This window comes from Phyllopteryx taeniolatus, chromosome 1 (genome assembly GCF_024500385.1).
Source record: "Phyllopteryx taeniolatus isolate TA_2022b chromosome 1, UOR_Ptae_1.2, whole genome shotgun sequence".
NCBI classification, from domain to species: Eukaryota; Metazoa; Chordata; class Actinopteri; order Syngnathiformes; family Syngnathidae; genus Phyllopteryx; species Phyllopteryx taeniolatus.
In genome coordinates, this window is record NC_084502.1 from 7977494 (window position 1) to 8265851 (window position 288358).

General features: G+C 40.7%; 1 protein-coding gene and 1 long non-coding RNA gene across 7 annotated transcripts; one reads left to right on the top strand and one right to left on the bottom strand.

The window, feature by feature from the left end:
• Positions 1 to 6965: 6965 nt before the first annotated feature.
• Positions 6966 to 238575, top strand: LOC133475469 (plexin-A1-like). Of its 5 annotated transcripts, XM_061768359.1 has the most exons (34): positions 6966 to 7123; positions 22464 to 22618; positions 56077 to 57370; positions 75755 to 75937; positions 126227 to 126358; positions 139325 to 139425; positions 142492 to 142615; positions 148676 to 148829; positions 149261 to 149360; positions 157190 to 157304; positions 174495 to 174695; positions 188131 to 188227; positions 193264 to 193487; positions 196369 to 196520; positions 199037 to 199157; positions 199511 to 199647; positions 201469 to 201636; positions 206377 to 206470; positions 207279 to 207515; positions 208406 to 208549; positions 217774 to 218008; positions 219161 to 219309; positions 224079 to 224176; positions 225181 to 225339; positions 225757 to 225823; positions 228036 to 228182; positions 228656 to 228815; positions 229426 to 229529; positions 229622 to 229718; positions 231171 to 231361; positions 233179 to 233348; positions 234616 to 234828; positions 236446 to 236596; positions 237620 to 238575. In XM_061768359.1, exons 3-34 carry the CDS (start codon positions 56216 to 56218, stop codon positions 237713 to 237715), a joined length of 5676 nt encoding a protein of 1891 aa, XP_061624343.1. In that variant the 5' UTR covers positions 6966 to 7123; positions 22464 to 22618; positions 56077 to 56215; the 3' UTR covers positions 237716 to 238575. The 5 variants fall into 5 exon arrangements, with proteins under 5 accessions (XP_061624343.1, XP_061624359.1, XP_061624378.1 ...); XM_061768375.1 differs by lacking the exon at positions 22464 to 22618; XM_061768394.1 differs by lacking the exon at positions 6966 to 7123 and having other exon boundaries at positions 22401 to 22618; positions 219161 to 219303.
• On the bottom strand, positions 216280 to 219144 carry LOC133475491 (uncharacterized). 2 transcript variants are annotated; one of them, XR_009787862.1, is made up of 3 exons: positions 218891 to 219144; positions 217944 to 217992; positions 216280 to 217313 (listed from the first exon to the last, which is right to left on the bottom strand). It is a non-coding gene; the product is annotated as an uncharacterized LOC133475491 (long non-coding RNA). The 2 variants fall into 2 exon arrangements; XR_009787860.1 differs by lacking the exon at positions 218891 to 219144 and having other exon boundaries at positions 217944 to 218076.
• Positions 238576 to 288358: the final 49783 nt, after the last annotated feature.

Below are 288358 nucleotides of genomic sequence, written 5' to 3' on the forward strand. Positions count from 1 at the left end.
TCGCCTTCGAGCCTCACCTCCAGGCCTGGCTCCAGAGGGGGGCCCCGGTGACCCGCATCCGGGCAAGGGAAACCTAGATCCATTTAATGTATTCTTCATAGTTTTTGGAGCCGTGCTTTGTCTGGTCCCTCACCTAGGACCTGTTTGCCACGGGTGACCCTACCAGGGGCTTGAAGCCCCAGACAAATGAGCTCCTAGGCTCATTGGGACACACAAACCCCTCCACCAGGATAGGGTGACTGCTCAAGGAGAGGGTCTTGAGGTTACACAGGAATTAAAAGCACCTGACAAACGAAGCTACTTTTGAGCCCCCTGGAAATGGAAGTACTCCTCCGCATGAAATGACTGCAATTCTCCTCCATGGTAAATGTAATATTATTGCGAATCCCTTTAAAGGAAAGCTGAAAGCCTTCACTTACGTCACATCTTTTGATTGTTTTATTTTAAATGTGAAAAATGTGTCATTGGCCAAATATTGTTTTGACTGAACTGTACGATCCCGCATTTGTGTGTTAACTTTGGTCTTTTGCTCAATGTTTCCTTCTTTGTGCTGTACAGCTGCAGGGAACGATGGCGCGTGATGCTGGCCTCGTGTGGGCTCGAGGAGGTTCTAATGTCGTGGCTGATCAATGGAAGACCGGCCTTGTCCCTTCGTACGCGAGGGTTTAAAACCGTGGCAGGGGAGGTCAGAATCAGATACTGTAGATGAAGAGCCGCTGTCTAGGTCTCGCCGCCCCGCAGATATGCCTCAAGAGTTCCTCTCTATTTCGTTTTAATGCTTTATGATAGTTGCCGCGGAATTCATATTTTTCAAGGCGACACCATTCATGTCTGACGTCTAACAAATGCTCAATGTCAACAACTCTTTGAGATGTCCATCATCATGTGTCTGGCTCCAGCGGGCATGGCCGCAACCTTGACTCGTGCAATATTTCTGTTGAGAGTGCGACCCACTACGCACTTCATCCTCGCGAGCAGCACTCTGCTAAAGATGTTCTGACAACGTGTTCGGAAACACACGACGCGGGTTTTATGTTGGCGATATTGACGAGCTCAGAGGGGCTGTCAGCTCTCTTCAACATCCATCTACGAAGTGACGGCGAAAGTTTATTTCTTTTGAGAGGAGGGACATCAATGATGGCGACTTCGCAGAGACAAAACAGGTGAAACACAAAGTGGAGCCTGACAGACTTTACTATCAATTGCAACAAAAAATGTATTTATTTATTAAAACGTGCCGTTTTTTTTTTTTGTTTTTTTTGGAGACGGGGGGGTCTCCTGAAAAGTGATCGTTTTGGGGGTGCGAGGTTTCTGCCCAACGCCAGCGATATAAACAAATAATCATTCCGGCGCCATGTCTCCAGAATCTCATTGGCCGCCCTCGCGTCCAGCAGATCGTGCTCTGATTTGCTGTGGGTCAAGTCCATCAATCCAACACTGGCTAATTTTCAGTTTGTGCTTTCTGAATACTGCAACAATGCTAAGCTGAGCCCAGGAGAACTGATCTCTGGTCAGTGTCGTGTTTACCAATGTGAGCTCTGGAGCGTTGCCGAGTTTTCATTTGCGTGACGGTCTCAAATGTTGTTGTTGTTTTTTCTTCTGTGGACTGGGCTTCAATTTAAATTGTCCTTTTTTTTGAATATGTACACAGAGAAATACGCAAATCGGATTTTGGGTTCCCAGAAGTTAAAAGGTCATTGGCTTGTGACCAGTTCAGGGTGTAAACTTGCCTCTCGCCCAAAGTCGGCCGCGATAGGCTTCAGCTCCCCTCGCCCCGAATGAGGACAAAGTTAAACGCAATAGAAAATGGATGGAATGAAATAATCACACCTTGCCAGCGCCTGATTGCAGCCGTTGGAATAGAATGTGGAATCTAATGCTACATGCATGTTTATGCAGTTCTGATTGCAACATCAGCTTTAGTTTTTTGGGGGGGGGGAAATTGCTGAGCATTACAATTGATGTTTTGAAATGTACTTATAATTCTGCTATGCATTGGTGAATGCTATAAGACGCATTGAGAATTTATTTGACACATTTCGATCACCCGGCAGGTTTGCTATGACTTGGGTCACAAAATATCCTGAACATGACACTGAAAGATTCACACTCACATTCAAACCAATGGACAATTTGAAGTCTGCAATGCATGTTTTTTTTTTCTTTTTTTTTGTTTTTTTTGGAATGCGGAGGAAGCTGGATTACCTGTAAAAAAACAAGTATGGGGAGAACATGCGAGTCAAGATTCAAACCTGTAATCACGCTACAGTGAGGCAGATGCACTAAGCAAATCTAACATCCCCATGCCTTTGTTATTATTGTATGATATTTCATTTTAATGGCTGTGCCAATGTGTATTTTGCGGAGAGGGAAGAGAAAACGGATCAATACTCTTCTGTGAATATAGCAATGAGACAAATACATTGTACTGTGCAGTATAAATAACTAATAACATCTACTCGTATGAGTCAACTTTAGCATGCTATGTGCAACTTGTAAAAACACATATTTTATACATTTAGGATGCCAACAAGCCTACTGGGTCACATTATTAGAGGATTAGATGAATATAGCCACTGCTCACCTGCAAACTAAAAATGTATTATTAACAATGAGCCGGGGGCAAAACATCAATTTATTTTCTAGGATCCCGTCTGAGGCTGAAAATGCCCCCTGGACATCATTATTTACCCAGCCATAGCCACACTGCATTTTTTATATGGCTCCATCCACAGGTTTGGAGCCAAACTCAACCTAATGATGCGTGGCACAATTCCTGGTTTGCCTCTCTCTCTCCGCTCCAGTGATTGACACACACACACACACACACACACACTTGACACCAAGAGGAAGAACACTCCCGCCAGTCATCCAGAGGCTGCATGTAAATGGGCAAAAGTGTGCGCATTTTTACTTTTTGATATTCCCTTTACTATACTCAACAAAAATATAAACGCCACACTTTTGTTTTTGCTCCCATTTTTCCTGAGCTAGACTCAAAGGTCTAAAACTTTTTCTACATACACAAAAGGCCATTTCCCTCAAATATCTTTCACAAATCAGTCGAAATCTGCGTCAGTGAGCATTTCTACCTTTGTTGAGATAATCCATCCCACCTCACAGGTGTGGCATATCAAAATGCTGATTAGACAGCATGATTATTGCACAGGTGGGCCTTAGGCTGTCCACAATAAAAGGCCACTCTGGAATGTGCAGTATTGTGTTATTGGGGGGGGGGGTCAGAAAACCAGTCAGTATCTGGTGTGACCACCATTTGCCTCACGCAGTGCAACTCATCTCCTCCGCATAGAGTTGCTCAGGTTGGTGATTGTGGCCTGTGGGATGTTGGTCCACTCCTCTTCAATGGCTGTCGAAGTTGCTGGATATTGGCGGGAATTGTTGGAGCAGCTGTACGGGTGGCTGGTCTCAGACGATCTTGGAGGTGAACATGCTGGATGTGGCGGGCGTGGGCTGGTGTGGTTACGCGTGGTCTGCGGTTGGATGTCCTGCCAAATTGTCTGAAACGCCTTTGGAGACGGCTTATGGTAGAGAAATGAACATTCAATTCACGGGCAACAGCCCTGGTGGACATTCCTGCAGTCATCACGCCAATTGCACGCCGCCTCGGAACGTCTGTGGCATTGTGCTGTGTGATAAAACTGCGCATTTCACAGTGGCCTTTTATTGTGGACAGCCTATGGGACACCTGTGCAGTAATCATGCTGTCTCCTCGGCATCTTGATATGCCACAACCTGTGAGGTGGGATGGATTGTCTCGATAAAGGAGAAATGCTCACTAACACAGATTTAGACTTTTGTGTAGGTAGAAAAGTCAGTCCAGCTCGCGAAAAACGGGAGCAAAAACAAGTGTTGGGTTTATATTTTTGTTCCGTGTATGTTTTATTTCTGTTGTTGTTTCAAGGCTACTCTAAATCGTGTGACTGCTGATAGTCCAAACACCATAAATTTGGTAGTACAGAGACAGTTAAGCAGTGCTAATAATATTAATATTGATTATATTACACTGGAACCTACTGTGTATATAAGGTCAGACACAATCTATTATAGGATGCCGGTGGACTTCAGAATACGTTCCTGGGTCACCATTGTAAAAGCATTAACTGCAGTCAGTGTTTTAAGTGTAAAAACAAGTAATCGCTGTCTTAACTTTAATGACGAATGACAAAGGTGTAATGTGAAGTTCCACGTTGTCCCCACCGTTTCAGTGAATTGAAGACTGCAGAATTTGAACACTGCAGTGTTTCCTTTTGCATGGGATTGTTGTGGTTAAGGAAGCCCAATTGAATTAACAGTCAGTAAGCAGACTTGCACCTGCAAATACGCAGAGAGTGGCCGCGCTCGTGTGATCTTGGAAGCTAAGTGGAGTCGGTCCTGGTTAGTACTTGGATGGGAAACCACATAGGAATCCAGGTGCTGCAGGTGGGTGGTAGACCAATCACCTGCTCCTGTAACAACAAAAAAAACTTGTGTCCCTCATGGCACCGAGAGCTCTTTCAATCTATCTAAGCGGACTTGTGTTGTCAATGACTTGCGATTTTTCACTATTTGCTGCAGGCCTTGGTTCCTAACCCTCACGAAGAGCAAGGATTCACGGTATATATATATATACATTTTTAAAAAGCACAATAGAATAGATTTTTAACCGAAAAGTGTCTCAAAATGTTGCTGCCATGTAAAAAAAAAAAAAATAATAATAATAATTGTAGTAGCGAGACCCTGAGTGCATCTGCTCACAATCCAGCAGGACGAGTATTTGTTGGGGACAATAGAGGGCAGTCTTGCACTCACTTTCACCTCGGAAATGGACACACTTAAAGTTAAAGTACCAGTATGACAGAATTATTGTAACAGTCCAACCTAAGACTAAAAAGAAAAAAAAACAAATACACTGACAACAACACACCATCCGCTGGGGCTTAAGTGTGTAGGTGTGTGTACGAAACAATACACACATGGAGGTTTGTAATGGAAGACAGCGCTGTCAACTCCCATCCGGCTATTAAAGTGGACCCTGAGCCCCCCAACCACATAGCTAATGGATCCTTGATTGGCAGGTAGAGACATGGAGGCTATCACTGTGACTCACCCACTCACAGTGTTCGTGCGCGTGCATGTTTGTGTGTGTGTGCGTGCGTGCATGACACCAACCTATCAGTGTCCGTGGCAACAGGTGGAAGAGAGCAAAACGAGAAGTGGCAGACAAACAGGCTGAATGGGGTTGTGCATGTTACATATAGTGAGTACATCCATTCAAAAGAAGCCACGATGAACAACAGCAGCTGTCACGACAGAAAAAGAGCCACTTATGGTCAAAATACACAACCTATGATCATTCCACGATGCTATTTTGTATTCTTTTACATTTGAATAGCTTTTTTTTCGCCCTTTTGCAAGAGGCGATCAATCCAAATTTAAAACCGATTGTTGTTTCTATGCCGCTCGTTGTGTGCAGACTCAATTATCTTTTGTGCAACACGTTGCAATTGCTTTAATGGGAGAAACTTTTGGTATGTAAAATGTCCACGGTCTGTGTAAATATTTTTCTCTGAATCATCCAAATGGATTCAAAGCCTTTTTGAAAAGAGATCATATTATTTCAATATTTTCCTTCGATAACACTGGGGAACAATTTGAAGAAAAAAAAAACCCCAAAAAACTAATTCTGTTGAGTTCGATTTTTATGCTGATTAAAACTAAAATTGGCATGCTGATTCCAAAATTGCAGTCAAAATTGCACGTCAAGTTTATTTCTCCACTGATTAGCTGTAGCCAGACTTGCCAGCTGATTACGATTGGACTAATCTACAGCTACGTGGCAACTTGTTTGTGCGGTGAGAGGTGTGTGCAGCTCCCAATAGGTCAGTACTATCAATATCTGCAAACAGAAAGCTAACATAGTAGGAATTAAGAGCATTTGTGCTATATTCTTTGTAAAACACAATAGTGTTAAATAAACATTGCAGTCATGCCTGTTTTTATTTTTTTCATATTTCATTGTATGTCAATATTTGAAAAGTTTTATAAAGCAAGCACATATCTGTTAGGAACAGCTCCCAATAGGTCAGTACTATCAATATCTGCAAACAGAAAGCTAACATAGTAGGAATTAAGAGCATTTGTGCTATATTCTTTGTAAAACACAATAGTGTTAAATAAACATTGCAGTCATGCCTGTTTTTATTTTTTTCATATTTCATTGTATGTCAATATTTGAAAAGTTTTATAAAGCAAGCACATATCTGTTAGGAACAGTATTTTTTTAAGAAAACGGGGGTGTACGGCGCATTGATAGGCTCCAGCACTCGCGCGAGGAGAAGCGGCTCAGAAAATGGACGGATGGAAAAACTTGACGTGATAGAGAAAAACTGAGATCAGTTTGGGATTCCGCACCCAAAAATGAGTTCAAAACAGTTGTCAGACCTAACTCAACAAAAATTGTGTTCCCCAGTGTAATGTATATTATTGCCGCATACTAATTATTCAGTAATTGGCTAAACTGTGTTTACTTTGAATTTAAATGTACATACAGTCCCCTAAGTATTGGAACGGCAAGGTCAATTCCATTGTTTTTGTTGTCTACTGAAGACGTTTGGGTTTCAGAAAGAAAAAGATGAATATGAGACAAAGGTTCAGACATGCAGCTTTTATTTCACGGTATTTCCATCCCGATGTGCAGAGCAGCCTTTTGTTTGAAGCCACCCGCTTTTCAAGTGAGCAAAAGTATTGCAACAGACATGATTAAATGAACTTAAAATGAATAACATTTCATATTTGGTGGCACTTGAAACACTGAAGGACTGAATGTGAAACTGTTCTCAAGTGCCTTACCTGTTTAAATATAAAAAAAAATATATGATTATTATAGACAAAGTGTAAGAGCAGATGTTTGAAAAGGGGGCGGGGCTGCAGCTTTAAGGCCACTTTGAAGCCGCCGCCCTAATAGATGATGTCACGACAGGTGGAAGGAGGGCAGAAGTTGTTTTAGCCCCAGGAAACAGGCCGGCTGCCTTTTTGGATCACTGCTGATTCACCAGGTGACATTTAAGCCAAAGGTGACCGGAAGGAAAACCGGGAGATTCGCCATGCGTTGAACTCAAGAAAGGTCAGCAAAAAAAGAAGCGCGAGGCTGCTCAGGTTAATACTGAGAGAGTGCACAGGCTAGCTTGAATTGCTCTCAACATTGCTACGTGGTGGGGATACGTAGATACACGTTTTGCTTACTGACGTGTGACGGATGATCAGAATCACAATCGTCTTGATTTGCCAAGTATGTCCAAAAAAACACGCAAGGAATTTGTCTCCGGTAGTTGGAGCCGCTCTAGTACGACGACAGCCAGGCAATTGACAGAGAACACTTTTGTGACGTAAAGACATTGACAAAAAAAAACCAGTCACTGAGCAGTGAAGGGTTGCTCGTTATCGGGTAATGCCGGTACAATTATTATTATTATTATTGGTTTTTTTTATGATGCTTTTCGTTTAGTTTGAGTTTGTGCTGTGTTGAGTTTGGCGGCCTGCTGAGGTTGAGCATGTTTCTCCTCTGGCTACTACTGTGGTGGCATTACAAAACAAATAGCTCAACACAAGGGAATCATGAGATTTGCTGTAGTCTCAGGTGCCTTATTTTTCTGGCTATTTTATTTTATTTTATTTTATTTTATTTATTTTTTTCTTTTTTTTTTGCCTCCCTCCCCTGCTCCTGGTTTACTGCACAAGGTTGAGCGTCACTCTGCCACAAAATGAAGGCATTGTTCCAGAAAGGGAAAGCTGGCTTTGCGAAGAGGATTACATCTTGGTGTGGAGCTGTGGGATTCGGTTCCTTCTGGTTTATGAGCTGGTCACCGAGCTGCAACACTACGCTTTATGATTGTTTCCAGAGAAAGACCGCTGAGGGGAAAAGTAGTGCTAAAGGAAGCAAGTAGGATTATAAAATGTTTAACACAAGCAGAAGTGAACTAAAACTTCAGTTTAAAATTTTTTTTTTACACAATTCCACCTTTTTTTTTTTTTTTGACTCCCAGTCAATCCTGCTCTGTTTTTCTTCCTCGGAGTAAAATATGCAGTACATGTCTCCATTAATGTAATGATCTGGAAACAATACATAAGTCTATTAACAAAATCCCTATTAGTCCCTTGTTTAGCTTTGATGCTGAGAGGAATTCCATTTGATTAAAAATAAAATAAAAGTGTATCATGGTTTCTACTCGCGTCAACTCCTCTCCATTCGTGGTGACTTTATTTTCATAGTTCCCGCCCCGCCCACTCCCGATGACATCTTCTCCCGCTCCTGCCCAATCCCGTGATCGATTGTGAAATTCACTCCCATTTTGCGGTAATCCCGCGGGACCCACGAATCCCGAATAATGTCATCCTCTAGTCTGTGTGGATGAAGACTCGAGCTGACGTTGTGGTCTTCTTTAGACGGCAAACTAGTCGAGATAAAAAATTCAAGAATTCCTCTGTCAGTGGCAGAGTGGTACTTTCTGTTTTGCCTCAAATGCTTCAAGACATTATTAATCAGCAATCAATTCCACACAATTGACTGATTTCTTAATGATCAATTACTCCATTATGTCTCTCCATGATACAAAGCCAGGAGTTGCAGTCTTTCGTTAGATGCAATAAACAACATTATTGCTCTTGTTGCAAAAAAAAAACTACAATTTTTGAAATTTAAATGTTTGCTGCTTTCTTGGTGCGGCTGCCACAATGCAACCAGATATGGACAAGAAGTCACCTTTTTTAAACATCACAAGCATAATCAATCAGAAAACGTGAGTGTTTTTTTTTTCTGAAATATTGCAAAATAATACACTGCAAAAATATACTGAAGTAAATGATGTGTATTTGACTGGCTGACTGGTTGGCTGGAGTGCTGCTTTATTCATCCTCTTACCTCGCCGGCCTGTCAGCGCTTTGACTGGGGCTGCTTCAGGTACTGTACTCTGCTGACACTGATGCTTGCGCCATGCACGTCCCATCCACTCAGGCTGAAAACTCAACCTGGCATTTTCCTGGAGCTGGATGGGAGACAGGAGCGATGGAGCTCCCCCCTCTCTTGACAGGGCGCCTCAACGCCTTACTTGGCACACAAGCGGTGGCCGTAAAAATGGTGAGGGACTAACGGTGTTTAGAAACAGTCACCGAGAAATTTTCAAACTAGCGTTGCTTTAATTGTGCCTAGCGTCGGAGGGTGGCTTGGTTTTGATTCACAACTGACATTTCGACAACACCTGCTTGCCTTAGTTACTGTCGCTTAAGTCCAACAGGCTTTCGTACCCAACGTGCCACTTTCACTGCCCACACGTGAAGAAATAATGAAACATCTCAATAATTTACTGACAGAATCAGGCAAAAGGGGTTTTCAGTATTCCTTAATACAATCATTGAGAGTAATATGCTTGGAGTACTTGCAGCAGTGTGGCAGCCCAGAATGTGAAGAAAAGCGCAAGTAGCGACAATACAAATGCATTTTATTTTAACTTGTGGAGGCAGCAATTCTATCAGCAAGCCGCCAAATTATGCTTGTCAATTAGTGTTTACCATGCGAATTCACATCGGTGAAGGTACTGGAAATTGTTTTGCTTCTGGGAGTCAGAAATCCAAAAGAATGAAGCAATTTCCCACTGGTTGTTGGTAGATCACATTCCCTTGGAAGTATAAAATGCTCATGCAAATCTCATTGAGAGACTTCCCTTTTGGATGCAAATTCCTGGATCTTTATATTTCATGCCTTTTGCAGTACAGTTCAACAGTGACTTTTCCGTGGATCAAAGAAAAAAAGGGCCATCGCCACCCCCATCGAACAGGGCTTTGAACACTCAGGAAAAAGCTTAATCCCTGGTACCGATTCTTTGTCACTGAAAGAGCTAGATGGAAAAATGATCAATGTTAGCATGGTCTTATCATATCTGCTGGACAGAACTCAATCTCAAGTCATTTAGCTTCAGTCCAAACCCTTTTTTTTCTGCCACCCTCATGTTCATCTCCTCTCCAGACAAATGTCCTCACCTCACCCTCGTTTTCTCAATCTTTCCATTTCCTGTCTTCTCTCCTACATTCTTGCTCTCAGAGCACACTATCTCTCTTTCGTGTTAATCGTGGCTTCTCCTTCTCGCCACGGGGGAAATCTCCATCATAACGCCGCTCTTCATCTGGAATTAATGCAGAGTGTCGCGGAAGGATTGTGAGAGTCGAAGAACGGTTATTGTGGGCGTTATACTGAATGGCCACAGAGAGGGCGAATGCTACCTGTGGCCTGGATTCCTGGAACTGCAGTATTGTTGAAAAGTGAGGAATTAAGTTTGGGAAAGCATTACTAGGGTTGTAACATACAGGTGTGTGTGAAAATGTGGGCAAGTATTAGATTTAAGTTTTACACAATGGACTGACGGGCGAATAACATGAGCGGATCGCATTATGTTTTAAAATGAAAAGGGTCGTCAAGGTAGATGAAAGTAGAGTCTTGTAATTTCAGGGTCTCAGCAGCAACATATGCAGCAGTTTGTCAGTTATACTTTTTCACCCTGATTTTGTTGTCCCCTGTGCAATGACAATAATGATTGGAATTCTCAGAGGGACAATCATGGGTCGCTTGCATTAAATAATACGTACTCTTAAACGTAAATTGTATATTTAAGATCACTGCAATATGAAGAATCCTTGCATTCGTGTTTATTATTTTTCTTTGTTCTTAAATCTCCAAATGTATCGCAAGGTTTTGCACCATGGTGATCCCCTTTCATCTCATATGTTGGTATGTACAACATATTCTGTGTCTGTAGAACAGGTTGCTCAATTATAAAAGAAGTACCGTAATTTCTCGTGTATAATGTGCCTTTTTTTTACCCCCCAAAATGGTCAAAAGTCAATAGTGCGCATTATACATGGGTATAGGAGAAAATGGAAAAAGACTTTCACATTTTATAAATGTATGCCGCCATCTAGAGGTTATGAAAAAGCTGTACACTTTCATTCCACTAAGCCACCGCCCCCTAGAGGTTATGAAAAAGTTGTACACTTTCATTCTAGTATGCCACCAAGAGGTTATGAAAAAGGTGGCAACTACACTTTCATCTCAATATGACAGGGATACATATGACTGCATATATGTACAATTGTGCTCATAAGTTTACATACCCATGCAGAATTTGTGAAATATTGTCTTGTTTAGTTTTTAAAATTATGACTGAACAACAACCATTATTAATTTCTTTGTTAGGTTTTGTTTCATGATAATGCTTTTCTGGAATGCTTGACAGTTTAATTAGAATGCCATTAAAATACAATTCAATGTCTTTCGCCTGGTCCTTCATGTTTTCTTAAAAGAATTTTACACATCTTACAAATTCTGCCTGGGTAATCAAACATGAGCACAACTGTGTGTTTTCTCATTTACTAAATAAAAGTAGGGCTGTGAATGGGAAGAAGCAAAATCATGCATTGTAAAACGGCATTATACATAGGTAGAAGGGTTTTCCAGAATTTTGAGGTCAACTTTGGGGGTACTTGGGTGCGTATTATACACGAGAAATTACGGTACATGCTTTCCCATGCATTCTTTTAATAGCACGTAACTACCAGTCATGTATATCAACACAATGACTTGGATTCTTTCTCCTGGTCACTGGCCACTTGTTGCTTGACAGATTTCAAAGTACGTCACCATGGACAAAGGTTTTAGGACACGGACATTGGTACATTCTTCTGCACCACTTGTCAAGGCTAGTCTTCTTTCTTGTGGGACATTATGAGTATTGGAGGTTTGAACTCGCAAAAATAGATTCCTGAGATTTTGGTCAAATGTCGAATTGTACAACTTCAAACATTCCACTCTTTGACTTGCTTCGTTTCCTGAAGTCCCAATTGTCTTTCACAGTCCTTCCCCACCCATCACCATTCATACACCCACTGAGCATACTTTCAACCTTTCCTCATCTTCCTCATGTGTAAAAAGGGCAAGCCTGTCACAATGCTTTAGCCACAATGCATTGTTTTCTCTGAAGCACAAGCCGGGCCAGCTGACCTTGACGCTGCACTGTCAGGAGGGAAAGTCCTCCAACAAAGATCCAACAGTGGCCGACATGACAGTTTTGGAAAGTTCTGATTGTTCGTATCATTCTTTTCATATCCCACAATAAAAAAAATACAATCAAGCAGGAAAAGACAAAATCTCCCAATGACTGTTAAATCATTTATGTAAATGGATTTGATAAGTGAGTCTTCCAAACGCGCGCTAAGCATGTCATTATGACACTAGCCAGACAGCTAAAAGACAAATACAAGTGTTGTAGAGAAATGCTGGACAAACGAAAGCTAGCTTGATATATTTCACTAATAATGTTAGGGAAATTAAGGGAATATAATGCTTTTGAAGTGCTACATTCTGGATCCTTACGTGCCGAAGGTCGTACAATTGGGAAACAGACTAAAATCTTCATGGATGACGTCATGTAAAATGTCGGTATATCCCTCAATTCTTTAGCCAGCTTCAAAAGACCAGAGATTTACCACTTTTGCTTCGCTTTATCTTTTTGGGATACTTTGTCGTCGGGGATACATCTTTTTGAAATATTTCCCGAAATTGGAGGTTGACGAGCATCCTCAAATGGATTGTGTTCAATGACAATTTTCCAAAAACCTTATCTTTGTGAAGGTTTGAGCTCCAGGATGTCCACATATTTAACTGTGAAATGTAACATGAAAATAAAAATGTGAGTGTTTTCATTTTTTAAAGGATTGTGTTCATTTGGGATGTTGGGGCTATAGGTGAAATTAAAAAAAATGCACTCTAACATTTTGCAGGTGAACTTAGCTGACCTTCTCTAAACTTTCTATCTGTTCAGTGTTTCCATACTTTTGCATACTTGCTGTTCTCTAACAAAGAGGTGAATGGCAAATTTCAAAACAGGAGTTTGAGCCATGAATCGACCGACACATTTCCAAGGATGTCAACCTCTATGCCTTTCTGTGACTCTTCCAGTCCCTCTGTATTTCTATTGCAAGGTGCTGATGACACCGCTTCCCTTTGAGAACATTCTTTTCTATGCCTTGCAATGTTGAGGTACTCGTGATCAATTCTTATTTGTAAATACCCATTCTAATCCAACAATGACATTTATTGGGTTTAGCGTTCATTTTGCGGTTAGCTCCGTGAACAGCAAGTTGTGCAAAAAGCACTGAAATACTGAACTGTTTGGACTTAAGCACTCAAACGTTTAGAGCAGATCCAATTGGTATCCTCTGTAAAGGTTATAGGGCATCTTGAAATTTCACCCTAAAGCAAAATATCCAAACGTTTAAAAAAAAAAAAAAAATGAAAATGAAGAATCCATCCGTGATGAGAAACAAGACCGCAAGTGTAAGCTGTGTCCAGTGTGCGACTGATTCAGCGAAGCGGGCCGCAGCTCAAATCAAGCTTGTCCTTGTTAAATTGCATAAGAGGCTGAACTGCCTTTTGGGTAAATTAAGTCCCTCTGTCTCGCCGCAGCTGACTGACACAATCCTTCGCCGCCTCGTTCACACTCAATCCTCGGACTCTCTTTCTGTGGCCTCCTTCAGGCACTTTTTTTGCCCAAATGCTGTCCTTTCCCTCCCTTCCGGAACAATGTGTACTCGCAACGAGCCAAGCAGGGGCTGTCTTGGCCCGCCTGCTTGCTGTGATAGTACGGGCTTTAATGAAAACACAGTTTGAGGGATGAGAATTGAATTTCATACTTGGACGCGTCGACACTACATGTGGTTCTCTTTAATAAAGACAGGAGAGAGAGAGAGCGCTGCCACTTGGCCAGCAGAAGATCTGCTGAGGCTTTTCTCATCGCTGCTCCCATTCTTGCTTTCTTAAGCTCGGCTGTGTGCTTGTTGTTCCACGGACGGAGGCGGGGCTTGTCGATGAGGGGGCCAATTCCGCACCTTTTCCAGCTAACCCTGACCGTTCTTCCGATTCCAAACGAGTCTCTCTCATTGATTTGCTCTATCCCTGTCTGGTATCCTGCAGTCATCAAATGACTACAACTTTTACAAAGTTTGCTCTATTTTACAGCAATACAAAGTTGGTATAGTTATTGGCTCTACAACGAAGGCAAAATTGACTCTGCCCGTTTCTCGTAACTCATTTGCGTTGTCATATGTTACTAGTAAATTTGTTGTAATGGCCAATACTGAATCAATTGTAGCAATAAACAAAAACATAAAAGGATGTACGTCCTTGTCAGCTGCATTCGAAGAAAAGAGAAACATCAATTTCCCCAAGCATGTTTGGTGGGATAAAGTACATGTCAAACGTGTTCATGCTCGTGTTGGTTGGATTGCTGAGGGTGGGGGTGCGTGCTTCTAGTTTTTGTTGGAGAAAATCGGCTTAAAAGAAAGGATACGCATACATGAAACTAAATAAATATAGTCATATACAAAGGTGATGAGTGAAAAATCGTTTTTTTTTTTTTTAGAATTGATTATTATTATTTTTTTATTTGACCCCAGCCCGAGTTTTCCAAAAGTTGAGTTTCAAAAACGTAAAATGCAGCTTACCTGGCCAAACCTTTATTTTCTAATATTCATGTTCAAGTGGAACTGGCTTTAAAAATAAAAGGTACTTTGCGATAGCTGCTGTCATGATTTAGAGGGTCTAAAAAAGAATTATAGATTTTCATTACAATACTCATTTAATTAAGATATTTTTTCGTATTTTGATGCAGTTATCTTTGATCGGTTTAAAAAAAGAAAAGAAATGATAAAATACGATTTAATAAAATTAAACATAATTATTAATTATATCCATATTAAATAAATATATAATTAGATATTTATATTAAAATAAATGTATATGTGAACAAATAATATTTAGATTAATATTATTAGTAATGATATTAAATATGAAAGAATACAAAAATAATAATCATTAAACAATGAAACAAAATAGTAATGTGACACAAAACCAGAATATTATATTTTGTGCCGCAGAATTTTTTTATTAGCATTTTCCCATACATATTTGTGTCCAAACTCCATCTGGTCTGTGAAAAGGATGATATAATTTTTCTAAAGTTGATGAAGCCGCACGTTTGTCCTTCTACACAGGAAGCGATCCATTTAGTTCGGCTGCTTAGAAAACAGCGAGTGGATGTTGTCAAAGGAACTTGAGCGTTTTCCTTATCTCAATCCCAAAATGGAGAGGGACTAAAAGAGATTTTGAAAAAGAGAGCGAGCGGGAAAAGAGGTAGCTGTCGACAAATTGCAAATGCTCCCTCGCAGCTCTGACTGACAGAGCAATCGTCTTGCTTGCACATCTTCAGGCGACGCCTGGCTGACTGTTGTTAATTGAAATGTAATTGGAGGAGAGCGTGTTGGTGGGATGGCCGCGATCCGCACATCTTATCCACGTCAGAGCAATTAATAACACATTCACTCCTTTACTTGTCTCTCCACTTCATCTCCACTAATATTTCCAATGGGCATGAGGACTTAGAACGGGGGGGGGAGAACTAATGGAAAAGGGATTATTCCAAAAAAAGGAAGCCGGGGGCAAAGCATGGAATTGGGGAAAAATATTCATTCCTGTGGCTTATTTTCTATAATTATATTGGTCGAAATCGCACGGTGGTTTGTCTTTCATTTATTGTACAGGGAACAGATAAGGTTTAGATTGCATTCTTATTTCAAATGTAGGAATAGAAACATTCCTCTTAGTTAAACGTTCTAATGAGAATGTAGTTGGATTTCTCACAAAAACAAAAACCCTATTCAATAATATTCATATATTACTACATGTATGTCTAAAGGTGTGTACTATTTTGTTTATTCGAGACTTTCCTTTGTGACCCTAAAACCAAGGTACAGACCAAACTTTGTTTTTTGGGCAAATCTGATATTTGATAACTTGATAGATCAATGGAAATTCTGCCGCGATGTAAGGAAAGGTCTACTTTTCATGTTCCTCTCAGCTTGTAGTGATGGCACACAGAGCCTATGATCACGTTGAAGTATTGCATTGGTATTACCGTAATTTCCCTTGTATAATGCGGAATTCCCCCCACCCCCCCCCCCCAAAAAAAATATTCATGATTCAATAGGGCATATAATACTGTACATAGGTATAATAAAAGTTGAAATATTGCTTCATGACATAAGGTGTATTATTAGGTATGTGATTTAGAAAAGAGAGAAAATAATAATTTAGTTTTCAAACTATGTGACTAAAATGGGATAAACACACAGGGTCTATTAACATTCACATTATTACAACTATTTATGGGATTAGGGGACTAACTGACATAAAACAGCGTTTTAACAACTATACAACGGCGCTAGGCATGCTGGGAAATCCGCCATGACGACGACGATAACGTCATCATTAAAACATGGGCGTGTGCGCGTTATACAGGGGTAGAAGCCTTCTTGATTTCGGTGGTCAACTTTGGGGGTGCGCATTATACTCGAGTGTATATACTATACATGTGCAGAAGCGCTATACAAGTGAAAGCCCGTTTTCTATTTTCATTTTAGGTGGAATTACACATTTCGAAAGGGGCGGATTAGAAATTGTGCATTAAAAACACGACATTGTGAGACATGTCTTCATTGCCTTTTACCAGTGCATGCAGGCAACGCATTGTATTAAGTCATAAATTGTCATAAATATTTTTGGGTTGTCATCAGACAGCAACGGTAGCTTTGTTACCAGACTAAAACCAATTAAGTGACCTCCAGAACTCCTCTGGTAGCCTGTGTATAATCTGTATAACCAGATTTTGTTGATTTTAAGGTTTTTCAATGTATAATGCCACAGTTCCTGGAGCATCATGTTGCTCGTGGTATTAATTGCACATTTGTTTGAATACACTTCCTATGATTTCCCTATTTCTTCTGCTCGGGCCTTTCATTTGTTCCTCGTCTCTCCTCAAATCCTTCCCCCCACCTCCATCACCTCGCCTGTCTTTTATCGCCCCTTCCTCTTTAAATCAGTTTACCTGCCGTTTTGGTTTCATTTGCCTCCCTCTCTCCCTTTTTCTTTCTTTCGCTCATATCTCCTTTTCATAAAAGCCCAATCTTCCCTTTCTCTGTGTGTGCATGTATCCTATCGCCATCACCAGAGAGCCCCTCCCAACTCTGAATCACCCTCCACCCTTCCCTCCATCTCCGGGTCTTGCCAGACATTTACACCTCCTCCTCGGTGCATTCTATTACAGCATCCCTATTACACAGCATCACTTTGCATTTAGATAACCATCGCCTCCCCACCCTAAATTGGTCCAGCGCAAGAGAAAAGGGTGGGGGTGGGGGGGGGGTGGGGGGTTGGTTGGATAAAGAAAGAAAGGAAGCGGAGGATGTCATATCAAAGTTCATCCGAATCCTTTCCAGAGAAATAATTGCAGATGCAGAGCCTTGACACGCGAGGAAAAATCAGATGAAATGCACACCAGCAATTTCACTACAGGCAATTACGATCAACCGCAATGTTATTTAGTTTTTTTTTTAATTTGGTATTCACATTTTCATTTAATTTCTCCATAACCACCCCCAGCTGCGCCATCAACATCTTTAGCACCACAGCAATGCATTCATTAGTAAAGTCATCGTATACCACGGGAATAAACTATTTTCCTCAAATAGTGGCCTCCGCTCAAATCGACGCCGCGCCACATTTGGGCGCCAGGTGCCCAGACCACTTGACTATATAAGCCTCTCCCCTTCTACCAGGTGTTGCAACCGGGTGGCTGTAATGCATTTAGCGTATCCACGTTTCCGCATGGCAGAATATTCGCTATACTACACCCAATTTAGTTGGGGTTCGGCAGCTCAGCAGATAGCAGCAGTGGCGCCATTAATTGCGTGATGTCCGTGTGCAAATAAATAAAAAAAAAAAAAAAAAAAACAAGAAACTCATCTTTTCTTTGCCATAAATCACAATATTCACGTCTGCATGGGTCTGACAGAAGTGCAGTGAATGTGTCGCTACATGAGCATTTTGACAATTAAACACCTCCCAAATTGCCTGCTCCTCTCTGCGGGTGAGTAAATAAACACTCCTGGAGATCATTATTATTTTGGGGTAAAAACTTTTTGTGACATTTTTTGTTCAGTGGTGCATTCAAGTTCCCTAAGGTCCCTCAATGTCATGTTTTATTACGTTTCAGCACATTCAAGATGCAGTTTTTGTGTCAATTATATATGTACATCGTGTTCCCTATAAAACTCCGAAGGACTAAAAAAAGGACTAAAGTGAAATATGAACAGTATATTAAACGATTAAGTACAATGAAAAGATGAGCCTGAGGAGTTTATCGCAACAAGAACTTTCTCTGAAGAAGTAAGACAAACTGTGGAAGACACTGGGATGGTGGCAATGTTTGCCCGAATATATATATATAATATATATATATATAAAGCACGTCAGGCAATGAGAGAGTTTACTGTAGTTTTCTTCATACATTATGTAGTCTAAACAGTTGGTGCACCGCTGTTATTTTCCGTGTAAAAAGACAACAAAACACACACACACACACACACGCACGCGTACACGCTTATTCAAAGGTCGAAAGACCACATCTCATTGTAGAATTACGAGTTAGGAGCTTCCTCCTGCTGATTATTAAGGGCTGAGCTTTAATTACGGATGCATCCAGAAGAGAGACAAGTGGGGATTTAGAAAGAAGACTGTCCTTTCATCCGTGTGTGTGTGTGTGTGTGTGTGTGTGTCTGTGTGTGCGTGCGCACCTTTTTGTTAGATGTGCGATAGAGATCAAGCAGGGACAAAACAAGAGTTCAGACGCCTGCTTGCCCTTTAAGCTGCAACACGCGCACAAAAATAAGCATAGTTGGCTGTCTTGGTTCTGTTCCAATCATCTGCTCGTGCTTTTTTTTCCTCTCTTCCCATCATTGCTGCTTGTGTCGGCAATGGCGGGTGGGTTGGGGGCATTTTATGTCATAGTGGACTTCAATGCCAAAAAGATGCCTCTGATTTTGTCACTGAGCCCCCCCCCCCCAAAAAAAAGAGCTTTATATTAGGTTTTGTCACAAATGCATCATAATGGCTTAACACAAAATTATAATTAATCTTGTGTCTGATTGTTTTTTTGTTTTGTTTTTTTTTAAAGCAAATTACCTGTTATTTTTTTAAATCCCGTTTGGAGTCTTGGGGGGGGGGGGGGGGGGGATTTTTAATCACGATTTGGCATCAACAGACGTTTGTGTGATGAAATGAGCGTGTGCTGGAGGCTCGTTCCACACACACGTGACGAGAGGTGAAACCTTGTTCAACCAAAATGATCCTGATTATCAGTATTATCTCAGTGTTACTGAGAGACTTGTGAACAGACGGAAAAAACACGTATTTGTTTCGGATACAAAAAAATATTTTGAAAAAGGAATCCTGGCTATTTTTTTGTTCTGTTTTTGTTTTATTCGAAATTGTCAACAGCAGCAGCCAAAGTCAATTTTCACACATACAAGACCCAACTAAACGTAGTTAAAATGATGACAGTGATGTAATTAATAGCGCAGGGACTTTATTAAAACTGAATTTTTATTTTATTTTTTTAAATACAAGTTATTCATATTATAATTTGAATTGAATTAAAATACTTGCAACGTTCAACTTGTTTTACAATTCAGTTAAATTTTAGGCATACGGTACATATTTCGACGTATAATTGAAAATTGAAAATGTATTTTCCAGCAGGCTACTCAAGGAAGCTGATTTCCAGCCGAATTTTGAGCTGACAGTATTCGCGCCGGTTCCAAGCTGGCGACATGAACTTGGGCCCAGTGAGTGTTTGGAACAGTACTTAAGATCTCAACATGGGCCACAAGTAATATCTCTTGATAAAAAGAATAAAATGACTTTATTTGACGCGAGCATGCTTGTCTTAGCATATCACCCTTAGCATATATTGTTTCGACTCAAAATTGCGACAATTTGCTTGCAATATAATAAAATGGCAAAATATCTCATTCCAGTAATTATTGGACTCATTCTGCTTTTGTCTCTGCATTAAACGCTTGATTCCCAAATAAATTTCACATAATTGTTAAAAGAAAAAAGATTATCGGCCGCATGGCAGCACTCCTGAGAATACTTGTCTAATCATTCCCACGGTTAATATTACAACACGGTGTTGTACAGTATTGCCTGCAGAACGTACAGTATTAACAAGGCGTTATTGTACTGGGACTTCCCTTAAGGAACGTGCATGATCGAGAGTGAGCAGCAGGGCCTTAAGACTCTGGCTTACCTGAACACGCTCTTCTCTGTGTATTTTATTCTTTATTATTTTAGAGGGTGGAAAGGTCAGAGGATACGTGACATCACCTGCAGCGTCGAGTGACTGCTACGTGAAAAATGCCAGCCCCTACCCTTCATTTAATGACGAAAACGACGCCACAACAAATGGCCCGTTACGCACAATAAAGAATCGAATGAAATATATCATTGTCGTTTCAAGGTGCAGCTTGTAATGAATAAAACAGAGCACTCCGGCGACTGGGGATGTTTGCAAATGAGACACACGGGTCACGCGCTCCGTAACGTGAGCAGCGCATCCCGCTTACCACATCCTCCACCTCCCGCCCAAAGTGGAGGAGAACTGCCGAGTCATCGGTAAGTCGGGCTCGGGTATCAAGATAATATTCTCACGGCGGCCTCAAAGGTCATCGCAGGGTCACAGAGTGGGAGAATCTTTCGGAAATTCAACACAAAACCAACGTGAAAGTAGCGTAATATTTTGAGCAATGTACGGTGGTGCCTTGAACTATGAGTTGAATTCGTTCCGTGACCACACTCGTAAACCAAAACACTTTCCCCAATGAAATAAATGGAAATGACGTTAATCTGTTGCAGCCCTTGTGCGTCTTCTGGTGTGGGCTCCTCGGCCACCAGGGGGCAATATAATACAGACATAGAGACACACACAAAAGAAGCGTTTCACAAATGACAAGTGTCATTAATAAGCATATTAGTGTTTTTTTTTGGTGTTGCAGAGGATAAAGAATATATGCCTGTGAGTATTGGTATATTATCTGTCTACATGTATTGCTACCATTGTTTTGTTCAAATATCTGTTGCTAAAGGTTTATAACCGTGTGACTATTAATGCTATTTCTTTTAGCCGATCTATGGCGGTTTGCATTGTGTGTTAGCATTAAGCTAGCGGAGATTCGGTGTTGTTGTTTTTAAATACACGACGTGTTATTGTTGTCTTGTTTTAGGTTTGTTTTGACATGAATCAAAGCAAAGAAAATCTGCCCAGCGACGGCTTGTATCTTGAAAAAGTTGAGTCGCTCGTAAATCAAGGTACCACTGTCTTGTATTTTTAATGTAAATAGAAACAATTTATTGCTGGTTCAAACTAAAAACCTTTACTAACCACATTGAACAGTCGTATATTATTAATAATTAATATTAAAGCAATAAACCACTCTACTAATGACCTGGTCGTAATTCAGAGGTGAGCATGCTACATTGATTGTTTTAACATTCATAATTGTCACACAAAGTGTAAAATTGAGACAGCTGCTCTAAAACAAATACAATAGAACATTAATAAGAAGTGATGATGCACGTAGCAGCGAGCTAATTAGCCTGCGGCTAGCGACCGGTTGCCGTTGACTCCGCTGACTCTTCTGCTTCCAAATATCTTAACTATGAATGCACATAAAGACTCCGTGCGGCTCACCAGGTGGTACGTTACTCCTAATGCCGTTTTATATTCAATACAGAGCAATCATTACATTGGGAAATTTGCCTGTACAGCGTTGTCTCATCGCGCCTCCATTTTCTATGGCGCTTATCCTCTTGCAGTTGCGGCGAGGTGAAGCCTATCACGGTTGATTTTGGGCGAAAAGCAGAATATAGCTTGGACTGTTAGCCAGGGCACAAACAGAAAACCAACCACTCGCATTCTCACCATCGCTACGGGAGCTGAACCCACGCTGCCTTCACTAAAGTCTCGTGTGAGTGTCAGTGACTCTCATAACTCTCATTTTTTGGTTTTTTTTCCCGGCTATTTTATCATGCAAGCAACCGAGTGTGCAGTTATGATGGAGCCCTGTGAACTCTGCCTACCAACAAGCAGGCACGTGTTGGATTGCATCCGTCAATGGATTTGGATTTCCCTGATGCATATTTAAGCATCTTGAGATGTGCTGTTTTTTTTTTCAATTATTATTATTATTATTTTTTTTTATATATACAATACAAGTTTGAAACAGACTTTAAAAAAAAAAACCCTGTAACGGGGGTCCATGAGTTCAATGCTGCCACCAACAGGCAACATTGCAAGGCGCGCCTGGTCATACGCTCTAACACAATTACGCCGCCAGGGGGAGCCCCTCTCTCTCTCTCTTTGCCCCTCTCTCCCTTTCTCCCTCTCTCGCGCTCTGGATTATTGGATGTCTGAGTCTCACAGTCTGGCTCTCATTCATGTTGGTTGCTGCTCTCCTGTGCGCAGGAAGCCGCGGAGCTGAGAGCTTTCGGACCGGTGCCGGTTCTGCAGCCGCCTGACATCTCGGCCGGGAATGTAAATGTCTGCGCCTCTCTTGCCTCCGCGACGTCTTTCATGAGTTTTTGTCAAGGCACAAATAACGTTAAGGACTGTTGGAACCAGTAAGTACTCAACTTTTTTTATTTTTTATTTTGTCATTTTTATGTATCCGCGCTTGTTCCATCCACCCATGCATCTGAAGTGTACAGTACACGATGATTATTCAGAATTCTCCGAACCTTTCCTGACTGTCGTGTTCTACTTATGTTGTCCGTTTTACAAAAAAAAAAAAAAACAAAAAAAAAAAAAAACAAACAGACAGACAGACCGGGTCTGTGCAGGAGGCATCCCTTTTCATTCTACGCATTAAATGTGTTCGTTTGCGCGCATATGAAGACGCAAAAAAAAAAAAAAAAAACGAGTGATTCTGCTCAAGTTCGGGAGTTGGCTTCACCACATCATTGCAAAAAAAAAAAAAGAAAAGATATATATATATGCTTGGTTTGCTCTCGGACGTCTGCGCTCCAGTGCGGCCCCATTTCACAACGTTGCACTATTGGAAATAAAAGAATGTGGCTGGATTTCCAGAAATGTTCGACTCCCCCTGCAAAGTCTCACCTCTCCACGCCTCCGCCCGCTGGCCACAGCATTAGGCACACCCGCACCGCACCGTCTCGTGTGATCCAGTGCAAAAAAAGCTGCATTAAAGAAAGATAACCGACTGCGTACTGAAATAATAATGCTGACTCCCCATTTGACGCCGTCAGTACGTAAATGATTTAACAACCTGTTCCTAATATTGGAATACCTCGCACGGGAGCCAAAATATTAGTAACACGTCCGGGTGTGATGGAGTGCAAGCGACTTTAAGTGGCAGATGTGGTTGAGATCACAGGTGGCAAACTCAAGGCCTGTGGGCCAAATCTGTCCCTTCATGTCATTTTGGAAAGCTTGGCACATTTCCCCCCCCCCCCCTTGACCTCAAAACTAGTTGCCCACCATAAACATTCTAATGATGGAATTCTGGGGGTAATTATGCAATATGATGGGGTGACTATTAGGGTTCTTGGTTTCTGGTTCTGGATTCTGGTCAGTAAAGAAACGCTCCGCAGTCCGATGCTCAGCTTCTGGCTCGCGCACGACATGGCGTTAACATTTCATTTTCAATGTCCTTAATTCTGTTCCTTTTTACACCAAAGATAGGCAGCATTTTGTTGCCTTGCTGCGCCAAATGTGAACCTGCAAGGTTAGCTGCCACAATGGGCGTGCGCGAGCTTGCGCGCGCGCACGCGTGTGCGTGTTTCTGACGCTCATTTCATTTTTGCTCGTCTTGTGCCTCTCCAGAGTGAACTTGTGAGGGTGTGTGATATCAGACGGTGGCGTAAGTGTACTGAACATCACCTGAGCATGCAAAGCGTTGCACAGTGACATCATGGTTCTGATATACTCCCTTGTTATACTCGCAGTAGTGAACTCCAAGTGAGTCAGGATCCGACTCTGACGCTGCGTCTGCTTCTGGCTGCCCGTAACCTAATTACCTAATTTAGTCCCGGAGTCTTTATTATTAATTTGGTCCCACTCCTTTCGAGTAGTCTGTGTGTTAGGTACATTCTGAGTTCAAATCTCAAAAAGGGAGCTTCGAGGACGCCGTCTGTGGTCCCTGAAACACAAAATCAAGATCTTAAGCTTTAATGAAGCCTAATTAATGTTTTTGGAACCTTTTCTCATGAGAATTTAGTAGGAGCAGCACTGAAATTAGAAAAAAAAAAAAAAAAGATAAATAATACATGAAATAATATTAAATACAATTTATTTTTGGCTTAGCTGAAAAAACATTTATTCTATACTGGAGAAGGTTGGTCCGAAGCTATTCGCCCTTAAAATTGCAATGTTCGTAATTGATGTATATTTGATACTGTACTGCAATATTTATTGATTTATGTATATTTTATATTGTACTGCAATGCTGCAGAAGAGCCCGACCGGGGACTGGAGTTGAGAATTGGCACGGACTCTAAACTCTGTAGGCATCACATCAGCTGCAAGCTTGCAACTCTGTCAGATTGCGTTTTCCCGCTCAAAAAAAAAATCCATAAATACAATGAATACCCGAACATATAATCATTGTAATTATGGCATATTTATGGCAGTTTTGTGGGAAAATGTAACATGCTTGCAGAGTTTTGGAGCGGGGTGACTCAATGAATCGATTATTCTTTAGGGGCGGAGAAAATCTCTCTGCAGCTTCACTTTCCACAGCTGACGTCATGTCGTTGGTCTTTCGGATGCAAAGAAATGGTGACCGAATCGGTTTCTTTACCGCATGTTATCGACAACAAGTGCTGACTTTGTGGCATTAACGTTTCCATCTACGATGTTTATCGCTCGAGTGTTTATTATGATTCACGTGTAGTTTGGAAGACCATCAACACTCAGTTTCTTGGACTGCCCTGAGAATGACACAAGTTCAATATTGGCTCCTCGCCACCTTGCCTAGCAGGAACCTGCCTCGTTTGGACCAAAGCACCAACTGCTTCAGATTTGGTGCGTCTGTTGAAGGAGGAGCGGGGTCGGCGCTCTCCGCTGACAGTCGACCACGCAGAGCGGCTTCGGACTCGATAAAGCCGCGCTCGCGTGCGCTCCCCGCAACACGTCGAGGGATGCCATAGATGGGACGTTTTCAGATTTGACATTTAAACGCAGTGTGGGCTGCCGCGGTGGCAGCTGGCTCACTGCGCTCTTCTACTTTTGAGCTGAGATTGAAACCCACATGGCATTGCAAAACACCAGTTAAAAGTCGGAATTAGAACAAGATGTTAGGAAGACGTTATTTAAATTGAAACCTTTATCACCCAGTCTGAGTTGGCCGGTTCATCCCATTTAAATGTAGGCTAAAGAGGTTAGGATAAAGGACAGGATGGCCCTGGATTGAGACGTTAGTGGTGGAGCCAAGTTGAGCTAACCTCTGCAGACCTCTCATCTTGGGGCCCCGATTGCACAACATTGGTTTTCAACTCAAAACAAACAAAATGTGTTGTCGTGGTCGGGAATCTCAAACATTTCCAAACGGGTCTCAAAAGCGGCAGTTGTTGCCATTTCTGCGTGATCGCTTCAAACATTTTGTGTAAACGGTGAAACTGTCTACAAGGACATTACAGCGTCATCACTTTTCAGGTCCACATTGATGGTAACGTTTTGACATAGACGTCATCTTAGGAAAAACCTTTCAGAAACTCCAAGCGGAAATATCCCCGTTATCGAGTAGGTCGTTGTCATCTAAATGTAAGTTGTGTACGCTTAACGTAAAAAAAGTCGGACTCGAAATTGCGTTCAAAGTCCAAAACGTACAACCGGCAACGTGAACGCCATTGTGCCAAATGCCTGCAACAACAAAAGCATCCCAGAACAATAGCAAGGCCTGACACTAAACACTATTTTACACCGTAATATCGCTAAATAAACAATATTACCTGCTTTCTCTTCTAAATGTTATGAAGCCTAAAAATATGGTGGTAGAGAACCACAGCATTAGTAATATGTGTATTATATTGTCATTTACATCCTATGCAATTGCATCGACTTAACTTCTTGCTTCCTCCGTCTTTTTTTTTTTTTTTAAACTTTTCCCTTGTGACAGTAACAACAAATCCCGACTTTAATGTGAAATAAACAGGAAAGAAGTGTGAGGGTGTAAATAAAGTAGCGCAAGAGTGTAAAGGAGCTTTTTAAGTTCTTGCTACGATTTTGCTGGAAGGTCGAGCACATCAAACTGAGCGGCCTGATCGAAATAGTTTCTCTTGTAAGAGGAGACGGCGTGTGCCGACGTGACAGCTAAGTGCAAGACCGTTTTACTCACTTCCTAAACACAAATACCTCCCAAGATGAAACCATCCACTTGTAGGGGAACGTTTTGACATGAGGACCTGCTCTGAAGTCACATGAAGGGTGTGTAAACTGCTTGACACATTTCCTTGTTTTTCGGTGTGTTCGGATAATTCCGCTGTTGTTTAGTCGGCGATGAAAATATATATTTTTTTTCATCTGCGGAGCATACAGCTTGTGCTGCGTCGTCCCAAAGGATCAATTTAGGCCTCGTGCTGCTGTGCAGTCTGAACAGTTGAGGCAGCGGAATAATCAGTGCAGCGAGCGCGCGCGCGCGCGTGCGTGTGTGTGTGAATGCTTGCGGAAACTACAGTACAGTATAGCGGGATACAATACAAGTTGTCTTTATAATTACTGCCCCGCTACATAATCCTTGACATTTCTTGGAAACACACACTTGGCCATCCCATTCTGCCTTTAATAATGTTAGTTTTCGTTGACACGCAAGTATTAACAATACGTTTATTATTGTGGCTATACTTCGTACAAATGCACTGCAGTATACTGAGAGCTGGGTCTTGTTCGTAGCGGTCTTAATGTTGTGGCTGTTTCAATTTTCATGTTTCTTTTCTCTATCAAGGCAACAATCGTAGTCCTATTTAACATGAGGTTAGGTTGTAACTTTATTGATCCCCGAGGGAATAATCTAATGTTGAATTACTTCCGATCCAAGATAAGGTCACTAGGGCTTATTTATCCATGTCAGAGCAAGAACCCTACTTATTTTAAAGGATAGCTGATCGCTGATATTTACGGTAGCCGAGGTCATACAGCCAATGTTATACTTCATCTTAAGTTTTATTGGTCTTTTTGTCTGCGGCTGAGAAGAGAACCTGAAGTAATAATCTTTTAAGATGCATAAAACACCGCAACATCATTACATTTCACTTAGCAATGAGTATTTTTTTTTACCGTATTGCAAACTAATAATAGGTGGATTGTTTTGAAAAACGTCAACACGTTTAATGTGATAATTTCAACAGCAACGTGCATGCGTCTGTATACGTCTGTCCTCTCTTCTTTATCGTCAAGCACAGGAATCCAAAAAAGTGAACGGAGAAGGCAGCAGTACGACAAAGGGCCAACGTCGTTGAGGGAAACAAATGAGGTGAGAGATGAGGAAAAATGTGAGAAAGTGAAGGAAATGAGATAGGAGATGAGGGGGGGGGGGGGGGGGAGCATCTGTAAGCAGTGAGGCAAAGATGAGTGCGCTAAGAGGAGGGGAAGGAAGCACAGCGACAGTGAGCTTTGTTGAGTTAAGACTGCACAAACCCCTTCTTGTTCCTCTTCTTGTTGCGATAAGGAGCTCTCGGGAAAGGGAGGACAAAAAGGTGAGGTGCAATGGAAAGGTTGACATTGGACGTGCATGCGTGATGACATCAAGTCCGCCTCCACAACACTGAAAGGAACGTTTATAGAACGTTTACTACGTGGTGTGCATCAAACATTTGCAACATTAAGCTACTAAGATAAGTAACAACTCTCGAGATAAGTTTTGTTCATGTTTTGGACAAAAAAGAACCCCCCCCTTCACCCCCATTATTATCATCATTGTCATTATTGTGAATATTATCATTAATATACTCAACGATTGTGAAATCCTGGCAATTTCAGAACTAAAATGATCATACAGACAATTGATGGCATAAAATACTATCCTTTTGACTTGATGTTTTTATTCCCAGTATTGTCGTCATTGTACTAAGTGTGTCAAACTCATTGTTGTCACAGGTCACATTGTAGTTACGGTTTTCCTTACATGGCTCTTGACTCGTGTGAAACCCTATGTTTAAGTGCCTCATATTATTACATTGAAACAACAAATGGTTGATTAACTAATTTTGAAATCAGAAGTCAAAGATAATAGTTTGCTCAACTATTGTTCATATTACTGTAAAAACAGTTTTTTTTTTACAAAAACCTTTTTGGAATATCTCAATACTATTTTTCATTATGTACAACCCGCGGCACGGTGGACGACTGGTTAGAGCGTTTGCCTCACAGTTTTCAGGACCAGGGTTCAATCCCCGGCCCCACTTGTGGGGAGTTTGCATGTTCTCCCCGTGCCTGTGTGGGAAACTCTGGTTTCCTCCCTCATCCCAAAAACATGCGTGGTAGGTTAATTGACAACTGTAAATTGCCCGTAGGTGTGAATGTGAGTGCGAATGGTTGTTTGTTTTCAATGGGAGACAGGTCTGGACTGCAGGCAGGCCAGTCTAGTACCCGCACTCTTTTACTACGAAGCCACACTATTGTAACACGTTCAGAATATGGTTTGGCATTGTCTTGCTAAAATAAGCAGGGGTGTCCATGAAAAAGACTTTGCTTGGATGGCAGCATATATTTCTCTAAAATCTGTATGTACCTTTCCGCATTAATGGTGCCTTCACAGATGTGTAAGTTACCCATGCCATTGGTACTAACACAGCCCCATACCTGGCTTTTGAACTTTGCGTCCATAACAGTCCGGATGGTTCTTTTCCTCTTTGGCCCGCAGGACACGACGTCCACAATTTCCCAAAACAATTTGAAATGGGGACTCTTCGGACCACAGAACACTTTTCCACTTTGCATCAGTCCATCTTAGATGAGCTCGGGCCCAGTGAAGTGTTTCTGGGTGTTGTTGATAAATGGCTTTTGCTTTGCATAGTAGAGTTTCAAGCTGCACTTACGGATGTGGAGCCGAACTGTATTTACTGACATTGGTTTTCTGAAGTGTTCCTGAGCCCATGTGGTGATATCCTTTACACATTGATGTCGGTTTTTGATGCAGTGCCGCCTGAGGGATCGAAGGTCACGGGCATTCAATGTTGGTTTTCGGCCTTGCCGCTTACATGCAGTGATTTCTCCAGATTCTCTGAACCTTCTAATGATATTATGGACCGTCGATGATGAAATCGCTAAATTTGTTGCAGTTGTACATTGAGGAACATTGTCGTTAAACTGTTCGACTATTTTCTCGCGCACTTGTTCACAAAGAGGTGAACCTCGCCCCATCTTTGCTTGTGAATGACTGTTAGTCTAACCCACGCTTGGCATACATCCATGTCTATTTCTCCTTCATGGTGTTTAATAAACACAAGTTCTGGGTTATGTATTCAGGGAAGCTCCTTTTCTACCCAATCATGGCACCCACCTGTTCCCAATTAGCCTGTTCACCTGTGGGATGTTCCAAACAGGTGTTTGATGAGCATTCCTCAACTTTCTCAGTTTTTTTTGCCACCTGTCCCAGCTTTTTTGGAACGTGTTGCAGCCATAAAATTCAATGTTTCTAATTATTTTCTAAAAACAATCAAGTTTATCAGTTTGAACATAAAATATCTTGTCTTTGTAGTGTATTCAATTAAATATAGATTGAACATGATTTGCAAATCCTTGTATTTTGTTTTTATTTATGTTTAACACAACGTCAAGAGTATTTGAAATTTTGTCCAGATTTTATTAAGAAGAAGAAGTTGACATACATGATTTGCTTTCGCCAGCCACACAAAACGATGTGGCGGGCCAGATCTGGCCACAAGGCCTTGAGTTTGACAATAGTACTTTAGTTAGTTACTGACTCAGTTAGCAAGCAGGATCAACAAAATGACTCAAAATGACTGTGGCCAGCACTGATCCGATGAGTTTTATTTTAGTTTTATCTCATTATTTTAAATGTATTGAATCCCCCTGTCAATCGTGCATGGATATTAAAAGTTTTATTCCAAGTTACTTCCAATTATTTTTCCTCGCTGAATGGCTCGGAGAAATGTAACATCTCTGCACCCAAGCTGGCTGTACTGAACGACTACAACATCGGTGTCCAGCCAAGACTCTTATCCCTTAATTTCAACCCCAAAAGACCTTGATCAACACAAACGGAGCGAGCGCGAGTGCTTTTCTCACTTTGCAGTCGATGTTGTGTTTTAAACATCTGCGAAAGGCCTCCTGGCACGGGCCCACTTGGCTCAGTGTTGAGGATGAAATAAATGAAGGTATCATAACTGCTGAGTCAGAGAAAACTGTGACCCTCCCTCTGATCATCTCGCACACAAATTGAGGCTCACCTCATTTTGTTGAGTGCTCAAAATGTGTGTGTGTGTGTGTGTGTGTGGGGGTGGGTGGGTGAGAGAGAGAGAGCGAGAGAAAGAGAGGTGACTGTAAGGTTGCATCTGACTTTGAGGAACAGGATTAGCGAACCGTGCGGTGCATCCTCTCATCGCTCATGAAAAGTGGAGCGTGTGGGTTCAGTGTATTGCACAAGGACACACAAGAAGGTGCGCTCACAAACTCCCAGAAGCAGGTGATTTAAGCGTACAGGTTAAGTCAGGTTTTTTTTTTTTGCATATTTAAGACTTTTGTTTTTTGGTCAGAGATGGTGATGGCTCAGGGACAGACTCATATATTGGAACATCTGCGAAAACAAGTAATTCAACAAAAGTCATCTTTCTTCAGAACGTCTGACTTCTATGTGTCCAAGTTGCTCAAATGTAGACACCGCTACACTAGTTGTTGAACATACCTTAATAAACAGACAACTAGCGATCCTCGCGATGAAACAACTTGAAGAGTTCGTGCTGAGCAGCAACTAATGTATGGCCGGGCAGCACGACCGACGACTGGTTAGCACAGCGGAAGACCGCTTAGCACAGCGGATGATCGGTTAGCACGGCAGACCATCGGTTAGCACAGCGGACGAGTGGTTAGGACAGTGGATGATTGGTTAGCAGGACGGACGGCTGGTTAGCACGGCGGACGGCTGGTTAGCACGGCCGACGACTGGTTAGAACGGCGGACGGCTGGTTAGAACAGTGGACGACCGATTAGCACGGCGGTCGACTGGTTAGCACGGCGGACTACCGGTTATATGTGTATATGTATGCTGTAATTCGTTGATCTATCTATCTATCTATCTATCTATCTATCTATCTATCTATCTATCTATCTATCTATCTGTCTATCTGTCTATCTGTCTATCTTATCTTATCTGGCTATCCTAGCTAATCTATCTGTTGATTTTTTTTTTTTTTTTTTTTTAAACATTTGTGTGGCCTCATCCTCAAAGTTCCTGTTCCTCTTTTCGGTATTGTGTGCAATTCTGTCACCTTCAAATTCCCATATGAGAGCAAGGATAAAGTGAAGGATATGGATGATGGAGCACATAAGCGGTGTGCAGTTGATAGTAAATGCTTCCATTTCCCCCCCCCCCGAAGCAAAGCGGAACAGCGCAGGGTCAGAAAAATGATGAAACGTATCCAATGCACCTTGAGGTTTTCGACTTGAAAGTATTGCGACTTGGACGTTAAAATTGGCCCATGTATCACTAACTTTACAAGCTGGTGACGCATGGGGAACCGTTGTGAGGGGACGCGGACATGGCGCTTGCAAATGGTTCAGACATGGAATGGAATGTGTCAAGTTTCGTGGAAGTCCAAACAAAAGCATTTTTTTTTCTTAGTGCGACGAATGCATTCAATAATGTCTGCCTAATGGTGCCTTCTGTGATTTTCTTTTTGTTGTTGTTCCTCTCCCCATTTGTCTTTCTTATTCCTTTCTTCACAGTTATGGAATTGAGTGCTATTATTTGGTGTTGGATTTCCTCTTTTGTTTCTTTATTCTGTTTCCTGCTTTCCCAGTAGTATTTGTCTTATACTCCCTATAACCAACGCAAGAATTGAAAGAATGGGGGGTTTACGTTTTACATTTAGTTTTATTGCTCTCGCTCTTTCTCTTGAGTTGAGCCCATCAGGACTTTTGGTAAGACTTCTGTTTCATGGTAGCACATGTTAAGTAATGGACCTCCATAGGATCCGCGCTGCCATGTCGGATTATTGTTACATATCAGAGCACGAACCCAATAGATTTTGAATACTGTACTGAGGTTTGATTAGTATCCATTAGTGCTCTACCAATCATTTAGAACGGAGCTTCAATCTCTTCAGGAGTATTGAGCTATCTATCTAGAATAAGAAAACTTCTCATGTTCTTGGCACTTCTTTTCGAATCTGCTTCTTCTTTTTGCAAAAAGTGTCGCCCGCCAAAAGAGAAGCTAACCTAATAATTTTTTCGTTGTTGCTGTTTCCAAACGACTTTCATCGGTGGCTGTTCCTTTGCAGCGCGATCATTCTTGATTCGTGATTGGAATCTGACACAATTTGGATAAGGTAGCAACAATGTCAATCTTTCACTGCTTTTTTCTCCAAGTCAGACCAGGAAGGCTTTTGATTTTGGATATGAGACTGAAGAGTTTCAGACTACTTTAACATCCTGTGCTTGTTTGTCCTGCATACAGTATGTGGGTGTTTGTGTGTGCGCAGAGCAGCATCCTGATGTGTGTCTGTAACTTAGTGAAATTGTTGATGTGGCTATAATTGGGGCCAGTGGTTTGATTTTAAGCATTCTTTTTTTCTGGTGAACATGTGGAAAGGGGCGGCACGGTGGGCGACTGGTTAGATCGTCTGCCTCACAGTTCTGAGGAGCGGGGTTCAATCCCCGGCTCCGCCTGTGTGGAGTTTGCATGTTCTCCCCGTGCCTGCGTGGGTTTCTTCGGGGCACTCCGGTTTCCTCCCACATCCCAAAAACTTGCATGGTAGGTTAGTTGAAGTCTCTAAATTGCCCGTAGGTGTGACTGTGAGTGTGAATGGTTGTTTTGTTTGTATGTGCCCTGCGATTGGCTGGCAACCAGTTCAGGGCGTACCCCGCCTCCTGCCCAATGATAGCTGGGATAGGCTCCGGCACTCCCGCGACCCTTGTGAGGAGAAGTGGCTCAGAAAACTGGATGGATGGATGTGGAAACTTGAAAGCGAATTGTTTCAGCACATTTCATTTTTCCTGCTGGACTTGAATGGCTCCAGCAGGAGTTCAAGCCGTGTTTTACTTCAGTAGTGTAGATATACCGTGGACTATCTCAAATTCCATCCATAGCTATTTAAAAGAGTCACTTTTACTGCCACCCAAGCAGTCTTGATTTGGTTTCTGGTGTGAATGTGAGCAATAATGGCTGTTGCTTGTGAAGTGCAAAGTGCACTATAATGACAAGCATTTGTATTTGGCCATGACGCCCAAAGTGAAAATAGAATAAACTTTCAATAGTGCTTTCTAAGTTTCGCATACAGACTTTCCAATTCATGTGTATTCGTATCCATAGAATGCCGTTAGTTGGCGCCCCCCGAGTAGGACACATTACACTGTATGCATCTTTCGGCATTAATGGTGCCTTTACAGTTGTTCAAGTTACCCATGCCAGAAGCTGGCTTTGAAACTTTGGGCCGATAATAGTCTGGAGGGTCCTTTCCCTCTTTGGCCCGGAGGACACGACATCCATGATTTCCAAAAACAATTTGGGACGTGGACCCCTACACACTTTTCCACTTTGCAACGGTCCACCTCAGATGAGCTCGGGCCCAGACAAGCCCGGCGGTGTTTCTGGGTCTTGTTGAAAATATGGCATTCACTTTGCCAAGTAGAGTTTTAACTTGCATTTGTGGATGTAGCAGCAAGCTGTGTTAACTCACAATGGTTTTCTGAAGTGTGACTGAGCCCACATAGCAATATCCTTTCCACAATGATGCCAGTTTCTAATGCAGTGGCGCCTGAGGGATCAAAGGTCACGGGCAGTCAATGTTGGTTTTCGGCCTTGCCACTTTCGTGCAGAGATTTCACCAGATTCTCGGAATCTTTTGCCACGATGGACCATAGATGATGAACTCCCTGAATGCCTTGCCACTGTACATTGAGAAACGTCGTTCTTAAATTGTTGGACAATTTGCTCATGCAGTTGTTCGCCAAGTAGTCAACCTCGTCCATCCTCGCGTGTGAACAACTGAGCCTTTCAGGGAGGCCCAATCATGACACTCACTTGTTTCCAATTAATCTGTTAACCTGCGGAATGTTCCAAACAGGTGTTTTTGGAGCATTCCTCCACTTTCCCAGGCTGGTGTTGCCCCTGTCCCAGCTTTTTTTGGAATATGTTGCAGGCATCAAATTCAAAATGAGAGCATATTTTCAACAACAACAACAACAAAAAAACAATAACGTTCATCTGATTGAACAATAAATATATTGTCTTTGTAGTGTATTCAATTGAATATATTGAAAAGGATTTGCAAATCATTGTATTCTGTTTTTATTTACGTTTTACACAACGTCACCACATCATTGGACGTGGGTTTGTAGAAGGGCTTAAAATGCAGGGAAGGTTAGCGCATGATGTGCATGCATGTCAACCTGTTGTGTACCCTCAAACCTGTGCATGCGTTCTATGCATGAACATGACACATGTAATTGTGTATGTGAATGACCTATAACTACCATGGGGCGGGCGAGCAGGCAGTTCCAGGGGATTACTCATGTGATTCTGTCTGCATGCTGATGCTCAGAAGTGCGAGAGGAAACGTTGCATTGGAGGAAGATGCAGAGCTTCGGAAATGACTATGTACATGGCATGGCAGTTCAAACGGGTAAAAAAGTGATGACGTGCCACTCATTCTGCTATTTAAGAGTGTCTTAGTGACTGGTGCGGTTGTAACTTTGTGCGTAAAACATGCATCGTTGTGTGATGTTGTGACATTTATGCTCCGTGTATGAAGAAAAATAAACCAAATGTACTCTTTGCTTTTATCGAGCTCTGGATATCAATTTTATAGTGATGGGAAAAGTTGTATTACATACATCTCCCTGACAGAAACACTGCCAATAATAGGAAGATTTTATCTTTTCACTTCAACATCTTATCAATCCAAAAAGTTTCCATTTTTCTACGCAACCTTTTTTACATAATTGTCTAAATAGCAATCAATATTGAAAATTGTCCGTCTGTCCGTTCCTGTGTACGATCTGTTTCACTTTCTCCAGCAAACTAGTTGGAACCGTATTCATTTCACAAGCATCAACATGGTGACTCCACGTTGATTGTCTGAGCTGGACTTTCAACACAGACAGCCTGCAGAACTTTCTAACAATCTTGTTTTTTTTGCACTCCATTCGCTCCCCACTTTCATTCTCATGACCATGTTTGGGTTCTGGAAATGATTACTGTGCCAGACGGACCAATCAGATAAGGCAGCAGTGACTGCAATGGGTCATGGGCAAGGGATCGGGGTCAAATTCCTCGCTCCCTGATTAAAACCACCCTTTGCAGTGTTTCATGGTAAACTGTCACAGCTGTGTGGGAGCGCGCGGAACCCAAGTGTTGCATTTGGAGGGTGATGTCACATTTGACTCATTTACTGTGTCGTGTCCTTTACAATTGTTCCACAGAAACACTAAGAAAGGAGGTTTTGGGTGTGTCTTTTCCTATCAATTGTCTGTCACTATTGCATCTTTTTAGCATGGATTATCCTATAGATATTTCGCTGAGTACTCGAGTAAAAAAACGTTAACATTCAGCTCACTCATACATCATGTTATTTGTATATTGCTAATAGCCTCTTAAAAATCACTTACAGACGCTCCTCTTTCTTTTTTGGCAATGTTTTTGACTGGTCTAACAGTGTGCAACGAAAATCAGTGCAGTAAACTTGGACAGTGGCGCAAATTGGTTCTGGGCAGCACAAATAAGCTTTTATGAATATTTGTATTGCCTTGAGGCAGACATTTTTGCGACGACAAATTTTTGTGGTTGACTTAGCTGATTTTTCTATTATTTATTTATCTTTTTTTCAGATTTTCAGGGTTTAATGGATCTCGAGATACTGCGTGTCCAAACATTGGCTGTGGTGCTAAAACCCGCTAAACAAAAGGCTCTTTTAGCCAATCAGGAGACTAAAGAAAGTCATTTCTGGCAAAAGGCATAATGGCTACAATGATTATCAAAGTCAAAATGGACTTCTACAGATCGTGACGTGTTCCTGATTCAATCAAGTTCGTAAAAGAATAAAGAAATGTCTTATATAAGCAGAAATGACTCAACATTCAAATTTTACTCCAAAAAAAAAATGTTGGAAATGGAAAAAAAAATAAAAATAGGTGAGAAAAGAGGCTTACTCTTCACAACAATAATTTTTTATGCATACAAAATGCTAATGTCTATTTGTTTAAATATCATTTTTTAATCAGTGAACGGGCCATGACTTTGCCTCATATGCAGCTGTCATGCTGTCAATGTCAAAAGTGACCTTGGGCAGTTGTAGGCTAAGCATGAACATGTACGGACGTATTTATGTAATTCCTGTTTCAATGTTTCTGGCACTTTCCTTCAGACATGTTTTTTTCCCCACGTTGTGTGGCCAGGAAGGAGCCAGAACAAGGTTGGAGCACACTCCTCCAGTTGACTTCATACACCGTGCTACCTTATACTGTATCAACTTCAGTGCAATTACACACAGAAACATTTCTATGTTGACGATGTGTGTACTTTTAAGCTCTCTTTAAAAGAAACGAGTCTGTGGTGAAAAGCTATATGGACTACAGTGACACATTGAAGGGGATTACCTCTCAAACGCAACGAGTATATCAAGTCTCCCCAAACATCTGGTTCTGCGTGTGTGTGTGTTATCCCGAAAGCTTGGCGCTACCCTACTCCAGAAGTCCTTTAGGGAAATGAATTGGTCTGATGCTGAGAGGGCCCAGATTAACTGATTTTATCACCACAAATGGGACTTGTTTTCAGAATCTTAGGAGATTTCCTTCTCATTTCACTCACTCGCTCGCTCTCGCTCTCTCTCTCAATCACACACACACACACACACAGACACGCACACACCGTTAGCATGCATGAGTGTGATTCTCCCTGTTTACACTCTGTCACCGTTTAACGATGCATCTTTTCAGACAGATGTTGCTAAATCGGCGTGTAACATCTGTCTTAGGCAACGGAAGTCTCTTGGCTATTTTCCCGTCATGCACAGGCGTGAGTCTGTTTCAGGTGGCAGACTTCTTAGGGCCCTAAATTAATGTTAGATAGTAAAGAGATGCACGACATTGCCAGCTTGACCTGACTGAACTTCTCGGTGAAAACTTTACTTCTCACTCAGAATGAGATCTGTTAAGCTTGCGAGAATAGAGTTAAGCAATCTCACACGTCTTTCACAGTTGGGACTGCTACAATTGTGTTTGTGTGTGTATATATATATATATATATATTGTCGCGTATATGGGTTAAATAAAAATGTAATTAATTTAGGAGGAAAGAATGAGCTGGAGGAGACGCCTGCGCCACTTCCGGTTTATTGTAATTTTAAATTACAGCTTTATAAATCAAGCTATTTTCTACATAAGAGGGGCAGCACGTCGCTTTTTATATGGAGAAAATTTACGAGAAGCAACGAGAAACCTTTTTATCAGTCTCGGAATCTGAAGGTTGCTACACTTTAGAAAACTTTTCAGAGGTTTTTTTTTCCTCGAACACAAACGCACACCCAACAATGCAGGTAGTGAATTTTATGGAAAATGTAATGATCTAACATGGGGGGATCGACACGGGAAGAACACAGAAAAACACAAAACAAACATAGTACTGATGAACATTGGCAAAGGAAACTGACTTGTGATGTGAGATTGGTAGAACGAGCATGCGTCCTGCCTGGACCGTTTTGGTATTATTTAGTGGTTTAAAACCAGTGGAATAAAATAACGATTGGATTTAAGATAACGAGACCATACTCCAGCTTTGCGTTGTCCCACGCTCATCCTCTTTAATACCTGTAACGAACGTTTCAAATGTTATGTGGTTGTTGAGAACACTACTATTTTCAATGTGGCATTTGCGTGATGTGGAGTGAAACATTTCATCTGCTTCAGTTGACAACAGATTCGACATTAGACATTCAAGTTTGCAGCAATACAGTCACAGTCATGTAAAGGTCTTCAAATAGTCAGCCCCAGTCAAGTCCGGTACAGACTATGTTTCCTGAACCCGTGTCTGTAGTGCCGTTCCGTCGCCTGTGGGTGTCGCTGTTGCCTGTTCAAACTCCCAAGTGGCGCGGTACCCAACAGAGTGGAGGCGCCTTTGTCGGCGAAATCCTCCGGGCTGGCTGGCGACGGCTAAGTTAATTAACTTCGCGTCCTAGGGCGAACTCTGTATCTTTTGGTCTCTGCTTTGAAGCTCCGGGTGCTTGCAATTCACTTAGCGTCGGCATGCCAAAGCAAATGTCTGTGTCTTGTTTCTGTTGATCATGGCTGTTGATTCATTTAGCGTCTGTATGTGACGTTACGTCTCGCCACTCCGTGGCCGTCTATCTCTGTGGGAAGCGCGATTCTCGCCGGAGACTGGGGTACTAGGTGTCATCTTTTCATGGCGTGTCCGCTACTATATATATATATATATATATATATATATATATATATATATATATATATATATATATATATATATATATATATATATTATTGGTACACACTGTAGATGCTTGATACCAAATAACAGGTCAAGCTCGACCTCTTGAGCGCTGTCAGTCTTACCATGTGACGATCTCCACATCCTGTGGGGTTTTGTCTCCCGGGTTGTAACTGACAGCATGTTTACAGTATTAGATTGCTGCCTTGGAGCAGACATGCTGGGAGACATTCTCAGTCATTCTCTTGGCGTGAGGCGTTTGGATGATCTCATCCCCTCTGACCTTCAGGCTCAGGGGTGTTCCCTCCTCATGCCTGAAGGAAAACCATTTAACAGCAGAAATCCTGCACGAGCTGAAACCTTGTGTGACTAAATATTTGTTAAGCAGCAGTAGGTTTTTGACAATACATGGACGATATGACGTATGATGATGGTTCAGTGCGAGGCGGTATTTATTTATTTTTTCTCGATTGCCCTTGGCATGAACCACAGAAGCCAGGAAACATCAGCATCACCTCTCATGTGTTGCTTTCCCCCATCTGTTCATCAGCAAAAATACAGATTTATGCTCAAATCCTCAGCTCACCTTGTTGCTGTTTTTCTGGACTATGATAGGATGACACAAAAGGGGGCCAAAGTATTAAGACTTGCCTTGTAATTCTTTATCTTACCCAACGTTGTGGGAACAGTTCAGGGAAGGCACTGTTCTTTTCCAGCATGACAATGATCTAGCGCAAAAAGCAAGGTCCAGAAAGGCACTTTTGGATGAGTTTGGTGTGGAAGAACTTGAGAGCCCTGAACTAAACCCTATCAAACAAGTATCAACAAATATTCTTGTGGACGCAATGACAAAATGTGCACAGACCCAATCTCAGATGTTGTGAAAAGTCTTGTCAGAAGAGTGGAAGCTGCGAAAGCTATGAAGGTGAGGTTCAACTTGCGTTTCATTTCCTGTAGGTAAAATGACCAAATGGCCAAATACTTTTGTATCCAAAATGATTAAGAGCTCCTGGGAGATCTCCTTATATTTACCAGGACAGCTAACTTATGCAGTTCATAATTTCTGAAACCCATACAGCCTGCCAAATTCTGGACCACATTCCTGCCCCCCACCCAGCTGAATTATGGCTTTTAAGCATTTCCCTTAAAGTTTAAAACAGCAGTGCGTCAGCTATAGAAAATAAAAAGATGAGATGAATAAGTCTAAATTCTGGCCTGGTTGTTATGATTAAACATTGATTGGCTTCAGAAATCAAATCCACAATAGTTTGCCTGTATCTTGGTTAGTTCACCTATGTTTTATTAAGAGTGACCTAGATAATAAAGGTACCTAAAGAAAGGAATGTTATTACAAGGATAAAGGTGTGTTGATAAGAATGTGCTGCGTTTGTTTACTGCCGTGGACCAAAGTTGAACTCTTGAAGATTTATTGTCTCTACCCCTCCCTGTTATCTTCTTTATTTCTAACCTCACCTTGGCATTCAGAGCCTTGAGCGTCCATCTTATCAAGGTGTTTCATTACAAATAAGATACCGCATTACAGTGGTGGATGAATGTCTTGAATGAATGGAGCGGAACTTGAAATACAGCGGGTAGGGAAAGTATTCAGACCCCCTTAAAATATTCACTCTTTTTTTTAGATTGCAGCCATTTGCAAAAATCATTTTTTTCCCGTATTAATGTACACACAGCACCCCATACTGACAGAAAAAAAACTGAATTGTTGAAATTTTTGAAGATTTATTAAAAAAGAAAAACTGAAATATCACACCGCCATAAGTATTTCGACCCTTTGCTCAGTATTTAGTAGAAGCACCATTTTGAGCTAAGACAGCCATGAGTCTTTTTGGGAATGATGCAACAAGTTCTTCACACTTGGATTTGGGGATCCTCTCCACTTCTGTCAGGTTGGATGGTGAACGTTGGTGGGCAGCCATTTTCAGGTCTTTCCAGAGATGCTCAATTTGGTTTAAGTCAGGGATCTGGCTGGGCCATTCAAAAACAGTCATGGAGCTGTTCTGAAGCCACTCCTTCGGTATTTTAACTGTGTGCTTAGGGTCATTGTCTTGTTTGAAGGTTAAACTTGGGCCCTGTCTGAGGTTCTGAGCACTCTGGAGAAGGTTTTCGTCCAGGATATCCCTGTACTTGGCCGCATTCCTCTTTTCTTCGATTGCAACCAGTCGTCCTGTCCCTGCAGCTGAAAAACACCCCCACAGCATGATGCTGCCACCACCGTGCTTCACTGTTGGGACTGCATTGGACAGGTGATGAGCAGTGCCTGGTTTTCTCCACACATGCCGCTTAGAATTAAGGCCAACAATTTCCATCTTGTTCTCATCAGACCAGAGAATCTTATTTCTCACCATCTTGGAGTCCTTCAGGTTTTATTTTTTTTTTTGAAGCAAACTTCATGCGGGCTTTCATGTGTCTTGCACCGAGGAGAGGCTTCCGTCGGGCCACTCTCCCATAAAGCCCCGACTGGTGGAGGGCTGCAGTGATGGTTGACTTTCTAGAACTTTCTCCCATCGCCCGACTGCATCTCTGGAGCTCAGCCACAGTCATCTTTGGGTTCTTCTTTACCTCTCTCACCAAGGCTCTTCTCCCGCAATTGCTCAGTTTGGCCGGTCGGCCAGCTCTACGAAGGGTTCTGGTGGTCCCAAACGTCTTCCATTTCAGGATTATGGAGGCCACTGTCCTCTTAGGAATCTTGAGTGCAGCAGAATTTTTTTTGTAACCTTGGCCAGATCTATGCCAGCAAATGGACAGCACCCGCATTAAATATATGAGTGTCACAGCAAAGGGTCTAAATACTTATGGCTGTGTGATATTTCAACAATTCCGTTTTTTTCCCCTGTCAATGTGGGGTGCTCTGTGTGTGTGTGTGTGTGTGTGTGTGTGTGTGTGTGTGTGTGTGTGTGTACATGAATGAGGGAAAAAAAACAACTTAAAATAATTTTAGCAAATGGCTGCAATAGAACAAAGTTTAAGGGGGTCTGAAAACTTTCCCTACCCACTGTAGAATGAAACTTCTACTGGTATAAGAGGGATACGTGATTATGAGTTTAATTAGCATTAATACAGTATGCAAGGTTAAGTACAGTGTAATGAAGAAAAATATTAATGCTTAGAAAATATGAGCAGTTGAAATTCAAGATTAAAATACATTTCTCAACAGGAAGTTGAATTTTGGAACCAAAATTTCTGCAGGGAGTAATGAAAAGTATTTCTTAAATAAAAATACAAAACTTTTTGGATTGTAGGTTATTTTATTTTTCAACCTTGCTTTATGTATGATTGCTATTTAAATCAAGTTCTGTCATTAAACAACAAAATCAGTAAAATAATGTTGAATGATAGTACTGTATAATCACATTGCTTATGAGCCTCCCATCCCACACCACTTGAAAATGACCAGAATTCTGCACCCTTCAAGGGGACAAATTTGAGTAAAAGGAATTTTATAAAATAGTATGTCAAATATCAAGTGTGAAGGAAACCAAGTTAGTCTTATATGAGCTGTGTCTTTTTGAAAATGTGTCTATAAGCAAGCCGTTTTACATTTTGGTCCGACTGGCGCCACAGGAGGGTATTTGTGTTCGGCAGCTGTATGTGCTATATGCATGGATCTGGCCACTAATTGCATAATTCATAGTCTACATATAATTTGTGGCTTGGTGCCAAATCGTCACCTCAGGGAGTGAATATGCAAGAGATATGTTTGCTGTGTAAATGGGCGCTTGGATTACTTTTTTTTTCAGAAATAAATTCAGATTTGGGTCTCAAAACAGTTCCGCCCTTGGTCGGCATGTTAACGGCTGCTGTTCACGTTGGCACGCCCTAAAGGAGAGGCGGCTGAGAAGTCGCTCATTTTCATGATTTTTTTTGTTTTTTTTGTTTTTTTAGAATCCCGAACCTGACTACTTTCACAAGAGCTGCAAAAATACATATGCTGTAATTCGAAACATGTCGTAGACAAGCTAAGACACGTCAACTGCTTTAATTTTGCTTCAAATGTGGTGTTTCATGTATAAATTATTTTAATTATTTGCTGATTATACCGCAGTGACACTGTTGTAATAGTCTGTCATTCGTCATAGGGAAATTACCTTTGTACTTTTGCTGGCCCACAGGGAGGTCAGAGGTCAGGTTCAACTGCGGGGCGCCCGAGAGACGAGAGGCGGGTTAGGCCTTCTAACCCCCCCCCCCCCAAGGCAATGGCCTTGTATAATGTCAGCACTAACACTTGTTAATCAGAACCAGAGTCACCAAGCCGCATCATCCCACCCAACTGCAAATGTTAGGGCCATAGCAATCTGTCCTCTTCCTCTGTGACTCTGGCCTTGTGTCCACATGGCAAGTATGTGGCTCCAGCTTTTATTAGCAGTGGGATTACAGCATCGGAGCGAGGCGTGTTGTTCATTTAGTGTCATGTAGCAGTTATAGTGTATGTTTGTAGTGTAGATGAGAGGTTGTTTGTGGTAAGTATGACGCATTGGTGAGAAACAACCACATCAGAAAATTTGCAACATAATTGAATTATGGTGAATGACGTTTTTTTTTTTTTTTTTTTTTTTTTTTTAAATGTATTGCCAAGCCATCCGAATTTCATTTGCTTTGCACTATAGCAAATGATAAAAATGTGTCACCCACAAAAAATATGACCCTACATGCGATCTTAATATTTATTAAATGAGTGCCATATTCCCTGATTGAGATTTATATACAATACAGTACAAAACAGCCTTTCTTTCTTCATCATATCACTTGTTTATTTTTTTTCCTCACAAGAATGTTTGGTATTTTTGCACAAAAAATTATATTCCGTGAGAAGAGGTCAATAGTTCAGCTTTTACTTCCAGGAATTTACATCTGGATCTGAGACAAAATTTAGAAGGTACCATTATTTGTAAGGAAAAAACTAAACTAACTAACTGTTCTTATCCAATCCATCAATTTTCTATTGCGCTTGGCCTCATCAAGGTTGCGGGTGGGCTGGAGCCTATCCCCGCTGACTTTGAGCAGGAGGTGGGGTACACTCTGGACTAGTTGCCAACCAATCGCAGAGACTAAATGATTAGGATAGCATAAGAATTGGAAAAAGTCTTAATATACATGGTGGGACATACGTTTCCATACATATTTTCTTCAACACATTGGTTTTTTTAATGTTTCGGATACCATAAAAAGATGCATCTGACAAAAGCCACTTTATGGAAATTCATGGCCCATCTCGGAGAATTAAACCTGTAATATAGAACTATTGATCCCCATCCATGACTGTAAACAAACTATTTGTGATCACAACAGGAAGTTGGAGGCCTTCCTCAATGGAGCAGCATTAGATTAGGACAATATCAGAATGATTTAGTGGGCTTTACCTAATGCACACATCCAAGAAATGTGAAGGTGGTTGGATTTAAGAGCAGCGAGGAACAAGAGGTGTGATAGGTTAAACACTCTGGATTTAGTCAATCTGATTTTAACATCGGCATGAACTTTAATAAGCACTTTCATTTATATTAAAGATGCAAATGTAGCCTTTGCAAGGAGATTGATATGCATGAAGGAAAGTGTGTAAGTGTGTGTGTGTGCGTGCGTGCCAGGGTCCTCTGTTCATTAGCCCAGTGTAATTGTGTTAGCAGTGTTGCTTGCAGGCCGGGAAGAGAATATCTGTGTTTAAAGGTCACATCAGAGTAGCTATGACATACGAATAGATGACACATGCATTCAAACCCGGAGACATTGTCGCACGTGTGCGTACGCGCGTGAGCACAAACACACACACACACACACACACACAGTGTCCCTCCATGTGATGCAAATGAAGACATATTTGCCCAAATTTGTGAGGGTGAGTGTGTGTTGCGTATGCCTCATCTTGCCTGAAGGTATGCATATGTATTTGTGTGAATGTGTAGGTGTGCGAGGGCCCGATTGGAGCGACACTGTTTAATCAAGTGTAATATGGCTTGGCATCTGTGTTAAGGCAGCTGAAAGAGCAGTTACTTTATCTCCTGTGTAGTGTGTGTGTGTGTTTGTTGAATCCATTGCAGCATTTGATCATATAATCAGATGAATGCAGGATATGCTGAAGAAAGCTCTATGTTGACATACAGGCTTTGAAGAGAGATTAGAAATAAATAGCAACCTAAAGCGCTGCAAAGGTACATAAATAGATAACCTGCAGTTAAACGTCTGTTCGCCACATTGGAGGCGTGCGAGCGCTGAGCCACTTGATTCTTATTGAAAAAATAAATAAAATAAAATAAACATTCGGGTTTGTAAAACTGTTGACTTAATGCGGTAATGCAGGGTACTCGTGATGAGGGCTGCTGACAACAGCTCCTATTATTTTATTGTTACAAATGATTGTGTCAATACTGTGATCTTTTATTGATCGTCCCCTTGCAGGGAAATTAACTTTTCCGGTCCGAATTTGTGTTCAACTATCAAAGTAGGTGCTGGAAGACTGGAAAAATGTCCCGCTTCAATAGCGTTCTTTTTGGCTGTCGTAGTGTGGCTAATAATTAATGATAAAAAAAAAAAATACAGGGGGTCAGGAAACATCAATCCAACCATTCTCTTATAGCGCTTTTCCTCATTTAGGTCGCAAGTGAGCTGGAGCCTGTCCCAGCTGACTTTGGGGATACACCCTGGACTTGTAACCAGCTACCTAGAGTTTTTAATTAACATAAGATGCATGTTTTTTTTTTTTTAGGGCTTTCACTATTGAATCTTTTTAGAATCGATTATCCTATCGACTATTCCAACAAGTACTCGAGTAATCGCATTTTATTATTATTTTGTATTTTTTTTACCACTTTGATGCATTTTATTTTCATTTATGAGGGCTGGACTTCTATCCTTAAACTGCTTATGTTGGTACTGAGTGTATGGGATAAATTCTGTGTACAGAATTAACAGAATTAGCCAATGCTAAACAGTTAGAAATCATGATTAGCATTAGCGTGCTAGCGATTACCATTTTTACCATAACAGATATAATACTGTCTTAAAAATCACGTATAGACACTCCCCTGTCGTTTTTGGCAACGTTTAGCTCTGGCCCAACACTGCATCCGTCTGCAACAAATGTCTTTGCAGTAAATATGGACAATGGCCAAACATGGTTCCGTGTGGCACAAATTGGTTTCAGGTGGCGCAAATATGCTTTAATTAATATTTTTTTATTGCCTCGAGGCAGACATCTTTAAGTCAAAAATTTTTGTGCTGGACTTAGCCAAATTAGCTGTTTTTTTTTTTTGTTTTGAGAGGAAAAAAAAGAAAAGCAATCCACAGATAGGTGAGTCCGTGGGTGCCGAACTCCGAGTTTGTGGGGGTCCACTCTGTGTCATTCCATATTCCCCATTGAAATGAATTGAAATGCCATGTTCCAGGCCCCCCAAAACTATAATGTTTTGTCACATTTTAACAAAGACAAATAGCACTTTATTGTAAGCTATGATATTAAAAGAGAATGTAAACTAACTGTTTCGATCACGTGTAATTAGACTGAAATTCTCTCAGTATGTGACACAAGATGGTTGAGGAGGCTGAGGTCAATTCTTTTTTAAATAGCTTTATAACAAACGTAACAATAAGTCTCCTGCAGAGGTGATCACTTAATAGCGGTGCTACTTCTATCTTCTTGTACATATCAGTACATCATCCATTTTATAGCTGCAAGATTTGTATTGCTATTTGTATCACAACGTAGTGTAGATTGTCCTCATCCCGCTCACGTGATTTAATCTGATGTCGTAAAACCAGAAAGATATTGGTCGTTAAAAGCGGCTCGGCTCCAATGTCTCGCGGACCAGCCGTTGTCAAATTAGTGTGTTTACGTCTTCGCCCTCCTAATGGTGGCTGAACATTTGTACTAACAGCTCACTTTACAGCCAGCGCCGCTGCCACAATAAAACAGGCTTCTAATGCAGCTCAACTATAAAGATGGATGGGATACATTCCTAAAGCGTCCACATAGGAGGCACTTGATTTTCACACCATTTGGGATTTTTATTCAGCACTTTAGTCTACTTGTGCTCTTTTTTTTTTTTATATTATTATTATTTTATTTTAAATGTATTTAAAAAAAAATTACGAACACACAAGCAGAGATTTTCAGACTTGGAATAATAGGCTGTGCCATTTCTTCCACCCCCCTTCCCCAATCCCCTATCTGTCTCCCCCTACTCCAGCCTTCATTGCTCACTCCGTCTGATTTTCTTAAACTGCAAAATTGCTGTTCCGTGGTTGGGAGCCAGCTTCGATTATCTATGCCAAATTCCCTGATAAAGAAGTGTGGTTTTGGACTATTCAAGCACTTAAAGCCCTGCTAAATGGCTTTAGCTCCGGGGTCCCTGCTTTTGAGACTCTATATACACACACGCACACACGCACGCACGTATGCAGACATGCACACACGCACACACACACACACGCACTCATGAGTATGGTTACCCACACAAAATCCTTTCCACACTCCTCGTGGGAGCTATTCCTGTTTTTAAGGTTTGTCGGCACATATTTAATGCACTCAGTTTTACATGTGTAATGTTTAAAGCGGCAATAAGTAATGCAATACTTTTAGCTTTGCCCCACGATTCCCCCGAAAGCTGTGATGTGTACCGTAATTTATCGTCTATGATGCGCACACATGTATAATACGCACCCCCAAAGTTGACCTCAAAATTTTGGAAAACCCTTCTACCCATGTATAATGCATTTACACAACGCGTGATTTTACTTCTACCCATATGATCAAAACATGAGGTATTTTTTTAAGTTAAGCACTTTGTTTGAACATGTAATACTTTATTTACTTCCTCTTATTTTGAAATTCACAGCTCTACTTTTATTAAGTAAATGAGAAAACACACAGTTGTGCTCATATGTTTGATTAGCCAGGCATAATTTGTAAAATGGGTACAATTCTTTAAAGAAAACATGAAGGGCTGGGTGAAATTGAATTTTATTTTAATGGGATCCATCCATCCATCCATTTTCTGAGCCGCTTCTCCTCACTTGGGTCGCGGGCGTGCTGGAGCCTATCCCAGCTGTCATCGGGCAGGAGGCGGGGTACACCCTGAACTGGTTTCCAGCCAATCGCAGGGCACAAAGAAACAAACAACCATTCGCACTCACAGTCATGCCTACGGGCAATTTAGAGTCTCCAATTAATGCATGTTTTTGGGATGTGGGAGGAAACCGGAGTGCCCGGAGAAAACCCATGCAGGCACGGGGAGAACATGCAAACTCCACACAGGCGGGGCCGGGGGGATTGAACCCGGGTCCTCAGAACTGTGAGGCTGACGCTCTAACCGTTATTTTAATGGGATTCAAATTAAATTAAGCATTAGTATTAAACAAAACATAACCATAAAGAAATGAATGATGGTTGTTGTTCAGTCATGTTTAAAAAAAACAAAAAACAACTATATTTCACAAATTCTGCCAGGGTATGTAAACTTATGAGCACAACTGTATATACAGTATATGCAGTCATACGTACACCTGTCATATTGGAATGAAACTGTAGGCTACACCTTTCTCATAACCTCTAGGTGGCGGTGACATTGGAATGAAAGTGTACAGCTTTTTAATAACCTCTCGATGGCGGCTTTCATTTTATAAAATGGGAGAGTTTTTTAAATTTTCCCCTATACCTATGTATAATGTGCACTATTGCCTTTTGACAGTTTTTTGGGGGGGGGAAATGCGCATTATACACGAGAAATTACGGCAATATACCTTTCAACCACTGTCATAGGCACACATGGACAGTGGTCATAGTTCAGGATTTTAAGCCTACTTAAAAGAAGAGCGCAAGCCAAAATATCAAGCCCCTCACTTGTCATTTGGAAAATACATTTTTACTAAAACAAGTGCATGGGAAGCACTTTCTGAAGTACCAGTTGGTCGATAAAAATGTTTGTTACAACAAAGGGGCAGAAGCCCTAACGCGGACAAAAGTTGCTGTTGACATTTAGATTAAGGATGCAAACCACATCATCAGCTGCTCAACACCACTCATAAATCGTGTATTTAAAGTCTGAGGCAGCCGTTAGATTTGTTGTTTTAGCACAACTATAATGAGTGAATGCAGTTTATTCCAGAAACTGCCTGTATTTTTAGTTAAAGTGAGCTGGAAATTATATTTAAAAAAAAAAAAAGTGGCAAAGGATTTGACAAAGAACAGCCGTGTCAAAGTTATTCAAACTCTTTCTCAATGGCCAATGTTCTAATTTTTATTTATTTTACTGATTAAAATCCCTTAAGGGAAATTCAACTGTATATTTTGTATCATCTTACAGAGAACCAGATCAAACACTTTAAAAAATGCAAGGAGAGATTCAGAGTGAAAGAGGCGCACAAACAGTGCTGCACAACTTGAGATGGAGGTGCCCTGCTCAAGGGCACCTCGGCAGCAGCCAGCAAGCGGACTAGCATCTCTCCAACAACTACTTGCCATTTTTGCACTGTGACCCTCTAGCTCCAAAGCCCAAGGCCGTGCCAATGCTACGGTCGCTCAATGTGAACGTATAGCAGATTCGAATACTCAATCTGATATTTGAGCAACCTGCTTCAGCATTCGGCAAAATAGGTGAAAGGATTCCTCCCGGCATGGGTAAATGGCAGAGTTAGACTGGGACAAAGCACCCGAAGGAACTTTCAACGTCTACAATGTCCTTTGTTCAACACAAGGGGAATGGGAATGTAAATCCGGTGCGCAGTGCTAAAAGTCTACCTCACTTGTCAACGGCTCTTGCACGTATAATTGTGATACGTGTGAGCTAGCCTTGAACATAAGCATATTATATCTGTAAGGATTCAACTGTATCTGTTAAATCCTTAAAACCCTCCGCTGGTGGAGGTCTTGGAGACGGAACGAGCACATTGTTGAGGAGACCCGGTCAGATTACGAATAATTAGGGCTCAGCAACACAGCTCTGTGTGAATTAAAGATGACTGCACCTGTCATCATGGCTGTAAGTGAACATTTTTATGGGTCTGGGAGGGTTTTGACTACTTAATCGGTGTAGACATATCATCTAACTGCAGTATATGTAAGCCTCTACAGCACAGGTGTCAAAACTCAAGGCCACACGGGCTAGATCCGGCCCTCCACGTAATTTGACTTGGCCTCGCCACAGGTTTTCCCCTTGACTTCTGTTCAACACCACTTATCCATCTTAAAAATAATCATGATCAAATGCAGGGGCAATTATGGAATGTGATGGGGCGATTATTAGGGTTCTTAGAGAACATATTTGGTAAAGGACAAAAAGTGTAACTTCAACGCACTCCAGCCACACACCTTGTCTGTAAACAAACACAGTGCAGCTCTGCTTCTGGCTAGGGAAAATAATGGCTGTTTCATTTGAAACTTCAAACCTCTAAGATAAGCCGTTTTTTCCATGTTGTTCTGTACTGTGATTTTTGGCGTACGGTGACACTCCTAGTATTTTATGTGTTTTCACTCTTATAACCAGCCCCCTGAGGGCCACCATAACTACAATGGGGCTCGTGATAAAAACAAGTTTGAGAGCAGAGGTGTAAAACAAGCTACGTGTACGTGGGTCACATGGTAAACCGCTGCTGTCCAGAGGATCTCTGCGCCACTTTGAGAAAACGCACCATTGTGTTGCAGCCGCGTGATACAGCAGCCCACCCCAACAAACACACCCAATTCCCTTTATTACATCAAACAATAAAGGAGTTTCTTTTTTTGCGGATCCGGGTTATATTTGTAGCGTGGAGGTTATTTAAAAAGTTGAATTTGGTGCACATCTGACACAAGGGTCATCGCGTCACTTTTAGGGCAGATCTCGCTCTAGAATCCAAATTAGGATGTTTTATCCTAGCAAAAAAAAAAGGGGCTGTATTCAATAGAGTGCCGTCGTAGTTCCTTAAGATTTCTTCCTTCGTTATGAAATTATGAGACAACATAATTTCTTCAGTCTCCAGACAGCCGTAGTCATTGCTGATGAAACACGGAAAGGAATATTGCAAAGTAGATACTTAGCATGACAGTATGTATTTATTTTTAATTGTTCACTTTATCAACTATTCTTCCCGCTTTTAGCAATCACCTGTGGTCTGTATAGCAATACCAATAGTGTTTGTTTATGGAGTGGTCCTGGATTATCAGTTAGATAACATTTTATTCCCATTATTAACGAACTATATATAAGGGGTTCAAAAATGTTTTCGAAATTTAAGAATGTGAAACAACATATTTGCAATTGACCCAATCTATATTTCTGATTCTGCTAGTTCCCATAAACCATCGCTTTCAGGTCGAACTTTAATATGTCCAAATGGTCAGGATCACATGTTTTAACAAATCTGTTATTTTGACCAATTATTAACCAATGTAAAGTGTTGAAAATAGCTAGAGAGCAACAATAGTAACTCTCTTCGACACTTTAAATGGCTGAGAGGTGTCATATAACGCCACCTCTTCTTGTCACCTCAACATTGAAGTCTGTACATTTTTCAGACAAAGACGAGTGAAAATGGCTTAGATACATTTGAGTTTAGCTAAAATACGATACCTGTTATGCATTGCAGAGGGAAACCCGTTTATTTAAATTATGTTTGCTAGTTTGCGTTATTATTGCATCGTTCATGGCTCTGTTTTTTGCGTTTTTTTTTTTTTTTTTTTTTTTACTAATAAAATTAGCAATTGATTACTGGGAGGTGTTTTGTTGATTTTGTTGCGCAAGAGATGATATCAATTTACGGTATAATACCCACTTTAAAGATGTGATAACTTAAGCGAGGTGGTGTTTGATTGGACTTTCTGAAACGCGGTGGTTTTGGAGGTGTCGGGATTCCGCAACGACAGCGATGATAGGACAGAGCCATCGTTAGTATAATCAGTTACATGGCTGCTTTTAATGTCAGCTGTCATCTTTTATATTCAACGGAGCTGATTCCCCGTCAAGGCCCCAAAGCTCTTGCGACTGACTGCCGACAGGTCCGGGGTTCAGTCTGCGTTTCGGCTTAAGTGAGCTGGGACTAGATTCAGCTCCCAACGTGACTCTCAACAGGATAAACAGGAAATAAAATGGATGGCTGGACAGACAAGTGCTCTATTTTTGTACAATGCCGAAATTCTCTCGAGAACAGACTCGTTCATCAAAAAGATCTTTATGTATAGGACATAAATAGAACAAGAGTTTCATTACAATTCTGTGTTGCATTATATTACCTCTGTTCAACATAATATTTTCGCGACTACTGTGAGCATAAAAGTAGCAGCCTGACAGATACAGTACGTATATGGTCACTGACAGTGTAGTGTAATTCACTCATCTGACTTCCATGCAGGCAGCATGATTCAGTTCCCACTCAGTGATGGTGTGAATGTTAGCGTGACAAGTTGTGTCTTTCTATGCGCCTCGTGATTGTCTGGCAAGCACTTTAATGTGTCATCCCCATTTTGCCCCGCAGTCAGCTGGGATAGGCTTCAGCTCCTATGCGACCCTGAACAGTAGGGCTATAAGCGGTACCGAAAATGGATGGATGGATGGATGGATGGATCAGTAGTATCTTTAAGCATGCTGGACAAAAGTACAAATTATATTACTCTCTTTTGCTGGAGGCTTGTGTGACCGTGTATCTATTCAACAAATTCCCCCCTCTGTTCCTTCTCTCATCCAGAGAGCCAGAAGTGGAGGATGTGAGTCGACTCCATCCAGCCGTATTAGCAGCTAGTCAAAATGCCTTTTCAAAAATGGATTCCAAATAAAAATCTCCTCACGTTCGAGTGTCTGTACGCTTCCTGTGCCTGCTCTTGTATCCTCGCTGTTATCCTCATCTGGCCTGTGCTGTGACTTTAACTTTGATAGCATCTGCTGTAAAGTGCTTGGGGTTAAATATGAAACATCAGACTCATATTGAATACATATGCTATATATATTTTTTAAACTCCATTAAAGTGAGAAGCCTGCGCAAGTAGCCCATGAGGGTTTCATATAACAGAACCATTGAGGCTTTGAGTGCCAGTTCTGTCTTAAGTGTCACTTCTTTCTCATGCTGCTGATCGTGTGTTGCGAGCTTAAGAGTACCTTCACGTGATTTACATTCCGAATGACCCAAAACACAGCAGTTGCTAAGGGCCAAATACAGTTCAATCCATGTAGGAATTTCACATTCAAGCCACAACAGAATGGGGAAAAAAACAAATCCCAATCCGTTAATGCTTCCTGTGACATTTTTTACTGTCGAAATGCTGATAAAGTTGCTTTGTGTTGATGAGTGCCTCTACATGGACCGATATTTGTATATGTGTGCTAGTATAGTAAACAAGGTAAGATGGAGGCATGGTGTCCACCCACATGTTCACAGTGATTGCTGAAGGTAGGCAAGGGATGTGAGCTTCATGCTCAAAAAGGGCTTTGTATAAATTAGTTTAAGTGTTTGGCTAAGGTCAGAGACTCGCCAGCAGCTATTAATCAACACTGAACAAACTTCAAGTGTATGGAATGTGTCAGGTGAGCTGCAGCATGTCCTCTTATGCACAAAATAATATTTCAAGGTTTGAGATCAGACAAATCATTTAGAAAATCATTTATGAATCTTTTTTTTTTTTTGGGGGGGGGGGGGGAGGTCTCTTGAATATTTTGTAAACATACAGTGATAAGTTCAGCTCCAAGAGGGGCGGGGGGTGTTCTTTTTAATTTTTTTTAACTTCCATTTTGGAGTCCAAATCAGAACCTCTGTTATACATAATGTTAAACTACAGTATTTTCTCAGTAGAAATCTCATTTAGCTTCGTAAAACAAATTGTTGTTCAAATAGTAACATTAACACTAATGCTATGGCTAACACAACATGAAAAGCTCATTTGGGGTCGCAGTGGACAGCACAATGATTCTATTCTCCTTATTACAAGCCGGTGTGTACCATTAAAATCATTTTAAAGCTAATACTTTAACGATGCGTGACTGTTTTAAATGATACTAAAGAGCCAATACATTCATTATATTTAGTTGCTATATATAATGTATGGGATGAAAGCACAATCAATATTAAGAATTATACTTCTTTGTTATTTAGAATAAATCAATACATGCAATTGGTGTGCAATTTGGATTTTTTTTGGCACGTTTTCTCTGCAACTCTCTTCGTAGGACTACATCTGTAAACTGTACACTTTTGAATTTGGTCTAATTTTGACATTTAAGAACAGCTTTTAAATTAAAAAACTTGTTTTGTTCCACTTCATAGACATTTCAGTTTCGTCTTCATCTTCTTGTCCCAGTTTTGTCAAACGATTCCTCACATCATCTTCTTCTGCGCGTGTGCTCCGTTTTCACTTATTTATAGAATTAGTGAAGTACAAGATGATGAAAATAGCTGTCCTTTTGAATATTTTTCCAAACCAGCAATTCCCTTGTGTTCATCTTTTGTGAATGTGCAAAGACTAGTGGGTGATTATCTCGCATATGTGTGTGTGCGTGTTTCCATGTGCGCGTGCGTTTCTGTGTACGTTTATCCGTCCGTGTGCGTGTGTGGGCCGTGTCGTAATGTCCCATGTGCGTATGATTGAGTTGCTTGGTGTTGGAGGACCGTGAAGTCAGTGGGATCAGTGCGTGATTGTGAAAAGATGCTCCCGACCACATACTCCAAGTATGTGTAGTCTGCTCACATTTTGTCTGGGTGTGTGTCAGGGACACTAAACAGGGTCTGTATTGTTCTGATGGGATTGGCAACAGCGTGGTGCTCTGGAGCACTGTAATCATGACTGGGCCCGGGATGAAAGACACTATTGACAGAGTGAAGTGTCTGAAGGGAAGCGAGAGAGAGGAATGTGATGAAGTAGAGAATGGGAAGCAGCGAGTGGAAAAAAAAAGAAGAAGAGATGTTACGCTTGAGAAGCGTTTACCTTGAGCACTTTATGAAATTATCTTTGGGGAGCAGGTTTGAAATCATTTTCAGCCAAATTTCTAGGAAGCGGTACAGTTTTATTCAGCTGACCGTGGTACGATCGGGTGTATGCGCAACCTACTTCCACATTTGGCAAAACGGGCCTAAGCATTGCCTCCCGGTTCAGGTGAATGGCAAAGGGGGCCGTGACAAAGCAACTGTCGGGACTTTAAACGTCTACAGTTATGTCTTTTTTTTTTTAATTTTTGTTTTTTAAAATATACTCAAGATGTCACCACAGAGCTACCAAAGGTTGCAATATTCGATGTTTAGGCTTCGTTCGTGTTTACATCTGTCGTATCGTATTTGTATAAATATGTGGTATACATGTATTTAACGTTTGTCAGTTGACACCAGCCATAAAGAAAACAAAGATATAGCAAGTCGGGCTTCAAACAAGCAAGCCATCAAACCGTGGTCACGCTCGATAGCGTAGCATACAAAGGAAGTCAGCTATCTTGTTTCGATCACGAGACGTTCCGCATATAGCGGATTGTGAATGGTGAGGCCTGATGTACAGTAGCTGCGTTAGCTACTTCAGTCGTTTGGCATCATAGTTACCTGACAATTCAACTAAGAACAGCATGAAACAAAGTGCTGCGAGTGTCTCTTTAATCAAGAGACAGAAATGACTTCATTTAATCAACGCCATAATCGGAATGAGTACATTCTTTGTTCTTCCTATTCCACATTCAGATTCAGAGATTTGTTTTTTCTTTTTTAATCACCACACAGCCAAAAATGGTGCAATTCCTTATCTGTACACCTCTGCATATACTGTACATTAGCTCATCTTGTAAACACACAACCAAACACACAGTACAAAATATAAAAACAGTGTAACCAGTTAGACACCCTGTAAATATGCAGATTTGAAGAGAGTTAAACTAACTGTGGAGAGTTTATTGTCCTATTATAGTAAGGGAAAGCTGTTGTTGAAACAGGTTGTTCTGGTGGAGCGAGCTCAGTTGAAAGATGAGATGATCTTGGTGAGTGGACTCTTAGATTATTTGTTTAGTCTTGTTTTTTTTTGTGTGTGTGTGACTAGTAAGTCCATTAATGCAATGATTTTTGAGGATCGGATCATGACTCGTCGAAGTAGTTTTTGTGGCTGGTGGTCAGAACTGTTATACCAGATCGTTATGGAGGACGTGAGACTGCTTTCTCTGATGGCATAGAGGAGCAAGAAGAGGAGATGCAGTTTTGAGTCGAGTTTTTTGATTGGCTGTTTTGAAGATGCTACCTGTACCAAGACCCTCACATAACCATACCATGCTTTGGCTGCTACTCAAGTAGAAGGAAAATAAAGAGAATGTTATGGTATGTTACGGTATGGTATGGATTGTTTTGGTGCGAACATGTAGTTACTTTGAGTAGAAACTGGGCTTTAGCATGCTGCATCATTCATTGTGTTCTTTTCTTTGACGCTAACAATTTCTTTAAAACTGTGTGAGTAGGACAGCTCATGATATTCTTTGAGAATGATTATGCTTTGTTTCTCGTTCTCAGAGCTGGAGTCGGACAAAGTTGAAGAGCAGCCAAGAACGCATAAGAGCAGGGCAGCCCCAGTTCTATAAACACCTGGAAGTGGATTCAACACCTGAAAGAGGCACAAGAAAATTCTAAAGTCTCCCTTCCCATCACAGTCATGCCTTCACCTCTCATCTTCAACATTTTCCTCCTCCTCCTCCCCCTGTCCATGACCTCCTCTTCCTCTCGCGTCCCCCCTCTCCTGTCTTTCTCCCCACCAGAAGGGGGGCTTACACATTTGGTGGTTCATAATAAATCGGGCGAGGTTTACCTGGGCGCTGTCAACTGGATCTACAAGCTGTCGAGCAACCTCACCAAGCTACGAAGCCATGTGACTGGTCCTGTGACGGACAATCCTCGCTGTTACCCTCCGCCTGGCGTCCAGTCGTGCCCTCATGAGCTCGTGCAGACTCCCAATATCAATAAACTTCTGCTTCTTGATGATGCCCACAACCGCCTAATTGCCTGTGGGAGTACTTCCCAGGGAATTTGCCAGTTCCTTCGTCTGGATGATTTATTCAAACTCGGCGAGCCGCACCACCGTAAGGAGCATTATCTATCTAGTGTTGCTGAGGCAAGCACCATGTCTGGGGTAGTGATCTCCCCCGATGCTTTTGGCGGGGGTGGGAAACTTTTTGTTGGCACTCCCATTGATGGGAAGTCGGAGTACTTTCCAACTCTGTCGAGCCGCAAATTAATGTCCAACGAGGAGAATGCTGACATGTTCAGCTTTGTCTACCAGGATGAGTTTGTATCCTCGCAGCTGAAGATTCCATCAGACACGCTCTCCAAATTCCCGGCATTTGACATCTACTACATCTATGGCTTCAACAGTGAGCAGTTTGTCTATTATCTGACTTTACAACTTGACACCAAACTCACGTCACCTGATGCCGGCAGTGAGCAGTTTTTCACCTCGAAGATTGTTCGGCTTTGCGTGGACGATCCCAAGTTCTACTCCTACATTGAGTTCCCTATCGGCTGCACCAAGGATGGAGTGGAGTATCGCTTGATCCAGGATGCTTATTTGGCTCAACCGGGGTCCCGTTTGGCTCAATCGCTTGGTATTCAAGAGCACGAGGAGGTTCTTTTTGCTGTATTTGCCCAGGGCCAAAAGAACAGAACCAAGCCACCCAAGGAGACGGCTTTGTGTCTGTTCACAATGAGACAGATAAAGGAGAAGATTAAAATAAGGATTCAGTCGTGCTACAGTGGAGTAGGCACACTCTCCCTGCCCTGGTTGCTCAACAAGGAGCTGTCCTGCATCAACTCGGTAAGTTTGTGATCCTAACTCTTTCAGCAATTTGCGTTTGCAGCTGTGTCCACATGTGTCTGTTTGATCAAGCTGTTTCTTAGTTCCTGTGTCGGCTCAGTAGAGGTCGTACAACACCAATGAAGTGGTCACGGCTCTAAGCGCAGTGTTTTAAACACTGTTTTTATGTAGTCATGCATTGTAAGTGCAAGACAAATCATAGAAATCTTCAACATTTGCCCACTCGAAATGCGTAGAACTACAATGGATATAAAAAGTCTACCACCACGGTTCAAATGGCAGGTTTTTGTGATATAATAAAATGAGACCAAAATAAGTTAAGACTTATAACCTGTACAACTCAATTGGAAAACAAAAAGTTAGAACTTTTGGCCTTAAGTCCAGATGTTATGTTTGGCACAAACACAACACTGTTCATCATAAAAAAAATACAAAATAAATAGGAAACACACCATTACCTACAGTGAACCGTGGTGAACTGCAGCATTATAAACAGCCCCTGTTTTTTTTGTTTTTTTGTTTTTTCCAGCTGGAGCTCGAGGCCAGACTCCATTATGAACAGTTCCAAATACCAGTGTTAGTACAGAAATCTTCAGGCTTATGGTAGAAAAGAAAAAGATCTCAGGAAACGCCTTTTAGTCTGTGCAATACTAGTATGTAAATTGCAATTGGAAATTCCCATTTTGACATATTCAAAGAAAAGTATTACTTTCCCTTCTGGAATAAACAACAACACAAATTTATATATAAAAACAGAATTTGGCTCATGATTGTAGATGTTGATTGAACTGTCTGTGCTTTTTCCCCCCTCACTTTGGTGTCGTAATTTTAGTACAGGAGCAGAAATTTTGGCCATGCCTCAATCCGTTCCTCTGTCACAAAGTTTTCTGAACGTTTTTAAAAGCCACCTTGATTTTTCTCAAAAACAACAGATGTGAACAACTTCAGTGTTATTTATTTTCCAATTTATCGTTTGTCCAGAAACAGACTGAAAGCAAAAACAAAGTCAACAAAAATAACTTTTACTTTTCCTCCTGGGTTGAACTATCAAACACAATCGTGGCTATGATTGGTAAATCCGGCAGTTTAATTTAACAATCATAGCCACAATTCAGTTTAATAGTTTACCCACAAGACATGCTTTACAATGTTATATCACATGTGGTCGTAAGGATCATTTTAGGTATTTTGAATGTTTTTCATTAGACTCTCTGGAGCCTACACAATATTTTTTGAATGGTTACGGAGTGTGGTTGGACAGATTATTTTTTTTATACAAAAGTCCTGAAAAAGCAATATAGTGAATCCTGGCTATTCACAGGGGGTAGGGATCAAGTCCTGTCGCAAGTAATGAACGCCACGCATTTTGAAAAAATAATTTCCTATATTTACAATTTAAACCCTAAATATACACAAACTGCACATTTCTAACTCCTCTTACAACATTACCCTTAAAAATAAATTGGAAGATTATTTGATTTTGAAAAAAATGCACCTGAAGTTTGGGGACACTTGAATGCATGTTACCACTTCACAACCCATAAAAATATTATTATTTATATAATATATTATTCGATTAGATTTTTGACTTCTCTTACATTGCAAACCATTACCTTTGTAGTATTTATATAGTTATACTATAGTTATAGTTATATCGTTATTTATATAGTTAGGCACTTATTGTATCTTATGTTGCGCAGCAAGCCATTACCGGCTGATCACCTGTTAAATTCCTTCACTGCCATAGCGATCTGGAACTTTCTTTGCATCATCTTGAGCAGTTTACCACCGTGCTTTTTCCGGGGTCAACCCCACAAGGAGCCTCAACGCTTCTGGAATGTTTCATCACGCTGCTGTTCGCTGTCAAGCCGGCCGGTCGCCAAGGCGAGCTAGTCCGGAAGGAGTTTTTTGGGTGGCATTTTAGTGTTACGCAAAGAGAATAGTTGAGTTTTTTAGCAAATATTTGTTAGGTTCTTCAGGAAATTTTGTGAGGAGGTGAGTTCTCGAATGGTGAACCGCAAATTGACGGGGGTTCACTGTACTGAAACACCTTATTCCTAAATTTTGTTCAATAACCTTAAAAGAATTTAATCAAACTCCTTAACCCAAACAGCATTATTTTTTTGGTGTACATATACGGTACTAGTGTCTAACCAACTACAACTTGCACTTTGATTATTCTAAATCCTGTAAAATGTTAAACAGCCTCCTTGAACAGATTGTGTTTGAATTCCCAATTCCCGGCACTGTACCATCGAAAGGTGCGGGAAGGAAATTCACTCCAGTGTCATCCATAGTAGGAATAATTCACCCAATCCACAATTTTTGCCGTCGGTTTGTCTTCTCCTCTCCTCATAGATGAGCATTATGAGTGCCCTGTATCCTCATGAATTATTCAACTGGTCTCACCTCCTGTTATTCAGTCGATTCGCCGTAACAGCCTGCTATAAATCTCTGAACGACTCTCCACCTCTCTGTCCCCCCATCTTCGTCTTCCTCCTTTGGTCGTCCTGCCCTCCCGTTCTCTTCAGCGTCTTCCAATCCATCCTCAGTATTTGCACGAAGATTTCTGTCATTTCGCCCGCAGTCCCATTCAACCATTGCCAGTGTTTGACCTCCCCAATTCAGTCATCCCTTAACCTCTTCTATCTTGAATATTGTAAACTTAAGCATCATTCATATCTCCAGTCCAGCTCCTTTTGTACGCCTCTCCCCTCGTACCGCTGCCTCCGCAGCCCCCTCGCTCTTTCACCAAATCGCTCTGACCTCGTCTTGACTTTCCGCTGAGTGATGAGGTAAAGAGTGACTTAGTGTGTAAGCCAGCGCTCGAATGTGATCTGAAAACACAACGCGACGAGAGAACAGCTGATGCAATGAAAGAGGGGAGTGGATTGATAGAGACTGATGGAGACTGAAAGGAAGTTGATAGAGAGGGATATCGAAGGGGAAGAGGGTACAACTGCTGAATTATTGTTGAGATAGTGCGTAGAGAACAGGATGAGGGATTGAATGTAAAATAGGTGAACATCTAAAGACTCCAAAAGAGAAGCGAAAGTAAGGATTCATATTATGCAGTTTTTGCCACAAAATAAAACAGTTCTCAGGTGTCTTTTTGTTTTGGTGTATATCCTGTTTCATGCAAATGAGCCACTGCACACAGCGCCATCCTCTACTGCGGGGTGTGCCAACACCAGTACAGCTTTGCATTACTACAGGTATAATGACGACTGAGATATGCATCCTTGGAGAAACATTGAAGTGTCATTAACACAACAGAATGTTACTGAATGTTTAATTCGGAAATGTATTTCACGTTGTAATTCCTTTTTTATGTTGGTACGTAGGTCAAATCGTAATATAGTTCTGGTTAAAAAAAAAAATAAATTAAATAAATTAAAAAAAAAATCAAAGTCATACTATTTTTATATTGCTGCACCTGCAAGCTACAGTATCTTCAAATCATCTAAACATATGTACTGTGTAATAGTTGTGTTTTTATGAGCTACACTTTTCGGTTGTTCAATGCAGAGGAACTCGTCGAGGCCTTCCTACCTGTATTCAAGAGCTACATCGAGCTGAAAGCGCTTTTTTATTTGCTGAGAAATCCCCCACTCTGCTGAACGTGGCACATTCACTTCATCTGTTCAGAATATTCTCGCTGATTTCATTTACATTTGAAGAGCGTCATGGCAGACACAGGGCAATACAAGCTTTACATTTCTGTCACAAGCCCATTGGTAATGTGCTAGCAGCATGTGGCCTTGTAGTCTGAAGCGTTCTTGTGGGCTTGCAATTATGCAAATGGGCTTACAGTTACATGATTGTCCTTTATGGCCATCTGTCGTTTTGCCTGCAATCGATCAAGGTCGTGTCAGAGGCGCTCGCTCTGGGACGCGGCTGTGATGAATTTATCATCTTAAAGGCATGTTCAGTGTTTCCTGACGATAGCGCTCGCCTGACAGCTCGTTGCCTCTCTCGTCGTGTCAGGTGGAAACTTTCAAGCGGACCCATTTCGAGAGACAAGGTCGTGTTCAGTCAGACAAAACTCCTCCCTCTTCTCAACCTGGCAGCCATCAAATGTAATCAAGTTGTGCTGCACTTTTACTGCAAAGTGTCTTTGATCAATTGGCAAATGTGTTGGTGCTACTAAGAGGTTGAGCTTCCAAATCAAGTATGAGTTAAAGTTCGGGCTGGGTCACATGGCCTAAAAATCACGGTTTAAATTGAATCTCTTTACAGTAACGACATCGCAATTTAAAATTAAATTTAAGAACTATAATTGAAGTATTTCTGAATGGGTTCTGTAGTCACCCCCCAACAAAGGTGACTTCATAATTTTAAAAATCAAAGATATAATGTATTTTATTTATAACATTCATTTAACATTCATTAAAACTCAGCACTTTATGGTGCAAAATACTGCAAACATAAACAAAATTCACATTTTAAAATAAAACCGTGAAACATTTTGTTTTCTCGAATGCAAATATATAAAGATCCATGGTGCACAGTCCGTAGTAGTCTTTTTCCCACTCCCTATTGGAACTAAGTCAAAATCTCTGATGTAGGCCAAAGTTCAACTGTTTAACCGCAATACCACGCACAGTATATAAATCGAGTATTTTGCAAAAGTATTAAGGCACCACTGGCTTCGTCACAACCCCCCTGTTTACATTGTCTTACATGCATTTGGAGGATATATTTCCTTGATAATGTTACAATGTGTTTCAGCTTTATCAGAATCAGAATCATCTTTATTTACCAAGTATGTCCAAAACACACAAGGAATTTGTCTCTGGGAGTTGGAGCTGCTCTAGTACAACAACAGACAATTGGCAGAGAATACTTTTGAGACATAAAGACATTGAAAAATCAGTCACTGAGCAATAAAAGTAATCTGGTAATGCCGGTACAATTCTTTTGTTTTTTGTTTTGTTTAGTTTTTTTTTTGACAATTGTGCAAAAAGATGCAGAGTCCTCTAGCAATTAGTGTAGTTTGAATGACTAATAGAGCAATAGTCCGGTGCAATGACCATTGTGCAAAGGGCGCCAAGACTTCAAGAAATGTATGCAGTTTAAAGTGCAAAGAGAAGGTTGATGGATGTCATGAGGGAAGACATGAGGTTTTGGAGAAACATATGCTGCCATCCAAGCAATGTCTTTTTCATGGACGCCCCTTCTTATTTCAGCAAGACAATGCCAAACCACATTCTGCATGTGTTACAAATGCGTGGCTTCATAGTAAAAGAGTATGGGTACTAGACTGGCCTGCCTGCAGTCCAGACCTGTCTCCCATTGAAAATGTGTGGCGCATTATGAAGCATAAAATACGACAACGGAGACCCCGGACTGCTGAACAGTTCCCAAACGGTTATTGAATGTTTTTAAAAGAAAAGGTGATGTAAGACAGTGGTAAACATGACCCTGTCCCAGCGTTTTTGGAACGTGTTGCAGCCATAAAATTCTAAGTTAATGATTATTTGCTAAAAACAATAAGGTTTATCAGTTTGAACATTAAATAACTTGTCTTTGTTGTGTATTCAATTAAATATAGGTTGAACATGATTTGCAAATCATTGTATTCTGTTTTTATTTATGTTTAACACAACGTCCCAACTTCATTGGAATTGGGGTTGTATTTCCACATACTTTTTTAGCTGGTTGTCTAATACCCCAATAAATAACCCATTTGATCTTAGCTGTCAATCTAGCTAATGTTGCAGTTCAGAGAGCCTCTCTAGTTTTACGGTCTATCTAATATTGGTGGACCACCTACAACTTAATTTACTGTTCAGAATAGTTCACAAACACACACAAATGATCTGACACGAGGTTCATGATTGTGTTTTGGTCTTAAAGAACATTTGACCATGCCTTTATCGCTCAATAAATGCACCCCTAACGACTTGTTTACCAGATGCCCTAAAAGTGAATTACATTTCACAACTGTAGGGGGAGCCAAGACACAAAAACAACCCAACTTTCCCCTCACCCCCAGGTCTCAGTGAATGTATTTTTACTTATTTTTTCAAGCTATTTCAAAAAGCAGTAAGGCTCTGTCTTTCAGTTTTCAAGGGCAAATAAAGCGGGTGGCTCAAAGCATCGCTGTGTGAAGTAATGATGCTTGTGATGTATTCGTATTACACTTCTGAGATTGAAACATCTCAGTGTCGTATTGTCTCCGTTTTGGAGGGCAGCCTGCTCTTGGAACTTCTTGCTGACTGCTCACCGAACATATTTTTGAGAAATGATTCATAAAAACACCTTCGTTTTACCATGAGATGATGATTATTCCCCCTCTAGTGAGCTGTAACACTTTTATTACACACAGGGGACCTCCTTTTAATTAATTGTATCCATTCCATTACATGTTTGTGACCTCTCAAATTAATTAATGTTACCAGGAATGATTTAGGTTAGTCTCTGTAAAAGTGAGCTGACTATAACTGTATTTTTTGTTTTGCACAATGTCACTTTCACCGCAATCTCACAGAGTTATACTAGATTGATAGAGATACTGTGCATATACTTTGTTGATCATGTGAAGGGAATTAAGGTAGTAATTAGTAGGAAAGCACACATAAAGTTCCCAGTAAGCGCTCTAATGTTCCGAGCTCAATACATAACCTGTGCTCTGCATAAATAATTCAACCCAAACAGATTTTTTGAAACATCTTGAGTGTCCTTTCCTTTTTTTTCCATTGCATACTAAGCTACAAAATAGTATTTTAAATGTGATTGAAATGGGATTTGTTAGTAGTACGAACCAATGAAAATAGAGCACATTTTGTATTTAAAAAAAAATAAATAATAATAATAATAAAAAATTCACAAGAATCGAACCATAACTGAGTCAAATTATCGTCAACATTCTAAGAATTCTTCAGAGAAATTGATGAGAAGCTGACTTTATAAAGTATACAAGCTCGAAAACCAATGGACTCCCCTAAAAAATGGCGTGCTGCAGCAACACATGCAGCGTGCTCCCCCAAAATGGTTCCAAGTTTGATACAGATATGCACATTTCTAAAATATACTCATTGCAATGCATTATTTTTCATACAAAATTTTAATGAATGAATGCTTTCAACTGAGATTTTTATTGAGAGCATCTCAGCAAGTATATATATATATTTTTTAAAAGGGTAAATAGGCGCAGCAGTGACCTGGATGCACATTAGGAAAGTCCCCTGAAATGTTTGGCGGGTTACAAATTGAATTTAGCGGTTCCTTAAAGTGGCGGCACGGTGGCCGACTGGTTAGAGCGTCAGCCTCACAGTTCTGAGGTGCGGGGTTCAATCCCCGTCCCCGCCTGTGTGGAGTTTGCATGTTCTCCCCGTGCCTGCGTGGGTTTTCTCCGGGCACTCCGGTTTCCTCCCACATCCCAAAAACATGCATTAATTGGAGACTCTAAATTGCCCGTAGGCATGACTGTGAGTGCGAATGGTTGTTTGTTTCGATGTGCCCTGCGATTGGCTGGCAACCAGTTCAGGGTGTACCCCGCCTCCTGCCCGATGACAGCTGGGATAGGCTCCAGCACGCCCGCGACCCTAGTGAGGAGAAGCGGCTCAGAAAATGGATGGATGGATGGGTTCCTTAAAGTCACTGCCTGAAATGGGTGTGGCTCAAACGGCTGGTCGGTCCCTTCTGCCTCCTCGTGTCGCCTCGGCATTTGCAAAAGTGGCCATTGTTGCGCTGCTGGAAGTTAAAGTGCTAGGTGACCTTCGCGAGCTGTGGGCTGCCATCCAGCTCTACAGCTCTTTAAGCGGGCAGACCGGCTGCAACGTTATCCACTCAGAATGTCAAATGAGACCTATTCAGAAACTGCGATACTATCCTCTGTGTGTATGTGTATTTGGTAAGCGTTCTCTTTATCACTCTGTTGTGACTCTTCAAAAAAGGGCATTGTGGATGTCGGATGAACGAGCAAAAAAAAAAAAAAAATGCATCGCCCACTGTTATATTGACTCTGGATTATTTTCCTTCTCTTCTATTTTTGTTATTAATATTCAGAGCTTTTAATCACTGCTGGCCAGGATTGCAGTACATTTAATGTGGCATTTTTGTATATACCGATTTACTGGGAGCTGAATAGTGTTTATGTGCATGAACGTGCATGTTGGTGTTTGTTTCCATCTGTTTACTGCTTCGTTCTTTCGCTGTACTTCTTATTTTATCTTCAGTCTCATTAGCGTTGAGTCTTGTACTGCAAAGGATGGATCACCCATCAATTGCATCATGCGTTGCGCCTCCTGGGTGGGGAATATGGTGGGCTCCCCTGGGTGAGTTTACGTCATGCAGGAGAATTTTACATTTGATATTACCCACAGTATTATTGTGTTTATGAGGGGATGTGGAAATCGCAATTACAATTACTAACGTTTAAAAATTCTTCACTTCTGCAATGTAACGTAAAAGTCAGTTAACCACTGTTAATAGCAAACGCCCTGTTGTGATGATCTCGATGAATGAAAAAAGTAAAATGCACATGTGAGTGTTGTCACACGTTTGGCTTTTCCATGTCATTTTTTTGAACATTCAAAGTGTCAAAAGGAGTTAAAAGTAAACCAATCAAATATGATGGGTAAATGCTTTGATTTCTTGGTGAAAAGTTGTGCATACTTTGTCATCCAATTTTCAATGTTACGTACATTATATTTAAACATACCACACATATACAATTTTGCATGATTGTTGGGAAGCCACACAACTAGGAGAAGTTAATACATTGAAATAGCTGGGCCGTCCGTCTTGGTACTTGCAGCCTTTGATGCATGAGAGATTACCATGATGCATCGTTTAAATGACACTTTTGTCCTCGCGCGGCTAACAAGTGTCACTTAACTCATATGGTTAAAGACGCCAGTCAAGATTCCAATTAATTTAAGATCGGTCTGATATAATCCCGTCACAGCTTTCAGTTTTTTTTGTTTTTTTTTTGATGAGAGCAAGGTTAAACTGGTTTTGTTGTGAAAACAGTTCTTTGAGGAAATAATTTTAATGAGATGTTGTTTTCTCTTCATTGACTTGAGGGATTCACAAAAAATGCTCTGGGCTTTCTACTCTACTGACATCCGCTGTGACGTACGTATGCGTCTTGTGATCTTTCTAGCCTCCATCTGGATTTGCGGGTTTCCTGTGAAATCTTCCTAATTTATAGGTAATTATCAAAAGGAGGATTTATGAATAGCGCCTGTGAAGCAATTTTATTGAACAGTGTTGCTCATTGTTAACTCGTGCACATGACAGGAGAGATTAATGGCCACTTATTGGTTTACAAGAGCGTCAGCTTGTTGTGGATTTTGAGTTTCGGGCCACAGACAGACTGAAGTCTTTTTCTTTGGAAATTTACCACAAATTCAAAATATCTCTTTCGATGGTTAACTTGATGAACAAAACGATGGTCTTAAATGTTTTAACTGCAAATGTTTGGTGTCTAATAAAGTGTATAATCATTTATTGAAAGCAGTGTATGCACTGTTGGTGTTGGCATTTGTGCAGTCTTGTTTCATGAATAATGCGTGGCAATTGCAGTATGAAAATGGTATGCTGCTTCATATTAAGGAAGTTGCTTTACTCTGAATAGTTTTTAATAACTAACATCTTTTGAGAACAAAAAAAGATATTAGGTGTGGTAGGAGGGATATTTGCGTGGTTTTTAGTATGCCGTGCCACACGTCTTGAGCATTTGTCACCTTTTTTTATTCTTATTCCAGATCAAATGTTAATGTTTATTACTTAGCTTATTGTGTAAGAATGTCATTGGCGAGGTCGCAATCAATGATGCCACGGCATTGCCCAAAGATCATTTCACAAACTCATTTTCCAAACAGACTACTCCAAAGCCCTCCAAAGCAGATTTCTATGCTATTTTCCTTGATCATTTAGAAATGTAATTAATCCACTAAGTGTTTGATGCTTTATAAACTGTCGTCCCAATATGGGAAATAAGTACATTACAACGACAACAGTCCATGTGGCTTGTGTGCTTATAGCGGGAAACGTCCACAGCTGCTTTGCTGCACCTGTGTGTTGAAATTTGCTGCGCACACTCCTCCGTGACAGCAGATTTGAGGCTCGCACTTTTGGGCGAGCTCCCGTAGTGGCCCGTTGTAATTGGATTAGGGCTGTCAGGAATGGCTTTAGTTGCGATTACACAGATTATGCTCTGCTGTGCTCGGATGGGCAACATGACTTTAAGAGCGTCATCTGGTTTGTGTTACAGTACATAGAAAGAGCAATTTGGCTCAATTGAAGCTTTAATGCAAGATATAATGAACTGTCATTCCTGTTTCTAGTCTTTGCCTGAGAGAGGGTTTGGCTCCATTTTTGTGGTCTTAGTTTATTCCAAATGTGTTTGTCCACCCAAAACTCATCCAAGCATGCCTTTGAGGACCTCGATCTGTGCACGGGGACAAAGTCATGCTAGAACAGAAAAAGATCTTCCATTAACTTTTACTCACAAACTTGGAAGCTTCCAATTGTCCAATATGATGTCCAATGTTATAGCCGCACTCTTGATTTAATGTATGATTTCCCACTACTTTTGTCCATATGATTTATTTGAAATTGATGTAGCTCTAAAGATGATCACCACACCTGTTTCCAGTCAAGAGAAAAAAGGGATTCAGACAAAAACAAAGAGGATAAATGAAAACTAATTAAATATGCAAAATATAGGGATGTCTCGATCACATTTTTTTTTGCACCCGAGTCTTGAGTCTTTGATTTTAGCCCCAGTTGTTTTTGCCCTTTTGTTGACTGTTTGACCTGTTGACCTGCAGTGTACCGGGTGACATTGAAAATATGCAAGGTTATTATCGCATTGCTGCAGCAAACCTAATGGTGGCCGAAGGCTTTTTGCGCAGTACTGTATGTTGCTTACTGAGCAACTTTAGGTCTGATAAAAAGTCACACATTTCATTGCATACAATTTACACAGAACAATGTTGTGTTAATTTTGGCTGTTTGGAAAGTCATTGCGCACTTATATTGACGTGTCAGTTCAGAAATCATACAGTACGTACCGCTTGTATTCTATATTGAAACGTGTGTTATTACAAATAAAAGTGCACATTGACATGCCGAATGTGACTTTCCCTACTATTAGAATGCCCACGTTTGTAAATATATCAACTATACCGATAGGAGTTTTATTGGCTGCTTTGATATGCTAGCCCTGTGCGTGCATCGTGTAACATAGCCAAGTTGTGAGGTGCAGATAATCTTCCGCTATTAAGGCAGCCCTGGCTGCCAGATTCACATCCGTTTTTCGGATATGTGGAAGTCTAGTTGAAGCAGTGCACTTTCATCTATTTGACTCGACACGCTTCTCTTAGGCACACGTGATGCACGCGCACAAATACACACACACACATGCATAAACATTTAAAAAGTGTGTGTGTGTGTGTGTGTTTAAGCAGCTCAAAGCCTCAAGTGCCCCCCATCTGTTAGACAGATGTTTAACATCCCTGCTGCACCCCCTGCCCTGTCACACATGTACAAACATAGACACACACACACACATACGCGCACATACGCGCACACACACGTTGCCCTCATTAACAACCAATTAAAGAGCAGATATTGGCTCACTGGGAAGAACCAAAGACCAACCAGTTGTGTTCTCAGCTTGCAGTGCCAGGTCACAGCAACTTGCTGGACACAAGCCAGACTATTATGGGGGCTTTCGTGTATCTGTGTGTGCGTGTTGTTGACTTCTTTACCCAAAGTTTGACAGTCCAACCTCTTCCCCAGTCGATTGTATATTAGAAAGGACACACAATCACATAATTGAAGGCATTATTCGACTCGACAAGTTCTGTTGTGTCAGCTATCTAGTGTCAGTTCAGCTCCCTCTTTAACATAAGAGTAATGTGCTTTATGCCACTTTTGACTGAGGAGAGTAGTAGGAATGCGGACTCAAATAACACACTGTAATTCATCGACACTTGATTTTCTTTGTTTTGTTTTTTGTTTTAGGCTTATGTTTGAAAAATATAAGAGTGAAGAGTGAACCTTAAGTTCAAAGAGAGGACTGTCAGAGAATTGATTTGTGGTGTGCAGTTCTGTTCTTATTTTATTATTATTGTCAAGTTGTTGATGACTTTGTCAAGATTGAGATGCATGTCACGCTTTCCTACCTGGCGTTAACCTCAGTTTCTTTCCTGTTTGCCATCACTAGTTCCTTTCTGTGACGACTTCCCGTCTCATGAAATATGCTGATGTCTCAAACTTTGGATTTTGTAAGACTTTCAAACCATAGATTTTTTTTTTTTCTCAAAATATTGGTCAAATTCCGAATTGTATGATCTCAGGGGTGTTTGACTTTAGAGGCAGGTACTTCACATAATAATATGTCTTTGTTTACTGATGCACATTTTCATTTTTTTTTTTTTTTAAATGTTCCATCATGTAGATGTGATGGTGTACAATAATGGTCATAATAGATGTGATATTTTTCGGCCGGAAAACTACAGCAAGGTCAGTGCGGCAGGCAACTCTTAGAAGTAAATCGAAACGCTCTTTCCGCATTGAATCTAATTAGTGACGACGAGCTCACTGTTGACCCTCGGTCTTATTCCATGTTTCTCCTCCTCGTTTCCACTCCCCACCCCACTCTCACTCAATTTCTCGACACACATTCATCATTCAAGACTTTGGCAAAAAGGGTCTCTGGTTGTGTGCGTTTGTGTCTTTTTGCATGTGTGTGTGAGAGATGCCAGGGGCTACACTGTGACTATGTACAGCAGAGGTCTTGGGCAAGGACGACGCAGGGGACTCTGTCCTTGGATCACCCCTACAAATGGAACAAAAGGTGTTCGCGGTTGTCATGATGCTCCGTATGGCTAGAGCTAGAAATAATAATAGCACCGCGAGCCCATGGGGACAGATGACATCATTTGGGGGGACCCTACAGTTTTTTGTTTTTTTTTGACACATTAACAGTAGGAAAATTTCCTTCCCCTTTGGGCGAAGTTGGTCGTCAATTCAGTTCACATACAATTTGTGAGTAAATATGAACATTATTATTGGCTCTGGGATGCGCAAAATAACTAGCAACAAATTATGATGTCGTATCATTTACATAGATGGACCTATATCTATTTACGGGATAGGTGTGCCAATAAAACAAACAGACTTACATATGCCAACAAAAGGCTCTGATATACTGTATTTATTAGGTATCATCCCATAAATCTGAACGTCCCTGCATGTGCAAAACATTTTGAGTTCGTAATGATAGATGAATATTTAATTACATGGAAATAAATGTTTAAGTTCCGTTGGATTAAACTGGTCATGAATATTTAGGTTGAAATACATAAAGAGATAAATCCTTTATTTCTGAGCAAAAAGGGAGAATACATTGTATTGTTTGTTTAATAGAAAGTCGTTTTTAACAAAAGGCATATTACAGAAATAGTCACTTTTTTCAAGAACAAAAGTTTATTTATTTATAATGTGGTTGTAATATTTTGAGAATTGAGGTGTCTTTTCCAGAATAATAGGCGTAATATTAAGAGAATAAATTTGTAATATTTAATTTCATAATATTATTACCTTATCTTGGAAATATAAGACTTTGTTCTCATAAGGTTATGAGATTTTATCCCGACAAAATAAATCTTGGTTTGTGAAAATAATTACAACAGTTTTTTTTTATTTATTTATATTTGTTGTTGTTGTTGACATAATACAACTTTATTTGGACAACATTACAACTTTTTTCCCTGAAAATATGAATTTCGTGTTGTAACTTGACAACTTTTATCTAAAAAAAAAAAGTGCAACTTTTTATAGTGTTTAGGGGCACATATCATACTAATGTTTAATTGATTATGAGGAAGTCCCTGGAAACCGTTCTTCCCTGTCAGGGGTCCGTGGACCCAAAATGTTTGAGAACCTCTGGCCTACAGACAGTATACCGTGCAATTCTACACCACTGAAAACTACGCCACCGATTATAAATATATTGTTAAATTCTTACCTCTCTGCTAGATTCAGTCAAAACAGACGACCATTACAGCTAAGCATGATCTCTCTCTTTAGACCTGTACAAGCGGTTATAATATCGTGGCAACCGGCTTATGCAAAGCTGGGCTGTAGGACATAGTTAGCCTTTTAGAGGTAGCTAGATTATCAGTCTATTCCGACAAGAAATACTCAGTTTGGTTTGGAATCAGTGGTTAACATCTATTGAATCTTTCCTTTCCACCTCAGGATGTTTTTGTTTTTCTGGTTCCACTCCAGTCTCATGACCAAGCTTGCTTGATAGCCGTTTCATTCTGACAATGGCCTGCTGTATTCACACATGGGCTCAGTTGGACATAACATAGACGTTGAACTATGAAGCTGGCGGGGTTAGGTCTGTTTTATGTCTGGTCCTCGTAGTTCTCTTCACTACTTAGAAGTACAGGCAGATTCTTATCTGTCATCTCACAACATCAGGGAGGCGTTTTACTGTGCCAAATTCATTCTGGAGCATGACAATCACGCCAACAATGCTGCCAGTCCTACAGTACGATAATCAGTGTGAAAAACAACAAGGGGTCCTGCAACAGATGGTGCAAACCCCCTCTGAGCCTTGATCTCAACATTGTCCTGCCTGCCAGATTAGAGGAGGACTTTTGTGTGCCTCTGCACTCTTTGGAACAAGCATTGATAAAATAGCTTGAAGGATTCTCACATTACAGCCATAGTTCCTTCTACTGCTTTCAAAGGTTCGTGCAGATGTCCTCGAAATCCTTTGGTTAGGTCGTTTCCTCTTATATATGTCCGAGCAAACATTTTATTGACTCAAACATGACTCCTGACCAAGCTTAAAGTGAATGGATGACAGTTAAAAAACAAAAAACAAAATAAAAAAAGCAATAAAAGAGGAGCAGTGGATGAAATAAAGAGATATTGTTTTAGCTCAAGTAGTGCAAGCTGAACACACAAGGAGCCTTCTATGTCCTGTCCCATGTCTAAGGTACTGGTTCGGGATGGGGGGGGGGGTTGAAGTTGAGGTTGTATCAGAGGAGTAAACGGCAGATAGCGGGAAATTGCGACTGGCTTGTTAAGTTTGACAACCTGAGACTTGGCACATCTCTTTGGGTTCTATGTATTTTCGTGACTGGTGTAAATCCGGCGCAGCGCGTGATGTAACTCTGCGTCACCGTTATGCGCCAAATTTTCTGGAAAGGCACTGTGAAACGGGCTTCGGTGTCTTGGTCCGGTAATACCAGCGAGAGCAACAATACCGAAGTTATTGCTGTAAAGCTCGTTAGTACGTTATCACGGTCCCTAGATGCCATGTAAATACTGTATGCCCTCAAGTGACGGAGTATAGGGATGCCGCAGCGGCAGCACTTTGAGACGATACCATGACAACACAGCTGCATTGTTTTTCGGTCTGTGGTCTCACCGGTCAGAGCCAATAGATTTGTTTTTGAAATCATACATTAAAAATGCACACTTTTGTCAGAAATTCAATTTGAATTGTAAGTTTGAATCTAATGAGTGATGGTGCCGCTATTAAGCTTTGTAGCATAATGATGTAATAGTAACAGGCAAAGTGACAGTGGTCCAATGACATTTTGTGACACATCCCCCAGTTGTGGCATGCATCACATGTAGAATTAGATTGGAAAATAATGAAATTGGCCCCGGTGGCTGAAAGTGATGCAGCACGTCCTCTGTGAGTTACTGAAGGGCTAATGATGTAGCAGTCTGGCTGCAGGAATTACGTCGTCTACAAGGCCCACAACTGCGAGCAGATGTCAGGTCTGTGTGAGGCCACATTTGTCTGCAGACACGTTGCCTGAATGCTCTGCTGTGCCTCAGTCTAAGCTGTTGACTCTATGGTAATGATGCAAGTCAGTCTAAACATAACAAACCATTAGCATCCTCAGTATGCCGGCCAAAGTGCTGGGAAGATGCCGATCGCACTCGTGTGGATGTGTGCGCGGTAGTGTGAGTGAGCGCGACAGACACTGGCGTATGCAGATTAATTTACATGTCTGGCTCCCTGCGTAAATAAGTGCTGGGTAAAGTGATTTTATATATGTATATGCGTAACTGTTTATCTGCTTCAGATGTGAGGTTTGGAAAAGGAGGCCTGTATTTACAGCTGCAGACACTTTATTTGAAAACATATTTATGGGCTTGTTTAGACAAGTTCACAACATTCATTTATACATCTAACAATGTTTATTATTCTCTCTGGCAGCGTGGTATCAATTAGGCTTTACACGATCAGGATCATTGTGACCGATCAGCAAGTTAAAAAAAAAAAAAAAAAAAAACGATAACCGATCACCGATCCCATCACACGGTGGAGCAATGTGTCTATTTACATGACTTGTTCATTTATTGTATATACTTGTGTACTGTGATGTGCTTCTTATATTTAGTTTATGGATTTACTGATTACGATATAACACATTGACACCACTTTAGCAGCCTGGCAGGTAACTTGGGTGCAGATGGGAAAGGAGACACATGTGGAGATGCTCTTTCCAACAAGAAGCAATGTTGGATTTCATTTTGCTCACTTTATTTCATAGTTAACACAGAGGTAACATGGCAACCATATTCCCACTTATATATTCAAACTCTACGTTCTTCAGTGTCTCTTATTTCTTCTTCTCCTCTTATCTACTGTATGTACTACTTTTGAACAGTGCCCCCTAGTGTTCAGGCTGAGATACCACATAACTGAAAGACCTTGTGGAACAGGCTACTTTTAAGTGAAAATGCCTGGCAAGACTGTTGGAAAAACATGCAGTTGGATGTTTTCATGTCAGTAATGACAAGTTGTTTCTCAAAAATATATTCGATTATATTAGAAGGAAACTTATGCCATGTTTAAAAACATTTGTGTATTGTGTTTTTACCAAATATTTGATACAAATAAACCATATTTTCATCACAATTGCAGGATGTAAGTACTCAAATGTAAATAGATTCACTGATACTCGGTCTGTAAAAAGTGGTTTCGGTGCATTTCTAATTTGGTCAATTTGGCATCTACACCACTACAGTTTACTACCACAATTTTAAACGTGTCGAGAACTATGGTTAATATCATAATCATATGTCATATCATAGCAATTCTCATATATTTTATAATTATACCCCCTAGTGGCTGTGAGTAGGGATGACATCCGAGCACTCTGATTGGATGCTTAGTCGGTGCTTTGAGGCGCAAGCTAAAGTGGCATTATTCTTTTCTGTCATCGAGCTCAGAAGAAAAAGAATGTGGTTGGAATGAAAAGCAATAGCAGTAGCTTTCCCATTCCAAATGTTTTTTTTTTTTTTGACGCACAATAGCATTAATGTGAACGCACACAGTACCTCTCCTGCGATACCAGTTTAAACTCTGCGTTGAATATTTCATTCTGCTTGAGTAGTTAATGCTGTGCCAGATGACCATAGCCCAAGTAGCATCCATCGATCCATTTTTTTGTTTACTGTGTTGCCCAGTCCAAATAGCAGCATCATACTGTATTTATTTTTTCCATTCCTCCTTGTTACTTATACACATCTTGCTATTTGACTTTTGCAGTGGTTGAGGTGTGTGTGGGAGTGTGTGTGTGTGTGTGTGTATCCAATAGAACCACCAGAGTAAATCTTATTACCATTATATCACTGTTATGTTTGTGTCTTTCGTCCCCACGTAAACACTGATATCGTAGATTATGTTACTCAATTGAAATGGTATGCCTATTTTACACTTGCACACATGGGTATTTGTACACACACACACACCCACGCACACAAAGTGACGCACACACGCCGACACGTACACACACTTTCAAGTAAATCAACTGTGACATACCATCGTACCTCCATATCGATGCAAATATACATGACACTATGATTATAATATGCTAATTTGACCTACAATTTACTTCCTGTCATTTGCTCATGTCTTGATTATGTGTTCACGGTTGCCCCTTTATGTCATACGCTGCGTGATTGGTTGGTTTCTTATTCGAAACTACATTGTCAATGCAGTGGACAAAGAAATCAATGCAACGTAAGGGAGTAATTTCTTGCCGATTGCTCGTTTGTTGTTTTGACATTTATACATCATCGCTGACTGTTAATACACACACAAGCAAGCTGGCCGGACTTTCACCCCTATAATAAATCACAAATATCATTTTCTGAACATCTCTGTCAAGACTTTAAGTTGCTATAACCGACAACACCTATTAATTTCAGATGGCTTCTCACTAAATCTCCCATGTGTTGCCTTTGCGCCAGTTCCATAAGTGCCGGCGAGACTGAAAGGCTCCTGCATCTTTAACAATTAACAATTCATTTTAACGAGACAAGGGAGTTAAAAGCGTTCATGGAGTCGTTGATGTTTCTCTTTCTTTCTGTCCCACCTAGCCGTTGCAGATTGACGATCATTTCTGCGGCCATGACTTCAACCAGCCTCTAGGGGGCACCACCACCATCGAGGGCGTCCCACTGTACGTGGATAAGGACGATGGCATGACCTCTGTGGCGGCCTACGACTACCGTGGACACACCGTGGCCTTCATGGGCACTCGTGGTGGGCGTATGAAAAAGGTAGGCCCAGAATACGGTACATTTAATCATTGGTTCCCAAAAACTGGGTCCCACTTCAGTTTTTCGGGATCCTTGATTATTGGAAAATGCTTTAAGCTGTTATAATGCTCATCAAGCAGGCACCCAATTTTAATTCATGTGTTATATTACAACGTAAATAAATGAATGACTGGTGTGTGTTTAGCGGGTGACTATCAGGCAGGAAAATGTCATTTTATCAGACAAGACTCGTGCGAAACTCTGAATTGTTCTTTGGAACTCTGCAAGGAGAAAGAGGCTTCCCCTGTGTAGGCTCATTCATTACAAACATTCTTTTGTTCCAGTATCAATCAAACTCCTAAACAGCCACAAATGGGTCTGAGGGTTACCGGTATGTATCAGGACATGAATGCATAAACCAGCCATTGCATTTTACCTGTATTTATGATGACATGGTTTGGTATGATGATGTGAGGGGAATACTTCTGAGGATGCTGTTTTGAAATGTTTGTAGATGGTATGGAGGTTTATGTGTCGTCAATTTCATGGGCACAGGCGCCCATTGTTGGTCTGTATCTAATCCGCTACTGTCTCTGAAAGTGATGTCTTTTTACATTAGGTGTTGTTGTTGTGGTTTCCCGTGTATGTCATTCATGTGATTTGGCTGTTCCCCCTGTCGCCGAGACAAATGTCTCTCTGAGGGAGATCAATAAACTACGCTAACTTGAACTTTAACCTGGTTATGAACCAAATCGTTTAATACCAGCCCGACCCTGCGTTAAATGAGGATTAAGCTATAGCAGTGTGTGGTACAAGTGATATTAGGGAAGATTTGCATGAAGTTATGTTGTCAAATCATGGTGCTTGGATGTGTAAGACCTATTAATACTGTTTGGTACTCTTGTTGCAAGATTGTTATCATGAAGAGTTTTTTTTTAGCACGGCAGGTAAGCAGACCTATTTAAAGTATTTGTGCATGTGTGTGATTTGTGCCTCTAAAGCTCCTCTCGATCTCAGGCAAGCAATGACTTTCCATGACCATTCGGCGTGCACGCAGCATGGTGTCTCAGAGTTTGTGTGTGTGTTGCTCCAATAACTCTGTTGAGTCGACATCATGTTGTGAGTGCCAATCAGCTGTTTTTTTCTTCATAGATCCAGCTGAGCTGCCGCTGTAATATCATATTCCCTGGCAGAACTAATCTATTTTTGGTGTCACAATACCTTGGAAAACATGTTGAATCAAACAGTCGCGCGATACTTTCAATAATTGGCGATATTAGACAAGTTTTGTTCTTGCTGCATGTAGTTGCTACAATGTGTTCTCATTAAGATTTAGACGGAAGTATATGAAAAGGTGAGTCCTTTGTATGTAGCTGGTCTGTTTTTCAGTCTTGCACACCCATATACAAGTATGTTTATATATATATACAATGAATGAATTAGAGTTGAACTGGTTAGAATAGTTTTTTTTACTCATTTCATAGTTGTTTGTACATCTCACCACAGATGTATTTTATGCACAGAACATTGTAAAATGTCACGTGGGAGTAATAGTGTAGTACTTCAGATTTCACCCGGGGGACGGAAATAGTGTCACTTTCTTCAGTTTTGACTCAAGATTCGAAATGCAGTTTAATTTGAAATGAGTTTATTAAAGCAACTTAACTGATTCTTTTGTTGAACAACATTTCCAGGGGTTTGCGTTCAAGGGCCTGCATCATCAAAAGTACAAAATAAACAACAGTTTTAGTTCTCTAGTCATTTTTTCTTAATCCATACTGTCCATGATTTCATGGTCAAATCTGCTGAATTTGCATATTTCCAGGTAAAGGGCATGGGTGAACGGTGAAGTGCACGAGCAGGCTGCCTCACCTCAGCTCAGATTGCACAATCCCTCACGAACTGGCTTGAGGAGGCTTGTAATTGGCAAGTGCCAGTTGGTCTCTTATCGCGCAGATTTAATATTTTTGTGTTCCATATTTATTTTTGCTCATCACATAAAAATGGTAGATAAGGTGAGGCAGACTCTGCCTAACTGAATGAAAGCACACAGGTTCACGTTGCTGCTTTTCTTCTACGTAGCTAGCTGAAATTCCAAAACAAAGTGCGTAGCTGCAGTCCATTCATTTGAACATTTTGCTTCAAATAAAAGCCAAACATGATACATAATATATCTAATATTGAACATTACTCAAAACTGGGTTACCAAACAAAACGGGATCTAATTAATAAAGGAAGACCAACGCGCCTCACCAGCGATGAACTCTGCCACGTCACTGAACATAACGTATAGAAAATGAAATTAAGTCGACCAAAACATGCCTATTTACCACTTGTTACACTCTGTTTTCAAGCATTAATCCGACACACGAACATTTACTTCACTGTGAACTACAGCCTAAACCTTTGCACAGACTTTTTTTTTTTTTTTATCCGCTTTGCACGACACACAAACACGCACGCGCACACACACACACACACACACACACTACCACAAACATGTCTCCTTACTGTTGCTTCCTGTCTCGCTGGGTTTTGCTAAGTCGACTGAAACCTTGCCCACTAGTCCTTGTGCTTGACCCTTTGGTATGCGTTCATGTGCCTTTGTGTATATGCATGTGTGTGTGTGTGTGTGTGTGTGTGTGTTTGTGTGTGCGGGCGGGCGCGCAGACAGATAATTTGTCTGTCTATGAAGAGCGAGAAGGTTCTAGCAGTAGAGCTTGGCTGATAGCCCAGTCATTGAAATCCTATTTCCTCTCATATGGTGCATTTCTCTGCTTGGAGATAGAGAGATGCAGTATGCGGTGGCTGCCAATGTCTTCATGCACATCAGTGCAGCTGGATGTACTCGCTGTCATTTAGAAGAGCAAAGAGCTGGCGAGACGGGACACCAATTACAATAAACCAACAGGGATTCGACCAATACAAGTTCACTAAGCTTAACAATAAATAAAGAAAATACCCTTCAGGCAGAAGAAATGAATAGCCTTGGCTTACGTCTGAATAAATTGGAGTATCGCCATCAATGGTGGAACTAGGAAATAAAAATAAGAGGCAGTACACGGGAGACTCGATGGGCTCACAAGGAAAGCGAGATGTACTGAGACGGAGGCTGATGGAGTGCAATGGCTGAGTAGTGTGTGGTTTAATTGCCATTCATTGAGGGTTAACCTGTACCGCAGTCTATCGATGTCTACACACAGACTAGAATTCCTTGTGTGAATTACAGTGTGTTTGACTCCGTCTATTGATCCATCTGTGAATATATAATCACGTGAGTGAATCTTCAACCAGGCAGTCCCTTGGAGGCAGTAATTGTGTGTTTCTGAGCGAGGGTGTCTCTGTGTGAGAGAACATTTTGACTGATGCCATTGGAGAACCTTGCTATGACATCCTAAAGTACAACTGGTCAATCACAATTGCATGACTGCACATTCGGTATGAATATAGAATAATATATATGAAATGTAAAACAGACAATTCGGTATATGCGGAACGTCACGTGACCAAACCCGGAAAATAGTTTAGCGGATTTCTTGTCTATGCCGTGTTAACGAGGATGATTACGGTTTGATTACGTGATTGTTTGAAGCCGAACCTTCTCAAATTTCGTTTTCTTTATGTCTGCTGTCTTCAGACAAAAGATGACATTATATACGTGAACATGAACAAAGCCTAAACATGGAATATTATAATCGTAAGTGGCTTTGTGGTGACATATTGTGTTCCTTCCGTTGCTTCACCATTCACCCGAACCGAGAGGAAGCGCTTAGCCCCTTTTTGCCGCCTGCGGATGTAGGTTACATATATAAGGGATTGTACTTGTATGTGCTTTATGAGCCTTTTCTTTAAAAACAGTAGGATGTTGTTTCTGGGTTTTTTTGTACTGTTCCACTTTTCCAAGTTTTTCTTCTCCATTTGTATGATTTTTCCAACAACATCGCACATCACTGAGCATGGAGAGAAGATTTAGGTGGTGTTGGCGGTTGTTGACTTCTAAGCAGTTTGCTAGAAATCTTTGGGGGGGTTGAAGCCCTCAGATCTTGGTAAAACCCTGAAAATGTCATCATTCGCTCCATTTCATCTGCTCTTTGGTCTACCTGGGAGAGCAGGACATTCATGGCACATCCGGCAAGATGAAACAGAACACTCAACGACCTAAAGTATTTCCACATTTGGGGGAGAGAAAAAAAAACACACACACAAAAAGGCAAGTAACAGAGAGTAAAATAGATGAGGGATTGCAGTTAAGGTGTGTCATGCGTGAGGTGTGAACGGTTTCACGGCATTCTATTTGCCTGCGAGCAGCGACTCAAGTTGCTTAAGTGTTTGTCATTCTGTCTCGGAAAGCTCTGAAGTCTGAGTGACAGGACGCGCTGGAGTGCCTTGATGGTGAGGGATCCACGGCAAGCAGATGATTGTCTCCATGCTGCCCTTCCACTACTGAGCGGCAGGGCCACTATTTAGACATCAGGCGCATCAGAGGTGGATGTTCTCCAGGTAGCACCGTGACATGTATACTGTTGGTAGACTGAGCCGAGGTCAGGGTCAAACTTTCTCAAAGATGGTCTCCTTCTTTTATCTTCTTGTTCCTTCTTGACGGTGTAATGCCTTATTCATGATTTCAACCCGTTTCCAGTATACCTCTTAACCTCTCAAAGTGTCAGTTTTATATTTTTAATCGCTCACTTTCTAATCTCTTCTGATAGACTCTGAGCTAGTGGGCAATCTTAGCTATAAAACTGGCTGTCAGAATGATTAAGCCTAATCAGGGAACACGGGATGGGAGGTAATTTAGCATGGGAATGCTAATTAGCACTAGCATTTAGACTGGCAGAAGATGATTGAAGCAGTGTAACGGCGGCTCAGTCTGCTTAAATGGCGAAAAAGCCAGGCAGGCAAAGATGATTGATCATTTTGAGTTGAAACGCTGTTGTTTTCCGTGTTGGTGTCTTGAGTGGAAGCGACCCATTGTGTCTCTTTCCAGTGCAAACTTGTAATGAGCAGATGTGCACGACACCTGAGCGCATTAATTCTACCTTGATTCCAATAACTAGTTAGTGGGATAATATCCAATTACGTTCATGTTTTCACTCTCGGCCATTTTCATCAGTATTCATATGATCAGTCGGTATCCTTCCAAGGAGCTTCCCAGTAAATGTTCTTACCATCGTGCTATTTCAATTCAAATACATCACATTCACAGAGGTAGAGGAAGTAATATTTTTTTTCCAGCGTAACTCTTGAGCATTGATACAATGATTCCAATTTCAACAGCAGGAAACCTTCGCAACCTCTGGGACAGATGCTGATTGGACACAGCCAGTGTGCTATTGCGGTTGTGGGTTGAACTCCCAGGTGGGCTATCACTTCGCATGTATTACCCCCTGTGTCCTTGAACAAAGCATTATCTCAGATGTCCCACTGGAAGAATATGGGGCAGTGTTAATGGGAGGTACCGATGTGCACGGAAAGCTGGATGGATGTGTTAGTGAGCTAATGAATCTTTGATAAGTCGGAAGGCGTCCTGGCGTGTTGAGAGACAAAAGGAGCGGTCGCAGTTTAACCTAGCGACTGTGAGATGTGGGCAATTCCTGCTGAAAACATCGAGTGTTTCACAACGTCCTCTTTTCTATGAAATCACAACACTATGTATTAGCTGTATTTCGTATTATAAGCTGTAACGTGTCATGTCGGGATGGACATAACAACCATTTCTTCAGAATTATTCTGCTCAACACAACACTGGAATGGTAACAGGAACTCAGAACATTCGGGGAGAAATCCTCGCATCCCAACACACTAATGAAAAGTGAATGGAATGAGTTCGGTGTAAATTATAAATGTTACACTTCTCTCCCACATAACTATTGCAGGAAAAACAACAAAAATACTCTTTAGTGCTCCTTTAACTGTATCCCATGAGGACACGTTGTCTTTATGGTCATATGTCCTGTGCGTATTGCTGACAGTTTTCTGTCCATTTTCTGGCTGTTTCTTGTTAAAAGTAACTGAATCAAATTCCCCAACATAACTGAAAATAAAAAAATTGTGTATTTGAGACCACGAGACAAAACAGAAGTTGTAAAAGGAAAAACAAAAACAACTATATGTTCAGTAAACCCCCAGCATAAGATAAGGAAAACTGCGACAGGCATCATCATTAGGAAGAGCTATGTTTCACTTTACTTTATTATTGGGATACAATTCCCTCGATTGTTTACTTTTACTATACATTGTACATTATTCAGTAGGTTTTTATTCCACTTAAGGGAACATGTAAAGCAGATTTTCTAGCATTATTCTTAGAACACATTAAATGCATGCATGCATGCAAGTTAAAATATTCCAAACGTCCAAGTTTTTATTACTAGGCCACACGAGCACATTGGTAGAAAAGGGGCAACAAATGAAAATGTCGCAGTTTCTTGAGCCATGTACTGTAGATAGCAATATTGCACTAGTCCCTATCCATTCATCCATCCACCCATTTTTTTTTTTATACCACTTATCCTCACTCGGGTCACGGGTGAGCGGAAGCCTATCCCGGCAGACTTCGTGCAAGAGGCGGCGTACACGCTGGACTCGTCGCCAGCACGGCACCTGTTGACTGACAGTTATTCACACTCACATTCACAGCTAACACATTATGTCGACAGGACTAAACAGACTTAAATAAACTCTAAAAAAAAAAAAAAAGGTGGGTTGAACATGAGGCCTCAGATAAGATTCGTTTTGACAAGAAATCGAGAACAATATTACAGTAGTATACTTCAAGTACATCAATAATAAAGTCCAAAGAAGAAAGTCCAAGAGAGCCCTTGTTGCTGGGTCATGTGCGGACACACGGCAGCGCGGACCCGCACATCTGCCGATATTCAACAACATCCAGCAGTTTATTCGGACGACCGTTGCGCTGATGACCAGTGTCAGGTGTGCTAGGCGAGATCCAAACTGGCTCGCCCGCCCGCCCCACATCACGATGTTTGTCTGTGCATATCCAGGAATTGATGGCTGCATATGCGACACACGCAGGACAAGTACCATGCGACATATGTCTGTGTGTGTGTTTGTGTGTGTGTGTTGCTTCAAATCACATGGCACAGACTAGCTTTCAGGATGAGATCCACTTGTTCATTCTCTAGACTTCAGACATTGCTTCTTGCTATCGAAATGAACACTCTCTCGCTTGGGCTTTTATTTGGACTGAACTTTTGTATTTACTATTTATTGTTTGCCATTGTTGTTGTGGATGCAAAATCATTTTTTTAAATTGGGTTTTCTACTGTGACATTATTGTGTTCTATTAATGATGTGTAGTTTGTTATTAATGTCTTACTATAAATCATCTCTGCGTCCGATGGCCGTGGACGTTTATGGCAGACTGCGAGAGTGGCAGATGAATTGGATAAAGTTATGCATTTCGGAATAGTGCAAGGAGTAACAATTTGATTGTGATTCGCTAAGTCATTCGCTACTGTCAATGCCAATAGCGGTTAGGGATTTATTTTTAATAAATCTGAGCTTGATTAAAAAGGCATAGGAAAGGATTCCAATGCCTATTTTTTGTCCCTTTCACACACACGTGCAAATGTGTGTTCATGTATGTGTTTTCATCTTCATCATTGTATGCATTGTTTTGTGATTGCGAGGCTTGTGTGTGTTTTGAAAATCCAAACAGCTGTGGTCTCCTCATGTAGAGTGGGAGCTGTCCACCTGATGCTACACACACACACACACACACACACGGGCAGACACGCTTTTACAAATAAACATAGTGCCAATGTAGGTTTTGGTGTGTCTGAGTGTGATTGCTGAAGAGGGGAAAAAGAAAGGGGCAGCTGCACCGTAAAGCCTTCCTCAACTGTTCCTCTAGACTGCCCCATCTGTCTCCCCATTTATTCCTGCACATACACAAGGTCCGTCTGTTAAATTTCAGACACACGTGTAGTGCTCCACAGTCACCAGTCTTTTATGACATTTCCGTAATGTCACAGATTTCTCGTCTGAAGAAAACTTTTTGGATCCCATAATTATAATAATAATGTATTTTCGCTTGACAAGCTTTTTTTTTTATAGGCAGAGAAACCACTTTGTGTCCATCTTATGACCAAGTTGTCAGGTCGGTACAGTGCATGGAATTGAATTCATGACTCAGCAACCGTGTTGATGTGTGTTGTTAATAGACCTTTACACCAATTTTATCGGGCAGATCAGTATCGGCCGATATTTAGCATTTTATGCTGATCGGCTGACGTACTATTGAAAATATCTTACCGCCAGTAAAGTTATTTAAAAAAAAAAAAAAAAAAAAAAAAAACGTTGATGGTGTGGAACAGACAACACGTCTGAGACAGACAACACGTAATGCCCGGATCAGACTACAAGACAAATTAGCTCTTTCACGATTGACTACTGCAATAAAGTCTTGTATTCTGATACCACCGCATCCCGTTTGCTCAGGACAGGAGAGGACGTTTGTTTAAGGCTCGCTTGAGGTATGTTCACGTACTTTTAATACGATACGGCTCGCAAGCAGGCAATACAATGCTATGTAGCCTAGCAAGCGAGCGGTTGCACGAACGGTTGGACGTAAGCATGCCGCCGTTCTGTCGAATCATGCTCTAAAGTTTCGGTGTGGGTGAAGTAATTTACTTAAAAAGAAAGTCATTTAATTACAGTAAGTTAGCACCCATTATTTCTGTCATGTAACGTTGGTTTGATCTGACTGATTAGAATACACGATCTGACTAGAGCAGTGATTTCCAACCTTTATGGAGCCAAGGAACATATTTTACAATTGCAAAATCTCACAGCACACCAACAAACAAAAATGTCACAAAAAGTGGATACATTCATTACTATATTTACTTCCTGCCATCTAATAGCAGACCATTCATTTGTTCTGTCTGTCACTATGCCTCACTGGCATACATAGAGGAACAAAGATACAAAAATCCTGATCGTTTAAAGCCTTGTTGTTAATAACCTAAAGACACCCTGGTATTACAGACGCTTCAATCAGTTATAATAAAATATAAACTAAGGTTGAGATCTAGAGAGAGTCAGTGCAATGTCCTTGATTATGTTTATATTATTGATTGGTTCCTCTCCAGAAAGTCCTCATTTGGACCCTTCTGAGAACTGATTGCACCAGAGAACATCTTCTGCACTCAAGGACAGCGGCACTTAAAAACCATGTACTGTACCCACTTCCGCTTTCTCACAAGTATTTAGTTGTTGGCATAAAATGACCTTCTGCAGCTTCACTTATTTTTCTCCAGCATTAAAAAAAAAACAACACTTTAAGCGGCTCCAATGTCTTTAATGAGAAATCATAGGCAAAGTACAGAGAGGCGTGGGGCTCCGATAGGTTACTAGCTGCTTTGGCATTCAGTAGAACCTTAATACCTTGAATAGCATCTCTTGCGAGACATGAGTTGACCTCACTTTTGCTTGCATTTGAAAACATTTAGAAGAAGCAATCTGTTCAAGGGTCAAAATGTTGCCATCACAAAACCATCAGAAACCTTTCAAGGATTTTTTTGGAGGAAGTTTCAACATTAAAGCCATTCATTATTTAACCAATCTTATTCATCAAAAAAGTTTAAAGAGAAGGTAAATCGTGCAATAAGAAATAAAACTGTCACTCTTTACTTAAAAGGTGTCATTGAAAGGGGAGTTTAGTTGTCACATTTTTTTAATGTTCTAAATGTAACAAGTGTGAATATAAAGTTAACTACTGTTAATAGATGAGTGTAGAACAAATACTCCATCAGGGATCGCCAACCTTTTTGAAACCGACGTTTTGGGTGCTGATGAATGCAAACGGCTAGCTAGCCGTTTGATACACACTTATTATACATTAAATAAAACATTTGCTCAAATACCCTTTAATTTTATGTTATCTCGGAATAATTAATGACATTCATCTATGTGGAAGACACTGATCATGTTAATGATTTATCAACATTGTTTTAAAAGGAAAGATGCAGGTACATAGCAGTATGGAACGTTTTATTTTTGTTATCTGCATTTTTTGTTATCTGTTATCTGTGTACATTTTCAAATAAACACGTTTAGAACATTCCTAGGAAATCACATTGTCCCACTGTCAGTTATGCTCTTTTCAAATAAACAGTAGCTTCTTGGCTGCACATATTGCAACATCCCATAGGAGGATTCTTCCTGCAAAGCATCTTTAAGGTAATGCAATAGTTATACAATGATAAATAGTGAGGAAGTAGTAAATAGTAGTGTTCAGCTTATGCTTCACCACAGTTGCGTAATTAGATGAGTTTTTGTTGTGCAGTATAGGATGTCTAAATGACTTTGTAAATTCATCTGAAACTTTGTCAGGGTCGTAAGTAAGAAATAGAGGCTCAAACTTGGGAATGTGCTGTAATTTTGGAGTTTTTCGATCTTCAGTTAATGCTTAATCAAGGGTAAATCTTTAAGTGCATTTTACAGAGTTTTTGATTTACCTTCTCAGTTCTCACAGTAAACGTGATTGTAATGGCAAGAAACTAAAGGGCTAATTGCTAATTCCAATGAGGCCAGCAGGGGAGAACTAACATAAGTGCGTTGCACACAGAACACCAATATTTCAAGACCGGGAAGGTGACTTCATAAATAAGGAACCGGTGAAAAATGCCTCATTTCACACTTTCCAATTCCCTATTAAAATAAATTGTACTTCAACCACGAATGAAACAAGACCTGTTGATTACAGTTTCGTCACATTATTATATGTGGGTTATAATGGACTGTGTAACATTTGGGACTAATGGATGCAGTTAATCCACTAAATTACAACAGAAAGGGACCTCCACTTGAGTCAATTATGAATTTTTGACCAACATGATGGCTCAAAGGAGAAAGGGCTCCTGGGGGATTATGTCAAGACCATCATTCAGTCCATTCATGATCAATTTAATCTTGACAACGCACACGCAAAAAGAAGATAGAACAAATCTGAACCCCTGTGGGCGCAAGAGAGTTTAGTCACTCGGATCAAGCAGAGTGGATTATGAACATGAGAAACACAATTACCATTTATACAAATTTCAATAGTGGTCATCTCCATTCTTCTTTCATATGTTCATGTATAATATATAGTAGGTACAGGTTTTTTCCCCCCAATATCTAGTTTATTTTATAACAGTATATATTGTACGGCCGGCACGGTGGGCGACTGGTTTGCACATCTGCCTCACAGTCCTGAGGACCGGGGTTCAAATCCTGGCCCCGCCTGTGTGGAGTTTGCATGTTCTCCCTCGTGCCTGGGTGGGTTTTCTCCGGGCACTCCGGTTTCCTCCCACATTCCAAAAACATGCGTGCTAGGTTGAATGAAGACTCTAAATTGTGAGTGCGAATGGTTGTTTGTTTGTATGTGGCCTGCGATTGGCTGGTGACCAGTTCAGGGTGTATCCCGCCTCTTGCCCGAAGATAGCTGGGATAGGCTTCAGCACGCCCTCGACCCTGGTGAGGAGAAGCGGTACAGCGGTACATTTGATCCAATTAGAGCTGTTTAGTAACCTGCACAGAAACTGGTCACATCTAAGCATTACATGCTTGTTGGTTGCAGTTCATCACCAATTTATGTGTTTAAGTTATCGTTTTGTACGCAAGTTCTATTGTAACATTGATTAAATAATCGTACAAACTGTGCAACGAATGTCCTTTTTGCCGAAATGTGACCGATCTTGTAAGTGAATGAATTTGAGTGGTATGAACAGACTGATTCATATGACTGTGGGGGTGGGAGATTAAAGATGCGAGAGCTCCTTACAGCCCCCTGTATCGGCCCAAACAGCCTGTGCATGGCCGCCCAGAGTCTCGCTTTCTCTCCCTTTCCATCTCCTCCCTTCTCTTTCTTTGTACTCCTCTGCCAGACAGATGACAGAATGTGGAGAGAGGGATTATGGAGGAGAGTGAGAGACAGAAGGACAACAGATTCTTGGACAGCATGCAGCCGTGCTAGTGCCTCCGAGCTGGTGCACTTTAGAACCGGAACTCCGTGGACACCCAAACATCACCGCCCACATTCAGTGTGTAATATTTCATTTTAGACCAGCGGAAATTATTATACACGAGCGCAAGCTGATGAAGTTTGGACCACAGTCCGCGTTCCAGTTTTTCCCCAAAGGTTTTTTTTTTTCCAGGGCTGAGGTCAGCGCTATTTGCGGGCCAAGTACTTCATGAAACTGATGAATCATTTGTTTTGGGGATTTGTGCAGAGATCTTACAGTACTCTGAGGCGATGTTGGTTATGACTTTGACTCACATTAAGTCTTGGATATGCAAGAAATACATACAAATATGTAAACTCAGCAATGTCCATTAAATGTGTAAAAATGACTTGCTCTGTAGAAAAAAATGGAGGTTTCATTGTCTTGAGATGTCAAACCAAACTTCTATCTATCAATTCTTTCACACAATAAAGCCTAACATTTTTCATACCGTGGCCAACATTTAAGTTAGTTAGTTTTAGTTTTGGTGATCTGTTCGTGGAAATTACACAAGAAAGTATGTTAAACAAAATTAGAATAATAAATCCATATCCAAAATATCATCCTTTTCATTAAAACGTCTAAGGGAAACTTCTTACAGTCATTTGGAGATTTATTATATAATGTAAAATGCACAAGACTCATTCTAACTTGTAAAATCATGCTTTACTTTTAAGTGTTTGTTTTCACAATAGTTTAGTTTCACTGTGACTTTGATAATCACTGAAGATGTTAAGGAACATTCCTTATTCCTTATCGTCACTTAGTTCATTCTTGGTGTTTTTTTTTTAATATTATATTACTCTAATGTATGTTGTTACACTGCAGGGCCGTTGTAATTCCAGATTGCTTAAGGGGAAGACATTTTTAACAAAGCGCAAATTGGTCGGCAAATCACGGAGTGGAGGAAATGTGACTTTGACTACTTGGCATCAAGCTCTATTAGAGCCCATGGGGGACAGCAGTGTGTTTTTGTATGTATAGCTTTCCCCCCTTTGATTGTTTATTTGGATTGAACCTGCAATTTGCGGTGTCGCTCCCAGGTCGGTCATCATGAGTTGTTCGCCTCTGCAAAGAGAGAGAGAGAGAGAGAGAGAAAAAAAAAGGTTATGTTTTTTACATTGCCAGTCAGCCTTGGGGAAAACGCTTTTACAAAAGGGAAAACAAAATCAGCTTTCTCTCTTCTGAAGTTGCTGCAGAGGTGGGAACTGTGGGGTCAAAGGGCAACAAAGAGGAAGTTTAATAAAGCAAGAAAGGGAGGGAAGAGGGGTCGAATTTGATTGATTGTTTCCTGTCTTTGCCTCCCTTCTGGACTCGCTCCATTCCATCATCACTGGCTACTCTGCTCAGTTATCTTTTCGGTTTATTTATCACGAGACATACTGTCACGCAGCAAATAAAAAGATGACACGTAATTTGTCCTTCATTAGCTGCACAAGTTCTTAAAAAAAAAAAAAAAAAAAAAGGAGTCAGGCCAAAGCTTTTTCGATGTTCTCTTATTCTTTTTTTCTTTATTCATACTTCACTCTGCACTGCCGCAGAGTGAAGTGATGACAGTTTATCGGATTAAGGATCACTGGATAATAAATAACCTTGTTTGATTTCTACACTCATACTCCTTAAGATGATTACTGCTCACTGGTGCCGCCAAACAGTCACATTACAGCACATTGCATCTCTCTGCACAGTTATTTGCATAATGATGGCTGCCAAGGGGACAGATACAGAGATGTATTGGCGTGTCACTGTCTCCTCCAACCCACCAACACCTTTAATTCTGTTTATGGAGGCTTGCGAAAACATTTTTGTATTGATGCGCAAGAAGGTACCTGCTAATGAAAAGATAAAAATGCATTTTATTCTTATGCTTGATGGATTCATAAATAACATTTTCACAGCATCCTGTTTATTTTGATGCAGCATCTCCGTGTGTTTGTGTTTTCTGAACTCTGAAGTGACTTTCTGGTGCTGAACTTCCCTTTGTTGACAGATATGTACTGTATGTTGCACCATTCCAGCCAAAGTGCAAGTGGTGACCCACATGAATAAACGACAAAACATCATCCACACTGAGACATAAAAACACATTTGTGTGTGTTTGCATGGCTGTGATATGTGCTATCCTTGTTTTTGTGACCACAGTGACACTGACCAGATGCCCCAACTACTGTATTTGTGTGTGTGTGTGTTTTCATATGTGCGGCATGTCAAGTATATGTCAGCAAATGTATACTATCAGTATGTGATTGTACAGCACATATCAGTATAGAACATGTACGGGGCGGACTTTTTCCCAACTCTTGACCTTGTGGTGAACTTGGCCTGTTGTCATTCAGCGAGCATTACTGCGAGCCTGCTAGCAGCAATGGCTAATTACAGCCGTGATGTATGCTGCCGCCCCAACAATTCCCCCGGAGCTTATGTGCCCATGCATGAGTTTGCGCCTGATGCCTTTAGCAAGACTCAAAGGGAACGAGGTCTAGACGGATGCCACCGCGGACGCTTTCTCACACAATCTCTCTGGGGAACTAAAAAGTTGTCTGGCAAGCACAAGTTTCATGCTCTTTTTACTCCAGGGTTACGCATTTACTCCTTTGACCCATACTTAGCTCATGAATTTATACTTACTGTATTTAGATTATGATTTACACTCTTGAAGTAATCTAACCGTATCATTAAAATACAGTACGTAGTAACTGGTGTCAAGGCATGTTATTGTTCAGACAAGAAACAAAAAAAATCTTATGGTATGACAATTTATAGTGCCGTGAAAAAGTATTGAGCCGCTTCTGTGAAATGCTGTTTTTAAATGGTGATTTTTAAGAAACAATTATTTAAAAAAAAAAAATCAAAGCTACCTGGTCCTGTGTGAAAAAGTAATGGCGCCCTCAACCTAATACCTGGCTTGGCCACACTCGGCAACAACAACTGAAATCAAGTATTTTTTTTTTTTTACAACTGGCAATGAGACTTTCACATCTCTATATTCTTCCTTGCAGAATTGTTGTAATTCAGCTACACCAGAGGGTTTGAGAGCATGATTGGCCTTTTTAACTCTGGTCTTTGACTAGGCCACTCCAAATCCTTCATTTTACTTTTTTTAAGCCATTCAAACGTTTTCTTGCTGGTATGTTTATGTTTGTTGTCTTGCTGCAGAACCTAAGTGTGCTTCAATTTGAAGTCACAAACTGATGGCCGAATATTCTCCTTGAGGATTATTTGGTAAAAAGCAGAATTCATGGTTCCGTTAATCACAGCAAGTTGTCAAGGTCCTGAAGGAGCAAAGCAGCCCCAGACCACCACACTACCACCACCGTGTTTGACTGTTCTTATTCTGAAATGCTTTGTTACATTTATGCCAAATCTAAGAAGACAAGTCATGAACACCGACCTCAACTGCGGCAAGGGATCTCTGAAGTTCTTTAGATGTTGTCTCGGGATTGTGTCATTTTATTACAGCTTTTTGACATCGTTTGGCCGACTTCATTTTGTCAAACAGGTTCTATTTAATTGAACAACACAGTGGGTTCAATACTTTTTCATGGCACTGTACTTTGTATGGACAAAATCATCATGACACCTGGACTGGAAGAAAAGCTGAGGTGGATTTGAAGAACAGCTTCCACTCTTCTGGGAAGATTTTATATAAGATTTTGGAGTTTGTCTGCATGAGATCTTTTTTTGTACATTTTACCCAGAAGAATATTATTAAGGTGCTGACTCACAGTCTGTGTCCTAGTAGATGTTTTTCATGGTTGAGGTCAGAGCTGTCAGGTTCTTCTACACCAAACTCATTTAAGCAGATCTTACTTTGTGCACTGGAGCGCAGTCATGTTGGAACAAAGGGCCATCCCCAAACTCTTTCCTCACTTTTGAGCAGATACCATTCTCCAAACCGTTTGACAAAACTACTGACAGAAATGGAAACAACAACAACAGCTCTTGATAATCCTAGAACTATCTTTATTTCCAGATGTTTTAGTGTTTTTAGGAGGACTATATTCATAAATGAATTTGCTTGGGGGGGGGAAACAAACCCAGAATATCTGAAATGTTTATCGAATGAGTGCCAGAATTACTCATAATTTTTTGGAGTATGATTCTGCAGGGATCCACACCCAATCATGGAGCTGCATATGTTACCAAAGAATAGTCTAATTACGAGCAAAATTGTGCAAATATCCTTTTTATATGATTTCCTACTAAATTCCAGAGAGAGCATGTTGCGTCATGGCGGCTTTTTTCTTTTTGCAGTTAGTATTTTGGGCTTGTCGGCATTTGCCTCATACGATTGCTCCTCTCATGTTTTTCTTACTGTTTGCACTTTCAGCACTGAATAAAAATATGCCTCATGTATCAGCATGCGATATAGTCCAAAATTGTACGTAGTTGACTTTGTTTTATTGGCTCTGCTTTTTTAAATTATTGTATTTATTTATTTATTTTTGCATGCTTTGGCCCCCTGAAGTATTGACACGCTGATAAATGTTTTTTGCGCCTTTCCACTGGCAGACTGAGTTCAGTTGATGAATTTTAATTCACTACGCTGAAAGTATGTTGACAGCATTGAAAGTGTGGTGAACAGCCTCGTTGGATAGGAGTGTATAAAGCATACAATGAAAATGAAAGTTTTGTCATATACTCCTTGTTGCAGTTGAAAAAGCCTCCATTAAAATCAGGACGAGGTTATTTGGTCCGTGCGTTTATCATAGTCCTTCATGTTAATATTTTGCAAGAGGTCATTTTCTTTTTTTTTTTTTGGACAAATTGTCCAAAACATTTATGGCAGTCCTCAGAATTGTTTGTGCATGAGTGTGTTGGCGTGTTTGTTGGATATGATCCTATCAACCCGTCTGCTAACGTGATTACCCCCTACCCATGTGGCTTAGGAGTTAACACACACACATACACGTGCCTGGCTCCACTGGCTGGGTGTCCCGATAGGAAGACCCAACAGGAACAGACAACACTAGAACATCACTGCAGGGTTCCCATGTCAACACTAGCAGATGCAACATTAACTCAATCAGCCATGCAAAGTCACTAAGCGGAATGGCTGCGAGATGGCCAACATCGCAGAGCTGCAGTGACACTTTTTCAGACACGTGAGGGTCTGCCGCGATTTTTATTTTAGGCCGTATTCTAATAAGTCGGGTCATTTTGATAAAACCAACGGAATACTGTCACCTGAAACTCTGATGTAATATCTGGCAAAGTTTTACACTAGTTTTTTCTTTGATGCTTAGAAATAAATAGTCAAATTATTCAGTTCTTCTTCTGCATTTTGCTCCATGCGGGTTGTTACGGAGCACATTGCAATGTCTTTCACATAGTGTCAAACTGATATCTTCTTGAACTTGAATAGATACAGTATACTGTGATCTGTGATCTTTGATCAAATTCAACAATTCATAACAGCGGATGCACGCATGGCTGAAGATCAAAATTGGGTCATTACGGAAATTATGATTTCAACACAACAGAAAATATTACAGAAAGTGTTTTTTTTTTTCTGCAATAAGATTTTATTCCATGAAGAAATAATATTCCAGCCCTCTTCATACAGTCTTCTTTAAATTGTCATCATGTCATACTAGATGTGATGGGGAACTTTGAGTATTATTAGATTAGCGGGGGAAAAAAAGTAGTCTATCAGATTGGTGACTGAGGTGGCACTAGAAACACTAATACAAGTCTCCTGTTTTCGCCGTATTGTTTCCCGTTATCTCGCCTTCTCTCATCATTCCAAACCGGGTTTAATATTTGCACAGGGAGTATTTGATGACCTGTGACATGGAAACACGTTGTTCTGTGTTTGTCCAGCTAATCGGTGAAATGGAGACCAACCCAGAAGCAGAATAAACACAGTGCACAGGGTCTACTGGTCTTTATCATTTCTATATTAAATGCACATTGATGTTTTGTAAGGCAAATGAAAAATTGAGTTTAACCATTGTGAGTATATTAATTTTATTTATATAACACCTGTCACTGAGAGTGCTTTACATGGTTAAGATACAGCTGGCAAAAAGCATGATTCAGAGACATATTTAAAGACTGCTACACAGGATATTTGTTGAGTAAAAGCATTCATTTTAGGAAAAAATGTCTCTGACTGACTGTAACTCTATTCAAGCACACAGCTTACTGCACGCTGTAATCCCCTTTTATCCTCACGGTGTCATTTACAACCAATAGTGCTGTACGCTGCTTTTTGGCTTACGTTAAGCATATACTGCTATCTTGTCCTCTTCTTTACTTCGTAGCTCACTCCAGTGACGTGGAGTGAAGTCCATGGCTGGTGAGTCACTGACATTAGAGTCAGATTTACAAATGTATTAGCTAAACAGAATGGTGTTTAAGCCGCGGTGTTGGTGATCCTTTATCAATTGGTTCAGATTAGAATAATTTGTTAAAGTTAGATATAATACCTTCTATATGTGGCTTTCATTTGGAGCAAAATTTTAGAATGAAGAGAATGCAGCTGCGTCATTATGATATTTACCTCACTACCGCGCCAGCAAGTTTGTTTTGCTACATCTTCCTGAATTAAGTCTATACATGCCCTGTAAAAAGATGGAATATTCCAGTGCATGAGAAGGTAGAGGCAAACAGTCTAAAGGACCATGATAGGTTAAGGTTGTGAAATAAAACAAAAACAATAAATTGCTTTCAATTGAAGAAAATTTTATTAATCACATTTTATGTGATGTTTGGGGGCCCTTGGAAGTTTCAGGGCCCAGGCCAATTGCCTGTGTTCGCTGAATAGTAAGTCTGCCTTGTGTGGCAGAGCACTATCTGCCTCACCTTGTGTTTTTTTGTATTCTACGGTTTAACGTGTTCAGCAAAACTAGATATGTAACACACAAATATTAAATACCGTATTTTCACGACCATAGGGTGCACCGTATTAAAAGGCGCAGTCTCAGTTACGGGGTCTATTTCTGTATTTAACACATACATAAGGCGCACCGTATTATTGGGCGCAGGCATGGTAAAATATATGCTATCTTAAAATATACGGTAGCATGCATGCACGCTAAAACAATGTTTTTAAAAGGGCAGCGGGAGCAAAACTGAGTTCGGTTGTACTTTGTTGAAGTATTTAACAATGTACTCACGTTATTTTTTTTTTATCAATCCTCATCCACAAATCCATCAAAGTCCACATCTTCTGTATCCGAAATGAACAGCTGGGCAAGTTCTCCATCAAACATGCCAGGTTCAAGTCAGTCTCGCCGTGCGACTCCTCAGAAATGATGCCGGCTTTTACGAAAGCTCAATGGTGCAAGCAGACGTTAGCACCAGCATCCATAATCCATTCACAAATTGTGGCGTAACTCGCCCGGCGCTGCCTCCTAGTCTTAGTCAAGCTGTGTTCGCCATCTGTCATCCATGGCTCACAAACTGGTCGCAACTTTACTTTGAATGCCCTGTTTACACTGATGTCCAGCGGTTGGAGTTCATTAATCCATTGGTCTTCCAACTCAGACCACATCTTCTTGTTTCCGCGGAAACTCAGCTTCGTCTTCTTGACTTGGCGAAGCTCGTTTTTCTGCTTCCTCCACTTGCGAACCATGGATTCGTTGAGCTTGAATTCTCTCGTGGCTGCTCGATTCCCATGTTCCTCCGCGTAACTGATAGCTTGCAGTTTAAACTGTGCTCCGTAAGCATGTCTCTTCGTAGGTGCCGTTTTCGCCTGTGGTCAAGCCAGCCTCCACTCGTAAAGTAGCAGTCAAGCCAGCCGCCCCTAATTTTGTTCATACTAGGCATTACGGTAATAAGTCGCCAACTCGCGGCGAAAGCCACCTACAAAATAAAAGCTTCCCAATAATACGGACGTCAGTGCTCTTCGGTTAAAGAATGCAACCAGCAAAGTTAATTTGAATCTTGAGATACATTAAAAAATGTAGTTTATTTGATATCATAGGAAAAATAAATGGTAAGTATGAACAAAATGAAGGCCGGCTGACTTGATTGCTACTTTACGAGTGGAGGCTGCGCTTGACCGGCGCTATATACCTACTGGGGGCGTGCCTTTAGCATCCTCCTTCACGCGCACCCTTCCTCCTTTATGTCGGCATGCTGTCCACGTCCGCTTTTCCTCTGTATAAGCAGCGTGTCGGCAGGAAATGCTCCCAGTCAGTCAAGCGGAGCGCTCATCAAACAACAACATTTATAGATTTTGGAACTCGGTGGACACACAAGGCATCCCATCCATTTTGGAGAAAATGTACGACTTTTAAGTGCGCCTTATGGTCGTGAAAATACGGTATGTTAACCTGACTGTGTAAAATTAGAGTGTATATTAAAGTGTCTGGAAGTCTGAAAGACAGACAGAAACAGGCTCTTGCCAATTACAAACTTCCCAGTTAGTGAGGGATTGCGCAATCTGAGGTGATTTCCCATTTCGCTCATGTATTTCAACAGGAAAATCAGCAATTCAGAGTTTGAAATCATGGACATTATTTTATTCAGAAAAAAAAAATCTATATAAAGCACATACTAGAGAACTAAAATTGAAAATAATTTAATTCAGAAGAATTTAAACATTATTTGTTTATTTACATTTTTTCATTATGCAGGTGAGGCTCTACCTCCCCTGCCTCCCCTGACCTCACATCCCTGGGTCACTCTGATGCAGTCTTTGACTTGCATTCTTATCAACCTATTCATCTCAAAAATGTTTCCTAAGCACACATTAAATTGGGGAAACTGAAAAAAATGTAAGAATTTGAGAAGGTGGCCAATACTTTTTCACGGCACTGTTATATACCCTTATATCCTTTGCATTTGCCACATTCACACATTAATATAGCCCAAGAGTCAGGTAGCGCCATCTATAGTAAATGCCTTATTTAGTGCCTTATCGAATTAGTTTATTGCCTATTTATGGACACATTTCGAGCAACTAATGTTTGATTTAACTGTCTTTACATTTAATGAAGACATGAAAGTGTCAACATTGGTCTGCAAAAACACCGAAGTAAACAATGATAAATTAAATTGTAAACAATATTAAACTTCCATTTGGTGAGAGAGGACTGACTCCCATCATCGTTAATGTTCTATGCTTTCTGTAATTATGTAATTATGATTAACTGCTTTCGTCAAAGTTTATTTTTCTCCCCCACTGTATTTTAGTCATGACAAAACTCCATGGAACACTAATTAGCAGGGGGTGAAAAAAATCTCTCGATGATTTGAAATGGCAAAAAAATATTACCAACATAACCATTGAACTGCCTCAAGCCTCGTGGGTAGCAAACAATTTCAAATAAAATTGGTTACTGATAGAGAGGTGACAAGGAACTTGCACTCATTTGTGTTTTGATGTCATTTACCTCAGTTTTGTTGCATTAAATAATAGCTAATAAACTTCTCACTGACAGTATCGGCAAGGGACTTGTTTTATTTTACCTCTGCTTTAACCATCTTCGGTTGGATGTCCCCTTCACAAATCCATAGAGCTGTTGCTTTGACATTGGGAAATAACCCTCGAGACTTTATGAAGTTGTAAAATATCAGTTAAATGCACCATGAAATATCCCAACACCCGAGTAGCCGATTTTGATAAGAATTGCACTGAACTCTAACTTGGCCAGTAGTTGGTTCTCTGGAATGTGTGACAAACTCTGCTAGCACACTGGACATTGAAACGTTGATGCTCAGTATCACTCCACCCGGGGAGAGGCTTGTAATTCCAAGCTGCTGAGCTAAATGCCTACAACGTAGAAGGTTGTGATAAGGATAAGTGTAAGAGGATGAGGTCAGAGGGATGAATGGTAAAGTAGAGTGAGAACGAGGAATTGAGTGGCAGTAAAAAAGCTCGAGGGAAGATCGAGGGATAAAGGCAGAGATTGGGAGATGAAGGGGGTGAAAGAGGCTGAGGGAAAGGGGGATGAGGAGGCGGATGGAGCACTGAGCTGCAGTGGGATAAGGAGGTGGGGGACCAAGAGGGATTCCTAAAAACACACACAAAAAAACCTGATTATACAAATCCTCCTGGACCCCCCTCGTAGTAGATTTGCACCGGCACGAATGGGCACGCACAAACCTTCTGTTGCCCCAACACATGTTGATTTGCCCTGCTCTTTGGCACCCCGCGGCCATAACCAAATCCCTCGCAGATTGGACAAAATTACAGCCAAGACTGGAGGAGGCCGTGAAGTCACAACTCTGTTTCATGACAACTTGGCAAAGTCTGAATGTCTTTTAAAATGTTTGTAAATCGCTCTGCTTTTTCAAATCAAGTTGCGCATTAATACCATAAAAGAACCAGTACGAATGAATATAGTCGCTTGTCATTGCTATTAGTCACGACATTCACTGCTGATCAGATTCGAAACCATCACACTCATAACTAAAAAAAAAAAAAAATCTTAGTCTTAGAAGACGTTTTGATGAAATCTGGTTTGTAGCTTCATTATGACATAGGAGGAGTCGATTTGCTCATAATCTGGATCAAGTCACTGATAATGGAGTGGCAGTGTGCATGGCGCACACGGCTGACAGCAGGCATGGGATCGATTCCTGCTTAGTGACTGTACCGTAGTTGTAATTGTGTCCATTGAGTCACTGGCAACCAATCCTGGGTGTATTCTGACTTTCTGGAGTACATTCTGTCTTTTCTGTGACTCAGAACAGGCCATTCATCTATGGAAAATAGATGAATGGATGCTTTAGATCAGAATTTGCTATCTGCATCAGTGGACATAGAAAGTTGAGTAAGAAATTGGATAAAACCTGTTGTGTCGGACAAATTCAATAACATTTTCATCCCGATCTGGATCCAGCATTATTATGTTTCAGACATTTGTAATGGTTGGATAATCTGGAAATTATAGATTTTCCAAGATGTCAAATGTAGTATGTAACCTTTGAAATGAAAATTGAGGGCACAACAGGTCATGGGCTCATCGTGAGAATTTAAGCATTCAAAAAAACTTTTAACCCTATTTTATATTTCAGTTGGTCAATTTTCCACTGCTGTGACACGAAAAATAATCCTTCCACCATACACTTCACTAACTTGGCAGACATGCTGTCTGGAAAATTCCCTAGTTGGCCGTAAAATTTTCATTTTACTATCACTCATGAATAGAAAAAATTAGTTACTCTGTAAAAAAAAAACAACCTTTTTTTTGTTTGTTTTATAGGTAACCATGAGATGCAGAATTCGATATGGAGGTGATTTCATTCAAGGATGCATTTGTTTCGTTTCGTCCTCTACTGTGTGCCTATCCCACTTTATGCTGTACAGTATATCTTCTAAAATTATCCAATATATCCCACCGTCTCATCCATTCATCTTACTCCCTCTGTCATCCACCTCTTTACTTCAGACCCGGAGGCCTGACACTGTAACTCATCTCAAACTTTTTTTTCAAATCATCACACAGACCGGCCGTTTCGACCACATTGAAAGTGAGGCCGACCAAAAGAAGCACAAACCATACACACAGACAAATTCAGTTTTTACATTGGGAACGTGATGCGTACAGCACATGATTAAGCCTGGGCATAATAATGGATTAGTCAATTAATTGATTGTCGATAATCTATTGTGATGATTTGAATCAATTGAATTTGATTCATCTCGACTTGAAGCAAGAAGACAAAATGAAGTGAATTACTTGAAATGCCAGCTCAGGGCGACTACTGTACACGCACGCAGACATCTGCTAGGACACAACTCTCCTGAGCAGCATTTTCTTCTGCTCAATTCAACACTGGCATGAAAACATGAGCTGCAAACATTCTGAGAGAGACTGTCCCATCCCTTGATTGCAACTTCTGCACTGATACAGTGAATAGAGTGAGTTTACCAATTACAGACAAGCTGGCACAAAGTCATATCTTTGCATTACCATCAAGGAAAACATACTTTCTTTAATCTTTTTTTCCCCCACTCATGAATAGAAAATAATTGTTAAGGTCACAGTTACACTTGGGTAACTTGCAAATTTAAAAACAATGAAACAAACAAAAATCACAATTGCCGAATTTGATGGTTACTTTTTCCTGTAGTCGATCAAGAAAAGTAGTCTAGTGCCCATCCCAACACACAGCACAAACACCCAAATTTGTCTTTCTCCCTCTTTGTCTCTCACAGTGCTGATATTGTCTTTCATACAGTCGTGCACGTAAATCCCTCCCACTTGCACACATAAAGGGTGACGAACAATCACTGATGCATTCCTTGAAAATGCGGGTAAAGGAAGTTTATGAAAAGGACGGAGAGGAAGAGGAGGCATTGATGAATGGACTGACAGCTCTTCCAGAAATAGAAACAGAAGAATACATTAAGAGGACGAAAGAGCTGTTTTGGATTCTTTTTGTTGTGTCCTTACAATTCTGTTAGGATGTATTTTTGGAAGAAAATCGTATTGGGGCGGGGGGGATGTTGAGAACACCGTCGGAGGGACACTTGCTGTTACAAATAAAGTAAAATTTGAAATCATACACGTAAGATAGGCAGAGTGCATCGTTTGTTGCAGAGGGGTAAAAAAAAACCAACAATAATAGGTGTAATATCTTGGAGTTTATTGTTGCGTAGTTGCCTATTTTTTTGTAGTGCTTGTGATAATCGTATAAACGTAAAGGCTCCTTCTTTCTGATATACGTGTACATGTGTGTGTGTGTGTTTCGTCGTGAGGGTCAAAGCATTGAATCATGTGTCTGTGAAGCCTTGGTGTTTTTTCACATGCAGATCAGCCACCTAAGCCTCTTCACACGGGCATTCATGAGGACCTTCTATAGTCTTCAGTTGTCCAACACAAGCCATTGGCCCAGTAAAGCTGGCTGACTGGATACCAGTTCCTTTCAGATGCTGCTATGCTTGCGGGTGTGCTTGTTGACTCACCCGACAGCATTGTGTGTGTGTGTGTGTGTGTGTGTGTGTGTGTGGAGCTCCAACGATGTATTCAGACATTTAAAAAAAAAAAAAAACATTTAAGCCAAGTTCTCTCTAAGTACCAGGATGTCCTAGCTTTTCCTTACATTATTTATTTTTTTTTGTGAGTGAGTGGTAGTGTTTTCCCCGATTTACATTGACTTATTTTTGTTTTTAATACGGAACTCATACACTGTTTTCACCGCTGATTTCTTCATTTTGATCTGTCCACTCATGATCATGATTTGTGCGTTTGTGTGTGCAGGAGCTTAGCAATTTCTTTTTGGTGTTGTGTCCATAATGTTTGTGGAACGGCTACATGTTCCTGATAGATAATGAAACTGAACCAAAATAAAGTGCTTCAGTACAATTTACCACAAAATTTGCATTTAAAAAATATAACACATACATACTGTAAGTATACCAGATAACTCTATCGCTATGGTTGTTAAGTTGTTTCCACTCAGTGAGAGTGAGAATCGAGTGTGAATGTTTTTTTTTTTTTTTTTTTTTGTCTCTGTATGTGCCCCATGATTGACTGGCACCAAGTCCGGGTTGTAGTCTGCCTTTTGCCTGTCGTCAGCTGGGATAGGCCCCAGCTCCATGTGACTCTGAAAAGGATAAGTGGTGTAGAAAATGGATAGATGGATCATTTTGAAGTAATGTTATTATCAGTGTTTATCCACTTAATTTTATTGTGGCTGCCATCGTTCATATTAGAAAGATTATATGTCCCCTTTAGCCACATGCTGCAGTCAAATCAAGAGAGGCTTGTGACATTCCACTGGTGAGCGTGGCCGTTTATTTTGGTTGGAACACATGACTCATAAACCTTCGCGCTGACTTTGGTTTGTAAAAATCCGGTGACATTTTTAATAACTTTGAAGCAGCCCAGACGTATATAGTCTTTTAGTATTCGGTCAAACATGTTGCATTTCTATTTTTTCTCACTAACATGATTTGAGCATCTTGAAAAGCTTATTTTACTGCCCGTAGTTGTATTGGTTACCAAACAAGACAAGGTAATTTATCATTAGCGCGATTCAATTGTGGTTGTTTTTAACGCTGTCTATTGATCTGAACCTCATTATATTCCTTAATAGGGACACTCTACATATACAGGCATAGAACATAAATGAAATACTGTGTCAAATAATGAATACAATTTTTTTCAACCAGAATCAATGGTAAACTACAAAGCTAGACTCCTGTAGACTCCTTAGATTGAGGTCTCCTTCCTCTCCCTCTTCCCCTTCCTCTCATCTCATTAAGTCGCCGTGCCCGAGCTGTCCTTCCAGAAATATAATTGAAAGCAGGGAGAAAGGCAAATGTTGCTTTAATCTCATTTGCTGGGGAACAATGGGCCTGGGACTGTGCGAAATTCATAAAAGTGGCTTTAATGCAGTGGAATTTAATGAGGTAATTTGCGACAGACCGAGGTGGTGTCCTGCTGCTTGCGAAGGCACACACAAATGTGCACGCACACATGCTCAGACACACAACCACCCGTAAATATCTGGTGCGCAGGAGCATTAATTCACTAAAATAAACATTTTGCAAGTTAATGACGTAGACTTAAATGACAAACTTTATCTTTTTCTTGTCACAATACTGTCATGTCGCGTCTGTTTAATCCACTTAGTTACAGAAACCTTAACGAAATGCTGATTCAGTATTTAAACCTGTGTTTTTCGGCAAACCATCTGTCCATTTTCTGTACTGCATAACCTTATTCAGGCCGTGTGGGCACAGATAGACAGGCAGCCATCCACAGTCATCCACTGCGAGCTGTTAAAAAGAAATAAATAATAAAGTGTTTTATTTACAATAAATACTTCAGTCATATTGTTTGACTGAAGGGATGGTTTTATTTATTTCAAAAGTGTTTTAACTACGGATGGGCATATACAGATACCAGGTATCCGGCCTTATTTCAAGGTATCAGAAACTTTTAAAGGCTGCCAATACCACCCACCGATACTTTAGGCAAAAAGTATGACATTGAGTAAGCCCTCCTTGCCAATAGTTGGCGCTACGCTATGGCGGTTTGACATATTGGCAAATCATCATCTGTAGGGATGGGTATGATATTGGTGTAGGGACCGATACCTGCCGATACTGGTCTTATTTCCAGGTAACGGGTACTCGGCTGCTGATAACCAGCCACCAAAATTGTATCTGCCAAACTGCGGCACTTTGACACATTGGCGAATCATCACGAACGGTCTTTTTTCACAATTATCTGACACTGTGTTAATTGAAATTTGATGTATCAAAAGTACTAGTGGTACTCAGTATCAGTAGGAGTGAATACACGTACTGGTATCGGTCTGAAAAAAAGTGGTATCGAACATCCCTAGTTTTAACCCAAAAGTCCCGTTTCAAATCTTGGTATATTCTTCACAGTTTTGTAACAAATGCTGTAAGGTTAACTATGAAGAATTACCGTAATTTCTCGTGTATAATGCCCACCGATGTATAATACACACTTACAAAGTTGACCTCAAAATTCTGGAAAACCCTTCTATGTATAATGCATTTTTACAATGCATGATTTTGCTTCTACCCATATGATCAAAACATGAAGTATTATCTGTATTTTGTTAGTTTTTTTTCAAATAATAATTCTGAAGTTAAGCACTTTATTTGAAAACATATATATATATATATATATATATATATATATATATATATATATATTTTATTAACTTGCTCTTATTTTGAAATTCACAGCCCTACTTTTATTTAGTAAATTAGAAAAGACACTTGTTTTATTACCCATGCAGAATTTGTAAGATGGGTACAATTCTTTAAAGAAAACATGAAGGGCCAGGCGAAACCCATTTTAATTTTATTTTAATGGGATTCAAATTAAACAGTCAAGCATTTCAGAAAAGCATTACCATTAAACAAACCATAACCTTAAATAAATGAATGATGGTTGTTGTTCAGTCATCAGTCATATTTAAAAAAAAAAAAAAAAATTTCACAAATTCTGCCAGGGTATGTAAACTTATGAGCACAACTGTACATATACAGTATGCAGTCATACGTACCCCTGTCATATTGGAATGAAAGTGTAGGCTACACCTTTTTCATAACCACTAGGTGACGGTGGCGTTTTGGAATGAAAGTGTACAGCTTTTTCATAACCTCTAGATGGTGGCATACATTTATAAAATGTGAACGTTTTTTCCATTTTCCCCGATACCTGTATATAATGTGCACTATTGAATTTTTTTTTTTGGGGGGGGGGGAATGCACATTATAAACCAGAAATTACGGTATGTGATGGCACAGTTGGAAGGACCCTTTCGAAATGTGACTTTACTGCGACTGACTTTGTAGCGGAGCAAGAGGATGGGTCACTTGTGTAAGATGTGTCCACCTTCAGAATGGTTCAGGTCTAGTGACAGGAAGTGCTGTTTCTACGGTTGTATATGCAATCTGGCTACCGGCTGTCATTCTCTCAAGTTCTTCAACCCTTAAACTTGGTTCAAATTCCAGTTATGGATTCTCCAGACTTCTATGGCACAATCACATTTAGAAACTGCTTTACGGTGGCGGCACTGCTTTGCTTCCTGTGCAGAAGCCAATAAGAGTTTAACTGTGCCGTCACTCAGTCTTGGCCAGCTGGAGGGAGGGATAAAAGTGAACACTGACTGGGTGAGAACACAAGGAAAAGAGGGAGAGATTAAAAGCAGATGGATGGATGGATGAGACTGTAGCAGCAAGGAGGCATGGGAATGATGCGGATGAGAACACTAGAAGAGATACAGGTGTGTGTGTGTGTGTGTGTGTGTGCGTGTGTGTGAAAGAGAGAGGGACTTCTAGCTATGTAGCAGTGCAACTTTACATGAACAATTTTAGTTGGCGCTTTAAAAGTTTGGCAGTTTTCCATTGAATGCAAGTCACCGCTGGCTGAAAGAACCTTGCATGAGCAAACTCCAACTCCCACAATACTCTTGGAGGGTAGGAACTCATTTAAGAAATGTCAAATATGCATCTTTCCAAGCATAACTAAGCATTAAAATATTTATTGAGCTGGTATTCAATTAGGTGTAATGATAAAGAGGGATCTTTATCCCTAAGATTTAATATCCAATCCTGCATCAACCGACGCCTGAAGGTTCCATTAGCCGAAAGATGAGGTTCCATTAGTTTGACGAAGGTGACTCACCTTCCCGCCAGATCCAGGAGGTTAATGATACTCCTGTTTTTTTTTTCCAATTGACATGATGTACAGATGCACAGATATGATACTGTATGTGTGTATGTGTGTGTTCATGCACGCTGTGCAGTCTCTCTGGGGAGCAGCCGAGCAGTAATTGAAACCCTGTGTGGTAAATTGATATCACACAGTGGGGCATCGTGTCAGTTTAATAAATGAGAGTTTTATAGTGTGCGATACATGAAATTCTTCTCTTGATGTTATTAAAAAAAAATTCAAATCGATCACTTTTGTACAGATATATAATTAACACAATTACAAACATATGATCCGGTTGATAAAATCTTTCAGCAAAACAAAAGATAATCCAGTAATCTGATGCCTCTGATAATAATTCAAAACATTCTATTAGGATTCCCGAGGGTGCTTTGAATGCTTGCAAAGTGTTTGAATTTTAAATAAATAGCTTGAAGTGGGATTGTAGATCGTGTCGGAAATGGAATAGAGCAAACCCTGGACCTGGGTGTAAATTTGGCCCAAGATTTAAGAGCATGCATCACCTTTATTATAGTAAATCATCGTCTTCTGTTTGTACAAAACTGTTTTACAAGACCCGATTTGACCTAATAGTACAACTTAAACTTAAATCGATCTCAACTTTTGTGGCCACTGAATTTTCCAATCAGTTTCTTTTTTTTTTTTTTTAGTCCTTTTTTAGTTCATGCCCTTTTTTTGGCCCTTCATCAGTCTTTCCACACAAAAAGCCAAATACATATGTTTTAAACAGCGAAAAAGGGTTTCTTTTTTGCTTTTCTAGATTGCATTTTGACTTTTGGACCACATTGTCATTTTAAAATTCTTGATCAAATTCAGAGTTGTTTTCCCATCGAACACGTTTGAGTTGTGAGGGTCCATTTTAGTTATCTATTAGCAGACGACCAAAATGTGTTTCTTTTCAAGAAAAAGAAAAACCTTTCACCTTAAACTTACTCGGTGAAATGATGCCTTTGAACTGTCCTTTCTCAGCAATGTTCTCCAGTCAAAGTCCTTGCGGTCCTGCTCGGCCATCAGTGATGAGTCCCGGGTTGTTCCAGATACCTCTTTCCCATTTAACTCAATCTGCCGCTGATCTCGCCCACAGATATGAAGTGACGCTAATGGAGCATTCCATAATCTGCTCCATCCATCTATCTATCAATAATAAGATGTGCTATCAATCCAGAGCAGTTGAGGGGACGTGATGGGAGAGAAGAGGGTGGGGCTGATGGGAGCGCCTCAAGTCATTTTCCCTGCTCACAATTCCTCATAAGGATTGGTAATAACCATTGGCTTGAGTGTAATCTTTGCCTTGATGAGACCGCTCACAGCCAGCCCTGACCCCCGTGACCCTGCCGCTGCTGATGATGTCATGTCTTCAAATAGGCCTTTTGTCTTCAAGTGGATGTGTGGGTTTGTGAGATGGAGGTCAGCGCTCTGATCTCATCTGTCTCTCAACACACTGATTGAATCCAATGAACGAAGTGTGATACAAGCATTCCTCAAAGTCGGGTGAGCCTACAGTTCCGTGTGTGTGTATGCACACGTGCACGTGTGTTAGCGGGAGGTTTCTGCGACTTCCAGGTTTTTGGTATTAATGAGCGTGCTCTTGCGGGGAGTGCCAGCAGTGTTGGCCAGCAAGTTTTCCACTGCAGCATTTTATGATCTGAATAATACAAACAGCCTCCCTTCATCTCTCAGTATACAAGCGTTTGTCTGCTTGCTTCATTGACAAATATGTGCCTCACGAAAATCTACGTAAAGAAATGAAAGGTGAGATTTTTACAACTTGATTGTCTTTATTCTCTGTGTGTAAAGCACCACAAACTACATTCACTTCATTCAACACAACATTAGTTAGAAGTTTATAATCTCTTATTGTACTGATGTGTTTCTAATATATTTACATACATGAGTAGGAGAAATATTAGAAAAAAGCTGACAGTATGATGCAGTGCAGTTCTACCGCCTTGTTTAATGATGATGCTGTAGTTATGTATGGATGTAAACATATCTCAAGAGCTTTTATGGTTAGAAAGTGAAGGGAGGGGGAAGATGTATTCCAAGAAGTTAAACAACTTCTTTTTTTAATTTTTTTTTTTAAATGTGTGAGTCAGTTTATGATCTGTCAGTTCAATATTTGGCAGTGTCAAATCAATCACAATTTGTCCAGACAGTAAAGTTGCTGAGTGAAAGACGATATGTGATGACAGTGTTAATGTGCCCAGTCTGGTTTTAAAGGATTTTCCGCCAAGTGTGCATCTTATAAACTGAAAACAGTCCACAATCCAAGCTGACCAATATGATTTGTTCAACTGTGTAGTTCTTCAAGCCAACCATTGTATAATAAAACCAAAATAAAACTACTCACCTCTGGAGGATGTGTGACCATAGGGGAAAAGGAAAGCTTGCTGAATGGCATGGTTGCAATTATTATTGTGTGCATATTGTACCGAAAGGGAAATTTGGGGTAAATGTTAACCTCCTGTATTTTGGACACACACTCATAGCGGAGGTAACGACCGACAACAGACACATTGTTTCCTGCAGCAGCTGTGATTATTTAAAGCGGAGAAAGGGAGATTTTGTTTGTGTGTGTTTGCGGGCTTTCCACTGGCGTCGTCGGTGTGGTGCCAGTGAAAGTGCTGGATGGTCGCACCTCACTAATCATGACATCATGGTTTCCACTGGGTCGTTTTCATCTCGTCTTCAGCCCTCCCCCCCCCCCGCCCTGTCTTCTCATTGGTCCACTTCAGTTATTGTGACACCTAGGGTAAGATGGGGAAACAGTAGATGCACACGTTCCTTCTTGTTTATCATTTTTGTCACAGCAAAAGGTCGAGACAAAGTAGAGTATAAGTGAGAAAAACAAAAGGATGATGGAGAGATTATAGTCTTGAGAGCAGGATTGGTGTCTCCTGCTGCCAGGCACAGCACATTCTATGGGGCCCACCCACAGCAATACACATCCACATTCCTTCCAAGCTTACCGCACAAATTCAAGATTCCATATAATTGCAGCTTTCATCGTCACGTGTGCTCACATGCGCACTTTAATCACCATTTTTGTTTCTGAGAAAAAAATTTCAAACATTCCAAACAGAGGGTCTGATGACAAGAAACTAATGAAATAACAGATGGGGCTAAACAGTTTTAGACACAACATCGCTGTTGCTGGTCGTCCAAGAGTAGTAGAGTGGTTTTCTCCCAACCTGAAGGTTGCGAGTTCAATCCTCCGTCGTCCGTGTAAAAGTGTTTTCGAACCCCCAGTTGCCTCTGATGCTGCGTCATATTTAGTACTTCGAGGAAATTGTAGGTAGTATGCCGCTAAATAAATAAAAGCCATTTTATTTTCACATTCGTACATTCCAGGTGGAATATTTCTGGAATGTGAGCACGTTGCAAGAGGATTTGGGCATTTTTCACATACATTATGTAGCTTTTTTCGGTTTCCGTCATCCTTTCAATGACTTTGCATTCATCCACTAAATTTTTTTTGCTGTTTACTGCTTGCTGGCGATCTGGCACATTAAGCACCACGGCTTTAAGGCTCTTAGTACAGCTTGTCTTTAAATCCGACCAAATATAGTTTTCAGATATTTCCCCGCAAATGTAACATTGGATTACAGATGTGAAGGAGCGAGCGGGAGGGAGGTGACAATGTGAGTTTTTGGAAGTCACAGCCCTTTGACATTTCATTCGAGTCGGACTATTTGACAAGAAATGTTGCAATGAATATTTTTTTTTCTTCTTTTAATAGTTTTCTCTTTTCCTTCACTCAGTCAGTCCTCTTGTTGGCATTTCCTTTGGTAACATATTAGTGTCCTATCTGGAACTGCATTCTGTTCAGATGTTACAGTCAAGTAATTTTAGGAGCCGGCATGTCTGCTTCTACGAAAACATGTTGAAGCTGAATCGGTTTTGCTATTATGGAGTTTATGGTATTTTTATTGTGTTTGAAGCCTGTTAACATTGCTGAGACTACATTTAACTGCCCTGAACGCGAGTGACTGTGAACATGCTGCAGAACTGCACATGAAACAGGCAGTCACCAATAAAAAAGCTGTCAAAAATGAGCAATGGTTTGTATTTTTTTCAGACAACTGAGCTGCACAATTTAAAACAGAGTACGAAACAGTTTACTGTATCTAATTTATAGAACAAATACTCCTTCATTTGGAATGGATGTTCAATTCCAGCTGTTTGCCTCCATTATGCATTTATTCTTTCATTTGAGTATGATGGAAAGTTAAATTGGTGCCACAACCGCATTTATAAATATACAAATTTCACTGATTATTTAACTTTCGTAACATAATGTGAGACCTTTTAATTCCATCCATGAACACAAGCCTCATAGGGCCTGATTTACAAAATGTTTGTGCGTCCCAAACCGGGCACAAACTTGATTGCTCATGCAAACAGAGGTGGAAGTTGATCTGTTAACCGGGCGCAGCCAGGATTGTGTCCGCCAAATGCGCAAAATTGCTGCACAGTTCATTTTGCGCATTCTGGGTGGAGTAGATAGATTTAGAGAGCACAATGTGATATATTGAACCAGAAACAACTTACGATGGCTGATTTTGCATCTTTAAATAGCACGTTCGAAGGGCAGATGCAAATCAAAGCGGTACCAGTGTCGTGCAGACAAAATGAGAGGCCATGCATTTCTGCTCATGCATTTTTAAAGTGCTGCAAACAAAAATCAGCAAGCCATATTGTCCATTCAGCAATGCAATATTGGCACTTTTGAAAGATTTAAGGGCTGAGTTAGAGCCAGTCACAAGAAGGAGTCATGCCATACCACCAGTGACAAAACTCTTAAACTCTGCATTTCTTTGAGTCTGCGTCATTTCAGCGCACTGTGACAATTGGGGCTAGCTTCTCTCAGGGCAGTTTCTGGGTATGGTGTCCAAGTTTTAAACGCAATGTGAGCATATTTATTCAATTGCCATGCACTCGGGACAAGTGAAATCAAATAAAACATGGCTTTTATGCACTTAATGGCTTTTCCAAAATTTTCTGAGGGATCCATTTATTTTCTGTTACTCAGTAATATTCTTTTTGCCTCTTCCACTAACACTTCCAAGTCCATCACTTCAAACTTTATTTTGCGTTTCAAATGATGCACGGTGAAAATGATCAGTGTGACCGAAAACGCAAAACTCTTTTACAGGCTGTCCCCACCACTCTTACACCTGTTGCCAACAGCACACAATTTGCTAAAGTGAGTGAACACTTAATTTAGTGCCCACTATTTGGTATTGTAGTAAAGGACTGCAATCTTAGTAGATCTTGCTCAGCACAGCCAACAACGGCGCAAAGAGAGCGTGCACTTTGGTATGTTTGTAAAGCCCAAAGTCTACACAATTCTCTGTTCATCAGGTCACGAACAATGCCATGTTAATTCGGCAGCGTTTAGAAATACTGGAATAGGTTCAAATTAAGATGCCATGGGGAGGGAAAGTAACAGATTAGCAATATCCAAAGAAGCGAGCAAAATTTGCATAAATCATCACACTTATGCAGAAGCGGCTAAAATCTAAAACTCTTGTGACTCATTTTCATCTAAAACATACCCTTTAAACAAATAAAATTTCACTTTTATTAAAAATTTGGCCACAATATGAACAGTAACAACACAGCATATTAAAATATTTGCACATATTTATGCGGTCAAATCCAAGCAATATATCCATAAATAGCATTACAGTATAGCAATAATGGCAAACCTTAAATAGCATCATTTCATGTCTATTCCTGCAGTTCAGAGTTTGCCATTATCTCTGACAATGTTGCAGTGAATAAAAATGGAACTGTTGCAGATGGCTGCAGTATAAACAGAAATCCATTTCCACAGAAACATAGATTTTATGTTGCCCCTAAACAAATTCGGCTTCTAATAGCTTGCCTCAGCTTCACCATGAATTTGCTTCATAAAGATTTTTAGGTTGTTAAAGGTTGCTCAACACCAGAGCGCATTATATAAAAAAAAAATAAATAAATACATTTTAAAAAAAAAACAATGAAGTGGGCGCTTTGTCTGGTAGGGTTAACACTCAAGAAAACATTGTTGCGGCTAGTCTGTGGGACCATAAAACTTTACAGCAGAGTTGGAAAGTATTCTGACTGTTGTTGTATTCACTATAGCTCAAGTGGAAAACTTTTAAGGTGGATGGAAAGTCAGTGGGTCTTTGTTTTTGTGAGAGCGAAGAGACTGGCCTTCATATTAAATCATGTTCGACCTAATATTTAATTGAATACGCTACAAATACAAGATATTTAATGTTCAAACTGATAAACTTGATTGTTTTTAGCAAATAATCATTAACTTAGAATTTTATGACTGCAACACGTTCCAAAACAGCTGGGACATGATCATGTTTACCACTGTGTTACATCACCTTTTCTTTTAACAACATTCAATAAACGTTTGGGAACTGAGGACACTAATTGTTGAAGCTTTGGAGGTGGAATTCTTTCCCATTCTTGCTTGATGTACAGCTTCAGCTGTTCAACAGTCCAGGGTCTCCGTTGTCGTATTTTGTGCTTCATAATGCGCCACACATTTTCAATGGGAGACAGGTCTGGACTGCAGGCAGCCCAGTCTTGTACCCGCACTCTTTTACTACGACGCTGTTGTAACACGTGCAGAATGCGGTTTGGCATTGTCTTGCTGAAATAAGTAGGGGCGTCCGTGAAAAAGACATTGCTTGGATGGCAGCATATGTTTCTCCAAAACCTGTATGTACCTTTCAGCATTAATGGTGCCTTCACAGATGTGTAAGTTACCCATGCCATTGGCACTAACACAGCCCCATACCATCACAGATGCTGGCTTTTCAACTTTGCGTCATAACAGTCCGGATGGTTCTTTTCCTCTTTGGCCCAGAGGACACAACGTCCACAATTTCCAAAAACAATTTGAAATGTGGACTCGTCGGACCACAAAACACTTTTCCACATTGCATCAGTCCATCTTAGATGAGCTCCGGCCCAGAGAAGCCGGCGGCGTTTCTGGGTGTTGTTGATAAATGGCTTTTGCTTTGCATAGTAGAGTTTCAAGTTGCACTTACGGATGTAGCGCCTAACTGTATTTACTGACATTGTTTTTATGAAGTGTTCCTGAGCCTATGTGGTGATATCCTTTACACATTGATGTCGGTTTTTGATACAAAACAGTGCACAGATGCAGTGCCACCTGAGGGATCGACCGCCACGGACATTCAATGTTGGTTTTTGGCCTTGCCGCTTACATGCAGTGATTTCTCCAGATTCTCTGAACCTTTTGATTATATTATGGACCGGAGATGATGAAATCCCTAAATTTCTTACAATTGTACGTTGAGGAACATTATCCTTAAACTGTTGGACTATTTTCTCGCGCACTTGTTCACAAAGAGGTGAACCTCGCCCCATCTTTGCGTGTGAATGACTGTAAGTCTAACCCATGCTTTGGCACACATCCATGTCTATTTCTCCTTGATTGTGTTTAATAAACACAAGTTCTGGGTTATGTATACCCAGAGAGAGTCAGGGGGACAAATACACACACACACATGCGCGCATGGAAGCATTTGGAGTAAAGGCAGTTATTGGCAAAGAAAGTTACTTTGAAAGCATTCACCAATTAATTGGCTATTTTAAATAACCCGTTTCTAATTGCTGTATGTGGAATCCTACAGAATTGCACAAGAACTGGCTTTGCACTTAAACTGCTGCTGTAATGGAAATTATTTAAACATATGTACACGTTTCTTAAAATGTAACGCTTCAATTATATAATAACTGTCTCATGTCAAATCATCTTTGTTATAGGGGAAAAGAGAGGACAATGGGCCCCCATCGCTGTGTTAAAAGTTTAATTCCTGTGTGTGTTGGCAGCAACCGTTCTGTCAAAGCACAGTCCAACACAGGCCACAAAATCGCTTCTTGTCCTTGCTTTAGCCTTGCTTGGACTTTCTCTCGTCATATATATATATATATATTTTATTTATATATATATATATATATATAAATTAAAAAAATAAAATATATATATATATATATATATATATATATATATATATATATATATATTTATTTTTTTTGTCCTCACAAATGTTTCTCTCTCACAGCCAACAGTCTCCAATTCCCAGCATCAATTTTCTCTGACACCGCCTCCCACCCCATGCATTGTCTTCCTTCAAAAGTACAAGACGTTTTCTCACGAACAAAAATAAGTGTAGGCTGTAAGAATGCTTATTCTTTTTTTTTTATGCTGGCATTATGTTTGCAAACGAAAAGACCAGGTTTTTAATATACCTTCTGAAGGATGTTTATTTAATTGTGAAACTGAGGCTGCCTTTCTCCTCTGTCTTATGTAAAAGCTTTACAAGTAAGGGTACTCAGGTTACCAGGTAAATAAGACCACTGATACTTGTCTCCTGTTGGAAATTAACCTTTATTATTATTATTATTACCGGTATTATTTTTTTTTTTTTACTGTAATGTCAAGTCAACACGACAACTCAAGACATAATCGACTTTAACATAACCAACATTATCCTTAAATCATTTCCCTGAAAATATAACAACGTGTAACTTTATTTTGATTCTGATTTACACATTTTTCTGTTTTTGGGACTTTGATCATCTATTTTAAAAATGCACATTTACACAGATACTTATAGGATCTCCCCAAAAGGTTTGCATTCATAAACAAGCTCTGTTATTATCTCTGTTATTATTATTTTTTTTTTTCTAAAAAAAAAAAAAAAAAACAATCCTCTAACAATTCACTCAATTAACCTACTTTTTGGGGAATTTGGAAAAGTAATCCTGCTCATTACATATATAATATAGAAGCAATGGAAATCAAAAACAGACACAAAACTGAAAAAGCAATAGAAGGGAAACAAAACATTTTAATCATTGCAAAACATTTTCACCCTGAATATAGATAGGCAGGTAGGTAGATAGTAGGTAGATCAACAAACTAAATGTAAGGTGTTTAGATGCAGACACACACAAATGTTTGTTCTATGACTGTCTCTAGTACTGTGAGATGTTGTCTTTGTGGTCACAGTAACTGCACAGCAATGACACCACCAAGGGAGTTTGTTATTGTCTTCCACCGTATGGTTGTTTAAATGGCAATTTGAAGCTCGGCTGACTCTATAATTAGCTGTGAGCTCCCACAGGATAGGAGCATAAAAAAATAAATAAAAAAAAGTCTTATCATATCCCCCTTGTAATTACATATCCACAGTAGGATGGCACACTGCACAGACAAACTGTAGGAAGGGTGTAAATGCATTGGCATCTGTGTGTACTGGTGTAGTTATTCACCACCTGTGACTCCTTAGACAAATGTAGAAGATAAATGACAGCACAGCAGAAAAGAAAGTCCAAAATATGAGTGCTCTAATTTTCTCTCCTCTTCTCTCTGTGACCCATCCCACACTGCTGACTTGAAGCTCCAAGAAAGCTGGAGACTGATGTTAAGAAGGAAACCGTCCGTGTGTGTTAGAGGGTGAGAGAGCTCATAAATTTAACTGCCCACTCTTTGCTCTTTTTACGCCAAACACCAGCAGAATGTTAAGAATGAACTCCTGTCCTAGAGAAGCACTATTGCGCTTGTCAATGGAAGGAAGCAGCATTATAAGAAAATATACAGTATATTAACTTCAGGTGAATAGATTCGCTCATATGATTGAGATATATCACGTGAATCACAACTCCTCTTCGTTGCTCCTCTCACAAACACAATGAATACATGTTTTAACTGAAACCAGCTGAACTGGAAAATATGACGCCATTTATCTCGACTTTGGTGTTTGTTGCTGTGGAGGAAGGTGAACACCTCACACGTTAATGAGAACACAACACGGTAAATTAAATGTACAGTGAATCCTTGCTTTTAGTGGACCCGCCTGAATAGTAAACGTTTGAAAAAAAAAATCTTTTTGAAATAATCGCCTATAATAATAGTTTAAACCCTACATATACCCCAAACTATGATCCCAAACACTGTATCACTTCATCAAACTCATCTTACATTACTCCTTAAAATCAATGATTGGACTTGATGATGATTTACTAGTAAAAATTCTACCTGAAGTCCAAGGCTGCTGGTGTGTACGACAGTTTGCAACATAACAATACCAATTATTACTTTCCTATTAGCCATTTGATTAATTTCTAACTCAGTGGTACATACTCATATACTCCTCATTTTTTAAATCCATATATCGCAAACGACTCTTTATCTGTGTTTTGGCACTATATTTCATGTTGCGGGACAAGCCGTTACCAGCCGGTCAGCTGGCAATCCACACCCTTCTCCCCATCATCTTGAGTGGGTTACCACCCTCCTTTCTCTGCCGTCAACTGAACAAGGCGCCTCGACTGAAATCTTCCATCACGCTGCTGTTTGCTGTCAGGCCGGCTATTAGTTGGTGGCCAATGCCTCGGTGCTCGTCTACTAAAATGGCACCTTAGGAGGAGCAGGAGCTAGGTGGCAATAGGTGGAGTTTTTCGTGATTCACAAATCAACAAGGGTTCCTTACAAATGACATTTTAAAATAGGAAGTAGTTACACAGTAAGAAAAAAAAAACATTTTCCACTATTCAAACCCATAATTATCGATGATTATATGTTGATTAATTTTGCATATTAGTTACTGAAATACTGACTGCATTATTAAATTTAGCCCCCAAAAAAAAAAAAAACTCCTTTTGAACTTTTCATATTGAAGTGCACATTGTCAACCGTTCCAAAATTAAGCAACTCTCATCTACTGATTCCTCTTGAGCAACGTGATCATTTCGACATGTAAAACAACCCTATTGATAGTCCAGAAGCTTTAAAACACCCACTCACATTGAACACAAGATGATAGGATGTAGACTGATTAACTCCATTTATTTTCCACAAGCCTGTGTGTACAATTGCAATACATGCAGCTTTTGTATTTATTTTAGCTTATTAGGGCCTCAAACATTGCTTCTCTAAACTGCTTCTGCAAGCTATACAGGTGCTTTCTTTTCAAAAGAAAATTCCATGTAGTTCAGTACTCAATAGTACATGCACAATATAGATTTATTAAGCGCTCGGGGAAAATACTTTTCGGAGGGCAAATTCCTGCCTAATTTCGACATTAAAAATAATTTCCATTGTTTCTTGATAGTTTGTTGTATAATATTCTAGTTTCTACAGATGGTGAATTTGGCGTTTTCGTTTGCAGAAAAGCTATAATCATCAAAATTATATATCCGTCGCGAGGTGGGGTACACACAGACACACACACACACACACACACATATATATACCTCTCCTTGAGCCGTCACCTTATCATGGTGGAGGGGTTTGTGTGTCCCAATGATCCTAGGAGCTAAGTTGTCTGGGCCTTCGCGCCCCTGGTAGGGTCACCCATGACAAACGGGTCCTAGGTGACGGACCAGACAAAGCACGGCTCCAAAAACCCCTATGAAGAAAATATCGAATGGATCTAGGTTTCCTTGCACGGACGCGGGTCACCGTGGCCCCCCTCTGGAGCCAGGCCTGGAGGTGGAGCTCAAAGGTTAGCACCTGGTGGCCGGGCCTGCACCCATGGGATCCGGCCGGGCACAGCCCGATAGGGTAATGTGGGTCCCCGTTGCCATGGGATTCGGAAGAAGATGGATGGATGGAGATATATATATGGCAAAAATGGTAAACGCACTGCATTTATATAGCGCTTTATCTACTACACCATCAGTGCCCAAAGCGCTTTACAAAGCCTCACATTCACCCACTCACACACATTCATTCACCAATGGGCGACTTCTGCCATGCAAGGCGCTGCCAGGCCCACTGGGAGCAAGTTAGGGTTCAGTGTCTTGCTAAAGGACACTTTGGTATGCGGACAGTCATAGCTGGGATTCCAACCAGTGACCCTTCGGTCACTAGACCACCTGCTCTACCTACTTATCCACAGCCGCCATATTGAGTGTGTGTAGTGCATGTCTATAATATGTTTTTCACTTTTTAAATTGAAGTACCTCACTAAATTAAGGTAAGCGTGTGACACTATTTGAATTTCTTGCGATGTACCTGTATCTGCACGTTTAAGTGATCAGGTACTGTAACACATTGGCAACCTTAAAATGTCAATTGTGATATTATTGTAAGTATGCAAAATATGATAACAGCATGTCATTGGGAAGTCCCGGGCGGGCTCACTGTTCTCCAGACATTATCCCAGGTCATCTGCTGTTTTTCCAGCTTATCACTTTCTCAAGGCCAGATGGAGCAACATGATTATTTGATGTCTTCAAGTCCTCCATATATTGTTTGGAGATGAATTAATATAAAGCCTGGATGATCTCGCAGCATAGATAATGGTTGTTGCTGCCTTAAGCTTGTGGCCTTTGACGCGAGGCTGTCCAAAATGTGTCCCACTCATCAGTCTTTTGCCCTTTCCTCTGCAGCCAAGAATTAATAACAGCGGCAACTCGCCAGCGAAGGAGCGCGGGAGGCAGAGACATTAATCATTCACTCAGTAAACGCTCGGACCGTCGGCCGCACCAAGACATTGTTTTCTTGATCCGGGTCGTTCGGGTCAGGTAGTGATCATTCTGAAGCGGCGCATCTTTATTAATGGCTCGTCGTCCTCTCCTTGTTTACTGACACACACATTAAATGTTCAGTCAACACCGAGGTCTCGACTGCACTTTATCAACACAAGCACACGCAACGGGAGCATCATTACCTTCGCATATTTGCTCTAATCAGCTGCATCCAAAGGAACAGCATTGACCGAGTGTGTGTTAAACATCGGAATTTCCATTCTTTTCCTTTTAAACCTTCTCTTGTCGCCTTGTCGACAGCTATCCGCTAGCCCTGGAGGGCCACACCTTTCTGCTCTTGACAATTTGAACTCGTTTAGTTGTACTTTCACCACTCACTGCAGGCTAAAGAAAGGAACACACACACACATGCACGCGAGGAGTACAAGAGCCGCTGCGCTGCGCTATACGCAGCCTTGTGCGTTCTGCTTGGCTGCTGATGTGTGTCAGCCGAGGTGGTGCAAAAGAAAGCAAGTGACAAGTTGAGGTGGAGAGAGGAGTGCGGGAAGAGAGAAAGGAAGTCGATGACACAAAAGGAATTAGAGTGATGACTACTTTCTTCTAATGGTCTTTCTCCCTCATCCCGCCTCTGTCGGGATAAAGCCATTATGGAAGTATTTTGAAAACAATAGCTCAGGGGTTTGGGTATATATTTTGGTGCAGGAATGCATCATGTCATTCACTATGCGTCAACCTTGAACCTTTCAGCGCTAGTCACTACACTGTGGCTTTCCCCCCCCACTATATGAATTCTCATTATCATCCCCAAGCAATTGAAGTAAATTCACAATTTGGCATCTTGGTGGTCAAAATGTCAAATGTCGCTGCTCATATTTTGACACATTTATGTTAACAAATGCATCAAGTAGATACTTTTGTAAACTTTGGTTTGCTGCTCTTCCATTTTTCCCTCCCTTCTTGCTTGGTTTCTCCTCCATGTTGCATTCTTATTTTGGCTTGCAACTGTGACTATAATTAAGGAGACCCCTTGTTGGATTATTTTTTACTGATGCTTTGTTTTGGTTCTTGGGTATCCAGTGTGATTTTAAATGGAGGGGACATGAAGTTCCTTGAGTCTACCCGGACTATTTGGGCTCTTGATTGGTTGTCTGATTGCTATCCCGTATCCAATGTATTATATTTAGGTGCGAAAAAAATTGTCCACAAAATGCGAACATGGTGCTTAACATTTTGTGTGATTATCGACAATGTTTTAAGAGAGTATTTTGTGCCCTTATTGCTGCAGTGATATGTTCAACACTGCTCCATTTAGGGATCTACACATAGTACACCAAATAACTTATAGACACGTGTGTATACATTTCTGTTTAAAACTACTGTAAATTTACCTTTTGAACATAAGGGAATTATTATTGCTGAAATGATTATTGCTCCGGAGTGGTGAGTGCGTGCGTGCGTGCGTGCGTGTGGGAGCAGGATAATGATGCTTAGTGTTTTTCTTTAGGCCTTTTCAAATGTGTGCGCATTAGAGATGTATACAGTACTCTGTAATGCATACACATAGATAAGTTTTTGTGAGATGTAGCCTATATTTTCCCAGAAGCTTTCTAGCCAACTTCCACACAATTACATGACATTTTGCAGAAGTGTGTGGCTGTCATTAGACGCACAGTGGCCTCACACCGCAGGATCTGCCTCAGGGAAGAATCTAGAACTGCTGTTTTAGTGCACCGTCTGCCCTACTTGTATGTCATTTTGGCACTGTGGGGGTGGAAGGAAGAGGAGCCTTAAAAAAAAAAATACTTAATTGAATTTAGTCTTAAACATCTAACGTGTGACAGTTCCACTTGATTTCGATGCAAATCTTCCCAATTCAAGATGTGAGCCAAATGTATTTGTCACGTGATTAAGTGCGACATTACGCAATTGTGGTCTGGTTTAGGAGTCCTGAAGGAGCCACTACTCAGTTGTAAATAGATAAAACTTGTGAATTGATAATAATTAACGAAAATTATGCACATTGATAGGGAATTCTATTGGTCTCAGTTTCAAAATTTGCTTCTAAGTTGTTGCTCCCCCCCAGCATGAGTGACAGGACAAGAGTTGCCCGTCGTACTGCTTCACTAGAACTTCTTAAATGCAACTTCAGTCAGGGGACTTTTGCGTGATTATCACTGTGCCAGACTTGAATAGAAATATATCCGTTCTGTTATTCTCTTCTGGTTATAAGGTGTCATCCCATTCATGATAGTTAAGGGAATACTGACTTAAGCGCCCCGAAGTTTAAGTGACAACCCTTAACAGTGCTAATAGTCCTAGTAAGGCATTCTAGCAGTAAAACAATTTTGTCAGTGTAATTGTAGCTGCTATCAAGTTTTACTTTTGAAAGTTTTAAGCAGTGCCGGGCCAAGTTTTTATGGGGCCCTAAACATAATTTTATTAGGGACCCCCTCCTACCACGTTTCTATGTTTAATGCATTAAACAACAACCAAATCCTTTCTCTTTTTGGAGGCTGTCTAGTGGACAGGGGCTCCAAGCAGCCATTTACTTTGCGCACACACACACACACACACACACACATATATATATATATATATATATATATTCTTGATCAAAAGCACATGTTGTTGTTTTGAGCTAAGCAATTATAAACTGTTAATAAGAATGCATTATAATGGCATGTTGTCACCGGCCAGCTGTTTTCCTGTCACTGGTAATACAAGTGTGTGTGTGTGTCTGTGTGTCTGTGTGTCTGTGTGTGTGTGTCTGAGTCACCGAAGGCTATCTTCCTGTTGTGAGAGTGGCGGTGCGGCAAAGGGACAATGATTAATTTCACTACAAGTCACTTGTGTGGCTGGCGTGGGTGCGTGTGTGTGTGTGCGCGCGCATGTATGTGTGTGTGCATGTGTGTGTGCGCGCGTGTATGCGTGTGTGTGTGTGTGTCTAACCCTGACTGGAAGGCATCCAGAGTATCACAGCACACCTGCTGACAACATGTGTACACACACGCACACGCACTTTAGTGTTCAGTCACAGATTTCTCCTCTCTCTTGTTTGCGCCGTTCTGCCTTATCCCTCCATTTTCTGTGGCCCTCGGGTCACGGGAGTGCTTGATCCCATCCGAGCTGACTTTGGGCGAGAGGCGGGGTAGACCCCGGATTGGTCGCCATTCAATCACAGGGCGCAAACAGTGCTTCACCATTCCTTTTGGGGGTTTGATGTTTTGTGCACAGTATGCTGATATGGAACTAGAGTGCGTACGTGTATGCGTGCGTGTGCCGAGTGTGTGCTCACAAATGCTTACTGTACACATGAGCATTTACCAAAACCTTCATCAATGGATGAGACCAAAATCAATTTCATTAGAGACCACACAAACACGCATGGACACAATCCCACACACACACACACACACACACACACATACATTCAAACAATCCCACACACGCATTGAGCAGATTTCATTAAGCAAATGCCTCCCTCTCTTCCCTTCATCATCGCAGAGCTACTTGAACATTTTGGACCCTGCATCATTACTCTTCCTCAACGGACAGTTTTAACATTAGTTTCCATGAGAAATGCTAACAAGGTTAACAAGTAGCTCCTATATTACCTCTCCCACTTTCCGTCCTTGCCATCACTATCCCTCCATTGCCCTTTTCTACCCTCTACTCGTCCAGCCAAATAATTAAGTGCATAGTTAACTGTTAAGGTCACTAAGACAAAAAAAAAAAAAGGATGGGGGTGGGGGTGGGGGCAAAGAAGTGTATGACAAAAAAAAAAGACAAGGAGATGTTGAAGAAGAAGGGGAGGTCAGTGACACCACAAGATGATGGGCAGTGAGCTGAAGAAAGAGATTGATAATGTTGAATGTTGATAGATAAGGTTTAAAATATTCATTTGCATTTACAAACATTTTTGGGGGGATAAAAAGTTAAAACATGAAGAGCAGAAAAGAGAGATAAAGTAAGCATGGGCAGAATGGAGCTAAGTACTATTAATCCAAAATGATAATTGAATGAAACCATCATGCTTCTATTATTTGTTTTCATTTAATTTACCGGTACATACTAATATTACTATAATATTACTTCTTACATGTAGTACTTACTAAATCCTCCCCTTTGTTCACTTTATCACCTTGGACCAGGGTTATAATAGTTTGGCATTTTCGATTATAGTTGGTTTTTATTTTGTTTTGACTTTGATTTCAAATTCAGGTAGTTTAAATTAGTTTTTAGTGCAGGTTTGTTTGTTTTTATTAGTTTTTACTTTTTCAAAAATACTTGGTTTTACTTTAGTTTTTATTAGTTTCAGTATAGGTTTGTTTTTCAAAACAGGGTATTTGTTGAGTGTGAGATATTTAAAAAACAACATAAAAAAAAAATAACATTTAAAAAAATGTACAGCGCCGTCGTTTCTGCATGACACACAGTAAAAGAACAACAATTCCCAAATGACTGTTCGACCTTCCGGCCATACGGAAATAAATACATTGAAAATCAACCCCTATGGAATTAATTGACAAAGATGAAAACTAAGGACATTTTTTTTGTTTGAATTCTAGTTAGCTTTGTTTAAAGAAAATACTGTATGTATTTTTTATTTTTTTTTTTCATTGAATTTTAATTTTGTTTCGTTAACGAAAATGTTTTTCCGTTTTAGTTATTTGGTGAGTTTTTCGTTTACTACAATAACCTTGCCACGGACACAGCAAATGACACTCCAACGCTCACATCTTCATCGTCACCAATGTTTTTGGCGTGCTTGATTTTGGTAGATCTGTATAAGTTCTGTTTCAGTAAGTGTATGTGTGAGTACTTTATTTGTAATTCCTCAAGATTATGTGAGCTAAAGTGTTCTTGTAGGTTACGGTGTCCTTTCCGTAATGCATAACAGTGGAAACCAGGGTGGTCCGAACATGGGAAAGGTGAGCAAATAGGGGAGGGGGGTGAGATATACATTTTAGCTCCATAGTCAGCGTTTCCCAACTCATTTCCAAAAAAGTCACCATTAACTTTTGTTGTATTTAAAAAGAAAATCAACCTATGTCCTCATACAGTGTTCTCAAATGGATATGGAAGGATTTAATAGACATAATAAAGCACAGTATTTAGTAGAACGGCGATACAGTTTGGGCTTTGGGCTTCTTTTCATGAACATATTATGACCTAGCATTAACCACTTAGAAATGATGACACAATATGAGATAAAATCATTTTTTTAATGATCCACAGAGAGGAGATTCAAGTGTTCTGAAAGTTTTACCAACAGCAGCACACAGCAGATTGTTTCAACAAATAAATATAAACATAAATGAATAGAATACAAGTACATAGTAAGAAACTGGTACATGCAGTGACTTTTTTTTTTTAAACAATAAAGTGGCATGGTTTTATTTATTTTTTATTTTATTTTTTTGGAGCCACAGATAAAAACAGAAGCAGACACAAACAGAATTGGGCCCTGTAGCTGAGTGTTTAGCACATCCGCCTCACCATTCTTCGGTTGGGGATTCTAATCCAGGCTCCGGCTTTCCTCTGTTCTCCGGGTACTCCTGCATCTTCCCCAATTCCCAAAACATGCATGTTAAGTTAAATGAAGACTCCAAATTGTCCTTAGGTGTGAATGTGTATGTGAATGGTTGTTTGTCTTGTTTCCGGCGTCTTTCCCTGAAGTCAGCTGGGCTAGGCTCCAGCACATAGCTGGATCCTTTTCATAACAAAATATAACATTCAAGCTCTTTCAGGCACAGTCACAGTTATATTGCATATCATAGTTGAATTCAAGCATAATGTAGCGTTTACTTTCTGTAATATTTCCTACTAAATTCTCACAGTCACATTAATCAAGCTCCTGCAGGTATTCCTGCCAGATTAAAAAAAAGTATGCTGCACAGCTCGTGACAACCCTGTCAGTCTGGATTTGGTTGCCTTTGATAATGGCCCCCAAAATAGAATGCTCTGAAGATCCACATATCATTTGTACACTCGTTTTGGCTGCAAGCAGAAAAATAAGCTCCTTTCTTGATGACACGCAGCATGACTCGCACGTGAGCGGAGAGACGCTTCTCACGCTCAAATGTGTTAACATGAACATGAAAAGAGGGAGAAAAAAACAAAAACGAAAAAAAAGCAGATTCTGTACTGTGGTCGTCACTGAGGACTACTGCCACGTTCTCTAGTAATTTACAATTTCCCTTCCTAATGTCATTATTGCACACTTTAGATACACCGACAGAAGGGTACCAAACAGTACTACAGTATGGTTCAGTTACTTTTCTATCCTATAAATATGCCATTCTGACTGGGTTGGTGATACAAATTGATTATTTCATTGATTGATTCTTAAGAATCGTGTTGATATTTTGGAATTTGAGCAATTTAGCATTCGTATTAGCAACTGATGTTATGCTGCCTATTTAAAATACAAGCAAATGGAGTCTGTTACTTGGCAGCAACCAGCAGTCTTGATTCAGTCTCGACTGCAATAGTTTGTGAGCTAAAGAATCCAGAAATTCTGGATTGCTGTTTAAACAAAAAGCATTTCACAAGACAATTGTTAGTACACAAAATCTTGTGACAAAGACCTTTATGTCGCTAGAGTTTTACATTTGGCGGGATGGTGGTTAGCAGGGTTTGAGTCTTGGATCAGGCCTTTGTGTAAAAAAAAAAAAAAAAAAAAAAAAAGTCAGCCGACTGGTTAGATCGTCTGCCTCACAGTTCTGAGGACCCGGGTTCAATCCCTGGTCCCGCCTGTGCGGAGTTTGCATGTTCTCCCCGTGCCTGCGTGGGTTTTCTCCGGGCACTCCGGTTTCCTCCCACATCCTAAAACACATGCATTAATTGGAGACTCTAAATTGCCCGTAGGCATGACTGTGAGTGCGAATGGTTGTTTGTTTCTCTGTGCCCTGCGATTGGCTGGCAACCAGTTCAGGGTGTACCCCGCCTCCTGCCCGATGACAGCTGGGATAGGCTCCAGCACGCCCGCGACCCTAGTGAGGAGAAGCGGCTCAGAAAATGGTTGGATGGATGGATGGATGTCCTGTATGGTGTCACTTCTGAAGTGTGCAGGTCGCAGGAGGGGAGCAGAAAACTGCAGGCTATTTGAAAACGGGACGATATATGCTCACCTGTGCCACTCTGCTTTCCTTCTGTGCCAGCTGACCTGAATCCCCCTCCAACTGCCCTCTGCCCCGAGCTGTAGGGCAAGTCGCCCGTCGCTGATCACATTCCCGCATAATTTTACACAATAACCGTCACAAATGCTGCAGCATTCATGCCTGCTTTTCAGAATAGCAGTTCCAACCTCACTGTGTGTGTGTGTGTTTGTGTGTGTGTGAGAGTGACCGTGTGCATGAATGCAAGACGGCCTGCAATGTGATGAATATAACAAGGAATCCAAAAATGTGTTATTCACCTTTTTTGCTTAATTTCTATGGATATTCCTTCCCCAAAAACATTCCAAACCACCTTCACACTAATGGGCAATTTAGCGTCTGCAGTTAGCCTGCATTTTTCCACAGTGGCCATCTTAAAATGATCTGAAAGTCAGGTAAACCTCCATGAGCCTGCCCCCCCCCCCACCCTGTTCTTTGAAGCTGATTTATTTAAAAAACAAAAGGGAAGTGAGTAGCTGTGCATGTTCGAACTGCTCTTCACACAAAGCGTTTGATTCCATTTTGTTGTAAACTTCGAGCCATTTTGCTTTATAGTGTAAAATCTTGACCTTGTTCAGATAAAGCATCCTGCTGAGAAGCTTTTCAAAGCTGACGTATCAATGCACTTGCCTTTTATACAACGTGGATTGTTGCACTTAAGAAACAAGCACACCCGCTGTGTTTACGGGCCAAAAATATATTAGAGCCAATTTTTCACAGATTGACTTGATTTGACAGATAATAACTACACATACTGTTGAGACCAGGAGAGGAAAATCCTTGAAGGTGACAAAGAGCGAGAGGAAGGAATGCGGAGGAAGATGGGAAAAGTTTTGGGAGGCTTTGGGGAAAGTCAGTCAATGAGCATATTGAGAATTGAGTTTAGACAATGGGAGGAGCGGTAGTTAAAATAGTGTATTGTGGAATACATTTGTCATAGTTTCTGAATATTGGTTTGAAGTGGATTTTTGGATTGAAATACATAGTTTGTGATTATTGAAGTCTGTTGAAAGATGGTACAAGCAAGCACTGAACACATCTCGTAACAGTAATGTTTGCCCAGAGAGCAGCGCTAACATGTTGGTGTACTGGCTGGCCCACCAATATGAGATACTCTACTTTAGGCACAGGCAACATTAGCTACTAATAGATTTAACACTTTATTAACACGAACAACAGCCTTCACCCTCAGACTTATTTTTTTTAACATATCGCTGGTTTGGGTCCATTTTAGAAGTCATTTTGCATTTTTCAACCAAGTTATGCTCAAATGTGGCCACTGCAACATGCATACTGTATATGACATTCATTTCATTGGCCGAAGACGTATTGTCTAGCACTGTTTTTTTTTTTTTTTTTTTTTTTGCTTTCTCGATTTATGGTTTGCAGAAGTTTTTTTTTTTTTTTTTTTTAAATTGCCAGTTGTAATCAAGAAAGACAGGACTATAAACTTTACATTGTGTTTTTCTGTTTGGCTTCTCCTAGATCCTTGTCAACTCTGTTTCCCAGCCGGCTTTGCTGTATGAAAACATCCTTGTGAGCGACGGGAACGCCATCCTGAAAGATTTGCTCTTCAGCCCAGATCACCAGTACTTGTACACTCTCACTGATCAACAGGTAAAGTTTAAACATACAGTACACACACACACACACACACACGCCGAAATAATCGACAGTCACCCGAGGTTATCATTAGTCAGCGTACGGTTGCCACTGACAACAGAGAGGAAGCCATGAGTAAATATCAATGGACATTTATCTGCCCAGTGGTGCATAGGATACAGGGATGTGCACATGTTCATAAACAGTGTCAAACATGCAGCGTACACACATTTTCAGAACGGCAAATAGAAGGAAGAAATAGTTAAAATCATCTACCAGGAAGCAAGCAGTGAAGCTAATTATGGAACCATAATGTTAGAAACAGTGCAGCAATATGCATTTAATAGCGGCCCTTTCAAGCATGCCACATACACATACTGCACCTACACATTGTCACTGGGGCATATTAATAAATATCATTAATATTAGCCATAAAGCCATCACCCAAATACCTTGAAGTACCAACAGGACCCGAAAAAAAGAACAATGCATGTTAGTACATATTCAAACAAGCCAGGAACAATTAAGGCTTAATGTTTTACAATTTGTTTATATTTCTTATCAGCTGTGTTTGGGAATTATTGTCCAATTTCAAAGCATTTACCCAATTGATTAGGATACTTGAAATAGTTTATTGTTTGTCTGTTTTCCGCTTGTTATGTTCAGTACTGATATCCTCACTGCTGTTTAGAGCTGGGAGATATGTCTTTAATATAAAATCACAGTCTTTTTCTATAAAAATCCAATTTCTGATTCGAATTGATTATTTTCTCCCTCGGTAGAAAAGAACAATGACAGTGAGATTATTCAAAACGAGTGTTACCTTTTGTTTCCCCCCCCCCTTCTAGGATTTCCTTTATTTCTCCTGATACCAAACAAGCGTTGAAATATATTTTTTTAACTTCCACAGAAATGATTTTAGAATTGTGTTTTTTTTCCCCTTACAGATAATGTGAAAATAAGTACTTCCTCTTGGAAATAAAATTCCCCATTTCCCATGTATGTGGACATGATTAATAATAAATTAAGATTGAACATTTCCTCCAGTTTAATAAACGGTAACAGCCGTCAGACTGCAAGGCTCAGCTCATCCGTGTTTGTTGTTATTAGAGTAAAGACGCACCCACTCCAGCTTCTTGAGTTTCTTTTCTCAAGTACAGTTGTATAGGTGAGACGAGGCAACCTCCGCAAAATACTTGGCTCGGAAGCACATACCTTGAGCCAAAAGTTCCCCAAATATCAATAAATCACTGTTTTTCTAACGTATAACTGTGCATCAGATCTTTGGCAATGTTCAGCGTGATCGACTCAGCAATTGCTGCTTTCTTGTCATTTGGAAACCAATGGGAAAATGATTCAGCTCATGTTGTCTGCGTCTTAGAGAATTCAACTCACTAGTAGCTTTCTTGAAAAATAGCAGGGTGTGAAAAAGCGCCATGTTGTTCGTGTAAGCAGTGGACGTCAGCAGGGACGCACTACGTATGCTGCCAAAAAATTCGACAAAAACAAAAAAAATCTCCCGACAAATTCGACACTCGAATTGTAGTACTCATTCAATTCAATGAATCCCCAAGCCCGAGTGCTATTCAGTGATCCAGTCATCGGGACAGCACCCTGACAAAAAATCTCGTCCTACTCTCCATCTGTTACACAATCACAGAAACATAAAATGTCTTGTCAATGCCACTAGAAGCAGATTCTGCAGAGGCGGTTGTCATTAAGGCTTTGCATCTTTGCCTTTGACAGTCAACGTGTAGATAGTCATTTTAATTGCGTTTTTAATGATGAGCCAACACTTTGGGGCCGAGCTGAAAATACAAAGGTCGCCTTCACTTCGAAACGGTGGAGAATTTCTCCCATTAAGAATTTCCTGGAGGTGTTTTTAAATCATCATATGTCATGACAGTCATGTCATTTTTATTAAAAAATGCATGTCACTGAGTGCAACCAAAAAGGCATTCAGATGTTTTATGAGATGCGGACAAATACGTGTTGAGAATGGCATCGTGCTGTTTGCAGAACAAAACGTGAGGCCAAATTCACGTAAATACTTTATGATCTTTGCTCCGTCGTACTTCACCGTCAATGTCGCAATAATCAGATCGTTTTTGAAGAACGACGTATTTTTTCGCAGTGACTTTCCCGACGTGTGAGCGAAGGGCTGCTGTAGAAACACAAACGAGCAGAGGATTATCATCGCTACGTCGCACGTGGATTCGTTAAGAGTGACCCATTCCCTTGCTCTACTTTTCAACCTCTTCTCATTTCTTACCTGCAAGACTCTTATCTCATACCAGCTAATGACCGTGCTGTGATAACCTTCAATGAGACGTTCCCGGCACATAGACAGAACTGCCTCATGAGTGCCGTGTAATTTACCGAAGATTAGACATAATTGACTTCCGTGTGTCTGGATGAGCGCAGAGAAGAAGTCTAGTGTAATTGATACAAATGGACAATGTTGGCCTGACTGGGGAATTAGGCCTGTCCGTCACGGGAGAGAGAGGCGAAAGCAGTTGAAGAGAGGCTTAGACTGTGCCCAAGAGGAGGTGCACGAATACATATCGTCGCTGTGAGGCGGAATCCTCGTATCTACCAAAGCCACTACTTTTCAGGAGAAAACAAACAAACAAACAAACAAACACAAAAAAGCCTTCTTGCTTGTGTTCCCATATATGGCTTTGTTCAATTTGGTATTCTACCATATATCGCTATCATACACCATTGCACGCTCACGTCAACTCCTCGTCACCCAAAAATTATGTTCAATCGCTAATTTAATATGCTCAAAAAAAAAAGTCAATTTAATATGTAGTCATTGATTTAAATGGTGCAAACGCAACGCTGGGACCCCGACCAGAAGAAAAGGCTTTAATATGTGACGAAAGCAGACGTCATCGTCCCAGACTCTTTTTCAATGATCCGGAGCTATGAGCGATGCAATAAATACAATAATGAGCCGGCTAACCCTGTGTATTAAGGCGCATATTAATATGCATGTAAACTTACCTCCAAGGCTGACAAGCGCCCTTCTGCGACAGAGCATGAGTGTTTGATTTTAACAAAATAAGCCTCCTCAACTGCACCTAACATGACTAATTAAAATTTTAATGATGTTTTTTTTTTTTTATTGTTAAAAAAAATCATCCGGACTATTCCATTAGCCGAATGTTACGCTGCATGGCTTCCGCAGTACAAGGAAATCGGCGGAGTTTCACAACACTTCTCAGACATTTTGAGCATTCATGAGTGGCAATGGATTTGTTCTCAAGCACCACTTTAAATTGGTTCATATTGCATAACAATAACAGGCAAATTGGGAACAGGCAAATAATATGAAATGTACCGTATTTGGACATACGGGACTTCTGCCCGGCAGCGAAGATGTACAAAGAGGAGGCTAAGAACGTGACATTCAGGAATGTCTGATGCAAAGCAAGCCTCCGAAGATGTTTTGATATGAATCATAAAAACAACACAAATACTTGTTGTTATAATTAAAGACACGGCCAGATAAAACAACACTTTTCACACTCTAATTTTCATTAGCAATAACAACACAATTAGGACCAAAACAATTTACAAAGAAATTAGTTTTCAATTATTAAAGCCAAGTGTTTTATTTTTCGATGAGCACCGATATGCCGTGCTCCATTTGTGTGAGCGTTTGCGCTGCGACTTTCGGACAAGACGGGATAAAAACCACAATGCTTGCATGGAAAGAAGGACCGCAGTGATGCTGTCATGTAAGAGTCAATTTGCGTAAGTGGGAAGCGCCGTCTCCATATGCACGTGTGTGCCTCCTCAATCCTTTCGAGGAGAGACAGAGTAAACGAGATCTCCTCGGGAAGCACACAATTCCAGTTCCAACTAAAGCTCGAACAGCGACCATATTGGCAACCTTTCTCACATCTGACAGAAAAAGAGTGCGATCAAGGTGCAACAATATAATTGGTTTGTGGGATTTGCCTTGTTTCCTTTTGTAGCTCTTCTTGCGTCATTTCTTGATTTTGTTCTGGGTCGACACTTGAGTTTAGGCAGAAGTGCTCTTGTAGTAGGGGCTTCAGACAGCATAAGGTCTCACTCTCCAACTTAATACATTCAACATGAAAGGGGACCAGAAGCCTCTCTGGTCTGCTGATTTGGAGCGTTGTCTGTGCCTGAGGCTTTTGGAGGGCAGTTTTGAATAATTTGTCCTCGTTCGACGATGCTGACCAAGCCCATTGGTGTCAACAATATTTCGCTTTCTCAAGCCAAACACATCCAAAGGCAAACAAATATTTACTCTGGAAAAAAAAGGAACTTCCTATTGCTGTCTGAGGGTAGTTCCGCTTGAAGTATCAGACTGACGCGACCCGACCGTGTCCAACTTACTGCAGCCACAGTTAAACATTTCTTTTAATTGTTTTGTCCTCTCCAGAGCCTTGATTTACAACCTTGCAGACAGGAGTCATGGAACAAATTCAACTCTCCAATATGCGACTTCAAGCTGCACAATATTAAGTCCAAATCTTCGACATTTGCGTTCCGCCCGCCATTTTATAGCCTCTATAGCACACACTCAAGTGTGAGCGCGAGCCCGTTATTATTATTATTATTATTATTATTATTATTATTGGCACCTTGACCATCCACAAAGCTTGCACATTTTGGAATATATAAAAAAAGATAACACAACTGTGGCTTTTGCTCTCTATTTTCCCCGCTGTTGAAGATTAAAATATTTGGCCATATTAAAATGCAGATTTCAATCATTTATACTCCACTGTAAAACTTGTATCTGGCCTGAGATCAAATAAATAGAGCAGGAGCCGGAATGGCAATGTCACTGGTACAGATGGTGATTTTGGCCTTATTTACGCAAACAAAGGACTATTTGATATTTGTCTCTCTTATCACTCTCTACAAATCATAGTGTATGCACATGGATCATGCAAGTGTCTGCCAAAAACTCCTGTTTTATCACTTTTTTTTTTTTTTTACTGTTGTATTCTGCCAAAAATCACCTCTACATTATACGTTTCACTTTAGTAGAAGTTCAATCATTTATAATAAACACAATGACCTAGCATCAAAGTCATTGCGTCAATTCACAAGTGATGCCATTTTGTGCGGTTAATTTGTCAGCTTTGTGATTGGATTCACATCCCTAATATACTGGAGAAATAGGCAAACCTAATCCTAAAAACAGAACCTCACTTTAGAGGAATATCTTTCTGTAAAATTTTGCTGGTGTCTTATAGTGTTTCCACTGTACTTCACTACAGTGATAACAGATAGAAATAGGTCCTTTCGATCTTGCCTACAACCGCAAAAGTGAGTGTTTATAGTGTCTCGACGTGCACTTACGGAAGCGCTGTATATACGATCATCTTTTTTGTCTCCTCCTCCCAGCCGGCCTCTCTCCATGTTGAATAATAGAAATGCCAAGTGATGAGAGCTCAAACATAAAAAAGCCCATTTCCCAGCTTGACAGAGCAATTTACCTTTCCCCATATTCACTCGCTCACATAATTAAAAGTGTTGGATTGGACTATCTTTGTCCCAGAGGTGACTCTCGTCCCCTACACTGGCACGCACACGCGCACACACACACACACACACACGCAAGTAAGATAACATAAGAGTGTCTGCTTTGTGACCAAGAGCGTCTTTTTGATTAGCTAATGCAAGATTTACATTTGGCTATCTTTGTCTCACACACATACTTACACACACATTCACACACAGACTCCCCATGCTCCAACATTGTTTATTGCTTATTGCAGTAAATTCAGTGACATCACATTCTGTATTTTTCAGCTCATAAAAAAATGAACAATGGCTTAAGTCAATTTTACCACTCCAGTTATTTTACCATTACATGTTCCAATTGTCCCGATCTAACAAAATAGAAAAATACATTTTTCGTCATGTCATCATCGCTCTCAGTAGTCAATGTCGCTGATGCAGGAATGTTTCCTCAGACTCCCTGCGTGCTTCCATCAATGACATCATCCAATTTTTCTCATGGACATGACAGCTTGCAATGTATTGATTTCTACGGTAAATTACCCTCTTCTCATGTAATCAGCAGTCATGATTCTACTCAATGTGTCCTCATGGAAAAATTGGAAAAAAAAAAAAAGATGCTATATTACTTGCATAACAGCCATTTTCATCAACTTGCGTACCACTGCACATTACATAGATAGAGTCCTGAATTTACAATTAAGGAATCCACGCAGTTTCTAAAAAAAAGGACTACGCAGCCAAAGTTAACTAATTAACACAAAGGGAAAGATCATGCCTCTTTTCTTGTAAAACAGATTCACGAGGTGACCTCTTGGCAGCTAATGGCGTCACCTTTTTCCTCTGCGGGGACGCTCAGACAGTGACATAATGGGCTGATGATGCACCTTCGTCTATCGATTTGACTAGCCTTCAGAAACACGGAGGCGTGCAGTACTGCACAGTGGAGAAATGCTGCGCCTGGCACTACATTAGACAAGCTTCATAGTCAATTCACTCAGCATTTACTGCGCTTAAGTGTCAGCGGGGAAAACTGCACCAAATCGGCGTTTTTGCTGTTTTGTCAACTTTGAAGTTGTCTAGACAGACAGTAATATTATTTAGAAAATGTCTTCTCACATGCAGTCGTGTCCCTCAAGGCTGCTTCTAGTTTGCGGTGACTACATTATCTAAACCTGATTTTCATCTTGCTGCATTAACCAAGATGAATAGCGTCCAGGAAGTGACAACAAAACAGTGCCAAATAGTTTCTCGCTTCACATGTTTCAAGTGACACAATTCAGATTTATTGCTCCTCTGTGGTGCAATGATGAACAACACATGCAATCAGACATCTTCAGGTGGGAATCAGGCCAGCTCCAAATGTTTCCTCAGACTCCCAATGTGGATCTGGCCTGACACAAATCTGATTTGTGTATGAATATCAGCCAAATGGACTCCAGTGTTAATGGAGAGACTAGATCCACTTTGTCAATGCAATCCACGTATCCCTGCTCAAGCTGCTGCCCCCGCGACCAGGCCCTGGATCAGCAGAAGAAAATGGATAGATGGACAGACACACAGACGTGTATAGACCACTAAATAAAGAGGACGTCCAACGGCGCATAGTGAAGTGTCGAGGTTTCCAGCATTTAAACCATTTAGTCAGTACAGGCCAACTAAACTATATGCAATCATGTTTAATATTCTATTTTCATTTATTATTGTGTTGTTCTGTTTGTCGGTGGACACTTGTGCACATGCAGGTTCAAACGTTTGCTATGCGTGATACTTTTCAAGTTTTCAGTCAACATTTTGGGTTCGTATCATGGTGCACACTTCACTTCTGTGCAAACGCTTGTAAACTGCGGTTGCTGCACTGTATGTCGGGTAAAGTCGAGAGAGAGAGAGAGAGAGCGAGAGAGAGAGTGAACGAGAGCTGATCAGAATTTGATTTGTGAGACTGAGAGAGCAAGATGTCTTCATGGAGTTGAGAGCAATGACATGACTCGGATAGGAACAAGAAAATGTGCTGGTGTGTGAGTAAAAGAAGCAGATAAATAACACTGACATTGAGTAATTGTATTGTTTTATATACTTAATAATACAGTAGAATTGATATTATTCCTGCCAAGCAAAGGGGGTTTATTGGATTTGGTCACAATCTGCTACGTCTGTAGAGGATTTGTTTTCAAATGCTTTTCAGGTGGCAATTTTTCTTCACTATTTCTAGCATTATTGTTCTAACAATTAGCATCTTATAGCCTAGTTCTATTTCATGTACGGTAAAACTAAAACTCCCAAACATTTCCAACCGTGGTGTGTGGACGAAACTAATACCTGATTAGATGTCGGCTAGTGATGGAATAATAATGGAGAGATCCTCTAGTCACGAGGCAGCCATTTCTTGTGTGTCGACCTCCAACAACGTTGTCTCTGCCTTGTCTACTTTTGATCTACGGCTTCATTTACTGTGTTTTTCTGTGTAACCGGACAAATACAAGACAGATGGTAGGAGAACAAAAAGCCAAAGGAAGAGGGGATGAGAAGAAATTGCATTGAATAAAGGAGACTAACAATTGGGGAAACTCATTCAGATCTATTATGTTATCGATTGTGTTTATCAGGCACGTTTACTTTGATGTTTAGAATGACACTAGCACACCTATAAGAATGAGGCAATGATGTTTTCCAGCCAGTTAGCAAAGAAATAGAATGACACATTTAGGCTGAGAAGTGCAAAGTATTAATGTGATTAGGGTTGGGGTGTCATTGTAAAACTCAAAGTATTCAATTATTGCCCCTTACACTTCTGAAGATCCAGAAGAACCTTCCTAAAAGTGTAATGACTTTACAAATTCAACTTCTTCAAATGTTTTACCCATCCAACCCATTTTGATTTTCTCTATATACTGTAGTTATTTAGAGGTTGAATATTCAATTTTTAAAATGCTAGCAAGATTTGAATCTCGCCTTACTTGAGTCCCCGCCCCGAACCCTGCCCCTGCCCCTGGCTGCTCAATGAAACGCCGCCAGCTCACGCAACGAAAAGAACCAGAAAGACAGCGGCTCGTCGCGATAGGCCGGCCGCCTCAGAGTGCTCAAGGAAGGGACCTGCGTCCCGCTTGCCTGGGCTCACCTCACATATGTTGCCAGTATGATGTATTTTTGGAATATGCAACCAATTCAAAATTTAGGAGAGATGATCAACTTACCCGACGACTCGGGGAGAATGGTGATGTGATGTAAGTGATGGTTTTTGCAAGCTCACGCAGCCCCGGAGAATCTGTGTATTGGACACCGTCCACCGTTATAGTTGCATATATTTACCCTTGATTTGAAGTAGAGAGCTGTCAATTCCTTCTTTTTAACTTAAGTTAAATATTCCGGCCAAGAAACTACGGTATAGACTCCTTTTGAGAAAGGCTGCTGTGCCTCCCGACGAGGTTTGTGAGCACGAGTTGCACTATTGACATCTCGTTGGTCACGCCTCCTATGTCTCCACCCGCTGATTGGCTATTCTTGTCCTGCCTTGCCCAGTTGTACAATAACAATGAAAATTACATTTGAGGCATTAAATGGGGCCAGCGAGGAATGATTTCACGAAAGATCATTTTGATAATATTCTGCTGTCACTTCATAGGTTTTGGTTTTTTTTAAACTGCAAATTCTAGCTTTAAATGCATTTTCCCCAGCTGCACTTGACACATAATGTAATTTTACGCAAAAGTTGTTTGTAAAAGCATAGATTGTATTATTTAATGGTATTTTTCAGTGAAATCAGTGTCTCTCCCAAATAAACGCTTCACCTAAATAGTTGCCTGGTCTCACACGCACATATGGTTGTCTAAATGAACGTACCAGCCACTTAAATGAGGAAATACAATTGACTGTTTATACTTGCTTTTCCGCATGAAAAAAGAAAAAAGAAAAAAAAAAACAGTCCTACAGTCCATTGTGTTTTTGTTCGTCTGGAAGTCTTGGTGTTGGAGTTACCTCAAAGTAGCCATGCATCAGTTTGCTCTTGGGCAGATGGGCCAATTATAGTTTGGCCTCCAACTGGACAGCACGGGCCACACATGCGGACTGAGTCCTTAAACACATCAGGTTTCTCTCACGTGTCTCTGCCCATCCATCCATGAGTGCATCTATCCATTGCTCCTCCCCTTGCTCTCATCTACCACTACAACAATTACTTCCCAATGATAACCCAAACAAGGGAGGCTCATCTGAAGCTGTTTTGTATTTTAAATTATTATGCCAAAATCTCAAGCTGCTGCAGGATGCTTGTAGCACCAGTCATTGTCTATAGCCACATCTACGTGATTTTCTAATGCTCATTTTCTTTCCACTCCCCTTCTTCCGCTATCCACAAATGAATGTCTTTGCTGTAGCAAATAGGCCTGGGATGGAAATGCCATATTTGATTCAACAATGGTGGATCATATTTACTGTGTAAGACAAAAGGCTCGCGCGTTTCCATCCCATTATGTGTTTTCTCAAACTCAATGAAAGAACCATTTCATCATCGACCACCCAGTCACTAAACCTCATTGTATTCCATTCGCTTTCTGTAGCTATTGTGCTTGAATGTGACGTGTTTTTTCTTTTTTTTTTTTTTATTCTCTCTCCTCCCTCCATCAGACTGTAATACTAACATGGTATTTGTCCAGGCGTGAAGTAATGACAGTAATCTGGTGCCATTTGGTGTACTGTGAAAAGGGACATGTTGGTAATGGTTGTATTATAATAGTTATCAGGCGCGGGTCACTACGAATCTGCTGTAAGCTATTGTGTTCACACTGTTCAGTCTGAGAATGAAGAGAGAGATGCATTAGTGGCATTTATTTGAGATTTGTGTTGTTTGTGTGAAAGCTGTCAATGGGGGTTATTTGAAATAGTATTTGGAAAATCTACCATTTGTTTGTCACAAAATGTCTTTTTTTGCTTCAATTTCTTGTTTAAGATGTGAAAGAAATGAAATAATGTTATGGCAAATCGCAGATTTAAAAAGTACTATACTGTAGCTTTGCTTTCATCGATTGTAGTTTGCAGAATTCTAGTCGTATTAACCTTTAATTCTAGGCATTCTGGTTTTGTAGTTGGGTTTGAAAATTATACTGACACCTATATTTACAGAACACTTTATTAGATTCACTTGCACAATCTAATAAAATCCTGAATACGAGTTTTATCAAGATATGTGCATTATTGTGGCTATGGTCTTGAACTGCACTGCATCTTCCCGATGTACAGTATGCGTTACTTAAAAAATAAAGAATATAAGAACCAGGTCGGAATAAACACATTGTTAGATTATTATCTCTGATATGGATTTGTTTTACTTGATCTTTTTTTTTTTTAAATAGCTCCCATAGTTGATCACATTATAGTGTGTGGTTGTACCTAATCGTAGCGTGATATGACTAACATCATTATTAAAGTACAGAGAAATCTGGAGCGAATGCGATATTGTATTAGTAAGTATTCAATGCCATAACATACCTTCCTCATTTAAGTGTCATTGCCATAGCTTATCTTTCTTATGTGTTTTAGGTATACATTTTTATCTTGGGGAAAAAAAACAACAACCCTCATGCATATGCAATATGTTATTTAAGGATCTTAAATTGCTTGATGTGCCTGTAATATATTTCGAATAGGGCTCAAATGTTGGACCATTGGTAGTATAGTGGTTCACAATGCTCACATTCATGTGGCAAATGTGGGATCAATTCCCACCAAGGTGCCAAGGCTTTCATCTGATATTGCTCATAAAACAATCAACTAACTAACAAAGCAATGGGCGATAGTTGACAGCTTATAGAATTAAACAGTAGAAAAGCCCGGCTGCCACCAGCTTGAGCAACTGCCTAGTCTCCAATAAAAACAAAACTCTAGTTCAAACTGCTTTATAGCACTCAAAATCTGGATGCAAATCCTGGCACTCGCTCATCCACTCACTGCCATGCAGCGTAAGACTGTGTAGTTATTTAGCTGCAATAGGAACGAGGCAGTTTAACATGCCCTTATGGGACCTTGCTCTGCGCATGTTGGCAGAATCATGTTGGAACAGAAAAAAAGGCCATACCCAGACTGTGCCCACAAAATCGGTGGGATCGAATTTTCCCTCACTGGCTTCAAACTGGAACAACAACATCCATTATTGAGTAATATTACAATACTTCGGTCCAAATGTTGAAGGTTTTATTCAAAAACACCGAGTGGATGATAAAACGCTTCAACACAGAAACAATACCGAGGATGGTTTAAGACCGTGCATGTGGACATTCTATGGGTGAACTTTGTAATAAACACTGTATATAACGTAATGTTACAAGGCAAATACTACTTGAGGAAACATACTTCTTCCCACGACGCATGGTCTCTCTTTGTCTCTCCCTTAGGGACACATTTATTTGGCTGCTGTTTGAGAGGCACGTCTATTTGCACAGCTTTATATGATGTCCTTGTTAATAGCCAAGATCTCAGAGATCTTCACAGAAATCGTTCAACCTTCATCTTATCATTGACTTTCAGACACGCAGATGCCAGCCAGTCAAGATCTGCTTGAAGAATTGACTAACCTGTGATGTTTATCTCAATGGTTTTGTGGAGGAGAACATTGTTTTGTACGGCATCCATGTCTGTTAAAACAAACATTTTCTTTTTGCTCTGTGTGTTGTGTTCAGATGACAAATTAAATAACTGGCTACAGGTCAGATGCTTGCAGGTTTTTTATTTGGAACATTGTAAACGGTTTTCAAGGTTGACTATACTTAACAGAAACTAGCTTGACTTTTGACTCTTTGTTGGGTATAGCAGGAGTAGTAGTAGGAGCACCAGGAGTAGAAGATGTTGACTACAAAAAGCACTGCAACTCTGACTTCAGCAGCCGGATTTTACGGCCAACCCATAGTCTGTCACAAAATGTCTTAAAGTGTTGATCACAATTCACATCCAGAATTTTGAAGATGATCGGAATCGAGACTGTTGGACCTTGGTCGAGGTCTGCACTCTGTCAAGTGTGTTACCAGCTTCGTTGGAGTTACGCTCTCAAAGTATTTCTAAAAAGCAAACATGTTTTTGTATCTGTAAAAATTAATTATTAGCTGCAGCATACGACGGAGAGATATCTTTTTAAAGTAAGTGATTTCAGTCAGTCTGTGGGTGTGTGTGTGTGTGTGTGTGTGTGTGTGTTACATGTGTTCGAGTCAGCAGGTCTTCCCCTCTAGCTTACCTCACAAATAAGCCGGGGTAAGAAGTTGTAAGCGGCCGCCTCCACAACCGTTTATCTCTGATCGTCACTGTGGACTTCCTTTAATCTCAGGTTTCAGCCACAGACCCCTGTCGGGTATATTCTTTTTATACTTGATTTAAACAAAAATAATAATAAAACAAAAAAAAGTAGAAGTTGTGTGATTTTTAAAAAGACATTTTTTGTAATTGGATTTTATTTGATTCTCGACCTTTTGTGTGTCTTATGCCCAGGTGACACGAGTACCTGTGGAGAGCTGTGAGCAGTACACTTCCTGCGCCGCTTGTCTGGGATCAGGGGACCCTCACTGTGGCTGGTGTGTGCTGCACAACATGTAAGTGCATTAATAATGAGGTGTCTTTAGTGGAATGTGCCATTTGATCAGCTCTATTTTTTTCTCTTCATAAAACTGACATTAACCAACATTGCATTTGATATAACTGTATATCATTAATGATTAAAGCATTACCCCTGCTGGTCACGCAGGATTTACAGAGATGTGCTGTGTATGTGCAGTTTCTCTGAAGTTGTTTACCACACATGCCACAACTAAAGCAACAAATAATAATATTAATTAAAAAAAGATGCTACTGAATGAATTGGCAAGCGTGTTTGTTCATGTTGTCACAAACACTGCAAAATTAAACGAGCCTGAAGTGCCAAAATCACTGCAGTGGTGATGCTAATCCTAATTAAGGTCATGGACTTGTAATATGATTTGTGACCAATATGATTTCTTCCGCTTCCTTGCAATATAACCCCTACTAAGTAGCCCTATACTTTAGGAATTTGGAGTACTGCCCATTAGATCTTTAAGCAGAGGTGGTAAAAGCAGCATTTGTATTAGACGAGCAGTAAAATAGGCTATAAAATCCACTGTGACCACCTCAATTGCTAATATTGTGATGTATCCTGTCACGGCATCCTTGCGTGCGCCATCTATTTTTAGACTTCATCTTTAATTTCGCATCTTCGCATAGGGTGCCGTAGCGCCAATCCAACGTGATCACTAGTGTCATCTGACTCCAATTCAACAATCAGACGGCACAATGAGGTCACATGACCACACACAAAGCCTTCAAGGCCCAATGGAAATGACTCATTTTGGGGAGAAAAAAAAAAAAAAACAGTCGCGCAAGTGTTTACTTTACAGACTTTGTGATGCAGTGTAGTCTTGCGTTTCCCCAAACGTGGATATTTTCAGCCCACTTCTAACTTGAGAAAACACCTTATGGTAAGTTGCAGATGTTTCCATTTTTGTTTTGGCAGTGCATCTGGAAACATTAGCCCTATTTTATGGTCATAAATCACTATAAAACATGCTTCTTGAGGATACGTGCCATGCTGTAATCTTAATCTCTCTCGCACGCTCTCTCTCTTGCGCGCACACACATACACACACACGCACGTCTGTTCAGCAAACAGCTTCTTCATTCAGTCATTTAAGTGAATAAAACAAATAGTGTTTCTATAAATAGTGTTAGGGTCCAATGAATGTGTTGTTGGTTTCTGGGCACTTAAAAACTGAAATGGTGGCAAGTGTGTGTGGACTCCCATATATGGTAAATTTTGATTTTATTTGATGTTCAGACTCGATAAAATATAAATAAATTGAAGATGCTCACCAGTTATACATCCATCCATTGTCTTCCGCTTATCCGAGGTCATGTCGCGGGGGCAGTAGCTTCAGCAGGAAAGCCCAGACTTCCCTCTCCACAGCCACTTCCTCCAGCTCTTGCGAGAAGATCCCGAGGCGTTCCCAGGCAAGCCGAGAGACGTAGTCTCTCCAGCGCGTCCTGGGGCTTCCCGGACGCCTCCTAAACAGATGCCCGAGCCACCTCATCTGGCTCCTCTCAATGTGAAGGAGAAGTGGCTCTACTCTGAGCCCCTCCCGGATGACCGAGCTTCTCACCCTCTCTCTAAGGGAGTGCCCGGACACCCTGCAGAGGAAACTCATTTCGGCCGCTTGTATTCGGGATCTTGTTCTTTCGGTCACGACCCACAGCTCGTGACCATAGGTGGGGGTAGGAACATAGATCGACCAGTTTCGGCTAAGCTCCTTCTACACCACAACGGACCGATACAAAGTCCGCATCACTGCAGACGCTGCACCGATTCGCCTGTCGATCTCGTGTTCCATTCTTCCCTCACTCGTGAACAAGACCCCAAGATATTTGAACTCCTCCACTTGGGGAAGGATTTCATCCCCGACCTGGAGAGGGCACGCCACCCTTTTCCGACTGAGGACCATGGTCTCAGATTTAGAGGTGCTGATTCTCATCCCAGCCGCTTCACACGCGAACCGCTCCAGTGAGAGTTGGAAATCACGGTTTGATGAAGCCGACAGAAACAAATCACCTGCAAAAAGAAAAGATGTAATACTGAAGCCACCAAACCAGAAACCATCTACACCTCGGTTGCGCCTAGAAATTATGAACAGAATCGGTGACAAAGGGCAGCCTTGGCGGAGTACAACCCTCACTGGAAACAAGTCCGACTTACTGCTGGCAATGCGGACCAAACTCTGACTCCTGTCGTACAGGGACCGAACAGCTTGTATGAGGCGTGTCAACCAGGACAGCCCTACAACATCCAGAGTTGATGGTGCACTGCTTCCCCCTCCTGAGACGCCAGATGGTGGACCAGAATTTCCTCGAAGCCGTCCGGAAGTCGTTCTCCACGGCCTCACCGAACACCTCCCACGCCAGAGTTTTTGCCTCAGCGACAACCAAAGCTGCATTCCCCTTGGGCAGCCGGTACTCATCAGCTGCCTCAGGAGTCCCACAGGCCAAAAAGGGCCGATAGGACTCCTTCTTCAGCTTGACGGCATCCCTCACCGTTCGGGTTCAGGGATTGCCGCCACGACAGGCCCCGACCACCTTACGCCCACAGCTCCGGTCAGCCGCCTCGGCAATAGAGGCGCAGAACATGGTCCACTCGGACTCAATGTCCCCCGCCTCCCCTAAGACGTGGGTGAAGTTCTGCCGGAGGTGTGAGTTGAAACTACTTCTACTACTACTACTACTACTACTACTCCCAATCACCCCCTTCCAGGTCTCACTGTCATTGCCCAGGTGAGCAGCTCACACTGCACCTGACCCCTATGGCCCCTCCCACAGGTGGTGAGCTCATGGGAAGGCTCACCAGTTACTCTTGTAGTTTTTTTTCACCGGGTACTTTCTTACTCAAGTAAATATTTGGAGGACTACTTTTTACATGAGTCATATTATTCCAAATTAACATCAACAGCATTAATCTACCCATCTCTGGTACCTTTCCAATTGTTACCCTACCTGCCTGTGTTTTTAAAGTCAATTTATTTTTACGAGAATATCTTGCTATTAATGCTATTAGCTTCCAGGTAATATGAAAAATCACATTTATCATTCTTCTCTCATAGATGTTCGAGAAAGGATCACTGCGAGCGTGCAGAGGAACCTCAGCGTTTCACCACTAGAGTGGATCAGTGTGTCCGACTCTCTGTCCAACCCGACACCATCTCGGTCACCATGTCAGAAGTGCAGGTATAATGTTGTGTTGCAGTATCTGTGGGGTTGTGAAAACTGGGACAATGATATGTGAAGTAGCTGCAGGCAACATGCTTTCATAAAAAGTTTAGTAAGAAAAGCTAAAGTACCAAAGGTAACACACAATATTGCATGCAAGAAAACATAGCAATGTACTTCAAAAGAGCCATTCATTAAACACTTCTCATATATGGTGACTTACTGCGCTATAAATGCAATCCTTTGTCATCATTTCAGAAGGGTTGTTGTTGGAGGCTAGGGCGAGAGTGAAAGCATTCATTAATAAAAGCAAAAATGAAATCTGTTGTCTTGGAATGTCAGTGTATTCATTTTTCATACAGATTCCTACTGAATTCTTGTGAGCATTTGTTATACTGTATGTCCAAGCCTTAGACGGCTTCACTTTAACTTCCTTACATTACAAATGTATTTTATTAGTGGTCATATTGGTGAAGCAGGTGAAAAGATTTAGTAAGAAATAATCATGTATATCATTAATGAAGTTAAATTACAACTATTTAATATTTACAGCTATTACTTCCAGCTGGAGATCAATGACAGGACCTAGGTTATAGTTTCGGAGTTCAACATTGGTTTTATTCAACCATAACATCCATCCATCCATCCATCCATTTTCCATACCGCTTATCTTCACTACGGTCGCGGGCTGACTCTGAGCGAGAGGCCACCAGCCAATCACAGGGCACATGTAAACAAACAACCATTTGCACTCACATTCACACCTACGGGCAATTTAGAGTCTTCAATTAACCTATCACGCATGTTTTGGGGATGTGGGAGGAAAGCCGGAAAATTTTCACGCGGGCACGGACGGGAAGAACATGCAAACTCCATACAGGTGAGGCTGGATTAGAACATGGGTCCTCCGAATTGTGAGGCAGATGTGCCAACCAGTCTTCCACTGTGCCCCGAACTTAACACATTTTCCCAAATGCGTTTGGTGGAAATGTGTTTTTGGAAAATTTTGAAACCAAGGTTGAACTTCCAGAAGACACGTTTGTCTTTGTCTCATCACTAAAAGAACAACAAACGTACTCGTGAAGCATGGTGGTGGCAGTGTCATGCTTTGGGGCTGTTTTCTTCAGCTGGTACTGGAGCCCAGTCAAGTTGGAGGGAATTATGACCAATTCCAAATACCAGTCAGTGTTTGCACAAAACCTTTAGGCTTTTGCTGGAAAGAAAAAAAATATCAGGAAAAGCCTAGTAGAACATTTGAAATTTATTTTGTATTAATCAAAGGCCCTTTAAATGGCGGCAGGTGTGTGCCGACTCCCATTTAACATGAGCTTGACTGTGAGCCTCAGAACACACCCACATCCCCAGTAGAAAATAGGGTGTGCACACTTGTGCAACCAAAGTTGTTTATTTTTACTTCCGCTCTTGAAAATATTTAATTGTTGTCAATTGAGTTATACAGGTTACATTAATTTTGGAAATTGTTTGTGACGGGTTGGGCCGTAAAGCAGTAACAGAGCATTGAGATGATTCAACAGTTTTTGAGAAGAAAAAAAAAAGGTAATAAAATTGAACCATTAAATACAAAAAGAGCAGAGTGCTACCAAACGCGTAGGAAAAAAACCCCCTGAAAACTATAGTGCAAGGTGAAATGCATACAAAAGCACCACAACAAAAAGCAAAGACAAGGAAAACGTGGTTTACAGTGATGGAAAGCGAGATCCCCAGGAAGATGCCGAAACTGAACCGAAACAGGGACAAAAAAATATTCCTGCAGCGGGGCAGATTGCGAAACGGCAAAAGGCTCCAAACGAAGGAACGATCTGGTATCTTCCTGGTGTGCAGTGGTAGTTGAGTACCAATTTCTCTGAGGTGCTTGTGTCTTTGCTAAATCTGGCCAGCTCTCTAAAGTACACAAGAAAAAAAACACTGGTAAAAGCTAGCTGACAGCAAAAACTAAACAACTCAGAAAAACCTGACAAAAATGATTCATCTCATTTCTTCATATCCCAAAAACCTGGCATTTGAACAGGGGTGTGTAGACTTTGGTTCAGACTTTGATTTCACTATAACCAGACTGACTGAGGTCTCCACTCTCCATGTACTCAACATCTGACTCATTCCACAGTTCATCCTGGCCATGTCCAGCACCTCTTGGCTAAGCCTGACAACCATCTGCTGACTCTCCCCACTTTTCTCTCGGGTTCTTGCCCGAGCAGTCGCACAGCCTTGATGGTGTTGGGGTCGCTATCTGTCTAATCAGCAGAATTTGTCTTCTTCTAATATCCAGGCATCCAATGTTTAATCGATAGAGTGGGCGATGGGTGCTCCATCTGGTCTCTGTTAAGCATAGCATGCGTGGTGAGCCTGCCGGCCTTCCGGGTGGATTGTAAAAACAAGCTGACACACCCATGAAAGATGCTCTTATTCCTCTCTTGCTCCAGCCATCCAAACATAGGGTCAGCTTTCCTCACCCCTGTATGATCTCTTTAAGCGTCTGTTTCGCCTCATCCATCTTAGCCCCGATCAGGTTATTTACGCATGCAGGTGCGGGTGTTTCGTATTGTTGGTCCAGTGTGGTGCTAAACATTTTGTATTCTATTGAAACAGTTTCAATCAATACAGTATATTAACCAATGCATCCTCCTGATTCAGGTTCAAAGTCAGACAATTTCCTTGATATCGGCGTGGGCAAATCGTTTACACCTTCCAGGTCCAAGTGCAAATTCAGCCTCAACAGACAAATACATAATACACAACATCGTAAAAGACCTGGAGTATAGTTTACGGGAGCAGTTGCAAGAAGTGAATATACAAGAATAATGAAATAAGAGCAATACAACACAATAAGACCAAACCATATAAAAGATTAAAGGAAAAGTTGATTCATTTAAAAAAGAGAGGTACTAGTGTTGGGCAGCCTCATGGCAGGAGGAATGAAAGACTTCAAGTATCTTTTTGTTCTCATCAAGGGCACACAGTACGGCGGGCTGGAGGGCATCGGGACACTTGTTTCTCCCAATGAGAGCTCAAGACCTTCTGCTGGACCTCAGTGATCTTGGAGCATATTTTGATATGTCGTTTAGGCAGTTTTTGTCTGACTGACAACCCTTTAATCCAACAGATAAAAGAGAAGGTTGAAAGGCTTTCAATAAAAGGATTATAAAATTTACATAAAACAGCATCACAGACAGAAAAGGAGTTGAACCTTCGTAATAAACGAATCCTTTGTGGATTATGGTATTCCTACGTGTTGACTGACCAGCAACTACGGGTATTTGGTTGCCAGTGGAAGAAGTCTCATACGGTCACAGCGTTTTCGCTGATTTAGAATTGCCATCAGGGAATGGGTGCAGACCCTGCAGAGAGGCGACCTTGTCACGGTATTCCACGTGAGTCTTCTTGTAAGAACTTATTTGTAATACTTTGAGATCTGTGGGGCGCGGGGGTGGGGGGGTTCTTCACACGTGACCCGCCTCCACGACGCGACACCGAGGGACTTGCTTGCTTGTCAGACTCAAAAGAAATCCCAAATGTGGCACTCCCATTTCCTCCCAACTTTCACCATCATGCTAGTATTTTTTATGTATTTTTTTCCTTCTTTAACCCGTCAAGCCACATCGGCAAAACATTACATCACGGTCAGACCCAGTGTTGCAGCAGGGTCGTGCAGCTGTTGTATCCCTAGCGGAGCCGAAATAAAGTCCATGCGTTACGAAATGAATTGACAAAGATGAAAACAAAGGACAATGTCAGACAAAGCCATTTAAGGTAGTTAGTATTTTTTTTAACACTCATTTTTATAATTTGTTAACGACAATATTTTCTCAATTTTATTTTTGATTCATATCCCTGACTAAGTACATTTTTGTTTTCTCCCTGAGATAAGAGAAAGGAAAGGGAATGATCTAATCGGTACAGTAGTGTCTTGCAATACGAGCAACCCGACTAACAATGTTACTATTATATATTGTAGGTTGTTAATATGGCCAGGTCATGAGTAAATAAAGTAAACCGAATGGACCAGTACGAACCAACCATGTATTGACGAGTACATATCTTGTGTCACAAGCAAGTCGAGTCTCTTGTCCATCCTTATGAAACACAATGCAGAGTCAGAGGTCGTACGAGTGTATTTTCCCAGATCTTGATATGGGGGATTGACTTTTAAAGTGCAATACTGTACTGTGTTTTTCAGTTTCAAATACCCGTGACTTAAAATCGTGTGCCTTTATAAACAACAAATAAAATAGTCTCTGTAATCAGAGGTAAATTATTTATTTTGTTTAACTTTTATTTTTCCAGGTAAGGCAATTAAGAACATATTCTCATTTGCAATGCCGACCTGACAGAAAACAGCGGAAAGAGGTTGTTGTTAATGTTTTGAAAAATGGTAGTTCGTTATGATTTACCGAAAGTATTTCTTTGCCTTTGAACAAAGGGGAAAACAGCAACTTATTTTGATTTATATTAATTATGCTGTGATTTTACTAGTCTGGCCCATTTGACATCAAATTAGGCTGTAATTGGCCCCTGAACCATACTGACTTTCACACCCCTGTTACAGCATCATACTGGGTAGTAGTAAAATTTAAGAAAAAGTCCATTATTCCTTTTTTTTGTCTGCATTACTATATTAAGACTAAAGACGTTTCGTTAAAGTCTCTGTAAAGTGAAAGTAAAAATGTCATTCAAATTTCACACACTACAGTGAAGTGTTGTTAACAAGTCTGCGTGACAGACATTTAAGCACATATTTCCTGCTATTTATAAACCCCACAATTATTAGTTTTTCAACATATTACGCTAGCCTGATAACCACAAAATACATAACACTTAGGAATTTACATAACAACACCAACTGTTCTCGAAATTGTGGCATTCAGGGAAGATGCATTTTGGGTGGTAGGCATAGCTAGCTCGCTAACTGCACGCTGCAGTGGTAAAAATCATCCAAATAATTATAATTAAGTAACTAAGCCATTGATGGAACAAAGGCGCTCCTGTGTATAGTGTGGGTGCGTCTTATGCTCGTCGCCCAAGTGCAACACGAGGCGCCATTGTAGCCGTGCCCCCAAAAAATCTGGAAAAATGAAATGGTGAAGAACAGTTTAACGCTGTGCAGTTTCTCCTCAATTGTTTTAATGTACACATTTTCAGCATTTATCTTCAAACATGAATAATGTCTTTATAGAAGCAAATATATGAATTTACTTTACAGGGTCTTTTAAGCGATAATTAATCAAATCAATCTTATTCATTCTCGATGAAGGCATTTTTCATCCATCCATCTCTTAATTATACTGCTCATCCACATTAGGGTCACGGGTGTGCTGGAACCTATCCCAGCTGACTTTGGGCGACAGACGGGATACACAGACATTGACAAACAGAAAATTCTGCAAATAGTAATTTGTTTTTGTTTTTTTTTTAGCTTTAATTGGTGCACAATGTAAATAATATTGGGTTTAGCTTTATTGAGTCTTTTTCTTTTTCTCAAGACCACATAAAAAAATAGGGGGGTTGCTACTCTGAAATGTGTCAGTAAGAAACAATTAAGTGCTAATAATACAAAGGTTCCATTAGGGAAAAAAATGCAAGAACATCTCAGGTATTCGGACAATTGTATTGATAATATAAAACAGTAATGCGGAAATAGTCTGATTAGTCAAAAACATTTATCAGAAGAAAAAAAAGGGCTTATTAATAAACATATCTTAGCCCCAATTCCTTCAATAAGTAATAAATGGTAATTTAGTTGAACAATAAGATAATTAAATACGGAATCCAGAGGGGTGAGAGGAGTGCAAATTCATATCCCACTGACAACAAAAAAACCTTCACAACCTGATTTAAGATTATCTGCCTGTCGAGGGACTCTTCTTTTTAGGGTTTTCCTAACCAAACAGGAGTGTAGACAACAGGTACGACCACTAGGCAAGGTCTATGTAGACCCCAAAGCTCCACGGGTGTAAAGGCTCTCATGTTACTGGGGTTCCTTGAAGACCTCGATCGACAGCGCTAAATTTTGCTCAGTGCATGTTAAATTGTATTTTTTACCCTGACATTTCCTCCTCCCAGCTGGTACTTCAGACCCAGAATGTGCCCAGTCTGTCCGCTGGAGTAAACTGCTCTTTTGGAGACTACGTAGAAACAGAAGGACGCATCTACGGTGGTCGGATCTTCTGCTTGTCCCCCTCTGCAAAAGAGGTGGCTCCCATCACGCACAACCAAGGTAATTTTCTTTTTTACAGTGGTGCTTGAAAGCTGTCAAGCAAGGTTTTGATAAATATACCTTTTTATAAATGTTATGGTGTAAAGATAGATCATGTGTGATATCTCCTGCATCCCACTGTTTTTGAATCAGAAAACAATATTAGTGCTATCACTAATCAATCAAATGTAGACAGGTAAACTCAAAAGCCTATTGATTCAGCTGGAGGCTTTGTAGCAAAAGTGAAAATGTCAACTTAGCAAAAGTGGACACATGACTGTACAGTGAGGCAGTTAACATTTCCAAATATATTTTGACTGATTTAACAATGAAAGGTCCATGGCACATTTGGTACACATGTACTGAAGTGCAAAGGTCAAATGTAATAAAGGAATATTGTTGATTGAAGGTGTCATAAAACGCATGGCTATTTCTGTAACTCTGACTCATAGGTGACCGGCGTGTAATCAAACTGTATCTGAGGTCAAAGGAGACCGGGAAGACGTTTGCCAGCGTGGACTTCATCTTCTACAACTGCAGTGTCCACCGATCGTAAGTTGTCGTGTATTTTTCTTTTTTGGGTCCATTTGGTCGGGTGTGAACACAGGACAACAACACAATACAACACTGCCATGGTGACAAAGCAAACCAACCTTGATCTGCTCCTGATAACAAGCAAAGTAATCAGGTTGACGATAAATGGAACAATGGTGCTCAACTGATTCACTGGTGCCGTTTTCGGTTTAGCGTGTATGCAGGTATCAGGTTGTTACATGGCTGCACATTTTATTTGGACCCAGACTGCAAACCCACCAATTGAATTCATACAAATCCCAATGAAACATTTCAAGCACATACACGAGGTATGCATCCATGAAAAAAAGTACAATTTGGTACAATTAAAATTAGGATTGTTTGGTTTTGGTGGAGGTCTGGCATCATTTGTGCAGCAAGAAGGTGAATGGTGAAAGAAATTGATCCAAGTCCATTACAATCATTTACGTAAAGCAATAGAGCCTGTAAATAATGGATAATGATAACGAGTGAATGTGTGACCTCTGGTCATTCATTATTAGTATTCAGGTCATTTCTACAAATCAATGAGTTAATTGCATTTCATGCGATGATAAAACTACTGATGGGTGAAGTCATAAATCAATCCCAAACTATGCAAAACTAAGACGCGTGGTCGCGCTTGGGTAACACGTTCTTTGGCAATAAAAACTCCCCAACGTATATGTACTTCGCTCATACAAAAATGAATGCCTGTATTTTGTTGTTTTTCTGCTCTGAAACAGACAATTTGAGAGTGACAGACTGTTAGTATAGCACGCGTATGCCAACCAAAGGAATCTGCTTGCAAATTTATTTGGTACAAACTAAAAAAATAAATCTATATGATGAAGTAACTTTTTTTGTTGGCGGTATCAAAGTTTGTAGAGCCCTCAAGTGAACAGAATTACGGCGCAGAGGCAGTGGGATAGCAAATGTTCATTGTGGTCTGAATTGAATTGACCTAGAAGGTGAAGGTTAAATAAAAATTAATAAAATTTCATGAAGCAATGACTCCAGGCTGCTCCGAGGTGTCACTTCCACCGTGATATAGTCAATGCATTTTTCACTGCATGCGTAATTTGTCAACTCTCGGATTAAAATATGTGCGGCACGTACAGTATATATACAGTATGTATGCATTGTGGTAGTTTATGACCATTTCCAGTTGATGAATTGCATGTAATAATCTTATGTCACAATACAATATACTTCTCTTTTTCTGGCTGCCAGACAGCCACTGAACGTGTCCAGCTCTCTTTCTTCTCCATCCCTCCATCACTTTCCGGATGCCCATTATTCCATTCCTGCCTTTTCCACCTTTCCCTCATCTCATCCCTCCTTTTCCTGACCACGACCCCTCTTAGCCATCCTCTCCATCGTCCCCACGCTTCACTGTTCCTGTCCCTCTCTTGTTCATCAAGCCTGTTTCATTGCCTGCACTCTGCTCTTGGCCCTGCATGTATCTGCATAGTAATTGGCCGTTAATTAGGTCGAGCTGGTCTGTCTGTGCGGCATAATGGAGTGGGCTTGGTGGAGAGGGCTCACCTGGGCCTCTCATCTGGGTCTCTAGGCTGAGCTGAATCTTTGATCCATTTTGTCAGTGTGTAGAGTTGTATTTGTTGCAGCCAAGCAGCCCCCCCCCCCCCCCCCCCCCCACCGAATAAAAACTGTGTATGCGCATTATTTTTCTTCTTCTTTGACGCTGGCCCCCTTAGGACTCCTGCAGCATCATTAACCCGCAGTGAAGTCACTACCACAGCAGCTGTAACATAAACCCACATATTATACACCCCTCCAGCCGCTCCCCTCCCTCTAGTATCAGCAAGCTACTTTTAATCTTTGACCTCGCCTGTAGGAAGCCTGGCACAGGGGCCGCAGCGCTCAGTGGTGGATAATGGAGTTCCCCCCCCATGGGCATGTTGGAGGATGCGAGCGCACAGGCTCACGAGAGCAGACGCACAACAGCTGACGCGCAACAGCAGGCGGGCACGTGCTTCAGGCTCAGATGCGGAGCAGCCCGCGGGCAAGCGAGCCGTCGGGGCTCGTGCGCAGACTCGCACAAGACGAAGTCGAGCTGCACACTCTCCGGTGTTTGATGCATTTCACATTGCACACAAACAGGTGCGCGCGCAGTCAGAAGGCCCACAAAGAGACAGAAGGTACTGAGTTGGCACAGTAAAGGATGCTGCTGGCTATTTACACAGTCTTACAATATTAGACATTTGTATTAACAAGAGGCTTTGTGTAGTTTAATTTAGCATGCGGGAGGAGGAATATTGCATGTTTTAAAAGGAGGAGAAAAACAAGAGAAAGTGCTGAGAGGGAAAGACTGCGACTCGCAGGAAATAGTGTGTGGAAAAAATAGGAGAAATGGGATGCAAAGCTGCCCTGCGATTGGCTGGCAACCAGTTCAGGGTGTACCCCGCCTCCTGCCCGATGCTAGCTGGGAGAGGCTCCAGCACGCCCGCGACCCTAGTGAGGAGAAGCGGCTCAGAAAATGGATGGATGGGATGCAAAGCAAATGAGTTTTTTTGTTTTGTTTGTTTTTCTGGAATGTAAACGTGTCGCAATCCATTTGGTGAATGATTCTGATGATTCTGGTCGTTTGGAATTGGGGTGGCTGTAGCTTATCTGTAAGAAGTTGTACTTTGGAAACAAAAACAAAAAAAAGGAGGGCGAGAAGTCGTTGGAGAGATGCTACTCTGCTTCCTGACATACTGACAAGGCGGCCTTGAGCAAGGCATCAAACCACACAACCCTTAGGTCAAGGAGTGTAGCACAGTTTGTGTGTCCTTTCGCCCTGACATCTCTCTCTGCATGATGTGTGTGGTGTGCAACAAAAATACATACATCCATTTCTTAAACAGCTTGTCCTCATTCAGGTCACGGGTAAGCTGGAACCTATCCTAGGTCACTTCAGTAGGACATAAATCGAAAACCTCCATTTTATATACAGAATTAAAAAAAAAAAAAAATCCCAAAGGAAATAATGGAATTGAAATACTCTATCAGGGTGAAAGTATCATTAAATATGTATGCGCCCGACAGGCATTTTTATTATTTTTTTAATGACATTATACAATTTTTAAAGGTAATAAAAGTGTAAAAAGAAAAAAAAAAAAAAAAGTGTAACACTGAATTGTAATGATCTATGCATAATGCGGTTGGATGCTACGCTCTTTTTTTCCTCATTTACCTTCATGTAAGTGTTAAAAGAACTTACCGAGTGTCGATATGAAAAGAAAAAAAATTTTAATAAAAAACTAAATCAACTAATGATGACGGTATAGTGCACAGAATAGAATAGCACTTTGTCACTGTCATAGGAACACATCGAGCATCGATGTTAAAAAACAAAAGAAAGAAATACTGTAGAAGCATACAATTATCAAAAGACAATTATTTACAGAACAAACAATCAATCGTATTTCATATTTACGGTCATGCATCAACTGTCACCACTTTTAATAGTAATGCTAAAAATTGTAAAAACAATAAAACACACTACCTTAACTTTAACAACCAGTAACATCGCATATGATGTCACTGTACTACTTTGAATGTGAGTTCTCTCAACAACTACTTAAATGGTAAATAGGTATAAAAGACACCCAAAAATGTTCGGTTCCACTGTATTAGAATATGAAAAGGCTGAATACTGAAAGGAAGCACTCAAGAGAGAGAGGCCCACACTCACCAAGCACCCAACACGGCCTCTTATGTCAAGAAAAGTCCGTTGTTGTCGCCTCCCTTTAGATACATGCAAGCTATGCTTACACTACCTTTGACTTTGGCAGCTTTGGAAGCTGTTTAGCGTTTCCTGCAGTTCCACAATCATCAAGTCATTCCGGCTTCCTCGCGCTCCCATTTCCAATAAGTGTGACCTGGTTTAATTAAACTGGGGTTTGAGACTATCATACTTGCTGCTTTTGGACTTCACCGTGACAAGATGCAATAATATCTTATAATCATTCTCAGTCCCCTGCTGAGAAGCTTCTCATTTGTTTCTGAAGCTGAAGAGCTAAGAGCTAAATGCACCATTTCATGACAATGTCTAGTTTTACTGTAGATTATCACTTATTTGCACATCTTCCTCACGAGATTTTTGTCGGGATTCCTTCATAAAATAATGAGCGGGGCAAAATGGTTATTTTGACCTCTACCAAGAAAATCATGTTTTGAATTGCTGGGTTTGTACATTTAATGTTAATATGTTTCCAGCCAACTTTCTGATCAGTCTTGAATCCTAGAATGGGAGACGAACCATAATTGTAACTTGACTTGTCAGCAGTGACAACATAATTATAAGCATTATAATTACTGTAAACAAACCAAAATGTCTCAATCTAGATTATGAAATCATACACATCCAATCAGATCAGGCCGTAAATTGAATCTGAAGTCATTGTACTCAGTCGGAAAAGGGTGGAGTGCCAGATTCCGCCCCAAGTGGAGGAGTTCAAGTGTTTTGCGGTCTTGTTCAAAAAGGTGGGTAGAATGGAGCGAGAGATCGACAGGCGGCTTGGTGCAGCATCCGTAGTAATGCAGACTCTGTGTCCGTCTGTCGTGGCGAACAAGTAGCTTAGCCAGAGGGCAAAGCTCTCGATTCACGTTCCTTCGCTCACCTATGGTCACGAAATGTGGGTTGTGACCAAAAGAACTAGACTGCGCATGCAAACTGCCGAAATGAGTTCCGTCCGCAGGGTGACCGGTCTTTCCCTTAGAGGTAGGCTGAGAAGTTTGGTAATCTGGGAGGGGCTCAGAGTCTCGCCGCTGCTCCTCCGCATCGAGGGGAGCCATCAAAGTCGGGCTCCGACCCCCTGATCGGCTCAACCTTGTACGGTTTGACCACAAGTCTACGTTCAGCCTGCTCCTGCGTGTCGAAGTGCTCCTCCTGCTCAAATTGTTTCCAAGTGTAGCGCTATTGAATGACAAGCATTTCATCACTTCCGGTAGCGCTAAAAAATGTAATAAAATAAAAAGTAACCATTTTATGGTTGACAACTTACTGGAAATGATGTGTGTTACAAAACATATTAATGAAGTCCCTGTCAATGTATCTGTAAAAATAAAGCATCTTAATTAAATCAGTGAAGGCTGTTGCTGACCTTACAAATGAAGAACATTTATAGCTCAAATACAGGGTCACAAACAACATCTGGTTGCCCGATGGGTACAATGTGGTCATCCATGACCACACATTTCTAGTTCCAACACAGTATAAATGTTGCTTTGGAAAGGAAGTGCAAAATCCTACGGTGTTCGATGCCATCATATACCTGATTACACTGATTTTGCAACACATTTATCTTAAGGAATTACATCCTCATGACTCTATCGACACATAGCTGTGCTACCACCTCAAAATATTTGTATTATTGATTCTCACCTTGGAAAATGAGCTCAGAGAAGATGAAAATGTGTTTGACTTGACTCTGGAGGTAGGCCTTGTTAGCATTGGGGTGGGGGTTATTGACTCTAGTGCAGCAGTACACTTATCCAGGCCAGTTGTCCAAAGCATTGACATCTCCACTGTAGGACTCCAATATGTAGGTGACCCAGAGGAATACTGCTATGTCAATGCAGGTGACATGCTGTGCATCCAAGTGTGTCCTATTCTGTGTATTTGTGTAGCTTGCATCCAAGTGCCTCACACAGTGTGTGCATGCATACACTGATTCAAGGAGAAATCGATAAACCGCAGCCTTAATAGTCAAGAGGTTCTGACTCACCAGCTCTACTAACAAACACCAGAATGTTAGCATAACCCCAGTGCACCTCTCACCCTGCAATGGTAATTCTCTACCATTGATTGTTTACCTCATGCTGCAGCTCAGTCAGGCCTCAAGAGCTTATCGCCGCTAATGTGAGTATCTTCCTAGAACTGCAGCTTCTCTTCAACTTTAGTCATCAATCTTGCATTATTACTATTTTTTTTGCGTAGCTTATGAAGGTACAGTAGTACAACTGTCTAGTAGTAGAAGTAATAATGTTCCACTACTTGATTTAGGTTTGGCTTTATTGTGAGGATAGCTTTTCCAAAATCAGTGGGACTGCTTTAGGGGAAACTGGAACAGACCCAGTAGTTCGAGTTTGCATGTAACTTTAAGAGCAATTTGCTATCATTTTGCTTTGGTTTCACCTCATAGCATGTACTGTAGTACATCTAACACTTTACAATCACAGTTTACAACACAACCTTAATAGTTTTGCACAGATTTCTATTACGTTGTCAATTAATGGTAGCCATAATCTTGTTTTCATCCACTAATAAGTTTCTGAATATGTTTTTCTATACTTTCCTTCCTTATTTTTTATTTTTTTGCAAAAGAAAGACAACAAGCATTCTGGAGGAAAAGGCTTATCTTGGGCTGCCAGCTTATTCCACTTAAAGCCTCCAAGAATGGAGCATGAGCAGAGAAGAGTGGATTGCTCTGGTTTTTCCCTCTCTGTGATGTTTTCATCCTCCACTCCGGTCTTGCTGACAGCCCGGATAAAGTCTTAATACGCAAGACCACAGTTACACTTGTCGTTTCAATGTCATCGCTACTTCTGCAGTGATGCACATCCACACGTGCAATGCGCATTCACCACTAACTCAATGCTTTAAAAACAAATAAATAAAAAAGACGTGATTGGTGTTTGCACTCGTTTTCCATTCCGCGGCTTGTAGCTGTTGCATCATTCTCTGTGCTCAATCGCTTAACTAACACCCGTGTGCCATTGATGGGTCCGTTTCCTATCGCTTTATGACCGTGACGTGCAGAAATGTTAACTTGTGCTCTCGCCCTTTTCATAATGACAATGAGCCATGCTGTGACATCACTAATTGTTGTCACTGCTTTGGCCATTGTTTTGTTCATTTCTGACTTTCAAGTTCATTAGGATTTTTTTTTGATTGTGTAATAATCTCCATATAATCATACTACTAATTCTCTTCCTAATAAAATCATTATATTTATAGTTGAGTCATTCACAAGGCTACATAGGTAGGTTTAAATAGATCTATAGGTCTTTTAATTTTCCTTGTTGATTTATGGTTTTGTGGCTTTGCCCCTTGAATAAAACCAGTGTAAGACAATTAGTGAACTCAAGAGGTGATTTTCCACACCAATCATCGCAGTCAAGAATCTATCAGTGTATTTGTGTGGTAATTGTATTGGGGAGTTAGCAGCGGTGAAAACAAAGTTCAGTTAAATGTCCTTTGTTTTGAAGAGTAACGTATGTTTGCTTACTGTGTTCACAAAGACGTACAAAAAACCCTTTATAGGGCACTCATTGAAAATGTCGTACATTGGTTTGTCAGTAATTGTCACATATTTGTAATATGACGTATTATAAATTAAATTAGAGTACATTACATTATTGCCAAGTTCATGATTATTATTGTTACATTTCAATGCTGATTGGCTGAGAGAAATCATGTCTGCCTTGTTTGTTCCGCAAACATTTCAGACATGTTTGTGGAGCTCACATTTTTATTCTGAAAACATTTTGGGTTTATGATGAAGGTACATTGGATCCCAATATGAAACACATTTTCAATGTTGCTGCAAATGCGCTCGAAGAGCTTCTCTACTAAGTAGAGCAACTACACTCTATGTGTGCTATCATCTGCTGTATCTCTATATTCGAATGCAAGTGCAAATTAAGAAACTACTGTATATACAATTAGCATGTGTCATTTGAATACCGTATTAAAAATGTGAGCTAAATGAGATGTCAGTTTTTACTTTACAGGTTTCCTGGATGGATATTGGTTTATCCTCAAACATGCTGTTATATTTTGGGTTTCGCATTTTGACCACATTCTGTCACACATGCAGGTGCCTGTCCTGTGTGGATGGAAAGTTCCCTTGTCACTGGTGCAAATATCGCCACATGTGCACACAGGATGCCAGCGACTGCTCCTTCCAGGAAGGACGCGTCAACACCTCACAGGTGGGTGGTCTCCTTACCCCTCAAGCGAACACACTTACACAAGTGCAACGTAGCACCAATACACCTATCTGTATTTATTTGTATTGATGGAAGTAAGTACGGAAGTGCAAGGCAGCATATGCAAAACTATAGTGGCCCACATGCCAAAATTTGGACTAGTCCTGCATGTCTGTTACCAGTGTAATTTTCACAAAATCTTATGACAAGGACAAAGAAAAAAACGGCTCCTCTTCGTTTTTGCCAACACCGCTTTAGACAAAGCAGACAGACAAAAAGGACACTATACATAATAAAAGAAAACTTGCACTGCCACCTTTATAACACAGTCTGTCGTAATGTTCTATGCATTTTAATTTGACTTCTAAATTTGAAATTAATCCTCAATCTCAAACAACTGTCAACAACAACAAATGCAAAATTCGCTTGATATTTAGAAGTAGCTCAACGTGTGTGTATATTTGAATGAGTCTTCTGGACTCGCCATTGTCGGTACTCTGCCTTTTATTGACAGCCTGATTGGCTGAATGGGTGAAGGCTTATAGTGCCACCTGTTGATTGTTTTGATACACATGTTGCCATGGCTACCAAGACACTTTGAATCTCGTTTGCTGCACATGCACACAATATGGAATCTACGGTGATGTACACATTGATACTGCAATTAGGTTTATAAAGTTGACATCGAAGGGAAGAGAAAAATGCTGCTTGTGTATGTCAAATATTAAAAATTTTATTTACCCATTTTTTTTTTTTTTTTTATGTGTCCTTGTGTTGGAGGCAAAGCACACTAATATACTTGGGCCAAAAGAAATAGTAGTGTCGCGACACTGTCTTTTTAGACTTAAGTGGTTAAAAACATTCCCCTGCTAATAAACTAATTGACTTTTTGGACAAAATCCCCAAACCAGACATTGCTAGCATGCATTGGCGTCCATGACATTGCACATGTGCCTGTGTGTGGCCCTTGCTGAAAGCCACGTACATTATACACATACTGCCTGGAAAAGTTTCCCCATGTGTCATTGGTAGTCACGTGTCAAAGTGATTGAAGTCGCACTACACTGCTTGTCTTCCCAAAAGCATGTGTTGATGTTTCTCAGGCTGACATCACATCCATAGTTGAAAGGGAAAAAATGCATCTATCTTTGCCACAGGAAATTAGTACTTGTGCTATGCTATCCTCACAGATGTGCTTGGCCCCTTGAATATAATTCTTCCCTGTCTCTTCCTGGATCTGTAAATATATATAAATCCACAGTGTTGTGACATCCGATAAAGAGCGAAGCACATGAGAGGCGACCAGGCAGAAAATTGCTAGTTGGAGAAACACTCGGGCAGGCCATCAACAACAAATGTGCATAAACACAAACAGCGACAGAAACAAACACCAGCAGGACAAACAAACACAGAAACAAACAAATTGTCTTTGCTCCACTGATTCCAACATTTAGTTGGTGGATCCGACTGGGCCCGGGGGTTGTTTCGTATGACTGCATTCCCATTCTGGGATATTAGAGCAACACAAAAATTATATGAAAACATACATAACATTTCCATTTTTGGTGGGCTTGGACTGGAAGGGCCGAGGCTTCCATCATAGCTCTAATGGCAAACGTGAAAATAAATCCCTCTTTTTGCATTTTTCTCCATATGGGTTGTCCCCAAAGGTTACCGGGAATCAAATGCCGTTTATGTTGAAATCTCCTCACGGACAAATCAAACTGTATTTTTGTTTGGCATGGTGATTCTTATTTAACGGGATAAACACTGAGGCTGTTAAAAGGTGAGATACCCCACACATGACAATAACATAATTAATTGTGTTTTCATTGTTGTTATAGTCACACGATCTGGCCACGCACAATAAAAAATCAATCCAGAGGACTTGCGCAATCAAACATGACCTGGTGTTGGAAAAAAATGAACTCTAAAGAAAACCTCAAATGAAGAAGCATCAGTAGTTAGGCTTGCTCCTCGCTTATCTGGACACGCCACCTTGGTCACAATTTGACTTGACTAAGGACAAAGAAATATTGAACAAGTTGATCCTTCATTTCTGAAGTCCCTTTCACTTTGGCCTTGTTTGCTATGCGTCCGTCGACACAACAGGGTTTGTGATCAGAACATGTTTAACATTTAGGGCCCTATTTTCATTAACTGCGTAAATCCTGTGCATTGAGTGGTGCAACTGTGCACCAAAGGCGGGTTAGACCGGTGTTGGTCATTTCGTGAGCGATGGGCAGGCTTTGCCTCTGTGGGCGTGTTTATAGCTGACTTCAGTCACGGCCAATCAAAATGGCTCCTTTCATTGCCTTTAAATGTGACGCAACTGACAGTCTCGACAGAATAGCACGATGCGTAATCGCAGCGATCCTTGAGTGCGTGGGGCATTGTCAGTGCTCTGTCCATGGTGTGGCAACAGACAATGTGAGCGGGTGCCCTCATTAAATACAGAATGAGCTAGTGATAACCGCTGGCGGCTTAAATACGTATCTGTATCAGTACCTGTCTGCATGCAGCCCGATCAAGTTCACCAAAATTGTGTTAGACCAGCGGTCTAGTTTGCGCCAGGACTTGGGCGAGATCTAAGCAGGCATAAGTTCAGATACTCTCTATCACCAAATTGTCACACCACCACGCGCTTTTCCAAGAACACTCCCTCACAGTGCCGGAACGCCGAGCTTGGCGCAAACGCCGCCAAATTGGAAAAAAAGCACAGCGAGCATTGGGCTTGCACGAAAATCAGGATCCGCCAGCTTTTGCGCACCACCCCAGATGCGCTATCTACGAAAATAGAGCTCTTATAGTTGATGACTTCGATTGCTTTCTGAGCGTATCGGCAATCACTCTTAACACACCTCATCCCAAAGCATAACATGTCAGGAGGATCCTCTGATTATTCTGGCCTTTGCTGACTTTGGACACAAGTAAGAAAATTGTTTTTTTTACAATTGACCTGATTATTTTTGTGTGTAACATTTACAGAAACATTTTGAATATTTGTAGTGGTCAAACAATCTTTTCTGGGATGTTGGTCGACCTCTGATCAAGAGTCAAAGTGTTGCCATCGTAAAACCTTTGTTCACCGCATACAAAATCTTAAGCGACATTTTAGACTGTAGTAGCACGGTGAGGTAGCGGTTAGCACATTTGCCTTACAGTCGAGTGGCATTGGGTTTAAATTTCGGCTCAGGCCAGTCTGTGTGGCGTTTGCATGTTCTAGCTAAAGTGAAAAGAGTGCTTGGCTGGTGATCAATCCAATGTGGACTTCACCTCTTGCCCAAATTCAGCTGCGATAGTCCCCAGCTCACCTGACAAATGCTACAGAAAATGGATAAATGCATTTTTAACTGCCAACCATGAAAAAAAACTGTAAATATTACAAAGTAAACACTAATTTGTTGTCACACAAGTGTAAAATTACATTAACTGGTGAAAAAGACAGCCAGAGTTAATCTTTCATTCATACTGTAGGAGTTTATCTGATGTCTCTCGGCAGAACTCTCAAGTTTGACTTGAGACAAATATTTTTGGAGGGCATTTTGTTTGAATGTCGAATTGTATTTCTGGGACATTCACACATTGCTGATCGCCGCTTTCTTTTTCAAAGTTGTCTAAGTGAGATTTAAGAATAAAAATATCCATAACTACAGGCATTGGTAAATGAGGAGGAAGAGGAGGAGAACTCTGACCTAATTCTATATTTTATATATAGAATATAAATCAGTCTATAATAGTTACTGTAGCTGCTCCATGGGGAGTTGAACCTGCGGCCTCATTGATAATCCTAAGAAGGCGATGAAGATGAACAGCAGGTGAACACGAGATAAGTGCGTCAGCGCTCCTCTCTGTGTTAATTACGAGATATATCACTATGATGAGTGAGCTGGCTCTGTCTTCATATGTTTGTCACCTCACTGCTGCAGTCAACACAAATGTGTTTGTGCGTGCGTGTGTGTCACAGCTCATAGTGTACCATGGGGGCACGCCGTTTTTGATCCCTACCAACCCCTTTCTCCTCTATCCTCTTGCCCCCCCCCCCATTAGACGCAACAAGTCAATTAGAAAGAGGCAGATATCCTCTCTCTTTGTCTGTTAGCTTCATAGCTTTCTTTTCATTTTGCGTGTGTCTGCCGCAGCTCAGGCTGGCACACAGCACTGGGCAGCCCAGCTCCGAGGCTCTGTGTCTGAGTCTGGCACAGAGCGAGCTTCCCTTCTCCCTCTGGGTCCGTCTGCCGCTGATAGACTCACTCTCTGTGCATCTTACGTGCGTGTGTGTGGGTGTGTGTACGTGCGCGTGTGTTAATTATTCAAAGTGTATTAAAGCTTAAAGATGCATCTCCAGATGCTTCTCTGATCGCCGGCGTGTTTAATGGAGAGAGACAGATGAGATGAGAAGCGAAAGGTGGAGCATCCGCAGTAAAACATACGGGGGAGGAGTTGTGACGGTGGCCTAGTTGCAAGCTCGCACACACCGCCAGGGGACTCCTTTAAAAAAGTGTGAAGGAATTCTCTACGCGAATTAATAAAAACCATGTTTCTGATTTGCACTATGCAAAACTCCCCTTTGGACAATCAACTGTTACAAATTATAGTCCGCAGCTTTAATTGGATATAGTCTGTTTTTTTTTCCACAGCAACGTCAAGGATTGAGAGGTAAAGATAACGTTACAAAATCTGTAAAAAGACAACTTTGTTTTTGTATGTTCAATATGAAAAATCACACACACGCAAAACAAAAGAAAAAACAGCCATACATTTTCTATACGATTTAACCAGTTCACGGTCACGGGGGTCACACGCACACCGTCACCAAAGCCAAGCTGCCCTGAACAGAAGTCAGGCAAGTAAGCCAACACGGTGACACAAATCATAATAATGTTCCTAAAATCTTATAATATTCATGACAAAAACAAAGCAAAAAAACTCCAGAGAACATGCTGACCTTCCAAATAATTTGATTAGTAACAATATCAATATCGGTGGCACGGTGAACGACTGGTTAGCACATCTGCCTCACAGTTCTGAGGACCGGGGTTCAATCCCCGACCCGCCTGTGTGGAGTTTGCATGTTCTCCCCCATGCCTGCGTGTGTTTTCTCCAGGCACTCCGCTTTCCTCCCACATCCCAAAAACATGCAGGGGAGGTTAATTGAAGACTCTAAATTGCCCGTAGGTGGGAATGTGAGTGCGAATGGTTGTTTGTTTCTATGTGCCCTGCGATTGGCTGGCGACCGGTTCAGGGTGTACCCCGCCTCTCGCCCGGAGATAGCCGGGATAGGCTCCAGCATGCCCGCGACCCTAGTGAGGAGAAGCGGAACGGAAGATGAATGAATGAATGAATATCAATATCTAAATGACCATACATACTGTAGGTGTTCGGCTTTGGCAGATGATGTTTCAGGTTTCGAAGGAATATACGAGTAAGCAGCATGGAGACCGTGATAGTCAGCGGAAGACAGCTGTGACAGCGGAATAGACAAGTAAAAAAGGGATATGAGAAAGAGTACCTCAAGATGGCGGGAGCAACATAAACCCTGAAGAGATTCTGTGACGGGATGGAGGAGTGGGAGGAGGACGTGTGGCGTGTTTAACCATTCAGGACTTGAAAGCTTACTTGAGGGTCATGACACACGGTGTGCCTTTGCTTCCTTAAGAACTGCTTAATAATTCTCTGTCATTTGCCTTACTTTCTTGCTTCACAGCAAGTGTCAATCATTTCATTCAGATTACTATACAGTGTCTGCCGAGACAAGACAGGAATGATTTATTCCAACATTCTTAGTTATCTTATAATAAAGTTGCTTCTTTGCTAAGCGTGTTTAGGAATGTACCTAAAGTATGAGTTGGTTAAACTTGGAAGATTCCACCATGACTTCTAATTACCCATACATTTTAAGTGTCAGCCTCTCAGCCTCCAACGGTATGAACTTTTTATGTTTTATCTCGGCTGCTTTACAGCCTTTTCCACCTCGCTCTCTATCCCACATAGTCAGGGACTGAGATGAGTGGGTGGACTCTGCAAAAGAGTTCTTCCAGTTCAAAGTGTCTTTCATTGAATGCAAGTGCACCTCGTCTGGTGCGATGAGGCCTGGCCTCCTTACACCTGACTCCAGTCGAGGGAATCGCTTCATTTGAGCAAAGTAGATGAAAACCTTTCATATTGAAATGGAGCACAGGGGTAAGTCTCGGAGCTAGAATGAAAGGGAACCAATAACGTATAGTTATAGTCCCTGGTTAATATTCTTATTAGATACAACCATTCCCTTTTCCACTCCAGCCCCTGCACCTACCGCACTGGGATTTTTAAGAATTTGGTTGTGGTCTGCAACAGACTCCAACATCTCCATAAAGATGTCTGAAATAATCAATTATCCATTTTAAGGCTTTTGGATAAGATAAGACAGCTGTGGTAGCTCTTTCTTTTTTTTTTTTTTTTGTACATTCTCCATGTCCACTTCGAAAGCCAAAATGTTCTCGTATGTTCTCTAAAGGTGATGATTGTGTGCTAAGGGAACAATTTTGTTGACCCATGAGGATATCTGACCCCAAATGGAGGTGATCTAATGCAGTGGCTCTCACCTGCTGTCATCCCGGCACCCACATTTCCTATTGGTGCAAAGTCGTGATCCAATTTAAAGACGTTAACAGCAATAAAGTTCACGTCCTGTTTAAAAGTAGCCTCTGAAAAGACATGAATAGTTGATTTTATTTTCAAACACTGTTTCAAATGAGTTTATGTACCACCAAAAGCATATTGCTCCCCATGACGGCCACTAGCCACAGGCTAAGCTGCAATGTATTTCTTTACAGAGTAAGACTCGTGGCTAAAGTGTGAGGCAGCTACACACCGTGTTGCCTACTTAATATGTTCCATGTGGGAACTTGGTACGCCTCTGTACTGTCCCGGAAAAATCAAAATAAGAAAAGGTCATTTTTTTTGACTAGCTATCCGCGACCCACCCAATATGGGTCCACTTTTGGGTCACCACCCACCAGTTAAGAATCACTGATCTAATGGACTTTCTTCTTCATCCATTTTAAATCAACACCTACAAATGGACCCTCATAAGTTAACACTTACAAGATAGAATTCTGTTAAACCAAGACCATGTTTTTCGGGTTGTTTTTTTCCAGTTGTTCTTTCCATTTGCCTTTTTGATTTATCACTCATAGCCCTCTGAAAGTGTAAACACAAACAAAAAAGAATACTTAGTCTTATAGCCTCCTATTTTTTTTAAATTTGGATCCTGGATACACATATACTGTGTTTCCAGCAATTTTAGGTCAAGTTATGCTACTGACGAACTGTTTGGCCAAGAATATCGGACACAGGATTGGGCAAAATTATTCGATGAAAAAAGTAGATCAGTTATGCTGCAATTTTCCTTCCATTTTGATTAATGGTATTTTTTATGTTTACTGTAAATCTGAACACAGACTGAGGGTTGTTTTAAAACCTTTTAAAAAAGTAATAAAAGTAAAGTAAAAACAGTAGTAATTTTGATTTTCAAGTGAAGTGAACCATCGCACTTCTGGTGCATATGTTCAAAATCAAATCTGTAAACCATTTATTGTTCAGGGAAGTGTTGTAAGATGAGTTTAAAATATTATATTATATTATATTATTATATATAATTAAGTGTTTGGGGAACATAGTTTAGGGTATACAGTGGATATAAAAGTCTACACTAACACCACTATAACATCTGAACTTTATTTGGGGCTTATCAGAGGCACTTTAAATGGTAGCAGGTGTGCGCTGACTCCCATTGGACATGAGTTTGAATTCGACTGGCTAATTCTGAACAGAGCCACATGTCCAGTTATTAGAGAGTATCCACACTTATGCAGCCATCTTATATCAGTTCTTTAGTTTTACTTCCCCTCTTGAAAGGAGTTTTTATTTTAAAATTGAGTTGTACAGGGTGGCACGATAGACGACTGGTTAGCACATCTGCCTCACAGTTCTGAGGACCGGGGTTCAAATCCCGGCCCCGCCTGTGTGGAGTTTGCATGTTGTCCCCGTGCCTGCGTGGGTTTTCTCCGGGTACTCCAGTTTCCTCTCACATCCCAAAAACATGCGTGGTCGATTGATTGAAGACTCTAAATTGCCCGTAGGTGTGAATGTGAGAGCGAATGGTTGTTTGTTTATATGTGCCCTGCGATTGGCTGGCGACCAGTTCAAGGTGTACCCTGGCTCTCGCCCACAGTCAGCTGGGATAGGCTCCAGCATGCCTGCGACCCTAGTGAGGATAAGCGGTACAGAAAATGGATGGATGAATGGATGGATGGAGTTGTACAGGTTATAGGTCACATTAATGGTGGAAAAAGTTTTGACATGACTTATCTTGATCTTGTTTTTTAATATCACAAATACCTGGCAATTGAACAGGGTGTGTGTAGAAATTTTAGATCCACTGGATAAATGGGCAAATAATTAGAGTGAAAATGAGAAGGTCGATTTTATTAGTTAGCACACACACCTGCGAACCCGCTGCATATTTCTAGCGGCTGCTATCGATCCACCAGCTGATGCTGATCAGCAAAATCCTCTTCGACTGTTCGAGCCTTGATAACATCTAGATTGACATGCAATCACGCTTGGTCATCGGCAATAACACACAGAACTCCGCTGTTCTAATAGATATGTGTGTGAAGAGCTCTGTACAGTCAGTGGAGTAGAGGTCAGTTACTTTATCTTTTCTCCAGCCTTTTTGTGATCCACAAGGGCCAGAGACCACCAAGCTAGAGATAACGATCTTGGATCAGTATCTGTGAACTCAGAACAGCCAAATGTTTTAACAGCCATTAAGTGTTACACAGTAGTATTCACTTGAGGTTATACAGCACATGCAAAAAAACAAAAAAAGAAATTTGGATGATGTCCAAGAGCCTCAAAGTATAAAGGTTTCCAGTTCAGTTCAATCTTGGACCACACGAACCAGCCCAACTTTTGGTTTTGCTGTGTAAGGTGTGCATGTTCTCCCCATACGTGTTTGAGTTTTATCCAAGTTTCACCCACAAACAAAAAACACATGATTCAATTCCAGGTAGTTCTCTTGACAAAGCTACTTACAGACCCTTTCCAATAAATTAGAATATCGTGAAAAATTTCCACAATTCCATTCAAAAAGTTAAACTTTCATATATTATAGATTCAGGGCCCATAATTTGAACAATTTCAAGTATTTATTTGTTTATTTTTACATAATTTGTGCTTCTAGCACATAAAACCCACGAAATCAGGAATTCATAAAATTTTAATACCGTGAAGAAATCAGCCAAAATTTTGCAGGCTGTAAATGTTTTAAACCGGCTGTCACACACTAATCATCTACTAAACTCAAAGCACCTGCACAGGTTTCCCCAAGTGTTATTACATTACTTCAGTTTGGTTCAATTGTCTCAGTTGGGTTCAATATGGGGAAGACTACAGACTTGACAACTGGCCAGAAGACCATCATTGATAGGATGGGTAAGCCACAAAAGTTCATGGCTGTTCACAGAGTGCTGTGTCCAAGCATGTCAATGGAAAGTCTCCTGGAAGGACAAAATGTGGCAGGAGAAGATGCACCAGCAAAAGAGATGACTGTGGGCTTCAGAGAATTATCAAACAGAGAAGATTCAAGAATCTAGCAGAGATACAGAAAGAGTTGAATGAAGCGGGAGTCACAGCTTCAAAAATCACCACATTCAGATGCATCCTGGAGATGGGCTACAACTGTCGGGTTCCTCGGGTCAAGCCACTTTGGAGCCTGAGCCAACGTAGGAAGCGTCTTAAATGAGCCAGGGAGAAGAAGAACTGGACTTTTGGCCAGTGGTGCAAAGTCCTCTTTTCTGATGAAAGTAAAGTGTGCCTCTCATTTGGGAATCAAGGTCCAAGGGTTTGGAGGAAGACTGGTGAAGAACAGAACTCAACCTGCTTGAGGTCCAGTGTGAAATATCCAGTCAGTCATGATTTGGGGTGCAATGTCCAGTGGAGGTGTTGGTAAACTCTGCTTTTTTAAAATCCACAGTCACCACAACAGTCTACCAGAATGTTTTAGAGGACTTCATGATTCCTTCTGCTGAGGATCTGTATGGAAATGCAGATTTCATCTTCCAGTAGGACCTGGCCTCTGCCCATACCACCAGAAGCACCAAAACCTGGTTTGATGCCCATGCCATCACAGTGCTTGACTGGCCAGCCAACTCGCCAGATCTAAACCCCATTGAGAATGTGTGGGATATTATCAAGAGGAAAATGAAGGGCCCCAGACCCAAAAATAAAGAAGAACTGACAGCAAGCACGAAGGAAATGTGGGCTTCCATAAATCCCAGGCAATGCCACAGGCTGATTGTCTCAATGCCACGGCGCATCAAGGCAGTGATTAAACCAAAGGGATTCCCAACCAAGTATTGAGGATTAACATATCGTTTTGAAAGTACCATATTTTGATTGATTTGTGAACCTAATTTCTTTCTTTTTTTTCTACAAAAACTGAGAAGTAAATGGTGATTTTTCTTCACAGTATTCAAATTTTTTGAATTCCTGATTTTGTGGTTTTTATGAGCTAGAAGCCCAAAGTATGTAAATTGCTTAAATTATGTGCCCTGAATCTATAATCTATGAAAGTTTAACTTTTTGAATAGAATTATGGAAATAAACTTTTCCATGATATTCAATTTGTTTTGGAAAGGGTCTGTATATACAGTTCTATCTGTGTCCACCGTTTGTCTGGAAGAGCTGCAGATCAGATTAAGAAATCACGTGCTGTTTAAATTGGCATTTGGTACGATTAATGAACTGAAAGGAATGTTCAAGATGGTTCACTCAGCACCAAGCAGGAAGAAATGAAGGGCAATTTTCAAAGGATGCCTTTTGCAGGTCTCAAACAGTGAAGCTGGCTAGGGGGGGAAAGAAGATGTCTGGTCACACTTTTTGAATGTGATAACACAGAAACACTCAGAATGCTTCGTTCCTGTATTGAGATGCAGGATACGGTCCATTTTGGTGAACTAAAGAGACAATTATGTGTATGTTCAGTAACAAATATAGTACTGTATATGCAATGACATATACAGTATGTTGTGCTGTTTAACCTGTTTAACCTCTCTCTGGTTGGATTTTTCATATAGTAATCTGCGGCATGTTCACATTATCATCTGTTAAGGAGACTATTATATTGTGTATCTTGTGCATCTTTTTTTTCCGAACCACAGACAAAACTGTCAGATGGGATGAATCAACTGAAGAAGTTCCGCAATATGCGCTAGCTTCATTTGCGAGGAGATATAGATACATAAAAGGGATATTTACTGAGATGAGAGCGAGAGATCCAAAGAGGCGGAATGTTTGAGGAGATTCACGGAGATGGAGCCCTGCACTGTTTCTATGTAGATTAAACGGATTAGATACATGCACCATTGCACTTTATTGAGATATTCTGTGTTAAGCGTATCTGTTTCTTTCTGTTGCACCTTGTCCCTAATCCATATTATTGTGTAGTACTGAGACATTGCTCAACAGATGACTCATTCTTCTCTCGTGGGAGATGTGGTCATCATATTGCTACCTTTTCCTTTCCGTGTGTGTGTGTAAAGTAAAAGTACCGGTCGTTGGGGTCTTGTCCCCTCCTTTCTGAAATGGTTCATTGGACTGTAACGCTAATCCATGGGGACCCGCTTTCCTGTGGTGACCCCTTGACACACACACACACACAGACACGCACGCGTATACACACAGCGATACATCCTCATCCATCATACTCACAGAGTGTCAGCGCTGCGGGAAGGTGGCCTCGTGGGTAATGGCCAGCAGCCAATCAGTGCTCTCGCCTCATCTCTGACATCACCGTGGTTAGGACGTCTTCTTGCAGATAGAAAGTATTATAATTATAAGGAGGAACGATAGCAAGCAGACGATCTGATGGCTTTACGTGTGTCACAGTTACACGTAAATGAAGTATTGTTGTTGTTTTTTTCCTGCTTCTTATTCCTCAACTTAGTACAGTGAACCCCCACATACTCGCTGTCTGCCACCCGTGGATTCACCTATTTGCAGATTTCGTTACATTTTTTTCCAATTTTTGTTCATGTTTTTTCCAATTTATTTTCATTTTGTATTTTCTTTTTTTCGGAAACAACGGCGCAGACAAGTCTGTCAAATTGGCAAACACACGCAACGCAGCCTTGCGCTTGCACAAAAATCTGAATCCACTGGAATTTCCGCCCCGCCGCTGATGTATTGTCTATGAAGATAGAGCCCGAACAGTCAAACATACAAATACGAAGAGATGCTAACACTGAAGTAAGCATGTGGTAATGCCGGGCAGATACTGCAGGCTCCTCATGTCACTCACTAGGCCAATGGCGTCCGGAATGGATGCGCTAAACGCTCGCGTTTTCAACTTTAGTCCAACACACGATGTTCTATTTCCCTTTTCATATGCCTATTTTCCTTCTTTTTACCATTATTTGTGCTATTTTCTTCCTTTAGTTAGACCCCTTTGTGTGTTTCCCTCTAGATCCCTTGGAGATGTCATTAAATATACCAAAAACTTCTATTTCATAAAATGTAGCAAGCGTTACATATGAGACTGATAAAAAGGTTTCTCGTCACTCTCCCTAAATTTTATACATATAACGTGGTGCCCTTTACAAGACAAATTAGTTTGATTTTAACGTAAAAGCGTAACTCGAACTAACCCGGAAGTGAACACAGGCGTTTAACTTCCTTCGTATCTTTTTCCAAATGAATTACATTTTAATTTCAACCAATATACGCTGCACAGTTTTACGTTTTATGTGTATTTTACAACTAAGTGCTATTTTTATTCATGCGTGATTATGCGTGCAAGTCAACGTCACACTGTATAACAGGAAAGTCAGTGGCGTGATTTTTGTTTGTTCGGTTTGGTTGTTGGGTCAACAAATGCAAAAGTTTGATGCTTTGGAATCCTTGCTGTAGTTCCACACTTGCCACACAGGAGTGAGTGTAATTTGAAATGTGGAGTCGTAGACAAACTCAATTCTGCTGAGGGCTCACCTTCACAACCTCGATCAGAGTGTCAGTGTTTTGCCCTGTGGCTAATGTAAAACATTCCCCAGAACTAAGAATATACTAAGTGACTTCACAGTGCCAGAGGGCGAGATTAACTTTGGTGTGGAGTAAAAGTGGGTGTGTTGATATGAGTGTGTGTATGTGTGTGTCTGTGTGGTTGTGCATGTTGACCATGTGAGGATGAGTTTAGCTCAAAGCCATGCAGTTGACTCCCATGTAGCAGCGCTCCAACTTGCCCTCCCCTCCTCAGGTCTCATTTCCCACTTTAATAAATAAGCAAATTGCTCCCATGAAGGGAACCTTGCTTCTTTTCCTCTTCTTCCCCCGCGCTTCACCTCTCCTCACATTCTGCTCACCCACTGCTTTATTTCTACTCTCCTGTGGTCAATCTTTTACCGGTACTACAATTAATATTATGTAACCGTTCTTTGCATTTGCCAATTACAGTTCCGTGAAAAAGCATTGGTCCACAAATTCTCGTATTTTTGCATAGTTTCCCCACTTTAATGCTTAAGATCATCAAATAAATGTAAATATCAAACAAATATGACCCAAGTGAACATAAAATGCTGTTTTTATATGGTTATTTCACTTATTAAGGGGAAAAAAACTATTCAAAGTTACCTGAGAAAACGTATTTCCCCCCTCTCTTGTGAAATCATGAATTAATTGTGGCTAATGACAACTTTTGGTGAATTTTCACTGATCACACCCAAGCCCGATTACCTCAATACCTGTTCAATCGAGAAATCATTTAAACAGAACCTGTCTGACAAAATCAATTTGTACAAAAGATCTAAAAACAGCTGCAATAAAAAGGACGTGATCTAAAGAAATTCAAGAACAGTCTATCAGTCTGGAAAGGGTTACAAATCCATTCCGAAAGCTTTAGGATTCTAGTCAACCATAGGGAGAGCCATTACTCCTCAGTGGTGAACCTTCCCAGGAGTGTCCGGCCTACAAAGATAACCCTAATGGAACAGCAATTACTCATCCAGGAGGCCACAAAGGAACTCGGGACAAATTCTAAAGAACTGCAGGCCTCCCGCGCCTCAGTTCAGGTCAGTGTTCATGATACAACAATAAGGAAGAGACTGGGCAAAAATGGCATCCGTAGCAGAGTTCAAAGGCGAAAACCACTGGTGACCAAAAAGGCTCATCTTACTTTTTGCAAAAACAACATCTGAATGATTTCCAAGACTTTTGGGAGAATACTGAGAAATGAAGTTGAGTTGTGTGTCTCGTTACATCTGGCATAAATGTAGCAGGATAACGATCCAAAAAACACGAACAAGTCAACTTTGGAATGGCTTCAAAAACAAAATGAATGTCTTGGAGTGGCCTAGTCAAAGTCCAGACTTGAATCCAATTGAAATGCAGTGGCATGACCTTAAAAAGGCCGTTCATGCTTGAAAACTCTTCATTTTTGCTGAATTAAAACAATTGGGCAAGGAAGAATGGGCCAAAATATGTCCACAGAGATGTGAAAGACTCATTGCCAGTTCTAGAAAACGCTTGATTTCAGTTGTAGCTGCTGAGGATGGCCCAACCAGTTCGGAGGTTTAGGGGGCCATTACTTTTTCACAAAGGCCCAGGTGACTTGGAGTAGTTTTTTTCCCCCCTTAATAAATGCAATCACCATTTCAAAACAGCATTTTAAGTTGACTTGGGTTATATTTGTCTGATATTTACATTTATTTGATGATCTTAAGCATTAAAGTGTGGAAACTATGCCAAAATATAAGAATTTGAGAAGCGGGCCAATACTTTTTCACAGCTCTGTAGGTTGTCATTGACTATTTGTTTAATCATCGTGTGTAAATTTTGATTTTCAGTTTTTAGTTACCCAGCTGAGAATTATTATTATTTTTTAAAATATATATTACTTTTTTTCCCAAGATGTTCCCAGTAGCCCTTTGTAGAATAAGGAACCATATTTGGTAACTTAACGTCATTATAACGGAGTAGAACTGTATGATTTAAAAAAAAATTTGTAAAGCGTCCTTGGATCTTTTTAAGATAAAATATTATTATTATTATTATTATTATTCATACTACAAGAGCATATATGAATGGATGATTTACCTTTTTTGTTTTTTTTGGTATTATATTAATGTCTATATTGATGTTACTTAATTTATTAATAATATTATAACCTACAGTTTGATAATAACGGGTTTCAAAACCTAAATGTGAACCGAAACGTTTGTAAACAAGGGGATAAGATGTCTGTTGCACTTTTATGAAGCAGCAAGGCAAAGGGCATCATCATCATCATCCAGCCAGAGAAAAAGTTAAAAAAGATAAAGATCACTTGAGCGCAAGTGGGAAAAGAACAAGTGCAAAGGGGGGAGCAGTGAAAGAACTGCGAATCCCCCCAGTCAGAGGAGATTGTTGTGTGTGTCATTGTGTAGCGGTGCGCCACTATCTGATGCAGACTCAGCTCTGACATCTGTCACCGCTCCTAATGAAACAGCTCCCACGATCCTCTGCTGCCAGCTTTTTTGTTGTTGTTGTTGTTTTTTTTTTTTTTTTTTTTCATGTATAAAAGTGTTTGTGCGTGTGTGCACATCGACCGTGCAGCATTTCTGTGTCGTAATTGGAACAGATGCTTGAACATGCTCCTTCAACATTAACAATAGCTGCTACTTCAGACGAGATGCTTCACCGTCGAGCTCATGTATTTGGTCGCACACACACATCCTTTTTTTCATTCTATTAGAGCCTTGAGGCATAGCGGCAGTCCATCACTGTTCCATCACCACCTGTGAATACTTCAGACTTGAACAGTCGGCCATTCTTGTTGACAATCTGCTTCACTCCAGCAACCACATCGATTTGTTCTCTGCTTTTTCTTTTTTTTCGCTCTTCCTCTACTCTCCATCAAATACGAGCTATCGACTGGGACAAACCTCTCATAAAAGTTACAAGCAATTACGAAATGTGTCTATGTATTTTGAAGACCGTTATTATTTACCAGAGAACAATTGAGGATTCTTTTGATGATTGCGTGGACATTTGATGGCAGACTCAATCAAACACCAATTAAGACAATTTGCCTCCACATTATCACCGCGTTACTATCAGACCAAGCCAATGTGCTAACAAACATTTGAACAATATGTCATATATTTTATCTTTATTTTGAGATAAACATATGGAATGTCACGACCATGACTTTTATTTTTTTTTTTTTTTTTTTTTTGATAACCATTTGGCAATGTGTGCATACTGCAGCTCTGTATCATCCATTCTACACAGCTGACAAAGAACATTTGACTCAAACTATATCTCTTTAGTTTTATTATTTAGAATATGTTCACATCTTGCCTGTTTATAATAGTACAGTACATTATACACTAACAGATTTCAAATATTCTCCCTCCTGCAATTACAGTATGTGTATGACATGGTTTGAGATCTGTAATTGACTAACCTTGCCACTAATTTTAGCACTCTAATTGACCTTTTACCGACTTATGTGTTGGAATGCATGGGACAAATATAAAAGCTGACAAGTGGTACATGTTGATTGTTTGATATGTTGGCCTATTCTGTGAGTATAAATGCAATTACAGAGGATATTATGGAGCTATAGAATGTTTTTGTTCAAGTACGCTTCTTTACAAATATGGGTGGTGTTTGATTACAAAATGTTATGTTCTCATTTTGTCAAATTGCCTCCCTGACTGTGGAGCATATTAGTAAATGTAATAATAGCATTAATAATACACAATATAGTCTAATCTTATTCAGTGTAATCTGCCTGAGAGGAAATTTCATTTAAGCGCTTTCATTTGGATCTTTTTGAACTGTGGGCCTGTGAAGCCCTTTGAGATTATTTTGTAATGAAGGGCTCTGTAAATAAACTTGACGTAACCCGACTTTCAAAAAAGGTATATTTGGCTGGATGAACAGTTTCATAGAAAACAGGAATGATTGTTAACGACTTCCCATTATAACTTATGTGTAAAAGTCCTTTTAAAGTACATTTGTGTCTATCCGCTCTGAATTTGAATGTATTACCATTACTAAGCATCCTGTCCAGAACACTTTGTCCGTCCAGATCTGTATCTACACTGAGAGAACCCTCTTACTTTTCCAGTCACATCTCAACCTCTTTTTTCTTAATTTTCTTATATCCAGGAGTGTCCTCAAATCCTGCCCTCGACTCAGATCTATATCCCTGCTGGAGTTATGAGGCCAATCACGCTGCTGGCACAGAACCTGCCCCAGCCACAGTCCGGACAGAGGAACTACGAGTGTATTTTTCACATTCAAGGCGACACGCTCAGCGTCCCGGCCCTGAGGTTCAACAGCACAAGCATCCAGTGTCAGAAGAGCACAGTAAGGCACCGCGCACCGACTATTCATGTGGACAAGCCCAAATCCACAAAGCTATGCAGTTTAATGGAGACAGCTTCCAAAGTATGTTGCCCTGATTAATGTGAGCTTCTATATAGGCTGTGGAGTTTGGGGTGAACAGTGTTGTTCAGGAGATAGAGCGATAGTTTTGTCAATTGAAGGTCACACATTGGACAGTTGGTTTCCTCTTTATTAAGTGCCCTTGACAAAGTTACTAAAACCACAGTTGCCCTTGATTGTTCGGATGATTCATTCCCAAAATCACCTCAATTTCATATGTAAATGAATCCCATCTGCCGTTTTTTGTTTTTTTTTGCCAATAGCCGTGATAGTTAGCTGTTTTGCAGGTTTGTATTTTGGGAGTTTTTTTTATGTGAATGCTTTATCTTAAGCATGGATACATCCAATCTCTACCAATCCAATCAAGGTTCAACATATTTGTGTTCCTTCAGATCTGGACATCTGAAGCTGGTCAAGCGTAGCGCTTCATCATTTGTCCGTAGAAACTTATTTAACAGCTTTGCAGTGCTACGTCTGTGAGGTTTGTGTGTGTGTGTGTGTGTGTGTGTGTGTGTGTCTCGCTACAGGGGTTTCATGTTAAAATGCCAATCGTTCCCACTTCTCCATCTTCGCTTTCAGTCAAACTGCCGAGGTTAACAAGTAACAGGAGCAGACCCTTTAAGTTTCAAGTCTCTAACTGTGGTGCGATGCAGAAACAACACCAATTATTACATTCAGTATTAATGCCATTTAAGGCACTGGATAGCGGATAGCTAGTCCTTGCATTCATCGTTGAATGTGGCAGCTGTCTTTTCTTGTGCTTGTCAGATTGTTTTCCCAGCTAACGGTACTCCCACTTGGATCTGTAACGTGTGCCTGATTTACAGCCACCTCGGGCTGGTACACACATGAAGACACGGGCTGTTTTTGTCCCGATTTCAAGCCCTCCCGACCAAGTACATCGAACGCCAGACTGTCTTACAGTATCCAATAAGATTAGCCTTAGGTCTGATGTGTGTTAAGAGTGGATTCATCCCGATTATAGGGTCGGAAACTGGTCGGGGCCGACACTCTTAAATATTCAATATCAATATTTACGACCCAAAAACTTTGTGTGTGGGGAAAGCCGAGTCATCACGGCGTGAATTGTGACATGGAACACAATGTAGTCAATCAAGAAGTGCCCTGACTTACGGTAACGACTGTAAATAAAAACAAACTGATCTTACCCAATATGTTTGATTTTTTCCATTTAAGTGGGTTCCCCAGACGGCAAGAAATATTTTCCAAAGTAAGTCTTTTTGACCATACTTGAACTCCTCCACTTGGGGCAGGATCTCATCCCCAACCCGGAGAGGGCATGCCACCCTTTTTCGACTGAGGACCATGGTCTCAGATTTGGAGGCGCTGATTCTCATCCCAGCCGGTTCACACTCGGCTGCGAACCGCTCCAGTGAGAGTTGGAGATCACGGCTTGATGAAGCCAACAGAACCACATCATCTGCAAAAAGCAGAGATGAAATTCTGAGGCCAAGGACAAGAACAAGATCCCGGATACCAGCGGCCAAAATAAGTTTCCTCCGCAGGGTTTCCGGGCTCTCACTTAGAGACAGGGTGAGAAGCTCGGTCATCCGGGAGGAGCTCAGAGTAGAGCCGCTGCTCTTCCGCATCGAGAGAAGCCAGATGAGGTGGCTGGGGCATCTGATTCGGATGCCTCCCGGACGCCTCCCCGGGGAGGTGTTCCGGGCACATCCCACCGGGAGGAGACCCCGGGGACGACCCAGGACACGCTGGGGAGACTAGGTCTCTCGGCTGGCCTAGGAACGCCTCGGGATCCCCCCGGAAGAGCTGGATGAAGTGGCTGGGGAGAGGGAAGTCTGGGCGCTCCTGCTAAAGCTAATGCCCCCGCGACCCGACCTCGGATAAGCGGTAGAAGATGGATGGATGGAGTCTTTTTGATAAGTCATTGCCATTTAAAAATGCACCGCTTCCGACATCCTTTGGAAACAGCCGGGGAACATCAGTGCATACACAAAGTGTTTCTTCTGTAGTCACGTGATATTTCGAGATCAGCGGCGGCGCAAAATCTTTGTGTGTGGTGTTCCTTGTTTTGCACACCGCACACAATGCTGCAGTGTTAAATGGCTTTTTTTTTTTTTGGGGTCTTGTTGTGGGTCTGTAGCAGATAAAAAGTCTTTCAAGATTTGAAAAATGTTTGTGTGGACCAGACCTTAGCTCACCCACGACCCTAGTAGGGATCAAAAATGGATGGATGGCCTACGATAAAGCACACCTGTCATGTGCTGTCATCTGCGTTCATCTAAAATCTTGACGTTTTACAAGAACCCCACTTTGAAATTAAGGAAGATACAAGACTGTCGGCAATCCGCTTTGCTGCCTGTGGAATAAAACCAGCCGATCATCCACAGCACATGAATGCAAATTGCGATTTGTTTGACCTACTCAGACCCTTTGGACTTCTCTGTTCCTCGCTGTAGAAACTGTTGTATACATTCAAAAGGAGCAGGGAGATAATTAATAATTGCACAACAGCGCTGAAGATAAAGTTGGCAGAAATCAAATTGTTTTTGAGCAATGCAACAGATGTCAGCATTGCTGAATTGTTTTAACAATTAATTCAAATTTTCTTCTTATTGTCATAGATCTGTTTTTTTTTATTCTACAGCAGCCGGTTTAGGCAGCAAAAGAGTAATTGGAGCCCTTTGCTGGTTGCTGCCAAGCTGTGATGTACTTAATGCCTTCAACATGTGTTGCAGTCTTGAGAATCAACAAATTTATTCATAAGCGTAATATAGTTTTCTAAAAATGCTCATAAAAAAATTAAAATAGAAAATCTAAGGGGTTCAAATAGTGTTGGTGTGTGTGCATGTGCATGCGGGCGTGTGCACACACCATGTGAGTACACCCATGTGGTTTTATGAGCCTCCTCGTCAGGTGGGACTGTGATAGGATCCAATGAAGGGAGCTGTAGATGAAATGATGATAAATTGCAGCGTTGTTGTCGATTGACGGAAACACACACACGTATATACACACAGGACAGCGAGGCAAAGAGACGAATGATGACAAAGCAACGAGGGGTGTGATGGAGGAGGTTGAACGAGTAAAAGATAGACTGAATTAAAAAAAATAAACGAATGGATTGATGAACAAAAAAGCAGAAGCAGATTGCGTGGTTGCGGGGTAGTGTATAAAAGACGCACATGTTTGAGAAAGTAATTCTGAAGGAACAGGAAATCATAATCTGTGCATAAAATGTGCAGATATCAGCTATATGTATTGGGGGATTGTAAATTGTCCAAAGCATTAAATGTTGTTTTTCAGAGATAGTGCAATATACTAAACTATGTTGTGCGAAATACATTTTTTTACCCTGTTTTTCAGCAGTTATATATACAAAATACAGCATAGTAATTTCTCAGCCTAATAGAATACAATTAGCACATACACACGTACATACTACTTCTACTACCACAGCTACTACTACTCAGTACGGTATGCATACACAAACATCAGATATCATTACTGCAATCATCGGATGTGCAACTATTTTCAGAAATTACACAGTGGGTACGGAAAGCATTCAGACCCCCTAAAATGTTTCACTCTTTGTTGTATTGCAGCCATTTGCTAAAATCATTCAAGTAAATGTTTTCCCCTCATTAATGTACACACAGCACCCTATATAGAGATGGTTCTAAACCTTGATTGGAGTCCATCTGTGTTTAATTATACTGATTGGTTGGCCATTTTCAGGTCTCTCCAGAGATGCTCAATTGGGTTTAAGTCAGGGCTCTGGTTGGGCCATTCAAAAACAGTCACGGATTTGTTCGCAAGCACCTCCATCATTATTTTAGCTGTGTGCTTAGGGTCATTTTGTCTTGTTGGAAAGTGAACATTGGGCCCAGTCTGAGGTCCTGAGCACTCTGGAGAAGGTTTTCGTCCAGGATCTCCCTGTACTTGGCCGCATTCATCTTTCCTTCGATTGCAACCAGTCGTCCTGTCCCTGCAGCTGGAAAACACCCCCACAGCATGATGCTGCCACCACCGTGCTTCACTGTTGGGACTGTATTGGACAGGTGATGAGCAGTGCCTGGTTTTCTCCACACATGCCGCTTAGAATTGAGGCCAAAAAGTTCCATATTGGTCTCATCAGCCCAGAGAATCTTATTTCTCAACATCTTGGAGTCCTTCAGGTGTTTTTTAGCAAACTCCATGCGAGCTGTCATGTGTCTTGCACTGAGGAGTGGTCGCCGGTCACTCTGCCATAAAGCGCCGACTGGTGGAGGGCTGCAGTGATGGTTGAGTTTCTAGAACTTTCTCCCATCTCCCGACTGCATCTCTGGAGTTCAGCCACAGTGATCTTTAGGTTCTTCTTTATCTCTCACCAAGGCTCTTCTCCCCCGATTGCTCAGTTTGGCCGAATGGTCAGCCCTAGGAAAGATTCTGGTCGTCCCAAACGTCTTCCATTTAAGGATTATGGAGGCCAAGTGCAGCTGAATATTCTTGTGTAACCTTGGCCAGATCTGTGCCTTGCCACAATTCTGTCTCCGAGCTCTTCAGGCAGTTCCCATGACCTCCTGATTGTCATTGGCTCTGACATGCACTGTGAGCTGTATGGTCTTATATAGACAGGTGTGTGGCTTTCCTAATCAAGTCCAAAAGCCTGCGATATAACAGAGAGTGACAAATTTAAAGGGGTCTGATTACTTTCTGTACCCACTGTATATATATATTATTACAACCATTTGCTGTACAAATTACGGTACTACTTATGGCTTCGTGAAAATACAACTATTAATTGCCAGCTTTAATCATTTCGTAATTAATATTGAACTCATGCAGATAGAACTAATGTGCGTGCTCTGAGAGTTGGAGTAGCTTGTACTTTGTAATTCCAGTAGTGTGTCTGTGTGTGTGTGTGTGTGTGTGTGGGCGTATTAAAAGGCAAAATGAAAGTGAAAGATTTGTTATATACAGCGCACCAAACAGACTGTTTACAATATCCACTATGATTGATAACCTCCTCACTGTTACCATTGTGTTGAGTATTCTCAGGAGGAAAGTGTATGTGTATGTACCACAGCAGACTGTGTCTGGGGGAGTCAACGTGCAATAAATCACTGCAAAAATTAGCCAGCAGTGGATGTTCTCCTGTCCATTCAATCTTTCTGTCTCATTGTGCATTATTTAACTTCACCAACAATCAAATATCCAACCTGCACGTCCCAAAGAGATCCAGAGTATGCATCGATGCACATGATGTTGAGCGGGAAAATCGTGCACACTGAGTGATAGGGCGCATGCTCATTTTTTAGATATTTCACAGCCCGACATAACACATAAAAAGATTATTTATCCAATCATGCAGAGTTGATGGAGACTGTGGTATCACTAACAACCAGTGACCTGCTTTACATGATTTATTACACTGACGCTATCAAGTTCATGTGTGTGTGTGTGTGTGTGTGTGTGTGTGAGAGAAAGAGAAAGAAAGGGGGAGAGAGAGAGAGAGAGATGAAAATGTGGCAGAATGATGAAACTCTGAGGTCTTATTCGAAGTGGCCAAACATTTGTACACAAAAAAAAGTATAATAGGTCTCATAAAAAGTGTTTCCTTCATTTTAGGCATTTTTTCATGGGATGTACATGATTTTGGCAAGTCGCACACACTGCTAAGGTAACTACAGTGTGTGTAATAAGTGGTAAATGATACTAAATCAAAGTTTAACATGGTTGTATCGTCCATAACATGTCATTTGATAAAATGAGTCATTTTGATCATGTATATTTTATTTTCATAATCATATTAAACATTTTGAAATCCTGAGATCACCCTACGTTGTGTAATTTCCATCCTATTTTGTGTGTAGTTTTATGTAGTCAAGCATAACATGTCCACACTGTCATAGTGAAATATCAACGATACAGAAACCTTTTAGAAATACTAAATCTATTTGTTAAATAGCATACAGTCAGCTTGCTAACTGAATCATGTAGCCAAGTGAAGGTCCACCATGTGCACATAAAATGTGAACATTTGTCAAAAAATGTCCGCCCTGTCACTGTCCACCAAGCTCACATATTTTGCATGAAGGCTACATTGTTTGCTTGCCGTTAATTTATAAGACAGCATGGGAGCTTGACCAATATGCATTTCTAGCACCATAACATCTACTTCATACAAGGAATAGAAAATTCAATGGAAAAACCCTTTTTGGGGGTGAAATGAGGACATCTCAAAGGCACCATATGGTGATATTACTCTAATATACAATATGCTGTACATAGTGAGTATACTAGTTAACTGTACAGTAGAGGTAATGTTTTAAGTAATAGAACATCCTCAACCACCATACAAGTGAAAAATAAGTTACATACTTTTATTTTCAAAACCTATGGCATAATAAAGAACTCCGTCTTAACTTGAATGACACTAGAGTCTTCTTTTGTAATAATTGGTGCACATAAGCCACAAAAAGGCCCCACCCTCCAAAATAAAAAAGGCCTAACTCACCCAGAATTATTTATTCGAACTTCACTTAACTGAGGTGTCGCGTAATATGCATGAAGGCATTTTCGACTTTAGAGGGGGCATGGTAACTCCATAAATCTGCAAATTACAGCATTTAAAAAAATTAAATTCTACAAAATTATGTTACAGGTTTATTTTTTTTAGACAAATGCATATTAATTACATCAGGAAATCCACGAATTTTACAATATAATATTAATAATATATTTTTAATAACTCTTGTCATTGTACGAAAAGCATAGATGAAGTTACACTTGAGACTATGGGAGTACCAGGATGTACACGTCTGGAAACAATGAGTTCCAGCCTTAGAACAATGAGTCCCTGCAATTTATCATCACAATTTGTAAAATATTTTTGTGTTATCCATTGCTCTTGCACTCTCTCAATATATTATGTTTCAGCCTGCCACGATAGCAAATTTTTGAGGACGATATGTTTTTCCCAAAGCTATCACGATAAACGTATCGATAAAGTATCATTGATGTTTTTTTTTTTTTTTTTTATGCCACTGATATAATGATATTATAGAGCATACAATTAACTTATAATTCTAAAGGACATTGAACATTGGCATTGTAATGTAGAACGATAAATTCAATATCTTAGATAAATAAAAAATATCAATAAATCGCACTTAGGCTCTGTTCGTAAAAATTGCACCTAAACAAATATTAAGTGTTTGGAACATAGGTATATTGTAGAATCATTAACCCACTAAAGAGGCCCAAAAAATGTGTTAAAGCTTGCCAAATTTAAATAAATAAAAAAACACCAGGTACAGTACGTACTCGAAAGCATTTGGGCTTTGTCACTGTTTTAAAATCAGATGCCATACATTGTAATATCATTTTATAGTCTTTATTTTTTATTTATTGTATGAATGTTGTCGTGCTATGTACGGTATAATTTCTGCTGCCTCTCGAAAAAGAGATTTTGTCTCTCAATATGCTTTTACCTGGTTAAATAAAAGATAAACAAAGTGTCAAATAAGGCCCGCCCTCAAGCTGCCGGACTGTGATGTGAGACCTTTCCCTGCCTGAATATTGGTAATGTGTGCCGTTATGGTTTGTCAACAGTTAAGTTTTGTGTGTGTGTGTGTGTGTGTGTGTGTGTTTCATGTGAGAAACACACACACACACTCCCCTGTCCATTTCATGGAACAATAACCCACCTTAGTCTGCGTCTGATTCGCTAGCAGGACAGGATTTGTACTTTTGAATCGCTGTGTGTTGAAGCTCTTCACGAACACACACACACACACACACACACACGTACACGTAGGGCGGGTCTTAAACCATGCATCGACAGACGCAGAATGAATATGTTTCATGCGTCCCTGCATGATTTTGCCCGTCTCAGATGCAGGATGCACATCAAATGAGATCCCTGGAAAAGACCTACTTGGATTCGTATGCAAAGCTAAATGAAATGTAATCATTAAAAAAACATTCACATTAACTTGATCTGTCGTGCTGGCAGGAGTGCCAGTCTAAAATACCATGTGTATAGCAAAATCATAGTTCACTTGAAAAAGTCAAATTAAAGAGGAAGAATCGTCCCTCTGAATTAAACAGAAACATAGAGTACTTGAAGTCTATTTCTAACATATTCTCTAAGCTTCTGCCAACATGACTAATTACATGAGGGCAACCCGTGTATGCACATGCTCGGCTTTTCTTTCTTTTTTTACCCCCCTCATCACACAGCTGCTTTGCTTTGGTGAAAATCGGCTGTTCTCCATACAAGATAGGACACGCACACACACACACACACACACACACACACACACACCATATCTATCCCCACATTCCGCAGGGACATGCAATCTATAGAGACGATTCATGTAGCGGGAGAGTAAACGAGTGCAGGAGCAGATAACGAATGAACCCGAGCCAACTTGCTGTGTTCCTGTAATGAGGCCGGCGACTGCTTTCTGCTCACCTTGTACTTTGTGTGTTCCACCCTCGCCTGCCCCTTTCCGTGGCCCTCCGGTCGTCACCTCTCAATGACTGCCCTACTATCCGTTGTTTGCTTCCTTGGCCTTTAAACACCTGTGGACAACCCCAGTGGTCGTTGTTTGCTGTCCTTCGTTGCAATTCATCTCATTTTTCAGTCCTTTGTTGTTGTCCTCATCGTTTTCATGTCCTCTCTGGCTAATTCATATTTCCCACTAATTTGCTCTATAGCTGTCCCTGAGCTTGCCTCACCTGATTACTTTCCTACCAACCTGCTCTCCTCTAGTCTTTTTCCCTTGGGGGCCTCACAACTGTATGTGTTGGCTCAGGTAGATTAATTATATGCAGTGGCATGCAGACACTGGCCAGAGGCTTCAGTAATGAGTTTGATTACTCATCTCGAGCAGCTTTTGGTGCTCAGGGGAGGGGAGGAAGGACACCAAGCCGGGCAAAGGGGTCTCTCATTTGGGAGGGACAGGGTTGAGAATTGCAAATTTTTCCTCGCGGGGTTCGTCCACTAGAAAACTTTCAAGAGCATCGATGCCACTAATCGAGAGCAAAGGTCAACCACAAGTCAAGTCACTGACCTGCTGATAGCTAGTGAAGTCTGAGGCTAAAATTGATAACACGAAAAAGGTGCCCATGGGACATAAATGTTTCATAAGGAGGAATCTTGATCTGACTACCAATATTTTACGTGGTAGGAATGGGTCAAATAACCAAAACATATCATGGTGATTGTTTCAGATGCGATGGTTCAAATAGCAAAAACTGGAACAAAAATATTGTGGCGACACTTTATTATTATTCTTATTCTTATTGATTGGTCCCACAGTGAAGCCCAGAAATAGTTGGACAGTGACACAATCTTCATGAGTTGGGCTCTGCATGATACCACCCAACGGAATTGAAGTGCAGCATAAAAGGTTGAATTCAAGGGGTTGAACAAAAATCTATGATTAAACATGTAGGAATTGTACCTATTTTTATACAAACGCTCCTCATTTCGGGGGCTCAAAAGTAATTGGCCATTGCAGCATATTCCACTTATTTGCTTTAAGAAAACTCCTGGGTTGCTTTTGCAGTATGTTTTGGATCATTGTCCATCTGTACTGTGCGGCGCCGTCCAATCAACTTTGCTGCATTTGGCTGAATCTGAGCAGACAGTATATACCTATACACTTCAGAATGCATCGGGCTGCTTCTGTCTTTTGTCACATCATCCATAAACACAAGTGACCCAGTGCCATTGGAAGCCATACACGCCCATGCCATCACACTGCCTTCCCCATGTTTTACAGAAGATGTGGTATGCTTTGAATCATGAGCTGTTCCAATTCTTCTCCAAACTTTCTTGTTCCCATCATTCTGGTGCAGGATGATCTCAGCATTCTTTGGCGAGGTGAGCCAAAGAATGCTGTTCCAGAACTGGGCTGGCTTCTTCAGGTGTTTTGGGCAAAGTCAATTCTGGCCTTTCTATTTTGGAGATTGATTAATGGTTTGCACCTTGAGATGAATCCTTTGTATTTACTCTCATAAAGTCTTCTCTTCGTGGTAGACTTACATACTGATACACCGACTTCCTGGAGAGTGTTCTTCACTTGTGTGGATGTTGTGAAAGGGTTTTTCTTCACCATAGAAAGGATTCTGCGTTCATCCACTACTGTTGTCTTCCGTGGACATCCAGGCCTTTTTGAGTTCCCAAGCTCACCAATGCATTCTTTTTCTCTCAGAATGTACCAAACTGTTGATTTGGTCACTCCTAACATTTCTGCTATCTCTCTGATCGATTTCTTATTTTTTTCAGCCTCAGCATGGTCTGCTTCACCTCCATTGAGAGCTCCTTTGACCGCATGTTGTGTGTTCACAGCAAATGCAAACGCCACACCTGGAATCAACTCCAGACCTTTTAACTGCTTAATTGATGATAGGTTAACGAAGCAAGAGCCCATGCAGCCTTGTTATTATTATTTTTATTTTTTTTGCAGCCTTCTGAGTCAATTCTCCAATTACTTCTGGTCCCTTGAGAAAGAGGCGGCTATGTATTAAAGCGCTGTAATTCCTAAACCCTTGCTCCAATTTGGATGTGGATACTCTCAAATTACAGCTGAGAGTCTGCACTTTAAGCCCATATTGATTATATAATTGTATCCTGAATATGTTTTCGTAAACAGCTAAAATAAAACTTGTCACTGTCCAAATATTTTTGGCCCTAACTGTACTTTTTGAGTCTATAGTAAAATGTTTTCAAGTCAATCATTTTGCAGGTTTAGATCCTAACTTTGTTCTTTTAAGCTACTACCAGCAAATTGTATGATTTCCCCCCCCCCCCCCCCCCAAAGCATTAAAACGAAGACACTCATCCATCCATCCATCCATCCGTTTTCTGAGCCGCTTCCCCTCACTAGGGTCGCGGGCGTGCTGGAGCCTATCCCAGCTATCATCGGACAGGAGGCGGGGTACACCCTGAACTGGTTGCCAGCCAATCGCAGGGCACATACAAACAACCAACCATTCGTGCACACATTCACACCTAAGGGCAATTTAGAGTCTCCAATCAACCTACCATGCATGTTATTTGGGGTGTGGGAGGAAACCGGAGTGCCCGGAGAAAACCCAAGCAGTTCTAGAAAGTCAACCATCACTGCAGCCCTCCACCAATCGGGGCCTCTCCTCAGTGCAAGACAAATGAAAGCCCACATAGAGTTTGCTAAAATAACACCCGAAGAACTCCAAGATGGTGAGAATAAGATTCTCTGGTCTGATGAGACCAAGATATAAATTGTTGCCCTTAATTCTAAGCGGCATGTGTGGAGAAAACCAGGCACTGCTCGTCACCTGTCCAATCCAGTCCCAACGGTGAAGCACGGTGGTGGAAGCATCATGCTGTGGGTGTGTTTTTCAGCTGCAGGGATAGGGAGACTGGTTGCAATTGAAGAAAAGATGAATGCGGCCAAGTACAGGGATATCCTGGACGAAAACCTTCTCCAGAGCGCTCAGGTCCTCAGGCTGGGCCGAAGGTTCACCTTAAAAAAGACAATGGCCCTAAGCACACAGCTAAAATAATGAAGAAGTGGCTTCAGGACAACTCCGTGACTGTTCTTGAATGGCCCAGCCAGAGCCCTGATTTAAACCCAATTGAGCATCTCTGGAAAGACCTGAAAATGGCTGCCCACCAACGTTCACCTTCCAACCTGACAGAACTGAAGAGGATCTGCAAGGAGGAATGGCAGATGATCCCCAAATCCAGGTGTGAAAAACTTGTTGCGTCATTCCCATAAAGACTCACGGCTGTATTAGCTCAAAAGGGTGCTTCTACTAAATATTGAGCAAAGAGTCTGAATACATATGCCTGTGTGATATTTCAGTTTTTCTTTTTTTAATAAATCTGCAAAAAATTAAACAATTCCATTTTTTTTCTGTCAATATGGGGTGCTGTGTGTACATTGAGGGAAAAATGAACTTAAATGATTTTACCAAATGGCTGCAATATAAAAAAGAGTGAAAATTTTAAGAGCGTCTGAATACTTTCCATACCCACTGTATTGTATGTAAAAACTGGAGTTTGAGAACTCAGGAGTTTTTTTTTTTTTTTTTTTTTTTTTTAAGTTTAATTATTTACGTTAAGACTCTTTTGTGCTTAAGTGCTGTACAAATGAACTTGACTTGACTTGACAACAGTTTACTTATTTCTGCACTTACATGCTAATTTCCTACACAGTATTTAAATGTTTTAGGATGGTTAGAGGTTCCACTCCGAGATGAATTAATTACTATTTAGAATATTAATTTAAAAGTTGAATAAAGGTCAAACACCCGCGTGGAACAGATTGTGGTTAAGTTCAGGCAGTCCATTTAACTTCCACATTGATTATCATCACCTTTGGTGGAAACCTGCATGTCAGAGACTTGGTTATACCGCGTCGTCTGCCTTTTTGTTTTTTGCCCCCTCTCCCAGAAAGCCGATTAGACTGTGGGTGGTTGCAGTGTGACAGGGTGTCACGGTGTGGTCTGTGTTGGCATTTTAAAGCATGTGACCGTATGAATAAAGCATGATGTGGCGGGCAGCCGGGGTGGGCAGGAGCCGACCGGAGAACAAGTCCACCCAGTGTTTTGGTGACAGCGGACAAGTGAAAACCCTTAAAGTTTAATGGGGGCTTCGCCTGAGAGGGTCCTATTGATTCACTGCTGGTTGCCAGTGTTTAAGCAAGTATTTAACCAGTGGGACATGGTGGCAAAGCTAACAAAAGCATCCCGCCTCATGTGAGTGTCATGGATGAGGGTCCCCACTGGATAGGGTAAAGGGGATAACAACACCAAGGCAGATAAGTCTGCAGCACAAGTCCGTGTGTGTGCGCTCCGAGCCCCGTCGCACGTTTGGGGTGGTCAAGTTCGGTCTCGCAAATCAAGTGTGTCAGTGAGCAAATGGAAAATGCCAATTTCACTCTACAATTTCCCTCCCTATCGCATCTCGCTCCCCTCTCATGCGGCTGCTATATCATGTGTGAGTGACTATCTTCTCACTTGATTCTTGTCTTCACCCTTTTCTCTCTTCTTTCATTTTGCATGTGTGAGTGACTATCTTCTCACTTGATTCTTGTCTTCACCCTTTTCTCTCTTCTTTCATTTTGCTGTTGTCTTTCCCCTTTTTCCTCCCATTCCCATGCCATTCTCACTATGCCCAACCAGCTAAAACCTTTGTGTTATTTCCCTGTCTGTGTCTGTGTCTGTGTCTGTGTGTGGGTATATGAAATGTGGCTTTTTTGGTCTGCCTGCACGGCCATGCTGGCTAACTTGCTCTGTGCCACCAACATGCCAGGATGAATCACACAGCTATTTTTTTTTTTTTTTATGAATTCATCAGTTCATAAGATTCTCTCCGTCTATCTTTTGTGTTTATCAGTATGACTACGAGGGCAGTGATATCAGTGACCTCCCAGTTGACCTTTCCGTGCTGTGGAATGGAAACTTCGTCATCGACAATCCCTTCAACATCCAAGGTACGGCACCTCCTTTTTTTCTCCTAATCTGTGTGTACGTGTGTGTGTGTGTGTGTGTGATTTGGTGTAAAATAATGGCAGGAAAGTGACTTTGTTGTCTCTGGTTATACGGCAAAGATGGTTTAATTGTTTCTGTGGAACTTTCTAAGTCGTATTATAAATTGACCCTGAATTTTCATTTGATTGAATCATGTTTAGGTAACCCACAGATATTCCCATTATATTTTGGTGAAAAGCCACATCAGGACATCATACGATCGTTGCCTTTTTAATTGAATCCACTCATGCTAACGGTGGTGGAGGCAGAAAAAAAATGTAACTATCCATCCTCCATTTTCAAGTGCTAATACTGACTAACTGAGCTGAAGTCTATCCCAGGTGACCCTGGATTAGTTGCCAATCCAAGGCCACATATTGACAAACAGCTATTCACACTCACATTCACTCCAACTGTATGGACAAGTTAGATTTTTTTATTTAACCTAACATGCATGTGTTTGGAATGTGGGAAAGAAGAAAACCTACGCAAGCACAGGAAGAAAATGCAAACTGCACACAGAAAGGCTGGAGCCCAGATTTGAACCCCCAACTGCAGAACTGTACGGCGAGGTGCTCACTACTTATTCAGAATCAGAATCCTTTTCATTTGCCAAGTACTTCAAAAGCACACAAGGAATTTGTCTCTGGTAGTTGGAGCTTCCCTAGTACGACAATGCACAGCTATTTTGACAGAAAATACTTTTGAGACATAAAAACGTAAAAACAGTTCAGGCAGCGTGCAAGTCCTCAAGTGTGGGTAGGGGGTACCGACGATTTTCCCGGCAGTCCTGATTGTCCGTTGCAGTTGGTCCTTTTTTGTGGCAGCACCAAACCAGACTGTGATGGATGAATACAGAACTGATTCGATGACTGCTGTGTCGCATTATTATATTATTATTACTTATTCACCGTGCTGCCAGCAGAACATCCATTGATTTTCTGAGCCGCTTCTCCTCACTAGGGTCGCGGGCGTGCTGGAGACTATCCCAGCTGTCATCGGTCAGGGTCTTTCCATTTAACTAGAATTGGCACGCTAGAGTGCAAACCTCCGCTAAATCTAAACTACCAGAATTGCAAATTCAGTTCATGATGAAGCTAAAAAGCTCGTTCTTGAGTTATACCGTGGTGACAGGCCTAATTCCATTGAAACCCATTCACAACTTTTTAAATGTTGTTGATAAGAAACACTAATAACAGACTATGCAAAATAATAACCGTCGATTGGTAGGGGGTGACAAAGAAAACCCAACTGAATGTCATTGTGTACTTACGTCATTTTCTTAAGTGATTACAGAAGTTGCTGCAATGTCGATGCAGATTCAGGTTACGGTAGGGGTTAGTGGGTTCGGGTCAAAGGTTAATGTTGGGGTTAAGTTCTAGTGTACAGTTAGGCATTAAAGGTTTGGTGGTTAGGTGTTAGGGTTGGGTTTAGGAGTTTCAATTGAGGTTTAGGTTAGGTATTCAAAGTTATGGTTTAAAGGTTGGGCTTATTTATTGATGATCTGAATCTTATCCAGAATCACACATTTTTAATTTAAAATCCACAAAATTTTAGATGGCTACTTTTACTACTATATTTTGCATCCTTGGATCCAAAAAGAATCTTTCACATCTACTCCCTTTTAGGTTTGATACAGTGTTGTACTGTCACTTGAAAGGGAAAGGGGGTGGGAAATCATGAGATTAACGGCCCGGGATTGGTAAAGAGCAAACATCAATCCCAACAAAATGAACCAGATAGATGTGAGATATCCAAATGGAGAAAACTTGCCAGCAGAAGAATAAACGTTGGGTGAGAATGATGGGTGGATGACAGTTTGATAAATGCGTTGTGCAATGGCACACGGGGAAGATGAGAATGAAGGAGTTGATAAAGAAAAGCAAAAGTGACACCGAAGGATGACATTTATTATTTTAACGACTCTTTGCGCATGAAGTGGAAAACAATGACGCGTTCAAAATTCTTTCACAAAGTGTAATATATTGAGCCGAGGGAGGCGAATGAAATCCGACGTCCCATTACACAAGATACCATAAGTCGAGCTCTCAACTGTGTCACACAGATATTTCTAGACGCATATACAAATGTAGATTTACCAACATTTTTGTTGCTTTTTTCCATCTGTTTCTCCTTTCGGTCAGTATTCATGTTCCATCTTTTGATGACAAAGTGCCCGTTTTAACACTGCGTCCTATGCGTTCTGTCTGACCTACTTCTGATAGAAGTCAGACATGCGGTTCATCTTGCAGATAGCTTGCAAATTAGTTGCTTATAGGTCATAACCCAATTTTTCTGCTTGCACTATTTCTTTGAAAACCTGCTCCTCTGAAGTTTGCTTTCTTTCTTCGCTTCTGTTGTCTTAATAGGGTTAAGGTCTTGAATTGGACATCAATAATTATAATAGGCCTTGAAAATAAAGAAATCACATTACCTTGCTCCATCACGTCAATAGTTCAGTTCTGGACGAGGTACTGACAATTTGTTCAGTACCGGCAACATCTTCAACTTCACAAACCTTTACTGCCAAGAATTTAGTAGGATTGTAATGCACTATAGTGCTTATTTTTTAAGTAAAATAGAAGTAAGTAAACTAGATTGCAGCCTGCTATGTTTGTGGAGTGTGTTGTGGGGGTCTGTGCATTAATGTTGCTCGGGTATTAGGATAACAAATAATGCATAGTGCATGACTCTACATTGACTTTTATCAAATGCATAAAATGTACTTTTTTTGAACACATAATTATTTAGTACCACCTTTGATTTGACACATTTACACGTAAACTGTATGTATCGTATATGCCCTCCTGTGTTTTTTCTCCTTTCTCACACACTCCAAAATCATGTGTGGCGTGTTAATTGAAGACTCTAAACTGTTCATAGGTTTAAATGTTAGCATGAATGTTGTGTTGTTTGTTTTTGTTGTTGTTTTTTTTGTGCCCTGTGATTGGCTGTGAGCAGTCCAGGGTGTACTCTGCCTCTCACTCAAAGTCAAGACTCTACTGATGATAAGCAATACACAGTAGAAAATGGAAGAATGGATGTATTTATATTTACAATTTTCGATTTCTCTCTCATGCCTCTTAGCTATAATAATGATGATAATTTTGTGCGGACTCCGTCAAGCAGATATTGCACTTTTTATTCGCGAAGTGATGTCCGAGGTCGAAAACGTCTTTTAAAAAAGAAAAAGAGGCTCGAATTATGAAATTGTCCTTGATCACACAAACTGCATGAAGACCTTCTCCTCCTTTTTTCCTCCCCATCCTCTTCCATTAATCCCTCGCCACTCCATCCCTTGTCTTTCTCTTTCAACATCCCGCCTTGCTGTATTATCGGTCTGAGGAGGAGCATTTTGGCGCTTGCCCAGCTTTACCCCAGTGTGAAGTGGAGATGTTAATTAAATCATTCATTTGCTTCAGATTAATTAGTGCTATGCTACTTTTAAGCTTAACCATTACTAATCAGATTAGGGCGCGCCAAGGCCGAGGCTGACGCAGATGGATTCGAAAGGAGCTCACTTTGAAGTCTTGCGCTGTGTGCGGCTACTGAAGAAGATTTGACTTTATATGCTCAGGTCCACATTCTCCTTTTAAATGTCTTTGTTATGTTAAACACCCCAAAATGTTCAATTTAATAGTGGATGCTGCTGTCATGCGTGGATGCGACTTTCTTTCCATATTTTGTTTTTGTATTCAATATGACACACGCGCACACACTCACACACTCACACGTTCCTTTCATCAGCCACCTCTTCTCAGGTGTTAAAGGTTATTTGTGTTCATTTTTACTTCTAATGACTTTTTACCACTCAGAGGATTTAACAGAATACATTTTTACACAACAAATTGTCAGTTTCCCTTTGGAATTAAAAGACAGTACGGTACCTGTTTAAATAATTTATTTATAGCTATTTAGCATTTTTTTTTTTTCTTTCATCAGCACAAGTGCTTTAGGTGTAATTAACATTAGATATATTTAGTTACGCCATTTCATATCCCACCGTGTTGTGCATATTTAAATGTTGCAACTGGATCATTCAGAAATGTTGTTACCACCAAAAAGTTTGAAACTAAACTCAAACGATCTACGATGAACCCTCCATCCAGCAGCAACCGACTGTATTATTAAAACAATCTATGAAAATGTCTCATGATGACATGTTAACAGAGTACAAACTAAATTACTGGTGGGTATGACAAATCGATTCCATTAAGAATCCAATTACATCGCATTTGATTATCCATCTCCACTTGTATCAATGAAGTTAAACTACATCTTGACACAATTTGAGGCACTTTGAATGACTACTAATGACTACTTAGCATCAACTAGCAGTGTGCAATCATTTCAGGTTCACGGACTGCCATTCAGTAACAATCGGAATGTAAAAAAAAAAAAAAAACATTAAGGAAGAGAGCAAAATTTGGGACATGATCATTTTGAAATAGAATATGGATATTGTCTTAGATCATATTTTCTGTCATTTAAACTTGGAAGCATTTTGTTATTACAAGTTCATACATGCACTTGATAGAATACAAAATAAGAATAATGAATATCTGAGTGTTAGTTTCCTGACGATCACTTGAATATTTGATTCATACCTAAAAGTCACAAAAAGTGTATTTGAAAAAGAATAGTGTTGTATGAAAACAAGCGCTTGAGCCATCTCTGCAAACGTGTTAGCCTTCAGAGAAATGGTGAGATTCATTTTAGACTATTATCGCTGGTGTCAAAAGTCTACTCTATATTTGCTGTTGTTTTTTTTTTTTTTTTACTTTTTTATTTATTTAGTGTTGTAAATATTTACCATACACATCATTGCAGCTTAGCATTACTGTTCAACAATCAAAAACAGAACAATTGTCTATTGACTTAGATGATTCTTTTTTTTTTAAGAGCATGTTGTACAGTACATGACTATAAAAATTGAATTGATCTGTTGTTAACAGCATTGTCGATTAATGTTTGTCATTCGCTCTGTTTTCCTGGCCAGCCCACTTGTATAAGTGCAGAGCGCTGCGGGACAGCTGCGGCATGTGTCTGAAGGCAGAGCCCCGGTTCGAGTGTGGCTGGTGTGTCCAGGACAAGAAGTGCTCCCTCAGGCAGGAATGCACTATCGGCGCCAATTCCCACCTCCCGCTGCAGCTGGCTGATGGGGGAGGCTGGATGCATGCTGCATCTGGAAACAGCAGATGCACCCACCCCAAAATCACTAAGGTAAAATAAAAATAAAGGATATGACGACAAACCTCAAACCTTAAGACAGTGATTAACTCTTACTCACTAAACCCTCTTTAGCTCAGTCCCTCAAAACACATGAGCACATGATCTAGAATTGCCTAAATTTATTTGGCTTTTCATCTATAACAGTAACTGGAACAGTAAGTAAAACTTGCATAAATGCAAACTCATGCCATTTTCTAGTAACAACAGTAGTACTGTTTTTGTTTTTTGCTTTTTTAGCTGCTGTTTTATTCCTGTTTTTCTGTAGCTATTTTTATTATGTCATTAATTGTGTCACAGCAATCTTTTTATTACTGGAAACTAAATAATATTGATGACTGTTTGTGTTACTGCATTGCACTCCGACAACAGCTCAAATTAGGCTTTGCAAATAAAAGCATTAAATATAGGACCAGTAGCCGTATAAATATGCATAACCTGGCACAATAGGCCATGTTCCACATAAAATGCTGAAATAAAAATGTAAAATATACTGCAGGAGTGCCATTTATCAACTTTGTTATTTTTTTCTGAAGCTAGCTGCTGTAATGGACTATTATAGAAAATAAAACGGTGTGAGAACTGCCAAGATCAACCACAAATATGCCAAGCTGTGTTCATGGTATTTATTTGAATTGAAATTGTATTTTATTGAAAACAACAGCATACTGCGACTAGAGGGACTAATACAAATATTCCCAAACACAAGTCAATATTTACATTTTTATCGTCAGAATTGTAGTTGCGTGTATCAGCTGTCAATTATGTGTACAAAAGCAGCATAAATAAGTCCAACATAAATATTGTAGTTAGACATGTAAATGTGCTATAGTCTGTCATTATTGTTATAAATAAACTAGGAAAACACAGTGGGGGGGGGGGGGAAAGTGTTCATAATACATAGAGTGATGTGGCGTCATTCAGCACCACATCTTAATCCCTTGATCATGATTGTTTGAAGGGCACATCGTTACCTGCAGAGATCCGAGACCGGGCAACTTTGATACGCCATTGCGTCATCTCTCTTTCGTGAAGCCCCCGAGGTCACAAAAAAATCCTCTTAGTGTCCTTCACAGAGAATGAAAGCTGCTCTATTTTAATGTGTTGCTATTAAGACAAGTACATGTTGGGTCCTTGGGTTTGCCCTTGGCACAGAAGCGGTACCATTACACCGTGTTACATCAAACTGGCACTGCGAAGGGAAAGACTGATTGATGTTTATTTGATTGTTATGTTCTTTTTTTTTTACATTCCTCTTTCTTTTTTGGAACACAATGCACTTTTCTCAGTTTTCTGTGAGTTCTCAGTTTACCAGTTGCAGTTGAACGGTAAGGCGGAGCTAAAAAAATGCTCCTGTCTGTTGATTGATTTAATAATCTGTGTTTTAATGGAATTAAAGAGAGGTATGGGAAGAAAAGTCAAATTAAATTGCGACAGAGAGAGCAATTCAAACTGTTTGTGTTTTTGGCCAATTGTCGAATGAAATCAGGTATACTTTCCGAATGATTATATATTAAGCTATATAAAACTGAAATGTGTAAATTAAACAGTACATTGTGTATTTTTATGAAAAATGCTTTTTTTTTTCTCTTGTTTTCGCTCCTGCAGAAATGTCAAGATGACCTTGGCCGTAAAATGGTATTGCCGATCCGCGTATAGCAGTTGTATCATAATGTGATGATTTCATTTCTTTCCTCGAGATAATTATGTGAACCGATGCATAAAGCACTGTACTCGACCTTCAAAGTCAAATAGTAATGTTGGATGCGCGACTTCTTAAATAGCACAATTTTAAAAAGTGTCTTTTTAATCAAGTCCAAAATCCAGTATTTCTGATTTGCTCGTAAATTCAGTGCATTACTTTACAGAATCTTTAAAAAGAGGATAATTGTCATTCTGTCTCATAAAAAAAGAGTAACTAACAGAGCCTTTCGATTGTTGAAGTAGCATCGACATGAGTTTCAATCTGTCTTCTGATTTGATTTTGTGCTGCATATGTACTGTATATTCACTCTTGACGATGAACCATAATGCCACCTTAACTTTATATCACGGTATCAATCTAAACAATTTTTGCTTAGGTCACGTCATAAACCTCAATCATTTTCTTCATCTGTTGAAATGTGAAATGTCAAGGAGTTCCTTAAAGGATTAAAGGTATACTCCCGTTCATCTGTGCTAAAATTAGCATACCCACACTTTGCAGTCTGCTCTGCCAAGCAGTGGTGGCGTACAGGGCAATGGACAGATTAGACATCATTACCTTGTGATGCTTGTTAGGAATGAGGCACGTGTAATAAGCATGTTCCTGTTTATTTGCGTGCGTGTGTGCTGGTGGCAACCACCGTGCATCCGTCACTGTATTTGTTTTGTCACACCACACCTGTGCCCGTTACGCATCCTAATCTGGTGTGATAAATCACATTATGGTTTCCGGAAGCAACCACTGAATGTTATCCCACCACAGCCCGGCAAGTAGAGCAAGCCTCCGTAATAGCTTTCATTTAAGCCCTGAGATCGCACTTTGGTTTTGGTTTTGGTTTGCTATGTCATCGACCTGTTTCTTCTGCCTCTATTTTACTTTGCGAGTGTTTTATTTTACAAATAGCTATATCTGTCTTCATTAAATCGTGAATTACCGGGTAGTGCCAATTATTTACGGTGTGCGTGCTTCTTGTGGATCGATGGGTCTGTCGGGAGTGTGTTTAATATGTGTGGCCATGGGTGTATTAAAGTGACGCCTCCTTGAAAGGTCAGGTCATGGGCATCATTGGAAATCAAATTGGACCATTTTTAACACTAAACTAAGCGATGAGAGTGAAATATGTACACAGTGTAGCCATAGATTGAACGAATCGAACTCTCTCTGTTGCAGTTGTTTCCTGACACTGGACCCCGCCAAGGGGGAACCAGGGTGACCATCCTAGGAGAAAATTTGGGTCTCCACTTCAGCGACATCCAGATGGGCGTCAGGTTAGGCAAGGTGCCCTGCGTCCCCATCGAGACAGAGTACCTGAGTGCTGAGAGGTAAATTGGAGGACATTGTATGTATTCAGGTACAATCACAAAGGTGTATTTGGCCTGTCTTCATTTTGGACGGGTCATAAGTCATTGCATTTTCATAATGAGCTAAAACAGGAGTGTCAAACTCAATTTTGTCTCGAGCCAAATAGAGTTATAGTTTCCCTCTGAGGGCCGTTATGACTGCGAAACCATATAAATGCCTCATATTATTATTACATATGAAAAAACTATTTGATGAAGAATTAGTTTTGAAATCAATAGTCAACTAAAATAGTTTGTTCAGCTGCTGTTTTTTTAAAATGGGTTTGGTAACAAACAAACAAAAATGTTAGCAATACTGTAGCTCACCGTTATTCAAAGTGAAGATATGTGCATTTATAGTACAGATTTTAGCAAGGAAGATGAAGTACATGTACATGATTTGCTGTAGCGGGGCACATAAAATGGTGTGGCGGGCCGAATCTGGCCCCTGGGCCTCGAGTTTTACACTTATATAATATAAGATTAATAAGATTATTATATGATATAAGAGCCAACAGATTCATCAGTGGTCGAAGGCAGGGCTGGGGGTCGGTCCCCGACTACTGTAAGTGCTCTTGTTGGAGCTCATCTGCATGCTGTAAAGTCATATTCCTTGGCAACTTGTTGAAATATACTGTACGTAGTGCCTGCAATAAGCCTATATTTTTTTGCAATCATAGAACTATCCATTTTCTAGAGCACGTCTCCTCATCATGGTCGAGAGGCGGAGCACACCCTGTTCGCCAAACAATCACAGGGCACTTCGTGAAAAAAAACAAAAAAACATTTACACTCACATCTGCACCTACGAGCAATTTAGTCTTCAGTTACCCATCCATCCATCCATCCATTTTCTGAGCCGCTTCTCCTCACTAGTGTCGCGGGCGCGCTGGAGCCTATCCCAGCTATCATCGGGCAGGAGGCGGGGCACACCCTAAACTGGTTGCCAGCCAATCGCAGGGCACATACAAACAAACAACCATTCGCACTCACCTTCACATCTACGGGCAATTTAGAGTTGTCAATTGTTAACCAAGCGTGCATGTTTTTGGGATGTGGGAGGAAACCGGAGTGCCCGGAGAAAACCCACGCAGGCACGGGGAGAACATGCAAACTCCACACAGGTGGGGCCGGGGATCGAACCCCGGTCCTCAGAACTGTGAGGCAGACGCGCTAACCAGTCATTCAGTTACCCTGACATGCATTTTTCTGGAATGTCGGAGGGCCTCGAACCCAGACGTTTTACCCACTATGGAACTGTGCTTCCCTGATCATTTATTCAGAATTAATGTCTTTTTTTTTTTTAAAGATACATCATGTAAAATTTACCAAAATAAATACTATATTTTTCCATTCAACTCATAAGAATTGATTAGTCAAGACCAAGACATAATGTATAGTACAGAAAATACGATACATTTTCGTGTGTGACGATAATCGGATTCCATCTGTTGTTCCCCTCCATTACTCGCTACATACAGTATGTGCTTCCCCTTACTTTCCCATCCCTTTATCCTGACATTTACTCCTCTGCGGGGTCCTGCACGGCTGAGGAATCGAGTTCAGGCAAATCAAACCATCTCTCGCTGGTACAGTTAGTTGGGAAAGGATGCATGAGGAGATAGCAGAGCGTGTCTCAATTCCAATAGAACACACTTCAGTTAATCTGCATATCAATCTTGACATTCCGCCTCCTCTTCGCACATACGTTTTTGTACAGTATTTTTCCCCCTTTTGTCACACAGTATGATTATTTTTTTGCACACACGCTCATACATTGAGACAAAATGTATTATAGCTAGTGTTTTGGTGCAGCGACAGTGTAGATGGTTGAGGTGACTGAGCGTTTATTCTGGATTGTGGAGACGTTCAAATCAGACATGATGGGGGGGAAAATGCTGTTTTGTAGACTCCTACATGTGGAAGACAGTTTTTTAACCTCCACCAAGGAGTTTATGATTTTATTGTCATGGATTAGTTTTTTGGCTTGTTTGTCTGTTGTATTTTTATGACTACACTGACAGTGTAAAACGAATACATTATATTTTTATGACAAAGTAAATAATGAAACTAACTACATAGAATACTTGTCACATCTCATTGAGTTTGAACAAATTTGTATGCAGAAGCTTTAATGTCAAACCAAACCAATGGAGTCTCATTGAACATATTCAGGTGTGTACCGGTTTATCACTGTCAATTCTTGATTGTAATTTTGTTTTCGTATGATTCTATTACAGTTTTTGAAATGCTACTCCCTCCCAAGTAGCACCTTGACTTTGTCACTTGGTGGAAGTCTGCCATCTGGCTTGTTTAAAATACTTTTCGAGTTAGACATTTTATTTAAGACCATTTTTGTTTGATAACCTTTGCGATTGGTTGGAGCAATGGAAAAGGACTTGGCCGTCATTGATCTAATTTGAGCTACTCTTTATTGTGGAAACAAATGAGTGCACTTTCTCTCTTTGTCCCTCTTGTTATCATCCCTCCATCAACAGGATAGTGTGTCAGCTGAAGGACGCGACAGGATACAGAGTACAAGAGGCTCAGGTGGAGGTGTGTGTAAGAGACTGCGTTAATGACTACAGGGCCCTGTCCCCCAGGCCATTCACTTTTGTGGTAAGGACCACACAATAGTCACACTGAGATTGTATTGTTGTTTTTTTTTGGACCATATGGATGGCATTTAAATTAAACTGTGGAGTTATTTCAATGGTATAGCCTATACCTAAAAGCTTTTGAACCATGTCAAAAAAACAACAACTAATATATATATTTTTTTATATTTGGGACAATTGTGTGGTTTTAACTTTATTAGGAGAAGGTCATTTTCTGACCCCGGGCCATTACTCTAGGTTCTGTGATGGTGGGTCCAAATACTTTTGTCCATTAAAGTGAACGTATTACATTTATAGCTATTGTAGATACAATTCAAAGTGATACAGTACCTGTTTGTTTTGTCTCTTCTCCAGACGCCATACTTCACCGGCATCCAACCATCTCAGGGTCCCATTTCTGGGGGCACCCGTGTCACTATAGAGGGGAGCTACCTCAATGCAGGCAGCTCTGTTTCTGTCAGCATTGGACCACAAACCTGCCATTTTAAAAAGTAACAATATATTTGTCGCTCAGAACTACAAATATGTTTCCTTCTTTGCCTGTTTGATACTCAATAAAATTGCTTTTGACATTTGCTGAACCGGTAAAAAACTGACCAGGGACCGAGGATTTGGAAAATTTGGGAAGAGAACAGAAACAATGACAAAGCAAAAAAAATAAAAATAATAATAAATATATATAGATTCCATTTTCTCTACCGCTTTATCCTCACTAGGGTCGCCGGTGTGCTGGAGCCTATCCCAGCTATCTTTGGGCGAGAGGCAGGGCACACCCTGAACTGGTCGCCAGCCAATCGCAGGGCACATAGAAACAAACAACCATTCGCGCACACCTTCAACACCGAAGGGCAATTTAGAGTCTTCAATCAACCTACCGTGCATGTTTTGGGGATGTGGGAGGAAACCGTAGTGATATATATATATATATATATATATATATGCTTTAATAGTTGTTCATGTGTGAGGAGCCATATTGTCGTCGTCAAGTACTGTATTATTCACAGGCAAACAGCGACGCTTTGCCTGCACTCGCGCAGGTTTTTCCTTAATCTCAGGCAAGAAAAACATTCCCAGCTATCCCAACAGTGGCATGCATGTCATACGTAGGGATTAGCCCCCGGCTGCTAATCTGTGTTGAAGCAACTACTGTGTGCCAGCTTTGATGTTGCTGCAGTCATTTGTGTCGCAGCCCCCTCACAGTAGAGCTAGTTGATTCCACTTCACCGCAACTCTGTCTTTATCTGTCAGACCTGAGCTCTGCCGCTGTGTTTGTAGCATTTTATCAAGGTGCTGGCGTATGCTTCTAAAATGAGTTGCTATGGTGACAAACCGACGAGGACATTGGAGATTATTTCGCCGAAAGGACAACATCACAATGGAATACATATTCTGCAAAAGTCGAATCGCCTTCAACAACCAAGGGGTGTCCATTCGCCGCAATACAACATTACCTTGACCGGGGTGTCTGAGAATCAATTCAAGCAAATTGAATGGCTACATGCACAAACGCATGTCTATGCTGCATTACTGTTGTGTCGTCATGTCCCAGAAAAGCAGCCAACGCATAGCTGTGCTCCATGTATATTTGATTACGTAGCTTGATGGAACTGCACTCATGAATGTAATAGAGATGGTTATTCAGCAGACAGAGTACACACAAACATGCACACACACACGTACACGCGTACACTCACAAAAAAAAAAAGTTGTCGGCATAATTTATGCGTAGTTAGAGGAATTCAATATTCACCAATAATAGAACATACTGTACTGTATATACCCTACTCTGGGCTTATTGCTACATTTTAGGTAATTTTGTTATCATATTTTCAAGACTTTTTGAAGGTAGCCATTGATTGTCTGTTCTCAACCCAAATGAGCAGTGATTCTCAAAGTGTGTACAGTAAGAGTATCACTACTGATACGTGGGCAAAATCGCTGCCCAAGTACAGTTCAGTTGTATTTAACTTTTAATTTCAATATATTTGCATTTAATCTTTATGAACTGTTTGTTTTAAAACATTTATTTGGGTACAGTTTTAATTTTCCTATATTTAAGCGTAGTGCTAATGTTCAAATTGCATAACGCTTCAATGGCTTGCAATAATATTAAATGTACAATTTAGGAACAAATGATGATTATAGCGTATGTACAATTATGTGAGTTGTTCAAATGGGTATTCTGCTGAAGTCCTAAAAGTTAAGTCGCTGTTGTTGTTGTTGTTTGTGAAACCTGTTACTGTCCAACAACTTCTGGACATACAGTCACTGTATCTCTGGGTCCAAACAACCAACGTTGTCTGTCCATCCAGGAGGAATGCCCATGAGATAGTGTGCATAACACCGGCTGGCCTGGCTCCAGGAAGTGCACCTGTCTTGGTGGACATAGATGACGCTGACCTCAGAAACCCGGAGGTCAAGTTTAACTATACCGAAGACCCCACTGTGCTGAGGATTGAACCGGACTGGAGCATTGCCAGGTAAACTTTTATCTCATGGAACAACTGACGACATTTCATTCAGATATATTTGTACTATAGTGTATATATTGCTACAGCTGTGTACTGTGTGTAGCCCAGCAAAGACTCCTGGGTAAATGTATATTACTCACTCGATCGTTTGTCATGTCACAGAATTTCAAAGCAAAACGCATTGTTGGTTTTCTGCTTTTCTGTTTTGCTCTGTTGCTTAGACAAGAATGAACACAAGCATAATTGAGGAGTTGTTGCCCAGAACACTATCATATGCACTGAAATCCAAACTCCCAATCTGGTCACCAGCCAATCACAGGGCTGACCCTTTTAACCCTTTCCTACCGAGAGGCTAGTGATGATGCTACTCTGAGCACTGGAACCAATTTAGTAGCAAAAGGTGCTCTAGAGACAGACAACTATTCAGACTCGTGTTCATACCTAGAAGCAGTACGCAGGCTCAAAATAGATTGATGAATTTAATTCAATCGTCCCACTGTATATCTGGACAGGGGCAGATGTAAATTCCAGATGAGACTTGAGATAAATTCATTTTGTCGCAAGACATTTTTCATCAGGCTAAAGGCAGTTTTTCCACCGCAAGAGATCAATGCTAGAGTTGTGAGGTTGTCACAGCCAATTGGACATTCATACTTTGACACCGAGTGTTAATTAACGTGTCGGCTAAGGAAAATCAAGCTTTTAAGTTTCTGCATGAACTAATTCTTCTTAGCGTTATTTAGCTTTGTATAATGGGGTACTGCAGTGCATGTACACTGATAAATTAATAAAAGATATCTTCAAACTCAGCATTGACTACATGAGTAAAGCATTACCAGAAGGGCACAGATAAGCCAAGGGACGGGGTTAGCAGATGCAAGCACATATGATGATAGGGTATTATTATATTATCATGTTTACAAAATTTATAACCCTTTTATCTTTTTTTAATTTCTCATTGGAGCATATGTTTGGATTTTCATTCTACAAAGGCGTATTAGAGCCATGCAGGAAAGAATATACAAGAAATGAAAAATTGTTGACTTGCTAATGGTTTAATAATAATAAATGCTGAGAATAAAGTTGTACTTTTAATGAGCCAATGTCTCTCTTTCTAGAGAAATATTATTCATGTAATAGCATTGAATATGTTATTGATTATAACAGTTTTGGTTGATGATCACTTAAAAACATGCAACGGGAGAGTTGATTCCAGCTCATGTAATTATTTTAGACGCGACAATCATACAATTACATCAAACTGCTCATGGTATTGGAAGGAAAACCATTTGAAAAATATTTTGTTTTTGAAACTTAAACTTAAGACAAGATCCTCTACAGTAAAAAAAAAAAAAAAAAAAAACAGCAGCACATTTACAGGAAAGACTAAAATTACAGAACACTTTCATTTAGCTGGCATGTTTCTGACAGTGTCACCGTCACACCTCTGCTCAGACAGAAAGTATGACGAGACGATTAAACGTGAAATCGCATTTGATCATCTCTGCCTCATTGTCTGCCTTTGCGTGCCAGCAGAGAATTGGCACTTTTTCTCAAGCGGTGATAAGTGATGAAAGGCATTTAAAGGGAGTGTTAGGGCATTGTCATTATGCAAGTCCGATGATGATCCATTTGGATGAAAATGGAGCACTTAAAAATGAGTGAATGACAATTGCTCACCTGGGGTCCAAAAGAGAGACGGGGGTAATAGTGGAGGTTAGGAAAGGTTTTTTTTTTTTAATTATAGCTTTAACTATTGGTGCTGCTGTTGCGGAGGAGGGATAAAATATTGTCTCATTATCTGAGAAATTCAAGCAACATCTGCGTTGCATCAGAAAGTTTTCACTTGCTTTGTACACTTGAATTAAACGCAACCTCAGCTTCGCTCACATTACTCTAACTTGTGTTTGATCGAGTCATGCGTAGTGGCAGTGCCAACGGGCCAGCTGAATGCTTTATCAATTATAATAGAGTGCAGAGACATAAGTGATGGATATAAGTGAGTGTATAGTTTGTTAAGCGGATAAATTACAGCCGTAGCAACCGCCATTGGAGGAGTGGATCATTTAGCAAACTCAATCAATAATGAGACTCAGTCCATGATTTATTTATTTTTTTAACTCCAAAGCAATGTTAGTGGAAACATTATAGATTATGTGGAAGTACATCACAGCTAAAACGCAACAATATAAACAACAATACTCTCTATTCTATTTTCATACTCAGTGCACTTTCTTCACATTACAGATAGCGTAGCACGTGTAGATATCAAATAGAATCCATTGAAACAAGAATGTCAGCCAGTATAGCAACAGAATAATGAAAAAAAAATATTGATTCAATATTGATCATGACCAAATTGTACACCTTCACTTCTATGTACATGCTTGACTTTTATCAATTATATTCATGCACTATACATTAGAAAAATAAGGATAAAGTGAAGAGCTTTTTGTCCCCTCAAAATGTGACAAAGGAAAAAAAAATATCTTCCTCTTCTGTTGTGGAGGTACTCCATTATTTTGTTGAACTTGTTCAGACTGAGCCATTGAACTGTTTTAACAATCAACTATAGTAGAAGTATAGTAGAAGGTCACGTGACCAACACGGAAAACGGGATAGCTGACTTCTTGTGTCTGCTACGTTAGCGAGCATAACAAGAATTGATGATGTGGTTGTTTGAAGCCGAACTTGTTAAGATTTTGATTTCTTCAGGACTGGTGTCTTCAGACAAACGTTAAATACAGTAGATTTTTATCATTTTCATGTATCTAGACAAATATATGATATATGTAAACACAAATGAAGCCTAAACATGAAGTATTGTCAACTTTGGTGGGTCTGTGGTCCATCCATCCATCCATCCATCCATTTTCTACCGCTTATCCGAGGTCGGGTCGTGGGGGCAGTCGCTTTAACAGGGACACCCAGACTTCCCTCTCCCCGGCTACTTCATCCAGCTCTTCCGGGGGGATCCCGAGGCGTTCCCAGGCCAGCCGAAAGACGTAGTCTCTCCAGCGTGTCCTGGGTCGTCCCCGGGGTCTCCTCCCGGTGGGACGTGCCCGGAACACCTCACCAGGGAGGCGTCTGGGAGGCCTCCGAATCAGATGCCCCAGCCACCTCATCTGGCTCATCTCAACGTGGAGGAGCGGCGGCTCTAATCTGAGATCCTCCCGGATGACCGAGCTTCTCACCCTATCTCTAAGGGAGAGCCCGAACACCCTGCGGAGGAAACTCATTTTGGTCGCTTATGTCCGGTATCTTGTTCTTTGGGTCACGACCCACAGCTTGTGACCATAGGAGAGGGTCGGAACGTAGATCGACCAGTAAATTGAGAGCTTCGCCTTTCGGCTTAGCTCCTTCTGTACCACAACGGACCGATACAAAGTCTGCATCACTGCAGACGCTGCACCGATCCGCCTGTCGATCTCCCATTCCATTCTTCCCTCACTCGTGAACAAGACCCCAAGATACTCCAAGTCCAAAAAACACATGTAGACTGGTTGGGCGAACTCCCACACACCCCCGAGGACCCTGCCGAGGGTGTAGAGCTAGTCCACTGTTCCACTGCCAGGACGTAAACCACACTACTCCTCCTGAATCTGAGATTCGACTTCCCGACGGACCCTCCTCTCCAGCACCCCTGAATAGACCTTACCAGGGACGCTGAGGAGTGTGATCCCCCTGTGGTTGGAACACAGCCTCCGGTTCCCCTTCTTAAAAAGGGGGACCACCACCCCAGTCTGCCAATCCAGAGGCACTGTCCCCAATATCCACGTGATGTTGCAGAGGCGTGTCAACCAGGACAGCCCCACAACATCTAGATCCTGTAGGAACTCTGGGCGAATCTCAACCACCCCCGGGGCCCTACCACAGAGGAGCTTCTTAAACAACTTGGTGACATCAACCCCAGAGATAGGAGAGCCCGTCTCAGAGAACCAGGCTCTGCTTCCTCATGGGAAGGCATGTCGGTGGAATTGAAGAGGTCTTCGAAGTATTCTCCCCACCAGCTCACAACGTCCCGAGTCGAGGTCAGCAGCGCCCCATCCCCACTATACACAGTGTTGATGGTGCACTGCTTCCCCCTCCTGAGACGCCGGATGGCGGACCAGAATTTCCTCGAAGCCGTCCGGAAGTCTTTCGCCATGGCCTTACCGAACTCCTCCCATACCCGAGTTTTTGCTTCAGCGACCACCAAAGCTGCATTCCGCTTGGCCAGCCGGTACCCATCAGCTGCCTCAGGAGTCCCACAGGCCAAAAAGGCCCGATAGGACTCCTTCTTCAGCTTTAACCACTCACCGTTGGTGCCCACCAACGGGTTCGACAGGCACCGACCACCTTACGGCCACAGCTCCAGTCGGCCGCCTCAGCAATGGAGGCACGGAACATTTTCCACTCGGACTCAATGTCCCCCGCCTTCCCCGGAACATGAGCAAAGTTCTGTCGGAGGGGGGAGTTGAAACTTCTGACAGGGGATTCTGCCAGACGTTCCCAGCAGACCCTCACAATACATTTGGGCCTGCAAGTCAGACCGGCATCTTACCCCACCAGGTGGTGATCAGTTGACAGCTCCGCCCCTGGTACCAGAGCCCAAGCTGTGTGTGGAGGCGAGTCCGACTATATCTCGTCGGAACTTCTCGACCTTACACACCGGCTCGGGCTCCTTCCCTGCCAGAGAGGTGACATTCCACGTCCTTGAGAGTGTTCTTGCTGGAAAAGTATAAATCTCTTCTTCTGTCTTCTGTGCAGTGGTGGAACTCTTCTGACAGTGAGCGGGACCAACCTAGCAACCATCCGGGAACCAAAGATCAGGGCCAAGTATGGGCAGGCAGAGTCTTTCCATGTGAGTATTATTCTTTCCGCATTTAAATGTTTTATTTAGTTGTTTATTGAAAAGATTAGCAGTTATGGGATGGTGACTGTTTCACTGCATTACAAGAGAAACTACTTTAAATGCACTGTAAATCTTGAATATGAACAAGTCTATGTGGGTTGAATTATTGACTTTATCCCACATAATAAGAAAAGTTTGAATTATGAATTAAAACGACAGCTTAGCGCAGCTGCTCTCGCAGGCTTTTGCGAGTTCAGATATCTAGACACGTACATTATTTACTTTCAAACAAGCATAATCTGTCAGATTCACACAGCACAAACATCATGCTCCAGCGTCTTCTGCTTAAGGTGACAGAAAATGTGTCGATCACTCAACTTCTTCGGTCTCGAACGTCACGTCACATTTCAGATATCAATGTGCCACATGACTTTGTGTCACAAAATGAAAGATACAACAAAAGAAATACTTTTTGTGTCACGTTGACATTATATAAATTAATTGGTTAAAACTGAGAAATTAGCTCAACTTGACTGTCTTTAAATGGAAAACTTAATGGGAAAAACAGAACGAAGGAACTCTTATTTATGTATGTATTTTTTTCTTATATTTTCTTTTTTTATATTCATTCATTCATTCATCCATCTATTATATATTTATTGGCAGTGGAACTTATACTTTTAAGCCAAATACTAAAAGGACAGTGGTAATTGTGCCATTATTACGTGACAAAGAAATGGTCAGAAGTACACTCATGTTAGAATTGTTCAACTAACTCCTTGTTCAACTAACTCCTCGCTTTCACTCTCATTTTCAGAACTGTACCGTATACAACAACTCAGTCATGGTCTGCCTCGCTCCATCTGTGGCAGACTCCGAGCTGAGTTTTCCCGAAACCGGCACCGGTCCTGATGAGATTGGGTTTTACATGGACAATGTGAACTCCTTAGTGGTGGTCAACGAGACTTTCAGCTACTATCCCGACCCCGTGTTTGAACCGCTGAGCTCATCTGGGATAATGGAGCTCAAACCAACTTCTCCGCTGATACTTAAGGTCAGAAATGATCACTGTTTTCACTTAGGGAATGAAGGTTTTTCTAATTAATAAATAACTAGAATTGTAAATGGAGATAACACAAAATACTCAGAGTAGCAATATAACAGAAGTAGAAATAGAGGATCTTATTATAACGTGTGTGCATGTGTGTGCGCATTGTTAAGATGGAATGGAGGATGTTTACCAGGTTGTGGAGTGGGTTATGGGCTCAGTCAGAGACAATGGAATTAGGAAGGGGAGTGTGTCGCTGTGTCCCACTGCTAAAGCAACAGGAGACTCAGAAGCCATCGCCTCTCACTCACTTCTCTTAAGTCCCACGTATTATTTTTTCATAGGCTCTTTTTTCAACCAACTCATTTACTTTCCTGAAGTTTTTTTGCCAAGTTTCATGCTGTTTTGCATTTATTTTCCTCCAGGTTATCTGGTTGTTTCACAGACGCACGTGCAAATTTAGATAAGTACGATGCAGAAGTGAAGTGCCGGTGCCGCTTCTCAGCCCTGAAATGTTGTGTTATTTCAATTTAAGTGTAAAAAAATAAAGGACTGATGGTTGATTTGTATTTGTTGTGACGGGAACATGGAAATACAGTGTAAGTTAGGTTCCCTGAATAGTCTAAATTGTGCATACAGTATGTGAGTGTTGATGGTTGTTTGTTTATATGTGCCCTGCGATGGGCCAAATGGTCTGACTGATGTTCATTGACTGCAATTGGCAACCAGACCAGGCTGAACTCTGTCTCTCACCCAAAGTCAGCTGGGATAGGCTCCAGGTCACCCATGACAGTAATGAGGACAAGTGCTAAACAGAACGGATGGGTGGACATTGTTCATAAACAAGGTTAACAAAAAATAATTCCTCATTGTATTTTTTCATTTCCTTCATTTAGGGTCGTAACCTGATCCCGGCAGCCCCAGGTAACAGTCGACTGAATTACACGGTGTTCATTGGAGAGACTCCGTGCGTCCTCACCCTGTCTGAGAGCCAATTGCTGTGCGAATGGCCCAACCTTACCGGACAACATAAAGTCACGGTCAGTGCGACTTTCTGGGACACACTCTGTCGATGTTTCAAGTATAATTGTATGTACTATGGTGTGTCTTGTGGATGACTTGTGGAGTGTGTCACCGTTGGACTTTTGCTGCATGTGACGATCATGTGCTGGAACAGATGAGCTTGAATGTAATACAGTGCGCAAATTTGCCAAACCATCATGTTGGTTGTTACAAGCAGAATGTAAACAGAACGTTGAGTACCAGTAAGGGCTTCCTTTATCTTTATCTTTCTTTTTTCCCCCTTTTTTAAAATGATACTCTTATTATTATTATTATTATTATTATTATTATTATTATAAGCCTATCCTGGCAAGTCTTATTCAGCTCATACATAGGAAGTACCGAATCAGTTTAGAATCCATTATCCTACATATATTTTGTCGTGTACTTGAGTAATCAAGGACCCGACCCCCCAGCCCCTAAGAAAAAGAAATGTTTTTTATTGATTTTTTTAAAACTATTAACATGCATTTTATTCTCAATTGTGAGGGCTGGACTTCTGTCCTTGAACTGCATATTTTGGTACTGAGTGTGTAGTATAAACTGTACAGAATTTGAGACAAAATCAGCCTTTACTAAACAGTTAGCATTCGCGTTTAGCATTAGCGCGCTAGCAATGACCAATTTAGGTTTAAAAAAAAAAAACAAACAACTACCATTTAGCTCACCACTACATCACGTTATATGTACATTACACATGTAATAGTTTCTTAAAAATCACGTACAGACGCTCCTCTGTTGTTTTGACAATGCTTTTCACTGGCCCAAAGCTGCGTCCGTCTGCAACAAATGTCTGTGCGGTAAACGTGGACTGTGGCCAAATGGTTCCGGGCGGCGCAAATGAGTTACGGGTGTCAATTTGTTTTCACGGCCCTGATAGTAAGCCCACTTTTTTGGGGGGAGTGAGTTGTAAATAAGTCGTAGAGTACTACTTTCTGTTATTTGACCATTTCATGAGGTCTTAGTGGTGACATTTATTGTCTCTAATCTGATTAACAATTCATTTTAATGTGTTTGAGACCTAATGATTTACTTCCGATGGGGTTCATATTACAGACTTCAAGTTTAATATCTTTCCTGCAGAAATCTCTGTACACTACATTTGATCCTTTATATCCATTACTTCATCACTGGTCCTTTTTGTAATGCCTGCTGGGTTAAGGTATGTTCAAACTGACCTCATTCATGTTTATGCATTTGGAAATATTCCCATCTGACAATCTCAGCACATAATGTCACTCTAACCTTGCTGTTGAATTATGGGAATAAACCCTTGTGGCTTTCCACAACAGTTTCCTCTGACAGATCCAGGTTACGCTTCACTAAGCTTGCACACCAAGGTGGCTGTTAAATATGTAATGCTTAATTAACATTCTTAACTTTACAGGTTCTCCCCTTGCCTGTTGCTGAGCATCGGGTAGTGGAGGTCTTGTTTTTTTTCAAATAACTTTTCACTTGATCTAGAAAGATGAAAAGTGCTACAGAGCCACGGTACGCTTTTAATGTTGAGTTTAATCTGTTAGGGCTGAAGTGTGTGACACGTCCAATTGAATGAACCTTGGCACGTTTGCACGTGGAAAAAAACCAAAAACATTTCTTTCCATCCAGTGAAGCATACTCACATCAGCAACTGTGCATGCATCAGCAGTTCTTTGCTGCAGGTGCTGCTGGGTGTTAAGTCCCTCGGTGCACTCTGTTTTTCCAATATTTGTATTAGTTTTAGTCAGTGTTAAATAGTATGGCAGAGAGAATAAAATGAACATAACCCTCAAGATGTTTTTTTCAAATTGCTCTGACACATAGCTTTGCTTTGTACCCAAACTCATATTTGGGCATGTTTACAACCTTTCACCCCCTGTCGTACAGTGCAGCAAGACCTAGATTAGAATTTGGGTTAAAAGTCAAACTTCATGTTCACACAGTTTCCACAACAATCTTGAATTCCTCAATCTATTCTATTCCAGTCAACCTCGGATTTGTTCTTCAATTTAAAAAAAATATATTCATGGCAATTTCAATTAATCTTTTCCAGGATGAAATTGTCAACATGATAAAACATTTTTGTAAAATGTTTTAAATTCCCAAAGGTTGAGCACCATTAACAACTGTTAATAGTAAAATAGAAAAACTATAAAAACTCAAGTTACCTAATGACAAATGACATGCATAATGCAGTGAGTTTTATCGCTGATCTCTCTTTTCTTAACATTCTTGACATGCAAGCGTAAAAAATAAATTAACCACTGAAAGCGGCGCCTTGCATGGCAGCAGCCATCCATCGGTGTTTGAATTTGTGTGAAAATGGGTGAATGTGAGCCTTTGGAAATGGCCTTGGGCACTGTGATGGTGTAGATAAAGCGCTATAAAAGTGCACTCTATTTACCATTTAAAACAGTGGTTCTCAACTGTTGTTACCCTGGGACCCACATCTTCCTATTGTTGCCAAGTCGTGACCCACTTTTACAGAAGTGAAGAACAATAAAGTTATACTTGTTAAATTCCATCCATCCATCCATCCATTTTCTGAGCCGCTTCTCCTCACTAGGGTCGCGGGCGTGCTGGAGCCTATCCCAGCTGTCATCGGGCAGGAGGCGGGGTACACCCTGAACTGGTTGCCAGCCAATTGCAGGGCACATACAAACAAACAACCAGTCGCACTCACAGTCACACCTACGGGCAATTTAGAGTCTCCAATTAATGCATGTTTTGGGGATGTGGGAGGAAACCGGAGTGCCCGGAGAAAACCCACGCAGGCACGGGGAGAACATGCAAACTCCACACAGGCGGGACCGGGGAATGAACCCGGGTCCTCAGAACTGTGAGGCTGACGCTCTAACCAGTCGTCCACCGTGCCGCACTTGTTAAATTGTATATTCTATTTATATGTATGTATATATCTATGTCCTAACGCCTAACCGACTAGAAACATGTAAACTGGAGCTGTGGGTAATCGCTGGTGATAATGATTAACATAATGTATAGAATAATTAATATATGCCCTGCGATTGGCTGGCAACCAGTTCAGGGTGTAGCCCGCCTCATGCCCGAAGATAGCTGGGATTGGCTCCAGCACTCCCGCGACCCTAGTGAGGATAAGTGGTTCAGAAAATGGATGGATGAATAATTTATATAAGGACTGGGAAGTACCCAAGACTGGGTGACGGATCTGTCCAATTAGGTTGCTGTCAGTAATGACTGACTTGTAGTCCAGCCAATAGCTGTATGAACAGTTAGTTAGATGCCAATCAAAGATGGTTTATAGTTTTTTTAATTCAAAGACTGCAAGAAGCCTTGATCTAAAGAGAAATGTGAGTCATAGCAAAACATATGAAATAAAAAAAATAAAAAAAATAAAAAAATTATATTTGGGGAGTTGGGGTCCTAAATAGCCAAGGAATCACAGCAAAGCCATTTTCACACCTTTAAGAAAGGCTGAGGAGGCTGTGTCAAAAAGCAATGTAACATTTTTTTCCCCCAAGCATCCGTGGTGTGAATCATGTCAATGTCATTTTCGTCACTTTAGAATCAGAAAGGCAATACAAACAAACTTAGTAAGTGCAGCCCACAGCGAGCGTTGAGCGGTGCTTGTTTCGAACTGCCACCAGACTGAAGAAGCACATTTCTGATTCACTTTGACTGCAACAGACTTTTAAAATCACCACATCTTGCACTGAAGAAGGTCAAACCTCAGGCAGACGACACAGCTCCCGCTCGGAATATATTTGGATGTATGTTTGAATATTTGTGCCAGTACACCCACTCACTATCCCCCATGCCCCTTTTTAAACTTATCGCCGATGTCGTCTCAAATGGCCTTGCTATATCTTTTTGACATTTGTTCCCTGCTAGCGACAGCCAATATGCCTCCAAATTGAATGACAGCATATCCATTTAATTCAGCATGATAGCTCTCAACGGCATCAACCAGCCAGCTCCAAGGTGGAACTCTGCACAACTTATTTAAAACCCTTACATAACACACACTTGCATTAAACCAGAAAATGTCATGCTGGATATCGAAGTGATGCAATATGATGAGGTATTGGTTGAGTTTGACCATTTTTTGACAGAAACCGAACAAAAAAAGCCATCCCTTTACTTCTTTGTACTGTCTATAAGCATCAACTTTATATGTGCTTATCTGCAGCGGTGAATACTTATGTATATTTATTAGGCTTTACACGATCAGAATTTTTTCAGTCAGGTCAAACCAACATTACAACGTGACAGAAATAATGGGTGCTAACTTGCTGTAATTAAATTACTTTATTTTTAATTCAACGACTTCACCCACACCGAAACTTTAGAGCATGATTCGACAGAATCGTGGCATGTTTATGTCCAACCGTTCGTGCTACCGCTAGCTTGCTAGGCTACATAGCATTGTATTGCCTGCATTCGAGTTGCCTGCATTGTATTGCCTGCATTCGAGTTGACAAGATAAAGCCCAATGATCGTAAAAAACGGGATGCGGTGGTATTGAAATACAAGATTTTATTTTAGTAGTCTGACTGCAATCGTGAAAGAGCAAATTTGTCTTGTAGTCTGATCCGGGCATTACGTGTTGTCTGTCTCAGACGTGTTGTCTGTTCCACGCCGCCGACATGTTATTATTATTTTTTTTTAAATAACTTTATTGGCCGTCAGATATTTCCAATACTACGTCTAATGAATAAACTAGCTTTTGGATTCAAATATACTGTGCACACGGCCCGGCGGAGTAAATGTCTTTTGCGGAGCCGATCAATGACGTCATTGATCGGATTGGCAAATTATGACATTAAAGCCGATCAGCCGATCAGCATAAAATGCTAAATACCGGCCGATACCGATCAGCCCGATAAAATCGGTGTAAAGTCTAATATTGATATACTATGTTTAAGTGCACATGTATGCATGTGTTGCGAGTGATAGTGCGGAGAGGGACGCAGCTGTTGCACAAAGATTTTCCCCATGTAGAATGACCTACTTACAGGGGACCCCAATGGTTGTCCAGACACACACAGCTTGTGTGGCTGTAAAGCGAGGGCCCTACAATGTGTGTGTGTCAGCCAGCCTTTGCCTGTCCCTTCTGACGCTCAGCTGCGTGTTGGCAGCTGCACGCCTCCCTCGAGTTTTTCAAAGAAACTCGTTTGTTGTTTTGGCCTACAGCTTTTTAGTTCCTCCATCAGTCCTTCGGTCTGTCACAAGAGTAAAAATAGACGCTGACATCTTTGAGTCATGCTTGCGCTCACACGGCACTCCTATCATCTTAGGATATATTGTTGTCAAGCACTGTTAATAGTACAACAATAACCTAGCGTGACTTTGATAAGTGACGATGTTTCTGGTAATGTCGGAGTCTTACTGCTTTGTTTGGTGAGAGGATGATTACTTCACTTACTGCAACCTGTGTCGTATAGTCTTCTTTCCCCACTCTAGCTCTGTTCACAGCAACACAGACACAGACCGTTCTTTGGAACGGGCGTTTATTGCTTGGGCATCTTCATCCTTGCACATCTTGCTCATGCCATAGGAACTACATTTATTAAGCAATAAATAAGATGCACGGTGTTGACATAAAATAAATAAAATCACAACAAAGCAATACCTGAAAGGCTTCTTGCCATGAAATGAGGTTGAAAGTCCGGTAATATCCTCAAAGTTTCTTTAAAGCTTGTTTCTCGTCCCTTTGGCTTCAGACGTAGCATTAGCATTAGACATAGAGTCAGACAATGCCAAAACAATTACAAAACGAGTGGCTGTCATCCTTTTAACCTTCGTAGCAACACAACCAAAAAATTGTTCTAGACATTGAACACATACAACATTGTCAACCATAATAAACGTCGGACATTCCTTGTCTATCACATTTCATTAACATAGTAACTATATTGACATCAAGACATTTATAGATTTACAATGTCATAAATGATAACCCAAGTTATGAATTATGTATCATAAATGAGGAAAAGAAATGCCGAGCAACACTTACACCCACCTTCTTCTTGTCTTAACACCCCCTTGTTGAGTCTGCTCCTTCATTTGGCATAGGAGTTGCAAGAAAAATACAAAATGAAAATAAAAAAACCTTAAATGCTCCCTGAACTTTTGTCTCATGAGATTTGTTGACCGTAGTCAAAACCTGAAGTCATTTAAGAGCTGTGGTTTTCCCTGAAAAAAATTATGGAACTTTGATACAGTCACAACATTCTGTTTTGCCAAAAGCCAGTGCACGACCATGTACAGTACATTGCAGTACTGGAAAGATACTAGAGTTTCTCTAAAATTGTCAGGGACGGCTGTGCCGTGAAATGCGGATCCCAAGAATTTACTCGAGACAAAAAGTCCCAAAACAAATTTTAATTAAACAAAAGGAGCACGCAAGGGCTCGAAATACAAAACCAATAGACAAGCGGCACTCGAGAGGATCCGAAAACGAATAAGACCAGGACATGTGACAAAAAGGTCAGTGTAATGAATAAACAAAGTCCGAGTTGAGTACACTAAGATGCTGGGTGGATGGTGTCACAGCAAAAGAACGAGATTCCCAGAATAAAATGTAAACAGTGTGTAACTCTGAAGGACTCATTGATGTGCTTACTGTTAGACAGAAAAAATAGTAAGAACACAGGACGAAAGCTCACGAGCCAGTATACAGACAGAGCAAAAAACATGGATGTAAACCACGGAATATTCCGTCACCCACACACTGTCACGCCGGCACCTAAAAAGGCTGGGGTTTGAAAATATCTTGGTAATGCAAATCATTATTTTGGAGTTGTCATTATTTATTATATTATTATTGAATTTGTTGTGCTTATCTCAGCTCTCGTACGTGTTCTTTCCTTGGAATAAAAACATTGAATCCCTTAAATGCAAAGCTTCCAAGGTTCATCTTGCGCCCAAGAATAGTTTGGGGTTCAGTTCTCTCCAGCAATCAGCCCAAATTTTTGTCTGTGATAGGACTTGAACCCCAAACCCTCTGGTCCAAAGCTCACATCCTTAAGGCCTTTTTACACTGCACTTGGTTTTCTTGGGGTACGTTGGGAAATTCAATCTGACGCTCTGAGAGTGCAGCGTTCAGAGAGGCAGAGCGTGCTCCATTTTCGAGGAATTTACGAACGAGCGTGTTGGCCATTGGCAGGGATACATCAGGGCGTCCGCCATATTGAACGTGTCAGTTCGGCCTGTAGACATCTCGTCCTGCCCGACGCTCCGGCCGCTCAGTCTCCTCAGTCGGAGCGGCGGGAGTGCACTTCCAGACCGTGGCGCTCTGAATAACCAAACGTAACTCCCCAACAACGCTCTGAGTTTCCGAACGGAGTTTCCGGAGTGTCGCATGTGCTCTTGGAGTGCATTTCCTAACGTAATCTTGGTGTTCAAAGCAAGGACGGCAGTGCCCCGGTGCGAGTTTGGTCATATTTGGAAGTGCTTTGCATAGCAGCCTTAGTAGGAAGTAACAGGGAACCTTTCACGCTGGTTGTTCTGTTGCTGTTAGCAATCAGAAATCACTCCGCCTTTCCTTTTGGATGCTCTTGAATGAAACATGTTTTAGTATGTGTATTGCCCACTTCTATTACCCAATGCACTTACCTTTGATTATCTACTGTAGATGTAGAATTGCAGTTGTTCCTAAGATGACTTAAAGCCTCACAATTTCTGATGAAATCTACGCTTGTGTTTTTTCATGACAAAAAAACAAAAAGAAATCACCTCTTGACATCTGTCAAATATGTAGCATGTATTTATGGTTTAAAGGAGCTCAGTACAATAACAAAAATCAGTTAAAACTGCATCACACATGAATTTTTAACCCGTCAGTTTGAGCAGCTAAGTAGACTGAAACGTTAATAGATTCCTGCTAATGCTAATGTCCTGTTTATATTAATGTCATTTCAACTCATTGATTACTGTCCGCTTATTCGTATAGTGTATGTTCAAGGTGTTGCAATTGTCTCTCCTAGTGCTAGTTTCGTTTGTACACATACACTACATATAGTACGTAGCTATTGACGCTACAATTTTTTTGCTTTGATTTTGTTCTCCTAATTAGACACGGAAGTTCACTTAGAAGAACTTCAAAGTGTATCATCATTATTCATTTGAGTCTGGTATCAACCCCCCTAGTGGATCGCTTGATTTGATGGATTCCCGCGCTGTGTGTTTCTTTTTTTATTTACTGAGATAAACTGTTCTTATGCAAATGTACTTACTGAACGCTAAAAAAACAAATACGTTGTTTCACTTTTCCTAATTGCCATAGCTGCTTGGGGAGATATTTAAATATAGCTAATTACTCTGTTTGATTACTTTTAATGCGGGTGAATATGCTTTATGCTTCTTGTGTTGTTTTACATTTCCTCTCTTGAATAAATCCATGTCACCCTTGCATATTATTTCTTGCTGACCACATAGTTAAGGGTTTAGGCTTTATATGTGCTGTAGCATTATCCAAGGAATACATGGCTGCAATATTTCTTATTGTAGCCATATGTAAAGAACAAAATAATTGCGTAATGTATGTATTAATTGTTTCTGCAGCACCAAATATCAAACTGCATTTCTTAAACCCTTCTCACCAACGTTTTATATCCTCCTTATTTGTGTGAGCAGTGGTATGTTCCATCGTCAACATTTTTCAACGGTTCATAATGAGTTCTTTTATTTTTAATCCCATGTATCTCCAGACCAGAGCTCGTGAACGAAGCTGAGAAAGCCATCTTGTGAGATCTTCATCGTCCACTGCCCTAAGCGTCTGCCCTGCAGGCAAAAAAAAAAAAAATCAAAGCATTCCTGACAAAAAGTGTTCACAGTAATTAAGGTGATGTAAGTCTCCCCAAGCAAACGCCTGTCAACAATGGTCCTCCATATTGACTACAGAGGAGATCAAAATTTCATGTTTCTTGAGGTAGAAATTGGGTCAAACAACTTCTCTTTCATCAGACCACCAAGTTTCCATTTCCTTAGACCACCAACTATTCGCCTCCAACCATCTGCTGCTGTGAGATGAACTCATACGTCGTATTTATTTTCGTCTCGATGAAGTTGAATCCCAAGAGAAACAGAAAATGAATTCTGGGAAAAGTAAATCATTTGCAATATGCTTTTCCCTAATGATCCTTTGAGCAATACCCTGAACATTCAGCTCTGATAAGGCAGCTTCCATGTCATGGAACTTCTGTGTACATTTCGATCATTAAAAATATTTGTGTGTTTTCAGATCCGAGCCGGCGGGTTCGAGTACTCCCCGGGTACACTTCAAATCTACTCGGATAGTTTGCTGACACTGCCTGCCATCATCGGGATCGGAGGTGGCGGCGGGATGCTGTTGTTGGTCATCATCGCTGTGCTGATAGCTTATAAGAGAAAATCAAGAGACGCTGACCGCACCCTGAAACGTCTTCAGCTGCAGATGGACAACTTGGAGTCCAGAGTGGCCCTGGAATGTAAAGAAGGTATGGTCAGCACACATGCAGCTTCGCCTACGAAGGAAATTATCCTAATTTGCAGTTTCAAACAGTTCATTAGATCTTATCGTGGAAGGTCTCATGGAATCCATTCTGGGAAGTTTGCTTCAGATATGAGAAAAAAAAAATTCCCCATTCGAAAATAATGGACAAAGCAAAAATATCTCCCGGGGTCAAACGGTCAGCACATTTTAGAACTTTTCAGGCAAATCTATAAAGTAACGCGTTAACATTCTTAGCTATCATACTTGTGGATAAAGACATTAACCACTGTTAGTAATACTGCAAAACATAATGAAACAAATGATTGAGTCGCAATCCAAATTTGCCTCACGTCATTTGTTCTGCATCTTCACAGAGTGTAAAAAGACGTTTACTGATACATTATTAGAACAATGTAATACTTGAATACTTGAAGTAATTGATTACAAGTAACAATGTGTATGGTCTTGCTGGAGTCTTATTGCTTTGAATGTAGGTCTGCTTAATTCTTTTCTTCTCACATTGCTCTTCTCTTAAAAACCCTTGTTGAAGCTGATCCTTCTTCTGAAATAAGTGTTTCAAAAAAAATACAAAAACATTTAGGTCAATGTGAAAAACCCATTCTGTGCACTTATTCCCACATCCTAAAGAGCCCATGCTGCCTTCTGCTCTCCCAGATGTCCTTTAGAATTGTAAAAGTGTGTGTGGGCAGAGAAGCAGATAAAAGAGGCGGACTTGGGGGGGCGAGACGGGGGGACGTGTAGTTCAATCATCCGCTAGCCATTATTAGAGGCAGACATCACAACATTGACCGTGTAAAAGTAGCATATGAGCAGACATGAATAAATAGTTACACAATAGAAATGACAAAGGCAAGCCACAAATTACCATAGTAAAGTACTGTAAAGGTAATGCAGATGGCTGTAAATTCTTTTGTCATCCAGCAGACGCAGCAAAGTAGGTAGATGACAGAAAATTACTGCAGAAACATGATTACGAGGCTCGTGAGACAATTGTATTCGTATACTGCTTTAGTACAATTGAATTATTAATTCGATGTGAAATGTATGGAATTGAAAATGCATATAGCCCGCTGCAACAGTTTACTATCAGTCAATCTGTTGCTTGTTTTTGTTTTTGTTTTGTTTTTTCCTGAAGCTTTTGCCGAACTCCAGACAGACATCCATGAGCTAACACAAGAACTGGACGGCGCCGGAATTCCCTTCTTGGACTATCGGACGTATGCCATGAGGGTGTTGTTCCCGGGCATCGAGGATCACCCTGTGCTCAAGGAGATGGAGGTACGGGTCAGTACACCACCATCTCATCTTCAAACTCAACCATACTAACATGGAAATAGAACCAAACATACGGGTGGCTGCATTGATTAACTAACATTAGTTTGCACCATTTAGCAATACGCTAGCTATATGCATGTAGGACTCCTATGATAAGTATATATCAGATGTGAGGTGTGATGCCAGATAAAAAGCCACACTTTGTTCATCTTAATCACATATCCTCTACTTCATCTTAATGTGTTCAGTACCCTCTGTGACTGCAAATGAGTCGTCCCATCATTAGCGGAATCTCGCGGGACAGACACGCCATATACTCATCTTAGTGCAGGAAGGAAGGGTTGCCAGCATCTGACGGAAAAGAAGCATCAGTGAACCTGTTGAAAAAAGAGCGTACAGTTACAGGGTGAGAGGAATAGGGTAACGTTTGTGCATTATCTAAATCACACGGTAATTATTCACTGCCATTCCTCCATGTTAACTTGGATATTTGAATTCAACGGCCGTCAGTGGCGGGGAATGAGTTTTAATATGGCAACTATCTTACTAGCTCACTCAATATAGAACGTTGCATCCCAACATGTTGTATTGCTTCATTTAAGGAATAGATTGTGGATAGAGATTATAGTTTGTAATTAGCGGCATGATGAAGATTTTGAATCTTGTGCTGCATCATGAACACTGACTTTTGTAGATTATTGTGCTAATATTAGGGAACTGTAGTCCCTTTTTTTTTTTGCATCTTTGCCATTGGCTGCAAAGAACAGCAAGGATTATTTAAACAAAAACAAATCTGTTTACTTAATCTCACAGGCAATTTACAACCCTTTGGTAATTTTGCAATTTTCCAATCAACTGTGACTGAAACTATTCTGTTTGGTTCCAACAGCGACAGCAACTAATAGTTTGCAAAACTATTGACAATGGAACGTAACTATATAAACATTAGAAATCCACTGATAATGTACACAAGTACTGAGACCTTGTGCCGAAGCTTGACGAGACTTCATGTATTTATACATACCATGTAAAGCACAAGTGGCTCTTGGTAGTTTTAATTTTGTCAAAGAATGTCCGAGAATGTACAACTCTAGTTTAGCGCATGTATTCATTGAGTTGACTTCTTCATCGTCTTACCATGCCGTCCCTCCCTTTGCTCTCGTTGAATAATCAACAGACGTGGGGGCTTCTTAATTATTAAATAAAACATGAATATGCAGTCACAATCATTGTGCCCCATCTAACACATTGCATTGTTCTCGCTTTGGCGAGTGCCTTGCTGTGGCCAGGAAATAATTCAATAGCTCGCAAAGCATCTTTTTCTTGAGCTGTAACGCAGCAATAACAGTATCTATCCATTATCTAAACATAATAAGCGCATAACCCTTTGGAAATGGTGGCTGGACAAAGCCATAAATAGTGGATGTTTCGCGACTCTTGTAAAAGTGTGTTTTTCAAGAGAAATGGACTATTTGGCAACTTGTTTTGCTGTTTAAAAATGCAGAGTCCCGGTTGAAAAATGTAATCGTAGTTAGCTGCAGATTATAGTGTTGTTTTCCAGTGCTGTAGGTGGCCATCTCTTGGATATATGGAGTTTATACATTGCTTAGTTGAAAAAAACAAACAGGGGTAATGGTTAGCGTTGAGGCTGATGAGTAAATTCCAATTCACAACTGTTGGGAAAGCTCTGTAGCAAATAAAATGTTTCTCTTCAAATTTGTAGTTGCTTTACCAAAAACACATTTCAAATAAAAAAAAAAAAAAAAAAAAAAAAAAAAAAGCTGAAACAGCATAAAAAAAAAAAAAGATACACACTTTACATCATAACTGACAATACAATGTTGTTACTTGTGTTGTGCTGGTGTGACTTGTCAATAAAGTATATAAAACAATTTACTCGTCTTATGAGACTATAGTAGAATTTTTCATTAATTATAGTGACAATCAAGTTGTTGTAAAATAGTTTGGACTGTTTTGACATTGTGCTTATTTTCTGGTGAGATTTCCTCCAAAATTCATGTAAGACCACCTCGCTTGTACCATTGTCAGCCCACATGTGACAATACCAATTTGAACTAACGTCAAATGCGAGCGATGTGGTTGAGATGACGGCTGCTGGAAGTGAAGGCTAGAATTTCTGAATTAATAAGAAATATGGCAAAACATTTTGCACAAGCAGAGCCTGGAACGTTGTCGAGTGAACAACTGTCAGCACTTTTGTACACAGCTTGACAGTTGCTAAATCCCTCGATCCAAACGTGAAAGTAGACATGTACCGATTAAGCTGAGGTATAAAGGAATGCTACGTACTTTATAGTCATGTCTAGACTTCCTTTTCTCTGTATTTCCCAATGGGCCACGTGTGTAATCCAGTGGCCTGTGGAAACTCATGGCACCAGGTTTATTGTTCCGTGTTATGTCCTGTAGCTCTCCCCAAAGACACACGGTTAAATTACCTATAGACGTACTGTACACTAAATAAGCACAAACATTTTCTCGCTCTTAAGTTTTTGCTGTTGTCGTTCAGAGTCGATACTTACAATGCTTACATTCGAGGGCCAGGAATCTCATTTCGCGCTCTAGAGACAGGCCTCGACACTTCATTATAGCGTGTCGCGGGAGAGAATGTGGTGCCAAAAGGATGGCAATAGAGGTGGGAATAGAATGTTGGCGCGTGAAAGAGAAAAACACAAGAAGAGCGAGAAATTAAAATAGTACACCAGCAAAGAGACCAGCAGTGAGGGAGGCGGAGCCAGTGGCTGACTGACAGGTGTCTTCGGGGTGTTTAGTGTGTTGTGCATGAGTGGTGACAGGTGCAGGCCAGTGGGACGAGTGAGCGTGTCACCATCTCTGACACAAACACGTACAATCACGTTACGCCTCAATGCCTTTTCACTTCTTTCGCTTTCCTTCACAGGAAACTGTTGTGGCTGTTGATGTGTTATGGAAATTTGACTTTTTCTTTTCTTTTCTTTTTTTTTTTTTTTTTTAAGTAATGCCACCATTTCGGAAAAAGTGGTGGATTGTTAATTCCTTGTTTTCATGCATTTTAGAACAGTATACCTGTCTAACAGATTTTGGGTTAACCCTATTCAGGGGTCATCACAGCAAATCGTCCTCGTCAATCTCTCCCTGTCTTCTGCATCTTCTGCTCTATTTCCAGTTATCTGCAAGTCTTTCCTCACCACATCCATAAATCATCTCTTTGGTCTTCCTCTTTGAGTCCAAACTGACAGCTCCATTTCCAGCATCTTTTACTGAGAAATCCAGTGTCCCTCCTCTGTACATGTCCAAACCATCTCACCATCTCAAGCATCTTCAATTCTACCACCATCTCAGTCTCCTGTCTTCTGCCCATTGCTACCACACTCTCCATTGTTTTGAATAGGTGATCCCAAGCATACAGTATATATTATTCTGTATTTTAGCCCAACAGTGTTGAAGAATAAAACTTGTCCACAGAAATAGGCACAGTACATTGTTTCCTTTGCAAGCTTAGTTTTTTTTTTTTTTTTTTTTTTTTGGGGTTTTTTTGTTCGAAGGGGGAAAAAAATGTTGACGTTCCAAAGCTGAGTTGTCCACATTGCACGATATTGACATTTTCTTAGTCTTGCTTCTATTATGTCATTGTGCGCTCTATTACCTTTGAGCAGAGAATTAAAAAAATATATATTGTTGTTTTGTTAAGCTTTATTAAAGTGTGGTATGAGTAAGTCTACTTTATTAACAGTTCACATAAAAACAATCTGATTTGTCTTGATTTTCCCTTGTTGCAATCAATACGTTTTCAGAAGTGATTGTCTTCAGGCTTCTGATTTGATTGATTGGTATGGTTTCCTTTGTTTGCAGCCTGTGAATGCATTTCTATGCATTTTGAATTGCTATTTGTGTGGAGAGATCTGTTTTACCATGGAGAGTAGTTAAAATTGTTTTGCAGTACAATTCACACATCCTGAAATAAACACACATGACCAATGAGCACATGACCTTAAAGCAGTGTTTCCCAACCTGTTTTACATCAACAAAATCACACCAAAAAAAAAAAATTCATTGCTGGCATAAATAGGTGAACAAAAAAAACCCCATTATTTGTAATAAATAAATACAGATTTTGGGACCAATTAACAGAAATGTGATAGCAAAGTGGTTTGAAACCACTGCCCTATAGAAAGTTCATTAAGCAAAGTTATATTGTGGTTGTGTTGCTCAAGGGTGTTCTGGCAAGTAAGCAGGCATTTCTCCAGCAACCAGTCTTTATTTGAGTCTCGCTGTCAAAGTGTGTCTAGGTTTCTCGACACTGGTCACGGCAATTCTTTTCTTGTCGATTTTCTAACAGGAGACATCCACCCTGCGATGCCAGAAAGACAATTATGTCAAATTGTCTGCTAAAATCATTTCTCGGGTGGACAGAAAAAAAACAAAAAGAAACAGCAGCAGAGCAAGAGATTTACCATCACTCTGTGCTTTTGGGGATGGGGGGGGGGGGGGGGGGGGGGTGATGGTTCTTCTGAGTTCATTCACTGTCTTTTTCCAATTGCTTTTCTTTGTATGTGGTTGTCCATATGTCATTCATTGATTTTGACTGACCTGAAGCATTTACATTTGATCAAATGATGAATTAGCAGTTGAAAATTAGATTTGTTTTGTCTGTTGTTGTCGCAAATTCTTCAAGACAGGAGAGAAATGACAGGAATGTTTGTGAGTTCCAGTTGCTCTTGTCTGCTCTTCTTCCTGCAGTGAATCAGCTTGTCTCTCGCTGTGTGTCTTTTTTTCTTCAGGTCCAGGCAAATGTTGAAAAGGCTCTGACTTTGTTTGGCCAGCTGCTCACAAAGAAGCACTTCCTGTTGACATTCATTAGAACGCTGGAGGCACAGAGGTCTGTTTACTTTTAGATGTTTATTTTATTATTTTATTTGAAGGAGTACTGTGTTGCGTTGAGATGAACACTGTTGAGGATGTAGTCCAGTTCGACTTTAATATAGTCGATGAATGAGTCAATGTTTTGGCATGTCAACAATAGACTTTACACCGATTTTATCGGCCTTATCGGTATCGGCCGATAATTAGCATTTCATGCTGATCGGCTGATCGGCTTTAATGTCATAATTCGCCGATTCGATCAATGACGATGACAATGCGTGAAGTCATTTAATTAGAAATAAAGTAATTTAATTACAGTAAGTTTGCACCCATTATTTCCGTCATGTAATGTTGGTTTGACCTGACTGATTAGAAAACACGATCTGACTAGAGCAGTGATTTGCAAACTTTATGGTGCCAAGGAACATATTTACAATTGAAAAATCTCACAGCACATCAAAAAACAAAAATGTCACAAAAAGCGGATACATTAATGACTGTATTTACTTCCTGGCATCTAATAGAAGACCATTCATTTGTTCTGTCTGTCACTATGCCTCACTGGTATAAATAGAGGAACAAAGACACATTATTTATTGTAAATATAATTTTTGGAGCAATTAAGTACGCAAGTATATTCAGTAAATGAACAGGTCATTTGAATAGACACATTCGTCCATCTTGTGATCAGTTATGTTTTTTTTAAACTCGCTGATCGGCCCCAAAAATTCTGATCGTGTAAACACCATCATCAACAGTTTAATGTCACATTTGTGTCTATACTTAAGGAATAAACTGCACAGACTTTTGTTAAGTTTGTGAAGCTTATAAGTTGTTGTATTACAACTTTTTTCATGTCAGAAAAAGTGTCATTCTCTATAACTTGGCACTGGATATAGCATAACTCCTTTTATAAAGTTGCAAATCGTAACGTTAATGAGTGCTGAAAAAACGTACCTGCCATGACAGGCAAAACATAGAATACATATATTAATATTTTCCGTCAAAATGTATTTCCAGATCTTTTTCAATGCGGGACCGAGGGAACGTGGCGTCCCTGATCATGACGGCCCTGCAGGGGGAGATGGAGTACGCCACGGGAGTCCTGAAGCAGCTTTTGTCTGATCTGATTGACAGAAACCTAGAGAGTAAAAATCATCCCAAGCTGCTTCTCAGGAGGTGAGGAAGACAACTCCTCCAAAGTTCAGCCAGGGCCTTTGCAAAAAAAATAAAACATTCTCCAGATTCGCAAATCTCTTGTGTCCGCTCTCTCTAGGAAATTGCCTACCAATCGCTTCTGTAGTTTTTTTCATAACCCTGACAACTAACAGATATCAAACCACAGCGTCATCATCATAATTGTTGTACCACAGGGGAGACACTGTGTCACCCGTCCGCAGTTGCAGAGTTTTTCTGTGCAGAGAACACAGGTGGTATACATTGTGGCCGTCATTGTGGTACACTTAATTTCACATTCCTTAATTTCACAACCCTCCAAGAAAAAGAAAGTGAGGCAGAAATGCGCTTGCTGTTTCTTGCTCATGCCAAGTGGGGTGTTTAATTGTATCATGTTTTTTTTTGTATTTCCTGTGCCAGAACGGAGTCTGTTGCTGAGAAAATGCTGACCAACTGGTTTACGTTCCTTTTATATAAGTTCCTCAAGGTAAGGCCAGCAACTTTAGTCATGTTTGCAGTGTGACTGATTGAAATTGTTGGATTTCAAATTTATTTTCAATCTAATTTTACTCAGCATAGCTGAAAGGCCACCATCTGTTGCCGACACATTTCGTTCCTTAAAACATTCTTACGTAAGTTTTGTTATGTGCCTAGCTTCAAAAGATTCTCAGTGTTCCTACAGAGCCAATGAGTAAATACTGTATGCATCTTCACTGAGATTTTCACTCTCCAGTTAGAATGAGAGTGCAATGTGTCCTCATATGCCACTGTAATCCTAATCACATTACTATGCAATAATTCCCATGGATGCATAGTGATCAAAAACAAGTTTGCCCCTTTAGCGTGTCAAACTTTGCATGAAATTGCGTACGTAAACTGCATCCAGGAAAGTGTGAACATCTCATATTGCTGCAACTGGTTGTTTTTTTTCCCACTCTCGCACTTGATATAGCAGCACCCATCATTACAGCCCTATATTGTAAATGGCGGCATACAACTTAATGAGGGCAGCAAAGGCAAATCATGCGGGGAGGCATGCAGTCTAGGAAGGCAAAAGCTGAAGGGAAAACGTAACAGTGATATGTGCATGTGTCTTCTCGTTGGCAGCTGCACTCATAATTGGCCCAAATACTCACAAGGTTCTTAAAGCAGGAGGTAGGTAGGAAATTGATGATGTTGATTAGATAAAGAGCAATAAAAGAAGCGACCAAGGTGTTTACAGGTGGATCACATTGAGAAGTTCCGAGTCAAGTTCTTCCACACCGAACCCTTCCAAGCGTGCCTTTGTGGACCTTGCTTTGTGCACTAGAGCACAGTCACAAATTTGGACCCATTAAAATGTTCAAAAGTTCTTGACAAGATGAAGAATTAAGAATTGATTCAATCGATCAAATGTTCATACTTTCCTACTCCATACAGACACGACTACTACGATGATATAGTCCTACATACTGGAAGTTCTTTCTTGCATTCGACTGTTGGTGCTTCTCATCATTTTTTAGCAACGGGTTAGCACTTTTAATTTTCACCCAACACACCCAGCATCCAACACTTTCAAAATAAATACTTCCAACGAACGGGCGAGGGGAGTGTACATATGGAAATTACATTTATTTCATCCAAAGTCCCATCGGGGTGACTTTTGAAGCAAACGCACACCAGTCGGAGTCTTGACCAGATCACTGACCTTATAGCAACCTGTGCCACCTTTTAGATATCCACCCACGGTTGACGTAAAGGAGCATGTGTGGTCAAAATAAATTGTGAGATTCATTTGAGTTAATTCATGATGACTGCAATACTTTTTTTGTGATTAATCATATATGCATTAACACTTTCATTTTGACATGTATATAGATATCTATATATAAATATATATAAGAAAGTATGAACTACAGCTACACATTGTGGACAGAACATTAATAACAACGATGTGCATGGTTTTCAAAAGACAGTGATGACATAGTCGTTTTTAAGCAAACCATACTCATCCCTTCTGAAGTGGACCAAAATATCAACCAACAGGATAGAGACACAATTCTATTTGCTTTCTCCTGGGGGTTACTTTTAGTACCGAGTTTGATTCAATTAGTACGGTAGAAAGACAGCAAAGTGGAGTGCTTTCTGTTTGTTTGCACGTTATATGCGTAAAATGCTAACTAATTGCTCTAAGTTTGTTTGGATGTAACAGACATTTTTTTTTCTCCAAATATTATCTCATGACCCATACATAACTGCACACTTATAAAACGTAAATCAAATTCTGATGTGCCCTCACAGAATGGTCACACATTTAGACCCGCATTAGAATTACAAATCTAACTGTGACGTTATTCACAGCCATTAGCATTGTATTTTTACCAATGTCATGGTAATAGAGCTTCAACGGGCAGCGTGAAATAGAAAAAAGGTTTGATGGAACTTGAAAGCTAGGGATGTTGGTGCTCATTGAGGTCATGTGATGCGTCCACATGAAGGTTTTGTTATACACGTAGAAAATACATTCTGAGCTCCTCTGACCAGAACCTTCTTTTCATGGTAATTGAAAGCTGACTTAAAGATTGAATAGTAATCAATGCACTTTTACTTGCTGAAGGTTGCTTCCCTTAACTAACTGTTTTGAACTGACTCTTGCTTTCACAAGTTGAATTATGCTGTATATGAGGTAGTCTCTTTTTCTGTGTCCTTTCCTTGACCAGGAGTGTGCAGGCGAGCCTCTTTTCATGCTTCACTGTGCCATCAAGCAACAGATGGAGAAAGGACCGATAGACGCCATCACAGGAGAGGCTCGCTATTCTCTCAGCGAGGACAAGCTCATCAGGCAACAGATTGACTACAAAACGCTGGTCAGTAAACTTAATGTGCCGCTCTACTTTTGGCTTGAAACACCAACAATGCTGCTTCATTGGTGTAAAAGTTAACAAATATACAGTGGCAACAGGGGAACAATCATATCTTTATTCGACCATTCGCTTACAGCGGAGATGTTTGTGTAATCTTGAGGCTTCAAGGAAATGTTGTCAATATTCATTTCACATTCCTTTTGCAATAAAAACACCTTTATTTAAGTGCTATACACAAACAGTCAAATGTAATGGGTTAATTTACCGGTGATAATTAAAATTCCAAACGTGAGATGGCCTGGCTGGTCCACCAATTTTGTCGAATGCGAAATTAGATTATCCATAGTTGCCTTAGCAACCACAGCAAAGTCAGCACCCACCCCCCCCTGAAATCAAGCTTACAACCACATGATTCTGAAGCTGTTATTTTCTGGTTGTCGTGACCGTTTCCACCCTCCTTTGGTTTCATCTTCCAGACGTTGCACTGTGTGAACCCAGAGAACGAGAATGCCTCTGAGGTGACTGTTAAGTGTCTAAATTGTGACACCATCACTCAGGTCAAAGAGAAGCTGCTCGATGCCGTCTATAAGGGCAGCCCTTACTCTCTCAGACCCAAGGCTTCGGATATGGACTTGGGTAAGACACAAGAGCAAATGATGCACCTATTAAACATCCGAGATGTGCACAGCTCATTGTTTTTCTCTAAAAGTTCCCAGAGGTGAGGCTACTGATTTGTAATTATCTGAAATCTAAGGTAAAAAACAAAAGCAAAAAAAGTTTCCTCTTTAATCGAGTATCATAGGTTGGCCCAAGTCTGCTCATGCTTAGTTACAGGGACACACTTTTCCCTTCACATATAATGAAAGAAGAATTTAAAATTGCTAATATAAACAGTTTTTCTTTCCATTGCACACCTTTTATATATTTATTGTCTATATACCTGAAATGTTCAATTACTGTATCTCTTAATGTACCTTCCCAGTTTTAATGTCAAATAAAAAAATAAAAAAAATCATTGATTACATTTTTAAGGAGGCTTCAAATTGCTACAGCCTCCATGCGGCGTTATGACATAATTGGCCTTGAAATGCATCCTAACTGTAATTTTACTGCCAGATGTCCTCACACTTGTCCACATAATGTAGGGAGACATTTAGCTTTGACAATTTCATGAAACTGATAAAAACTTTTTCTCCATATTTTCTTCCATTTCCGTTGCAAAAACCTTTATCCCCTCCATCTGAAGAATGGCGCCAGGGTCGAATGGCTCGAATTATTCTGCAGGATGAAGACGTCACAACAAAAATAGACAATGACTGGAAAAGACTCAACACGCTGGCTCACTATCAGGTGCACAAGCACAAATATGGGCACAAAAATGCATAAATACAAGTTTGCACTGAGGGGCAATAACATTTTGTTGGTTTCATTTTAATGTGTAGGTGACAGATGGCTCAGTGATTGCACTGGTGCCAAAGCAGAACTCGGCCTATAACATCTCCAACTCATCCACCTTCACCAAGAGCCTCAGCAGATACGGTACTCGCCTTCTTATTGACTTGATCCCCATCTCTCGTTGGCCGTCTCTGTTTATGATGGCTGCAATCATAGCCTCCATTCTTCTTTTTCGCTCTCAGTCAATGGCAATCCTTTTTTCGTCCAGCGCCATCACCTCAGGCCAAGGCTGTTTAATGGCTATTTCCAAGCCGTCTGTAAATGAGAGGCATAAAAGAAGACACCTCAATACCTAGCTGACAGAGAAGTGAAAGGCGGGTGAGAATGAGTGGCAGGCTGTGATGGACAGAATATGATGTAGAAAAAAGAAACTTTAGAAGACAGATAAAGATTATCTGGTAAAAACTGAACATACTTGTAGTTAAACTTATGTTCAAATCTGTTGCTGTGCCCCCCCCCCCCCCCCCCCCCCCCCAACTAAATAGAAAACAACATTGTGCAGTCATATTTTTATCAGGAGTAAAAAATAAATCCACTGACTGCAGATTCTGTGAACAGTTGTGATTACTGGATTGAGAGCTCCACTTTCTGCTGCAATCATTTTAACAGACAAGAACTTTGTGAGAAAAATAGGTCATTGTCTATTTTCATCGTTTCATATTTTATCTTATTAGAGGTGAGGTCAATGATGATGTGTGAATAAGGGCAAGACTCTTTTCCCCTGTCTACAAACCAACTTATCAGATTGACCTCATTGTAGAAGTATGAACCGTTCATGCAAATAATCAAGATCAATATGTCCCACTGGTCGAACAGTTTAAATAAGAGGCCAAAAAAAAAAAAAGATGACAAAATATCCTCGCTCCCCTAATGTCTTTTGTATTTTCTATTTCATGGTGATTATGTGGTGGTGGGGGGGGGGGGGGGGGGGGGTGGTTATGTTCTGGGCGTGAGTGAGGGGAGATAAATGCGGCCCGTGATGGGTTTGGAATTAAAGCTACTCCGCGCCCTGCCGACAGAGAGAACAACAGACACCACTCCAGCAAGCATCTCTTTTTGAGTCTGTGCCCTTCCATTACTCTAAATTTCACTCCCCAACCCCTCTAACACACATTTCTCTCTCATCTCCAGCATTCCCATTCATCCATCCCCATCCTTTTTCTCAGATACGGGACCAGCAGCATCCTCTGCAGATCGTCATCTCCCCTCTGTTCACCTCACCTCTCCGTTTCCGTCTCCCTCGCTAGCTTTCTAAACAGAACAGTCGCAGATATGCATCTCCTTGCTTAGCGCTAATCAACTTTGACACCCTCGCCATGAATAATAAAACACACACGAGGACAGACAACGAGCGAGGGAGAGTGCCATGCTATAAAAAGAAGATGAAAAGAAACCACCATGCTTTTTGGGTGGAGTTCAAGTTACCCATCAGGGAATAGTCATCTATCCTCGATAAAAGATTTATGCATAACAGGGGAGGTAGAAGAATGAATGACGGGTCCATAATGTATCTTGTACTTCCATATGTGGTTATAGAGAGCATGCTGAGAACAGCCAGTAGTCCAGACAGCCTTCGATCCCGGACACCCATGATAACCCCTGACCTGGAGAGTGGAACTAAATTGTGGCATCTGGTGAAGAACCACGACCATTCCGACCAGAGGGAGGGCGACCGGGGCAGCAAGATGGTATCCGAGATCTACCTGACCAGGCTCTTGGCTACAAAAGTAAGAGTCAGCGGAGCAATCAGTATTAGAATCAGAATCCAAATCATTAGTATCAGAATCATCTTTATTTGCCAAGTATGTCCATAAAAACACACAAGGAATTTGTCTCCGGTAGTTGGAGCCGTTCTACTACGACAACAGACAGTCAATTGACAGAGAACACTTTGGAGACAGAAAGACATTGACAAAAACAGTCACTGAGCAATAAAGGGTTGCTAGTTATCTGGTAATGCCGGTAAAAAAATATTTTGACAATTGTGCAAAAAGATGCAGAGTGAATGACTAATAGGGCAATAGTCCTATACAATGACCATTCTGCAAAGGGCGCCAAGACTTCAAGCGAGTAGTACGATAGTCTGGGACAATGTTGATTGTGCAAATGTTGCAGATACTCCTCAGTCAGTGTGCAAATGGAGCAGATGCTACTCTGGCATGAGTGGCCAGTATTGGTCAACAACAGATATGCAAATAGTGCAGCGTGGCGAGACTACTACAGTGAGTGCACGAGTAATGTATAATTGGCCCCACAGAAATGTGACAACAAACTCAAGACAAATAGACAAAAAATTGCCAGCATGTTGCAATGGAATTGTAGGTTAAGTTTTTAAGAAGTTGATTGCAAGAGGGAAGAAGTTGTTGGAATGTCTGCTAGTTCTAGTTTGCATTGATCGGTAGCGCCTACCTGAGGGAAGGAGCCGGAAGAGCCGGTGACCGGGGTGCGGAGGGTCAGAGAGGATTTTGCATGCTCTTGTCTTAGTTCTGGCAGCGTGCAGGTCCTCAAGGGTGGGTAGGGGGGTACCGACAATCCTTTCAGCAGTTTTGATTGTCCGTTGCAGTCGGAGTTTGTCCTTTTTTGTAGCAGCACCAAGCCAGACTGTGATGGAAGAAGACAGGACTAATTCGATGACCGCTGTGTAGAACTGCCTTAGCAGCTCCTGTGGCAGGCCGTGCTTTCTCAGAAGCCGCAAGAAGTACTTCCTCTGCTGGGCCTTTTTGAGGACGGAGCACTTCAGGTCCTGAGAGACTGTAATTCCCAGGAACTTGAAGGTCTCGACGGTTGACACGAGGCAGTTGGACAGCGTGAGGGGCAGCTGTGGCGAAGGATGCCTCCTGCAGTCCACGATCATCTCTACAGTCTTGAGCGTGTTCAGCTCCAGGTTGCTTCGGCCGCATCGCAGCTACAGCCGCTCCGCTTCCTGTCGATATGCAGACTCGTCACTGTCCTTGATGAGGCCGATGACAGTGTTGTCATCTGCAAACTTCAGGAGTTTGACAGCTGGGTGCGTTGAGGTGCAGTCATTCGTGTAGAGAGAGAAGAGCAGTGGAGAGAGGACACAACCTTGGGTTTTTGCAAAGTTCATTTTGGTCAAAACTAACTCTGGTGCAATTCATTTGCCCAAGTCACTTGAACTGTGTTGTGTACATGCAGCCCAAGATCCCAGCAGTTAAAGACTTTCTGATGGAATGACTTCAATTTTTGAAAAGTAGCATGGGCCGCCTCAGCTAGTTAATGGCTGAGGAAACATGTCTCAGAAGTCTGCAGGGATTATCAACCATCTTTTATATCACATGCTCAAAAGTCACATATTCATGTAGAATCATTTACCAGTGTCCTTTTGTGTGACCAGTGGCGGTGCACTCAAATTTCCTAAACACACCAACAAACGTTAGATTTCTGACACTTTACAAGATAAATGCGAAATAAGATGAATAAATACAATAAAATACAATGAAACTGGAAGACATGGGCTCATCTCATCTTCATACATTTTTGGTTTTCATAGCTTATCAGAGGATTGACTCTTCTTCCTCTTCAGGGCACATTGCAGAAGTTTGTGGATGACCTTTTCGAGACCATCTTCAGCACGGCCCACAGAGGCAGCGTCTTGCCGCTGGCCATTAAGTACATGTTTGATTTCCTGGATGAGCAGGCAGACAAACACGCCATCACAGACTACGATGTGCGACACACCTGGAAGAGCAACTGGTAAACGTGAACTTCTTGCAGTGTTGTGTTTTATTGTTTGTTTTTTTTGCTCACCCTATTCCTAAGCCAGCAGCCATTTTGTATGTCAAGTGACAACGGACAATATTTGCAATATTATCTCGTTCAACTCTAACCAGAGGTGGGTAGGAACGTGCTACATTTACTCAAGTCACATTTTGGATAAATTGTACTTGTCAGAGTAGTTTTAATGAAACATACTTTTTACATTTACTCAAGTATTTATGTTAAGAAAAAAACAGTACTTTTACTCCACTACAATAATCTACGAGCCGCTCGCTACTTTTATTTGTCAACAATTGTGTGCGCGATCTATTTTTAGACTTTCATTTTCGACTTCTGCATCGGGCGCCGTTGCTCCTATCCACCGTGATTACCACAGTGATGTTTGACTTAAGTTCACCAATCAAACGTCGCAAGGAAGTCACATGTTTGCGCAGAAAGTCTTCTATTGGGCTTTGTGGGACAATCAAATTGAGTCGTTAGAGATGCGCGCGGCTCGTGTTTACATTGCAGACTACGAAGCTTTAACAACCAGCGTATGTGGAATTAATAGTTAATTAATGAATGGAAGTGATAAAAAAATAGGGCACTAATTTTGAAACCAAGTACCACCTAAAAGATATTTAGCTCATAAAGTGCCACCATCATCATGACCAACATTAAAATAGAGTAGCAGTAGTGGGTTTAAGTGATTATTTCAACAACAACAAAAAAGACTGAGGTTTTAGATCTGAAAAGTATATTTAATATTATTGTAACATTATGCACAGTGTAGACATTAATACTGTGTGCACAGTACAAAAAAAATACATTTACATAAGGATTCAGCTAAAATGAATTGTACATAAAAGGCACATACAAATTGTACCTAAATACAGGGAAATGTTTGTTGTTGGTGTAAAAAAAACCAAATAAGCTAAGCTAACAGTTGTTAAAAATTAAATGCAAATCTATTGAATTTAAAAGTTCAAAACAAGTGAACTGGTCTTAGGCAGTGATTATTTTGTGTACCACTCGAGGGAACTTGCGTGACATTAGTCGCACGCGTATTACGCTTTGACACTCAAGGGGTGAGCTGTTCCAGTTCGTATTGAAATGAATTATGAATTAGTTAAAATGCATTTCAATGTTCTTGAAATCAATGCTACCTGAGAATATATTCTGTATGCACAATAAGATAATAAAACCACATTAGACATCATTCTCTCCATGTTAACTGAAGGGTTTTTTCTCTTGCTTTTTGCAGCCTCCCTCTGAGGTTCTGGGTGAATGTGATCAAGAACCCCCAATTTGTGTTTGACATCCAAAAGAACAGCATCACGGATGCCTGTCTGTCTGTGGTGGCCCAGACCTTCATGGACTCCTGTTCCACATCTGAACACAAACTGGGAAAAGATTCACCGTCCAACAAGCTCCTCTACGCTAAAGACATCCCCAACTACAAGAATTGGGTGGAGAGGTAAATCTTTGGTTGCTTTCAGTCAAGCTGAGTATAAAAGCTGCAATATAAAAATCATATGCCATCAAGTGATCGAATGCAGTTTGAAATATTGACCGGAAGGTTGTATGTGAGCTGCTAGAAATGAGAAAAAAAACTATTCCTCAAAGAGCTGTACTTGTTTGTTTGTGAAAGTGCAAACAGGTAGCTTGAAGTCAGAGCACAACGTCGGCTAAAATAAATGCAAAACAATTTTCTGCTTTCTTGCATCTTTTCAAATCAGCATCTTCCATCCTGGCTCATTAATATACAATATGCAAAGGGCCAATTCCCCCAATGTCTTTTCTCTCTTGATCCTCCTCATCAAGCCGAGATGGAAATGACACAGGTGATAGGAGGATTTGTTGCAACTGTGACATTATTTACTGCTCACTGAAAACAGCCCCTGGTTCACCCTTCATCTTTTATTCAGCACCGAAATGTTACTCAGCTCCAGATAAGTTATGCACCACTGATGCTTGCTGTAGTTGCCTTTCATGGGTGAGTCTATTAATCTCTAAGTAGCTTTTCAAGGCTGCTGCCTCCTTAACTCCGGGTGTGACAGTGTGAAGTATTGTGCTCCTGGTTAAATTCTTTTAGCACAACCACGCCAATCGATTGATGCCCAGCTAGCATGTTCACAGTGTCTATGGTAATAGTTATTCAGTGAATTACAGAATTAAAACACCATAAAACCAGAAACACACTGCTAAGTCATGCCGAGAGAAGATGTTATTGGCGAGGGTTAATTGGCTGTAGTTGAACTGTGTTTCTGTTCCTGCAGTTCATCTTATACGTAACGTAGTTGAGACATTGATTGTGCAAACAGCTTTTCTGTCCTAACACAATATTTGGATGCATTTTTAATAATGTCATGGGATCGGCTCTCGCTCCCCGCGACGCTGAACAAGATAAGTGGTACAGAAGATGAATGGATGGATGGTCAGCTTGTGTTTAATGTGACAAACTCACAGGCAGTGCTGAGTCAAGCAACTGTATTTAATACATTTACCGTAAAAAAAACAAAAAAACAGCTTTAAAATCATTTGTATGGCACACTGCCTTGTAGCAAGGATACTAGAATACTGTATGTGTGGATACACGCTAGTAGCTTCGTAGGGAGCTAAGTTTGAGTATCATGATTTTAGACACACATGCCTACTATTAATTTGTAGCTTTAGTTTTTGTATACACACAAATTAGGCTTTTGTACTATACATGCAACACATAAAACTAATTATAATATGCCCCTTAGAATAAAACCAAAGTTGTGATCCACTAGAGTCCCGGAATCCAAATTTGAAAACAAATTATTTGCCTCATCAGATATTTTAATTTCAAATTTGGCCAGGTTGTGAATAGCTTTGGGCTTAAGTGTATGTAAATGCTTTATATATGGGAATTTCTTTTTTTTTTTTTTTTTTGCCATTGATATGACCACATTTGGCTTATGGTTTAAAAACATTCTCCGCTAGTTTATATTATAGCCTTATACAATCACAATTACTTTTTATTTCCTTACTTACTTCTTATCTCTTGAGCCAAATGAATGCAGATGACAACAACGAGTGTCCTGAGTGTGCTGATCCCGTCCTCCAGGTATTACTCCGATATCTCCCGTATGCCAGCCATCAGCGATCAGGACATGAGTGCCTACCTAGCAGAGCAGTCCCGCCTGCACCTCAGCCAGTTCAACAGCATGTCTGCATTGCACGAGATCTACTCTTACATCATCAAATACAAAGACGAGGTGAGGTTGCGCTCTGTCCTGTATTTCAATTCAAGACATATTCGTTATACTACAAAGGGCAAACCGTCTTTATGGCGACAGCCTTGACGGTCCTCGCACAATTACTGCAGAATGCATGTTAAAACGACACTTCATTAAACCTGCAGAGCTTCAAATAGCACATTTATCAGCTGAAAGGAGTCATATTGAGACCACCGAGGCTACATTTTACGATAGTGTTTCGCCATAGATGGTCAACAACATTTTTTTTTTTTTTTTTATTGCATGTTGCGATAAACTCTCGTGTCCTCTTCTGATGATCGCTCAGTGTGGTTATTTCCTCTCCCGTGAGTCACTGCACTTTAGGCACTCGACTTTCACTCGCCTCCTGTGACTTGTGACGGACAGCTATATATATTCTCATCCACCTTTGATTTTCCCCTTTTTATCACAGTTTTATGATGAAAGATGAGAAGTTGCAGCCTCCTTTTTATCGCCTTCCTTCCGCTCCATCCCTCTATTAAAGCTATATTACAGTAGTTGTGTTGGCTGCTTGCAGCTGGCTCCATTCAAGCCCTTTGCTACACTTCATTATGCTCTTTTATTAGGATGAAGGTAGCTGCAAAATTCTCAGTTCAGATCTGTATAAGTGCATGTCCACACAATAACATGAATTTAGATGCAGAATGACGCGTATGCATCCCAAATTACTCTTATTCAACACACAAGTTGTTAGCATCAGTCTCAAATGTAATCATCAGCTAGAAGCCTCAAATTAGCATTAATTTACGGCTGTGCTCTTGTCTGGGTTAAGAGCGTTCAATATGTTTTCTATATTTTCTGGGCAAGTAGTGCTTTTACATGGAGAAAAAGTAGTGGGGCAACAATATAGACAAAATGTGTGAGTAAACTTTTCTCTCGACCGCCTCATCTTCTGAATCTAGTAGGGTAATAGTACATTTTTATGGATAAGAATGCAACAAACTGATGAAGGTCAGATGATGACGATAGTATTGTTTGTCTTTCTTCATCATTTGAGTGCAGATCCTGTCAGCGTTACAGAAAGATGAGCAGTCACGAAGACAGCGGCTACGCGGCAAATTGGAGCAGGTCATTGACACCATGGCATTAGCGAGCTGAGGGTTAAACCGGTCCGGTCACTCGGCTCGGAACGCCGGGCAAGAAGCCTTCTTCTAGACAGCTTTGCGCTCCCGGACATTTGAAATCTGAGCTTGTCGCTGTTCTCAAAACAAATGACAGGCAAAGAACACTTCAAGGTTAATGACGAGACAGCAAAGGATGGAATTATTTGATTACCTTTTTTTTTTTTTTTTTTTTTTTTTTTTATTAACTGAGCTGCAAACCAAGCCTGGAACAACCAAATTGATCGGATACTCGCCCATTTTGACTCCAGTCCAGCAGAGGGCAGCGGTTAGGTTCTGTGGACGCAATCAGGACCACGACCAAGGTGCAAATTCAACAGGCTTAATCTGTGATCAGACAAAAGAAAGCAAGATACTTGATCCCAATGTGGGATTTTCCTTTCCTGTTGCCATTTTCCAGGGGGAGCTCATGCACATCCAGTGTGACTCCTCATCAGGGTGGACACTGAGGAGGAAGAACTTTTGCTGTGGGGAAAACTCTTCCTCTGACACTGATAAAAACTGCATACCAACTGACATGGAGTCATTACATGTCAAAGTGTTTTATTTGGAAGTTTTAAAACCCTGCTTTTGGTTCATTGCCATATTCGATTCCATCCCCACCAAACTGCCTCCTCTCCTTCGTGCTGTGCCACTCGTGTTTCTGCTGAATTTGCACAACAAAGCTAAATCAAAAGAGAGCAAAGGATATATGAACACATTTATAGCTATATAAATACGGACCTTCTTGTTTGAGTTGACAGAGATGTTTTGCATTTAATGTACAAATGATAGGTTTGACAGGATTTGATATTTCAAAGTAGAAAAATGTGGAGGAAAAAAAAAACAAGGAAAAGTTGTTATGTGCCATGTTTTGCTTTGAATGTTGTTTAGTGCAAAGAGATTTCTTTTCTTTAGATAAAATGTGGTATAAAATGTCATGATAGTGAGACTTAAAAAATAGGTACATGGCAAAAATAGACATGAATTGCAGATACTTTCTATATTTCATGACGTTTTCTACAATATCCAAACATGTTTGGTCATTTTTGAGCACAGCGACCCAGAAAAATCAAAATCTTTGACACAAGGACCCTGCAAAATAGCCAATTTAGAGGCAGGATATTACACAGTGAGCCAACATCACCGCTTTGCACCATTAGATGCATCTGGTGTGATGTATAGAATAGATCGGATATTGACAATTACTTTCACCACAACAGCAACGGGAGAAGTTGGAAACTTCACACATCTGTTATCATCCCACCGTTCACCGTTTACACGAGCGTCTGTTACTTCCTCCAATATTCTCTCATTTGTTGTCCATGCCATTTATACAGAATATTGTCCCAGAAAGTGGTAGATCAATCTCAGCTTGAGCAGGCGTTCAAGAGTTCAAGAGAACTGCTGATTTTGGTGAGATTGTCTTTATAACACAAACGACTGGATTAGCGTCACATCCACCTTCTTGAAGTTTCTGTGGTACATTTTTCTGTTCACTTCCTAATAGTATGCCTTTGTTTCCATTGTAAAGGGTCCATCCAACTCAAACCACCCCAAATTTCAGAAGACCTGGGGGGGAGGGGGGTGATGCTATACACACCGCTGCCTGTTGTTTGGTATGAAGAAAACTATTTGGCTTGCAACAGACGCTGGAGTCAAAGTCATGTTTGAAGGTCTTGCACACTGTACTGTAAAGAGTATTTATTTGTCACGTGTACAATGTACAGTGGCATTCGTTCACTTGATTTCACCCCTTCCGGGAATCCAGATTTTGTATCGACGCCTAGCATACAGGAAGTTACTGTAAATTAACCTTACATGTTTTAAGTGTTGAATTGATTTTATCTGTCCGATACTATGGCGAAATGAACTGAACTGCGCCGCTTAGTAGAAACGTGGCTTACAGACTTCTTCTCATTTGTAACATTTGACAAGGTTTCATCGGAAAACAAACCTGTTTTGATGGGCTGTCAAGTTGGATAAATATATAATTGATTTACTTATATTCCAATCTGCAGTCAAAACTGTAATGCTTTGATTCCATTCTTAAAATGTGAATGTTCTTTCTAAATTGTGTATGGTTCTATTTCTTTTGCGTTGTTTTTCTACGCACTGAAGGCCTTTCTCTCGTTTCATTTAGTGGTGTTATGAGGGTTGAAAAGAAATCGGTTTTCCATGTCCCAATGAATTATCTGCTTGAGGACTCTCCTTTGTAGAATTTAGTCAAATTTCATCGGAAAAATAAGTAAACACTGAAATTACTAGAAAACAGTTATTTAAAATGTTTTAAAAGCCCTTATCACCTAAAATACAGATTTTTCATATCAAAATCGAGTGTTTCCAGTGCAGCATGATTTTGGTATAGTGACACTCAATTTGCTGAAAATTTTGTCCCACTGAATTTTTCAGAGAAGATTGGCCGAGTTATGGTGGGGAAAATGTTTGCAAAAAAGATAAAAGACTAATTATTTATGTAAAGCGGGCTAATGTAAATCCTGTGATTGTTTTGCAAAATAGAGCACAAGACCTGACTGCACCAACAACCATGTCCGATGAGTTTTTGAATTATTGGAGAAATCCTCAGAATGTTTAACTTTATCAAAGGCACAGTTCTTAAAATGACTTTGAAGAAAATGAGAAATGCTGCAATGGATTTGTGCATTCTTATTTAACAGTGCTTCTCTACATATCCCCCCCCCCCACTCCCCATCGTTGTGGCAGAGGCTCCATGCAAAACAACTTTTGCAGATGCATCAGGAACCTTGAACAAAGGACTAGTCATTAAAATGTGGCAGGTTTTGTTCAAACAGTATTTTTTTTTTGTAAGTATCAGTTATCTTTTCTCCTCTTCAACACTCAAGACTGTCATAGATTGAGGTAGGAGCTAAAATTGGTACTTTTCTACCTTTGCAATGGTTCATTATTGGGAGATATCTGCCTTTTAATTAAATGGTGTACATCAGCGCACTTCAAATTTTTCAAAGACACATTAGGGTTACAGTAAACAAAAAATAGACTCATTTTGCGGGTTTTCTGATCATCCCTTACTCTAAAATTGGATGGTCGGAAATTTTAGCCCTCGATACAACTGGGATTTTTAATATGAAATTCATTTGGATGTTTTTCAAGTTCTACATACGATTGTCCTCGAATTTGATTTAAAAAAAAAAAAAAAGCTCAATTTATCAAGAGAACACTTAAATCGGTGTGTTTTTTGCCTCTTCCATTAAACATACAAAAGTAACGTAATCCACAAAAGTTGAATCGAGGCTGAACTTTTCTTGGTTGTTGAAAATGTTTACGCTTTATTTTCGAGTTCTCCTATTTGTGTCTCTGACGGGTGTGTCCACCGGGCTCTTGTTGTTGCCAGGTCTGACTAGTGAATAACGATAAGACATCAGGGACATTGTGGTCCACACAGGAATATCCCTTCTTTTTGATATGCAAATTAATTGTATAGTTCAGAAGAAGTGACACTCCCTTGAGGACAATAATGTCCAAATTCTGGACAGAGAGGACAGTGGTTTGGGAAAAGTGGGAAAGAAGCTCCCTATGTCAAACTAGAAAGGCGCTCTGAACAGACAAGGAGGTCTGCGCCATCACATATTGTCATCTTACAACAATGCCCTACGATCTCTTCCTCAAAGATTGTCTCACTCCGCGGGTAAAGCGGCCACTAACAAAGCGTCTGGCAACAGCAACAACCCCCATGTGACCATCCCCAGTGGACAAAAAGCACCAGAGACATGCATAGGGAAATGCTCGATAAGTAAGATGAAGAACTGAATCCAACGTTTGGAGGTGAAAAGTCTTCAACGCCAAATAGCAGTCCAGTTGCCGCAATTCAATTTTTGCGGATTACCATGACCTGGGTTACTGAGAATTTACGCAAACATAAAGTGATTTATTATTTCTTCCACCATGATGAAATGACAATATATTGGCTGTTTGAGATTATCGCTTCTGCCTAATTCTTCTTGCCTTAGAAGGATGATTTTGGTGTTAAAGAAGTAATAATACTTATATGTTAGAAACGTATTAGCACCAAGTAGTTTACATTAGCTCACAATGGTATGGTTTGGAATTGTAAACCCTGATTTGGTTTGTGTTTCAAGCACAGAGTGTATTAGTTGGGATGGTGATAGCTATGTCAGCTACAGAAATATTGTGACCCACCAGGTAATTCAACAAAGAAGACGCAGCCATGCAGTAAATAAATGACAACAATGAAGGGTGTCCAACATTTGTTGTTGTTTCTTTTCTTCTGGGGTGGCACGGTGTCCAAGTGGTTAGCACAGCCACCTCACACGTTCGAATCTGGGCTCCGGCCTTCTGTGGAATTTGCGTGTTCTTCCCGTGCTTGTGTGGGTTTTGAAGCCTCTTAATTGTCCTTAGGTGTGAATTTGAGTGTGAATGGTCGTTTGTCTATATGTGCCCTGCGATTGGCTGGCAACAAGTCCAGGGTGGAGCCCACAGCTCACTCAAGGTCAGCTGGGAATCTTTCCATGCTATTCCTGTTGTTTGTAGTACAGAACTACTGATTCTACATTGACCAGACAAAAGTGTGCGTAGCCCACTCTTTTGGTAAGTACCACCCACGACTTAGCGGTACAGTACAGATTAGTCATCATGGTATACAGTGGTGCCTTGAGATACAAGTGCCTTGTTTTTTTGTTCCAGATATAAACTGTCACTTGACCAATTTTTTTTCCCTTAAGGTGTGGGCAAAATTTGAGATAAGATTGCACTTCAGACCCCCACCACTAGGTGGCGACATCACACTTCACAACAACCAGCCACCGTCAATTCACATTGGTTTCCTTGCAGAGGAAGGACACAATCAGTTGGTTTACCAATAGCCCAAAAAGAGGAAGAAAAAAAACAAAGGAAAATCAAAACATTACAGGTACAGTTCTCTTTTTTTGCACACATTTTCTGTGTTTGCAGGTTATGCAAATGTCTTTACTGTGTGTTTTCACATAGTACAATACTATTGAGTGCAGTATTCCAAATTTAAATAAAAAACGTTAAAAATTGAAGGTATTTGTGGCTGGGGCTGGAAAGGATTAATTGAATTTCTTTTCATTTAAAGGGGAACCAATGATTTAAGATACGAGTGTTTTGTGATATGAGCGTGGTCGAATTAAACTCATATCTCAAGGCACCACTGTACTTCGCAACTCTTGTCAAAGGAAACATGAACATGTAATACAAAGTTTAGCCAAACTGAACTAATTGGTAGGAATGGGCTTTTGTTTTTTTTGCATACTGGATGTTGAATAGCTTCAGTGTTGAGTTATGAGGCAAACACAGAGGAACTACTTTGAAGGCCACAGTGACTCTTTTCTATTCAGTTGCATCTGTGACGTAAGCTTGCTCACTCGGACAAGGTTGGAGGTGTATAGTCAATCGCTCTAACCTACAGCACGTACGAACAACCACGCATGCTACCTTTGAGCCTTTTTTTATATTGACCATATCAAAGCTAGCTCTGGAAGAAATCTTTTATCAAATTGAATAATAATTAATTTTATTTATTGGTGCCTTTCAAGCCACTCATGGTCACCGTACAAACATAGTTAAAAGAAATACAATAAAAGTAACAAAACATAAAACGGCAAATAAAATGGCAAATTAGATGGGAAATGTTAACGTGAATGAGCAAAGTTTAAGGTTTATCTCAAGTACGAATTTATTATGATCGGATTCTTAAGAAGGAAAGACCAATATATTGTCTAGTAACATCGTGCTTTCTGCTGGCCAAGTTGAAGTTTTCGTGTTTAAATAACCTTTAACACATCCAGTGCAGCACACTTACAGTGGAACCTTGTTATGGGTACACCACCCCTCCCCCATGTGCAATCCTTTTGCCTACTTTAAGGTAACACATACAAGTGTAACTATAAGCTGTTAATGGAAATGTAAACACAATAACCATCATCTAACTTTTTAAAGTTAACTTTATAACTTTATAACAGGCTCTTTTTTTTTTTGGCCCCCAGTAAACTTTAGTCAAATTGTTCGACCTTAAGGACGTTGGACCAGTTGTTACTTCAAATGCTTAGCTATGACAAAAACATGTTGATTTTTATAAGCAAAATGCCAATATGACAAATAATAATTTGGAAAAAAAAAACACTGAATCAGTCCAACACCTCTAGACAATTACAGTACACAGTACAATTTTCCCTTAATTGCTGGTGTCAAGTCTGAAAAAGAAAGGCTAGCTAGGCTAAGTTAATCATAGCTCAAGGTTAGCCAGGCTAAGCTAATCGTTTCCTAGCTCAAGCTTCAGCTCTCACATATGTAAAACCTCACAAAGCTAGAGTGCATTGTTGGTGTCAAGTCTGAAAAAGAAGGGCATCCTAAGTTATGCTATTCATGGCTCAAGGCTAGCTAGGCTAAGCAAATCATTTCCTAGCCCAAGCTTCATCTATTACATGCGTAAAAGCTAACAAAGCAATGGGCAAACTCCAATGTTTTTTCTAAAAGTGGAACGTCCACTCTGAGGTAGCGCCCTCAGTTATGTTGCCCCCTAATGGAGAGACCTTTACATGTTTACTTATCATCTTGTCTTTTCTTCTACAGACTTGTCTTTTTCGAAATGGGCTTTATTGAGAAGGAACAAAGGATTTCACTCCTGTCATTTGTTAAGACTAAAAAAGAAATGCGGCGAAAAATAAAGGGCTTTAATATTTTATTACCGTAAACATGGTAGTTTCAGCCTCCTCTTAAGCTGCTCTTTCACTCCTTTGCAAACACTCAAGTCCTGTCCTATTTCGCAGATTTATTCAGTGTACATAGACGTTCATCAAGGAGAGATTAAACGTGTTTTGCTAAATCTTTCCTCGTCTGGGTGTTTTTATCCCCACCCTCTACCACCCTTCCGTCCCTGCTGTGCACTTCCCTCAGAAGTTAGGCTTTTTTTTTTTGGAGAGGGGGAGCTGTGCAAAAGTTGAAGGTTTATCTCAAGTGCATTTCATTTCAAAATAAGCGCACAATGTGAGACTTTGCTCAAATGTATTCTGGCATAGGAAGGTAACTGCTTGTGTTTGGTTTCTCGCCTGTTTTGCCCACAGTGATGCTAACGTGGTCACTGAAGAAGATTACACCGAAGACGATAACACTTTGATGTGCGCGCTTTTCTGTCAAAAATCCTTCCCTGCAGTGTATTTAGCTCAGTTTTAAGAGTAAAGTCCATCAATTGTTGTCAGTCTACTTTACATTACCGTCTGTATGCAAATAGCCTTGTGACTTGTCCAACTGACAAAAGACTGACCTGCGGTCGACTGCAGAGGGAAAAGCTAAATAAATAAAATACTAATAAACGTCTTAGCCCTAATAGACATCTGACACACCATAAAGTTAATTCGTTGAACAGATCTCATGTGCATCTTTTCCAATTACAATCTTAGTCATCTGTAAAAACGAATGATCTGTTTGTTTTTTTTACACTATTCTGAAATGGTTTATTTGAACTAAAAGTGAGCTCACCATCACATTGAAATGAAGTCGCAATCTCCTCGCCCGTCTCAGAGGCTGGCTATTACCAGTTGGAAAATGTAACATTCAAACACCCTCGACCCCTCGGGAACAAGTTGATTTGACAGGCAAGCTATCAATCAAAATTAAAAATCCCATTATGAAAATATTAAGAGGAGAGAGTCAGACCTCCGGAGAGAATCTGACCTGGATATCACAGACACCTTGTCTGCATTCTGAATAGAACTGACCTGCCTTCATAATCCTCTATTCTTTTCTTGAGGGCCCAGTTAAGAGTCAGTCTGCCATTTTTATCCTCTTCCATGCAAATTTTCTAGAAGATTACCGCATCTACAATTACTTTTTGCTATCTTTTCTTTCAAACGGTTTGCTCTGTTCAACGTGACAGAGCAGAAAGAAACCACAAAGATGAAGTTTAACAGGTTTCATTTAACAGGTTAACATTACTTTTTTATTGCTTTACAAGTAGGATACTGTATATTGCTATGGTCAACTAGAATATCTCTTCCATTGAGAAAAACATTGTGTTGTTCTTCACTTTTCTTTTAGTAAAGAAATGCGAGTTCTGATAAAACTGCTGCTTTATGTGAACGAAAAACAAGTCTTCAAAACTATACGTTCAGCTCGACGGCCGCATTCTCCTCAAGGGCATCGATTGATCCTTTCTCCTCAGTCCCATTGGTCTGAGGCTTGAATACATGATTGATTGATGAATTCAAATCTTTATTTCGAACATGTGAACAGTGAGATGAAGCAAACCAAAACAGACAAATTAAAAATAAGAATCAAATCAAGGTAAATGGCACAGTCCAAAAAGTAGTAGCAAGAAATGTATTTACTCTCACCGCCATTTCTCCTGGGGCGAGATACCAAAATCTGTATTCTCAAGAGTCAGCCGAAGAATACCAATATTTTATTCTCTATATTTTATTGTTAGGCTCTACTAGAGAGGTGTTTGTGCGATCCAGTAAAGTACAGAGATCCTTATCGACCCCTCCATTCAAACTCTAGCTAATATTTGGTCTGAAAGTAGCCCATTTCAGTGTCCTTGAGGGCTTTGTTTCTTCCAAGCCCACTTTATGCCTAAAGGTCATGTTTTTACAAGTCTTTCCTCCTACTTGGTGGGCAGATGATGGACATACTGTACACAAAGAGTCAACAGTATTACGCATATACCGATGAGCCTTTTACTGACTCTTTTGACTTTTATATTTAATATGACCACTGTATGCCTACCGTTATCCTTCTTCCTCCTCATCTGAATAACGTCTTGCTTAATATTTGCCTGCTTGTGAGCAGCGCAGCAGCTTTACGTCGTCTCCCATCGCCTGGAGCTGTTTGCTGGGCCTTCAAATATCTCAAGGCATCGGATTACCTCGTTCATCTTGCACTTGTTTGTGAAAAATCACTCTCCCTCTCTTTTATTTTCTTCTTCTCTTTTCAGCGCCTGAGAGCTTTTCTGGCAGTTCAATCAACCTGATCTCGCTCAACACAAACACTCACTCTGTCCTCTGCTATGCCCCGACTTAGAATAAACGACAAAGTCAGGCTGGATTTGGCTCCGGTGCTGCTAGCTCTCAGCTGGAGATTAAACTGTGCTAAGACTCCCTCTGTTTCTCCAGAGACGAGGAGAGGGTGACACGGGGGAAGAGGAGTGAAAAGATGAGCGATAATGAGAGAAAAGAGGGAGAGGCGGTCGGTGAGAGAAGCCAATAGCAGAAAAACAAGTTGGCCATTGGCAGAGATCTTCCTCATCCTGTCTTCCTGCAGGCTCACTAAGTGATGACCGGCAGGGGAAATAAGATGGCACTCCCTTTCAGCCTGCCTGCTTCCTCACCGTCAGCTGCATCAGGCGCTGCACTGCTAAATTGCCACTGATAAAACCTGCTGGTGTCCAGGAGCTCTTTCAGATTTAAAAGGAAGTTGTACAGTTATCAGTGATTAAAACACATCCACATGAAATTGAGAAGCACGGATCTCAGTCATTTATGAATGTTTAGTTGTTCAGGGACTGGCCGAATTTCCCCCTGCATTATTTTTTTTCTCCTGGCAGGTAGGGTCTTCCGAGAGCTACCAGGGACTGTTTGAGGGGGCGCGCTATGCCGACGAGCGCTGATTGGTTGACAGACGTCTGTAGGCGTTGACTTGTTCAGTTGCAGAGCCGCGATTACTGTATGTGGTGCAAGGCTAGAAATAAGAGGATTAAAATACATTGAAAAGCAACACTGCCATACACCGATCTTTATGTTTCCCCACTGAGCCACACTTGCTGGACAAGGAGCAGGATGGAGAAACTCTGTGCTCGCCGAGCTTTCGTCTCAGCGACCAGCCACGGCGGCGGATCTCCTGGCGGCGGACTGAGCGACATCAGCCTCATTTACTTAAGCTACCCGGAACTAATAATTGCGATGGAAACACAAACCACATGGGTCACAGGAACATTTTGCTTCCTGGAACTCAAAGTTCCTGGGCTGGTTGGTGGAAAAGCCCCTAATGGTGTGGGCTGCCATGCGGGATGTCAACCAGCTCATGAGCAATTTATGCTTTAGTAACTCTCCTAAGGCATTGAGGTCTCAGATCAAATAATAACCAATTTAAAAACATATCAAATTGTTAAAATCCCAAAAAGGTTTGCACACGCCTCTGTCATTTTTGCTTCGAATGAGGTAGATTGTTTCACAAAGCGCACAACTGTTGCCGAGCAACCTCAATACCTGCAGTTGACGGTTGTGCTTTTTAAAAAGAGAGAACTCTCTCTCTCACTCTCTTTCCCTCTCTCTCTCTCTCTCTCTCTCTCTCTCTGTTAGTATTTTTGTCATTAGCTGGTTGATTCAGATGAATACTTGCCTTTCCATTTGTGCCCCGCTGGCTGTAGTTTCTTCTCTCTTTTTAGGGAAAATAAAACAAATCACCTGGGTTAGTGCTTAGAAAGTTTTCGTCACTGTTCAATGCACAATTGTCATTGTATCAGCATTACCACATTACTGGTACTCTTTCATTGCTCAATGACTCTCCGTACTTGTGTTTTTATGTCCTAAATGTACTGTATATTTTGTTATAGTAGCTTGTTTGCTGTAGAACTAGAGGTGCTCGGTCAATTGAAAACTCGAGATTGTCCATAGGTGTGAATGTTAATGTGTTACTGCAGGATCTCTCCTCACCTTTCCTCTGCACAGTCGCCACACTTTCATCTCTTCCCGTAGCTTAGCAGGATGGGGGGGGGGGGATGCATGGGAAAGCTGGCAGAGGAGAACAAACCTGAGGAGATATACTGTACACTACTAGTCATCTTTGAGCTGTAAATCTTCAACAAACACACACACACACACACAGCCCTCCATCCCGTTCTTTTGGCTCCTCTGCTCATCCTTTTAGCTCTTCCGACCTCACATCGGCACCGTCTTCCCTCTCGCCGTGCTTCTGCTCGCTCTCTGTATTACTTATGGCTTGGCTGCAGGGCAACGCTGAGGTACCGGAAGCAGCATGGGGCTGGAGGAATCATCTGGTGCTAAGCGGAAGCTGCTCCGAGCCTTGGAAAGGCATCTTAACATTTGGTCCGGAGAGGCCGACAAAGACGATCAGGTGATAGAGCAGTCAAGCCGAGCACGGGGCCTCCAATGCCTCCCGGTCAAAGACGGAGAGATAACCGAGCAAACTCAAATCTAACGCCAGAGGATTTGCAGCTCCTCGGCACCAGCCGTTTGAGTTAAGAAAGAAATGTTTTCTATCTGGAACCTCAATGGAGGCTGTTATTGTATTGCCATTGTACAATTTCGATTTCAACCACATTTCTCTGGAAGAATATGGCATTAAAGTGGAACAACACATCTGCATTCAAACAACATCACGCATGCCATGCAAGATGTCATCCCAAAACTTCTTACTGCAATTAAATTATGTTGAAAGCAGAAGCAGAAGATGCTTCAAATTGGAGTTCTGTGAACGGAAGCTTTTCTGCAGACATAATATTGGGAGGAGAGTTAATATGGTGCCTTGCACTTTCACTTGCCACCATTTGCATTTAAAAAGCATTTGATTTCAGACTGGAGGGCTGCATCGCATCTGTTCGAGAAATTCTCAATAGAATGTCTACACACAATTTATTTCATCAAGTGAAACTTTTTACGACGAACAGGACCTAAAACCAAATACTCCACTGCACTGCACAGAAATGCCAGAAGGTTAACAAAAAAAATTATAGCCACCTGAAATTTCCAATGAAAGTTGTGTCTCTCCAAATAACTTTCTCTATTTGGATTAAGGAGTCAAGATTTGTCCACACATTTCAATGAAGTCCAGCTCGCAATGCCAATATATACAGTATTCATCCATTTACAACCCCAATTCCAATGAAGTTGGGACGTTGTGTTAAACATAAATAAAAACAGAATACAATGATTTGCAAACATGTTCAACCTATGTTTAATTGAATACACTACAAAGACGAGATATTTAATGTACAAACTGATAAAATTGAATGTTTTTAGCAAATAATCATTAACTTTGAATTATATGGCTGCAACACGTTCCAAAAAAGCTGGAACAGGGTCATGTTTACCACTGTGTTACATCACCTTTTCTTTTAACAATATTCAATAAACGTTTGGGAACTGAGGACACTAATTGTTGAAGCTTTGTAGGTGGAATTCTGTCCCATTCTTGCTTGATGTACAGCTTCAGCTGTTCAACAGTCCGGGGTCTCCGTTGTCGTATTTTACGCTTCATAATGCGCCACACATTTTCAATGGGAGACAGGTCTGGACTGCAGGCAGGCCAGTCTAGTACCCGTACTCTTATACTACGAAGCCACGCGGTTGTAACACGTGCAGAATGGGGTTTGGAATTGTCTTACTGAAATAAGCAGGGGCATCCATGAAAAAGACTATGCTTGGATGGCAGCATATGTTTCTCCAAAACTTGTATGTACCTTTCAGCATTAATGGTGCCTTCACAGATGTGTAAGTTACCAATACCATTGGCACTAACACAGCCCCATACCATCAAAGATGCTGGCTTTTGAACTTTGCGTCCATAACAGTCCGGATGGTTCTTTTCCTCTTTGGCCTGTGGAGGACACGACATCCACAATTTCCAAAAACAATTTGAAATGTGGACTCGTCGGACCACAGAACACTTTTCCACTTTGAATCAGTCCATCTTCGATGAGCTCGGGCCCAGAGAAGCCGGGAGCGTTTCTGGGTGTTGTTGATAAATGGCTTTTGCTTTGCATAGTAGAGTTTCAAGTTGCACATACAGATGTAGCGCCGAACTGCATTTACTGACATTGGTTTTCTGAAGTGTTCCTGAGCCCATGCGGTGATATCCTTTACACATTGTTGTCGGTTTTTGATGCAGTGCCGCCTGAGGGATCGAAGGTCACCGGCATTCAATGTTGGTTTTCGGCCTTGCCGCTTACATGTAGTGATTTCTCCAGATTCTCTGAACCTTTTGATATTATGGTCCGTAGATCATCCCTAAATTCCTTGCAATTGTACGTTGAGGAACATTGTCCTTAAACATTTCGACTATTTTCTCCCGCACTTGTTCACAAAGAGGTGAACCTCGCCCCATCTTTGCTTATGAATGACTGAGCAATTCAGGGAAGCTCCTTTTATACCCAATCATGGCACCCACCTGTTACCAATTAGCCTGTTCACCTGTGGGATGTTCCAAACAGGTGTTTGATGAGCATTCCTCAACTTTCGTAGTCTTTTTTGCCACCTGTCCCATCTTTTTTGGAACGTCTTGCAGTCATAAAATTCTAAGTTAATGATTATTTGCTAAAAATAATCAAGTTTATCAGTTTGAACATTAAATATATTCCCTTTGTGGTGTATTCAATTAAATATAGGTTGAACATGATTTTCAAATCATTGTATTCTGCTTTTATTTGTGTTGAACACAACGTCCCAACTTCATTGGAATTGGGGTTGTACATTACAGTGGAATCGGTGGGTATCTGATTTGTGTCCACATTTGAAAGAGGCTTGATGGTGATCTGACAATATCCAAATGTATGCATTCTCTTTGTGCAGCCATGACCCACATTGTAATTGAAGAGAAAAAAAAAAGAATTGTGTCACTTTAAAAAAAAGAATTGTGTCACTTTAACCATGAAGTGTCAAAGAATAGAGAAGCTGAACGGAGTTGGACCTCTAAATGAACTATGTAGGTCTAAGGATGGTGTAACACTGCAGATCTTGGTGCCCAATTCCAATTTAGGCACCTATATACATTTATTTGTTTATTCATTATTATTATTGTTTATAGAAGACAGCTGGATGGATTAGGGAAAATTTTAGCGTTTGTCATGTGGAAACAGTCTGTGGCATATTATACTGTATTGTTTGATTGTGATGGAGAGGTGGACTCATTGAAATGCATTACAATACACAATACATTTGTTTACAGTTATATGTTTTTGTGCTTCGATGTGTTCATACCAGTTAGGGAATTACAACTATAAAGACAGGCAGAACCTACATTAGCCTTAGGACAAGCACAGTGAATCTTCCTGGGGCCATTCTGCTATTGTTTCTCTTCGTAGGATGAACGACGTGTACATTTCAAAATCCCATACACAACGTACCTTTTCCAAGGGATTTTGTCATTTAACATTCTCACATCAGAAGCCAGAGGAGGGAAGGCAGGAAGGAATCTTGTTGGAAATGACTTTAGAGCAGCAGACAAGGTCAAGGCTTTGAGGGCCTGCATGTGTCACGATGATTATCAGTTAGCAGATGCAGATATGTGGTCACGGTTGACAAGAAAACTCACCAGCTGACAACCAACATGACTAGACAAGACTGGAAATCCTAAAAATCCATTCACTGACTATCAACCACATGCCAAGGCAACCAGTGGCACTGTAACCACGACCCAAAAGGGGCCAATCAGAGGCCAGAAAAAAAAAGCACTATTAGAACAATCCAAAGCAAAGAAAAAGGTGAATAATCCATGTGGATGGACATTCTTGCAATTAAAGTAAATAAAGACCAATAAACATAAATTTAAAAAATGATGCTAACAAGCCCACGCAATCTGCATATAACATCAACGTAATCCTCAGGCCACCAAAATCAAAATCGGCTGGCTGCTGCTTAAAAATATCACAAAGCAAAAACAAGTCACTGGCCTAGCATAAAAACACATGGAGAAAAAATAATCTTTTACAAAAATACTCACGTTTGTGTTGAGATGGCATCAGACATGCTAAATACTTGCAGGAAAAGTGTGATTGTCAAGCACTCAGAGTGAGGACATTGAGTCTAACACAACATAAGTGAGTTGTCACAGTAAATAAGGAGTCAACAGATGTGGGCAGCCCGAGAAAGATGAGAAAAATAACAGTGACAGTCAGACTGATGGGTAACATTACAGCTCACTTGCGGAATTAAAGAACAGCTGGCATTGATTGGAAATTGCCTTGATAAGGATAATAGAAACTAGACAGATAAAGTCTAAGAAGACATTTCCAACAGTAAACATTGTGACTTTCCTTTCTGAATTTAAAAAAAAAAAAAAAAAGGTTGATTTTTTTTTTTTAAAGTTTTGACAAAAGCTAAATTGCTCCTTGAAACAATTTTGATGACATGTTGTGATCCCATTGACATTGTAAACTGTGTATACCAAGCATCAGGCTATACTGGGGAAAAACAAAACTACTGTATAAACATAAGCTATAACTCTCACATAGAAGCCTCGTACAATGTCAATTCTTACTCAATTAATGTAAGTGAACTATTAAGTTAAGTTTATTTATATATATTGTTGTAATTGGATTTATGAAAGTTGGATGAGTGGAGGCACACGTTTTCATTTCAAAGACTTGTCTTTCATCTTTTAACGTTAAATGTAGGTTTGCATTAACAATGTGCCAAAAAGAAAAGATGTATTTTTGCAGCGCCAACCCCACAGTGACACCCAAGAGGATTATCAAGTAGAAAAAAAAAAAAAAGATATTCCCTTGAAGAAATTCACAATGTGAACAAGAACTAACCAAGTGTACAGGTTTTGGCACCAAAGTGCAGGTTGGGATGAGGACAGCCAGATTGATAAAGTTAGCTGTCGTCGTAATAAAATGCGGAAGCTGTTCGGGCGAGTGAGGGTGCAGACAACGAGCGAGCCGAAAAACCTCGTCTGCGCTCTTTGGCTGCGGCAAACTGACACCACAACCTCCATGCATTTTTCATGACCCATGTTGGCTGACAAGGCTCTCCAGCGCTCTCGTTGCCTTCAAGAACAACACACACGCGGGCACACACACACAACCATACAAGCGCCATCTTCACATTCTACCGCTCTCCACTTAGCTAGCTCATAAAACTCAATAAACATAAGCCTCTCTAATGCAAAATTACTTTTCAGGATGACAAGAGTGTGGGTTCAGATGACACACTGAATAAAAAGTTAATATTGGAGGCATCCCCTAGTAATACATTCATGTTCTGCATAGTAATGATAGATGCTGGATGCTTTTTGAGGTTAGTGAGTGAACGCTGCACAGTAAGGTTACAATGTGAATATGGATCATACTAGTTTTCAACTACAAAGGTTAAGAAATAGAGCGCAAATCTGGATGATTTTTGTAGGTCCTAAAATGTGGATGTTTCTTGGGGTTTAATGGAGATTAATTAAAATGCATTGTGGCCTGCAACGACATTTTGAGCAGGTATAATATGACCAAATTTTTATGTTGTATATTTCTGGTACACTATTTGCATTTTTTTTTAACCTAACCTATCCTCCATTATTTGCTGAAAACTTACCTATTTGCATTTTTTTTTTGCGCTCTTTCTGATGCCATAAAATGTTACAAGATGGTGCCAAAGCCTTGTCTAATTAGGAAAGTAAAAGAGTTGATCAAATGAAGTATGTTAAAGCGATACATCTTGACTGAGAAACAAGCTTTGTATGTTGGGAAGGAGCTAAGATTAGTCCGGGTTGTTAAGGAGAGTCCTTACTGTAAGTGCATGTACACGCGTACTTAGGAAGGGATTTTGCTTTATTTTTTTTCTAAATTTAAACTATTTTAGGTTGACAAAAGGCCAAAGGATGGATCACAATATAGTTTATTTAATTGCTTGAAAAATTGAGACACAAACTTAGACCTGCATTTAAACTCTCTTGAAACCACTCATACTATCCCATTTCTTTCAGCGCGTGTCGTTTGCTTTCAATCCCCTTTGCTCATCTTCCCCCCTCTCTCGCTACTGACGCGAGGTCAACCAGCAGTGTCTCTGTTAGTCACGTCTCATTACGTCCCAGCTCCCATCACTGATCTGCGGTCAGCAAAGTGCCCAGCAGCCATTGCCCCTCCCTGGTGGAGTGTAGTTAAGTTAGACATTTACTGCTTGTGGTGTCTAAGTCAGAATCATGTTTTTGTCCATCAAATAATATTAAAAAAATATATAATAAAAAAAAAGACCACAAGTATTCAAATGACTATAAACAAAAAGGAAATCGTAGCTTGAAAAGTAGTTTGATACAAGACAAGAAGTAGCAGTCAGAAAACCAAAATAAAATTCTCATCCAAAGTTTAATTCCAAACTGTCTGGCATGAATGAGATAAAAACAAAGACCAGACTCCCCCAGGAAGAGGGCGGTGTTGATTACACCTGGTGAAACAAACAATCCAACAACAGGGTGCAAATACAACTTGGAACAAATTCCACAACAGGGATTTCTGAACAAAAAAATATGTATACATACGGTACTAACATCATTAAAAAAAAAAAACAAGCCCAAACAACCCACAGAGAATTAAGATTTGTTTTTTATCCATTTCCTTACCTGACCTCTGAAGATCCAAAGATACTGAATAATACAGATTTGTATCTACTTTATTACATTAACAAGTGAACTGTTCAGCACGGTGCGGCCACAGCAATTACAGGACACTTCTGTGCATGTAAAACGGTGTCAATTCAATTGCATGCATCCGCAGGCACACACCCCAAGGACTCTTTCACTGGGTGTGGGGTCACGCACTTACTGCGACAAATAACTCAAATATGCAAATCCCTTGTGTATATTAATCCCACCACACTTCAGATGTACAGCCGACGCTTGTCCTGCATGCTTCTTCTCCTGTCCTTGTCCTGTTCCGTCTTGTCCTGTCCTTGCCTCATAGGGTGTAGCACTACAGCCCCATGCAACACTCATATTTAATGTTTCATTGTTGTAGATAATGTAAGGATTTACATCTCTCATCCTGCGTACAATTAGTGCTTTGTCTTTTGTCTTTGTTTCTCTTTCCCTTCAAGAAACTTTGTTCTGTTCGACTGATCAAGTCTGATTCTCAATAAACCTCAATTATAATACCACAGCGGAAGCTTAAATACTCCACTGTGACGCCGGCATAAAAGGGATTTTTATTCTGCTTGACCTAAGAGCCAAACAGGACAAAGAAAAAATGGAATGATGCAAGTTTTTCACACCTGGATTTGGGGATCATCTGCCATTCCTCCTTGCAGATCCTCTCAGGTTGGATGGTGAACATTGGTGGGCAGCCATTTTGAGGTCTTTCCACAGATGCTCAATACTGTATTGGAGTGGTCATAAAAAAAAATGTTCACAAATCATAACACTAAAAAAAAGTATTCCCACATCATAGAGGTTAAATGAACAACAACTGTGATTATGATTGATTGAATTTATTGCACTACATTGTTTTAAAGTTGTTTTCCAAACTCAATTTAACTGAACTTTATTTCCTAACAAACTATGCTGTGTACTTTGTAGGGAGAGCCTTGTAACTCCAACGTTCTTATTAGAACTCCATGAAACAAAAGCCAAGACAGGCACATCACTGGACAGTATTTACAGTGGATATAAAAGGTCGGGATTTTTTCTTAGGATTTTTATTTTCACTAACTCAACTCAACTCATTAGAAAAAAAAAAAAATATATATATATATATATATATATATGGGTTTTTTTTTTCCCCCTCATAACTAGGGATGTGGATGTGTTCAGAATTATCTCATTTCGAAGCACTGACTCTGGATAATTGACAATTGTAATGAGATTAAAGGTTATGTTTCAAAATGCTGTGGTCTCAATTTTAAAAAACATAGTGCAGACATCTTTATCCCAGAACACAACACAACAGATTACATTTGAATGGCACGTTAAATAGTATGACAATGATATTCTTACGTAGCTACTCACCATTTGTACTGGACTTACTCATGGTGGAACGCACTTTTGTCAACGACTTTTTTCTCTCGTCTTGATTGTAATACAAAGTGATCCGATACAGCAGACCTACAACGCACCTGGCATCTTCTAGCACCGACCTTTTCGTCATGGCCGCAAATGTTTCCATGTTTTTTTTTTTTTTTTTAAATCTCCACAACTGACCGCTAGCAACGCTGCTTCACTTTTTCTGCATGCATTTTTCATTTTTAATCATCCCAGTCTATGAAACTTAATGTTTGACAAGCAAAAGTTTTTTTTATTTAAATAAAATGTAGTAGCATTATGGCTAAATGGCTAATGTTTCCTTTGCTTAAATATTCTTCCTCATACGATCTTTCTACTCCTATCTAAGGAAATGAAAATGTGTTGCAAATCGCTGGCGTCGGGCAGAATCTTCACATCTCCAAAACCATCACTTTTCAAGAAAAAAACAACAAATGGCCTTTTTGTTGCGATATTAACATTGAATTGTCATTCATCACTTTTAGATTGCTCAATAATTGGTAGTAATTCATTCGAGGACTGACCAATAGTATCGATTTGTGGGGGGGAAAAAATCCAAAATTCCGCCAGACAGTGACAAGGTTTTTACAATTTTTGATTGCTTCCGTCCATCACCGTTCAGTTTCAGTCAGGAAATGGTCAACACATCAGGTAGCAAAATGTAATTATCATGGCGAGAACATGTTTTCTTGTTTTGTTGCTGATGACAATGCAGCACCGCTTTGTCCTAATGCATCATTGCGTACCAATTTCTGCTTGAATGACTCCCTTAAATTACTTCTGGACGCTCATTACACATTAGACATCGTTCAACAACTGTGTCTTTCATCTATGGCTGTGCAGATGTTTGTTTGATTGGTGTTTTGTGATGTAATGTCTCTCCAACATACATTGTCTTTTGTTTTTTGTCTGGCTTTCACATACTTAATTATAAGAATCTTTGTATTAACCCTCTCCTCCTGATAGTACCTGAGGTGTTTTGTTAATATGGTAAACAAGATTTGCCAGCACCAGTCACTACATATCACATTTCTCTTCCCCCTCATTTCAAATGACATTTGGAAATATGCAGCATCTTCATCCAGAGTGGGCTTTGTTAAAGCCTTCTCAAATGCGGCGTATAGCCCATGAGGCACAACAAAGTTAATCTATAAAGGCATCTGAAGCTAACACCGAGTGCTTTCACTTTCCCGATTTCAATCAATATCCCCACCTTGGTCCATTTGAATCATTCATCGTCTAATCTTGAAAGTAAGGGTTGCTTCAGGGTGTGATATGCTGTTCGCACTTTGTCTATAAACGAAGGCGCGGCATTCGTGAGTGACAGGGAATCGATGCAGAGGCCTCCGTCTCAAATGAAATAGGATATTTCACCACTTCACTTTAAATTAATGAGAATGTTAACACTTATGATGATATGGCACTTGATTTATGAAGTTCCACTCCAAAGAGGAAAACCTATTTATAATTTATTCAGAAATAAGTTTAATAAAGCACGTTAATAAGCTTGAAGCAATGTCCAGCACTGTGATTCCCAACCAGGGTGCCATGGCACACTCGTATACAGTGTTGCCACAGTTACCTTGAAAAAGTAACTTAGTTACTTTACTGACTACTTGATTTCAAAGGTAACTAAGTTTGGGGAAAAAAAGTTACTTTTGAATTACTTTCACCAGCTGCCAAATGGCAGGAATATCACTTATCCACAGTACGAAAAAAAGCATGAACTTAACCGTACCCATTACTTGGTAATGTACGCCACACTAGTTACAGCATGATGTCAACAACATGAACCAATAACTTAAATATTAGTGTAGTTGAAGCCACATTCAATCAGCAACTTAGTGCAGACTTGACATGCCAACACGGTACAGTAAGTACCTAAATGTAAACGAGGCACAAGTGCTGTCAGCCGTGCAAGCGCGTTAAACCAGCTCGCAGTCCGGACTACTGACCAACTTGAAAGTTCTCACTTTTCATTGTGAATATTATTTAAGATAAGTATTGTACGTCCTTCACTGAGTCAGTCCTTATTGTATGACGATTTATGACCACACACTTTGGTATGAATAATTAACCCACAATGCATTGCGCGCTTAATATGCCAGTAAAACTGTATTCTTAATGTGTAAATAAAAAAAGAAAATCACCAAAATAGTGTGGCGATAGTGAAATCGTGGGTTTCTTTACACTTTTACGTGACTGTACCATCATTGTGCATTGTAGAATAAACAATCACCTCCCAATCTCTTTGTTGAGAAATGTCTTCTTGAATGGTTAAAAGTTATTTAATAGCTGGACTATGTTCAAGTTATTTTGCTTGTTACTCAAAATGGCGGCATTTTGGTGCGATGCGTTACTTTGTAACATGTTACCGGCATCACTGTTAGCATGCCATGTGAGATCATCAGGGGTGTTGTAGAAAATTATTCAATTTTACTTAATTTATCTGAAAATGATCATGTAGTGATTACAAATAAGGTGGCACACGGTGGGCGACTGGTTCGCACATCTGCGTCAAAATTCTGAGGACCTGGGTTCAAATCTGGCTTCGCCTGTGTGGAGTTTGCATGTTCTCCCCGTTCCTGCGTGGGTTTTCTCCGGGTACTCCGGTTTCCTGCCACATCCCAAAAACATGGAGGGTAGGTTAATTGAAGACTCGAAATTGTCCGTAGGTGTGAATGTGAGTGTGAATGGTCATTTGTTTATATGTGCCCTGCGATTGGCTGGCGACCAGTTCAGGGTGTAGCCCACCTCTCGCCCAGAGTCAGCTGGGGTATGCTCCAGCACGCCCGCAACCCTGGTGAAAACTGGTATGGAAAATGGATGATTATAAAAATATTTTGTTCATTTATGCTTCGCCAGCGAGGTACAGTGACAGGCATTGCAATTGAATGCTCTTCCATTAGATGGCCAAAGGTACAATAAAACTGTGAATCCAACCGTTGCCGAAAATATCCATTTTGCTTTCATTTATACAGGTCCAATTGAGATGAGATCATCACGATTTCAGTCTTCATATATTTTGAGACATTTTTGTTGTAGCGTAATATTGGTTGAAATGAAAATGTAATTAATTTGTAAAAATATACGAAGGAAGGTAAACGCCTGTGTTCGCGTCCGGGTTAGTCCGATTTACATTTTACCGTTAAAATCAAACTAATTTTTTCTTGTAGAGGGCACCACGTCACGTTATGTATAAAATTTAGGGAAAGTGATGAGAAACCTTTTTATCAGTCTCGTAATCTGAAGGTTGCTACATTTCATGAAATACGAGTTCTAGATGACAGAGGCTTACTTAAACTCAGAACACACACGAAAGCAAAGCAAAGCAAATTTATTAATATAGCGCATTTCATACACAAGGTAACTCAATGTGCTTTACATGATTAAAAGCATTTAAAAACAAAGAAAATGAACAGCTTATAAACATTTAAAACAAAGAGGGAAAAAAATACAATACAATTAAAACAGCGTATAGTGCAATAAATATCATTTAAAAGTGGAAATGCTCTAAAAAGCATGGGAAAAAAGAGTTTTTAACATGGACTTAAAAACATGCACACTTGGGGTTGACGTCACTTCTATTGGCAACTTATTCCATTTGTGTGCAGCATAATAGCTAAATGCTGCTTCACCATGTTTGCTTTGGACTTTGTGCTCCACTATTTGACCTGAGTCTGTCGATCTCAGAGCCCTACTGGGTTTATAGTCCATTAGCATTCCATTCATGTATTCTGGACCTAAACCATTTAGTGATTTATAGACCAGTAGTAGAACTTTAAAATCTATTCTTAAACTGACTGGAAGTCAGTGTAAAGACTTTAGAATTGGATTAATATGCTCTGACCTCTTTGTTCTGGTCAGAACCCGAGCTGCAGCAGTCTGAATGAGCTGGAGCGGTTTAATACTCTTTTTAGGGAGTCCAGTCAGAAAACCATTACAATAGTCAAGTCTACTTGAGATGGATGCATGGATGAGCTTCCCCTGGTCTGCTTGACAGATGCAAGCCTTCACTCTAGATATGTTCTTTAGATGGTAGAAAGGCAGTTTTAGTCATTGATTTTATATGACTGTTGAAAGTCAGGTCGAAATCTATCGGAACACCAAGGTTTCGGACTTGGACTTTGGTTTTTGAAGAGAGTGACTCCAGGCATTTACGAACCACCATCCTCTTTTCTTTATTGCCATAAACAATTATCTCAGTTTTGTTGTGGTTTAATTGAAGAAAATTTGGGCTCATCCAGTTATCTGTTTTAGACACTGACACAACACTTCAATTGAACTGTAGACATCTGGAGACACTGCCAGGTATAACTGTGTACCATCTGCATAGTTATGATAGTCAAAATAAAAATTCTAAAGAATTTGACCCAAGGGTAGCATATACAGGCTGAACAGGAGGAAAACACGACCAAGAGTGGAATTTTTGGTATATTTAATGACATCTACAAGGGCTCTAGAGGGAAACACCCTAAAGGGTCCAACTAAAGAAAGAAAATAACTAATAATGGTAAAAAGAATAATAATAGAAGTACGAAAAGTCACATAGAACGCTGTGTGTTGCTGGGTAAAAATATGAATGTGCGCGTTTAATGCGTTGAGTCAGAGCGAGAGAGAGTGGACAAAGTTGGGATTTTGTGTGAATCTAGTAATTTCCCCGCAATTATTAGGCACTAATCTTGTACAGTCTGGCAAACGCTGGTGTGTTACTCACGAATGTAGATCAACTCGTAGATGGGGTGGTATGTCTCAGGCGTCACGGGAAGCACGGAGACAGGTTTGGTCGAATGAGAAAAAGGATGCAGAAAAATGAAACAAAAACAAAAAAGGCGGAAGAAGGAAAATTGTTGGTCATCTTGCCTCGGGAGAAAATGACCGTCTCTCTCCCCGCCTTGGGTCTGGGAAACACTCGCAAGTTCAGAAAACTCACATTTGGCTGGGATCCACGGAGGCCAGAGAGCCGGGTCTCCATCCCCAAGGCTTACGGAGCCGTGTGCCCGAACAAAGAAAGGGGCGCGAGGCCACCCCGTAGCTGGCGAGGTTGGTGGGAGTCAGGAGTTAAATACCCCGGGGGCGTATCGAAGACGACCGAGGACAGACAACACCACACCCAGCAGCTTGAATCTTGTCTACAATTCTGACCCATAAAATGGGTTTAAAAACATATATTAATATATAATACCCCCAACTATGTACTCTTTACTCACAGGTCAAGCATATAGAGTGACTGTTTAAACTTTAGTCTTGGAAAATCAACTGCTTATGGTTCAAATCACATTTCTTTCTTCTTGGAGGCAAATCAAGGCAAACAGTTCTCAAAATCTCACAGCTGCACTTGTGAAGTTGGCACACTGACACAGACATCAAGGCATACATTTGGAATAATTCGTCAGAGTTGGTAAAATATCAAACCAGAAATTTTCTTTTGGTTAAAATGCGAGTTCACGGGCCGGCTTTGCAGTTCCGCTCAATGCCAGCGGGTGGCGCCTCGTTTGCACATTTGTCGACTCGTCCCTTTTGGCTGCTGCCAGTTCTGACGAAGAAAAGGACTTTCTTGACTGTAAACCAATATTTCAAGGGGACCTGCTAATTACTTTAGGGTCCACTTGAAGTACGCCAGGCGTCCTCTTAGCGACTGTCTCACAGCAGGGCGGCTTCAAAGAATGCAGTTTATCAAGCCGTGGGGAGTCACTGTGTCACTTCAGGTTGCGGGGAGCATGTCCGCTACATTGTTCAGTCCTGTGCTGTGAGATCTTTCCAGAAAATTGATGCCTTGGCTCAATCAAGGTTGGATAACAGTAGTCCAGCAACGTAGCTCTGTGCAGAGTTCTGGTGCATACTTCACAAATATAATTAGCATCATACTTGAAAAACACAAAAATACTGTATTTGTTGGCACAGTGTTGACAAAGAGATTAAGGCTAGGGTAGCGGATTCAAATATATTATTTTACAAGTAGCACAAATGTGTGCAAACAAATAATGAAAATGTTGTATTGTCCACTGGCAATGGATTAAATGTTTTGTTCTTATTAACTGCTCATGTGAACAGATTCTTGTAGTTAAAAAAAAAAGATGAACATACAAACAGAACATGGAGCATAGCAGGACATTTGTATAATAATTTTTAAATATTATACATAGATTACAATTTGCATAATGCACATATTAAAAGGACTTTTATAGAGAGCTTTAACTGAGACAAAGTCCATTTGAGGAAATACATTATCAATTTAAACCATTATTCTTCTTTTTGGAATTATCATCATTACGTTTCCTTGCTATTGTATCGTGAGATGTACAGAGATGTACAAATCAAGGGATTATTACCCAATAAAGGATTCAATAAGCATTAATGCTAAAAAAGTAAGTTGTGGTAATACTAATTATGCTATATGCATGCATTTTTGCACAAAAATCACTCTAAATTGTCCTGAGAAACCGATTTTACAGAGTACATGCTGTATACAGAGAGAGATCCTATTGTGTAGCTCAGTCGAAGTGAGGCAGACACAGCCACTCTCAAAGCGCCGACTTGGAATGATCCCTTATCATCTATTCTCCTCCTCTGTAATGTATAGTGCATGCGGAGAGAAGCTATGAAAGAGTTGCCATGTATTATTGAACAAAACAGCTGCCAATGTGGATATGCTACAATTCAGTATGCGTGTGTGTGTGTGTGTGTGTGTGTGTGTGTGTGCGTGTGTGTGTGTGTGTGTTAACCTACTGGACAACTAGCACTCCTGTCAGCTTGTGATGCCATGCTTTTGTCTGTGACCAAAGGGTGGGTTATTAAGTACAATTCCCAAGCAAACTCATGTACGCACATACAAACACACGCACGCAAGCACGCACGCACGCACCTTTTGGACGGCTCATCTCGGTAATTAGTCTCTGGATAGGTCCATGGTGCACAGAGAGAAATTCAAAGAGAGTTTCAAAGGGGAAAATGGGTACTGTAAAAGTAATGCTTCACATTGAAAACAATGTTTGGATGTTGGCCTTCTCACTCTTTTTTGTTATGAGGTTCTATTAATGCTGTGAAAAATCCATTGAAATATCCTACGACAGAAACTTTCAAAAGAGGGTCTCTAAAATGAACATTTTATTTCTTTATTTCCAACATGTGTAAAAGTAAAAAGTACAATACATCCATAAGTATAATACAGTAACGTTTGAAATAAAAACACAAAAAAATATTGAAAATAAAATAGAAACAATCATCACAAACAGGTGATAAGCTGCCTGTTTACACATAACTGATCATTTACATGTTGGAAAATGAGTCGGCGGAAGTATAAATGTATCTATTCCTACCGCTTTATCTTTCTTTCATTATTAATATGTAACAGTATTTAGGAACAGTCATATCTACTATCAAAAATATAAACTAGAATACTATATTTGTGTCACTGACTTATTAATATAGTATCTCCAGTCGTTTTAATAAATAATACAGCTTATACCATATATTTTCCCATAACTGTAAACAAACACAAAAACATTGCATTGTTATACGCGAGTAATTTTACATTCAATTTCCCCCTAAAATTACACATCCCCCACCCAAAAAAAATAAATAAAAATTATGTATATGACCCGGCAGCAGATTATGCCTTGGTTTATATATTAATTGTGCAGTTTTAAATTTGATAAGATCAGAAAATGGAATTTGTAATGCACAGGTGTCAAACTTAAATCACGGGGGCCTTATCTGGCCCGCCACAGCATTGTATATGGCCCGCAAAAGCAAATCAATATGCATCAACTTGATGTTTCTTGTTAAAAATACCAACATTGCAAAGAGTCTTCTCAATTAAAAACGTTGAGATATTGCAAGCGGTTTTTTGTTACCAATGCCCCTTTTAAAACAAAGTGAATAATAGTCGAATATTTTTTGACTGGCTCCCGATTTCAAAACTAGTCATCCATCAAATTGTTGTGTATGTGTAATAATACAAGGCGATTATGCATTTATATGGGTTCAGTCATAACAGCCCTCTGAGGGAAACCATACCTGCGATCTGGCCCAGGACAAAAATGAGTATTAAACCCCTGGTGTAATGTTTTACAAAAAGTGCAATCACAGATAAGGACAATATAAGCAATTTCTCTTCAGTCATTAAATTAGTTGTCCATCCCCATGAATTTTATACATTTCCATTTGCATTTGTTAATTTAGTTAATTGGTGCATTTTCTCCTTATTACTACTGCTACTACTAGTAGTAATACATAAAAAAAAAATGGTCATCACTCATTACCAACATCATAAAAATAAAAAGAATTATTCTTCCATCCTTCCATTTTCTGTCAATTGTCCTCTTTAGGATTATGGGTGAGCTGGAGTCTATCCCTGCGAACTTTTGGGCAAGTGGCGAGGTACACCCCGTGCCGGTCGCCAGACTCTTGGAGGGCACAGATAGACAAATAAAGATTCACACTCACGTTCACACCAACATGCAAGCGTGGGTAGAGCATACAAACTGCACAAAGGAAAGCCTGTGCCAATATTATAACTCAGAGCCTCTCATCTGTTAGGTAGACATGCTAGGGGATGTAAATACAGAAATTATTTCAGATATTTTGTAAATGTATATTTTATTTTTCATTTTTTTCCTAGCCTTAGCCCCCCAAGAGCTTAAGAGAGAAATATCCAATGCCCTCACTTTATTGAGCACTTTACTGTATCAGCTGTCATTACAAACCAAACATGAAAAGAAAACTTGCAGAACAAAAGTGCACGTGTGCCCCCTCTACTCCCTTTCTCTATGGATTGTGCTTGTTTAGACTTTTAGACTTATTGTTTCTTTATGTGGTGCTGGCCGGCCCAGAGAATGAATGGGCTCGATGTACACCACAACAATGCAATGATGGATGAGGGCAGCCATTGTAATTATATGAGGACCAACAGGTAACGTAGCAAAGAGACACAGAGCCGCAGCCTGCTCGGGCATGATAGCGCACATCGGCACTCTTTTTTTATTTTCATTCTGCTCAAAGAGCAGCTTGGCTCTCACAGACAACATTTTTTGGAGATGTGCATTACAGCCTGGGCCACACAAAATATATATATATTTTTAAGATTTATATCTAACTGTGTGTTATGGTTTTGGATTAATGTTAACCTTTTTGAAAACAACCTTTTCTGGGTGAAGATTTCTCCCAAGTGTTAAGCATTTACATGTGAATAACAGCTTTTTGGAGTGTACGTAATTTGGATAACGTAAAAGCATGTACTTGGGTCTATTTTATTTCATTTTTTCTTCTTTTGGATAGCGACCAAATGTTAACTGTTATAGATGAGATGCCTTGATTGTAGTTTGTTGGTTGGTTATATTGAAATCATTGACTCTGCAAAACTATATAAGCAATTCCTGCAGAACATTGTAAATTGCGTGTTCACTTCAACAGATTGTGCGTGTTGCACATTATCTACTAAGACTGCAATCTTTCACCAAGCTCTCAAGTAGCGGGCGCTAAATAAAATAAATAAATAAAAGAAGATAGCGTGCCATGTTGGCACCAGGTGTTAAAAGTGGTGGAGACCGCCATATTTAAAAGAGGATTTTGTGCTTTAGGTAGCTCTGATGGGTTTTACCATGCAAGTGTTAAACAAAGTTTGAAGTGATGGAAATGGAAGTGTCAGTGGAAGATTCAACACCTTATTTAGATAGCACTGTAACAACAACCGTGCAGAGTTGAAAGGACTTTTGTCAGATCATACGGCATGACTCCTTCTTGTGATTGCCTCCAAGTCAGCCCTTGTATCATTCACAAGTTCCAAAATTGCATGGCTCAATATGTAATATCGATTATTTTTGGGGGGGTTTCTATCATTTGGAAAATGTTGCAGACTTGCAGAAAAGTTTTTATTTCAGATACAGTATTTTAAGGTGCAAAATTAGCCATCGCAATTCATCTCTGGTTTGATAAATCAAACTTTGATGAATTAATCTATTCGTAGATACTTCACCCAGAACGTACAAAATGGCAGACGCAATCCTGGGTGCGCTCGGTTAGTAGATTTATTCGAGTTTAGCAAATCTGACCCTTTGTGTTGTGAGCATTATTCATCTCCATGTTTTGTCAAGACTGTCATGCTAGACCACTGCAAACATGTTTTACATTCTTACCTATGATTACAAGTTGACAGGAAACTAAGCATAGAGCAAGGAGCATAAAAAAAAGTCCTAACTATTGACCTGTGCAACTTCATGGTTTCACGAAACAAGTTTGTCTCTTCGACATAGAACAGTTTATCATCACGTTTATGATAATATGCTAATCAAGCAGCTCCATAACAAAATGAGCAGGATAGCCTCACCTTGACCCTCGTTTGTGTGATTGAGAGTGGATTAGGCAGAGACAGCAATGGGAACAGGAACAGGCATATAAAGGGGAACGGAATCCTCATGCATCATACGGTAGTGGGTGTGTGTGTGTGTGGGGGGGTCAACCCACCATCGCCCCTACAATAACGCCACCCGCTGGGGAAGCGGTATGAGGCCAGCCGCTACAGCCCTTCCTCCCCCAAACACCCAAGAGTCTTCCTCCCCCAAACACCCAAGAGTCAGCGGGACTCGCATACGCACAGATAAATACAAGTACACGTAGCAAGACGACAACCCCTGCAGCGCGACCTACATTGTGTCTCCTCCCGCCTCAGATCAATTCATCACCACATGGCAGATGCCCCCTCACTGGCAGAGAGGTGGGGTGAAGCATAGGTTTGAAAAGCACGCTGGGCTCTTCATACCTGGGGAACAATACTTCAACGAATGTTACAATTACAGCTTTCTAACAATAAAAAAAAATAAAACTACCGTAGTTATTTAAAAAGGGGAAAAATCGTGCAGAAAATCTTGATGGCGAATCTCCTTTGGATTCACTGTGCGTGTTTTCATAAATGTGTGTATGTAGCTATGTAGCACTGATAGCAAGACACTGTCCAATACAAGTAAAGCATTCAAGAAGAAATAAGGAACTCTTCTTTTGTTGGCGCTTGGCCCTTGGTCAGTATCAGAATCAGAATCATCTTTATTTTGCCAAGCATGTCCAAAAAACACAAAAGCAATTTTTTTCTCCGGTAGTTGGAGCCGCTCTAGTACAACAACAGACAGTCAATTGACAGAGAATACTTTTGAGACATAAAGACATTGAGAAAAACACTGAGCAATAAAAGGTTGCTAGTAATCTGGTAATGCCGGTACATTTAAACCCATCTACCTTTTAACAGCATGGCCTACATCTAAGAGTGTAGTTACTGATGCTAGCACTAACCCAACATGAGGTGCCCTGGCTGGTCTAGCGATATCCAAGTCAAGTTCAATCAAGTCAATTTTATTTTGTGTACTGTATATGGTGCCAATTCACCACAAAGGATCTCTAAAGACACATAGAGACATTTAGAGCCGTTTTAGAACCACACTCATGTACACATGAAAGAAAACTAAATGAACCCCACATGGCAGCGGAGGCACGGAAATGTTTCCTTTAAGTTCCCATATTTTGGCGAACCAACTTTTTCTAGTATTAGGGATGTAATATCATCTCTGTGGTGCCACAGTAAAAGTGAAATATGAATTAAAATCGTCCACGCATTCCCGAGTTCCAGACATTTTTCTGTCGAGAGGTCTGAAATCATCCATCCATCCATCCATTTTCTGAGCCGCTTCACCTCACTAGGGTCGCGGGGGTGCTGGAGCCTATCCCAGCTATCATCTGGCAGGAGGCGGGGTACACCCTGAACTGGTTGCCAACCAATCGCAGGGCACATACAAACAAACAACCATTCGCACTCACAGTCAACATAACGAACACGTTTGGTCTCACAAGTGGGTCTTCTACACAGAGGCAACCAATCAGAGGAAAGGGGCGGTCTGAGCCAAATATGGACAAAGCAGATACAAAACTGGGTCAAACAGAAGTAGCTGTCAGAGAGAGAGAGAGAGAGAGAGAAGACATGGATTGAGGGGGGATGAGAAAAACAATGTGTATCATAATAACTGTATTAACAATGACATAGCGATTGTAAGTCATGATCGAGGTACTTTTTTAATATGAATTCATGGTATTACTACTACTCCTACAACAGTTGTAGCATGTTATGGCCTTGCTGTTGTTGATTACGCCTCATGAAGCAGAAGCACCTACGAGAGCAAAAGAGCCGTCTAAAGCCGGAAGTGTTGTTGTGTGCGGCACGTGGAAGCGGCAGTGTCTACTACAAGATTGGCGAGAGCGGTTAATGACACGCATGGACGGCATATGAATATGAACAAGTGGCTGTAGGGAGGAAGAGAGGGCTTCTCCCTTCATCAAATAAAAATACCCGACAGTCTAGATCTATTGCATTTTAAACTAAAAGGATGACACAGGACAAGTTGAAGTCAAAACTGACTTACACTTTATCAAAGAGAGAGGTTTTTAATTCGGCTCTTATAAAGTGGGAGAGCGTCTGCCTCCAAAACTGTGTGTAACGTGGTACCACAGGAGATGAGCCTGATAACTAGTACAATCCCATTCTACTTTTTAGAGAAAACCACAAGTAAATTTCTAGCTCTTGTAGGTTGATAAAGCACCATAAATTTTGGGGATGTGCAAGTGGGAAAAAAAAAAAATGCTGTCCTTGACACTTCTATTAGGAAGCGGAATGATAAGCACTGAAATTCTGAAGGTGACGCCAAGTTCCTTGCTTTGCTGCAGCAATCTAAAGCAGCTACAGTATGTCATTGGAGACCTGGCCTCTAAGGTCCGTGGAGCCAAGGACTATAATTTTAGTTCAATCTGAATTGAGTAGTTAGAAATTGCCATTGATCCAATTCTTGATTTCTTTAAGTCATGTCTGATGTTTGGGGAACTGATTGGTTTTATCAGGTTGAATTGATAAATAAAGTTGTGTGTCATCTGCAAAACGGTGGAAGTTAATAGTGTTTTCAAGGCTGTTTTTTTTATGGGTTTTTTTTGGCGGGGGGGGGGGGGGGGGGGTGGACAATATTACTCCAGAGATCAGAATCATGGACAAAAAACAGTCACTGAGCAATAAAGGGTTGCTAGTTATCTGGTAATGTCGGTAAAATTATTATTATGTTTTTTTTGACAATTGTGCAAAAAGATGCACAGTCCTCTCGCACTCAGAGCAGTTTGAATGACTAATAGGGCAATAGTCCGGTGCAATGACCATTGTGCAAAGTGCGCCGTGACTTCAAGGAGTGTATGCAGTTTAAAGTGACTAGTAGCGCGATAATTTTGATTGTGCAAATGCTGCAGATACTCTTCAGTCAGTGTGCAAGTGGGGCAGATGCTACTCTGGCTTGAGTGGCCAGTATTGGTCAACAACAGATATGCAAATAGTGCAGCGTGGCGAGACTACTACAGTGAGTGCACGAGTAGTATATAATTGGCACGACAGAAATGTGACAACAAACTCAAGACAAAAAAATTGCCAGCATGTTGTAATGGAATTGTAGGTCAGGTGTTTAAGAAGTTGATTGCAAGAGGGAAGAAGCTGTTGGAATGTCTGCTAGTTGTGGTTTGCATTGATCGGTAGCGCCTATCTGAGGGAAGGAGCCGGAAGAGCCAGTGACCGGGATGTGGAGGGTCCGAGAGGATTTTGCACGCTCTTGTCTTAGTTCTGGCAGCGTGCAAGTCCTCAAGGGTGGGCAGGGGGGTACCGACAATCTTTCCAGCAGTTTTGGTTGTCCGTTGCAGTCGGAGTTTGTCCTTTTTTGTAGCAGCACCAAACCAGACTGTGATGGAAGAACATAGGACTGATTTGATGACCGCTGTGTAGAACTGCCTCAGCAGCTGCTGTGGCAGGCCGTGCTTCCTCAGAAGCCGCAGGACGTACATCCTCTGCTGGGCCTTTTTGAGGACGGAGTTGATGTTGAACGCCACATCAGATCCTGAGAGACTGTAATTCCCAGGAACTTGAAGGTCTCGACGGTTGACACAAGGCAGCTGGACAGCGTGAGGGACAGCTGTGGAGAAGGATCCCTCCTGAATTCCACGATCATCTCTATAGTCTTGAGCGGGTTCAGCTCCAGGTTGTGTCGGCCGCACCACAGCTCTAACCGCTCCACTTCACAGCTCTGCTTTAATTTCCAGGTATTCACATGTGGATCAGATACACAATTTAGAATATAGCATTACATGTTTGTATTGTGCGGTACGGTGGACGACTGGTTAGAGCGTCAGCCTCACAGTTCTGAGGACCGGGGTTCAATCCTCGGCCCCGCCTGTGTGGAGTTTGCTTGTTCTCCCCGTGCCTGCGTGGGTTTTCTCCGGGCACTCCGGTTTCCTCCCACATCCCAAAAACATGCATGTTAATTGACAACTCTAAATTACCCGTAGGTGTGGATGTGAGTGTGAATGGTTGTTTGTTTGTATGTGCCCTGTGATTGGCTGGCAACCAGTTCAGGGTGTACCCCGCCTCCTGCCCGATGATAGCTGGGATAGGCTCCAGCGCGCCTGCGACCCTAGTGAGGAGAAGCGGCTCAGAAAATGGTTGGATGGATGGATGGATGGATGTTTTTATTGTACTGTATGTGGATAGGTAAGCAAAAGTATTGGAACAGATAGATTTATAAGAGTAAGACTTAATATTGAGTTACAAATGCTTTGTTGGGAATAATTGCATCAAGTCACATTGACATGTCCAACTTTTGCATTTTGGTTTGTGATTTGAGTTTTGTTTGCTTTGAGGATTAGACCCCTCGGTCTCAAGTGAAATGCATGCTTTCTATTGGGAGTGAAGATGAACTCGGCCAGTCCATTTCTTTCCCATGATGAATTCATTTTCTTGATGAAGGATCTCCCAATCGGTTTAGTTGCAACTTTCTACCTGTCAACCTGATCACCGAACACCACCGAAACAAAGGAGGACAATAACAGGACGACGTAGAGAGGGTCTCCAACTTCTGGTTGACCTGACCTGGAGTGCTAACACGAGAGTCATCATCAAAAAAGCACAGCAAAGACTATATTTCCTGAGGATTCTCAGAAACGACGACCTCATACCGAAATTGCTTGTGTCCTTTTACTGATGCGCCATTGAGAGCATCCTAACCTTCTGCATGTGTGTGTGCTTCTCCAACTGGACAGCGGCAGATAGAAAGGCACTCCAACCGATCATCACCATGGTCCAGAAGATCACTGGCTGCTCCCTGCCTTCCTTTGGTGGTACTCTACAGCTCTCTTTGCCTACCGAATGGAACCTACATCCTCATGAACCTGACCCATCCTGGACACTCGCCGTTTCAACAGTTAAACTCTTGCAGACCATTAAGGATATCAAAAGCCAGAACCAAGAGACTAATATACAGTAATTGCATAGTATGCTACCAAATTGTCGCAACCCTTCCTTCATTTAGAAACTTCTCATTCCTCTAATTCTTTTCATACTGCAACTTACTGAACACTTTAGTTGCAGCCACAATTCTCTTTTTTAATTTATCATTGTTTGATGTACTTTTACACTTCTTTTCTGGCACCTTAGGAGAATCCAACTTCAATTTTGTTGGACCAGTTACACTAACTATAAGTATAAATTAAAATGGTTATGTCTCGTCGCATAGTCATCTTGATGTCAATTAAAACAAAAATAATTCTCCAGCCAAAAATAAAGGAATTAACCTCACTGTTCTCGTACTTTTGGAGGGCAGTGTGTTATTTTTCTTTTGGTGCCAGACACAATCTCCTCCTGCTCCCTCTGGATGGGAAGAGGAGAAAGGAGAGCAGAAGAGATTTTAATTGCTCTCCTCTCATCCACATCTGCCCTAGCTCATTCATCAGTTCAGCTCACACTATACAGAAAAAGGCTGAGGGGATTTTTTTTCCTTTCTATTTTAAGGGGGGACGCTCTCCTGGGATGGGGTACGCGGACGGTGAATAAAGGGTTGAGGTAGAGGTATCGCCATCGTGTCGGTGTGTGAGCCTGCGTATCCTCGTGGGGCGATGAATGGCCTCAAAGCCTCTGGGAGTCTGTGATTGGGAGGGAAATAGGAAATTGGGACTCAAGGAATAAGACGAAGAGGGAGGGTAAAGATGGGAGGTTTGTGAGGCACAAAAGGTACAGAGGGACCAAAGAAAAAGGAAAGAATTGGACCAATACAAGAACAAGTTATTTTTTCAAAGTTGCATTGCAAATTCAGATAAAAAGTGGTTGAATGACAAAAAGTTCACACAGATGCTGGAAATTATGCAAAATTGAGCATTTTCACTGGTCGGCGTTTCAATTTTATGTCACAACACAATATTGACTTAATAGTTTTCTTGTTATATCATTACTATAATACATAGGAAGCACAATGGAATGAATAATAGCACATCTTTCTAATACATCCCAAAAACATGCTTGGGAAATCCCGAAAATTGATGACAAAAGGCCTTTGAAAGGACGTATATAAATTATTTACCACACTACATGTTTCTGCCAGTTGGCACCCATTTCAGCCTTTATCCTCTGAGGATAAATTTAGGAAACAAACATAAGATGTATGATCATGTGTGGGTTAAATATTTTTGCGGCTTCTCATAACAGCTCCTCTGAGGTTTTATTTGTTGTAAATCAGCACGGTGGGCCAAATCAAATGCTCATTCAGGCCATATGGAGTTTGTTTCCCACTTCTGCTCAACCCAAGTAACATCACCTTTTTGTGATCCGACACTTTAATTGAGCAAGGCAAGACTGGACATACTTCAAATCAGTAAATGCAATTTAAGGCATACTTCAAAAGTATACTAGTTAGCACATTAAAACCTTTCATATACTGTATGTGCTCAGAATCCAATATGTGGACCCAACTGACATGAATGAGAATTTCTCAGCCGAGAGGTTGCAAACGCTGGGAAAATTGTAGTTCTTAGGCAAGGTCAAGTGGTTCCAACAACAATGCCAACAAGGCATACATTATATGTGACGTATGGTATAATATAAAAAGTGAGTCTATTGTATAGACCAGGAGGAGAAGAGAAAAGCGAGAAGAGGGAAAGAAAAGGAGCCACAGTCCCAGGGGCGGAGTCCCGGATGCTGAGGGGCCTCTGAGGAACCGTGGGATGATTGTCTGTGACCTCCCCCCACGTTGAGCACTGTTCAATGTCACAGTCGCTATGTGTTTATGTGTTTTTAACCACTTCGTTGTTTTCACTGCCCCGCGTATCTGTAAGGTCCACGTTATGCTTTGTATTATTTCGTTTTACAATTAAGAACAGTGGATTGTACCATGCTAATAACATAGCCCGTACATTATGTAACAGTTCTCTTTCAAATTTGTGAGCTCTTCACTTTGCCAGCCCAAGGACCATGCGAAAGTGGAGTAGCAGTAGTAGCAGTCTTCCAATTTCTAACTAAAACCTTGTGTGAAAAATGTTTGTGTGTGTGAATATGTGTGCTATTTGTGTATAATGTATCTGGAAATGCAAATAATTTGTCCACCTCTGGATTTATAGTGGCGCTCCAGACTTTTCTTTATTTCAGTCAACCAACATCTCATGAATACTTCAGCAGCTGCACCTTGAGGCAGATGAGTCATCTGGCAAAAAAGAGATGTGGAAGCAAATACGCAAGAACCAGATTACTTCTCATTATGAAGCATTAATCATATTTAATCTGCTGTTAATCCAATTTCTTTACTGAACCTCAATAATGAGCAAAATGTCAGGGCTGGATTAGTGTACAAATTCTGGCAGCAAGTCATCTAGTGAAAAAAAAAGGAAAGAAAAAGAAGTGGGATCTAAAAAGCAGGAGAAAACATTTGGTCTTCTTCTCTTAGTGGTTTTCTATTTTAAAGTTTGTCTTATTCTCGTCAAATTGTTCCCCGAAAACAATTATCTTATTAGCGTATCATCAACAAAGAGCGATGCGTAATGAGTAGCAACTGTATAAAAGAAAACAATTATTTCCTGTAACTGCGTTTATATGCTTGATTAAATCCATGGTGTCATTTACTGCCCTGCAGTTCGGTTATTGGAGCCTGGGGGGCGCTTCTCCGTCCTCTCTCTCTCTCTGTCTCTCTCTGTCTCTCTCTCGCTCTCTCTCTCTGTTTCTCTCCCCCTCCCCTCCCCTCTCTGTTTTCAGAACTTGTTGTCCATCAGCCTCATTACCACCAGCGCCTCATATGCCCCTCCTCATCGCCGGTCGGGGCTGGATTTTTCTTCGTAGAGAAAAAAGACACCACTCTCAGCCCCTGCATTGACTACCGAGAACTCAATGACATTACAATTAAAAACAAGTCACCTCTAGCCCTGATCGACCAGTCCTTTGAACCCCTCTGCGAAGCCCAAATCTTTATCAAATTGGACCTCCATAATGCCTACCTCGTCATCCGTATCAGAGAGGGGGAGGAATGGAAGACCACCTTCAATACCCCTGTCGGAGACTTCGAGTATCTGGTGATGCCATTTGGTTCAACCAACGCCCCTGCAGTTTTCCAAACATTAATTACTAACGTCCTCCGTGACATGCTCAACCGGTTTGTGTTTGTATACCTCGATGACATCCACATTTTCTTCTGCTCCCCCAAAGAACACCCCATCCATGTACACCAAGTCCTCCAGCGCCTCCTCGAGAACCGTCTATACATCAAACCGGAAAAATGTGAATTCAACCTCTCCTCAGTCATCAGTCAGTTACATCATTGCAAAAGGACAACTAAAAGTGGACTCCGCCAACATCCAAGCCATCATCGACTGGCCCATCTCCATGACCCACAAAGAACTGCAACGTTTCCTTGGATTCACCAATTTCTAACGCTGATTCATCCGTAATTATAGCAAGGTCGCTATTCCCCTCACCAGTCTCACATCCACCAGCTCCCCCTTTCAGTGGACCCCGGCAGCCTCACAAGCATTCAATAAACTCAAATCCCTGTTCACCACTGCTCCCATTCTGCGCCACCCTGACCCTTGCCTCCAGTTCATGGTGGAGGTTGACACATCAGATGCCGGAGCTGGAGCAGTCTTCTCGCAGTGAGACCCCACGACCCATAAACTTCACCCCTGTGCTTTTTTTTTCCCCGTCGCCTATCTCCAGTGGAGAGGAATTATGATGTCAGAAACCGCTAGCTGCTGGCCATAATATGGGCCCTGGAAGAATGGAGGCACTGGCTGGAAGGGACTAAACAACAATTTCTCATTTTGACTGACCACAAAAACCTCGTTGACCTCCGTACCGCTAAATGTCTCAACCCCCGACAAGCAGGGTGGACACTATTCCTCAGCAGATTTAAATTCAGTCTCTCCTTCCGTCCCGGTTCCCGTAACTCCAAGGCAAATGCCCTCTCCCATATTCACTCACCACCCTCCAGCTCAGGAGACCCCAAATTCATCCTTCCAGCCTCCTGTTTCATTGGAGCGGCCATGTGGGAGATCGAGCAGGTGGTCGAGGAGGCCTAAAAGAACCAACCTCAAAATTAACTTGTCACGCTGGCATCACCCGTACTACCCAGTTCATTCAACAGCACTTCTGGTGGCCCAGCCTCATCAAAGACACCCAAGAGTTTGTTCAAGCCTGATTAGTTATTTGCGACTGTTTTATCGCATCAAATGATTTATATGTGCAAGTTTTACAACCCCAATTCCAATGAAGCTGGGACGTTGTGTTAAACAAATAAAAAAAGAATACAATGATTTGCAAATCATTTCATTCTTTCCACTTTTGCTTAGATAAACAAAAACGGAATCACTCATGCCACCAGCATGAATCCTCACTCCTATCTCTCTGCTTTCCTGCTCTGCTTGCTTCAACACACACTAAGTCGCTCAAAACTGTTTTTGTGCACCACAAACCACCACAACACACCATATTATCCCCTTGTCACTGTTTGTTTCCTATATTCAGTGTTTGCTCGTTACCCTTCCATGTACCCTGGCTTTGCAGTACTTAAATAGAGCATCTCTATCACCCTCTCTAAATAACAATACACAACACAATACCAAAAAATCTCCTGAAAACGGTAAAAAAACAACAACAAAGAATGCATAGTACCAAATCTATTTAAAATTATGATACACACACCCATTATATGTCACAATTAACATTTCTGTCTCGGAATGTCAATGGCATTCGATCACCGGCAAAGAGAATTAAGATTATGGATTGTACCACTAAATTTAAAACAGACCTCCTATTACAAGAAACGCACTTTACTAAATCAGAAGAAAATGCCTCATTGACTCTAATTTCACTCAGGTTATCTCGGCCTTTTATAACTGTAGACAAAGAGGAGTCTCAATACTAGTCCATAAAAGACTACAATAAATAAATAGTACAGCAGCAGATCCAGAAGGCCGATATATAATTATAGAGGCTACAATATTTAACAAGCTTTATACAATTGTCAATACGCTCCAAATAAAGATGCCTTTTTTCACATGGTCTTTTCACACTTGTTAAACTTGTCAGCCACTTCTACAAATATTATGGGAGGTGATTTTAACCTTACGCTAAATCCCCTAATAGATCGCCCAAATCTCAATAATAGTAATCAGCCACAATGCTCCAATATACTAGAGCAGTATATGGATGACTTTGGTCTCGTTGACATATGGAGGCTGTAAAACCGTACAAAAAGAGGATACACTTTTTTCTCCTCAGTTCACCGCTCTTTCTCAAGAATAGATTTCTTGCTTTCAAACAATTGAGCCGCTCAAAGAATTACTCCCAGAATACATCCAATCCTCATCAGCAATCACGCACCAATTTCTCTCAATCTAAAAGATGAATCAAATTTGGGACCCCCACCAACATGGCGCTTCAACATGGGACAATCCTCATCAGCAATCACGCACCAATTTCTCTCAATCTAAAAGATGAATCAAATTTGGGACCCCCACCAACATGGCGCTTCAACATGTCCCTATTGAAGGACCAAGATTTTGATTCTTTCGTGAGGAAGGAATGGGATGAGTTTCTGAAATTCAACGACTCCCCAACCATATCCCCATCTCTGTTGTGGGAAACCGGGAAAGCTGTTTTGAGAGGTCGAATCATATCATATTCTTCGCATGAGAAAAAACAAGAGCAAAAATTAGAAAATGGAATTGAGGAAAAAATTAAACACCTCACAGAAGAATATGCAATTAATCCTATAGATACACTTACAAATCAACTTCAAAAGGCAAAACATCAGTTAGACGTTATCTTATCAAAAAGAACAGATCTTCAACAAAAACAGTTAAGATACACTAACTTTGAGTACAACAATAAATCAGGAAAATTCCTTGTGAATCAACTTCAGCGCAATAAAGAAAAGTCATTAATTACAGCCATTCAAAACGGCAACTGTACACAGTCACCGCTAGAAATAAATAAAACATTTTTACAATTTTTATAGCATCTTATACGCATCTTCGATCAACCCAGATCAAAAAGAAATTGAAACTTTTATTAAGTATCTAAACATCCCTCAATTAAATACACAAATTAAAGACAGCCTTGATGTTCCTTTAACCACCACAGAATTACATAACGCATTAAAAATATGCAACCGGGACGGGCGCCTGGCCCGGATGGAATCCCTGTTGAATTCATTAAAAAATTTTGGCCAATACTAGCGCCTATATTTTTCTGAACAGTCAATGAGATAAACGGTAAAGGTAGAATTAGTAGCCATATGAACACAGCTTCAATTAAGTTATTAAAGCCAGGTAAAGACCCCACTCTCCTGGCAAATTATCGGCCCTTATCACTGATTAATGTAGATATCTCGAAAGCCCTCGAAGCGAGACTTGAAAAGGTACTTCCGTCGATAATCCACTATGACCAGACAGGCTTCATTGAAGGTAGAAGTTCCACAAATAATGTCAGACGTCTGTTGAATTTGATAAGCATGTCACAGCGTAAAAATCTAAACGCAATCATCATGTCACTTGACGCAGAGAAAGCTTTCGATAAAGTTAACTGGGCTTTCCTGTTTGCAGTACTTCACAAATTTGGCTTTGGAGATTAAATTATACATTGGATAGCAACATTATAGAATTCGCCAAAAGCGACAGTCACCACAAATAGGATCACTTCACAAAGTTTTACATTACAAAGAAGAACCAGACAAGGATGTCCACTCTCACCAATGCTATTTGCAATATTTATCGAACCTCTTGGTGCCGCTATACATCAGAATGCTAATATTAAAGGTATCTGCTCAGTCGTGACAGAACACAAAATCAATCTACATGCTGATGATATTCTTCTTTACTTACAGGAACCCAAGTATTCTTTTCAGGGAGTCTTCAATCTCATTAAAACATTTTCAAAAAAATCAGACTACTCTATTAACTAGACAAAATCAACAATATTCCCAATATCAGCAAACTCATCGACTCCTGCAGATCAAATCCCAGATTACCCTATTCCTACAGGAAACATTAAGTATTTAGGTATCAATATTTCGTCAAAACTCACAGAGCTAATCTAAATTACATACCACTTCTGGAAAAAAAATCTCATCTGATTTAAGACGCTGGAATAACTTGCCTATATCATTACTGGCAAGAATAGCTACAATAAAAATAAAAACCTGACCTCAAATAAATTATTTATTTTCAATGATTCCATTTAAACCCACATTTAAATGGTTTCAAACCTTAGATTCTGCTGTGTTAAATTTTTATTCAAAAAATAAGAAAAATGAAATCAGTCTATCCACTCTTCAGAAAAGTAAACAGGAGGGAGGCCTAAATGTTTCCAACTTTAAACACTGTTATTTAGCTAACCAATTAAAATACCTCATCAAATGGTTGCACCACAGTGAGGAGTGTGATCCTTGAATAGAATTGGAACAAACAGACTGCAACAACAGCAAACTACCAAAATTGCCATTTATTTTTACTAGTTTTAAACGCCATAAACGTTTCAAGAATCCAATAATCGCATCCACCTTAACAGCTTGGTGGCAAAGTTTAGAATCGACAGGATCTCAATTAGCTCCCAGTATCCTCTCCCCAATCCGTCATAATCCAGATTTCAAAATATACCCCTTCATTTTAGTACATGGGAACAAAATGGAATTAACCACCTACAACAACTATTTAACAAAAATTTTTTTAGGACACGTGATGAACTGTTCCAAGAATTCCAAATAACAGCCGGAAACTTTCTTCAATACAATAAATTAAAAGCAGCAATAAAAAAAAAAAAGAATACCAACACTCCAGAGCACCCTCGAACTGCCGGAGTTTGTCAAGCAAATAATGAAAGTAAAAGAAATCTCTCAAAAGTTTATAAATTAATTTCATGTACTAAATCAATGCACTTACCAATCACCCAATGGGAAGAAGACCTTTCCATGTCTGCTGACCGTAGCTACTGGATACAGATTTGCAACAATACGTTTAGAATGATAAAAAACACAAATTTACAGCTTGTACAATATAAAGTGCTCCATAGAACACACTTAGTACTCATAATACTCAGTACACTATGCATAAAATGGGCTTCTCTCCATCTAATATATGCATGAAATGCATCGAAAACACCCCAAACACCTATTTTCATGCTATATGGAAATGTACACCAATTCAATGCTTTTGGTCTTCGGTTATACAAAAACTCTCGTGTATTTTAAACTGCAGGATTCCACTTTCCCCAAGATTGTGCATACATGGCGACTTAAGCATAATTGACCTCCCTAATAAATATTCACAATCATTACTTGTCGCGTTAGCTACCGCGAAGAAAACAATTCTATTAAACTGGAAAAACAAACAAGCTATTAACATCAATCCGTGGCTAAATCTCATCATAGAATATATTGCGTTAGAAAAAATATCAGCAGAACGAAAAAACATATACACATATTCGTAGATAGCTGGTCACCTTTCCTCAACATGCTAAATCTAGACTCTTGATTCCTTTGCCTGAGTAGGGTGCCATTTGACAATAGCAAGTGTAAAAGTAAACAATGGAATTCTATATTCTTTGTTGTCGAGGTTGTTGTTGTTTTATTATTATTCTATTTATTTATTTATTTGTATTTGTCTTTTTTCTTTTTTCTTTTCACACATTTTAGATCGGTTTGCATGGTGTAAAGACACATGCATGCTGTGGGATCTTCTCCTCTTGTCCCTGTGTTTGCTGTTCCAGAATCTGTGGGGGCGGGACTTTTTTTCTCTCCTTCTTGATCTCGGGGGTGGGGGGGAACCACTGGGCCGACCTCCTGGGGAGTAATGGTGGTGTGATGGTGACTCGCCCATGTTCCGTGGGTGCTGGGGCGGTGGGGCCCCCTTTCGCTCCTCGGGCCTGCTTCCTCCTCTTCTCTCTGTTCCTTGCGTCTCGCTGCGGTCGCCTCTTCCTCTTCCCGTTGGGGAGCCGGGCAGTCCCCTGCGGGCTGTGGGGCCTGCTGTGGAGTTCTTTTCCCTGCATGGTTTTGGGGGGGGGGGGGGTGGGTCAACCTCCCACACTCTTACAATCTTATTAAGTACTTAAAGGCGCATATTTGTATTGTATTTCATCCACTAAGAGTGCACCGTAATATTTTTGGCAATTTACATGCAAGGCTGCATTTCAGTTACTCAGTTGCAATATGTATCTATGGCAACATTGATGTACTGGTATTCAAGAGTTTACATTATTTTGCTAAAACAACACTAACAAAACTATGATGCAAATATAATGTAATATTGATGTCTGGATTGTTACTGTAAGAACCGCTAGAAGATGACATCAACGCATCGGTAGATGGAGCATTGTAATTATCTTTCATTATATCTAAATCAGACAGTATCGCATATTCTTCTCACACATACTCAGGTATATGTAATCATGCAGCAAAACTCTATCATAGGTTTAAGTATGAACATGCCAGAGCAATAACGATTGCCTCCTCCCATCTTCTCTTCTTATGCCCAGTTTTCTCCCTTCCTGACTCGTGCAAAGGTCCCTTTGATAATTGCTTGGAACCGTATGATTTTTAAAAACAAATTTTTACAGCGGAAGGTACCGTATTTTCACGACCATAAGGCGCACTTAAAAGTCTTAAATTTTCTCCAAAATAGACAGGGTGCCTTATAATGCGGCACGCCTTATGTGTGCACCGAGTTCCAACATCTATAAATGTTGTGTGATGAGCGTTCCGCTTGCCTTTTTTTTTTTTTTTTTTTTTTTTTTTTTTACCGCTGGACTGACTGGGAGCATTTCCTGCTGACACGCTGCTTATACAGAGGAAAAGCGGAGGTGGCTGAGGACAGCATGCGGACGTAAAGGGGAAGGGTGCACGTGAAGGAGGACGCTAAAGGCACGCCCCCAGTAGGTATATAGTGCCGGGGTGTGCATTGTGCAAAACAACATTGGTTTGGCTAAGGACCCCCGAAAATGGCACCAAGAAGAGACACGCTTACGAAGCCCAGTTTAAACTGCAAGCTGTCAGTTACGCGGAGGAACATGGGAATTGAGCAGCCGCGAGAGAATTCAAGATCAACGAATCCATGGTTCGCAAGTGGAGGAAGCAGGAAGCGCTGTTGTTCGAGCTTTCATAAAAGCCGGCATCATTTCTGAGGAGCCGCACGGCAACGAGACTGACTCGAACCTGGCGTGTTTGATGGAGAACTTGCCCAGCTGTTCATTTCGGATACAGAAGATGAGGACTTTGATGGATTTGTGGATGAGGATTGATCAAAAAACAATGTGAGTACATTGTTAAATACTTCAACGAAGTACAACAGAAACTCAGTTTTGCTCCCGCTGCCTTTTTGAAAACATTGTTTTAGCGTGCACGCATGCTACCGTATGTTTTAAGCTAGCGTATGTTTTACCATGCCTGCACCCAATAATACGGTGCGCCTTATGTATGTGTTAAATACAGAAATAGACCCCGTAACTGAGACTGCGCCTTTTAATGCAGTGCGCCTTATAGTCGTGAAAATACGGTACTCATTTAGATAATTGTTAAGCACGCTGTATTTTCAAAATGCTTCAAAATAGTAGTGTGCAATGGGAAATATCATTTCACACAAGACTCTTGTTTGTGTATCGTTGTATTTTTCTGTCCATCACTTTGTTCCCATTCTGTTCACACACCAACAAATACAAACGCAGACAAGAACACACACACACACTCACACACCACAAAATGCGCCAATGAATGTGGTTAAAATGCCAATTTGCACATGCTAATGCTACTCTGTCTTTTGCCACATTTGAACCTCCTCCAGGCTATGAATATGACTGCCGGCACTATCGATGTTGTTTACCATAAAGGCTGCAGCTCCTGATGAAATAACATTGAATCAACTCTGAAAGGCCAGTAACAAAATAAAAGCAACACAAAAATATGTGCATGGAACTTTCAATACATAGTGTCAAACCAAGATAATCTGGATGTACACAAATACACAAACAAAATAATAGTCATTAAAAAGTAATACGTGCAGAAATTCAGTAAGAGAAATCGAGTGATTGGAACCTGGGGCTGTTGCCTGGGCAACCTTGTTGTTAAGGAAGAAAAGTCCTGCAAAGCATCCACAATCAAGACTGAAAAGTCACTTACAGCAGACTGCTGCTTGAAATTCAGTGACAGCAATTTGTGCAGGAAAAATGGGGTGTGACGTCCATAAATCATTCTGTGAATTTGGAAAAAAAATCAAAAATTGGGACAGAGGTTTCTTTTGACTTGAAATTGAAATGTGTGCTCCAACTCAGAGAAAGAGAGTGAGTATAAATTTCTGGGCAAAACACAGCCAACGTCAAGAACAGGCCACTCAATAAGTTAATCACTCAGGGGTTGACTGTATTTCCTTTTTTCCTGTTATTTCTTCATCCTGCCAAGAGATTTTGTATGCTTCCAATTTTGGGGGAACAATTTGGGGAAGGCCCTTTTCTGTTTCAGCACGACAACAAAGCAAACTAATAAAGATATGCCAGGATGAGTTTGGTGGACAAGAACTCCTTCAAACACTTCTGAGATGAATTACAACAGATGTTATACAGGTAAATGCAAAGAGGATATTTGTACTTTGGGAACAGCCATGTGCCCCAAAACGTTTGTCTATATACACCCACATATACACTAGTATGCAAGTGACATTACTGCATTATTTGTGTGCATGTAAGCAATGATCTCAAGGCTAGGTAATGAATTTCTTCAACAAAAGTAAATGTTTTGCTGTCTGTTGAAATATTTTTTTTAAAAAACATGATCACCTGTTTAAATGCTCATTTGAAATTAGCGGGCATTACTTTTTTTTTTTTTTTTTTTATAAAAGGATTTTTAACAGTACAGCTGAATAAAAGATGAACTCATCAGTTGACGGGTGCAGGTGTCTTTGCTGCTAATGCTTTAAAACTAAACAAAAAGTTCAAAAGAAAATCAAAGAGTATAAGAGAGGGGAAAAAACGAATTAATATATGCTGTTTGATAAAACAGAAGCACTGACACACTAATAGTTTAGTAACAGTTCGGGGTTGACACTGAAGCTGTTGTGTTTTTAAAAGTTCATTTGAGACAGGACTGGAAAGTTAGACGGTGTTTATTTTTGTACTGTATTTTTGTGTTGTTTACATTTCAAACTACAGTACATGCACTTCAAACTAACCTGACACTGCAGAAGCTGTTTGGAAAGCGCTAGTACATTACATACATTAGTGATTAGATTCTTAATTCCTTTACTTTTATTTTATACCGCCGCAGGTGGTTTCTTTTTGTATTTGCATGTATATATATGTAAACCTACCAACCCCACGAGTTTCTACAATCAAAATGCACAATCTTTTCCCATGTTTATCTGATGACATTTGATTTTTGCGTATTAAGCAAATAAACAAAATAATAATAGTGTTTGCAAGGATCATTGGTTCCCTTTAAAGGTGCTATATTGTTTACGATCTATTTGGATTCAATCACAACAACAGTTACAAAATGAAGCGACGAGATCTGATTCATTTTTTTCCCACGTCACTATAACATAAGCCACGTTCACACTGCATTCCCGACCCACCAAACTGAAGGTGTCTCCTGCACCCAGGCAAGACGGAATCCCGCTTTCGGATAATTATTGTAGATGTGACGACGTCAGTGCGACACTGACAATTGCATTCGACACGAAGGGGGGTGTGGACAATGAGTCTCGAGTGTTAAAACTTCACCCCAACTTTGTTACACTTCTGATACTTTAGGAGACAAAGGCTACTTATTCTGTCCTGAGTTTGCTAGAATGCAAGCATTTTTACGTCATCACCCAAAGCAAGATGTTCCAAACCTTAAACTAAAAGGTGTTCACTCGCAATGGCGGCATAAGCAGAAAGTAGCTGACGTAGTGTGAGCAACATCATGCTTTATTTCGTCTTGCATGCGTGGCCTTAAGCAAACCAACTAACTTCAGCCCATTCATAACTGAAATATCAGACTCCAGACATGTCCACCAGAGAGATGAAGAGCGAGACAAAAGCATAGAGCATAGAGTTTGTGCTGAAGCGTGTTTTCGAAACTGCTCAAAAGGTGACAGATAGCTTCTACGTACTTAGGGGAAAACACCAAAGTGTTCACAGAAAGCAGAGATGAGGCGCCGGGTCTTGGATTGTGTCGTGGAAGTTGTGGTGAACCTTTACACGCACGCACACACAAAGAAATTGAATGAATGAAATGGCGACATCTCCACCGCGGATGCCAGTGATCGCCTCTTTCATTTCCCATCAACACGCTTAAGCGTCATGTGTTAAAAAAACATAAGAGAGCAGGGCGGGGACACGTCGGCGCCGCATGCCACGAGGGACCGTGAAACAGCATCGTGGACTCCAGTCTGTCCGTCTGGCACCCCACCTGCTTTGTCCAAGTGTCCATCTGCACATCACACATGAACCATCCAGCGACGCTTCTTCAACAATAAAGGACACTCTATTAGAGATTTGCATGTTGAAATGACAACGTCTGTGGGCAGACACTTGAACACAAATTTGACAATTTGCGGCGTTGTAGCCAAGTAAGGTTTACCATAACAAAGTCAGCGTATGCACAACCACTTCTCTCTGTCTCCTTTCATACACGCCATGTACTCGCGCTTTTTGTCCATGTATGTAACCGAGAGTCCGTGTTACATGCACATGTTTTTAATATATTTTGTGGTCTGTCCAACATGAGATTTTGTTTGATGAAGTGAACTTAACAATGTAAAATGATCCCAAAAGATATTTTTCTTTAATTTAAACAAATGTTAATTTACAAACTTCTACAAAAGTGGAGCAACTTCACTGCAAGTGTGCTTTTTATCTGATCAGGGGTGGTCACACCAGATAATATTTCAAGAGGTGCAAAAATGCAGATTTGGGGAAATGTTCGACATTTTCACGAAGCGTTTCTGACATCACGGTGTACCACTTTATTTACAGTATTTTGTTCCGCTTTACTTATCATTAAGCAATTGGCTCCGAGAACTAAGGTACAGTTAAGTTCATGTAAATAGACTGGTAACAAAACAAAATAACCCAGAAAACTGTTTAGGGGACAGCCTCTTGAAAATATTGCCTCAGTACTTTGAAACTTAAATATAAACACTTTTAAAAAGACTGAAAACAAAATAACGTGACGAACTCTATGCTTAAAAAAAGTTTGATGGAACGTTTTGGACTTAAGTCGACTGGGTGATGCATGCCTAAATATCGATTGCTGTATTGCGTAATGCGTAAATGAAATCATATTAGGAATGAAAACGAGCACAACACACACAACTATTATAAGTATGACTGTGCTATATTTGTTTCAGACTGTCTGTGGTTGGTTAACATTTAGTTTCTCCAAGTTTTGCTTGCTCCGAACTCTGTAGCTTAAGCACTCACAGCTGAACTTTGTTGATTGTTCGTACTCCTTGAGGGAGATCATCATAAAATATCTTCTCATGCTTGTGGAAAATATTTGACACTGTCCATACTTTCAGACACCAAACTGTCACTTTCAATTCTCTTTGATGCAGCTCTTAACTGCTGTATGTGATGCCTCTAGACACTTTAGATGGTCACAATGTCAATACCAAGTATTGATTAGGTTCTCGGGGTCCCGGAGTCTGAGCGGTTACACTCGGCTATTCTGCGTAGTTTGCTTCTATTCTACATGCAGCCTGAATGCACTGACCTTGTCTTCCCACAATCTCAGTGGGTGGATGCACCCACGGTCATGTTTGCAGCGCCGACCCGACCTTGGTGTTGTCTCCATTCAGAACACAGAAAGTCTCTAGGCAATTGGAGCCGCCACACCTCATAAATTATGATGGGAAATAAGAGTCAAAAAGAAAAACAAGTTACTATCCAGAAGTAGTCTATATATTGACTTCTGTCGAATATTGATTGAGTTTACTTTTTTTTTCTTCCACTAAACAAACTTAAGCAGCCACTAAACTAACTCTCTGCCCGTGTTGCTAAAAAGTGTATTCTCCCTGGAACTAAAACTAACTTACAAACAAAAACCTTTTAAAACTGCTTATGTGGGTGGAAGTTCAATTTTATCTTTAAACAATACAACACTGTTGTACTTTAAAATCAATTCAGTATTTAACGCAATAACCACGACTTTATGCTGCAGTATTTAATGCAATAACTTTGGTGACTTTATGCTGCAATTTAAAAAAAAAAAAAAACATCAATCAGCTCGGATGTGCTTGATGACTTGTGGCCATTTTTCTTCCTGTTGGTCACCTTTCAGAGCTTTTCAGTGAGGTTGGGATCCGGATTTAGCTGGCTTTGCTGTCTTCCACCCATGCCTTCACTGACTTGGCTGCGTGGCATGGGGCATTGTCCTGCTGGAAGAAAAAAAAAAAAAATATATATATATATATATATATATATATATATATATATATATATACATATATATATACACTGAGAGTTGGGAAACACTGTCGAAGCTGAAGGAAGCAAGATTTCCTCCAGGACAACTTTTGACATGTTCGTGGTTGGAGTCATGTCATCCTTCACAAAAACAAATCTGTCAGGTTTCAGCAAGCCCCAGAACATCTGCAGACCCAATAAATTCACGTTCGTATATTACACCCAGTGGACAGGAGGTTGCACGCCACAATGGAAATGTACATGTTTAAAAGGCATCACTATAAAACAGTTAAGTGTAGTGAATAATCAAATGTATTTATGTATCCCCTTGCCTTTCATTATTTTGAGAATGTTACGTTTCTTCCTAAATCCCTCTGAAAGTGAAGGAGGTCCTTTGTTTTCTTCTCTCAGCTGATGAGACTCATCTGAGCAGATTGTGATGGTTAATTCTCCAGAATGGGAATCAGATGGGAAGGGAGGATACAAGTCAAAAAACTGTAATCCATCTCTATTTGCATCCGCAGCTTCCATCCTGCTCACTGTGTGTTTACCTTGGCAGGGGGGCTGTTCTTGGATCAGCTTTGCATTTCCTTAGCCTCTGCCCCTTCCCTCCACTCTGCCCAGCCAAAGAGAAAAAAATCAACTCAAATTCAGAACAGGATGGGCCGAATCAGGAGCCTTGAAAGGTCTTGAGATCCAGCCATGTTCTATATTACCCTATTCTGTTCGACGTTGTTTTGATGTTTTCAACTCATTTCTGTCCACACAGAACACCACATGTGGACTAGTAGACTTGGAGCAAATCACCTGAACACCACCATTATTTTCATTCTTCTTGTTTCAACTAAGGCGGCACGGTGGATGACTGGTTAGAGCGTCAGCCTCACAGTTCTGAAGTGCGGGGTTCAATGTGTGGAGTTTGCATGTTCTCCCCGTGCCTGCGTGGGTTTTCTCCGGGCACTCCGGTTTCCTCCCACATCCCAAAAACATGCATGGTAGGTTAATTGAAGTCTCTAAATTGCCCGTAGGTGTGAATGTTAGTGCGAAGGGTTGTTTGTTTGTATGTGCCCTGCGATTGGCTAGCAACCAGTTCAGGGTGTACCTCGCCTCCTGCCCGATGATAGCTGCGATAGGCTCCAGCACGCCCGCGACCCTAGTGTGGAGAAGCGGCTCAGAAAATGGATG

What these genes read in the sequence shown, in the direction of transcription:
- LOC133475469 (XM_061768359.1), top strand. Translation starts at nt 56,216, where the DNA reads ATGCCTTCACCTCTCATCTTCAACATTTTCCTCCTCCTCCTCCCCCTG. An exon ending in GGCAGGCAGAGTCTTTCCAT is followed by an intron (nt 206,471 to 207,278) that starts GTGAGTATTATT and finishes TCTCATTTTCAG; the next exon opens with AACTGTACCGTATACAACAA. An exon ending in CCAGGCTCTTGGCTACAAAA is followed by an intron (nt 231,362 to 233,178) that starts GTAAGAGTCAGC and finishes CTTCCTCTTCAG; the next exon opens with GGCACATTGCAGAAGTTTGT.